This window comes from Apium graveolens, chromosome 7 (genome assembly GCF_009905375.1).
Source record: "Apium graveolens cultivar Ventura chromosome 7, ASM990537v1, whole genome shotgun sequence".
NCBI classification, from domain to species: domain Eukaryota; kingdom Viridiplantae; phylum Streptophyta; class Magnoliopsida; order Apiales; family Apiaceae; genus Apium; species Apium graveolens.
In genome coordinates, this window is record NC_133653.1 from 141,718,894 (window position 1) to 142,007,251 (window position 288,358).

The following is a 288,358-nucleotide window of genomic DNA, read 5'->3' on the forward strand; positions in this document are numbered from 1 at the left end:
GGTAATCGCCACCACCAAATTCCCTTCCTCCTCCCCTCTTTTTCTTCCTCCATTTCCCTTCCCCTGTTTTTCATTTCTTCGGTTTCGATTTTCCTGTTTTGCTGGGCGTGTTTTACAGTGTCTGTATTTTATCTATGTGTGTGTAATTGTGCAGTGTGTGTGTGCGTAAGTGTGTGAGGTGTATGCGTGTGTTGTTGTGTGTGTGCGAATGGTTTCGTGTGTTCGTGTGTGTGTTGGTGTGTGTTTGGCGTGCGTGTGTGTATCAAGGAAAGGCAGTGCAGTTGTTGTTCTTGTTGTTGTGCTTGGTTAATTCGAAGTTGCTACCTGTTGGTTCGAATAGTTGCCGATTTTTATTTCAATAATTCTGCAAGTGATTTGTATTGATTTATTTTTATGATATTGGATTTTTGCAGGTTATTATTAATATTATAAATCGGTGAAATTTATTTGGAAACCCGAATTTTATCGGGCACCAATAAATTTTACCGCTGTTGACGATGACTTTTAACGAGTCAACAGTGGACCGTGATAAATTAATTCTGAGTCCTAAATTATAAATAAATAAAATTGTTTTGTGAAATTAATTTCAAAACAAAAAGGAAAAAAATAAAATACGAAAATAATAATTAATGATCTAATTTTATCGGTGATGGGGATTACAAATTGCAGTTGGTTGTTGTGATGGTGATTGTTGTTAATTGTGATTGACGTCGATTTGGTTTCGACGGGTAGGCCGATAAACAAAGAAGACGCTGCCCGATTTTCGGGAAACTAATTTCGAAATTACGGGAGCGTAACCTATAATTATCAGAGACGTCGAATAACCATATATAGTTATACTATATGACTTAAGTGCGATTGAGACAAAATAATTTACCAATAATCGATTGCCCTATTTTTTTCAAAACAACGAATATATGTATTTTCCGAAAATAAATACTGAACCGAGTTTGGAAGATGTGAACCATAATTGCTATGTGTATTTCAATAATACATATAAATATGAGTTCGGTTATGAAATCGTATGGGTAGAATAGGATAACGATTTAATGTTAAGCTTAAGCGGTTATCTGAATTTGGGTATTTCAGCCCTATAGGTCCTAGACGGAAAACTCGAGTATCGACATCGGACTAGGAACGATCTAGTGATTAGGCGTTGAGATCAACGAAGTTCCAATTGAAGGGCCTGAATGTTGGGATCGTCTCCGGAATGGAATAGTAGTTTGACGATAGGGCCGAACGTTCAAGTCGAACCAAAGTCAACTAGTAATAGTGATTAAAGCTTATCGAGGCAAGTATTCCCGAACTTTCTTTTAAATACTGTAAGTATTCCTGATTTTTCTTTTAAAATACTACAATTATTTCTTCGTTCTCATTCTAAGTTCAGAATAGTTAAATGCTTTATATTTCGCTGCAATTACTCTTATTATGCCAGTTCTTTTTCATTATTGTTCCTATAATTCGATTGCTCTCTTAAGCAAATACCCATTCTTTCGGGTTATTTGCGAACCCTGAATTGGGATGTTTTGAATTTAAAATAATTTGACATCAAAATAGTCCATGGGCTGGATAATGATGATGTGTGGGATTAAGTTTTACTTAATCCTAAGGACCGGAATATGACCGGTGCCTTGAGATGGGCCGTAGTGCCTGGGGACCCGACTGGATCTATACAGGTAGGTATAGATCTGCGCTGTATCCTGACTGATCAGCAGGATATAGATGCGAACTAGTGTCCAGTCTAATTTGTTGTTGATCGCCATTAACGACATTCTCTCTCTCTCTCGAAAGATTTTATGATTCCAAAAATGGGATAAAACCCTGATTCTGAAGAAGGATTTGGGAATCGCTTGTCACTTTTGGATTTATAGTTAGAGGCTTATGACAGCCAACATTTATTTGCTCAACTCCCTCATATAGATAGAACTGTTTAAAATTGTTTTAAGATTTTATCCGGAAGTTTTTCCTTTGTTATCAATGCTTGAAACTCAAATTATATACTTGCTGGGCATTTTTGGCTCACTCTTGCTTTGTAAATTCTTATTTCTGCCATAAACAGATAAGGATAAAAGTGAATAGCTTTGGTAAGACAGCAGAAGTTAGAGAAATCTCCGTTGCGAGAGGTTGAAGAAGTTAGAGGTATATGACAAGAGCATTAGGACAAAGGTATTCTCATTTGTATTTTAGTTGTTGTAAGTTGTAAAAGATTAGATTCTTGTTTCATACCATAACCTGTAAACGATCCGGATTCAAGGGGTTAATTGAATATTCTTTTATTTTATGTAAAGATTGTTTCGTGACACCAAATCTTGACCCCGGATTTGGGTTGTTACAGTACTGTTGACAAAACTCTATTATTTAGAAATGTTAATGGCTTTAGATTCTTGTTCAAATTTATGTAGATGATATTATATTTGGTTCTACAGATGAAAACTTTGTAAAAAGTTTGTCAAACTAATGCAAAGTAAATATGAAATGAGCATGATGGGAGAACTAACTTACTTGGTTTACAAGTTAAGCAAGTTAGTGATGGAATATTCATTAGTCAATCCTAGTATATTAATGATCTCTTGAAGAAGTTTGACTTAATGGATTGCAAATCTGTAAAAACTCTCATGGCCACTGCAACTAAACTTGAATTAAACACTACTGAAAAGTCTGTAAACATTTCAAGTTATAGAGGCATGGTTGGCTCACTTTTATATTTAACAGCCAGTAGGCCAGATGTAATGTTTGCTACATGTCTTTGTGTTAGATTTCAGGCTGATTCTAGAGAATCTCATTTAATAGCTATTAAGAGATTTTTCAGATATCTCAAAGGAACATCAAAACTTGGCATTTGGTATCCTAGAGATTCTGGTTTTGATCTAACTGGATATTCAGATACAGATTATGCAGGTTGTAAAATTGATAGAAAGAGTACAACAGGAATCTGTCAATTTCTAGGAAATAAGCTAGTATCCTGGTTCAGTAAAAAGCAAATTTTAGTTTCTACTTCTACAACTGAAGCTGAATATATTGCAGCTGGCAGTTGTTGTGCTCAGATTTTATGGATGAAAAATCAACTATTGGACTATGGTCTACAGGTGAATAGGATTCCTATTTTCTGTGACAACACAAGTGCCATTGCAATTACTGAAAATCTACTACAGCATTCAAGGACCAAGCACATTGACATTAAGTACCACTTCATTAGAGAGCATGTTATGAATGGTAATGTAGAACTTCATTTTGTTCCAAGTGAGAAGCAACTTGCAGACATCTTTACCAGGCCACTAGATGAATCCATATTCACTAGGCAATTACTCTTTGTTAGGTCACACAACACTATAGAAGGGGGTTGAATATAGTGTTTATACAATCAAATCGATTTCAACACAAGTATGTCACAAAGATCAAGTATATTCAAATAAACTCTGTTACAATAGAACTGTTGTTCTCTCTCAGTGATGAACAATATCACTAAGAGCTACTAGGTTATAATGTATAATCTTCTCGATAATGATAACACATATAGTTTAAACCCTAAGCTGTGTTTATATAGTACACAGTTACAAGATATATTCTAATTGATATAAAATATAATTCTATCACCTAAAATATATCAATCAGATATCTTCTACAAGTCTTCTAGTCCTCTAACTCTTCATGCATATCTTCTTTTATTTTAGTCCAGATCTTCTCCTGTAAATCAGCCGCATTCCTTATCTGAAGTCTTCCCGCACTTAAGTCCTGATATATATCTTCTGACGCCTTAAGTTCTGATATTAAGTTATTACTTCAGTAAGTTCTGATTTCAGTAAGTCCTGATAAGTTCTGTTGTTAAGTTCTGAAAACTAAACACAAATCAGATTAGACATGACATCTCAAATATATCTAACAATTTCCCCCAACTAGTAAATTATGCAAAATATACAAGTTAATAGATTTGATGATGTAAAAAACATTTAAGTACAAATACAATGAGAGATTAAATAGACAATTAACTACAACTTACAGTCCTTGTAGCTTTTACCAATCTCACTGAGTCAATCTAAATCCAAAGTGATTCTTGACAAAGTTTGATATCAGTTTTTCTTCTTTATTCCTCAGGACTTGAGCTATTGTAGCTTTGACTTGTTTCAATTCTTCACCCTGACTTCCAATCTGATAGATTGCAGTCCTTAGTGCTGAGATGTGATTTCTTTCCAAACCATCACCAAGTCTGATCACCCTTGGATGAGAAGAGTCTTCATTGTAGCACAGACATTTCTCTTTTAGAATCACTAAGTTTAGCAGAATCCTTCTTCATTGGAATTTCACTTCCATCATCTTCAACTATGTTTAGAATGAATTTAGTAACCCTTGAACCAGAAATTCTTGCTTTATCTCTTATGGTCTTCATTATGAAATTTGACCATCTCCTGGTAATCTCAGACTTTATCTCTAAAAGATAATGAAAGAATTGAAGTTCTTTCAGAGATTTGTTCAGCACATCTGATTCTGACATTTGATATGTTCTTCCATCTTCAAGAAATAGAATCAAATTTTCTTTGACATTATGCTTATCATGAGCATCCAGTACCACTTGAACATATATAACCTTATCAAGGTGTTTCTGTGTAACTTCTTCAAGAGGTTTATCAGTCAATAAGAATGGATCTCTTGTAAGCACTTCAACTCCTGTCTTGATTTTGGCTTCATCAGAACCTAGTCTAGCTCTGTCTCTTGCTTCTCTGGCTATCCAACAGTTATGAAATCAGATAACAATTGGCTTTTCTTTGGATCTGATGGTTTGACATTCTTTCATAGGAGTTTCTTTTTATCAATAACTTTCATCTTGTCTAAATCAACTTGAGCGCTGTCAGAGGTTGATTTCTTGATGACTTGATCAGAATTTGTTGTTTCTTCTGTGGCTTGCTGTTTTTCACTCTGAACAACTTGAGCTTTGTCAGAGGTTGTCTTGAATTCATTAGTTATCTTCCTTCTTTTCAGAATTTGAACAGTTTCATCTTCAACAACAGTATCATCATAAACTTGAACCATTTTGCACACAGGTTTCATCAGGATTTGAGGAATCTTCATCTCCTGTGGCTTTGTTGGTTCATCAACTTTTCCTTTCCCTTTAACTTTGGGATCAATCTCAACTTGTGATCTTGTCTTGGGCTTTGAAGCCTCAGAATTTGACTTTTCCTTGATCACAATGCCTTTTACCTTAGGCCTTGGAGGTTTCTTAGCATTAGAAGCTTTAGACTTTAGATTTGTCTTCTCAGATGCAAATCTAGCTTCTTCCTCCTTGAGATTCTCTAAATCCATTCCAGGATTATGCTTGAGAAATAGTCTTCTAACAATCTCTTCATCAAGTGTCTGAATTTTGGGGTCTTTGTAGTAGACAGTAGTCTGCTTTCCCTTGAGCTTCAGAATTTGCAAAAACTTCTGAGAGTCTTTACTTCCTCCTTGAATGAAAATATCAAAACTTGATATCAGATTTTGATTATCAGAATTTGCTATCAGAGCTTGAGCATTTACAGCATTAGAATTTGTCTTCTTTTGAGTAGAAGTAGAAGATTTGCTAACATCAGTAATTAGTTTCCTTGAAGAAACTTTGCTGCTTTGCCCTTGACCTTGACCCTTGCTTGGGTTTCCCTGGTCATCACCTTTGTCATCCTTTTTCTTCAGTACTTGAGTATTAGAGCATTTTGACTTAACTACCTTCTCCCCCTTTTTGGCATCATCTGTGATAGGGAATAAATAAATCCTGATTATGTAATTAAATATTACATTAATTACACATGATTTGGGCTACAAGACCCAATAAGAAGATGTATGACATTCAGACCAAAAAGGTTAACACATTGATCAGACCTGATGGAGCAGATCAGGCCTGATGGAATAAAGAAGGCCCAAAAACCCTGAATATTAATTAATTTCGTAATTAATTAATAAGGGAAAAATCAGCTACTGAGAAGAGTCCCAATAAGGACATAAATCCTTGCAGATTAGCCTCTAAGGGACCTAGAAGGATAAGGAATCAATTTCCTACTATATAGGACTCCAAAGTCCATTCTAATTCAGAGACTTGCCCACCAAGTTTCCTAACCCAAGTCCAATTCAAGGACTCCCAACATCTATATAAGGGGCCTCACCCCACAAATCAGAACTATATTTTTTGGTTTGATTCTCTAATTCACAGATATGCGTAGGCATCTCGTAAAGGCAGAGTTAAGCTATGAAACACGAGAGCAGCCATTAAAGGCCTTGAGCTCCCGAACCTTAGCAATAAATACAGTAAATAATAACCTTAGTTTTTAATCCATAACAATCTGGTAGTAGGAGAGAGAGAAGAAGTTCTACTAAAGATTGAATTTCATTAAGTTGAGGTTGTTGAGAAGCTTGATCTTGCAGGACCTCAGAAATTTGGGCCTGTTGCTATTCTTGAACCTTCTCAATAGCTTCAACTTTCTCAGAAATAGGTATGATAAACCTCTTTTTGTCTAGCTTGATCTCCATATCCAGCTTATCAGATCTTTCCAAAAGTTTGTCAACTATTTCATGAGTGATGGAGTGTTGACCTTGAAGAGACTTGATACTTAGAGCTGTGACTTTGAGTTGTGTCTTGAAATCAGAGTTTGTCAGGAACTTATCAGCTTTTGCAATATGCTCTGTCAGAACTTTGGAGCTTGGAAAGAAATCAGATTCATTCCACTTCTTGGTCCACTCAACCCCTCTATGAGTTTCTTCCCAAGGAATATGAGCAACTTGTTCAACACACTTTTCAATCCGTGCCTCCTTTCCAAGAATGGGAGCTGGAGTATTAACTGGAGCTGACTCTCCAGAACTGGAGCTGGAGTATTAACTGAGTTGGAGGTGGCAAAGATTCAATTACTATTGGCTTTGAGATAAGAGATTCCTGATCCCCTTCCCCATCTTCATTAGTATTCTCAGATGGAGGTTGTGCCAAATGCCTTCCTGCTCTCTATTTCTTTGATCTCCTGGATAATGAAGGAGTTGCATGAGTAGCATCAGAACTTGAAGTTCTTTTTCTCTTCAAAATATCAAAATTATCAGCTTCAATTTCTTTCTGAGAAGTTGCCTTGTCAGCTTCAACTGTCACAGGTTCTGATGCATGAACCTGGACTTGCTCATCTTCATCACCAGATTCATCCCTAAGAATCATCCTTCTTCTCCTTGGTGGAGATTTAGGAACAGATTTTGCTCTTTTAGTCCTGGAGGATGAAGTTCTGATGGTAGGTACTGATGGTTGAGGTTGAGATGATTGAGCTGGCTGGAAATATGTTCTGATGGTAGGTTGAGTTGGTTGAGGTTGAGAAGTGGTAGGTGGTTGATTAGTTGTAGGTGCTGATGGAGGTTGGGATGGTTGTACATCAGGATATATAACACTGTATGTGAGAGGGTCAGAGTTTACTAAGACCTGTTTTACTGACTGTGGAATTTGGAGGGGTCTTAGTACAGCCTTCTTATTATCAGTAGAGAATAAGTCAGTGAAAGCCCTTTTAGCAAGTTTAAAGGGTTCAATCATCTCACTAGCTAGTTGGGGCTTATCAGAACTACAGAAATTGTAAATAAGTTGGCAAAATCTAGCAAAATATACAGTATTTCTATCCTCTTGTATCCTATCCCCAATAAATCCTAGCACAACACTAGCATAATCAAAATGAGATTGAGTAATTAGAGCATACCCAATTTGCTGACTAAGGATTGAAATTGCATCAAAGTTGGAGCACTTGTTTGCAAAGGCCTTGGTGATGCAGTCGAAAAAGAAACTCCACTCCCTCCTTATATGGGGTCTCTTCAATTATCCCAGCTTTGCCAAAGGCTTTTCATAGCCTAGATTTGCCATCATTTGTTGAAGAGCTAGCTCCTCAACTGTTGAATTGAAAATACAATCTTCTGGCAGATGTAGAGCTTTGCAAACAGTAGACAAAGTCACCACATGTTCATCCTCCCCTGTTGTAAAGATAATACTTGGGAACCCATTTGCACCACCATCATCATATACACCACTCCTCCAAAACTCCAGTACTTGAGTTCCTGAAAGTGCTTCTGGTTGTGTCAAAGCAAACCCAATCTCACTGTTAGCAAGAAAGTCCTGAATGAAGTGAAGATCTGATGGAGCTTCGTCCTCGCTAAGAATAGCCATGTAGTTGTTGGGAACAAACTTGGATCCATTGAAAATGATATCTTTTGGTGCCATTTCTGTAGAGAAATAAGTGAGAAAATGTGTGTTTGCAAAGTGTTTGATAAAATGCCTGTGAAAAATAGAGCGTCAGAGAATATTAGAAAGAGAGAGATAATAATAGAGATAAGAAAAGAATTAGAAAGTAGGTAAAAGATTGTAAAATCTTTTAACTCCCATATATATACTCTCTCCACTCAACAGCTCTTTTTGGAAGTAAAACATACACTTTACACCTGTCAACCAGTAAATAGTGAAAACATTAGTTAGTGGGCACGAGAAATAAATAGTAATCATTGTGCACATGCAGTTATCAAGGCAAACACGTTTCCCACTAACCCAATGATTATGACTATTTTTATCTCACTTAAATATTTTCTGATAAAATATGACCGTTACAGTAAAACCACAAATAAGTCAAGTAAATAAATAATGCTTATGTAAGCATCTGAGTTTCCATCAGGACTTGCATCAGAACTTGACTATTATCAGAATTTAACGGTAATCAGAACATGGCTTTTGTACTCAAAAAGTGAATGTCTGTTTCTGTGATTCTTCATACAAATACTGACTGGTTTCTTCAGAGTTTAATCATCAGAACTTTCATCAGAACTTGTCTTCAGAATTTATGCAAATAATACTAAACTGTTTGTCAAAAACAACTTAATCACCACAGTAATTTTCATCATTCATATGGAGTAAGGGTGTGTGCATTTGCAAATGATCAGATAAAGATTAAAGTATGATAAACTTCAGTATATCTTAGAAATAAGGCATAACTAAGAAAAGTGCTTAAAATCTGTCTTTAATTTTGAAGTCTAGTATAAAATAAATTTTGCAAGAGTCTACCTCAACTGTTTGTGCTCATTTTATGCATCTTTTGACATTCTTTCTATAGTGGCTTCTCAGTGTAAGTGAGTCACAACTGCTATCAGAATTTATGCTATTATCAAAGTATTTCTCCAATAATCAGAGAATGTGAAAAGTCACCAAGAAAAATTTATTTGCTTTTCTAATGTATATTACTTAATACCAGCAATGCACTTGGATCTTCCCTTTTCACATATTTACTCTAGATCTCAAAGGAGTACCTGATTTTGATTTTCTTTTCTTTTCTTTTCTTCAGATAAGTGAGGCATATCTAGCATGTAGTTCATCCTTTAGATTTACTGACATCAGAATTTGACAGATAAGAAGCAAAAGTCTAGTTTGTGACTTAGTAATAGGATACACAAAGTAAATTTGACTAAGCTCAAAATCAGAATTTGCTTGTGTAATTGATTTCCACATATATAACTAATTCAAACATGGGATTTCTAGTATGTTAAAGACTACTAGGTCAGCATCTAGCACGATAATCCTTATTGGATTGAATAGTCACGGAACATTCAAAACACTATCAGAGTATATAGAATCACATCAGATAACAATCAGTATTTAATATATTACATTTTAAGCACAAATTACATGTAGATAAGACAATCTGTAAACACTGATCATAAAGTCTGATGCATGAGAACAAAAACTAAGCAAATTTTGAGAAAGAACCTGAAACCATTCCAAGTTCATTTACCAGTCTTGTAAAAGTAGCTTCACATAGTGGTTCTGTGAGGATATCTGCTAGTTGTTGATCTGTTGGAACAAAATGCAATTCCACTGTACCTTCCATCACATGTTCCCTTATGAAATGGTACCTAATGCTGATGTGCTTTGTCATTGAGTGTTGAACTGGATTACCTGTCATAGCAATAACACTTTATTATCACAATAAATAGGTTTTTAGAAAATTCTAACCCATAGTCCAGTAACTGATTCTTCATCCAAAGAATCTGTGCACAATAGCTTCCTGCAGCAATGTATTCTGCTTCTGCAGTTGATGTGGAAATTGATTTCTGTTTCTTGCTAAACCAAGAAACCAATCTGCCTCCAAGAAATTGGCAGCTTCCACTAGTGCTTTTCCTGTCTATTTTACATCCTGCAAAATCTGCATCTGAGTAACCTATTAGCTTAAAATATGATTCTCTAGGATACCACAATCCTAGATCAGCTGTACCCTTGAGGTACTTGAAAATTCATTTCACAGCTATTAGATGAGGTTCTCTTGAATCAGCCTGAAATCTTGCAGAAAGACAGGTAGCATACATGATATCAGGTCTACTTGCAGTTAAATAGAGTAAAGAGCCAATCATACCTCTGTAGTTAGTAATATCTACTGGTGCTCTAGTATCTTTATCTAACTTGGTTGCAGTGGCCATGGGAGTGGATGCAGTTGAACAGTCTTGCATTCCAAATTTCTTGAGTAAATTTTTGGTGTACTTGGATTGATTTATGAAAGTACCTTCTTCATTTTGCTTGACTTGAAGACCCAGAAAATAGCTAAGTTCTCCCATCATACTCATTTGATATCTTGACTGCATTAGCTTTGCAAACCTTTCACAGAGTTTGGCATTTGTAGAACCAAAGATGATATCATCAACATATATCTGAACCAAAAGTAAGTCCTTTCCATGGTTGAGGTAGAACAATGTTTTATCAATTGTGCCTCTGTTAAATCCACTTTCCAGAGGAAATTGAGCTAAAATCTCATACCATGCTCTTGGATCTTGCTTAAGGCCATAAAGTGCTTTATCAAGTCTGTAGACATAATTAGGAAATTTTGGATCTACAAATCCTGGAGGTTTTTCAACATATACTTCTTCTTCCAATTCTCCATTGAGAAAAGCACTTTTCACATCCATTTGAAAGACTTTAAACCTCTTGTGAGCCGCATAAGCCAAAAAGATTCTTATGGCTTCCAATCTAACAACTGGTGCAAATGTTTCATCATAATCAATACCCTCCTGTTGAGAGTAACCTTTAGCATACAGCCTTCCTTTGTTTCTTGTAATTATGCCATCACTGTCAGTTTTGTTTCTGAACACCCATTTTGTGCCAACAATTGATCTGTTCTTTGGTCTTGGCACTATGGTCCAGACTTTATTTCTTTCAAATTCATTTAACTCTTCCTGCATTACTTGCACCCAATCAACATCTTGAAGAGCTTCTTCCACTTTCTTTGGTTCAGTCTGAGATAGAAAGGAATGATAGAGACATTTATTTGATGTTACAGTTCTAGTTCTGACACCTGCTTCAGGATCTCCAATTATTAAGTCAGGTGTATGTGCTTTAGTCCACTTCCTTGCAGATGAAAGTTGTCCTCTAGAACTGGATCCTCCCCCATGATCCATGCTGTTTCCATCAGCATTTTCTGATGTCCCCCTGTAGTTATGCTCTCTGAAATTTCAGAATTTGAGTTGGATCCTTCAGGATTTGAAGAATCAGAGTTTCCAGAATCATCAGAATTTGGCTCATCAGAACTTGATGAATCAGAACTTGAAGAGCCAGTGATAGGTTCTGATGCTTCTTGAGAGTCTTGAGTTGTGGTAGGATCTTTAGCTTGTTCCCCCTGAACATGTGCATTTTCCCCTGGAGTAGTTACCACAGTTTCAATGACATCAGAATTTAACCCATCAGAACTTACAGGATCAGAGTTTAAGTCATCAGAATTTACAGAATCAGAATTTAAGTCTTCATTTTCAAATCTCAGCTGATCGTGATCATTGAAATCTTCAAGTCCAGTAATCTTTTTATCATCAAAAGATACATTGATAGATTCCATGACAACCCTTGTTCTTAAATTGTAGACTCTGAAGGCTTTTGTGGAAAGGGGATATCCAACAAAAATTCCTTCATCAACTTTTAGATCAAATTTTGACAGCCATTCAGGATGAGTCTTAAGAACAAAACACTTACTTCCAAATACATGAAAGTATTTCAGATTTGGATTCTTTTTCTTTACTATCTCACATGGTGTTTTTCCATGCTTGTTTATGAGCGTAGCATTCTGTGTAAAATAAGCAGTCTGCACAGCTTCAGCCCAAAAGTAGGTTGGCAGCTTTGCTTCATTAAGCATAGTTCATGCAACTTCAATGAGAGTCATGTTCTTTCTTTCTACAACTCCATTTTGTTGTGGAGTTCCAGGTGCAGAAAATTCCTGCTTTATTCCATGCTCTTTGCAGAACTCTTCCATGATTGAATTCTTGAACTCAGTGCCATTATCACTTCTTATTATTTTAACAGAATCTTTGACCACTTTATCCAGCTGTCTGACATGATCAGTTAGAGTGGATGTAGTTTCATTCTTCTTGTGCAAGAAATACATCCAAGTGTATCTTGTGAACTCATCCACTATAACCATATCATATTTCTTCTTCGCAATTGACATGACATTGATCGGACCAAATAGATCAACATGCAGTAAGTGATAAGGCTCAATAATTGAGGATTTAGTTTTGCTCTTGAATGAAGATTTTCTTTGTTTTGCCTTTTAACATGAATCACAAAGGCCATCAGGATCAAATACTTATTTTGGCAGTCCTCTCACAAGATCTTTCTTTACTAGCTCATTTATGTTGTTGAAATTTAAAGGAGAGAGTCTCTTGTGCCAATTCCAGCTTTCTTCAATTGATGCTCTACTCAACAGACAGATTGCAGAACCAGCAGAGTTTGTTGAAAGTCTGGCTTCATATATATTACCATGCATGTAACCTTTCAAAACTACTTTGCTTGTAGAATTACTTAAGACTTCACAGTGTTCTTTAAAGAAATCCACATGATAACCGCTGTCACAGATTTGACTCATACTTAGCAGATTGTGTTTAAGTCCTGAGACAAGAGCTATTATTTCAATGATGACATTCCCAAGATTGATATTGCCATATCCCAGATTTTTTCCCATATTGCCATCTCCATAAGAAACTCCTGGGCCAGCTTTCTCCACAAAGTCTAATAGAATGGCTTTATTTCCAGTTATATGTCATGACCATCCACTGTCCAAAACTAGGATGTTTTTCCTGTTTCCCTGCAATCACAAAGACCACTATTGGTTAGTTTTAAGGACCCACACTTGCTTGGATCCTTTGGCCTTTTTAAGTTTGTTAGCATTTGCAGCGGATTTAATTTCAGAGTTTATGCTAACATGCTGTTTATCAGATTTTATATCAGACTTTGCATCAGAATTTACACTTGAAGGAATTACACTAACTTTCTTCAAAGAAGGTTTTATTTGATAATAATCATAGTACAAACTATGATATTCCTTACACGTATAAATGGAATGCCATAAACTACCACAATGAAAACAAGGATTTTGTGGTTTAAACCTAACAGACTGACTCTTAACTCCTGATTTAGGAGTTAAAGAGTTTATATCTTTATTTTTCCTGCAAAAAGAAGCAAGATGGTTAGAGTTTCCACAGTTGTAACATTTCTTTCTAGGAGCATTAGGAACGTGCATATAATTATTACTTTTATTCACACTTTCCTTTCCATTCCTATTTTTCCTAGCTTCTTTTACCTTGTTCACATTTCTAATCTCTTTCAGCTTATGCTTAAGCTGATTCTTTGTCATTAAGCCTATGTTTACTTCAACTGGTTTATCCTGTTTTGATTTGTCAGAAGTTGACTTTTCTTTTACTTCTATCTTAGAATCTTTCATCTTTTCAGAATCAGACATAACAGTTTTTGCTACAAATTTAACAGGATTTACCTTTGGCTTATCAGTCTGTTTAACAATAATTTGCTTAATTTGCACAGTTCCTTTCTCACTTTTATCATCTTCATAACCTAATCCCTCTTTCCACTTTCCACTACTTAGTAAATTCTGAGTTGTTCTGCCAGAGTTAGTCCAAGTCCTGATGATCTCTCTTTCCTTTTCTAAATCAGTTTTTAGAGATTCATTCAATTTTAGCACTTCATCTCTAACATACAAAGCCTCATCTCTTTTTTTCTTAGTTTGATGAAGAAAAACTAACTCCTTTTCTAAATAGTCATTTCTGTTTTTTAAGAGCAAGACTTTCAGATGTTAATCTTTCACATGTTAAAGTCTGATCTCTAAAACTAATGAACATGGTTTTAAGGTATAATCTCAACTCAATAATATCATCAGTATGAAAAACAAAGGTTGTTTGAGGTACCTTTAATTCAGCAGTGTCAGTACTGCTATCAGTATTTGCCATCAAGGTATAGTTCACCTCACCTTCAGAATCTGAAGTGTCTGTCCAGCTTTTCATCTTTGTGATAAGTGCCTTGCCTTTATCACTTTTTCCTTTCTTGCAGTCAGGAGATATGTGGCCTCTTTCACCACAATTGTAGCATTTGACATTTGAGTTGTCTCCTCTGTCAGACTTTCCTCCTTTGCCTTCAGACTTTCTGAAACCTTTCTTATCAGAACTTCCACCTTTCCTGGAAAAATTCTTGCCCTTTCTGAATTTCTTGTAGGCTATCTTTGTGATACCCTTCACCATAAGAGCACACAGTTGCATCATCTCTGCATCAACATCAACTTCAGATAAACTTTCAGTTTCTGAATCATCATCATCAGAATATGATGACTCTGAATCAGACTTTATGATGAGAGCCTTTCCTTTGCCCTTCTTTGAGACAACAACTTTAGGAGACTCCTCCTCAGCTTTAAGAGCAACTGTCCTTGACTTTCTTCCATTCCTTTTGCTCCTTTGATCCATCTCAAGTTCATAAGTCTTGAGCATACCATAAATTTCATCAAGAGTAGTTTCAGTAAGGTCATAGTTGTCTCTTATGGTAGTAGACTTCAAATCCCAATTTTCAGGAAGAGCTAAAAGGAATTTTAGATTTGAATCTTCAAGATCATATTCCTTATCCACTAGTGACAGATCATTCAAGAATTTGACAAACCTGTCATATAAATCAGTTAATGACTCATCAACTTTTGAGTCAAAGTGCTCATACTCTTGAGTGAGTATAGTCCTCCTGTTCTTTTTAATTGCATCAGTTCCCTGGCATCTTGTCTCCAAAGCATCCCATATCTCCTTTGCAGTCTTACATCCAATTACCCTGTTTGACATGACATTATTAATTGCACTATGCAGCAAATGCTTTACCCTTGCATCCTTGGCAATAGATGAGATATCTTCAGGTGTGTATTCACCTCTCTCCTTTGATATGGTCTTTGCTGGTTGATCAGCAACTGTAACAGAGAGCTTGGTAGGCTTATATGGTCCTTCATTAATTCTGTCAAGGTATTATCTGAAGTCTTCCCGCACTTAAATCCTGATATATATCTTCTGACGCCTTAAGTTCTGATATTAAGTTCTGACTTCAGTAAGTTCTGATTTCGGTAAGTTCTGATAAGTCCTGTTGTTAAGTTCTGAAAACTAAACACAAACCAGATTAGACATGACATCTCAAATATATCTAACACTCTTAATCTATATTTGTAACACCCCCAGATCCGGGGTCGGGGATCCGGGTCGTCACGGTCTTTCTTTCCACAATATCACTTAACTTAATTAATAATAATTAACCTCATGCTGTGACCCCACACTAACACACACCACAACACGTTATAGTCTCAGAGATGAAATTGAAATAAGTACAAGTCCTTGAATCCACAATTTAAAAGTTATTACAACCCAAAATGATTACTTGATAAGTTTACAGTTAATTGCCATTATCTGCCACAAGTTATAATTATACATAATTGATTCCCAAAAGTAGAATGCCTGATCTACAAATAGATCTACCTCTGCAGCTATAGCAGCTACGATATCAACGGGAAGACGCGGGACGCTTCCCACGCGCTTGCGCTGGGTCTGCTTGAGTCTGGCCATCTTTCCTAACTGTTGTTGTGTGATGAAGAAATGAAGCAAGAGTGAGCATTACAGCTCGCAAGATAATATATAGTGTAAACAATAATGCAAGTATCTAAATGGATAACTTACTAGAATCCTTTATCAAGTGTAAGGTAATTACTTACTGGATATAAGCTTAAAGGAAGATGAAGTTACCAATTACTTCACTATACTTATACCATTTTTAGAAAACTACTTGAACTACCACTGTTCAAAGTATAATAAGTTTCAAAAGTTTGTCCCATAGATAAGACCACAATTTAAGACTTGAATAGATTCAATCTTTGAAATATTATTGAATGAAATGAAGTTACGAGGTACTTCATTAAGTCCCGATATATATATCCACATATATATCTTTTATACATTTCCTAGAAACCTCTGTTATGTAAAGTATGAATAGAGTTTGTAATATCCAATGAATTTTGGAAAGAAAAGAATTTTGGTATAAACCTGATATCTTGCTGATCAGGCAAAGATACCAATAAGTAACCTTTTCTACTAGTAGATGGATGAATTCCCCACTGGTCATCACCCTGGCCGCAATAGGACCTTATGCTGGACTACCACTCAGCCACTTACGCATTTGATGGACTCCCACTGAGCCACTTACACTTTCATGGACGCCCACTGAGCCCATGTTGCTTATGCCGACTCAATAGATGGACTTACTTCCCGAATATTGGGTAAGTAATCAATTCATTTATCAAAACAGCAACCTTGTTGCGAATATAAATACACCACAGAGCCGGATCCCTCAGGTTTTGAGCGAGTATTTAAATCCCCTTTGAAAGGAAGATCTTAAATATAAAAATGAGTTTTGGGATCCGCTCTAACTTTTAAAATCATTTTGAAGACTCGAAAACACTTTTAAGAATGTTTGGAGTAATGTTGATTTAATGACATAAATCAGTCCCGATATATTAGAAAATATCTGAATATTATTATTTGAATAATATTCCCATAAGGATAATCTCTATATAAATAATTTGAAGTAGAAGTTTTAAAACTCATACTTGAAATGAATATTAAATAACCAAAGATATACTTATACGAAAGTACTATCTTTATTTGAATAATCGAAAATAAGTTTGATTATCGAAACATTATTCTTTAATAAAATAAAGAATATTATTTAGTAAATAATCGGAGTCATAAGTCCTGGAATGAATATTCAAAGTAATATTCATTAAATAGAATAAACAGAGTCATTAGTCCTCGAATGAATATTCAAGATAATATTCATTAAATAAAATAAACCGAGTCATAAGTCCTCGAATGAATATTCAAAGTAATATTCATTAATAAAAATAAAGTTATCGAATAATCCTTATTCGATTAATAGTTTTGAAAACTATATCTATATATATATAAAAATATATATAATATACTCGGGAACATCGACTCCCGGTTTTAGAAAATGTTCGCCTTTGGGTCCCCTATACTAAGGGTATACGCAACTACTGCTTATCTCTAGCATAGGTATTATGCAATTATAAGCATTGGAATCAACAGATAGATATCAAGATTACGAAACAGACATGCATATAAACCATATCAGCATGCTCCAATATATCGCAAGATTTGCTAATTAACCATCATGCAACTATCACAAGATAATGCATATACATATATACATTACAACAACAGTATAACGGGTAGAAAACTTGCCTGAGCGACTGGGGGTGGTAAAGGTCCTGGGATGAGTCTGGTAACCTATAAACCACATATAAGTTGGAATTAAACCAAAGTCACTTAAGAATCTATACTTTAACCAATTAGACCCTAGCGTTCGCTTTTGCGCTTAACGATTCACTTAAGTCACTCGAGTACCCTCTGCTCCACCATTTTTAATAAATTAACCATTAAAAGTTTTTAAGGCGATTCTTTCACGAGTACTCTACCAACTTCCTAATCCACTTTACATAATTGTTTCATAATCCAATTAGTCATTTAAGGGCCTTAACCAAGGTTTCAAAGTAAGGCGAGGGGTAATGGTTCGGTCGCGAAACGCCGTTACTTAAAACGGTCGTTTCTCCTAAACCGTACATCGGATTCAAGTGAACCACATATTAAAACGAAGCTCGTAACATGAATATCTAATCATGGCAATGGTCAAAACCTAACAGTGAGTTCTCGGGTCCTGATTTTAAGAACAAAAACAGTCTAAAGTAAATCGGGCATTACGACGGCTATGTTTACGCGATTACCAAATTTAAACCATTCCAATCAATTCACAATTCAACCCACAATCACCACCACAACCAAACTTCATCCATTCTTTACTACAACAGCCCCAACAACTCAATATTTCCAATTTATACTACTTCTCAATCATGAACTAAGAGCTTACTTAAGTTCATTAACTAATCATCAAGATTTACAACTCCAAAAACATTACAAAACTAACCAATCTCTAAATATTCAATAATCATGACTCTCATGAACTATACTACTCATAATAAGCTCTTAACATTCAATAACAATGGTAGATTAAGAGATTATACCTTCCTTGTGAGTAGGAGTAAGTAATGAGCTTGAAACAACCTTGGAAAATCCTTACTAAAGCTTTATCTAAACAAAAACACAAGATCAAAATTTCAAGTTCTTGAAAAACACTATTCACTCTCTTCTTCCATGAATTATAGGAAGAGATTGTGAAGGAATTTGAAGCTTAGATTCATAGGATATCTATATCTATGTACAAGGAACCTTAGATAATTACCTCACTAATTAACAAAGCTTGGAACTTGAATTTGAATTTTTCTTTCTTTGAAAAATAAAAGGGTCCGAGAGCTTCTTCTTGAAAAGGTGAAGTCAAAATGTGTTTTTGTGATTTGTTATGTTGGTTGTTTTGTTTTTGTTTTGCTTAATTACCTTTTAACCATGGTAAAATTTGTGTGGCTTGAAATCAACCAACAATACCTTCTCCTTTTTGTCATGCTTATGTCATTATCCTATGTCATCTTCCCACACTTGTCCTCTGCTTTTTGGTGTGGTGACATCATCACCACTAACCTCTTTGATGAGCTCCTAATTACTTGGCTAATGACCGCTGATCTGTTATACGGTTCGCTTAATTTTCGTTCTCATTTATCGTTCGAGGGATCATACCCGGGATCTTATTACTTGGGTTTCCTTAACCTTTCTCAATACATTATATTCCTTTTATGATCCTCCCTTATAATCCTTGAATTTAAATCCTTTTTATCCTGTTACCTTATACTCAATTCTTTCGGTATCTGGTGGATTTTCGGGAAAAATCAAAGTGTTCGAATTTGGATTATGACGATCTTTACATACACTTATATACCATATAGAGTACTAATAAGATCTCAGAATAACAATAAAAGAACCTCTACAAAGTGTGGCATGAAAAGTTTTCTCATAATCAGCAAAAACACTATTCCTAAGGGTTACAAAAAGTTCAAAATTTTGGGGTTATTACAGTCTCCCCTCCTTAAAAGGATTCCGTCCCGGAATCAAATAGAAAACAAATGGGGGTACTTTTCTAGCATTGCGCTCTCTAGTTCCCAAGTTGATTCTTCCACATTATGATTCTGCCATAGCACTCTGACTAGCTTGATCACTTTGTTCCGAAGCACCTGCTCCTTCTTATCCTTAATCTTTACTGGTTTCTCCACATAAGTCAGATCTGGTTGCATATCCACCTGCTCGTACTCCACTATATGTCTGGCATCCCGATGATACTTCCTTAGCATTGACACATGGAACACATTATGAACTTGTTGTAGGTTCGGGGGTAAGGCTAGCTCGTAAGCTAACTTCCCAATCCGTCTTAGTATCTCAAAAGGTCCAATGTATCTTGGGCTTAGTTTCCCTTTCTTTCTGAACCTCATTAATCCCTTCCAAGGGGATACTTTTAGCAGTACTAAGTCCCCTATTTCATACTCCTTGTCCTTTCAGGCTAGGTCTGCATATTTCTTCTGTCTGTCTTGGGCTGCTACCAGCCGTCTTCTGATGAGATCCACTATGTCTTTGGTCCTTTGGACCACTTCAGGTCTGAGCATCTTCCGCTCTCCTACTTCATCCCAGTATAAGGGAGATCGATACCTTCTTCCTACAGGGCCTCATAAGGCAGCATTCCGATGCTAGCATGAAAGCTATTGTTATAAGAAAACTCGATCAACGGTAAATGATCATCCCAACTTCCTTTAAAGTCTATTGCACAGACTCTCAACATATCCTCTAATGTCTGGATGGTCCTTTCACTCTGCCCATCCGTTTGGGGATGGTAAGCGGTACTCATATTTAATTTGGTCCCCGCACATTCTTAAAAACTCCTCCAAAATCTGGAGTTGAACCTGGGGTCTCGGTCGGAGACAATGGACGCTGGGACTCCATGTCGCGTCACTATTTCCTTAAGGTAAATGTCCACCAGTCTATCGACTGTGTATCTCTCATTGATAGGAATGAAATGAGCTGACTTTGTCAGTCGGTCTATAATCACCCATATGGCATCATGGTTGGCTTTCGTCCTTGGTAAGCCGACAACAAAATCCATGGCTATCTGTTCCCATTTCCATTCGGGAATCTCAGGGGTCGTAAAAGTCCACTGGGTCTCTGGTGCTCTGCCTTTACTCTCTGAAAAGTAAAACATTTGCTTACCTATTCTGCTACGTCCCTCTTCATGTTGGGCCACCAGTAATACTCCTTCAAATCCCTAATACATCTTGGTGCTTCCCGGTGAATGGAATACCTTGAACTATGGCTTTCATCCAAAATCTCGTCTTTAAGTTCTTGAACATTCGGAACCCAAATCTGGTAGGAATACCTCATTATCCCTTTATCATCTCTCTCAGTATAGATCTCTTCTCCAGTCATTGACTCTCTGCCTTCATTCATTACTTTCTCTTGGCACAATCTAATCTTTTCCAATAACTTTGGCTGCATCGAGATCTCAAACAGCTTTTTAGTTCCGGCTCCGGTTACCTTTACTTCTATTTCCATTCTCTCGAAATCCCTTATCAATTCCTCCGATGTCATTATCATTTTGAGTCTTTCCTTCCTGCTAAGGGCGTCAGCCACCACATTGGATTTCCCTGGATGATAGAGAATCTCACAATCATAGTCCTTGATTAGTTCTAACCATCTCCTCTGGCGCATGTTGAGCTCTTTCTGCGTAAATATGTACTTGAGGCTCTTATGGTCTGTGAAAATCTCGCACTTTTCTCCATACAAGTAGTGCCTCCAAATTTTTAAGGCAAAAACTATTGCCGCGAGCTCAAGGTCATGAGTAGGATATCTAATTTCGTATTCCTTCAGTTGTCTCGACGCATACGCAATCACCTTACCGTGTTGCATAAGCACACACCCTAATCCTTTGTGCGACGCGTCACTATATATCATAAAATCCCCTTTCCCGTCTGGCAATGCCAACACCAGGGCCGTTACCAACCTTTTCTTTAATTCTTGAAAATTGTTCTCGCATTTTTCCGTCCATTCAAACTTCTCTGTCTTACGAGTAAGTCGTGTCAAAGGGGTCGCGATCTTCGCAAAGTCCTGTACAAATTTACGATAGTAGCCGGCCAATCCTATGAAACTCCTTACCTCTGTGGGTGTGGTTGGCCTTTCCCAATTTGAGACCGCCTCTATCTTGGAGGGGTCCACCAATACTCCTTCTTTATTGATCACATGCCCTAAAAACTATACTTCCTTCCGCCAGAATTCACACTTTGAGAATTTGGCAAATAACTGTTCCTCTCTGAGTATTCCTAGAGCTATCCTCAAATGCTCTGCATGTTCTGCCTTGGTCCTTGAGTAGATTAAAATATCATCGATAAAAACTATCACACACTTGCCCAAGTACTTCTTGAATACTCTGTTCATTAAATCCATGAAAGTCGCTGGGGCGTTGGGTAATCCAAAGGACATTACCAAGAACTCATAGTGTCCATACCTGGTACGGAACGCGGTCTTGGGAATATCTTCGGGTTTAATCTTTAGTTGGTGATATCCAGTTCTCAGGTCAATCTTGGAAAAATAAACAGCATCCTTTAGCTGGTCGAACAGATCGTCTATACTAGGTAACGGGTACCTGTTCTTTATGGTTAGCTTGTTCAACTTTCGGTAGTCGATGCACAGCCTCATGCTCCCATCTTTCTTCTTAACAAATAACACTGGTGCTCCCCACGGAGACACACTGGGTCTTATCATACCCTTATCTAAAATTCCTGTAATTGGGTAGCTAATTCCTTCATTTCTAATGGGGCTAACCGGTAAGGTGCCTTTGAAACTGGCGCCATCCCTGGGGCCAACTCAATAGCAAATTCAATCACTCTATCGAGTGGTAATCCCGGAAGGTCTTGTGGGAAGACATCTTCAAATTCGTTGACTACTGGAATATCTTGCAAGTTGGGCACCTCTTTCTGGGTGTCCACCACATAGGCTAGGTAAGCCTCGTTTCCTTTTTGTAGCATCTTATGGGCCTAGGCCATGGTCAAAAATTTCCGCGTCTGCCTTTTTCCTCTAAATATGACTTCTTTCTTCCCTGGGATATTCAATTTAACTTTCTTCCCCTTACAGTCTATCTGAGCATCATTGCTAGATAGCCAGTCCATTCCCAAAATTACATCAAACTCCCCTAATTTAAAAGGAATTAGATCAACACTAAAAGATTGTTCCCCTATGCCTAACTCACAGGCGGGGTGAATCTGGTTAACAGGAATAATTTCATGGTTGGCTATTTCCACTTGTAAGGGTTCTATCAAGGGTTCAGCCTTAAGTCTTAATTTATGTGCAAAGTCCTTTGATATAAAAGATTTAGTTGCTCCAGAATCAAATAAAACATTTGCACTGATTGAATTTAGAGAAAGGGTACCTGCTATCACATCTGAGTCTTTCATAGCATCTTGCACTATCATGTTGAAAGTCCTCGCAGTAGGTGGCTTATTGGAGGCAGCCCTGCTGGCTCCTGAAGCTGCTGGTTTGTTCATTGGGCATTCCCTCTTCCAATGACCTGGGCGTCCGCACTGATGACAAGTGGTGGTTGGAATGACAGCAGGGGTTGATGAAGGGCACTTAGTTGAATAGTGACCCTCTCGACCGCATTTAAAGCAGGTTACTGGCTTTCCCTTACACTCCCCAGAATGCATCCTTCCACAAGTGTTACAGGCTGACAATGGGGGTCGAGACTGGTTGGAATAGGACATTCTTGACTTCTGGCCGCTCTGGCTCACATTCACACTCATTGGCCGCTTAAACCCAGTGTTCTTTCCCGGTAGGGACACTGTTCCTCTATTAAATTTAGTTGGGAGGCTCCCTCCTGCGGAACCTCCACCCATGCTCATACTTTTCCTCTTTATTCCCTTCTTCTCTCTTTCCTTCTGCATCTGTTCACTTCCGGCTTCTACAATTGTTGCCTTTTGCACCAGAGTGGCATAATCAGTAAGCTCAAGGATTGCCACCCTATTCTGAATCCATGGTTTCAGTCCCTGCTGAAACCTCCTAGCTTTTTTTTCCTCGGTGCTCACAAACTCTGGCACAAACCTTGATAACTCAGTAAATTTTGCTTCGTACTCTGCCACAGATAAATTATTCTGCTTTAGCTCCAAGAACTTGAGCTCCATCTGGTTCTCCATAAACCTCGGGAAATACTTTCCCAAAAACAACTGACTGAATCTCTCCCAGGTTATAATAGCATATGTCCCCATATTTTTCTTGGCCTCCCACCAGTAGTTGGCCTCTCCTTTCAGAAGGTAGGTAGCAAATACAGTCTTCTGTGCCTCATCGGTACTCAGAATCTCAAAGGATTTCTCCATTTCCTTTAGCCATGCCCTTGCCTCAACTGGGTCGGCTGATCCGTGGAACTCAGGGGGCTTAAGGGACTTGAAATCCCTGAAAGAGTTTGCCACAACATTGTTATTTTCTTGAGGGGGTGGGTTGGGTTGACGTTCCAAGTTCTACCTTAGTAGTTGCATGAACTGTCCCATGGGATCCATGCATGGGTTTGGTACTGGTTGCTCAACCTCAGTTTCTCCTTCTTCAGCCTCTATCTCAAATCCTTTAACATCATATGTTTCCTCCTCCTCTTCATGCAGGGAGTCATCCTGTTCAACATAATCCTCATCTTCCTCTTCACTGTGTTCTTGGTTCCTACCGTCCTGGTTATGGCTTCCCTGGTCCTCAGATCCAGGGTTCGCCCTAGTTCCAATCTTTCTTGGCGGCATGATACTGATAAATTTTTTTGGGAAATTCAACGTTAGGTCACAATCATACATAAAATTGTGCCTTGCACAGTTTCTATAATGGGGATAATGTATCTCACAATTCTATTATATTATAACAGTTCTAATAAGAAGTGCAGTAATAATAATGATAAAAACAGTGATCTCGTCACTAAGGAACTGAACTGAAAGGAAACAAATATATACATAATGCGAGAAATACATAGTTTGATCTGGTCAAAAGTACAACAGTTCTACAGCCATTTGCCCAAAAGTGATACACAAGAGTCTATCTGTCTAGTCAGAGAAAGGGATGCTATATACAAGTCAACTATCCCGGAAAATTGGCTCTTATTATGGCCTCGACTAACTAGACGAGTAGACTACCCCATCACTGGTCCTGAATCACACACCGAAGCGGGTCAGCTCCCACACCCTTTCCATCGCACGACAGAAGATGTAGTCAGCCTGCCTCCTAGAGATCCTGCCGTGCCTGTCCCCCTGGAGTGATCGGAGTCTCGCACGGGCCGTGAGCTCTATCCCATTCAGCTCCCTTCTCAGGGATCGGGGTATGGTAGCTCTAGCCTCATAAGATCGGGCGTACCGACCAGCCCTCTCCACCTCCAACTCCCTCCTGACCTCATCCAGTCGGGCCTCCGCAACAGCCACTCGAGTCCTCAGTACATCCTGAACATAGTCGTGAGCTAACAAAGACTGCCTATGGGCAGGGTCGAGAGGTGGTGAATCCGGAGCCGCTGGGGGTGCCTCCTCGGTCTGCCTAGGTTCGGGAGTATGGGTCTCAGAGCTGTCATCATAGGGTCTCCAAGATAGTGGTGGAGGGGTAGGAGCTCTGACCACCGGGAGTGAGGGTAAAGGGGTACCAGTGTACTCTACCATAGCTCTGACATGCTCCTTAACTACTAGGATCACATCTGGGTCCTCCTCATCTGAACTCGCAATAACCTCCGTCTCTGACTCCTCTGAGGGGTCCTCCTCCTCCTCCATCTCAGGCTCCTTCTGATCCTCGGCATCTAGCAGTGCCTCATCATGCTCACGCTCGAACATCTCTGGGTCCTCATCATGCTCACGCTCGAACATCTCTGGGTTCTCTATCTCATGTGCCTACACATTAAATGAGCTAAGTTACTATCCTGATACTTATAAGGGTTCCCGTAAGGGTTTTAAGTGTCAGTGCTACTTTAAGTAGTCTGACTATGAACTTGGCAAGAGTTCTTATTATCTTTGTGAGTTTATTATTATATCGTCGCATCATCTCTGAGGTTTATAACGCTTAGCTCTGATACCATTTCTGTAATACCCCCAAATCCGGGGTCGGGGATCCGGGTCGTCACGGTCTTTCTTTCCACAATATCACTTAACTTAATTAATAATAATTAACCTCATGCTGTGACCCCACACTAACACATACCACAACACGTTATAGTCTCAGAGTTGAAATTGAAATAAGTACAAGTCCTTGAATCCACATTTTAAAAGTTATTACAACCCAAAATGATTACTTGATAAGTTTACAGTTAATTGCCATTATCTGCCACAAGTTATAATTATACATAATTGATTTCCAAAAGTAGAATGCCTGATCTACAAATAGATCTACCTCTGCAGCTATAGCAGCTACGATATCAACGGGAAGACGCGGGACGCTTCCCACGCGCTTACGCTGGGTCTGCTTGAGTCTGGCCATCTTTCCTAACTGTTGTTGTGTGATGAAGAAATGAAGCAAGAGTGAGCATTACAGCTCGCAAGATAATATATAGTGTAAACAATAATGCAAGTATCTAAATGGATAACTTACTAGAATCCTTTATCAAGTGTAAGGTAATTACTTACTGGATATAAGCTTAAAGAAAGATGAAGTTACCAATTACTTCACTATACTTATACCATTTTTAGAAAACTACTTGAACTACCACTGTTCAAAGTATAATAAGTTTCAAAAGTTCGTCCCATAGATGAGACCACAAGTTAAGACTTGAATAGATTCAATCTTTGAAATATTATTAAATGAAATAAAGTTACGAGGTACTTCATTAAGTCCCAAAATATATATATCCACATATATATCTTTTATACATTTCCTGGAAACCTCTGTTATGTAAAGTATGAACAGAGTTTGTAATATCCAATGAATTTTGGAAAGAAAAGAATTTTGGAATAAACCCGATATCTTGCTGATCAGGTAAAGATACCAATAAGTAACCTTTTCTACTAGTAGATGGACGAATTCCCCACTGGTCATCACCCTGGCCACAATAGGACCTTATGCTGGACTGCCACTCAGCCACTTAAGCATTTGATGGACTCCCACTGAGCCACTTACACTTTCATGGACGCCCACTGAGCCCATGTTGCTTATGCCGACTCAATAGATGGACTTACTTCCCGAACGTTGGGTAGGTAATCAATTCATTTATCAAAACAGCAACCTTGTTGCGAATATATATACACCACAGAGCCGGATCCCTCAGGTTTTGAGCGAGTATTTAAATCCCCTTTGAAAGGAAGATCTTAAATATAAAAATGAGTTTTGGGATCCGCTCTAACTTTTAAAATCATTTTGAAGACTCGAAAACACTTTTAAGAATGTTTGGAGTAATGCTGATTTAATGACATAAATCAGTCCCGATATATTAGAAAATATCTGAATATTATTATTTGAATAATATTGCCATAAGGATAATCTCTATATAAATAATTTGAAGTAGAAGTTTTAAAACTCATACTTGAAATGAATATTAGATAACCAAATATATACTTATACGAAAGTACTATCTTTATTTGAATAATCGAAAATAAGTTTGATTATCGAAACATTATTCTTTAATAAAATAAAGAATATTATTTAGTAAATAATCGGAGTCATAAGTCCTCGAATGAATATTCAACGTAATATTCATTAAATAGAATAAATAGAGTCATAAGTCCTCGAATGAATATTCAAGATAATATTCATTAAATAAAATAAACCGAGTCATAAGTGCTCGAATGAATATTCAAAGTAATGTTCATTAATAAAAATAAAGTTATCGAATAAACCTTATTCGATTAATAGTTTTGAAAACTATATCTATATATATATATAAATATATATAATATACTCGGGAACATCGACTCCCGGTTTTAGAAAATGTTCGCCTTTGGGTCCCCTATACTAAGGGTATACGCAACTACTGCTTATCTCTAGTATAGGTATTACGCAATTATAAGCATTGGAATCAACAGATAGATATCAAGATTACGAAACAGACATGCATATAAACCATATCAGCATGCTCCAATATATCGCAAGATTTGCTAATTAACCATCATGCATCTATCACAAGATAATGCATATACATATATACATCACAACAACAGTGTAATAACCCCAAAATTTTGAACTTTTTGTAACCCTTATGAATAGTGTTTTTGCTGATATTGCTGAATAAGAAAATTTTTCATGCCACACTATGTAGGGGTTTTTATATGGATATTCTTAGATTTTATTAGTACTCTATATGGTATATAAGTTTATGTAAAGATCGTCAGAATCCAAATCCGAACACTTTGATTTTTCCCGGAAATCCACTAGATACAGAAAGAATTGAGTATAAGGTAACAGGATAAAAAGGATTTAAATTAAAGGATTATAAGAGAGGATCATAAAAGGAATATAATGTATTGAGAAAGGTTAAGGAAACCCAAGTAATAAGATCCCGGGTATGATCCCTCAAACGAGAAACGAGAACGAAAGTTAAGCGAACCGTATAACAGATCAGCGGTCATTAGGCAAACAATTAGGAGTTAATCAAGGAGGTTAGGGATGATGAGGTCATCAAACCGATAAGAAGAGGGCAAGTAAGGGGTGATGACATAGCAAAGGTGACATAAGCATGACATAGGGGGAGGAGGTGTGGTTGGTTTTTAACCACACAATTTTCAAGGTTAATAAGGTAATTAACCAAAATCAAATCAAAAGCAACCAAGCTAAGCTAAACAAATCACAAACACAAAAATCATTTCCTTTCTTCTTCAACATTTGCTCTCGGCTTTTTTTCATTTCAAGAAAAAGAAATTTCAAAGTTCAAGTTCCAAGCTTCTTTAATTAGTAAGGTAATTATCTAGTACTCCTTATGCATAGATATGGCTATCCTATAAGTTTAAGCCTCCAATTCATTCTCAATCTCTTCCAAGAAATCAATGAAGAAGATAATGAATAGTGATTTCAAGATTTTTAACTTGATTTTTCTTGTTTTTCCTTTAAGATCCAAGCATCCCTAAGACATCTCAAGGCTTCTTAAGGCTTCCTAGCTACTCACATCACTTCAAGGAAGGTATATTAGGATGATTTTGATTGTTATGGTAAAAGAGTAGCTTGATGCTTGCATGTTTAGAGTTTGGGTTGGAGTTGTAGTAAATTGGATGTTGATATCTTATTGATTAGTTAAAGGACTTAAGTATAGTTTTAAATTCATGTTTGAGAATAACATAAATTGGAGAACTTGAGGTGTTGGGGCTGTTGTAGTATGGTATGGATGGATTTTGGTTGTATGAATGAATTGGGGTTGCTTGGTGGTTGATTTGGAATGGTATAAATTTGGGAAATCGCGTAAACATAGCCGTCGTAATGCCCGATTTACTTTAGACTATTTTTTCTCTTAATATTAGGACCCGTGAACTAACTGCTAGGTTTTGACCATTGCCATGATTAGATAGTTCATGTTACGAGCTTCGTTTTGAAATGTAGTTCGTTTGATTCCGATGTACGGTTTAGGAGAAACGACCGTTTTAAGTAACGGTGTTTCGCGACCGAACCATTACCCCTCGCCTTACTTTGAAACCTTGGTTAAGGACCTTAAATGACTAATTGGGGTAAGAAACAATTATGTAAAGTGAATTAGGCAGTTGGTAAGGTACTCGCAAAAGAATCGCCTTAAAACCTTTAATGATTAATTTATTAAAAATGGTGGAGCCGAGGGTACTCGAGCAACTTAAGTAAATCGTTAAGCGCGAAAGCGAACGTTAGGACTCTAAATGGTTAAAGTCTAGTTTCTTAAGCGACCGGGGTTTAATTCTGACTTATGTTGTTGTTCATAGGTTATCGGACCCACTCTAAGCTTAAGTCTATCCGGGAGCACTCAGGCAAGTTTTCTACCCGTATAACTGTTGTTGTGATGTATATGTGTATATGCATGATCTTGTGATAAATGCATATTTGTTATTAGCAAATTCTTGCGATATATTGGAGCATGAGATATGGTATATATGCATGCCTGTTTCGTATTCTTGATTTATATATCTGTTGGTTCAAATGCTTATTAGTTGCATAATACCTATGCTAGAGATAAGCAGTAGTTGCGTATACCCTGAGTATAGGGGACCCAAAGGTGAACCCTTTTCTAAAACCGGGAGTAGATGTTCCCGAGTATATGATATATATATATATATATATTTATATATATATATATTGATATGGTTTTTTAAAAACTATTAATCGAATAAGGTTTATTCGATAACTTTATATTATTTAATGAATATTACTCGAATATTCATTTGAGGACTTATGACTCACTTTATATTATTTAATGAATATTACTTGAATATTCATTCGAGGACTTATGATTCACTTTATATTATTTAATGAATATTACTTGAATATTCATTCGAGGACAGATGACTCCGCTTATATTATTTAATTTAATATTATTTGAATATTCATATGAGGACCTATGATTCCGATTATTTTCTGAAATGTATTCTTTATTTTACTAAAGAATAAGGTGTCAATAATCAAACTTATTTTTTTGATTATTCAAATAAAGATAGTACTTTCGTATAAGTATATCTTTGGTTATTTAATACTCATTTCAAGTATGAGTTTTAACACTTCTACTTCGATTATTTTTATAGAGATTATCCTTTTCGGGAATATTATTTAAACAATAATATTCAGATATTTTCTAATATATTGGGACTGATTTATTTTAATAAATCAGCAGTACTCCAAACATTCTTAAAAATGTTTCGAGTCTTCGAAATGATTTTAAAAGTTAGAGCGGATCCCAAAAACTCATTTTTATATTTAAGATCTTCCTTTCGAAGGGGATTTAAATATTCGCTTAAAACCTGAGGGATCCGGCTCTGTGGTGTATTTTATATTCGCAACGAGGTTGCTATTTTGATAAATGAATTGATTACTTACCCAAAGTTCGGGAAGTAAGTCCATCTATTGAGTCGGCATAAGCAACATGGGCTCAGTGGGCGTCCATGAAAGTGTAAGTGGCTCAGTGGGAGTCCATCAAATGCATAAGTGGCTGAGTGGCAGTCCAGCATAAGGTCCTATTGGGGCCAGGATGATGACCAGTGGGGAATTCGTCCATCTACTAGTAAAAAAGGTTACTTATTGGTATCTTTGCCTGATCAGCAAGATATCAGGTTTATGCCAAGGTTTTCTCCTTTCTAAAATTCATTGGATATTGCAACTCTGTTTATAATTTTCATAACAGAGGTTTTCAAGGAGTGTATGAAATGTATATATATATATAGGCGTATATATATATCGGGACTTAATGAAGTATCTCGTAACTTCATTATTTATAATGTTATTTCAAGGATTGAATCTATTCAAGTCTTATCTTGTAGTCTCATCTGGGTGATGAACTTTTGAAACTGATTATAACTTGAGCGGTGGTAGTTCAAGTAGTATTCGGATATAAGTATATTGGAGTATCTTGTAACTTCATCTTTTAAACTTATATCTAGTAAATGATTATCTTGTGCATGTCAAAGATTTTCGGAAAAACGTTGAGACGAGGTTAGATATATGAGATCACCTTGCAACGATACTTTATACAGTTATAAACGGGAACTCTGTGTATATTATACATGTCAGAGGATTTCAAAGATTGTGAAAAGTATATATGTACATATATACTGAATATTTTGCGACTTCATCGCGGTAAGAAAACAAACTTGGTTCATTTCTTTTTGACCAAGACTTTCATGAGTACTATGAGAAGGCTCATATATTGTAAATCATTATACATATTATTTTGGTGGGCTTGTTGCTCACCCTTGCTTTCTTCTTTCATCACACAACATCAGATAGACAAGATGAACATGACCAAGCTTCCAATTCGCAAGCGGTTAGAAAATGTTCCGCAGTTTTCTGGAAGCGTTGATGCCGCCGTAGCTGAGGTAGGAGCTACCAATAGGCTAGGTTTTCAACTATTGATGAACCAGATTTATGTATATTTATGAATTGTAATAATGGCAAAGAAATGTAAATTTATTCAGAAACCCTTTTAAGGTGTATTGGCATATAATTGTGGAATAAAACGACTTGTGATTATTTTTGGGATATTCATCTCTGAGACTATAACTTGTGGTGTGTGTGTTTATGGTGGGGTCACAGTACAGAATAGTTGATTATTTATTAAGATTGGGTGTTATTAAGGGAAATGGAACTCGTGACAACCCGGATCCCCGACCCCGGATTTGGGGGTGTTACAGGAATGGTATCAGAGCGAAGCGTTATAAACCTCAGAGATGATGTGTAACACCCCCAAATCCGGGGTCGGGGATCCGGGTTGTCACGAGTTCCATTTCCCTTAACAACACCCAATCTTAATAAATAATCAACTACTCTGTACTGTGACCCCACAATAAACACACACACCACAAGTTATAGTCTCAGAGATGAATATCCAAAAATAATCACAAGTCGTTTTATTCCACAATTATATGCCAATACACCTTAAACAGGTTTCTGAATAAATTTACATTTCTTTGCCATTATTACAATTCATAAATATACATAATCTGATACATCAAAAGTTGAAAACCTAGCCTATTGGTAGTTCCTACCTCAGCTATGGCGGCATCAGTGCTTCTAGAAAACTGCGGAACGTCTCCTAACCTCTTGCGAATCGGGAGTTTGGTCCGGTTCATCTTGTCTATCTGATGTTGTGTGATGAAAGAAGAAAGCAAGGGTGAGCAGCAAGCCCACCAAAATAATATGTATAATGATTAACAATATATGAGCCTTCTCATAGTACTCATGAAAGTCTTGGTCAAAAGAAATGAACCAAGTTGATATCTTAATGCGATGAAGTCGCAAAATATTCAGTATATATATATACATATATACTTTTCAAAATATTGGAAGTCCTCTTCCATGCACAATATACACAAAGTCCCAGTGTATAACTGTATAAAAAAAAATATCGTTGCAAGGTGATCTCATATATCTAACCTTGTCTCAACGTTTTTCTGAAAATCTTTGTCATTCATAAGACAATTATTAATTAGATATAAGTTTAAAAGATGAAGTTACAAGATACCCCAATATACTTATATCTTTCCCAAATACTACTTGAACTACCACCGTTCAAGTTATAATTAGCTTCAAAAGTTTATCACATAGATGAGACTATAAGGCAAGATTTGAATAGATTAAATCTTTAAAATATTATCAAAATAAAATGAATTTACGAGATACTTCATTTGATGTAAACATCATTTTGAAAACTTGACCCTGCCAACACTCAACAATCGCCCAACCGTAGCCTTTCTATCGAAGTGCTCTGGGTAGTGTTGCAGAAATTATCCAATTGGATGATGAACTCATTACGGGAGTTTGCCGTGCCAGGAAGACCACTTACGATGATCAGTCGTAGTAGTACAACCCCACCATTTTCTACATGTAGAGGAGAACCTGTCGGATTTACTTGTCAACCGAACATTGAACTCCTAAGGAATGGACCGCCTTAGCGGAACTTCCAGGCCATTTGGGCCAATATAATAAGGCTGGGCCGGCGCTACTCGGCCACTTACGCCACTCCTAGTTCAGATGAAATCCATGACTCTGAAACGTAAAGCTTGTCCCCACTTTCCCCAAGTAGAAACTTGTTGATACGGCTCCACCAAGAAGTCGTATCTATTTGGAAAGGAGAACTCACCGATATTTCCCAGGCGATGCCTGTTAATGGATTAACTTGTTCCAAGAATTTTACTTCCCGAGTGTTGGGTAAGTAATCAATTCATTTATCAAAACAGCAACCTTGTTGCGAATATAAAACACACCACAGAGCCGGATCCCTCAGGTTTTGAGCGAGTATTTAAATCCCCTTCGAAAGGAGGATCTTAAAAAAAATGAGTTTTGGGATCCGCTCTAACTTTTAAAAAAATCATTTTGAAGACTCGCAAAACATTTTTAAGAATGTTTGGAGTGAAGCTGATTTAATGAAGTAAATCAGTCCCCAGAATATTTAGAAAATGTCTGAATATTATTATTTAAATAATATTCCCATAAAGAATAATCTTTATAAAATAATTGAAGTAGAAGTATTAAAACTTATACTTGAAATGAATAGCAAATAGTCAAAGATATACTTATACGAAAGTAATATCTTTATTTGAATAATCAAAAGTAAGTTTGATTATTGACACCTTATTCTTTAATACAATAAAGAATATTATTAAGTAATAAGCGGAGTCATAATACCTCGAATGAATACTATAAATAATATTCATAAAATAAAGGAGTCATACATCCTCAAATGAATATCCAAGTAATATTCAATAATAATATAAACTGAGTCATAAGCCCTCGAATGAATATTCAAATAATATTCAAATAATAAAATAAACTGAGTCATAAGCCCTCGAATGAATACTCAAATTAATATTCAATTAAGTAAAATAAAGGTATCGAATAAACCTTATTCGATCCATAGTTTTAAAAACTATATCCATATATATATAAATATATATATATATATATAATATACTCGGGAACATCGACTCCCGGTTTAGAAATATGTTCACCTTTTATCCCCTATACTAAGGGTATACGCAACTACTTGCTTATTTCTAGCATAGGTATTATGCAACTATAAGCATTGAAATCAACAGATAGATAACCAGATTACGAAACAGACATGCATATATACCATATCAGCATGCTCCAATATATCGCAAAATTTGCTAATAACAATCATGCACTATCACAAGATAATGCATATACATATATTTACATCACAACAACAGTATATCGGGTAGAAAACTTGCCTGAGCGACTGGGGGTTACGAATGGCTCGGGACGAGTCTGGTAACCTATAAACAACAAGTAAGTTGGAATTAAACCAAAGTCACTTGTAAATCTATACTCTAACCAACTCAGACTCTAACGCTCGTTTTGCGCTTACTGATTCTCTTAAGTCACTCGAGTACCCTCGGCTCCACCATTTTTAATAATTTAACCTTTACGAGTTTTAAGGCGATTCCTTCGCGAGTGTCTTACCAACTGCCTAACACTCTTACAATAATTGTTTCATACATTAATTAACCCTTTTTGGTCTTTAACCTATGTTTCAAAGTAAGGCGAGGGGAAAAGTTTCGTTCGCGAAACGCCGTTACTTGAAACGGTCGTTTCTCCTAAACCGTGCATCAGAATCGAACGAACTACATATCAAAACGAAGCTCGTAACATGAGCTATCTAAACATGGCAGTGGTCATAATATAGCAGGGGGTTCTTGGGTCCTAATGTTATGCACAAAAACAGTCCAAAGAAAATCGGACGTTACGACGGCTATGTTTACGCGATTACCAATGTTTAAACTACTCCAATTAACCACCAACCAACTCATAACCATCAATACAACAAAACTTCACCTAAACCATACCACATCAGTCCATAATCTCCAAGGTTTTCAACTCAAACAACCACAATCAAGACCTATGAACTATAATCAAGCTTCAATTACCAAAAACACTTCCAAATCAAACCAAACTACTAATAATCACAATCCATGCTTCTCATTTCACAACACCAACCATTAAATTTACTAACAAATAAAGTAAAGGCTAGGGTTTGAAGTTTATACCTTCCTTGGGAGGTGTTAAGTTGCTAGGAAGCCTTAGGGAGCCTCCTACAAGCTTGATCTTTCCAAAGAAATCAAGAACACAAAGTTAGGCTTTGAAGTTTCTAAAAGTCCGATTTAAAGAACTGTAAAAATGAGGGTCTTACCATGATTATTTGGACGAGACTTGTGAATAAGAGTTGTAGGCCATCTCAATACCTTTACAATGAGCTATAGAACACAATATTTGAGTGAGAAATGAAGTAGATACAGCAGTTTTAGTGTTCTGGTTCTGTTTTGGCCGAGAGCATGAAGAACAATGCCTTGGTTTCTTTTTGATTTTGATGAAAAATGATTTGCTTGGCTTGGTTGGTTTGATTTTTGTGTTTGTTTTAGTAAATTACCTAGTTGCCCTTGATTTTGTGTGGTTAAAAAGCCACCACATCTCCTTCCTTCCCATGTCATGCTTGTGTCATCCTCATGATGTTATCCTCCCCTCCTTGTCCTCTTCTCATTGGTTGGGTGACATCATCCTCTCTAATCCCTTTGATTAACTTCCTAATTGTTTGCCTAATGACCGCTGATCTGTTATACGGTTCGCTTAACTTTCGTTTTCGTTTATCGTTTGAAGGATCATACCCGGGATCTTATTACTTAGGTTCCCTTAACCTTTCTCAATATATTATATTCCTTTTATGATCCTCTCCTATAATCTTTTAATTTAAATCCTTTTTATCCTGTTACCTTTTTCTCAAATCTTTCCGTATCTAGTGTATTTCCGGGAAAAATCAAAGTGTTCGGATTTGGATTCTGACTATCTTTACATACACTTATATCCCATATAAAGTACTAATAAAATCTCAGAATATCCATATTAGAACCCCTACATAGTGTGGCATGAAAAGTTTTCTCATTCAGCAAAAACACTATTCATAAGGGTTTCAAAAATTTCCCAAAAATTGGGGTTATTACATGATGTGACGTTAAGATAATAAGTTCACTAAGATAATAAGAACTCTTGCCAAGTTCATAGTCGGACTACCTAACGTAGTACTGACAGTTAAAACCCTTATGGGAACCCTTATAAATATCATGATAGTAACATAGTTCGTTCTCGTATAGGGCAGCGGGACACCGAACCCTGAGGTTCAGGAGCATCAGCATGAGGATATTTTATTACATGTTGGAGATCAAATTGTGAATCTGATAGAGTACCCTAATGAGGGACCGTATGAGATTCATATTGAGAATGTTGCGGTTGAGAATGTTATCCCAGAAGGGATTGTTGCCGAGGAGGATCTCGTGGAGGATCCTGACGAGAATGAAGAAAGGACCGCTGAGGAATTGATGACCGTAGTCAGGGCGACTACCAGAGCAAGAATGGCTGCGAGGGTGGCACTAGAGGATGAAGAGTTACCAAGGGCACAAAGGTTAATGAGGGCAGAAGGAGTGGGGCCTTCCACGTCACCAATTATACCAGTATCAGACCCTCTTCCCGAGGTTCCTGAAGACATCCATGAGGTTCCACCAATTCTTGTTCCCTCCCCTGTATAGAGCCCAGCACCTACTGAGGAAATGCCACCTTTATCTCCTGCACCATTGTCACCTGATACCGTGCTTGGTTATCCATTTGGATCCCCTGGGCCTGCACCACCTACACCCCATGGACTGCTAGATGCAACCACTCAGGCTTCTCTTATCACCGATTATTACATGACTTTGGGTGGCCTGTCCGAGGCCCGTAATGTTAGGAGTGGTCTGTTGGATCGACTTACTGCACCAAGGATTGAGGGCGGGGTACTTCCGACAGGATTAGCTCATAGCATGGAAAGGATTGAGGCTACCACCCGTGTTACAGCTAGAGGCCATCTTGAGGGTTAGATTGATCCAGCTCTACTTGCAACTATCTTAGACCTCATCACCTCTGTGATGGAGCAGGTTAGGGATGTCGTGCGTGCCCACATTTCTTGATCCATGGTAGTGTGCAGAGCCAGAGCGATCGGACAAGGGTTTCATGTAGCACCGCTTTTAGAGGATTAGCCTAAGTTATGAATGATTAGTTTTAATGACTAGATGATTATCTATGGTAGTACTTTTGGGATAGAAGCGATCAGATCACATGATGTAATTCTCTTTAATGTGTTCAGTTGTTGTACCCTCGAACCAATGGTTATGTATATATTCATTAATTTCAGTTCAGATCAGCCTGGTTATGATAAGTTCATATTGTTAATTGCACTATTAACACTTAAGAGAGTGTCATGAAGTTTATAGAACTTGAGAATTCATAATTTGCAATCATGCAAGGACGAAACGAGGGAAAGACTTAAGCAAAGTAAATAAGACAAATATCCAGAGATTCTCAATTTTTTTTTCCAAGCATTATGCCCCCATGAGGAATAAGATTAGGGGCAAAACCTTGACTGTGATAATCAGGGAAGTCGTAATTAAGCTATAAGGAACCCATAATATAATGAAGTGGAAAATGAGGATTTTAAATTAAAAGATAACCCCAATTATGGGGAGTAGGAAGAAATATTTAGATTGAGAAAACAGAAGTCGAGCAAGATAGGAAGAACCAGGATGGTACTCCTATTGGGCAATCCATGGACCTGCCTAAAACAAAACTTATACTTTTACCCCTAACCACCACCTTGAGGAAATAATGTGGTGTGAAATTCTTTCAGGACCTTTAAGTCGCTAAGCCCTTAGAGTTCCAAGGAACAAGCTGACCCAGTCGAGGCAAGAACCTGGCTAAAGGAAATATAGGAATCATTTGAGAGTCTAAATGATTGACGAATCACAAAAGACTGTTTTTGTCACTTACCCTCCTAAGAGAGAGACCACCCACTGGTGAAAGACCAAGAAAGGCACAGAGCCAGAGGTCATAATAAATTGATTAAAGTTCAGAAAATTGTTTTCGGGAAAGTACTTCCCAAGGTTATGGAGGTAGTGTAAAAGCTTTAGAGCCAGAACAAATCGGACGAGTATGATGAATTATGAACCTAAGTTGTAAAAGTTGTCAAGATTCGTTCTGAGGACACGAATCTAGAATGACGGGATGTTTGAAATCAATGCTTATGTTGTGTTGGTTCATGTAATGGTTGTAATGGAAACGAAAATAAAAGACTGAAAAGGGTAGAAATATAAAGGAATATAAAGGCAATAGAGTTTGAGGAATGATAAGGGAGTTGGGTATGAGGAAACCCTAAAGACTCGTAGCAATAGAAATAGAGAAGTATGTAATCGTCAGGATGAGGGTGATTCACCATGAGTTAAAAATTGATGATTGAAGGCATAAGAGATACATATATTTTATTCCCTGAAAGTTGGGAGGATCCGAGGAAACCGTGAGATAGTTCGAAGGATGAATAATAAAATGCGGATAGACTAAGGAGACAAGAAAGTAAGAAATTAGGAAAATTGGATGAAGGAAGTGACCTTCAAGAATGTGAAGTGTGAGACCGGTGGCTTGATACCCAGAAAGGGAGACGCCAGGTATGAAAGATATCCCAATATTGAGATGACTGTTGAAATAAACAACAACAAAAGTAAATACGGAATTATTAAGAGGAAGTTCACGTTGAACACGACCAATATCTTCCAGGACATCCTTGTTATCGTTACCAAATTAGGCAAGAAAAGCGGATAACCGTTGTTATCTTTTGAAGGCCACATTGATTGACCTCATTTTGAATACATATGTTATTGTGAAATTAGGTATAGACTATCGAGGTGGGAATGATGAATAAGATAATCTATCAAGGATATATGACTTGATTTATCCATGAAAGGATGCAAGTATTTTTTTTAAAGGTGGAATTAAGGATATAACTTCGATAACTTGAGATGAATCCTAGGGGAATGCATAAAGGTTGGCATCCACCCTTAATAGGGACATCATGAGTTTTGACAAGTATGAATTGGAAAGGATCAAGGTAACAACAACCTTTAAAGATCAGTAAAGAAATTTTTTAGAAGTACATAGACAATGGTTCTAGTATTAGTAAATGGTATTTTGATATGCTCTATATCTATGGGATACAGGAGGAACGATTTAAAGATAACCTTAGAGGTTTTACAAGGAGAAAGGTAATATTCAAAATTCTCAAGCATAGAAATGTTGATAAAGGAAATATGACGTAATTATAATGATGCCAAGTGGGGCACGTGTTAAACCACGAGAAAGTATAGATTGAACCCAACGAAGGTCAAGAATGGTGAAAACAAGAAGGACCCAAGATAAGAGACGTCCTAAGTATGATCGAGAGTCAGTCGTGACAATGATTAACCTCTAAAAACTGAGGCAATAACTTATGGAAAAATGGTGATATTTTTTTACTCATCAAATTTTAAGGAAAACATCTTCACACAAGCAGTGATGGGAAAGGAGGTAGAAAATTTAGTGAAAGTGGTTAAGATGACATTGATTGTAAGGAAATTTTACTATCAGGAAAGGCCAAAGAGGTGGCCGACACTTTAAAGGTAAGAGGATAATTATAGGCGCTTGTGCCAAAGGAATACAGTGATGATGGTAAAAACTGTGAAGGTTGTATTATGGTTTGGAAGATTGACATTCCTTCTGATGACTGTGCAATACCCAACCATAATAGTAGTTTGGTAAAGGTTTAATTCGTAAAAAATCGCTATGAGCGGGCTATCTATCTTAGAAGGAACTATCCTGAGAATAATCCAGGACCATGTTTCAAAAAGGACTAAAAGAACCTTCGAGTTAAGTCTTCTATTGAAGGTATACGATTAAGAATGGTATTAACCTGCTATCGGTGCTTTGATTGAAACTCTTCTGTAATTTTATATGCTTCATGTCATGTATGTATGTCAGGATCAGGAGTGTTCTTCATGAATTATGAATGGTGATTATGTTAACTCCTTAGAAGTATTCTATACGACATGTATGGACTCCGTATGGTTAGATATTAAGATTTCATGGAAAGTGAATGACGACAGTAGGTCAGTGGTGGACCATAGTAATGCAGCAATGATTCTGCGAGTAATGAGCTGATCACAACCGTGAGAGTTATATTGGAATGGATGTTGAGATTGAGTACCACTAAGTTATCAATTGATAGACTAATTAAGTAGATTATCTACCTATTGAATACTTATTCCTTCTTATCAATAGAGAGTCGTATTACTATACGAGGAAGGTTGCGGTGCAAGCATAGAATTCTAGTAACGATGATGTATAAAATGAGATACCAGATTCGATTTTCGATGTCAAGGGAGTTTCAAAGGTGATTGAGTATAAGCTCAAGGAAGAGCATGGGTCCATAGAATGATGGACGGAATAGCAAAAATATTTAAGCATGTGAAATGCGATGCGATAATACTTGATATATATACACATATGTTTTATTCTCCTATGACAAACCTCTATAGTTCAGAGGTAAATTCCAAGCCACATATTTTGTGGCAGCATAATTTATATATATACAATTCTCTTCAATTCATTCTTTTCTCTCCTTTTCATTTTGTATAAGCTGAGAAGAACAACCCTTCCAGAAGGGGAGGTATTGCCGAATGACTATCTATCTGTGTGATAGAAGCCTAGTAGGATACCACATGTTGTTTAATTACTTGTCAAGTACTAAAGGCTGGCCACCTTATGTACTAACTATGCAATGTAACAAGTGTTCATGATCATAGTGATCTCTCAACAAATTCCTTTACTTCTATATGATTGATCAAATTTCGGAAAATGGAAATAGCTGAAAAAGGAGTAGTAAAGTTATGGTGGTATTTAGAATGGAAACACATTCGTGATAATAAGGTTGACGTGGTTATTAAAAGGTTATAGAACGCTAACAAGAAAAAGTATAACCAGTATAATATTAGGAACAGAAGGTAGTAGCGATTACGAACTGGAAAAGAATGGGTATTAAGAAGCAAAAGCTCTAATGATAAAAGCTATAATGAGAGTCGGTGCAATAGACTTGAAAGAATTTGGAATGATCACTTAACACGGATTGAGTTTTCTTACGATAATAGATCAAATGTCAGTATTGAGATATCACCTTATGAGATCCTTGAGGGAAGATAATGTCGATCTCCCTTATGTTAGGATGAAGTTGTAGAGCGCAAGATGCTCAGACCCGCAGTAGTCCAAAGGACCAGGGATATAATAGATCTAATCAGAGGACGGCTGGTAGTAACCCAAGATGGACATAAGAGGTATGTTGATTTGACTCGAAAGGACAAAGAGTATGAAATAGGGGACCTAGTAATGTTATAGGTATCCCTTGGAAAGGATTAAAGAGATTCAGAAAGAAAGGAAAACTAAGCCCAAGATATATTGGGCCTTTTGAGATACTAAGACGGATTGGGAAGTTGGCTTACGAGCTAGCCTTACCCCCGAACCTACAACAAGTTCATAATGTGTTCCATGTGTCAATGCTAAGGAAGTATCATCGGGATGCCAGACACATAGTGGAGTACGAGCATGTGGATATGCAACCAGATCTGACTTACGTGGAGAAACCAGAAAAGATTATGGATAAGAAGGAGCAGGTGCTTCGGAACAAAGTGATCAAGCTAGTCAGAGTGCTATGGCAGAATCATAATGTGGAAGAATCAACTTGGGAGCTAGAGAGCGCAATGCTAGAAAAGTACCCCCATTTGTTTTCTATTTGATTCCGGGACGGAATTCTTTTAAGGAGGGGAGACTGTAATAACCCCAAAATTTTGAACTTTTTGTAACCCTTATGAATAGTGTTTTTGCTGATATTGCTGAATAAGAAAACTTTTCATGCCACACTATGTAGGGGTTTTTATATGGATATTCTGAGATTTTATTAGTACTCTATATGGTATATAAGTGTATGTAACGATCGTCAGAATCCAAATCCGAACACTTTGATTTTTCCCGGAAATCCACTAGATACAGAAAGAATTGAGTATAAGGTAACAGGATAAAAAGGATTTAAATTAAAGGATTATAAGAGAGGATCATAAAAGGAATATAATGTATTGAGAAAGGTTAAGGAAACCCAAGTAATAAGATCCCGGGTATGATCCCTCAAACGAGAAACGAGAACGAAAGTTAAGCGAACCGTATAACAGATCAGCGATCATTAGGCAAACAATTAGGAGTTAATCAAGGAGGTTAGGGATGATGAGGTCATCAAACCAATAAGAAGAGGGTAAGTAAGGGGTGATGACATAGCAAAGGTGACATAAGCATGACATAGGGGGGAGGAGGTGTGGTTGGTTTTTAACCACACAATTTTCAAGGTTAATAAGGTAATTAACCAAAATCAAATCAAAAGCAACCAATCTAAGCTAAACAAATCACAAACACAAAAATTATTTCCTTTCTTCTTCAACATTTGCTCTCAGCTTTTCTTCATTTCAAGAAGAAGAAATTTCAAAGTTCAAGTTCCAAGCTTCCTTAATTAGTAAGGTAATTATCTAGTACTCCTTATGCATAGATATGTATTCTTTATTTTACTAAAGAATAAGGTGTCGATAATCAAACTTATTTTTTTGATTATTCAAATAAAGATAGTACTTTCGTATAAGTATATCTTTGGTTATTTAATACTCATTTCAAGTATGAGTTTTAACACTTCTACTTCGATTATTTTTATAGAGATTATCTTTTTTGGGAATATTATTTAAATAATAATATTCAGATATTTTCTAATATATTGGGACTGATTTATTTTAATAAATCAGCAGTACTCCAAACATTCTTAAAAATGTTTCGAGTCTTCGAAATGATTTTAAAAGTTAGAGCGGATCCCAAAAACTCATTTTTATATTTAAGATCTTCCTTTCGAAGGGGATTTAAATATTCGCTTAAAACCTGAGGGATCCGGCTCTGTGGTATATTTTATATTCGCAACGAGGTTGTTGTTTTGATAAATGAATTGATTACTTACCCAAAGTTCGGGAAGTAAGTCCATCTATTGAGTCGGCATAAGCAACATGGGCTCAGTGGGCGTCCATGAAAGTGTAAGTGGCTCAGTGGGAGTCCATCAAATGCGTAAGTGGCTGAGTGGCAGTCCAGCATAAGGTCCTATTGGGGCCAGGGTGATGACCAGTGGGGAATTCGTCCATCTACTAGTAGAAAAGGTTACTTATTGGTATCTTTGCCTGATCAGCAAGATATCAGGTTTATGCCAAGGTTTTCTCCTTTCCAAAATTCATTGGATATTGCAACTCTGTTTATAATTTTCATAACAGAGGTTTTCAAGGAGTGTATGAAATGTATATATATATAGGCGTATAAGTATATTGGAGTATCTTGTAACTTCATCTTTTAAACTTATATCTAGTAAATGATTATCTTGTGCATGTCAAAGATTTTCGGAAAAATGTTGAGACAAGGTTAGATATATGAGATCACTTTGCAACGATACTTTATACAGTTATAAACGGGAACTCTGTGTATATTATACATGTCAGAGGATTTCAAAGATTGTGAAAAGTATATATGTACATATATACTGAATATTTTGCGACTTGGTCGTAGTAAGATAACAAACTTGGTTCATTTCTTCTTGACCAAGACTTTCATGAGTACTATGAGAATGCTCATATATTGTAAATCATTATACATATTATTTTGGTGGGCTTGTTGCTCACCCTTGCTTTCTTCTTTCATCATACAACATCAGATAGACAAGATGAACAGGACCAAGCTTTCAATTCGCAAGCGGTTAGAAAATGTTCCGCAGTTTTCTGGAAGCGTTGATGCCGCCGTAGCTGAGGTAGGAGCTACCAATAGGCTAGGTTTTCAACTATTGATGAACCATATTTATGTATATTTATGAATTATAATAATGGCAAAGAAATGTAAATTTATTCAGAAACCCTTTTAAGGTGTATTGGCATATAATTGTGGAATAAAATGACTTCTGATTATTTTTGGGATATTCATCTCTGAGACTATAACTTGTGGTTTGTGTGTTTATGGTGGGGTCACAGTACAGAATAGTTGATTATTTATTAAGATTGGGTGTTATTAAGGGAAATGGAACTCGTGACAACCCGGATCCCCGACCCCGAATTTGGGGGTGTTACAAACAGTATAACGGGTAGAAAACTTGCCTGAGCAACTAGGGGTGGTAAAAGTCCTGGGATGAGTCTGGTAACCTATAAACCACATATAAGTTGGAATTAAACCAAAGTCGCTTAAGAATCTATACTTTAACCAATTAGACCCTAATGTTCGCTTTTGCGCTTAACGATTCACTTAAGTCGCTCGAGTACCCTCGGCTCCACCATTTTTAATAAATTAACCATTAAGAGTTTTTAAGGCGATTCTTTCGCGAGTACCCTACCAACTGCCTAATCCACTTTACATAATTGTTTCATAATCCAATTAGTCATTTAAGGGCCTTAACCAAGGTTTCAAAGTAAGGCGAGGGGTAATGGTTCGGTCGCGAAACGTCGTTACTTAAAATGGTCGTTTCTCCTAAACCGTACATCGGATTCAAGCGAACCACATATCAAAACGAAGCTCGTAACATGAACTATCTAATCATGGCAATGGCCAAAACCTAAAGTAAATCGGGCATTACGATGGCTATGTTTACGCGATTACCAAATTTAAACCATTCCAATCAATTCACAATTCAACCCACAATCACCACTACAACCAAACTTCATCCATTCTTTACTACAACAACCCCAACAACTCAATATTTCCAATTTATACTACTTCTCAATCATGAACTAAGAGCTTACTTAAGTTCATTAACTAATCATCAAGATTTACAACTCCAAAAACATTACAAAACTAACCAATCTCTAAATATTCAATAATCATGCCTCTCATGAACTATACTACTCATAATAAGCTCTTAACATTCAATAACAATGCTAGGTTAAGAGATTATACCTTCCTTGTGAGTAGGAGTAAGTAATGAGCTTGAAACAACCTTGGAAAATCCTTACTAAAGCTTTATCTAAACAAAAACACAAGATCAAAATTTCAAGTTCTTGAAAAATACTATTCACTCTCTTCTTCCATGAATTATAGGAAAAGATTGTGAAGGAATTTGAAGCTTAGATTCATAGGATATCTATATCTATGTACAAGGAACCTTAGATAATTACCTCACTAATTAACAAAGCTTGGAACTTGAATTTGAATTTTTCTTTCTTTGAAAAATAAAAGGGGTCGAGAGCTTCTTCTTGAAAAGGTGAAGTCAAAATGTGTTTTTGTGGTTTGTGATTTGTTTTGTTGGTTGTTTTGTTTTTGTTTTGCTTAATTACCTTTTAACCATGGTAAAATTTGTGTGGCTTGAAATCAACCAACAATGCCTTCTCCTTTTTGTCATGCTTATGTCATTATCCTATGTCATCTTCCCACACTTGTCCTCTTCTTGTTGGTGTGGTGATATCATCACCACTAACCTTTTTGATTAGCTCCTAATTACTTGGCTAATGACCGCTGATCTGTTATACGGTTCGCTTAACTTTCGTTCTCGTTTATCGTTCGAGGGATCATACCCGGGATCTTATTACTTGGGTTTCCTTAACCTTTCTCAATACATTATATTCCTTTTATGATCCTCCCTTATAATCCTTGAATTTAAATCCTTTTTATCCTGTTACCTTATACTCAATTCTTTCGGTATCTGGTAGATTTTCGGGAAAAATCAAAGTGTTCGAATTTGGATTCTGACGATCTTTACATACACTTATATACCATATAGAGTACTAATAAGATCTCAGAATAACAATAAAAGAACCTCTACAAAGTGTGGCATGAAAAGTTTTCTTATTCAGCATAATCAGCAAAAACACTATTCCTAAGGGTTACAAAAAGTTCAAAATTTTGGGGTTATTACAATATTGATGTCTAAGCAATTTGCAATACAGCTAGAGTAAAAGTTGGTATTTCGTATCAAAGATAAAATTTTGGCTAAGTCAAAACCTATATCTCGACGGATGTTCATTATCCGTTGAAAATGAACATCCGTTGAATTTTATTATCTGTAGAAATAACAATTATTACTCTGGGTATATTTTTCATTATTCGTCGAATTACACTCAATCTTAGCTGTTAATTTTAAGCATCATCCGTCGAATTTACTTACATCCTGTATGTATATTTCAACGGATAATCTTAGAATTTTGACAGTTTTCTTCATTTTTTTGAAACGACTATTTTGGGCTAATTTGATTGGTCACTTTATTTACTTTTTATTTTTAGACATTTTATTTCTGAGTAAGTATAAAAGCTAATTTCATTTCTATTTTTCACTTTTATCTTTCTCAAGCAATTCCTCCAACTCTCTTCTTCCCAAAAGCAAAAACTCTCTTTCTGCAACTAACTCCAATCATAGAAATGGCACCCGTAGTCAAAATCATGTCCTCAACTGTGTTTATCTATGAAAAGAACAATTTGGTGGCTCTGGTAAACAAGAAAATTCCGGCATCTGAAGATTATCACAAGATGATGAACTTCATACTGAACTGTAAATTGAGTTATGCCATGCTTGAGTCTCCAACCATCTATTGTGAAGTTGTCGAGGAAATTTGGACTACAGCAGTGTTCAACTCTAAGGACAACACTATTACCTTCACTCTCAAAGGTACTGAACATTGTATTAACTGTGATTTTATTGCGAAATGCTTCAAATTACCTAAAAAAAACAAACTTGCTTCACACACAGACACTGATATAAGTAACATGCTAGTTTCTATGGGCTATGCTCTTGATGCCACTAAATTAGGTGATGTTAAGAGACTGGGTCTTAGAAAATAATAGAGTTTTCTGTGTGACTCATTTATCAAAGTGTTTTCTGGAAAAATTAGCAATTTTGATGATGTATCTTACTCACTTGTCCACATGCTTTACATGCTTCGTAGTGATAAGTAATTTAATTTCAACACTTCTGTCATGTATGAGTTAGGGAGAAAACTAGGGGATATAAATAAGAGGTCTAAGAATATTTATTATGCTAGATTCTTCATGATGATAGCTAATTTTATTTCTGAGAATTTCTCAATTAAGAACCCAACAAACAAGTTAGCTTGTTGGGTCCAAGAGAGAAGAGTTATTGCTGATCTTAACAGGTCAAATCATCACAAGGATGTTCCCCTTGTGTACATGCCAATCATGGAACAACCTCAGGTAAGTGAGGTAAACACTTCTGTCCGTACTACTTCTCAATCTATCACTTCTTTGCAAACAACTGTGGTAATGGCATCTGTGACTATGACCAAACAGATGCTTACCCAAGCCACAAAACCAAAAATCTCCAAATCCAAATCAAAGAAAGCCCCCTCTAGTTTCTCCCAAAAGAAAGTAGTTGCAAAATCCACACAAAGCCAAGAGGGGAGTGTGAAGGGAAGTGAGGCTCGTGAGGGATAGGCTGAACATCAAAGAAGCCCTAAGGATAAGGATGGAGAGGTGAGTGAATCCCAGCTAGCCACACTACAGTTTCCCAATAAATTGTAGTGCTTAATAAGGATATTAGCTCATTGCTAGTTGCATCCTCCCAAAAGGATGTAACTATTGAACAAAGCTCACAGCCAAGATCACAGGCTAAAAGGGTTAGGGATACAAGCTCACCCCAAACTTATGTCAGAAAGAAGAAATCAAAAATCATTCGGGATACACAGGGTGTACACACTGTGCCTACTATAGTCAAAGACTCAGTACATGAACCTTCTGCAAAGTCTGGTTGATGTGGCTCCAATAAATGTGGAGTCACAACCAAAATCTTTAATTATAGAAGCACCTAACACATCTAACTCACCCATAAATTCTCTGGATGTTGATATGATTCATACATCAATTCCTTATTCTCTATCTCTTACTCTCATGGAGAAGCCAAAATCTACAGCAAGTGAGTATTATCTTTTAGATGATTTGTTGGCTCACTTTCCTTTTCTTTCTGATGCTACTGAGAATGTTGTGAAAAATCTAAAATCAATCACCACAGATTCTACAGTAGTCTCTACTCCAAACTCTATCATTTCCACTATATTGACGGATATTTTTCATCTGTCTACTAGTGACTGTATCTCGACGGATGTGCTTAACATCAGTCATCCGTTGAAACTTTCAACTACTATTTCGACAGATATTTCTCATCTGTTGAATATCAAAGCACCACTCCAAATTTTAACTCCAGTTACAAGTGCAGATGATCTAGTGGTTGTACAGTCACTCTTAGGATTAAGGGAAGGGAGTGAACAGAGTGAGAGGCTGAGTTGCTCTTAGGAAAAATGAGAGGAAATGAGTGAAACTCCGTAAGCTATTTCTTCCAGCTTAGCAAAAGTGAGTGAGTGGAGTCCCACCTTAGTAGGTGAAGGTGAGGGTGCAAGGGTTGGAATCCAAGGGGATCCCTTGATACAAGAAAAGAGAGAATATGAGAGAAAAGCAGGTACAGGAGAGATAAGGGTGGAAACCATTGCTAGTGAGTCAATGAATGTCAGTGATGCAGAAAAAGAGAAACTATTTCAGTAAGAATATCAAGTTGTGATAAATTCTATCTCTTTGGATGCTGAGAAATTTACTCATCCTGTTCCAGCATATCAAATTCTGGATCGACAGGGCAATGAGGAGGCTGAGAAGTTACTCAACTTGGTGCACACTACTGATTCTATGCAAAGGGCTAAAGATGCCATCACCGCCATGCCACCCACAGCTGGTGATGATGTTGATTATAAAACTGGTGGTTCTGAAGTATATTTGGGGATGAAGATGATGATGAAGGAGAGTTCATGGATATAGGGGGAGAAGCAGGCCCTAGCTCAAGGTCAAACATTCCATCTTGGGTGTTTTCCAAAGCATGTGATGAGCACTATTTCAAATCCACTCTGTCTCACATCAATCAACGAACTAAGGCAGCTCATCAAACTACTACAAATGCCAACATCAAGCGACTTCTACAAGCACATATGTACTCTCTCCAATTACATCAAATTCAATCTCTCAAATAAAATCTGGATGTCACTGAGCTGAAGACAGAAATTGATCAAGTCAAGAAGGATGTTACTGAGAGATTGGATGCTAAGTTTCCTAGCACAACCATGCTGGACATTAACAAACAACTTAGGAAAAATTCTGATATAGCCAGCAAGGTGGACTCTCTAGAAAAAAGGCTCAAAACCCTGGAAACATCAATTATTCAAATCCATATGCATCAAGCCCAACAAACTCAGCTACCTCAGTAATTGGTGGTTGTACAAACTTCTTCCTTCACTCAACTTGATGCTAACAAAAAGGGGGAGAAAGACTCTATCATTCTAGTTAGCCAGGGGGAGTCAACAAGTGAGGGGGAAAAAGTGCTAAACATACAAGTTAGCAAGGTGATTGTTCCAGCAATTGCTTTACTAATCCACCAGCCTTGGACAACATAGATCTGATCAAGATAGAAGCTGCTAAGTTGGAATCAAATGAGAAATTTAAAAAGCTTGATGTTACAGCAGTTGAGCAAGAGCTGGATGCAAAATGGAAGAAGCTTGATGAAAATATCAAGAAGAAATTTGGTCCAATTGAGAAGCAAGACAAGGTCTTTTCTCACTTCTGCCAATTGAAACAAATTTCAGCTAATGAAGTGAGCCTAGGGAACTTAGAAAGGGTTCAACCCTCAACAATCAAATCTCCAAAGGCCAGTATGATTTTTAAGCCAAAAAGAAATTATCCAAAAACCTCAGACAAAAATTCACTGGACCTATCATATGAAACCCCTAGGCCAGATGAAAAGAAGCTGCTTGGAAGGTCCATAGCTTTCTTCAAGGATCCCAGAGACTCAATACTGAAGAAAAGGATTGCTAAAATTTACTGAAATGGTAAACTGATCTGTGTTGTGGCTGGACATCCACAGTTTGCAGAGGCTAAGAAAGAAGAAAAGGTGAGGCTCAAACAACAACAAAAGCAAGTTACTTTAGATTCCAAGAACCAAGCTAAGAAGCCTGCAATCACCAAAGCTGTATTGCAAACTGAGACATCTAAAAATCTGAATGAAGGAAAGAAAGAAGAACCGAAGCAGATAAAGAGAAAGTTTAGATACAAGATCCATGCAAAGAGGAAGATAGATTTCAATGATGATAAGGAAGGCTACATGCCTGTCAAATCTACAACTTCAAGTCAACCAGCGATACCTACAATGAAGGAGGTTGAATTCAAGGTTGATCCTAACATCACCTTTCATGGTGAACCTGTGATTTCCAAGGATGAACCTATAGATTGGGACAGCTTGCCTCTTCCTGATCTAAATCTTCCAATATTTTCCAAACAAAGGAAGACAAAAGAAAGAGCAGTCAAAACAGTCAAGCCTGTCAAACTTAAATCCAAGCAAGTGGCCAAACCCAAACCTAATGTCAATAAGGGAGATCAACTCTACATATGTGACATCAAAGAATTTTCTGACATAAATCTCTATCTGGATGAGCTAGAAGAAGCCAGATCTATTGATGCCTACAAGCACCTTCCAGAGAGACTAGTCTTCAGGTACAAGGGTGGTAAAGAGATTACATGACCACTTCACAGAATTCTCAATGAAGGTTATTCCACTTTGGTGACCATCTTCTCTGCAATCAAGAAAAACTTTGGATTTAATATAGTTGCCAAGAAAATGGTACTAAATAAGATTGAGGAGATAAGGAATAGCTAGAGAGGACCGAATGCACTCCTAAGAGTATTGACAATTCCTTTCAATGGAGATAGGGTGCATTTGAGACCATACTAGATTATGGATTTCAAGGATGAAAAATACATTAGAAGATTCTTCAGATTGGAAGACCGGCTAAAGATTGCAAGCAATGAAACTCTCAAAGAAATGCAAGAAAAGCTGGATCTAATAAATGAGGATGAATCAAAAATTTTCAGACAACTCCAATATTAGATTGAAGAGAATGATGTAAATCTAGGAAATAAGTCAAGGCCATCAAGGAAATGATCTAAATTTTCTCAGTCTAGAGGATCACCTTAAAAATGATCTGTAAGATACTCTTCAAATTTTTTCTTTGTGAGATTTTTCACTAAACTACAACACTTGTAATTTTTAATCTACTTTATCTCATTAGTATTCATAGAGTGTTTTGTTATCATCAAGTTTCTCTTAATTTATGGCTACAATTGTAGTAGACATGAATTGGGGGAGATTGTTAGGAATATGTTGTGTACTTGATGATAACTTGAACAAAACTCTTAGTAGATTTTAGTTAAGTGAAATTGTAGCTTTCAACGGATGATCAATTCAACATCCGTTGAAAGAGTAGCTTATGTAACAATAAGACTAGTAGCACATTTCTGCATACTTAAAGTAACTTCATGAACTAGATGTTGTAGAATGTTAAAGTCATGTCGACTACTAGATTGATATGCAAGATAGGATGGTTATTTGTAAATATTAGATGCCTCGTAATCTTGTATAAATGAAATGAAGTCAAATGGCAAGAAGACGGTCTCAATGGATGATTCACAAAGTTTCAACAGATGATCAACATAAGTCTCGACGGATGATCAATCTGAGTTTCAAAGGATGATCAACCAAAGTTTTGACGGATGATCAGATTCAAAAGAGCAGTTGATAGTGACTTGACATTCACATGTATTGGTTGAATGAAAATGGAATGTGGAAGCCTAATTCAGATTTTAGAGAACAAAAGAAGCATTTCCATTTCCATGCTAAACAGAAGATATTCAAAGATGCTGGAAAGAGAAGTGTGGTACCATATAATTAGACTAGAAATAGTTTGTCTTATTATCTTGTCTTTCTATCATGTAACTTGGTGATATGAAAACCAAGTGTAGCAAGTTGAATAGCAACCAAGTAAGCATTTTACCAGAGAAATAGATAAGGCAAAATTTGTAAAGAATTTCTCTGTTCTTATTGTTCAACTTGTAAGCAGTTGTGTACATTTTGTAACATAGAGTTCTCTACCTAATATATATCTCTGGTGGAAAAGTTCAATCCACCAGAAAGTTTTTAAATACTTGTATTTAAATGATTTGTGTTTTGATTTCTAATTAACTTTTATTTCGCACTATTGCAAAATCAAACACAGTTATTTATTTGTAGAAGAACTGTTCTTGAAATCTAAAAAGAAGCCAGAATTCCATTCAACCCCACCCTTCTGTAATTCTTATTTAGATTCTTTGGGAATAACACTAGGATTTGGCTCCAAGAGATTGAGAAAACCTTTGAGATTGTGGGAGTGGAAGAGGATAAGAAAACCATCTTTGCTGCGTTTATGTTAAAAGGTGAAGCTAATTATTGGTGGGAAGCTAAGCGAGCCATCGAAGAAAACCCGGTAATTCCATGGGAAAGATTTACTGCTTTATTTCTTGAGAAATATTTCCCCAAACATTTGGAACAACAAATGGAATTGAAGTTTTTGGAGCTGAAGCAAGGAAGCATGACTGTCACGGAATATGAGAATAAGTTTTCAGAACTCTCCAGGTTCGTACCCTACCATGTTGACAATGAAGAAAAGAGAACTAGGCATTTTCAACTAGGCCCACGACCATGGATTTAGAATCGAGTTGTAGTACTTGAGATCTCTAGCTATGCGATTTTGGTGCACAAGGCTTCAATTATAGAAAGCGAGAATGATCTGTATCCCAAGGACAAGGGAGGTTTAAAGAGAAAATTTTCAAACAATGCTGGGAATTTTGGAAGAAAGTTTGATGGTAATAAGAACAAGAAACCATTTATGAAAAGAGAGGATCGAAGGATGGATAAACCAAGGTTTGGACATCAAGATAATCGAGGAAACGAGACCAGGTTTCGGTCTCCTCAAACCGTGAATTTACTTCAAGTAAGACCCCCACTGCCAGACTGTAAAACCTGTGGACGAAAGCATAGTGAACAATGCCGCCAAGAGAACATTACTTGCTATGTATGCGGGAAGAAAGGACATTATGCTAGTAATTGCAAGGACTATGCCATCACTTGCCACAACTGCGGGAGGAAAGGACATTACGCATGCAAATATCATCAAGCCAGGAAAGAAAGTGAAGTACCCAGACTTATGGCACCTCCGGCTCAAGATAAACACAATTCAAGCAGTGCCAAAAACACTGTTAGGTCCCAATGTGTTTGTAGAAGGGGGGGTTGAATACAAATAGTACCGAATAATCGAATTAAATTCGGAATAAAAAATGTGAAACAAAATTCAAGTTAAATAAGAATATTATTAAACTTGAAGGGTGTTACAACAACGGCATCGATTACAAGGAATTAATCTCAAATTAATTATCACAAATCTAGAATAAATTCGACATGAACTTTTTCTATTTTTGCAATAAAAAGATTCAAATGCTAAACGTAATTTGAGATTAAGTTCTAGGGATTTTGATCCGCTAGATAGTTACACAAGAACAAGAGAATGATTTCTAGTTGATTGGATTTAACTTTACAAACTAGAAATTATGATCTTGAAGTATGCAGATGAAGGATGAAATATTGTCTTCTTTTTCTTTTCTGTTGTGTTCTTGTTTTTGACTTGTGTTCTGTGTAGATTGTATTTTTTTTCTGTTCTACTGCTTTCCTTTTTAACTAATCAACAGACTTGAATAGAGCTGGCATGACAATCCTTTTAGCTGGTAGCACATTCGGTGAGACTATCCTTTTGAACTAGCAAGACAATCCCAATAGCTAGCAAGACTATCCTTTGAACTGGAGAGACTTTCGGTATGACTATCAAAATGAACTAGCAAGACTATCTCCTCCCAGTGTAACTTTCGACAAGACAATTATTTGTACTAGCATGACTTTCGGTATGACTATTGATTGTCATACCGATTGTCATACTAATACAAACGGTTGTCTTGTTGAATTTAAAACAGATTTTAATCCAATTAAAATTCTGAAAATCCTTAATATTAATTCAGAATTAATTAATCAATTAATTCAATTAATCAATAAATTAATCTTTGCAGATATAATTTATTTTCTTAATTAAATTATATGACTTAATTAATTAATAGAGAATTAATACTAATCTTGAGCAGCAACCATTCTTCTACAAATCTTCTGAAAATCACTGAAAATTATGAATCAATTCCACCACTTCAATGTTGACACTCGATGTACTGTCTGGTTCATGAGTGACTAACTTTCGTGACATTTCTTCATATCTTGACTTTGACAACTTGATTTTCTTCAGATTAAATCCTTGTAATTAATGATACTCTGATGAGATCTCTGTCACTTGATTAAATCCACAATCTTGATTTGCATCACTGAGGCTTGATCAATTTCTTGAGCTTCTTCCAGTAAATTAACTCCTCAAGTCTGTAAGTGAACCTTGTTTCTGAATCCTCTGACAGATGTTACTCTATGAGATCTCTTTGACGGTAGATCCACTATTTACTTATTACATTCTTATTTGAGTTGAGTTAAATCCTCGAATGTACAAATAGGCTATGACATATGCCTTACAATCTCCCCCTATTTGTTTGTTAGACAATAACACATAAATACCTAGAGGATAACTCAACTAACAAATAAGAAAAAGATATAAACAGAAATGCAAAGTAAATAGCAGAAAGGTTCTGGGTAACATTTAACCTTTTCCAGATTCCAAATAGATGTTCCTCTAGACTGAAGATATCTTCAAGTAGTTTCATTTTCATTTGTACAACCACATTTCCTGTTGAGAAGCGCATATCTGTCTTGCTTCTCCCCCTATGAGAATCAACTGATTAAAGAAGATCACCTTTGTTTACCACCTCTCCCGTACAATAGGATCCGCAGATAAAAACCAATGGTACTCTCATTTTGAAAACAGCTTCTTCCCTTACTAGAAAATCACCTTGTGTTTACCACCTCTCCCGTACAATAGGATCCGTAGTTACAAACAACAATGATGTGGTGTAGTGTACATATGTAGAATCTTTTTCTTCCTCCCTGCTATTTCTCCCCCTTAGTTGAGGAATCCTCCAAACTATTACTTAAGCTTTTATCTCCCCCTTAAAGAAGGAATGTATGTCATCGTCTGAAGGAGTTCTCATATTTCACTTGGGTGGAAAAAAATAACAAGTAGTTTCTCTTTCTTCCTCACTGTGAGTGTGTGATTCTGTTTTAGTGTACCTCACATGTGTTTCACTCTTCTCTCCACTCGTGTTTACACTCATTCTCACAAGTGTATCACTCCTCTCATAGCTCCAAAAATCAGCTGTACCTGCAAGGAAAATCACCTTAGCCATCCTTAAGGAGGTCACAGGTGGTGCAATGGGAGTTCGCAAATCCCCATCCTTGTTAAACTCGTCAGATGAATCTGAGTCATAATTTACAAGTTGCTAGTTTCCCTTTTAGGGTTCCAGATTTGAATTCTAGGAAGGTAAACAATGATCCAAAGAATTTAGCATAAAGATCAAAGTTCCCTTCTAATGTCTGTGAAGACATTTTCTTGTGACTCATCAGGTAATATCTGAATCATTGTCAACAAGTTGCTGATCTGCGCCTATGTCAGATCCACTATCCTCAGATGCATCCAGGGGATTTAAGCCTGGGGAGGTAGACACTGACCACTGACATATGGCTTTTGGATCAGTATCCTCTCCTAACACCTGTAAAGGCAATTGGTCCATTAACGAACCTTAAACAATCGAATCTGGCCTTAAAATGGTCGAAACTCTTGTTTCCGTCAACTCATCCTTTGTGTGTGTAACCTTTCCTTGTGCATCAAGAATTGTTTATGTTTGAAGTGGTGACACTACAATGGATACCCTGGCCGACAGGCAAATTTCAATAGACGCACCCTGTTGAGAGAATGAATCTAGTAACTGTTTTTGTGCCTTTACAGCCATTACATCTTTTTGAGAAGATGTATGGGGGCTAGCAGTTGTCTCGGTTTAAATACTACTCACCTATGTAGGAGACAGAGCTACTGGGTTGACTACAGAACCTTCCTTATGTGGTGCACTAAGGCACTATCTCCCTCACGCTCATTCATACTACATTTAGTGGTAAGAGAGTGTTGGTTGGTTCTGTTTCTGTGTTTGTCTTTACAGTCTGGGATAGATGTTGTGGGTTTTCATCCTCATGACTGTCAATGAAAGAAAGTCATTGGAGACTGAACCTATATCACAGAACATATGGCAATATAGAGAGATAAAATGTACTATAGTGATTTCAAAAGATTTTACATGAAATAAGAAATCACTAATGTAGAAAGAAGTTTGATTTACTCCTAAAACTCACTGCACATATTAAACAATATGATTGTTCCTAGTGATTAGAGAGTTATAAATATGACGATTGCTTGAGCAGTACACTAGTTCATACCAACCTGAAGTGAGATTGTGAAGAAGAGATTGCATAGTCCAATAGATCTGCAACTGCAAAGTCCATGAACTGAGGTGCATTGACTTCCTCTTTTGACTCACCAACCAGGAGTACACTTGTACACATCTTACTAGAGTTCAATTCCAAGTGTAATGTACATCAGGTGCATACATCCATATCCCTCAGATAAACCTTTGCTGTTATCTCCAAAGGTAACCAGGGGGCCAACTTTCTCAACCACATTTGATAGCAGGGCTCTGTCTCCGGGCGTATGTCTTGATGATCCACTATCAAGAATCCACACTACCGGTTCCACCTGTTTAATGCCCTGCACTTACAAATGGATTAGACCTTCTTCGGAACCCAAACTTGGTTGGGCCCGGCATACTTGTAGAATTGTCCTTTGTCAGACAAAATAACATTTTTAATTTTAATGGTCTCAACATTCTCAATGACTGAACATTTGACCTTGTAAGCAGCCTTAACAAATTTCTGTTTAGGCTTAGGCACAAATGTCTCCTTTCTAGCCTTAGAAGGACTAGCAGTCTTAGACCTATCATGCTTCTTATTATTCACATGCTGACAAGGAGTAGTCTTATCACTAGAAACATGCTTACCATTAAAATAAGCATACATCAAATTAAAAGCACAAAGCATACAATTAGAAACACCACATGCTTTATGAGAGATATTAACAGCAGGCAATTTATGCAAGGTAGACATGGCATTTTTGTTATCCAACTCATGTGTGTCTGAGTTGGTCTCAGTTGCTTTTACAACTTTGACTGGAACTTTCGACACACTTGACTTGGAAACAACCTTCTCATTAGCATGATCTTCAGCACGTATTTCTTCTTGAATAACAGAAGAGGTCGCATCAAATGGTTCAACAATTGATGCTTTATAGAGGGGTTCATCAACACCCTTAAGCACATATGGTACTTTCCTACCTTTAGCACATACATGAGGAGGGGAGTTTATGCCTAATTCTCCAATAGCAGCATTATAATCATAACCTATTCCAGATGTTTGATTAACAGCTTGCTTACTGTAGAACTCTTTAGCCTTCGAACAAGAATTAAAGTAGGCTCTAACCTTAGTCTTAAGACCGGTGATCTTGTCTTTGAGAATAGTTTCGAGTTGTCTATAACAGTCAACTCTATTCTCTAGAAAAGATACTTGTTCTTTTAACTTGTCTTGATTAATGTGCACAAGTCTTAATTCATTGACCTCTTTTTCAAGGTCTTTGATCTGCTGACTTAACAGTTCATTATCACGACGAGCACAATCTAAGGAACCTCCTAGATGATAAACTAATTCAGCATCAGTAAATTTTACCTCTTTTCTTGACGATGAAGCTTTTCTATCAATAGCCATAAGAGCAAGATTCTCATCTTCTTCATCTTCACTATCAGTATCATCCCAGCTTCTTTCCTTTGCCAAGTAAGCCCTTTCAGAGTTACTCTTCTGATTTGAATCATAAGAGTTCTTCCTTACTTGCTTTGGCTTCCTGCATTCTGTGGCAAAGTGTCCCAACTCATTGCAGTTATAGCATCTAATGGTGCTCCGATCAACCATCCCTGTTTTGTATCTGCCACTACTGGTGTTAGATGATGAAGATCCACCTATCTGGAATCTGTTGTAGTTGGACTTATACTTGAACTTGGGATTTCTCTTGAATCTGACATTGGAGAATCTCTTGACAATTTGGGCCATTGACTCATCTTCCAATTGCTCCAGCTCTTCCAAGGAATAAAAATCATCACTGGATTGATTTGTAGTAGGAGGATCATATTCTGCTACTATCATATTTTCCTCAGCCTTGGAAAACTGTACCATTCTCTCCGACTGTTGAGATTGTTGTTGTTGTTAACCTTCAGCTACAAGAGCAGTAGATGTGCTGACCATTCTATCTTTCCCGTAGACTTTCTTTTGCTGAATCTGCTCCAACTCATAGGTTTTCAACACACCATAGAGTCTATCCAAAGAAATCTCACTCAAATCTCTAGCTTCTCTAATGGCAGTGATTCTATGTTCAAGATGAGTTGGCAGTGTTAAAAGGAACTTTTTGTTGACCTCCCTGATTGAATAATATTTCCCATTTATATTTAGGTTGTTGATCAACGCATTGTACCTCTCAAACACTTCAGTAATTCCTTCTCCTGGATTTGATTTAAAATGTTCATACTCAGAGGTTAGGATCTCCAACTTGTTCTCCCTAACTTCCTCTGTACCTTCATTAATCACCTCAATAGTTTCCCAGATGTGTTTGGAATTTTTACAATTCATCACATGTCTGTTCATTAAGGGATCGAGGGAATCAACTAAAATTAACTAAAGGCTGGCATCCAAGGAGGCTTCTTCTTTTTCAGCAGGAGAAAAATCCTCAGGCTCTTTTGGATAGGTTCTAGCTTTGGTAATCACAACATCATCTACTATCACCTCTGGTTCAATAACCATTGGAGTTGTTGGACCCTTCTTTAACAAGTTCAGATATTTGGGATTTGCAACTTGTAAAAACAAGAGCATCTTCTTCTTCCACATGATATAATTTTCTTTATCAAATAGTGGAATTTTAATGGTTCCAACTTTTTGTGAAGTCATTATGAATTTTTGAATAAATAAAAATTCAAGGAGTTGAAAAATCATAAAAGTCTAGGATCTTGATTTGTTCGTTAATCAGAAGGCTCTGATACCAATTGTTAGGTCCCAATGTGTTTGTAGAAGGGGGGGTTGAATACAAACAGTACCGAATAATCGAATTAAATGCGGAATAAAAAATGTGAAACAAAATTCAAGTTAAATAAGAATATTATTAAACTTGAAGGGTGTTACAACAACGGTATCGATTACAAGGAATTAATCTCAAATTAATTATCACAAATCTAGAATAAATTCGACATGAACTTTTTCTATTTTTGCAATAAAAAGATTCAAATGCTAAACGCAATTTGAGATTAAGTTCTAGGGATTTTGATCCGCTAGATAGTTACACAAGAACAAGAGAATGATTTCTAGTTGATTGGATTTAACTTTACAAACTAGAAATTATGATCTTGAAGTATGCAGATGAAGGATGAAATATTGTCTTCTTTTTCTTTTCTGCTGTGTTCTTGTTTTTGACTTGTGTTCTGTGTAGATTGTATTTTTTTTCTGTTCTGCTGCTTTCCTTTTTAACTAATCAACAGACTTGAATAGAGCTGGCATGACAATCCTTTTAGCTGGTAGCACATTCGGTGAGACTATCCTTTTGAACTAGCAAGACAATCCCAATAGCTAGCAAGACTATCCTTTGAACTGGAGAGACTTTCGGTATGACTATCAAAATGAACTAGCAAGACTATCTCGTCCCAGTGTAACTTTCGGCAAGACAATTATTTGTACTAGCATGACTTTCGGTATGACTATTGATTGTCATACCGATTGTCATACTAATACAAACGGTTGTCTTGTTGAATTTAAAACAGATTTTAATCCAATTAAAATTCTGAAAATCCTTAATATTAATTCAGAATTAATTAATCAATTAATTCAATTAATCAATAAATTAATCTTTGCAGATATAATTTATTTTCTTAATTAAATTATATGACTTAATTAATTAATAGAGAATTAATACTAATCTTGAGCAGCAACCATTCTTCTACAAATCTTCTGAAAATCACTGAAAATTATGAATCAATTCCACCACTTCAATGTTGACACTCGATGTACTGTCTGGTTCATGAGTGACTAACTTTCGTGACGTTTCTTCATATCTTGACTTTGACAACTTGATTTTCTTCAGATTAAATCCTTGTAATTAATGATACTCTGATGAGATCTCTGTCACTTGATTAAATCCACAATCTTGATTTGCATCACTGAGGCTTGATCAATTTCTTGAGCTTCTTCCAGTGAATTAACTCCTCAAGTCTGTAAGTGAACCTTATTTCTGAATCCTCTGACAGATGTTACTCTGTGAGATCTCTTTGACGGTAGATCCACTATTTACTTATTACATTCTTATTTGAGTTGAGTTAAATCCTCGAATGTACAAATAGGCTATGACATATGCCTTACAAACACCAACATCAAATCTACTGCACGCACTTTCAACATGACCTTAAAAGATGCTATCACTGATAATGACATCATCGCATGTACGCTTTTAGTGAATTCTGCAAATGATTGTGTGTTAATTGACTCTAGCACTATAGATCCTTTATATCTGAGAATTTTATGAATACGTTGGGATTAGAATTAATATCGCTTAAAGAAGATATGATGGTAGAAATTACAAATCAAGAAGTTATATCTGTTAGCCAAGTATGCCCTAAATGTACGATAGAGATTCAAGGAAAACCATTTGTTGTGGACCTTATTCCTTTTAAGTTGGGAGAATTTGACGTGATACTGGGAATGGATTGGTTGACGCGATATAATGCTCATATTAATTGTAGGTTAAAGAGAGTTAGCTTGATATTTTTTGATAATAAGAGATTAATTCTCCGTGGTCAGAAATAAACCCGTAGGTTTCTCACTATGTTGCAAGCTAAAATAATGATACGCCAAGGTTGTCACACATATCTCTCTCACGTTATAGATACAGAAAAGTCTACTCTCAGGTTGGAAGAAATACCAGTTGTGAAGGAATTTGAAGATGCATTTCCCGAAGAACTACCCGGATTACCCCCTGATAGAGAAATCAAATTCACAATTGATCTCCCTCCAGGAATGACACCTGTTTCTAAAACTCCATATCGAATGGCCCCCATAGAAATGAAGGAGTGGGCTACTCAACTATAGGAATTACTAGATAAAGGAGTGATTCGACCCAGTGTAACTCCGTGGGGAGCACCAGTTTTAATTATGAAGAAGAAAGAAGGACCTATGAGGTTATGCATAGATTATCGAGAACTAAATAAACTCACCATTAAGAATAAGTACCCTCTACCAAGGATTGATGATTTGTTCGATCAACTAAAAGGAGCTGCATGTTATTCAAAAATTGACTTAAGATCTGGTTACCACCAGTTAAAGATTAAACCCAAGGATGTGCTAAAGACGGCGTTTAGGACAAGGTATGGACACTATGAATTCTTAGTGATGCCATTTGTATTAACGAACGCCACTGCTGCTTTTATGGATTTAATGAATCGAGTATTCAAGAAATATCTGGATAAGTTTGTAATAGAGTTTATTGACAATATCTTGATTTATTCTAAGTCTCGCGAAGAACACACGGAATAACTTGGATTAGTATTGGAAATTCTGAGAAAGGAAAAGCTGTATGCAAAATTTTCAAAATGTGAATTTTGGCTAGACAAAGTGCCGGCAATTGGCTGTCGGATTTCGTCCCCAATTCTTAGGACATATCGTTAGTGGTGAAGGAATTTCAGTAGATCCTGCAAAGGTTGATGCTGTAGCAAATTGGGAACGACTAAAGATGCCAACCGAAGTTAGAAGCTTCCTTGGATTAGCCGGTTATTACCGAAGGTTCGTACAAGATTTCTCAAAGATAGCTACGCCTTTGACTCGACTCACACGGAAGAGTGAAAAATTTGAATGGTCCTCAGAATTCGAGGAGAGTTTCCAAGAGTTAAATAAAAGATTGACTTCTGCCCTAGTGTTAACCTTACCACAGACGACTCAGGAAATTTCGTAATCTACAGTGACGCATCTCTCAAAGGACTAGGTTGCATGCTAATGCAAAACGAGAAAGTCATTGCCTACACATCAAGACAATTGAAGGATTATGAGACTAGGTATCCCACACATGATTTGGAGCTAGCAGTGATAGTTTTTGCGCTTAAATATTATAGACACTACTTGTATGGAGAAAGATGCGAAATCTATACATATCATAAAAGCTTCAAAATACATATGTACCCAGAAAGAATTAAATATGATGCAGAGGAGATGGCTAGAACTGATGAAGGATTATGACTGTACCATAAATTACCACCCGGGAAAGGCAAATGTGATCGTGGACGCTTTAAGCAGAAAAGAAAGGTTGAAGATGCTGGTGACATCTAGGGAATTGATACGAGAAATTGAGAAAATGGAGATGGAGATAAAGATTCCAGTTCAAGTGAATGAAAGGGATTATGGGATACGAGTATAACCACAAATAATGGAAAAGATTCGACGTTGTCAAGAAGTGATCATGGAAACTAATAAAGCCAACCTGGCAGGGGAAGAGATTCTAAGTGTAAAAGATAACCAAGGAGTTCGAAGAGTTGCATCAAGGATTTGGATTCCCAATATGCCAAAATTAAAGGAAGAAATTATGAACGATGCCCATAATTCAAGATACTCTATCCACCCTGGAAGCATAAAGATGTATTAAGACATAAAGAAAAATTTCTGGTGGCCCAACATGAAAAGAGAAATTATTGAATGGGTAGGTAAGTGTTTAACGTGTCAGAAAATAAAAGCTAAACATCAGAGGCCCGGTGGCCTGTTACAACCTTTAGAGATTCCTGAATGGAAATGGGAACATATCACCATGGATTTTATAGTCGGTTTGCGAAGAACTAAGACCAGCCATGACACCATTTGGGTTATAGTCGACCGACTCACCAAATATGCACATTTTCTTCCCATAAATCAAAGATACACTATAGAAAAATTGGTCAACTTATATTTGAAGGAAGTCATGGTTAGACATGGAGTACCAGTGTCAATTGTGCCAGATAGAGATGTGAGATTTACATCAAGATTCTGGAAAAGTTTCCAGGAATACTTAGGTACGAAATTAAAAATGAGTACGGCATATCATCCCCAAACAGATGGACAGAGTGAAAGGACTATACAGACAATAGAAGATATGTTAAGAGCTTGTGTCTTAGATTTCAAAGGAAATTGGGATGATCATCTGGCATTGGTAGAATTTGCTTACAACAATAGTTACCACTCAAGCATAGGAATGGCTCCATTTGAGGCACGCTATGGTAGGAAATGCATATCACCAATATGTTGGGAATAAGTGGGAGAAAGAAAGATTTATAGACCTGAATTAGTTCAACAGAGGACTCAACCTATTGGAATTATTAAGAAAAGGTTAATAGCCGCACAGGATAAACAAAGAAAATATGCTGACTTAGGATAAAGACATAAAGAGTTTAAGGTTGGAGATAAAGTATTGCTAAAGGTATCACCTTGGAAAGGAGTCATGAGATTCGGAAAGAAAGGGAAATTAAGTCCTATATATATTGGACCATTTGAGATTTTGAAGAGAGTAGGTATGGTATCCTATCAGTTAGCATTACCGCCGGATCTTCAGTATATCCACGATGTATTTCACATATCAGTCCTTAAAGCTTATCATCCTGATAATCGTCACATACTTTCTCACGAACCAATAGAATTTCAACCAGATTTGACCTACGAAGAGCAACCTGTTCGAATTGTGGATAGAAAGGTCCAGAAGCTAAGAAATAAGGAAATCAACTTGGTAAAGGTAATTTGGAGAAACCATTCGATAGAAGAATCTACTTAGGAACCTGAAGAAGATATGCAAAAGAATTACCCCTTATTATTCTCTAATTGCGCTATAATGACTCGTGTATATTCTTTTATTTATTATATTTTCAAAGTGTAATAAAGGTTTAAATAATTAAATAAATGCGTGTATTGATTTTGGCAACAGTTGTTGATTGTTACTTATTTATTTGTGATATATTGATATGAGGATTGGATTATGTGATTTATTAGTGAGTTATACGATTTTATTTCGCTTGTAAAAGTGATTTTATTACAGTTTTAATTTCATAAATATTTGGATTGTTTCTAAAATTGGTTTTATAATTTTATAATTTCAATAATTATTTTTAGGACTTTATAAAATTGAGAAATCAATATTTCACTAATTAGTTATTTTTAAATGATTTTCCGATTGTGTTTATTTGTAAAATCCATATTTAATTCTGGAAATCTTCAAAAATCATGAAACTCATATTTTATTAAGTTCGTATTATTCTGGGAATTTTAAATTTTTTTTGAAATTTTCGGGATTCGTTTCTCCTACGCGTCGTTTGGTTTGATTGTTAAAAAGCGGGTATAAAGTGCGCCTTAAAAATTGTTTTAAAATTTCGAAATTTATGTTTTCGTAAACTTTGGGATATTTTTATAATTTTATGATTATTTTTATGACGTTTTGATTAAAATTTATTCGCGAGTTATACCGTTAAGAATATACTAAAAACGATGTGTCGGGCTTGTAGACAGTCGGGATATAAATAAAATAACACGTATCCATTTATTTGGGACACGTGTCGTGCAATTGTTTACAGGGGGTGGAGTCATTTGTTTCAATCTCTCTTCTCAGTCTCTCTCGACTTTGTCTCTCTCGAATACTCTTGTCTCCTCTCTCTGTTTCTCTCGCGAATTCTCTCTCTCTCGCTATTTCTTTTCTTTCCTCATTCCTTTTTCCTCTCTTTGCTCGGTGCCTGGTTTCCGCCTTGTATTCCGGTGAGTTGGTCGCCGTTCTTTTCCGGCCGTTCGTGCTCGATTGTGTTCTGTTCCTGAATTGTTTATGTATGCATATGTATATATATACATCTGTGTTAGTGTGTATGTATGTGTGATATGTGTGTGTGGGGGGTACTGGCATTTTTCCCTCCCGGTTGTTCCCTGGTTCCAGTTGTTGTATTCGGTTGGGCTTCCTGTGTTGTGGGCTTGCAGTTGGGCCGGATACTTTTCGGGCCTTTACTGTTGGGCCTGTTTATGCAGTTGGGTTTTGATTTGGGCCTTATTGGGCCACCTGTGTGCTGCTGATTTGGATTGTGCAGATTTTTAATTATAATTTATGTATTGCAGGAAAATTTGAGTAATATTCGTGATATGAATATTCTTACGGAAAAATATTTTACTAATCGGTGAAATTTTTGTGTTGGAATTCGAATAGTCGAGTGCCACGAGAATTTTTCCGCCGTCCGCGATGAATTATTACGAGCGGATGGTGGACGGTGATGACGTTGTTCTGAGTCCTAATTTTTATAAACAAAGTAGTTGCTGCCAAAATTTTCTGAAAATTTATTTTAAAATGTACTCTATTATATTAAACGTTTTACCCTATTTTACCATGTGTATAATAACTATACGAGTCGGGTTGTCGGATTGGATTATTAGGATTTGAGGATATCAAGCATGTCGATATAACTGATTAGGGTATTTCATGTTCATAGGTTCCAATCGAGTTCCACCTGAACCGAAGTCCGCGTAAAAGCTACTTAGAGTTTTAAAAGCGTTGCAAGGCAAGTACCCCTGACCATTCTTTTATGGTTCAGTATGTATGAATAGCTAAATGTTTTATTCTTGTAATGGAACAGAAACTTTTTAAGTTACGTATCCCCTATAGTTATAAATCACTGTTTTCAAACCTGTTTTGGGGAAAAGTAACTTCGAAAGGTACCTATCTCGAATGAAACAATTTGCGAACTGGATTTTTATATGTGTGCTGGTAAAAGGAAAGATTTTGAAATGAGATAGGTACAAGTGTTTTGAAAACTGGATAAAACGATCAGATATGGGATACATAGGGGTCAGGGTAGGCCTATTGAGGTGGCATAAGAGGCTAATTCGGTTGCGCGCACCCTATAACCGATTAGTCTAGCAGGTCAGAGACCTAGCTAGTCTCTGAGTTCCGGAACAGGTAAATGGGATGGCAGTTAGAGCCGTCTGGTATTGATAGCCTGATCAGCTGTCTTCACATATCCGTTACGTATCTGATTTGGATTTGTGATTCCCGTAAGGGTATAAGTGGTTGATACAGCGGTTTTATAAATGTGAATAGCATGCTAAAATTGGACTCTAGTACTTACACAGCACACTACTACGTTGTTTTGATAAAGCATGCTAGTCAGTGATATCTAGTTATCTCAGTTTTTCATTATATAATGTTGTTGACATGATTATAGCTCTGTTCCTATTATTGTTTACGTTATTGTTTTATCCTGTTATTCATATGTTGGTACTGCTGAGCGATTATGCTCACCCTTGCAACCTGTTATGTATATATATCGCAGATGCCTAGAAGACCAGTCAGACAGATCCGTGTTCCCGCCCCTTCAGGACCCGGCTCCTCAGGGGTAGTGTTTGTCAGGCCACATGCGGTCTGATGAGTTGCTGAATAAAGTTAGAGTGTGTTAGATGTTGAATAAATGGTTTGTAATAATGTGAACCTGAATCATACTTGAACCTGGATCGGATCTTGGTTTGGAGTCAAGTTAGTATATATTAATAATAATCTTGTTGTTTATATTTTGGTATTAGTGTTTGGTGACTTCAACTCCTGACCCCGGGGTTGAGGCCGTCACATGCGCTTATTCCGAGGATGGAATCCTTTAAGGGGGAGACTGTAACGCCCACGAAAATTTTAAGGAAGTAATTAACTTCATCGCGATAAAAAAGTGAGTGTATAAATTAAATTAGTTGCCATTAAATTAATTTTATGTGAATTCCAAATGTGCATATAGATTAGTTGTTATCGTCTCTACATATATACTAAGTGCCGCAGAAAAATATACCGATAAAATAATGCTAGTTATTGTCTTTTAAACACATTTATTTTCAATGTGTATACCCTTGAAAATCTAAAGTGAGTGTATTATAAATTAGTACTCAATATTAAGATATTATTTATTCATATTCCGATTACACTAATGTTGTTTTGAGTCGTAAGTACTTTATTTTTTATTCAATTATGCGTTAGCGAGATATTTAAAATTATTCCATGTTGCTTAGGAATTGTTTCATTATTCTCAAATAAATGTTAATATTAATATTATTATTATTTTCGAACAAAAAGATTTATTTTATTTATTTTTTTGAATTAGGCAATTTTGTTATTATATATATTTTTTTATTTTAGAGAGTAATAGTAAATGAATTTTAGACACTTGTAATATTTCTAATTATTGATCTCCAAATTTTGGTTAAGGTTTCGGTTAAATTATTTCCTAAAGTAATTCCATATTACTCTCCAAATTATTTTTATGGGCTTAAATATTTCTTTATTTCCCAAAAAGAGTGATTAGTAAGTTTTTTTATCACTACTAAAAGAAAATAAAGAATTAGTGGTAAAAATAATCTAGAAGAATCTAGAATAGTGTTAACCATGGATTAGTATTATTAACTTTGGTTAATTAGTTCTATACATAGTGAGCACTCATCAAAGAAATGGGTATCTTCCTAAATCCCTAAAAAAAATTCCCAAATTGCTAAACACCAAATTACCTAGATTAGAAAGTATAATTTTAGAGATCAAAGAGGAAGTGATTAGGAGCACTTGGTGATCAAAGAAGGTGAAGATTTAGTTGGAAGTTGACATTGGGCTATATTAGGAGTTCGATCAAATTAGCATAAATTTTTAAGGTAATTAATCTTCTTGATATACTTTTGATGTGCATAATTAGTTAAAAGTTTTATTAATTTCTATGAAGTATGTAAGGATATTGATCAATTTTTATTATAATATTCGGTATGGTATGACCATTATTTCGATTATTAAATAAACCCGATTAATTATTATTTAAGCGAATCGATGTTTAACCACCAATAGTAATAAAAAAAATTGTTGGGCTTACACTTTTGGATGGGCCACAAATTGGGTTGACCCATTTATAAAATTAGGGTTATTGGTGAATTTGGGGATTTTTGTAATTGCTATGATTTTGGAATAATTTATATAGTAAATTTGAATAGGAAAGGAGGATAATTGTTTTGGGGGTTTGAATTGAGGGGAGAATTTTGGCTGGAGAGGGGGCTCACCGTCGCAACGGCGGTGGTGATGATGGTGTGCCCCGCTGAAAAACGAAGAGATGAAGAAGGAGGAGGGGGCTGTGATGTTGTTGTGTGATTGTGGGTGTGTTGTTTGTGTATGTGTTTGCGAATTTGTGTGTGTGTTGTAGAGAGTTGAAGCCACCACCGTCGGTGGTGGTGGCGGTGTAGCGACGAGAGGAGAAAGAGAGAAAGAGCGAGCGAGAGAGAGAGAGGGAGGGAGAGGGAGAGAGAGGCAGAGAGATTCGAAGAGAGAGGGAGAGAGGCTGGAGTTTGGTCGGAAAACGAACTCCGAGAAGAATCTGAAAATTTCATTTGGAAAATAGCGTAGATCGGAGAAAAGGAAGTAAAGGAGAGTAAGTTTGGGCGTCGCCGGAATTTCGCTGGCCAGTGACCGGGCGGCAGCTGCCATCGGCGGCAGCCATGGATACTGGCGAAGAGAGGGAGTGAGGAAGATAGAGGGAGGGGTAGAACAGTGTTTTACAAATTAAATGATTTGATTTGTGTAAATTATAGGAAGAGAAATAAAAGTAATAAATAAATAACAAAGAAATATAGTAAAATGAGTGAAAAAAAGAAATTGCGGATTAAAAAAAATAATTAAGTAGAATAAAAGGGGTGATTAATTGACTTACTGGATAAATAAATAAAAAGAGTAGATTGAGTGAATATTGGGTAACTGATTGATTGAACAATTAGTAGAAGTTTAAAAGATTTAATAATACCTTTGGAACTATTAATGGATTATATTTTCTTGATTACTTAAGAAATAAAATAAAGTTTAGACTTTTAATAAATTAGAGTAAGTAAATGAATTATTTATAATTCCATTTAGGAATAAAATAGAATAAAACGGAATAAAAAAGGGCAAATGACTTTGACTAATATTACGCTTATGATTTAATAAGAGCGTGAATATTACCTTAATGTCGGTATTTGAGAGAACTGTTAAATAGCTCAAAACTCGTAACAAATGATGACTCATTAAAAAGTGTTTACTAAATAATTCTCATTATTATCGCGCAATTGGTGAGTGGGTATGTATATGTATCAAGTAGAAATTATAGGGGAGAAATAATAATTCTAACCTTTTTCGCTAATTAAAATAGCATTATATTGAACTCAAATTTCAAATTTATGAACAATTATTATTTGATAATTTGGGATATTTTCTTCACCAAAAAAAAGGAAAGAATATATATATTGGAAGTGAGTGCATCATTCAAATCATTAGAATATTTTCTATTACTAAATAATTCCTCGAGATAAATAATGTGAATTATTATATACGAGAGAAGATATTTTATAATATTTATACTAAAATGATTTGATGTGATTTACTATTTAGAAAATATCCAATCTGAGATTGCATAACCCGGGAAGGTGAATATTGTTGCTTATGCGCTAATTGTTGGAGACAAGACAAGTTTTCTCTGCTCTATTCTTATTTATGACTTATATGTCTTATTCATTAATATTGAATAATGTGGATTTAAACTTAGAAGACATCATTTAAGACTATTTCCTTTCGTCAATAATTCCAAATCTTAATTTCATTGACGAATTCCTTACCTAGATTCCCAATTGTTTCTATCGTTTACAACAGTTAACTTTTCCATATCAGATGAACTTAAAATTTTTATAATCGTCAAAATCATTCTTGAATACGCATCGATTGATAGTTAGATCGATAAATAAATTTTCTTTAAATCTGAATTATCTTTTATCAATTCATTGAACCATTCCCAAAACTCACAACATGCAAATCAATTATTAATTATTTTCTTTGTTCTCATACTTATTTCTTTGAAACTATTTACTTGATGAAGACATTCGAGAACTTCTTTTGACATGGTTAGTCTCATTAATCGAGATAACCCTTATACTGTACAGACGGTGATATACCATTCATATCAATGTGACAACGATATTACAAGTGTGAAACTGGTTTATTATTCGAACCAGATTAAGTGATGAAATTATGAACAGTGTGATGTGAAGTGATGTGAAAATCGGGAGGTGTACATCTATACTGGTCAACATGGAATTTAATAACCACGGTATCTATAATGTGACAAGTCCGATGTGTGGACATGTTATTCGGCTCGATTGTAGCCGAGGGTTAAGATGTTAACCCTTCTTTTATGCTAGCAAGTGTGTGTTGCCGTTCTTACGACGAGCCATGATCGGGTGAGTGTAAGATTCGCAGGCGGACGATACACTGTGATAGTTGATCGCATCATCGATGTACCGGGTATGGAAAATGACCAGTTAATCTTGAATCCGATGGCACTGTGCCAGGTAAGAGCTTCTTTGATGATATCATGATGTGTTGTTATCTCTTCTTACTTTAAAATATTGTTGCTCTTGGCACCTATTATTTTCATCAACTTAATTTGTTAAGTCATTTTTACTTGTTGAGCACTCGGTTGCTCACTCTTGCTATACACTTTTATTCATCAACATAGTGAAGAATGAACTGGACAGAGCATCTGTGACGCCCTCCAAACCCGGGTTAGAAGTTTGGAGTTCACAACACACACCCAATATATAAACATATATGTAAAATATTATATGCATTGACCCTTCTTTACACAATCACGGATCACAACAGGTTAAAGTATGAAAATAAGCCACAACCTTAACTTTTATTACATCGTACCAAATCCCAACTAGTTCAACTTACAACTGATAATGATATCGTTCTTACAATCTTGCATAACTCATCTACAATATAAAGCTCCTGCTAGCTCGATCCAACTTAACCGGGAACCCTAGCTCGCACACTGGACATGGAATCCTCGTTACCAATAATTTCCTTTTCAACTGTTGAAAACATAAAAAGATTTGCAAGAGTGAACTAACTAGCTCAGCAAGTCATAATAGCAATAACTGAGGTTAACAATGATTAATTGAAATGATTCTGAAAAATCAAGTTTCTGGATAACCAATGATTAGAATTGGATATTCACTTTTCATTTTAAAAACCAAGGTTAGGCTGCTGATCAGTCACGCACTAACCCCGAGCAAGGCACACAGCTCTACTCTCTATACTGGATCCAAGACACACATTGGCCTATTATGACCACAAATCTGGTATAACCACGAATCTGGTCCACATTTATAAAATCATCCAATTCTAAAACAATTCAATATGATAACCATTGTAATTCAATAAAAACAGAATCATAATTAAACTTGATACAGCATTTTCAGAGCATAAATCATTTCATAGGTATCACCAGGGTATATCAAGGTGTAAATATGAAGAACGGCTTCAATCTTGAAAAAAAATCAAGTATCTGATGAACAATGGTTCAATGATAAAGCAGGGTATAGATCTTTTATGATATAGGGTAGTATAGGGTATATCAGTTTATGTATGCTCAAGTAATTCTATTTCAGTATTTTATTTATGGTGGGTATGTATTTGTGGAGTAGTATCATATTTGTATGGTTTAATATTTAGGAAAACAACCGTTGGTGGTTTACAAGAAATAAGGATTGCAGCTCAAGTTCAATGATATGATCAGGGTTCAAGGTTGAATTATTTAAAGCGCTTGTAATATAAAACAGGATTTATTTTGAATACTAGCAACATGTTATGAGAAAGTTCGAAAATATTGTAATATATCTTGAGGACGGTTCAGAAGTACTTGCCTTATCACAGATAATTTCCAACTTTACTGGTACTCATTTAACATTTCTACTTATCAATCACTTTCTTTCTGTTTTCTATGCCTTGCTTCTATTCATCGATCACTTGCTTTCTTTTTCTACGTTTCAGTTCTATTTACTAATCACTGGCTTTCTTTTCTATGCCTCGCTTACTCTGCTAGGCATCACAAGTATCTATCAATAATCAATCTCATATTATTCTAATCGTCACATAGACGTCATAAGCTTTAATCTACCATTCGTTTTACCCAAATCTGATTTACTTATTGAAAGTTACAGCAAAAACCGTTAAACAATAACCACATAGGCATATGACACATCAATCAGATAGCACGTAACACATTGTACGCAAGATATTTGATCAAAATAATTTTCCAAGGAAGATTCGGGGTTTAAATGATTTTTCAAGTATTTAATACGAATTTTTGAACATTTTTAGGAATTAAAACGTGTCGTTGAATTATTTATAAACAATTAATCAGAATTCAAATACCCGAATCTGACTTTAAAATCATTTTATAGTAAATATCGAGCCTTGAAAACAATTTAAAATAATATTTTAAAACTCGAAACTATTTTTCCGAATTTTTATGTCAAAAGAAGTAATTAAACCTGATTAAATAATTAATTAAAATTAATTAATAAGTAATTAAATTAATTAATCAATTAATATTTAAATTAATTGACTAATTAAATAATTAATTATTAACTAAAATTATTTAATTAAATAATCCAGATTTATTTTTGAGCCTAAAAATAATTTTTGAAATTAAAAATAATGAATTTTGGAATTAAAAATGATTTTTTACAAATAAAATAGAATTTTGAATTAATTTTTAAACAAAAATCAGTAGAAATAGATTGCATAATTAGATTTAGGATTCAGGAGGATCAAACCCGGGTTTCAAACCGGGTCAGGAAACGACCCGAGAAGAACCCGAATGGGTTTGAAGGTCCAATGGAAACGCCCCTAAAATCCGACGACACAGCTGTTTTCCGGCGGGGTTCCGTCTGTGACCAAAATCGCCCCCTTCGGCTTCCAAATCATCCATGTCCATTCGGGTTTCAATCATAACCATTAAACAACGATCTACAAGCCTGTTGGTGTTAGTAATCACCACAACCGACGATCCCGTCGTCTTCTCCGACGAGAAAGACCGAGAAAAGTGGCAGAACCCGGAAAATAAGAACCGGTTCCGACAAAAACACGAATACTAGAAATTCCCAATCAAACACAGTGGTTTTGGTGTCAAAATAAAGCTGAGAATGATTACAATCTAACCCATACAACGTTAACAATCAAAAACCATAATCAAGAACAAGAATTCGAATTAAAATATTAATAAAAACCCAAAACTCGAATTTCATCAAATCTTAACCAAAATCAACAAACTTATATACCAAATCAATCCTCATGATCTCAGGAGTGATACTCAATCAACAAAATCATCAAACCATCCCTCTAAATCAAAATCTGAATTTAAATTAAAATAATTAAAAATTGAAAAATTGAAAAAAAGTTAACCTTATTCAAAGATTATTATACGGATATGATCGTCTCGTCGAGAGCTTCGTTTTGACTATTCATACGCCTCCATCGGATTCCAATAACGTCTTCAAATTCTCGTTTGATTGCGAAGAACACAATTCGTTTCTCTGGATAATTATCTATTTTTTTACCGTATAATATTGTTTTTTCTGTAAAAAATACAAAACTGTATTGGCTATTTATATTTATGGAATATTGGTACGTGTTGGATCGTGTTGGTTTGAAAAATAAGTTACTTAGCCGCTAAGTAAATGCAAAAACGATCTGATTTGATACCCGTATTGGATAATTATCCAAACTGGGCTTCTAATAAAACACTTTATACGAAAATAATGTAATAATATCCCGTCTTTTGAGAATACGAGTTTTATTGATCTATCAAAATGATTATCATATCGAAAATTTTGCGCTGGGACGCGTACGGGTCAAACCGTACTCCGAATCGAAAAAGTCAAAACACAGAAAATGTCCGGAATAATCAGATGAAGTTAGGAAGGAGTTTTCTGAAGAGTTTCGGGTTGTAAAAACGCAAAAACGGTTGAAGTTGGACGATTCCTGGCTTTATAAAATAGTTTTGTAATTATTCAAAAAATAATTAATAAATTCATAAATTATTATAAAATTATATAACAATCCAAAAATTACTACAAAAAATATCACAATTACCTATATTTTATTCTGGACATATTAAAATTAACATACCTAAACTTTATCACATATAAACATCCACATATCAATACCAATTATCAGATAATTCGCCAAAAATCACATAATAATTATTTATTGATAAAAATAATTAGGCGCTATGTCTCGGATATTACAGCATCTAATCATTCAAGGCAGAGGAAGGGAAAGGAACATGTTCTTGACGACAGCCTCTAGGGGACTGCTATATAATTTATGTATTATGTAATAATGATTATCTATGAGCCAGACTTGTAGTAGGTTCCTGTGGCTTTTGTAATAATCAGGTTGTGAAGGAGACTCGATCCTGAGAAATGTGGAATGGTGTTCACTATAAATGACATATTTGACAATGTTTGTAATAATGATACAGGTGTGCGAAACTTGATATCGTGGTGACCCGAATCTTCGAAAGGGTGATTTGGGGGCATCACAGAGTTGGTATCAGAGCTGTGATTATGTAATATTTAAGATATATTTTAAAAAAATATATATTATGTGTAGTTTATTTTATGTCCCTTTTTATATTATTTTATGTATGTTTTTAATTTTTTAATGTTCATTATTTTTATTGCATGTGCAATATGATTTCATGTGTTCATAATATATATTTCATTGATTTTTTTTAATATTGTTATATGTGTTCGTGTGTTGCGTTTCACAATTTAAATGTATCTTAAATCTCTTATGTTATGTAATTTATGTGTGTTATTTATATTTTATTGTTTTATGTATTTTTTAATTTGTTTTCTGAGTTATAATTTTTTTGTGTTCTATAAATTTTTTTGTTTCGTATTATTAGTATTTTCTATAATTTTGTTATGTTTTTTAAAGAAAAAAGTTATGATTTGAAACAGATTTTTATTCTTTAATTTACTTTATGTTATATTTATTATTTTAAAATTTTATCTTACAAAATTATTTTTTATCTACATCTATGTTTTTTAGTAATGTTAATTAAAATTTAATATTTTCATTAATAATTAAAAAGAATGTAAAACGTAGATCGTTTAAAATATAAAATTAATGGAGATTGAACAATTTAATTCTTGGAATTCTAAAAATCGAAAAAGCAATTAATTATTTAATTAGTGTCTTAAAAGGTAAGTTACCAATGTCACTCAACCCAAGATAGGGTCGACATGCATTTTAATCTAATGTTAAAAAAAAAGAGTTTTCCCATTCTTCAAAATAAAAAGTTCACATTTGAGTTGTTCAATAAAGGGGTATGGAAATAGTTGTACTAGTTGAATGTTTTATAAATGTCTTGCCTTGCATGTTGGTTTATCCTTTTATAATCATTTTGTTTGAAATTTTCTCATTCCTTATCTTTTCATATCCTCTTACTCTTTTGACATTTTTACTATTTTTTTAATTCTAATTTTATTGTTTGAAAGTTTTCTTTTTATTTTAATTTTATTTACTTAACTTTTTAAATGTGATTGTGGTTACAAACTAAATTTTTAGTTCTTATAATTAAATGATATTGGCTTTGACACGAGAATGGTAAATATTACCATTTAGGTCCTCGGAACATAAATATTTACTAAATAATTAAAAATACTATTTAAGTTTTGTCTAGTTTAAAAAGATTTCAATATATATGTTAGGTCACACACACTATAGAGGGGGTGAATACAGTGTATAGCACAATCAAATCGAACTTTAATAACTCAAGTAACAGAAAACAAACTTTATTCAAAATAATAAACGCTGTTACAGTATGGAACTGTCCTCTCTCAGTGATGAACAAATATCACGAGAGCTGCTAGGGTTACAATGAATAATTTTCTCGATTATGATAACACTTATAACACTTATAGTGTAAACCCTATGTCTGTGTTTATATACTACACAGTTACAAGATAATCACTAATTGATATGGAATATAATTCTGCTTTCTAAAATATATCAATCAGATATCTTTTCTTCCAAGTATTCTATTCTTCATAGAATTCCTTCTTCATGCATATCTCTTTTTATATTTGTCTCGATCTTCTCTTCCTGTAAATCAGCTGCCTTCCTTATTATCTGAACATTTCCTACTGACGACTTAAGTTCTGACTTCAGTATAAGTGCTGATTTCAGTTAAGTACTGATTTGTCCTGTTTAAGTAAGATCTGAAAACTAAACATAAATCACTTTAGTCATGACATTATCAAATATATCTAACAATCTCCCCCAACTTATAAATTACCATAATATATAAGTTAAGAGATATTTGATGATGTCAATAAACATTAAGTACAAATGCATGAGAATTTGACTAGATAACTACAACTTACAGTCCTTAAAGCTTTACCAACTTTAACTTCTGATAACAACTTCAGTCTGTATTCATATCAGAATTTGAGCAGTTGTAGATCGTGACTTGGCTTCATCTTCTAATCTCTCTGATGTCAGGAGTTGTTCTGGGATAGTTCTTTAACAAACATCTCTCAGCATATCTGAGTTCATCAATCATCCTCCTTTTAGCATCTTTAAGTTCTGCAGAATCTTCACCAATTTGAAAGATTGCAGCCCTGAGATCATTAATTTTAGCTTTCTTTATGTCCTGATCCAGTCTGATCAAATACGCCTTGTCAGACTCAAGATTGAATTCCACAGTCCTGTAACCCAGAAAGGTAGTTATAATCTTAGCAGAGTTAGGCTTCATCTCAACAATTTCACCCTTATGATCTCTGTACTTTGGAAGATATGTGTTGTCAGACTTAACAGAATAAAGCCTTTTCTGTCTCTGAATCTGATTCTTCACATAGTTTGTAGCACTTTCTGTTATTTTTTCATTCACTTGAAGTAAGAATAATACATGTTCCAATTCTTCATAATACTTCAATATAATGGCATTTTCCCTTATATGATAAACCCTACCATCTGTCATGAAGTACAACAAGATGTGTTCTTTCAAGTAGGTATGGTAAACCATCTGTACAGATTCTAGTTGATTCAATCTTTCAGGAGTTGCTCCAATACCTGGTTCACTTAAGGAAGTTGGTTCATTGGTTGTGTTCTGTATTCTTCTTTCATCAGCACTTCCCAATCCAGTTTTATCTCTTGCTTCCTTTCCAGTGACCACTCTTGCTTCAAAACCACTTGCAGCAGTCTTCAAAGGTTGAGTCTGTTTGGCTTTGGTGAATCCTGGTAGGAGTATCTTTGAAGGTTTAACATGAGCAATGTCATAGGTTTCCTTTCATTTATCTTCTAATATCAAGTTAACTTGAGCTATGTCAGAGGTTACTTGCTTATTTGAGATATCAGAACTAACTTTATCTTTACTCTGAACAACTTGAGCCATGTCAGAGGTTGTCTTATAAATTTTTCTTTAAGTCAGAGCAAGATCAACATCTTCAACAGTAATTTCTTCATCCACAGAAGGCACATAAACCTTGATAGGTTCACCAATTTTCTCTTTCCCCTTAGACCTTGGATCTATCTGCAATTGTGATTTTGCCTTGGTTGCTTCAGGATTTGTTCTTTCTTTTATCACAATGCCTTTGACTTTTGGAAGTTTCTTTTTTCCAACAGAAGCTTGTTAGGAATATATGTGCATTAGTTTGATGATATGTTTAACAAAACACTTAAGTAGAAATCTAGTGTTTGTAGCCTCAACGGATAAGACCACTTTGGCTATCCGTTGATGGTGTAGCTTTACTTAGAAATAAGTCTAGTGTTGTAGCATATTTCAGTCTCTGAATTTGAGATATAATTCTTAAATGTTGAGGGAAATTATAAGTCATGTTGACTACTAAAGGATATGCAGATAGGAAGGCCAATTGTAAATATTTCATGCCTTGTAATTTTGTATAAATGAAATGGTGTCAACGGATAACTTAAAGACCTTCAACGGATGAGAAACAAAGCTTCAACGGATGTCTCTAAAGCTTCAACGGATAACATCCTTCAACGGATGAGTGCATCAACGGATAGAGCTTCAACTGCTAACACATCAACGGATAAAGCCATCAACGGATGAAGGCTTCAACGGATGTTCTGTTAAATAGCAGTTGACAAGTGGTAGTTGTACCTATAAACAGAGGCACATGGGTTGACAGAGACAACTGAGATGTGGTAGCCTATTTCAGGAACATCAGAAAAAACAGCCGTTCTACTCTAGTATAAAGAGGCAATAGTCAACAATGCACTGGAGTAAAATGGAGAAGAAACAAGTGGAGAACTTATTTTATTATTGTACTTTTTATCTTTGTCTTCACTTGTAAACTTGGTGTTATATAAACCAAGTAGCAGCTAGTAATTAGAATAGAATTTTTCCAGAGCTGTTTAGAAAAATCTTGAGAAAAATTATCTAGTTTGTACTAGGATGCAGCTGTGATCAAGTTCTTGAATCACAGATTTTCTGAAATACCATCTCTGGTGGAACAACAAATCCACCAGAAAAGTTTTTAAGGTCTGTTGTGTTCTGTACTTTTGTGCTTGAATATATATCTGTCTGTATTAGCTTAAAGCAATTCACACACTTGTTTATCTTAAACACACAGCCTTTGAAACTGCTCAAAACTTGAAAAAGTTTTGAGATTTACATTCAACCCCCCTTCTGTAAATCTCATTGTTAGTTCACTAGGAATAACAATTGGTATCAGAGCAGGCTCTTGACACACAAAGAGTTTAAAGTTCTTGGAAACTAACAAAGATGAGTAAGAAGGATATTGGAGTAAAAATCCCAGTTCTTGACAAAGACAGTTATCACCATTGGAAGGTGAAAATGCACCTTCATCTACTCTCCCAAGATGAAGGTTATGTAAACTGCATTGAGAATGGTCCTCACATTCCCCACAAAGTAGCCACAGTTGCTACAGCCACAATTGTTGTTGGTCAATCCATTCCAAAACCTAGAGCAGAATGGACAATGGAAGACACAGAAGAAGTCCACAAGGATAAGAAGGCTATGAACATTTTGTTTAATGGTCTTGACAAGGATATGTTTGATAATGTGATAAATTGCACAACTGCCAAAGAGGTTTGGGACACAGTTCAGCTACTGTGTGAAGGTACAGAACAAGTAAAAGAAAACAAAATGCAGCTTCTCATTCAACAGTATGAGTATTTTCATTTTGAAGAAAATGAATCTTTAAATGACACATTCAATAGATTCCAAAAGCTGTTGAATGGACTGAAGCTGTATGGTAGAGTGTACCAGGTGAAGGATTCAAATCTTAAATTTTTAAGATCCTTGCCAAAGGAATGGAAACCCATGACTGTCTCCTTGAGAAACTCTCAAGATTATAAGGACTTCACTCTTGAAAGATTATATGGAATCTTGAAGACTTATGAACTAGAGCTGGAACAGGATGAGGTATTGGAGAAGGGAAGAAAGAAAGGAGGTTCAGTTGCCTTGGTAGCTGAAAATGAGAAAGAATGCAGACAAGAAACTGTGAGATCAACATTAAACTCCAAAGATGGCACAAGCAAATCAGAATCAAGCAAGGGGAAGGAGCAAGTTGTTGAGAATAAAGACAACTCCAGCCAAGATGACTCTGATGGTATTGATGAGCATCTTGCATTTCTGTCCAGAAGATTTGTAAAGATGAAATTTAAGAAAAACACTAGAGCCACTAAACCTCATAAGAACATGGTGGACAAATCCAAGTTCAAGTGTTTCAATTGTGGTATAAGTGGACACTTTGCAAGTGAGTGCAGAAAGCCAACTACTGAAAAGAAGAAATTTGACCAAGTAGATTACAAAAAGAAATATTTTGATCTTCTCAAGCAAAAGGAGAAGGCTTTCATTACTCAAGAAAAAGACTGGGCAGCTGATGGAGAAGAAGAGGATGAAGATGTGGAATATGTCAACTTGGCTCTCATGGCTGATTCTGAGGAAAATGAAGTTAGTTCATCAAGCAACCAGGTAATCACTACTGATTTAACACAGCTTACTAAAGAAGAGTGCAATGATGCTTTTAATGACATGTCTACTGAATTGTATCACTTGCGTGTGTCTCTTAAATCTCTTGCTAAAGAAAATAGTAGGATTAAAGAGAACAATCTGTTTTTAAGTAATAGAAATGTTGTGTTAGAAGATAAGTTGATTGACCTAGAGAAAACTAAGCTACATTGTATATCTGTTGAAAATGAACTAGCTGAATCTGTTAAGAAAGTAGAAATACTTTCTAATCAATTAGGGAGAGAGCAAGAGGTGATTAAAGCCTGGAAGACATCTAGGGATGTTAGTGCTCAAATTGTCAAGGTCCAAGGAATTGAATCATTTTGTGAGACTGCCTGGGATAAAAACAAAAAGAAAATGGAATTAATTGATGGGATGTCAACGGATGTGGAATCAACGGATGATGAAAATTATCCGTTGAAGGAAGAAAAGGAGCATCCGTTGAAGGTTCCTCAATTAAAACAGGCAGATGTTTCTAACAGTGAAAATCTAAAGAAACTCAACAAAAAGTTTGGTTCAACTTCCAAGAACTTTGTCAAAGAAGAAGCAAGCACATCCAAAGATTTCAGTAAGGTGAATATAGGACACATGACCTTAGAACAGTTAAAGAATAGGCTCAAAGTGGTTGAGGATAAAAAGGAAACTAAAAGGAAATCTAATAGAAATGGGAAGGTAGGGGTTAACAAACATAACAATTACACACCTGATAAGTATGCTCCTAGAAAAAGCTGTGTGCATTGTAATAGTGTTAATCATCTATCTGCTAATTGCAAATCTATTAAGAAAACTCCCATACATGTACCCTCTTCCATGCCTAATATGTCTGCATCACCTCTGCATGCTATGCCTGTTATGTCTCAACAGAATCCTTATGCACATTTTGCAAACATGCCATATTTTAACAATCCTTATCTTGCTGCATTTAGTATGCCTCAAATGCCATACAATATGCCTATGTGGAATAACATGTTTGCACAATCCATGCCTTATCAAATTCCAAATGTGCTAAATGATTCTGTGACTAACCCTACACCTCAACCAACTACATCTAAGATCAAGGTTGACTCAAAGTTACCTAAGTCTAAAGATACAGGAGGAATGAAGTCTAGGAGAAAGGCTAACATGAATGGACCCAAGGAAACTTGGGTACCAAAATCAACTTGATTGATTTTATGGTGTGCAGGGAAACAGAAGAAATCTATGGTACTTGGACAGTGGCTGTTCAAGACACATGACAGGAGATTTCTCCCTGCTCACAGAGTTTAAGGAGAGAGCTGGCCCTAGCATAACCTTTGGAGATGACAGCAAAGGGTTTACTATGGGATATGGCTTGATTTCAACAAGGAATGTCATCATTGATGAAGTTGCATTAGTTGATGGTCTCAAGCACAATTTACTGAGCATCAGTCAACTATGTGATAGAGGGAATACAATTTCCTTCAATTCTGAAGCCTGTGTTGTCACCAGTAAGAAAGACAACAAAGTGGTTCTAACTGGAGTTAGAAAAGGAAATGTGTACTTAGCTGACTTCAACTCTACTGATGCAAAATCTATTACTTGTCTCTTCAGCAAAGCAAGTCCAGTTGAAAGTTGGCTATGGCACAAGAAGCTATCCCATTTGAATTTCAAGACAATGAATTATCTAGTCAAAAAGGACTTAGTTAGAGGAATTCCTCTTGTTGAATTCTCAAGGGATGGTTTGTGTGATGCTTGTCAGAAAGGCAAACAAAGGAAAGCATCATTCAAAAAGAAGCTTGAAACAACAATTGATGAACCATTACAGCTGCTACATATGGATTTGTTTGGACCAGTCAATGTATTGTCAATTGCAAGAAAAAGATATTGCTTAGTGATTGTAGATGATTTCTCAAAGTATTCATGGGTCTATTTTCTTGGATCAAAGGATGAAGCAAGTGAAATCATTATCAATCACATCAGGCAAGTCAATAATCATCCTGACTTGAAGGTTAGGAATATCAGGAGTGACAATGGAACTGAGTTCAAGAATTTGACAATGAGGCTGTTCTGTGAAGAAAATAGAATCATGCATGAGTTCTCAGCTCCAAGAACACCTCAGCAAAATGGGGTAGTTGAAAGAAAGAACAGATCTTTAATTGAGGCTGCTAGAACAATGCTTGAAGAATCAAAGTTACCAACATATTTCTGGGCTGAAGCTGTTAATTGTGCCTGCTACACTCAGAATATTTCTTTGATCAATCAAGCTAAAGGCATGACTCCTTATCAGTTGTTCAAGAGAAGAAAACCAACTCTAAACTTTCTTCATGTCTTTGGATGTAAATGCTTTATACTGAGAAATCAATCTGACCATAAAGGGAAGTTTGATGCAAAGGCTGATGAAGGGATATTTGTTGGTTACTCAGCTGGAAAATCTTATAGGGTCTATAATCTAAGAACCAACATTGTTATGGAATCTGTGCATGTTGTGTTTGATGATAAAAGATTGATGGACTAACAGATGAGGGACACCATGAGAGACTCAAATTTGACAATATTGAGATATATTGTGATGATAGTGAAGAGGAGACTGATGGAGATGACACTTCAAAAGGGATTCAAAACATGCCCTTGGATAATGCACAAAATTCTGCATCCGTTGATAGAGGCAATGCAGTATCCGTTGAAAGACATAGTGCATCATCCGTTGAAGTACAAAATGAAGCATCCGTTGATCATAGTTCATCAACGGATAATCGATTTACATCATCAGTTGATAAAACTCCAAGTTCCCTGCAAAGGACCAACAACTCAGGGGGAGTTTCAACTAATCAACACTCTGTCTCACATCATGACAATACTGAGGCCACCTCATCTAGAGTATATCTTCCACCTCAAAGGAAATGGACCAAGAATCATCCATTTGAACTGATCATTGGTGATGCATCATCTAAAGTGCAAACAAGAAAAGCTACTCAAGATGAATGTCTGTATAGTAGTTTTCTATCTCAGGAGGAACCTAAGAAAGTGGAAGAAGCTTTATTGGATCCAGATTGGATATTAGCTATGCAGGAAGAGCTGAACCAATTTGAGAGAAACAAAGTTTGGAAGCTGGTACCCAAACCAAAGAACAAGAGTCCTATTGACACAAAATGGGTATTCAGAAACAAGATGGATGAAAATGGCATTGTCATAAGGAATAAAGCCAGATTGGTTGCTAAAGGCTATTCTCAACAAGAGGGAATAGATTTTGATGAGACATATGCTCCTGTTGCAAGACTTGAAGCCATCAGAATTTTTCTAGCCTATGCAGCCCATGCCAATTTCAAAGTCTATCAAATGGATGTCAAGAGTGCATTTCTAAATGGGAAATTGGAGGAAGAAGTTTATGTAAGTCAACCTCCAGGGTTTGAAGATCCAAATTTTCCAGACCATGTGTATTATCTGTTGAAAGCACTCTATGGACTGAAGCAAGCACCTAGAGCCTGGTATGAAACCTTATCAAAATTCCTTTTGGAGAATCACTTCACTAGAGACTATGCAGGTTGCAAAATAGACAGGAAAAGTACAACAGGCTCCTACCAATTCCTGGGAAACAAGCTTGTATCGTGGTTTAGCAAAAAGCAAAATTCAGTCTCTACTTCTACAGCTGAGGCTGAATACATTGCTGCTGGAAGTTGCTGCTCTCAAGTGTTATGGATGAGGAATCAACTCCTTGATTATGGACTACATGTTGATAGAATTCCTATTTTTTGTGACAACACAAGTGCCATAGCCATAACAGAGAATCCTGTGCAGCACTCAAGGACCAAGCACATTGATATCAAGTACCACTTCATTAGGGAACATGTGATGAAAGGTACAGTGGAACTTCATTTTGTTCCAAGTGAACAACAAATTGCAGACATATTTACCAAGCCACTTGATGAATCAACATTCACAAGATTGGTAAGTGAGCTAAGTATTCTTAATTACTCTTAAAATTCATGTCCTTATTGCAATTTGAATTGAAGCCTGAAATGTATTAGCTGCAAGAACAAATTTGATTTTTTAACATAGATTATTCCATCAACAGATATTCCCTATCCGTTGAAAGTCAAAATTGTTCTGTCAACGGATGTTCATTATCCGTTGAAAGTCATATACATTTCTGGAATTTTTATCCGTCAACGGATAAAACTGAAGTGCTCTTCAACGGATGACAGTTTACCTTATCCGTTGAAATATCACATCAGTCAATTCAAGTGTTTCACAGCCGTTGATTCTATTGTCTTAACCGTTGATACTCATACATACAGCTGTATGTATTTGTTTTAAAGGTAGTTTTCAGAATACTTACAGTTTATTCTTAAACGGCTAAAATTCACTTACACATATTTATTGTTTAATCTCTTATTTATGTTTTTTTTAATTTGAGAAAGTATATAAGCCCTTCTGATTTTTCATTTTTACTTTACGCTTTCTTGAAATTTCAAAGCTTTTACCATTTTCTCTCTGCAAAACCTTCAAGTTATTCTCTGCAATTTCTACTCACAACAATGGCACCAGTAGTAAAGATTATGTCTCAATCTGGGTTCATCTATGAGAAGAACAATTTCATAGCTTTGGTAGAAAAGAATGAAGCCCACTCAGATTATCACAAAATGATGGACTTCATCAAAAACTGTAAACTTAGCTATGCAATGCTGGAAGCCCCAACGATTTACTGTGAAGTAGTTGAGGAGATTTGGACAACTGCTGAGTTCAACTCCATAGATATGACTATCTCCTTCACTCTCAAAGGTAAAAATCACTGTGTTAACTGTGATGACTTACTAGCATATTTTAAATTACCTGAGAACAATGCCATGACACCACACACTGATAATGATGTATCCAGCATGTTAGATTCCATAGGTTATTCTCTTAACTCTGCTAGTTTATGGAGTATTAAAAGAAAAGGCCTTAGGAAAGAATGGAGTTTTCTTGGGGATGCCTTTATCAAGGTTTTCTCTGGGAAAATTAGCAATTTTGATGCCATAACTTCATCTCTTGTTAATATGCTCTATATGCTTGTTTCTGATAGGTATTTTAATTTTAGCAACTATGTTATGCTAGAATTGGGTACTAGATTAGGTAACAAAGCTAATAGACCTAATAACATCTATTATGCTAGATTCTTTATGTTATTGGCTAACCATGTTGCTAAAGGTTTGGTCATTACGAATGAGAATAATAAACTCAAGTGTTGGGCACAAGAGAAAAGAGTTCTTGCAGATTTATTGAGAATGGATCTCAACAGCAGTGTGCCATTGGTATATTTACCAATCATGAATGCACCTCAGGTAGGTGAGGTAATTGCTTCTACAACTCCTACTTCTTCCAACCCCTCTATTTCTTTATCTTCTAGTGTGGCCATGGAATCTGTGACAATGCCCCAACAGATTCCTACCAAGGTCACCAAAACTAAACTTTCAAAATCAAAGACAAAGAAAACCACCTCTGTTGTTTCTCAAAAGACAACAGTTGTAACACCTACCATTAACCCTGAGGGGAGTGAACAGGGTGTGAGTGGTGAGGGGAGGGGTGAACATCAAAGAAACCCCCAGGATAAGGAAGGAGAGAAAAGTGCTTCCCAAGCTAGCCAAGCCACAGTTTCTCAAAAAGCTGTGGTGGTTGAAAAGGTTACTAGCATATCCCTAGCTGCATCCTCCCAAAAGGATGTAACTATTGAAAATAGTTCCCAACCAGGAACACACAAACGAGGGAGGGACACTAAAGCCAAATACTCACCAACAAAAGCCTTTATTAGAAGAAAGAGAGCTAGAACCCAATCTTCTACATAGGGTGCACACACTGCACAGATACATCCATCTGTATCTATGCCTTCTCAAACTCAGTTTGATGTGGCTTCAACAAATGTGGAGTCACAGCCCCATTCTCTCACAATTAACACACATCAATCACCACACACTTCTTCACCATCTCTAGATGTGGATATGTTATTCCCATCAATTCCTGATTCTCCCTCTTTACAACTCAGGGAGGAGCCCCACTCAAATACAGGTGATCATCATCTTTTAGATGATTTGTTGGATCACCCGCAAATTCTTTCAGATGTAATTGAAGGATCTGTGTCACCAAAACTCATATCAATCTACACAGATTCAACAGTTATATCACTTTCAATTTCTACTTCTTTTCCTTCTTCAATGGATATCACTCATCCGTTGACAAGTGGTTGTTCTTCAACGGATAAGCTTAACAGCAGTTATCCGTTGATACCATCAGTTTCACCTTCAACGGCTATTCCTCATCCGTTGATAGTCTCTACACACACAACTGAAACAATTCCAAGTGTAGAAGACTTGATTACTGTACAATCACTTCTAGGACTGAGGGAAGGGAGTGACAATTTGAGTGAGAGGCTGGGTTGCTCCCAGGCAAAAGGAGAGATTGAGAGCTCAAATATGCATGCTATTTCTTCCAGCATGGCAAAAGAAAGTGAGAGGAGTACCACCTTAGTAGGTGAAGGTGAGGGAGTGAGTTGTGTGAGCCAGGGGGAGCCCCCGATGCAAGAACATAGAGAAAATGAGCGAAAGGCAGGTACAGCAGATATAAGGATGGATCCAGCCATTGCTAGTGAGTCAATGATTGTGAATGATGCTGAAAAGGAAAGACAATTTTAGCAACATTACAAAGTTGTAATTGATAACATTTCCTTGGATGCTGACACTTTTACTCATCCTGTTTCAGCCTATCAAGTATTGGATGCACAGGGCAATGTGGAGGCAGAAAAGACACTACATCTAGTACATACAACAGCATCTCTTCAAAGGGACAAAACTGCTATTAACAAGATGCCTTCAACAGCTGGTGAGTCATTTGAAGAATTTGGAGTAAATTCTGATGATGATGACTTTGTTTCTTCTGATGGAAGCATGAACTTAAGGGGAGATGAAGGCCCTAGTTCTATTCCAAATCTACCTGAATGGGCCTTCACAAAGGAGTCTACAACAGGGCAATTCAATGTCTCCTTAGTCAAACAAATCAGTACTATCAAACAGGCCATTCAGAAAACTTCTCATGCTGGTACAAAGGCTATCCTTACAGCTCACTTGGACTCACTGCATCTCATAAAGTTGCAGTAAGTAAGACAGAATCTGAGTGTGGATGAACTCAGAAAGGATATTGCTGACTTGAAATCCTACAATTCTGAAAAATTGGATTCAGTCATGCCCTTTGGTACAATGCAGGACATTTTGTTGAGATTGAAAAAGGAATCACATACTGAAAAGAGGCTGGCCAAATTGGAAGACAGAGTTCAAGTTATTGAAGATTCTGTGGCCACCATTCTTCACAACCAACAATCTCAAACAAATCTACTTATGCAGCTGGCAAAAGCACAGGGCTTGACCCCTCTCCTTGATGATAACAAAAAGGGGGAGAGTAAAAGGGAAGGGGAAGGAGAGCCATCTATAAAAATCCAAATATCTAAAGTGCTAGTTCCTGCCATCACTACTTCTCCAATCATTCAAATCAAAGGAAAGCCTGATGGAATTGATTTAATCCAGCTAGCAGCAGCTGAAATTCAAGTGAAAGAGCAAAGGAGGAGAATTGATGAAAGGATGCAACAGCTGTTTGGCTCAACACAAGATAAATCAATATCTGTGAAACATAGCACAAAGGTTGAACCAATCAATATGGAGCACAAGCCAGAAAGGAGAAATAAGGTTGGAGAGACTTCTTTCAAGAATCTAAAACCTATGGTTCTCAAGCCCAACACCAGATCCAGCAAGGACTCCACAAAGAACCCTCTAGACTTTGCTCAGATGAAAGAAGTGGACTTTCCTCTTCCAAAGCCTGATGAAGACAAAGTTTTGGGTACAAGCATCATAAAACACAAGGAGACCATGGATGAGGCAGTAAGGAGAAACATGGCTATTATCTTTAGAGAGGGAAAGAGCATATGTGTGATGCAAGGACATCCCAAATTCTCAATAGCCAAGAGGGAAGAAACCAAAAGGTTAAAGAAAGAAGCTGAAAAACTCAAGGCTGACAAAAGAGCACAAGCAAAGCTTGAACAAAAGCTAAAGTCAAGTCTAGTTGAAAATGAGAAAGGAATTGAAGTCAGGGGTGAAGACAAGATTGCAAACTTAGATGAGGTTTTTGGGAGTATATTTGGTGAAAGCATGGAGGAAAAAGAGGAATGGCAGAAGGGAAACAGAAGAAAAGCCAAGGCACATAGAAGGAGTGAAGGCAACACTGAAGAAACTAAATCTCTACCTTCCATACCTGAACCCTTTGTTGCTGATCCCACTATAAACATCCATGGTGAACCAATCATCCCAAAAGAGGAACCTATTGATTGGGACACCATCAATTTGCCTACCTTTTTAACCACTCTTCCACTACCAAAGAAACAGAAAAGAAAATCCAAATCTACACCTCCCCTAAACTCTAAGAAATTCACTCAAAAACATAAACCTAACCCTAAGCCACCCATTTCTAAAGATGATTATGTTCACATCTGTGACATAAAAGAAATTTCAGACATTGAACTCTATCTGGATGAGCTGGAGGATGTAAGAGGAATTGCTGCTTACAGACAGCTACCAGAGAGATTGGTGTTCAGATACAAAGGAGCTGGGGAAAGAACATGGCCTCTCTACAGGATTCTGAATGAAGGCTACTCTACCTTGATCAGAGTCTTTTCAGCCATACAAAAGGATTCTGGCTTTACCAGGACTGCCAAGACTGAAATTCTCAACAAGATTGCCAACATAAGGAAAACTTGGAGGGAGCCCAATGCTTTGCCCAGAACCTTACTCATTCAAGAAAGGGGAACTACAATTCACAAATCACCTCATTGGTTGATGGAATTCAGAGATGATAAAGGAGTCAGAAGATTTTTCAGACTTGAAGACCAACTCAAGATTGCCAGCAATGAAATTCTCAAAGAAATGCAATCTAAGTTGGATATCAGTGATGAAGATGAAGCTGAATTCTTTAGACAACTCCAACTCCAAATTGAGGAAAATGACAAAGGGCTAGGAAAGAAAACCAGGGATCAAAGAAGAAAAAGATGATTTGCTCAGGCTAGAGGAGCACCCTTGGAAACACTGTGAATCTTCAATTACCTTCTAGTACATACACTTTTGCAGCACTTTTAAATTTCTACTTAGTTTCAGTTCATATATTTGTTAAGTGTTTTGTTATCATCAAGTTAACCTTGAATTTATGTCTACAATTCTTATAGACATAAATAGGGGGAGATTGTTAGGAATATATGTGCATTAGTTTGATGATATGTTTAACAAAACACTTAAGTAGAAATCTAGTGTTTGTAGCCTCAACGGATAAGACCACTTTGGCTATCCGTTGATGGTGTAGCTTTACTTAGAAATAAGTCTAGTGTTGTAGCACATTTCAGTCTCTGAATTTGAGATATAATTCTTAAATGTTGAGGGAAATTATAAGTCATGTTGACTACTAAAGGATATGCAGATAGGAAGGCCAATTGTAAATATTTCATGCCTTGTAATTTTGTATAAATGAAATGGTGTCAACGGATAACTTAAAGACCTTCAACGGATGAGAAACAAAGCTTCAACGGATGTCTCTAAAGCTTCAACGGATAACATCCTTCAACGGATGAGTGCATCAATGGATAGAGCTTCAACTGCTAACACATCAACGGATAAAGCCATCAACGGATGAAGGCTTCAGCGGATGTTCTGTTAAATAGCAGTTGACAAGTGGTAGTTGTACCTATAAACAGAGGCACATGGGTTGACAGAGACAACTGAGATGTGGTAGCCTATTTCAGGAACATCAGAAAAAGCAGCCGTTCTACTCTAGTATAAAGAGGCAATAGTCAACAATGCACTGGAGTAAAATGGAGAAGAAACAAGTGGAGAACTTATTTTATTATTGTACTTTTTATCTTTGTCTTCACTTGTAAACTTGGTGTTATATAAACCAAGTAGCAGCTAGTAATTAGAATAGAATTTTTCCAGAGCTGTTTAGAAAAATCTTGAGAAAAATTATCTAGTTTGTACTAGGATGCAGCTGTGATCAAGTTCTTGAATCACAGATTTTCTGAAATACCATCTCTGGTGGAACAACAAATCCACCAGAAAAGTTTTTAAGGTCTGTTGTGTTCTGTACTTTTGTGCTTGAATATATATCTGTCTGTATTAGCTTAAAGCAATTCACACACTTGTTTATCTTAAACACACAGCCTTTGAAACTGCTCAAAACTTGAAAAAGTTTTGAGATTTACATTCAACCCCCCTTCTGTAAATCTCATTGTTAGTTCACTAGGAATAACAAAGCTTCAGATTTAGATTTGACTTTTTCTGACTTAATTCTAGCTTCTTCTTCCATCAGACTTTCCAAGTCCATTCATGGATTCTCCTTTAGAAATAACTGTCTTGATAATTCTTCATCAAGATCCAAAAGTTCATCAGAACTTATCCTTTTACCAGTAGCAGAAGTAGTTCTTTTTCCAGCATCAGAACTTGTCCTGTGACTTGTAATTTCAGCTCTTCTTGATGAGAAACTTCTACCTTGACCATGACCTCCACCCATTCCAGAGTTTCCCTGGTCATCTTTTTCATCATCCTTCCCCTGCAGTGTCTAATCAGTTTTGCATTTGGACTTAATTACTTTCTCCCCCTTTTTGGCATCAGCAGGTAAGAGAAGAGAGACAAGCAATTCCACTGAGGCTTGGATTTCATCGAGTTGAGATTGCTGAGAAGCTTGATTTTTCAAAATATCATCAATCTGAGACTGTTGCTTCTCTTGGGTCTTCTCAATGTAAGCAACTCTGTCAAAGGTAGGTTTAAAGAAACTTTTCTTTTCAAGTTTCTTAACTGTTTCTTACTTGAGCAATTCTTCCTGAATTTAATGTAACTCTGCATGAGTTTTTGAATGAAGACCTTGAAGATGTCTAGTACTCAATGCAGTGACTCAAAGCTGTGTCTTGAAATCATCATTAATTAACATTTCATCAGCTTTTGCCAAGTGCTCAGCAAGAATCTTTTCAGATGGAACGAAGGTAACTGAGTTCCATTCCTTAGTCCACTCCTATCCTCGAGGAGTTTCACTCCAAGGTACTGGTGCTTCTCCTCGTACAAACTTCTTGACTAGTTCAGATTTAGAAACAGTTTATGGAGGTGCATGTCCTGAAGGACCGGCTTCATCAGCATCTGCATTTGGAGCAGCATCACCAGTATCATTAGCATTTGCAGCATCAGAACTTACAGAATCAACATCTTCTGATAAAACAACAGTATGAGAAGCAATCGAGGCTTCAGCATCATCCTCTAAGTGCTGATATGTTTCCAAGTTCTAATCAACAGCCATATCCTGATGCTCACCTATATTCTGAGCATCAACATCTAGATGCAGAGAAGGTGTAGTAGACAATTCTGGAGTTTGAGTAGCATCAGTAACATGTGTTGTTGATGGATTAATAGTTGTTGGAGCTTCTAAGTAGAAAACCTCAGGCACACCCAGGTTTTGAATATCAATTTCAGCACTTGTGCCTGGGTCTACAGGAGATACAGTTTCATGTACAGGAGACACAGATGGTGTGTTTGCCTTGTCTGTAGTAGCTTCCTGAGGTGGGGACAATGAAGAAGGAGATGCAGTAGCTTCAGCAAATTCTAGTTCTTTTGAGATCAGAGATTCATGGTCTCTTTCTTTAGCTGCTGCTTCCTCATCATCTAAAGCTGGCCTTTTAGCTTTCTGTATCTTGTATCTCTTTGAAGGTGGGGATTCCTTGGGAGGTTCAGCAGAAGTCATTCTTCTAAGCCTTTTGAGAAGCTTAGATCCCCCAATTTCAGAATCCTTCCGAGAAGGAACCTTCTCAGCTTCGTTAACAACAGGTTCTGATGCAGAAACCTGTTCCTCACTATCAGACTCATCTCTCAGAACAATCCTCCTTCTCTTCCGTGGTGTCTGAGGAACAGTCTTTGTCCTCTTGGGCTTGGAAGATGAAGGCTTCACAGTAGGTGCTGAGGATGAAGGTTGAGCTGTCTGTGAAGGTGTGAGATATGTTTTGAGATATGTTCTGAGAGAGGATTGAGGTATAGATGTATGAGTGATATGTTCTGATGGTTGCTGTGGTGTTTGGGATGTGGTGGTGGGTTGGACATCAGGATAAACAGATCTATAGGTTTGAGGATCAGCATTTACCAAGATATGTATTACAGACTGAGGAATCTGTAAAGGTCTAACCACCGTTTTCTTAAGATCAGCATTTACCAAGTCATTAAAGGCTCGTTTTGCAATTTGAAAGGTGGATATAAGTCAGTGGTAATTTGGGGTTCATCAGCACAACAGAAATTATATATAAGCTGACAAAATCTAGCAAAGTAGACAACATTCCTATCCTCTGTCATCCTATCCCCAATAAAACCTATCACGGCACTTGCAAAATTAAAATGAGTTTGGTTAATAATAGCATACCCGATGTGCTGACTCATTATAGGAATGGCATCAAAGTTAGAACACTTATTCCCGAAGGCTTTAGTGATGCAGTCGAAGAAGAAGCTCCATTCTTTTCTGATGTGTGCTCGTTTCAACTATCCAAGCTTGGCCAAACTCTTCTCATACCCCAAATTGGCCATGAGCTGCTATAGAGCTGGTTCCTCCGGTGTTGAGAAAATGCAGCCTTCTGGTAAATGTAAAGCATTACGAACTGTTCCAGGAGTTACCATATGTTCATAATCATCCACTTCAAAAACAATGCTGGGAGAACCATTAGTACCACCATTATCAAAATGCCCAGTCCGCCAAAACGTCAGAACTTGTTGGCTTGAAAAGACTGAAGGCTGGGTCAATGCATACCCAATTTCACTGTGCGCAAGAAGATCTTGCACAAAATGCAACTCAGACGGAGCTTCATCATGATTGAGAATTGCAGCATAGTTATTTGGAACGAACTTAGCTCCATCAATGAACAAATCCTTAGGTGCCATGAGAAAAATTGAAAATTAAGATTGCCTGTTAGGTGTTTGATAAAATGTCTGTATGAAAAACCAACGTCAGAAGATGAGAGAGAGTAAAAGCAAAGAAAGAGAGTTAAAGTGTAAAAGTAAATAAAAGATTATATAATCTTCTCTCTCTGTGACTTATACTTGGTAAAAAAAATATAACTGTTGGACACCTTTCAGACATGCAGCAATAATGAATAGTTAATGGGCACGGGAAAACAGTAATCATTACTTATCACATGCAGTTTTTCAAGGAAAAACCGTTCCACTTACCCAGTAATCCCATTAATTGAGGTAAGTCAGTTTTAATTCAAAATTTAAATTGTTCCCACTTATTCAATTATTTTAACTGCAAAACCAATATTCTGTAAAAATGTCGAGTGTGAGAATGACCAAAATAAAGCAAGTAAACAAGTACTGATATTTTAAAATCAGAACTAAATTTAAATTAATAATTAAAATGGTCAGCGGAATATGGACATATCAGGATTTGACAGTGCAGTAAAATTGCAAACATCTCAGAGAGAGAATCTTGCAAAAATAAGAAATTTCATTAATATATTAAGAGAATACATTCATGAAATTGAAATTACATCAGAGTATTACAAGACTGTCCTAAGCTTCTAAACCTAACATCAACAGCTTTTGTCCTTGGCTAAGAAGCCGGACAAAGCTGACGATGAAAAAAACAAGAAGAAGAAAAATAAATTATTTCTTCTTCCGACTCTCTACAAAAAGAATAGCAAGTCGAATTATTCACTCTTGTTGGCGGAGAGCTTCCAGCTTTTCTTCTTCCAATCGCTCCAGATGGCGATGGTAGTCCATGTAAAAGAACAGGAGGTGTGTGAGAACCTCCTGGGGAACCGAGTCCCAAATCTCATCAGGAATGACAGTTACGTGCCATTCCTGCTGCCAGTCCTCACAGCTCAGCTCCATGTTGAAGGTCTCATAGTTCAAAAATATATTGTACTTGACCATTTTGTGTTTGTATGAAGGAGAGTGAGTGTGTGAGAAAAGAAATGATGTGTAGGCTGATTTGAGGTGTTGGTTTATATAGGCAAGAGAATGCCAGGAGACGCAAGGAAATTTAATGCTGACAGGTAGAAATAATTCTACCTCCTCTCACTAGACTTGGAAGAAGAAAAACAGTCATTGGAAATGTAAAACAGGGTTTAATGCTCACAAGACACAAGTAAAAATTACTGTGCATGTACGTGTTCCACTAACCCTAATTGTATTGACTGTTAATATCTCACCCGTACATATTCTAATTTAAACAAGGACTGTTTCAGATTTTAACCACAAATAAGTCAAATAGAGGATCAGAATTTAATATCAGCACTTAGACTTATATCAGAACTTAACAGTCATCAGAACATGATTTCTTAACTCGAAAAATGAATGCCTATCTCTGTGATTCTTCATACAAATTCTGATTTCGGTTCTTCAGAACTTAATCATCAGAACTTTCATTAGAACCTATCCTCAGAATTTATGCAATCTGACACATAAACTGTTCATCTAAAACAACATTGAACGCCACAATAATTTTCATCATTCATATGGAGTGCAAGTGTGTGCATTAAGCAAAATATTAGACAAAGAGTAAGGTCTGATTCACTTCTGTACATCTTAGAAATAAGGCATAACTTAGAACTTTACTAAAAATCTGTCATTATTCTGAAGTGTACTGTTGAATGAGTGCATGCATGAGTCCACCTCAACTGTTTTGTGCTTATTTTATGCATCTTTTGAAATTCCATTTTACAGTGGCTTCTCAGTGTAAGTGAGTCACGACTGCTTATCAGAATTTATGCCTTTATCAGAGTATTTCTCCAGTAATCATAGAGTGTGAAAAGTCACCAAGAAAAATAATTATTTGCTTTTCTGATGCATATTACTTAATACCAGCAATGCACTTGCGTCGTCCCTTCCACATTTTTACTCTAGATCTCAAAGGAGTACCTGATTTTTATTCGCTTTTCTTTTACTTTTTCTTTTGATGAGTGAGGTTTATCAGCACTTAGTACATCCATCAGATTTACTAACATCAGAACTTAACAGATGAGAAGCATTATTCTAGTTTTTGACTTAGTAATAAGATAGACAAAGTAAACGTGACTAAGCTCAATATCAGAATTTGCTTGTGTCAATAGATGTCCACATAATTAATTACTTCTAACATAGGATCTCTAGTATGTTAAAGACTACTAGGTCAGCATCTAGCACAGTTATCCTCATAGGATTGAATAGTCACATAAACAGTCATATCACTATCAGAGTTTAGAAATTCACATCAGACAACAATAAGTACTTAAGCAATTTTCAATTAAGCACAGAATACACAAAGAGAGTAATTTCTGTAAATACTGATCATAAAGTCTGATGCATCAGAACAAAACTAAGCAGATTTAGAGAAAGAACCTGAAACCATTCCAAGTTCATTTACCAATCTTGTAAAAGTAGCTTCACACAGTGTTTTTGTGAGGATATCTGCTAGTTGTTGATCTGTTGGAACAAAGTGCAATTCCACTGTACCTTTATCCACATGTTCCCTTATGAAGTGGTACCTAATGCTGATGTGCTTTGTCATTGAGTGTTGAACTGGATTACCTGTCATAGCAATAGCACTTTGATTATCACAGTAAATAGGGATTTTAAAATATGTTAATCCATAATCCAGTAACTGATTCTTCATCCAAAGAATTTGTGCACAACAGCTTCCTGCAGCAACTGCTTCTGCAGTTGATGTGGAGATTGACTTTTGTTTCTTGCTAAACCAAGAAACCAATCTGCCTCCAAGAAATTGGTAGCTTCCGCTTGTACTTTTCCTGTCAATTTTGCAACCTGCAAAATCTGCATCTGAGTAACCTTTTAGTTTAAAATCTGATTCTCTGGAATACCACAATCCCAGATTAGCTGTTCCCTTAAGATATTTGAAAATTCTTTTCACAACTGTTAAGTGAGGTTCTCTTGGATCTGCTTGAAATCCTGCACAAAGACAGGTAGCATACATGATATCAGGTCTACTAGCAGTGAGATAGAGTAGAGAGCCAATCATACCTCTGTAATCAGTAATATCTACTGATTTACAGTATCCTTATCCAATTTTGTTGCAGTGGCCATGGGAGTGGATGCACTTGAACAATCTTGCATTCCAAATTTCTTCAGCAAATTTCTGGTGTACTTGGTTTGACAAATAAAAGTGCCTTCTGCATTCTGCTTGACTTGAAGGCCCAGAGAATAACTAAGTTCCCCCATCATACTTATTTGATATCTTGACTGCATCAGTTTGGCAAACTTCTTGCAAAGTCTGTCATTTGTAGAACCAAAGATAATATCATCAACATATATCTGAACCAGAAGTAAGTCCTTTTCATGGTTGAGGTAGAACAGTGTTTTGTCTATTGTTCCTCTGTTAAATCCACTTTCTAGAAGAAACTGAGCTAAAGTCTCATACCATGCTCTTGGAGCTTGCTTAAGGCCATAAAGTGCTTTATCGAGCCTGTAGACATGATTAGGATATTTGGGATCTACAAACCCTGGAGGTTGTTCAACATATACTTCCTCCTCCAATTCTCCATTGAGAAAAGCACTTTTCACATCCATTTGAAAGACAGTAAACTTTTTGTGAGCAGCATAAGCTAAAAATATCCTTATGGCTTCCAATCTAGCAACTGGTGCAAATATTTCATCATAGTCAATTCCCTCCTATTAAAAATATCCTTTTGCAACCAACCTTGCCTTATTCCTTGTAATTATGCCATCACTATCAGTTTTGTTTCTGAATACCCACTTTGTACCAACAACAGATTTGTTCTTTAGTCTTGGCACTAGGGTCCAGACTTTGTTTCTTTCAAATTCATTTAAGTCTTCCTGCATTGCTTGCACCCAATCAGCATCTTGAAGAGCTTCTTCCACTTTCTTTGGTTCAGTCTGAGAAAGAAAAGAATTGCAAAGACATTCACTTGAAGTAGCTGTTCTAGTTCTGACACCTGCATCAGGATTTCCAATAATTAATTCATGTGTATGTGATTTAGTCCACTTCCTTGCTGATGGAAGGTTTTCTCTAGAACTGGATGCTCCCCCATGATCCATGCTATCTTCATCAACATTTTCTGATGCTCCCCCTGAAACTATGCTCTCTAAGTTGGATCCTTCAGAATTTAAGTTTTCAGAACTATCAGAACTTGACGAATCAGAACTTGAAGAGCCAGATGTATGTTCTGATGCTTCTTGAGATGTGGTTGTATCTTGAGTATGCTCCCCCTGCATAGGTGCATCTTCCTTTGGCGTAGTCACCACAGTTTCAATAACATCAGAGTTTAATCCATCAGAGTTTGTAGTATCAGGATTTAGACTGTCAGGATTTTCAGTATCAGAATTTGAGTCTTCATTTTCAAATCTCAGCTGATCATGATCAATAAAATCTTCAAGTCCAGTAATCTTCTTATCATCAAAAGAGACATTGATAGATTCCATGACCACTATTTTTCTCAAGTTATAGACTCTGAAGGCTTTTGTGGAAAGTGGATATCCAATAAAGATTCCTTCATCAGCTTTTAGATCAAATTTGGATAGCTGTTCAGGATGAGTCTTAAGAACAAAACACTTGCATCCAAATACGTGAAAATACTTCAGATTTGGCTTCTTTTTCTTCACCATCTCATATGGTGTCTTTCCTTGCTTGTTAATTAGTGTAGCATTTTGAGTAAAACAAGCAGTCTGCACAGCTTCAGCCCAGAAATAGGTTGGAAGCTTTGCTTCATCAAGCATTGTACGTGCAGCTTCAATGAGAGTTATATTCTTTCTTTCAACAACTCCATTTTGCTGTGGAGTTCCAGGAGAAGAAAATTCCTGCTTGATTCCATGGTTTTTGCAGAACTCTTCCATTATCAAATTCTTGAACTCAGTACCATTATCACTTCTTACTATTTTCACAGAATCTTTGACCAATTTATCCAGTTGCCTGACATGATCAATCAAGATAGATGCAGTTTCACTTTTTGTGTGCAAGAAATACACCCATGTGTATCTGGTGAACTCATCCACTATGACCATATCATATTTCTTCTTTACAATAGACATGATATTTACTGGACCAAATAGATCAACATGTAGAAGGTGATAAGACTCAAGAATTGATGATTCAGTCTTGCTCTTGAATGAGGATTTCCTTTATTTAGCCTTCTGACAAGAATCACAAAGGCCATCAGGAGCAAATACTGACTTTGACAGTCCTCTCACAAGATCTTTCTTGACTAGTTCATTTATATTGTTGAAATTTAAATGAGAGAGTTTCTTGTGCCAATTCTAGCTTTTTTCAATTGATGCTCTACTCATTAGACAGATTGCAGAACCATCAGTACTTTATTGAAAGCTTGGCTTCATAAATGTTACCACGCCTGTATCCTTTCAGAACAACTTTGCCTGTAGATTTACTTACAACTTCACAGTGTTCTTCAAAGAAATCCACATGATAACCTCTGTCACAGATTTGACTGACACTCAGCAGATTGTGTTTAAGTCCTGAGACCAGAGCTACTTCTTTAATGATAACATTCCCAAGATTGATATTGCCATATCCCAATGTTTTTCCAATGTTGCCATCTCCATAAGAAACACTTCGGCCAGCCTTCTCCACAAAGTCTGATAGCAGGGCTTTATTTCCACTCATATGTCCTGAACATCCACTGTCCAGAACTAGGATGTTTTTCCTGTTGCCCTGCAATCACAAAGACCACTAATGATTAGTTTAAGGACCCAGATTTGCTTGGATCCTTTGGACTTATTAAGTTTGTTAACATTTGCAGTGGATTTAACATCAGAGTTTATGTTAACATTTTTCTTATCAGAATTTACACTATCAGACTTTGAATCAGAACTTACACTAGAAGGAACAATGCTAACTTTCTTTAAAGAAGGTTTTATTTGATAATAATCATAGTACAGACTATGATATTCCTTACAAGTATAAATGGAATGCCATAAACTACCACAATGAAAACAAGGATTTTGTGGCTTATATCTAACAGACTGACTCTTAACTCCTGACTTTGAAGGTAAGGAGTGTATGTTCTTATTCTTCCTGCAAAAAGAAGCCAGATGGTTAGAACTTCCACAATTATGACATGTTTTTCTAGGAGCATCAGGAACAGGCTTATAATCATTGCTTTTATTCACACCTTCCTTTCCATTCCTATTTTTCCTAGGTGATTTTACCTTGTTTGCATTCTTAACATCTTTCAGCTTATGCTTAAGCTGCTTCTTTATCATTAAGCCTACGTTTACTTCAGTTGTCTTTTCCTGTTTTAGTTTGTCAGAAGTTAATTCCTTTTTAACTTCTGATTTCTCAGTATCAGACTTTATAGCTACAAACTTAACAGGTTTTAACTTTGGCTTTTGTTTAACAGCTATAGGCTTAATATCTACAGTTCCTTTATCATTCTTATCCTCTCCATAACCTAAGCCCTCTTTCCAGTTTTCACTACTTAACAAATTCTGAGTTGTTCTGCCAGAGTTAGTCCAAGTCCTGATAATCTCTCTTTCCTTTTCTAACTCGGCTTTTAGAGATTCATTCATTTTAAGCACATCATCTCTAACATAGAAAGCATCATCTCTATCTTTCTGAGTTTGATGGAACATGACTAACTCTTTTTCTAAATAATCATTCCTCTTTTTGCAAAAAGATTTTCAGAAGTTAATCTTTCACATGATAAAGTTTGATCTCTATAGTTAATGAACATGGTTTTAAGATATCTTCTCAACTCATTAATATCATCAGTATGAAAGGCATAAGTAGTTTGAGGTACCTTTAACTCAGCAGCTTCAAAATTGCTTTCAGCACTTGCCATATCAGCATTTGCCATCAAGGCATAATTTTCCTCACTTTCAGAATCTGAGGTATCTGACCAGCTTTTGTTCTTTATGACAAGAGCCTTGCCTTTGTCACTCTTCACTTTCTTGCAATCAGGAGATATGTGGCCTTTCTCACCACAGTTGTAGCATTTGACATTTGTATAATCTCCTCTGTCATACTTTCCTCCTTTGCCCTCAGATTTTCTGAAATTCTTCTTATCAGAACTTGCACCTTTCCTGGAAAACTTCTTTCCCTTCCTGAACTTCCTGTATGCAATCTTTGTGATTCCTTTTACCATAAGTTCACGCAGCTTCATCATCTCTTCATCAGCATCCGTCTCAGGCAAGCTTTCAGATTCTGAGTCATCATCACTTTCAGAACTTGATGACTCAGTATCAGACTTTGTGAAGAGAGCTTTACCCTTGCCTTTCCTTGAGGTAGCTGCCTTGGGGGATTCTTCTTCAGCCTTAAGAGCAACTGTCCTTGACTTTCCTCATTTCCTCTTGCTTCTTTGTTCCATCTCAAGTTCATGAGTCTTGAGCATCCCATAAATTTCATCAAGAGTTATTTCATCAAGATTATAGTTGTCTCTTATTGTTGTTGCCTTCAAATCCCAGCTTTCAGGAAGAGCCAACAGGAATTTAAGGTTTGAATCTTCAAGATCATACTCCTTATCAACCAGTGACAAATCATTCAAGAGTTTGACAAATCTATCATATAAATCAGTCAATGACTCATTAGCCTTTGAGTCAAAGTGTTCATACTCTTGAGTGAGTATTGTCTTCCTGTTCTTCTTAATCGTATCAGTTCCATGACATCTTGTTTCCAAGGCATCCCATATCTCCTTTGCAGTCTTGCAGTTTATTACCTTGTTTGACATTACATTATCAATGGCACTATGCAGTAAGTGTCATACCTTAGCATCCTTAGCAATTGATGCGATATCTTCAGCAGTGTAGTCACTCTTTTCCTTTGGTACTGACTTTGCTGCTTCACCTGCAACTGCAATAGCGAGCTTGGTTGGTTTGTGAGGCCCTTCCTTGATTCTATCAAGATATCCCGGATCTGTAGCTTCCAGAAACATGGTCATCCTCACCTTCCATATGGGATATTCAGATGGTCTCAATATGGGAACTCTAATAGTCTCATATCGGCTTTGAATTTGTGTCTTTGGAGGTTCTTCGGTTTTGGTGGGCTTAGTTGCAGTTTCTACTTCGGACATGATTGTTTTTGGATCTTAAATTATTTGTGTGTTAACAGATAGGCTCTGATACCACTTGTTAGGTCACACACACTGTAGAGGGGGTGAATACAGTGTATAGCACAATCAAATCGAACTTTAATAACTCAAGTAACAGAAAACAAACTTTATTCAAAACAATAAACTTTGTTACAGTATGGAACTGTCCTCTCTCAGTGATGAACAAATATCACGAGAAATGTTAGGGTTACAATGAATAATCTTATCGATTATGATAACACTTATAGTGTAAACCCTATGTCTGTGTTTATATACTACACAGTTACAAGATAATCACTAATTGATATGGAATATAATTCTGCTTCCTAAAATATATCAATCAGATATCTTTTCTTCCAAGTATTCTATTCTTCATAGAATTCCTTCTTCATGCATATCTCTTTTTATGTTTGTCTCGATCTTCTCTTCCTGTAAATCAGCTGCCTTCCTTATTATCTGAACGTTTCCTTCAAGTCCTGATATTATCTTCTGATAAATATTTCCTGAACCTTAAGTACTGACGACTTAAGTTCTGACTTCAGTATAAGTGCTGATTTCAGTTAAGTACTGATTTGTCCTGTTTAAGTAAGATCTGAAAACTAAACATAAATCACTTTAGTCATGACATTATCAAATATATCTAACAATATATTTTCAACTAAACTTCAAGTTAGTTTATATTAAATTGTTAAAGATAATATGAATTAAAATTATATGTGAACAAATGGATAATTCATTTTTGTTATTAAAATATTTGTACCTTTTATAGAATAACATTACACTATGTTACAGCCAAAATTTGGTTATCGATCATTTCGGGTCAAAGAACAGATCAATTGAAATCAAATTGGGGCAAAAGGATGAAGGATTAGGTTTTAGGCTGCAACACACGAAGGGAGGATGTGCCCTATAGGTAGGACGCGTCCAACATTGGGTAGACTGTGTGATGTGGATTGTTTGAGATTAAGGTTGCAATGCACAAGGATGTGAGGGACATGCCTGATGATTGAAGGCCTCCTCCTATATTCAACGGGTGTCCTCGTTGGGGATGCGGGGTTAACGTTGGTGTGTGCTTTAGGAGCCCTGTTCGTATATTCAACGCGTGTCCTAGCTAGAGAACTTTGGAGTCATCCTGCACTTTGCACCCAAGAGCTTAGGATCACATGTCCTGTTATCTGGTGGGTTATCTTCATTCGGGGGATAGGAACGCGTCTGGAATTTGGGGTAAACCGTGGCTATACATGCGTTTCGTAAATCAAGGGACATAATTGTAGCGGGGTGTTATCCTTGCGCAGGGAGATGCACTATCCGTGAAGTCCTACGATTCCAAGGAGCCTTGGGCATTCGCGGTTGGGTCTCATTGTAATATCCCATATTTTCAGATATTATTTTTATAATTATTTGGAATTATTTATGTGATTTTATGTGAATTTTGGTGAATTATCTGATAAGTGGAATTGATGTTTGGGTGTTTAGATGTGATATTATTTGAGTATTTGAATTTTTATATGTCCAGAATAAAATATAGATAATTGTGATATTTTTCTGGTAATTTTTGGAGTGTTATATGATTTTATAATGATTTATGAATTATTAATTATTTCCCGAGTAATTACCAAAATTATTTTATAAAGCCGGGAATCGTCCAACCTCAACCGTTTTTGCGTTTTTACAACCCGAAACTCTTCCGAAAACTTCTTCCTAACCTAATCTGGTAATTTCGGATATTTTCTGTGTTTTGACTTTTTCAATCCGGATTACGGTTTGACCCGTGCGCGGCCCGGCGCAAGATTTTCGATACGATAGTTATTTCGGTAATCAACAAAATCCGTATTCTCGAGAGACGGGATATTTTTACATTATTTTCGTATATGGTGTTTTATAAAAAGCTCGGTTTTGATAATTATCCAAATATGGTATTAAATTATATCATTTTTTTAGTTACTTAGCAGCTAAGTAATCTATTTTTGGAAATTTATTTGCATAAATACTTAGATTGTCTCTAAAATTGTTTTTATAGTTTTATAATTACAATAATTATTTTTGGGATTTTATAAAATTTAGAAATCAATATTTCATCAATTATTTAGCCCTGTATGATTTTCTCATTTCATTTATTTGTAAAATCCGTATTTAATTCCAAAATTCTTCAAAAATTATGAAACTCATATTTATTTAAGTTTGGAATATTTTGAGAATTTTAAATTATTTTGTGAATTTTTAGGATTAATTTTACCCGCGCTTTGAATCGTTTAATTGCTAAAAGCGGGTATAAATTACGTTTCAAAAATTGTTTTAAAATTACGAAATTTATGTTTTTATAAACTTCGGGATATTTGTAATATTTTAAGACTATTTTCGTGATTTTATGAATTTGTTTCAAGTGCAGCTCGGTTCGTTAATTGTAAAATGCGGGTATAGCGCGCAAGTCAAAAATGCTTTAAAAATTATGAAAATTTTATTTTACTAGTTTTTAATTATTCTGAGAATTTTAGAATTATTTTGGTAATTTATTTTATTTATTTTTACTCGCAAATTGTATCGTTAAAAATCAGATTTCGGGTCAGAATGGAGGATGCACAAGGCACGTGGCAGCGCTGGACCACGCGTCCTGTTTCTATACAACATGCACACACGTGTCTTGCTGTGTTAAAAAAAAAACAAACAAAAGGAAAACAAACCAACAGGAGCAGCCTCTCTCCGTGTGTCACGTTCTCTCACTCTCTTCTATCTCTTTCTGTCTTGTATATTTATTTACTTTTAATTTTCAAAAAATTCATATATTGCAAACCGTATATCCAAATTTCAATTGGTATATATATAAACGATCAGCGCTTCGATACCTACGCATAGGTATATATATTGCAAGGTTTTGAGAAGAAAATTTGCGGGGCATATTTTCGCTATATTTTCGTTTTAATTTATTTTCCGGACATTAAAAAGGAGTATGACGGTGGTGATTACTTCTCATGGCATCTCAGCGTGTATATGTCTATGGCTATTAATTTCGGATTTTTCTGGAGATATTTTCCGGACATCAGATTTTCTCTTCGGGGTGATCAGAATTTATTTTGGGTAACGATTCCGAAATTCCGCCTTCGTACTTGTGTATATTATAGCATGTTAGTGTTTATATATTTATTTCATAATTTTTAGAAATTGTTGGAGAAGTCACTTTTGGTCCGAGTTTTGGTTCAGGTGGCCGTGTTATTCATTTCTGCAGTGTTTATACGTGTAAATATAAATTATTGTGTTGATTGTTGTTGGTTGTGTAGATACGATATCGACTGGCAGTCCGAGAAATAGAGGAGGTGCTGCCCAATTTTCAAGAAAATATTATTTTAAATTATTTTCCAGGCTCGATAATTCTTATAAAAATTATTTTCGGGTGTTCGAGCCCTATTATTTAGTTATAAAATGATTCAGAGACCTGTTTTAATTCCGAAAAATGTTCAAAAATTCATATTAAATAAACCTTTCATCCGTTTAATACGAAACGAACGCGTACAGACTCAGAAAAATATTCTGCTTTCATTAAAAATACTTTCGAGACCCAAATCCTTTTGTTTCGAAAGGTCGTTTGTTTTACGAATCATTCCAAGTCGATTATTGATCGATAAATCATATTTTTGACTCGATTTCAGTTTTAAACGTATCGAGTCGAACCTTTTGACGAATCGAGGGATGTGTGTTATAAATTATGTGATACATGAGTTATGTGCTTAAGTGCTATGTGAATTATGTGCGTACGTGGGTCAAGAGTCTTGTGTTTGACTGTTTCCTTTATGTGTGGGCTATCGTATGGGTAGACGATAGGATTTTGATGCGTAGTTCGTCGAGTTATTATCGTTTAGACGATTAAAGTTATATTTTTTAATTATAGATGCGGATCTCTCGAGTTGATCAGGACAAGGTGTTGGATAAAGAATGAAATGGAATGGTATTGGATATTTGGCTTCTAGCAATCGCAGGAGCAGCATATCGGTGAAGTGTTGAAAAGAAAGACGGTGACGTTTTGAGACAGAATGTCAGAATAAATGTGTCGTTGCGAGTGTGACTAACTACTAAAACCCAAAGGCAAGTACCCCTGACTTCACTTATTGTTCAAGTGATGTTTATTTCAAATTATATTATGCAAGTATCCCTATCATCACTTATTATTCAAGTGATATTTATTTTGAATCTTATCATGCAAGTATTGCTTTCCCTATTCTCAGTTCGTAATAGATAAATGTTTTACATATCGCTGAATTAAATAATTCTGTTTATGCAAATGCTCATCTGCTATTCTATATTCAGAATATGAGTGTTGTTACTTATCCAATTACTGGATTTACAAATGTTTTAGAATTTGAGGAAGATGATTTGGTATTGCAAGTATAGAGGATTTTTCTTTTAAATACTGCAAGTATTCCTGAACTTTCTTTTAAAATATTGCAAATATTTCTTCGTTCCTATTCTAAGTTCAGAATAGTTAATTATTTTATATTTCGCTGCAATTACTCTTATTATGCCAGTTCTTTTCATTATTGTTCCTATAATTCGATTTCTCTCGTGAACAAATACACATTCTTTTGGGTTATTTGTGAACCCTGAATTGGGATGTTTTGAATTCAAAATGGTTTGACATCAAAACACTCTACGGGCTGGATAGTGATATTTTGGGGATTGAGTTTTACTTAATCCTGAGGACCGGGATGACTGGTGCCTCGAGATGGGCCGTAGTGCCTGGGGACCTGACTAGATCTATATATTGAGATATAGATCTGCATTATATTCTGACTGATCAGCAGAATATAGATGCGAACTAGTGTCCAGTCTATTTTATTGTTGATTGCCATTAACGACATTCTCTCTCGAAAATTTTATGATTATGGATTAATGCTATTCTTTCTTAGCATTAAGTTTCGGGAAATTACAGTGTTTATAAATGAATTCGAAGTTCAGATTGTTGCTGCAGCATTAGTTGCTCAGTGATAATTAGAATCCTGAATGAATTGGGATCTTCTTAATTATTCAACCCGTCCTTATCAGGCTGGTTTAGCAGGCTAAGTCTATGGAAACTTAGTCGATAATGATGGATACTGAATAGTTAGGAATTTCTTGAACGTTGTTTTATGGATAGTTGATGCATTCGTTGCTTAGATATGAAAGTGTTACCAGAAACTATTTTGAAAACACGCAATACTGAAGCTCTTACAAAAATGTCATTATTGCTTATGTGATTTATAGCAATGCAAATCAAATTGATGTTTAAGTTGTTGAAGTATATCCTCTAAATGATTTCGTGTTTCGCTCTTTAAAATATTTCAGAAATTGCTTTTACTTTAATGATACTTGTTAAGCAATTCTTTCGCTCATACTTGCCTGTTTTTAAATTTAACCTCCAGCGAGGATTAGCTTGCGCTGTTTAGCTACGAAATTCGAGGAAGCAAAGAAAAGCTCTTGGAAGGTGGTTAGTCCAGGGTTTGCGGGCTAGTGTAAGTTTTATTGTGTAAAGTTGTTTATATTATATTATAGTTGTGTATTTTATTTGGGCCTAGTATACTTCATTTCGAAGTTATACTAGTGGGTTTAGTTTTGGATTGGTTTTGTTAAAAAGAGTTTTAAAAGAAAGTGAAAAATTATTGATGGAATTTGGAATTCTTGTTTCTAGAACTGTAACCTTAAAAGATCTTGGATTAGTTGGGGTCATTTATGCTAATTATCTTCCGCTGGCATTTATTTATTGATTTAACAGGTTAATTTGGATTGAAGTTTTGTAGTGACGACCAAATCCTCTGACCCCGGATTTGGGGGCGTTACAGGTTGGTATCAGAGCTGAGGTTATAGTAAACTAGAAACGAGAGTATGTAGGAGTGTGTATAGCTATGTGAGGACGTTTGAGCTCATATCGAGTTCCTGTTGGACTATCGAATATAGTGCCAACGAATAAGTTAAGATAGGCGCATTCGTTCGAGATGGTTGTGTTGAGCTGGATGGAACTCCGGGAAGCTGCAAACTTCTATTGTGGAATCTTTCGAGGCTACTACGTTTTGACGACGATGAAGATTATCGATATCCTTGGAACATGAAGAAGCGTCTAGAATCAGATGGCAAGTCAACTGGAGAGTTCAAATTGAAGATAAATATTAAGACTTTGGCAATACCTTTTCTTTCTATAATTTCTTTTGGCCTCTCTCAAAAGAAGTAATTGTTAGAGGATATATTCCCTAACACTCATTTTCAATCATAACTGTGTTTTAAATGTGCCATAGGCTGTCATGAAGCCTATTTTTTCAGGTTTTGATAGCTCTGTCAAGTTATGATAATTTAATTCCACTTTTCTTATTTGATGGATAGTTTCTTGATGATGTGACACCATTTGCTCATTTGGTGACATAATTTTGTTCTCTGGATTTCATTTCCTTCAGGAATATCAGCTTTGAAATCTTTTCAGTTTTATTCATTTGATTTTCGATCCCTTTGATATTCTTTTATTCTGACTGAGATGAACAACCCTAACTATAGGGGACACAAGGTATATATGTCTGTGTGATAGGAGTTGGATGAGACGCAATCACTTGTGTGTATTGTGAATACATGAAGGTTAACAACCTTTAGTAGTGTCTTAATTTGGACACGCAATACCAAGTTCATTTGATCATATTGATCTCTCAGTTATTCTTTCATTTCAACAACACTTTCTCATAAATTCAGACTTTGGTACCCACAATGGTGAGACATCTGTTATGATATCAAATTCTTTTCTTTTTGAAATTTCATGATTTTATCATCTCAAACATTCGAAGGTATGCCAATCAAGTTAAGCTGAGTTTTCCTGGTCAAGTCAAAGCAGGGTTATGTGATGGGATTATCAAGAGCAACAGTAGATTGCAATGCGATTAAATTATCAGGGGTGTATAGCGAAGTCAATCTGTTTCTTTATTTCTCTATATCTCTTTCTTTTCTTCTCTCTATCTTTCTTTCTATTCTTTTTTCTCGCAATCAGTAAAGCGATTCTATTGAGGAATTGGTCAAAAGAGGAGAATGGAACAGTGGTGCACGGTGAAGCTCCTATAAAAATTTTATTATACAAGAAACACAAGATTTATTTGAGATTGTGGAAAATTGAGGTTATTTGGAAATGGAAAGTTGGCTAGAAGAATAATTAGTGCTTTCTTCTGCTGATTCCGAGGACGGAATCCTTATAAGGAGGGTAGATTATAATATCCCATATTTTCAGATATTATTTTTATAATTATTTGGAATTATTTATGTGATTTTATGTGAATTTTGGTGAATTATCTGATAAGTGGAATTGATGTTTGGGTGTTTAGATGTGATATTATTTGAGTATTTGAATTTTTATATGTCCAGAATAAAATATAGATAATTGTGATATTTTTCTAGTAATTTTTGGAGTGTTATATGATTTTATAATGATTTATGAATTATTAATTATTTCCCGAGTAATTACCAAAATTATTTTATAAAGCCGGGAATCGTCCAACCTCAACCGTTTTTGCGTTTTTACAACCCAAAACTCTTCCGAAAACTCCTTCCTAACCTAATCTGGTAATTCCGGACATTTTCTGTGTTTTGACTTTTTCAATCTGGATTACGGTTTGACCCGTGCGCGGCCCGGCGCAAGATTTTCGATACGATAGTTATTTCGGTAATCAACAAAATCCGTATTCTCGAGAGACGGGATATTTTTACATTATTTTCGTATATGGTGTTTTATAAAAAGCTCGGTTTTGATGATTATCCAAATATGGTATTAAATTGTATCATTTTTTTAGTTACTTAGCAGCTAAGTAATCTATTTTCGGATATTTATTTGCATAAATACTTAGATTGTCTCTAAAATTGTTTTTATAGTTTTATAATTACAATAATTATTTTTGGGATTTTATAAAATTTAGAAATCAATATTTCATCAATTATTTAGCCCTGTATGATTTTCTGATTTTATTTATTTGTAAAATCCGTATTTAATTCCAAAATTCTTCAAAAATTATGAAACTCATATTTATTTAAGTTTGGAATATTTTGAGAATTTTAAATTATTTTGAGAATTTTTAGGATTAATTTTACCCGCGCTTTGAATCGTTTAATTGCTAAAAGCGGGTATAAATTGTGTTTCAAAAATTGTTTTAAAATTACGAAATTTATGTTTTTATAAACTTCGGGATATTTGTAATATTTTAAGATTATTTTCGTGATTTTATGAATTTGTTTCAAGTGCAGCTCGGTTCGTTAATTGTAAAATGCGGGTATAGCGCGCAAGTCAAAAATGCTTTAAAAATTATGAAAATTTTATTTTACTAGTTTTTAATTATTCTGAAAATTTTAGAATTATTTTGGTAATTTATTTTATTTATTTTTACTAGAAAATTGTATCGTTAAAAATCAGATTTCGGGTCAGAATGGAGGATGCACAGGGCACGTGGCAGCGCTGGACCACGCGTCCTGTTTCTATACAACATGCACACACGTGTCTTGCTGTGTTAAAAAAAACAAACAAAAGGAAAACAAACCAACAGGAGCAGCCTCTCTCCGTGTCTCACGTTCTCTCACTCTCTTCTGTCTCTTTCTGTCTTGTATATTTATTTACTTTTAATTTTCAAAAATTCATATCTTGCAAACCGTATATCCAAATTTCAATTGGTATATATATAAACGATCAACGCTTCGATACCTACGCATAGGTATATATATTGCAAGGTTTTGAGAAGAAAATTTGCGGGGCATATTTCCGCTATATTTCCGTTTTAATTTATTTTCGGGACATTAAAAAGGAGTATGACGGTGGTGATTACTTCTCATGGCATCTCAGCATGTATATGTCTATGGCTATTAATTTCGAATTTTTCTGGAGATATTTTCCGGACATCAGATTTTCTCTTCGGGGTGATCAGAATTTATTTTAGGTAACGATTCCGAAATTCCGCCTTCGTACTTGTGTATATTATAGCATGTTAGTGTTTATATATTTATTTCATAATTTTTAGAAATTGTTAGAGAAGTCACTTTTGGTCCGAGTTTTGGTTCAGGTGGCCGTATTATTCATTTCTGCAGTGTTTATACGCGTAAATATAAATTATTGTGTTGATTGTTGTTGGTTGTGTAGATACGATATCGACTGGCAGTCCGAGAAATAGAGGAGGTGCTCCCCAATTTTCAAGAAAATATTATTTTAAATTATTTTTCAGGCTCGATAATTCTTATAAAAATTTTATTTTCGGGTGTTCGAGCCCTATTATTTAGTTATAAAATGATTCAGAGACCTGTTTTAATTCCGAAAAATGTTCAAAAATTCATATTAAATAAACCTTTCATCCATTTAATACGAAACGAACGCGTACAGACTCAGAAAAATATTCTGCTATCATTAAAAATACTTTCGAGACCCAAATCCTTTTGTTTCGAAAGGTCGTTTGTTTTACGAATCATTCCAAGTCGATTATTGATCGATAAATCATATTTTTGACTCGATTTCAGTTTTAAACGTATCGAGTCGAACCTTTTGACGAATCGAGGGATGTGTGTTATAAATTATGTGATACATGAGTTATGTGCTTAAGTGCTATGTGAATTATGTACGTACGTGGGTCAAGAGTCTTGTGTTTGACTGTTTCCTTTATGTGTGGGCTATCGTATGGGTAGACGATAGGATTTTGATGCGCAGTTCGTCGAGTTATTATCGTTTAGACGATTAAAGTTATATTTTTTAATTATAGATGCGGATCTCTCGAGTTGATCAGGACAAGGTGTTGGATAAAGAATGAAATGGAATGGTATTGGATATTTGGCTTCTAGCAATCGCAGGAGCATCATATCGGTGAAGTGTTGAAAAGAAAGACGGTGACGTTTTGAGACAGAATGTCAGAATAAATGTGTCGTTGCGAGTGTGACTAACTACTAAAACCCAAAGGCAAGTACCCCTGACTTCACTTATTGTTCAAGTGATGTTTATTTCAAATCATATTATGCAAGTATCCCTATCATCACTTATTATTCAAGTGATATTTATTTTGAATCTTATCATGCAAGTATTGTTTTCCCTATTCTCAGTTCGTAATAGATAAATGTTTTACATATCGCTGAATTAAATAATTCTGTTTATGCAAATGCTCATCTGCTATTCTATATTCAGAATATGAGTGTTGTTACTTATCCAATTACTGGATTTACAAATGTTTTAGAATTTGAGGAAGATGATTTGGTATTGCAAGTATACAGGATTTTTCTTTTAAATACTGCAAGTATTCCTGAACTTTCTTTTAAAATATTGCAAATATTTCTTCGTTCCTATTCTAAGTTCAGAATAGTTAATTGTTTTATATTTCGCTGCAATTACTCTTATTATGCCAGTTCTTTTCATTATTGTACCTATAATTCGATTGCTCTCGTGAACAAATACACATTCTTTCGGGTTATTTGTGAACCCTGAATTGGGATGTTTTGAATTCAAAATGGTTTGACATCAAAACACTCTACGGGCTGGATAGTGATATTTTGGGGATTGAGTTTTACTTAATCCTGAGGACCGGGATGACTGGTGCCTCGAGATGGGCCGTAGTGCTTGGGGACCCGACTAGATCTATATATTGAGATATAGATCTGCATTATATTCTGACTGATCAGCAGAATATAGATGCGAACTAGTGTCCATTCTATTTTATTGTTGATTGCCATTAACGACATTCTCTCTCGAAAATTTTATGATTATGGATTAATGCTATTCTTTCTTAGCATTAAGTTTCGGGAAATTACAGTGTTTATAAATGAATTCGAAGTTCAGATTGTTGCTGCAGCATTAGTTGCTCAGTGATAATTAGAATCTTGAATGAATTGGGATCTTCTTAATTATTCAACCCGTCCTTATCAGGCTGGTTTAGCAGGCTAAGTCTATGGAAACTTAGTCGATAATGATGGATACTGAATAGTTAGGAATTTCTTGAACGTTGTTTTATGGATAGTTGATGCATTCGTTGCTTAGATATGAAAGTGTTACCAGAAACTATATTGAAAACACGCAATACGGAAGCTCTTACAAAAATGTCATTATTTCTTATGTGATTTATAGCAATGCAAATCAAATTGATGTTTAAGTTGTTGAAGTATATCCTCTAAATGATTTCGTGTTTCGCTCTTCAAAATATTTCAGAAATTGCTTTTACTTTAATGATACTTGTTGAGCAATTCTTTCGCTCATACTTGCCTGTTTTTAAATTTAACCTCCAGCGAGGATTAGCTTGCGCTGTTTAGCTGCGAAATTCGAGGAAGCAAAGAAAAGCTCTTGGAAGGTGGTCAGTCCAGGGTTTGCGGGCTAGTGTAAGTTTTATTGTGTAAAGTTGTTTATATTATATTATTGTTGTGTATTTTATTTGGGCCTAGTATACTTCATTTCGAAGTTATACTAGTGGGTTTAGTTTTGGATTGGTTTTATTAAAAAGAGTTTTAAAAGAAAGTGAAAAATTATTGATGGAATTTGGAATTCTTGTTTCTAGAACTGTAACCTTAAAAGATCTTGGATTAGTTGGGGTCATTTATGCTAATTATCTTCCGCTGGCATTTATTTATTGATTTAACAGGTTAATTTGGATTGAAGTTTTGTAATGACGACCAAATCCTCTGACCCCGGATTTGGGGGCGTTACACTCATAGTTGGACATTCCTAAAGCTAGCGGAAGATGGATTCTGGAGGGGTTTCTACCAGGCCTAGGAATGGGAAGTCTAAGCCCATTAGATTTTTTGTTCCCCAAGAACTACGTTAGGCTTGATCCTTATATAAAGGATACGTAGGTACATTGAGAGGGGTAAGAAGTTTAGAGCTGGTAAGGAGCCACCACTCACCCTTATCAATCTCAACCACCAATTAACATACAAACACCACACACCGCTTGATTTTCCGGCAAAGAACCACCGTCATTGTTCTTGATTCCGACGAGAAATCTCAAACTTTGTTGTTATGAGATTCTTTCATCAACACTCCATATTATTTTCGTAATTATAAAATACTTCATAAATATATATTACTATTAGTATGTGTCTATATATATATGATATTTGAATATTACATTTAATATCAAAAAACCATGTATCTTTGATTTTAGAGTTGACATATATCAAATCTAAATTTGCGTACATAACAATTATGAAAAAAAACATACTTCATCAATACAAAAATGTTGAAAACAAGAGTAAAAAATTAATATAATAATCCATGAAAAATAAATTGCATAAAAGTAAGTTAGAAATAGAAATTGAAAGTAAAAAGTGGCCGACAAAACATTAATTACACTCATTATTTAAATTAATATTAAAAAATTGGCTTAACAAGTTGGTATATTAATAAATATTTCAAACTCCAATAATACTATTTAAATTTATGTTAGCTCTTTATTCATAATTTATTAATAAATCAATTCCATCGTGACAAAAAAATGTGCAAGGATTGGTGAACATAAATTTTTTATTGTTAACTAGTTGCTCTTGAAGTTGAAGGCGAGAGAAGTGGGAGATGCTCTGATCGTATGGACCTTGATTTACTCATGTATTAGTTAGGGCTTTTTTTAATGTATTTAATATCGACTTTTGGTGTTAGAGGGTACTAATTATGACTTGAATTGAGAAAAAAAATTAAATTAGTATTATGTTGTGTTTGACATATTTGACAAGTCTTCAAGTGTGTTTGTATGCTCTAATTTTAATTTTTAAGAATATCTCCAATTATAATACCTGAAATGATTAGTTAAATCAACATCAACTAAAATTTGAACATATATATATATATATTAAATATAAATATAATATGAATATATGTGTATTAATGTACAAAATTAGGTTAAAATAAGATATAAAGTTGACAAAATCTGACATTGGGTGTTTTAGCTAATGGCTACCGAATCAACATAAACATGAGTTACATGATATCTAATTTTTTTACTAACCGTTATCATGGTTGTAGTTAGACCTGAAAAAATGGGTCTGGATCCGAAAAATCGAACCAAAATTCATGAAATTGAGACCCGATCCGAGATCCGAATCATACAATCTAATAATTATTCGAAAACTGATTTAAACCAATCCGAAAAATACCCGAACCGAAAATTTAATCGAAAATGATCTGAAATACAAGATCCAATTATAATTTGAAATCGATTAAAACCGAATAATATATTACTTGAACCGAATATGACCCGAAATAAGCAAAATTTATACTTTAAACAATTTTATGTGTATGATAACAATCTTAATTAATCATATTTTTTTGTAAAAGTATAATATATTATATTAAAAATACTTAATTAAATAAAAAATATATATTTTCTAAATCTTAAAATTTAAAAAAATAAATAAGTTATGATCCAAAAATATCCGAACCGAATTTAATCCGAACAGAATTTTGTTCGATCTTCATCTGAATTTTATCCGATTTTAATCCGAATTAGAAACGAACTGAATCACATTTAATCTGATCTGAATAGTCTTCAAATATATCATAATCTGAAAGTAGATCTGATCCGAAATTGATCTGATCCGAAACCGAACCGGTTATCCGAATTGTAAGATCTAGTTGTTGTACTATATATATAACGGTGCCACCTGGATGCTAGAAGGGATAGAATTGTTCTCGGTTTCCAAATTATTTTTATTGGTTTAGGCCCGATTCTATTGGTTTAAAAAAAATCCTATTTTAATTAAAAGAGTGGGTAAGTAAGTAACTAGAGTATTAATTAACGTGAACTTTTTAATTTTTTATCCTTTTCTGTACTTTTTATATTATTAACTAATATGTCTATGTGTATAACACAAGTTTGTCACTGTTGATTCATTAACTTTTTTGTGTTCTTTTTTTCATACTTCTGTTTACAGGTTAACTTTTTAATTTTTTATCCTTTTTGTACTTTTTATAGTTCTTTAATGATTAATTTTTAATAATTTTTGTATGTAGTACTCTTTTTTATACATGTATTTTGTGTTTTTAAATGGATGTTTTTTTTTTATTTTTTATATGTGTTTTCTATGTTCTTAAATAAGTATTTTTTTTTTAATATTTTTTATGTTTGTGATGTGTTAATAAATTGGTATTATTTTAAAAAAAATTTGTGCCCAGGAAATTTTGTATGTGTGCTATAATTAATTTTATAACTTTTAATTATTATTTTTTGTGAAAACAATCTGCGATTAATACAAATAATCAAACAAGTGTGTGTGTGAGTAAACGAAATCAAACGGAGGAAGAAAAGATATAAACAGAAGAGAGATCCTCGAGTCCAGTTGAAACTGTCTCCTTAAAGCTATTTCGCCTCTCACCGTATGTGCGAGTCGATAGCCTCCCAGGATAAAACGAGGTAGCGGCGGCGTTACGGATAACGAGCACCTTCAGCGAGCTTGAACGGGCACGAAACTATCACCGAGAGAGAGATTTGTGTTTAGAGGCGAATATGTTTTTGGTGTGTCTAACCCTAACGCCTTAGAGGTGTTTATATAGGTGTAGATAGACTTGTGCGCTACTCTTTTCCATAATTAAATATCATTAATTATGGAATCGGTGTAATACTTGCAAGCTACTCTATTCCATAAATAATCTGAAACAGAATCAGATTAAATATATCAAGACATACACCATATCAATTAATCTGAAACAAAATCAAATTAATTTATGCCATAATATTTGAGCCAAATTCTAATGGAAAATAATAATTTCCATTATTAAGAGAATATCATCATATCTCACACATCTTTTAGTCATAATGCTCAAAAATATGACTTACCAATATGGGACTTATACCCATATTTTCCAACAATCCCCCACATGGGTGAGATTGGTGATCTTAGTAGCACACACCAGACAGACAGACAGACAGACAGACACGGAGTTTGACTTGGTGATAGTTTCTTCGATCAGATATAGCATACGATAGGTAGAGAATGCTCCTTGAACCTTCGCTCGAGTAAGCATACCGACTTTACTGGTAGACAGTAGACGTGCTTGTCCTTGAACTGTTCGACCGTTTATGTAAACGATGATATACTTATCACTATATCATTTCTGACTCGTTCAGCTCTCATGAGTATGTCCATTTTGGCCATGGAACATCGTCCTGGTTCTGCAGAAGTTTCTAAAGAATTGTGCCTCACAATTCTCCTTTGAAGCGGCCCCACTTCTCTCCCACATAGGTGATCTTTATCTTATAGAGTAACCCGCGTTTACTCAACTGAATTCCATGCGTTCACTCCTGAGCTCCATGTATTCATCAAAGATCATTAAAGGCTCAAAGTTTAACCTCGTACCTTACGGGTCTCACTGTTTCCTCATCATAGGAACAGGCCAGGGGTTACCCCCACAGTGATTTGGTCATCATGATTTAGTTGTCCCATTGAACCAAGTTCTTGGGATCTCTAGTCAGCAATGGTTGGGTGTCCACCATGATGCCGTTAAGCAATAGGCTTAAGGCCCATCCCTCTCGATGATTTCTCAACCACTTCTCTTGATAACCCTTTGGTTAGTGGATCCGCGATATTATCCTTTGACGGTATATAGTCAATAGTGATAATTCCGGTTGAGATCAATTGTCTAATGGAACTGTGTCGTCGTCGTATATGACGAGACTTTCCATTATACATCATGCTCTGTGCTCTGCCAATAGCGTATTGACTATCACAGTGAATCCCTATTGCAGTTACAGGCTTTGGCCATCTTGGAATATCCTCCAGAAACTGACGTAGATATTCAGCCTCTTCGGCGCATTTATCTAGTGCCACAAACTCAGCTTCCATCGTGGAATGAGTTATCACCGTTTGTTTTGAGGATTTCCATGATATTACCGCTCCAGCTAATGTAAACACATAGCCACTCGTAGACTTAAGTGCTTTCTTGCTAGATATCCAATTTGCGTCAGTATATCCTTCTAATACTGCTGGGTATCTGCCATAGTGCAGTCCATAGTCTCGAGTTCCCCTCAAGTACCTTAGTACCCTTATAATCGCTTTCCAGTGATCAGCTCCCGGATTACTCGTAAACCTACTCAACTTGCTAATTGAGTATGAAATGTCTGGTTTTCTACAACTCATGAGGTACATCAGACTACCAATTATCCTTGAGTATTCCAATTGGGAAACAGCTACACCTTTGTTCTTGGATAAGTGCAAAGTCATATCCACAGGTGTCCTAGCTTTCTCAAAGTCATCCTTAAGAAACTTCTCAAGGATCTTGTCAACATAATGTGGTTGACTTAATGTGAGACCCTCTGATGTTCTAGAAATTTGAATTCCCAGAATTACATTTGCTAGTCCCATATCTTTCATGTCGAACCTTGATTTCAACATGTCCTTTGTAGATTTGATAACTTTATCATTGCTTCTAGCAATAAGTAGATCATCTACATATAGTGTCATCATGACATAGCCATTGTCATTCTCCTTGACATAGTTATTCTCGTTATCCTTGTAATAGGCACAGCTATCACATTCATTGATTTTGAAACCATTGGCCAGCACGACCTCATCAAATTTTTCATGCCATTTCATAGGCGCTTGTTTCAAACCATACAATGATTTCACCAATCTACACACTTTCCTTTCTTGTCCTGGGATAACAAACCCTTCAGGTTGTTCCATATAGATTTCTTCATCTATGTCTCCATTTAGGAAAGTTGTTTTCACATCCATTTGATGTACAGTTAGATTACGCATTGCAGCAATAGCAAACATCATCCTTATGGACGTTATTCTCGTTACAGGAGAATATGTATTAAAGTAATCAAGGCCTTTTTGTTGCTTTTATCCTTTAATTACAAGTCTGGCCTTATACTTATCAATAGTGCCATCAGTTTTCAACTTCTTCTTGAAAACCCACTTGCTACCTAATGGTTTGCAACCAGTTGGCAAGTCCACTAATTCCCAAGTATGATTTTGCATAATTGAATCAACTTCATTCTTGATGGCCTCTTTCCACATAGGCCCATCAGGTGAGGTAACCGCCTCCTTATAAGTTTTTGGGTCACCTTCTTCGAGCAAATAGGTCATAAAATCAGACCCATAGGATTTCTCCGTTCGTTGTCTTTTGCTCCTTCTCACTACCCCCACATTTTCGTCTTCACTTTCGTCACTCTCATTATCATCATCTACAGACTCATGAGATCGTTTAGACGTCGTAGGTTGTTGGTTTCCTGGATTACAGGGAAACATCGTCTCAAAAAATGAGGCATTCCTTGATTCCGTAATGGTATTCTTTTGAATATCAGGAATCTTGGATTCATGAACAAGAAACCGATATGCAGTGCTGTGTGGAGGATATCCGATGAAGACACAATCCACAGTCTTAGGACCTATCTTCACCTTCTTCGGTGTAGGGATCAGTACCTTTGCAAGGCACCCCCACACTTTCAGGTGTTGGTAACTTGGTTTCTTTTTCTTCCACATTTCATAAGGACTTACATTCTTATTCTCGCGCATCGTAATATTTAAAATATTATTTGCGCTTAAGATGGCTTCTCCCCACATCGATTGTGGGAGCCCAGAGCTTAACAACATCGCATTCATCATCTCTTTCAGAGTGCGATTCTTCCTTTCAGCCACACCATTTGACTGAGGGGAGTATGGTGCAGTGACCTCATGGATTATACCATGTTGTGAACAGAATTCCCCAAACGGTTCAACATATTCACCTCCACGATCACTTCGTATCGTTTTGATTTTCTCAGTTTGCTGTGTCTCAACTTCTTCCTTATAGATTTTAAATTTATCTATAGCTTCGTCTTTGCTTTTCAACAAATATACATAGCAGTATTTTGTACAATCATTAATGAATGTAATAAAATACTTGTTTTCTCCTCTTGTTGGAGCGAATTTTAAATCACATATGTCGCTATGTATTAGGTCTAGCACTTTGGTGTTCCTTTCCACATGTTTAAATGATGATCTCATTAATTTTGCCTCAACACAAGTCTCACACTTATGTTTTGGATCGATAGTAAGTTTAGGTATGTATTCTTTTGCACTTAAACGTCGTAAAGTGTCATAATTTACATGTCCTAATCTAGCATGCCATAAATTAGGAGACTCAAGCAAGTAAGCAGAAGAATTCTTCATTTCATTATCGTCCTTAACGGACATTACATTGAGCTTAAAAAGCCCATCAGTTAAATAACCCTTGCCTACAAACATACCACTCTTAGACAAAATAACTTTATCTGACTCTATTACAATGCGAAAGCCATGCTTATTCAACAGAGAACCAGACACAAGGTTCTTGCGAATATCAGGCATATAAAGTATATTCTTCAAAGTCAGATTCTTCCCAGAGGTCATCTTCAGGATCACCGTGCCTTCACCCTCAATGGTAGAAGTTGCTGAATTCCCCATGTAGAGCTTCTCACCAGCATCGGAAGCTTTGAGGCTAGAGAAAACCGCCTTGTCTGAGCAAACATGCCTAGTAGCACCAGTATCAATCCACCATTCACGTGGATTAGAACCGACCAGGTTCACTTCAGAGACCGTAGCACAGAGGTCTATTTCACCCATCTCCTTGGAGATATTCTCTACCATGTTTGCTTCTTTCTTCTTGTTGGGCTTCTTGGGCTTCTTGCAGTCAGAAGACCTATGACCAACTTTATCACAGTTGTAGCACTTCCCTTGAAATTTCGACTTCGAAATCCCTCCCTTGGGTGCCAGCTTTGCCCCTTTACCAGAATTAGCCTTCTTGGGCTTGGAGATTTGAGCATGCTCCACCATGTTTGCCTTCTCAGTGGCAACGTTAACTTTCTTCTCGGACCCTCTATTGTCTTCTTCAATACGAAGTCTAACAATAAGATCCTCCATAGACATCTCCTTTCGCTTGTGCTTAAGGTAGTTCTTGAAATCTTTCCATCCAGGTGAAAGCTTTTCAATAACAGCAGCAACTTGGAAAGACTCACTTATGACCATTCCCTCAGCATGAATGTCATGAATGATCACCTGCAGTTCCTGCACCTGACTGACCACAGTCTTAGAGTCTGCCATCTTATAATCAAGAAAGCGGCCAACAATCCACTTCTTTGCCCCAGCGTCCTCGGTTTTATACTTATGGTCAAGTGACTCCCATAAGACCTTAGCTGTTGGCTTCGCGCTGTATACGTTATACAACGAGTCAGACAAATAATTTAACACATAGTTCCGACATATGTAGTCGGAGTGCTTCCAAGCATCAGCAGCATACACAGTCTGCATGTTACTCTCAGCAGTGAGCAACGGTGGTTCTTCCTTAAGGAAGCGATCCATATACAACGTGGTCAGATAAAAGTGCATCTTTTGTTGCCAACGTTTGAAGTTCGTTCCGTTGAACTTCTCAGGTTTTTCAGCATGTGCAGCAGGCACAGTTGGCATAACAGGTGCAGCAGGCACCACGGGTGGAACAGATGGTACGTGCGTCTGTACTACAGGTGTATGCACACCAGTAGGCACCGCAGGTATGATCGGAGGAGTGAATCCTGCCGATATCTGTCCAAGAGGAACACTAAACTGTCCAATGACAGTGTGTCCCACAGGCACATGTCCCAAAGGCACATGTCCAACAGGCGTTTGACCCCCATCAGATCGTACGATTCGTGCGTTAGGGTTAATCGGCTGCTGGTGAACCCCATCAGATCCAGTGATCTGTGCGTTGGGATCAGCCGTCATGTTCATCGAATCGTTCACAGTTTGGTTCTCCATCGATCTGTTACTCAATAAAACAAGCAGATACAAATGTATCAGTCACAGATGTATATAAAAAAATAGCTTTAAGATTGTGAAAACAATCTGCGATTAATACAAATAATCAAACAAGTGTGTGCGTGAGTAAACGAAATCAAACGGAGGAAGAAAAGATATAAACAGAAGAGAGATCCTCGAGTCCAGTTGAAACTGTCTCCTTAAAGCTATTTCGCCTCTCACCGTATGTGCGAGTCGATAGCCTCCTAGGATAAAATGAGGTAGCGGCGGCGTTACGGATAACGAGCACCTTCAGCGAGCTTGAACGGGCACGAAACTATCACCGAGAGAGAGATTTGTGTTTAGAGGCGAATATGTTTTTGGTGTGTCTAACCCTAAAGCCTTAGAGGTGTTTATATAGGTGTAGATAGACTTGTGCGCTACTCTTTTCCATAATTAAATATCATTAATTATGGAATCGGTGTAATACTTGCAAGCTACTCTATTCCATAAATAATCTGAAACAGAATCAGATTAAATATATCAAGACATACACCATATCAATTAATCTGAAACAAAATCAAATTAATTTATGCCATAATATTTGAGCCAAATTCTAATGGAAAATAATAATTTCCATTATTAAGAGAATATCATCATATCTCACACATCTTTTAGTCATAATGCTCAAAAATATGACTTACCAATATGGGACTTATACCCATATTTTCCAACATTTTTGTCATATTATTTACTAGTATTTTGTATTTTATATATTTTAAATTAATAATACTTTATGTGTTCTGTAATTATTTAACATGGAACTTTAGAATTTTATCATTGTCTATTTTTTTTCCATCCAAATTTTTTTATATTTTGTAAGTATTTTGTGTACTCTAATTTTGTTTAATGTTTAGTGTTTTTTATTTGTGTACTTTAATTTCTTTTAATGTTGGGTATTTTTTAAATAATGTTGTGCTCTATAATAATTTTATGATCTTTAATCGATTTTATTTGCATGTCATGTCTTTTTCTCTTTCTAGAGATCTATTTATTTAATTTACGTTCTTTCTAATTTTTATGATCATATTTTCTAGAAAACATGGATAGAAAATAGTTGAGAAATATATCCACAACAAAATAAAAAAATTAAGAGAACATTATGATTATATTTGATAATTTTAGGTGTTCTATAATTATTTTAAGTATTTGTTTAGTGTACAGTACAATACATTTGAAAAATAATTTTGTATTTTATTTTTTTATATATTTTTTCAGTATGAAGTATATTTTATATAGTGTTTTGTATTGTATTTTTTATTAGTATTCGATAAATGTGTTCTGTAATAATTTTATATTGTTCAATAATTTTCATGTACTATATTTTTATTGTTTGTGTAATGTATCTTTAACATAATATTCTGTATTTTTATTAGTATTCTATCATTTTATATATTTTATAATAATTTTATGCTTTTCAATTAATTTTATTTTCATGTACTACATTTTTATCTACAATCAAAATTATTTATTTTATGTTTTTTCTAGTTTTTTTTAATCCCATTGGAAAACTTGGGACATAGAATACAAAATAAACTCAAAAATCTACCAAACACATGAACCGAACACGTAAACATTAAACACATATTTTTTTTAATTTTCACTGAAATATGCAATGTCTTATAATTTTTAAAAAAATTATTGTTCGTATCAAAAATAATATATTTTTGTAAAAATATATTATTTGTATGTGTTTTATAAAATTGAATCGAACCTGTTTAAGATATTGTGTTTAATATACTATACATCATGATACATTGTGTTTTTTCAAGTTAATGTGAGTGTGTGTAAGTTTTATAAAGTTCTTTAACCTGAGGTGAAAAAATAAAATACCCAACATATTTGGAGATAAATATTCAAAATACTAATTGGAAACATGTTCAGCCGAAAATATCAACGAAATACACATTAACATACACATTCAGTTTTTAAATTTTAATAAACAACAATACTACACATGCGTGTTCAGTTTTGGTTTTTAATGAATACGCATCATTTTGACCAAATGTTGAACACACATCTATAGCATGCGTGTTCTTTATTAAAATTAAAAAAAAAAATTGAATATACATGTTTGTAATGCGTATTTCGTGGATATTTTGAGTACAACCAATAACCATTTTGGACAATTGGGACTCAAAAGTAGTGTATTTTGGGCATTATTTCTTTAAACTCAAATGAGTTACTATTTGATTATTCAAATATATAAGGTTGCCTTAATCGAAAACGTCTTAAATTTCATACATAGTTATTTTAGTTAACAAGTTAAAAATTAAAGTTACATAATTTTTTTTATTTTAAAAATTACTAAAATTTAGTGAAAACATTAAAATTGGTTCCTTAGTAAAATCACACTTATTAAAAATTATTCTACTGTAAAATCAAATTTTAAATCAATTATATTTTCAAATTTTAATTGTTAAATTTTTTATTATATTCAAATAAAATTATTATTCTAAATTAGCATCGAATTTTATATTTTTTACAATAATATTTTACAATTTGTGATGAGATTTATAATAACACTGTTTAGAACATCTCGTACGGGTGTTAACTAAAATGGTTGGCTAAAATAAATAAATTAACGATTACGTAAATTTTGTTGAACCAGTAAACTATTTACTACATCCAAATAGAGTTGGCTAGAACTATTGGTTATTTTTTAAAAAATAGTATGTTGTTTAGTTCAAAAAATAAATAAATAGTATGTTGTTATTATTTCGAGTTATTTAAATGAAATATCTTATTTTATTATGTTAATAGATAGATTGACTAAAATTATAGCTTGTGTTTTACATAATATCTATGATAATTATTTTTGGTATAACTATTAAAGTGATGTGTTTGTATACATTTTCTTAATTACCATAATCATCAGTGTCAATTACTAAGATGAATATGAGCATCATCTTTGTTGATAACAATTAGAAGCAAGAAATAGAGCAGCTATGCTTAAAAAAAGATGTTCTGTTGAAGACTAGATGTAATTCTGAAAGTTAAACAAATATATCTTGGGTTTTATTCTGTGGATTTTCCTAATTTGCAGTACTTGGATACAAGGTTACCGGGTACAACAATTGGCTAGCACACAGAATGGAAACAGGTAGGAAGGATGCTACCTTTGGTGGAATGGAAAGAGCATTTAGTACCAAAACCATGTTGCAGTTTGATGCATTTTTAAGTTGTGCGAGGGGCGAGCCAATAAGACTTCCACGGTAACATTGTTATGAAATCACTATTATGGCTTCCCTAATGCTCCATGTTTTTACCAAAATTTGTGAGTTAAATGCTAAGTTTGATTATGTTTATGATTAATTCTATCACGAACCTTGATGAAAAACGAAAATAAATAAAAGTAAATGAGACGGGAAATTGTTGACGTGAAAAACCCGTGAATGGGAAAAAATCGCGGGTGGGAATGTGTACCCAACTAAAATATGATCCACTAATCTTTTGAAGATGTGTTTACGAGAGGTTGAATTATGCTACTATGAATACAATTTTATTGAGAATCCAGGACAAGATACTCGAAACAATGTTGATCATGAGTCGAGGTGTTCTTCTCCTATCTCTCGGGTGTGAGCTGGTGTGTGTTTGTGTTGATCGTACTCATCCTCTTATCCTCTTTGATTTCCTTCTTTTTCTCCAACCTCCCCTCATTTTTCTCTCATTTGAATTGTGGCTGTTAATCGTGGAGATAAGCTTACCTATTCTTTCTCCTACTTATCCGGAAGCTGCTAGACCGAGTCCTACTCCCAGGCATCAACTTCTTTGCTTATGTTGTCTAAGACGATCTCTTGCTCTTCCCGTCTTGACATCCCGTCCTGTAAATGTCGTGATCCCCTCTCGTCATGTCCAGAATCCCATACATAACAATAGCCCCGGATTTTGTTAATTTATTTAATTAACAAAATTCATCCACCTGATGTCGTGTTTCACTTTCCAAGCCTTAAAGTAATTCTGTAGTCATTCATCTCCTAGATCTGCGTGTAATTTCCTATTGATATGCATGCATTGTCCTTTCATCTCCCCATAAAACTCTTCCCGATGTTTATCACTTAATTTTCACGTCTCTATATACACACCTACCCCTTCATTGCTCACTCACCTCTTCCCTAAATCTTATAGAAAAAATCAACTCAAAACCCTTCTTTTTCCATGGCCAAAAAGAGTGTTCGCAGCTTAGAGAGTCACCATGAATCTCCTCACCCGTCATCCGAGAGCCCTGAATGGGTCATGACTAACCTTTTGGATTCTCGTGATAGTCAACCGAGTCTTATCAAATCTGAACGATTTGAAGAATTGAAATTGTTTTTTAACTCCGATATCAATCTCATAGTCCTAGATTCTTCCATCCGGGCCGATTCCGATAGAGAGGGTTGGATCTGTTTTTACTTCTATCCCTTTGATGTTAGTTTAACCTTCCCTTTTTCGAGGTTTGTTGTTGGAGTGCTTAAGGAACTTAACGTGTCTCCCGGACAGCTGATGCCATTTGCATGGAGGACGTTGGCTTGTCTTGACGCTATTGAAGATAAGCATAAGTTGAACATTAGCGTTGAAGTGGTGAAGCATTCTTACAGTCTTAAGAAGTTTCACAACTGCAGAGTAGGTTTCACCAATAAAGACACTGAAGATCCCTTGATATTGAACAATGAGACGGTCAATGATCGAAATTTAAAAAAGGACTACGTATTTGCTGAGAAGAAGTCGTTAGGAGACGATTCCGATTATCTACTTGAATGTTGGAACAACGCGGGTAATTTTCCTATATTTGTTTGCCTTTCCTTTGTACACTTGTTATTGATTCTCTATTCATTTGTCCTTATGGTCTAGTAATTCCGTTATTGATGTAGCATTTCTCATTCTCATATTTTGTTCATATGTTCATGTTCGTAGTTGTATACACCATGACTTGTTTATTTTTTCTCAATCATATGCATGTAGATTGTGATTTCGAGTTTGACGAAAGTGATGAGACGACAAAAGCTATTGTAGCTAAAATTCGGGCTCTGCCTATTTCTGATAGACTCTGGCCCAATTGTCTTGGTCGCCCCATTCGTAATGCTAATAGAGTGAATGTAGATGATTTTATTGTCAACATGAAGAAGACTCAACTGAAAAATGAGGCGGGTACTTCTAGGAAGGTTAGGTCCAAGTCTATTGCTCAAAGGACCAGAGGGAAGTTGGTTGTGTCCTCTGCCATTAAGCCGGCACATTCGATACAGAGTTTGTCTTCTGAGATTCTAGAAAGCCCCAAGAGTGAGCATAATATTGAGATGAGTTCAGGACGCATGCATGCCAAAGGTATGCGTCATGTATTCTCTTTTATGTCATATTTGTTTCTAGCTTTTTGGATTTGGATTTACTATTTATCTTGGATTGAGCCTTGCTTTCTAATTGTAGAGTTTAAGCCCCCCATTATCAAACCTTTATTAATATCTGGTAAAGATTTGTTTAACAAGAGATGTCGTGAAGAGAAGTCTACTGAGACTGGTTCTTCTAAAGCCCCTCTGTTGTCCAGCCCTTTGCTAACCCCTCCTGTTAGCCCTTTAACTAAGAAGTTCTGTGTTAACCCATCTGTGAGTACCATTAGCTTCGATGTTCCCATGCCTCTCCTGACTCGAAGTTACTCTGTTCGTGTTGACCCTCACACCTTTGCACACTTGCTTGATGACATGGTGCTCCCTCAATCAATGGAGGAACTCTCTGCTAAGGATCTTGAAGACATTCTTGACAACGCAACAGGCTACTCCTTTCACGTAAGTCTGCCTTCACTCCTTTAGATCTGTACTCATTTTCTTTCTGTTTCATACTTTCTGTAGATTTCTATAAACTCCTATTTCTTCGTGTTTCATGTAAACGCTTCAAAGTGTGTTAGTTGCCCGTGAGGTCTATAACCACAAGATGCAGAAGGCTAAGGAGCTTGCTGAGGAACATCAGTCTTGCGGCAAGAAGCTAGAGGCTGCAGAGAGAGTTGTCAAGGAGAGATTGGTGAGCATGAATGAGCTTCAAAGGGAGTTTGATGAGTTCGCAAATAAAGTACAGTCTCTTGAAAATGTCATGCGCTCTGAAGCTGAGAAGGTTGTCCATCAGCAGATCATACGTACTAAGGTGGACACTATGCTGGAGTATCATCGAGGCGAGTGGAAGTCCTGGAACGTACTGGAGACTGTCAAGATTTATAACAAGGACTTTCCTGACGACGCTTTCCCTCTAGACGAGTTTGAGACTCCCAATGAAGACACTGAAATGAAGTCCCCTAAGGATGACGGTCCTGACGAGGAGTAATTTGATGTTATTGCTTTGTTTTAATAAACTTTTGCTTCGTACTTTGGTTTTTTAAGTTGCTACGTTGGATTCCTGTTTCGTCTTTTAGATGGGGAATTTTGTTTTATTTCGTTGATCGTTAATTGTGAATTTTGCATCTTTTGAATCGTTATCATTCTGGGTTTCATTTCTTTGAGTTTACAATCTTCTCGTATGATTGGATCATTTGATGTTGATTGAATATTGTTATTGAGACCGCACATGTATACCTTCAATACATGTTTATCTCGCCTAGTATTTTAGGAGATACACTTGTCCTAATTTGTTGTTTTAATTTGTCATCGTCCATCATCTTTCATGTAATTGCTAATGTCAGTGTATGTCGTCATGTTATACTGTCAAATTATATATTTTTGTTGATAAAAACTGTTATTATGTTACTTCATTAACACACGTCGGTGCATGCACTCGTAGGGTGGTTAAAAGGCCTTATTCCCTCTTGAAACTCACCATGTCATTTTTTATAATTTCGTAGAATGTCATGTGGATACGTAAGTATTGTGATTTTTTTGTAATAAACGTCATAGTGCTTTTATTGTCAACTAAATTTGTCAAGTGTGTATGACACTTGCAAACTAGCAAAAATTGTAACCGGTTGATCAGCCCTTCGAGAGTTTTTATTCTATGCAGCTATAGAGTGATGTTGTGAAATTTTATGGAATTAAAGTGCAAATGTGCATAGATTCTATAAGCATAATCTCATGTATCTTACTCAAGTAATTCATAACTTTGAAAGCATAACCACATTACATAGTAAGGTAATTCATAACGAATTGAATCATAAAATTGATCTCCCATTAATAGTTCTACCAAAAGCAAACGATAAAAAACAGCACACATTGTCATGCCAAACACAAACGACAAGCAAAAACTACTTATGTCCTAATCGACTTATTGATCAATAACTTCTAAAATCAGAGAATTAAAAAGATGAGATAGAAAACTTTACACATGATAAAGTTTTAGGTGTAAAGCATTCCAGGCTCTTGGTACTTGCATTCCATCCATAGTGGACAGTCGGTATGCCCCACGTCCTACGACAGCGTCAATGAAATAAGGCCCTTCCAAAGTGTCAGCAAACTTTCCTACCGTCACGTCCATCATGTTGTGGAATGTCTTCCTTAGCACCATGTCGCCAACACGGAAAGTCCTTATGTGAACATGTTTGTTGTAGACATTGGCTACTCTTTGTTGATAAGCAGCCACCCTGATCTTTGCCATTTCCCTCAGCTCATCTACCGTGTCCTTGTCATGTGACAATTCTGTTTTGTTCACGTCATTTGTCAAGAGTCCATATATTGCCGTTGGCACCATGATCTCTGTTGGTAGTACAACTTCAGTACCATAGACTAGACTGTAAGGCGTCTGTCCTATAGAAGTCTTTGGAGTTGTTCTATCTGACCATAATACCCAAGGCAGTTCTTCAACCCATTTTCATTTGCAAGTCGTCAGTCGTCTTTTTAAGTTGTTGATTATAATCTTGTTGCTTGACTCGGCTTGTCCATTGGCTTGGGGGTATCTTGGCGTCGACTTGATCAAACCAATATTCCAACACTTGCGAAATGCTTCTGTCTTGTCACTGATGAATTGTGATCCATTGTCACAAATGATTTCAGATGGTACTCCAAACTTACAAAGAATGTTTCTTTTGATGAATGAAATCACTTCTTTTGACGTCACTTGCTTCAATGCCTCCGCCTCAATCCATTTCGAGAAATAATCGATCATGGCCAACATAAACACTTTATGTCCAGGTGCCGGTGGCATTTTTCCCACAATGTCCATTTCCCATTTTATGAAAGGCCAGGATGGAATAGACATATGGAGCTGTTTGGATGGTTGATGTATGACGGGTGCATGTCGTTGACAGGCGTCACATTCCTTCACATAGTTTAGGACATCTTGTCTTAGCGTCATCCAATAGTATCCCAAGCGTAGAATTTTTAAAGACAGATTTCTTCCATTAGTATGATTTCCGCATTCACCTTCATGTGCATCTCTTAACACCGTGTTTGCTTCATGCCTTTGCAAACACCTTTGCAGCAGCCCTGTAGAAGATTTCTTGAATAATTCCCCATCTATGATCGTGAACCTTGATGCCTTCATCTTGAGAACCCTTGCTTCATTGTTGTTGGTCGGCACTGTACCAAATTATAAGTAATCTTTGAATACCTTTATCCAGCCATCTACATTTTCACTTGTGTTGTCATTGTGTTAATCAAGAGTCATTGTTTCTGTCCCACGAGCTAGTCTTTCCATAGCAGGCTTCATGATGTGGACTACTGGGATGTTGTTGAGGTCTAAGTTTTTGAACACAGCTTCCAATCCAGCCAATGCATCAGCTTGCACATTATTCTCCCTTTGAACCTGTTTTATGCTAAAGTTGTCAAAGTGGTTGGTTAGTCCTTTTATGATGTCGAGGTAAGCCACCATTTTAGGATCTTTGGCTTCATAGGAGCCCCTGACATGATTGACAATAAGTAACGAATCACACTTAATGTCAATGTTTTTTATCTTCATTTCTTTAGCAACTGTAAGTCCCATGATTAATGTTTCATACTCGGCCTCATTGTTCGTGGCTTGAAAGTCACATCATACCTATTGGGCTATCATATCCCCCTGTGGCGATTTGAGGGCAAGCCCCAATAATGTTCCATTGACGTTAGATGCACTGTCTGTATACAGCATCCAGGGCTTCATGTCTACCCTTGAAAGAGTTCGCTGAAACTCTTGTTCAGCATCCGTCATTTGGCTTGGACTGAAATCAGCCACAAAATCAGCCAAAGCTTGTGACTTTATGACAGTCCTTGTATCATATATGATGTCATATGTACTTAGTCGTATTGCGCACTTCGCCATTCTCCCCGTCAAAACAGGTTTGCTTAAGACATTCCTCAAGGGGAAGTTCGTCATGACATGTATCTTATGTGACTCAAAGTAATGTCTCAATTTAATGGAAGTCATGGCTAGCGCAAGTACTAACTTTTCAAGAGATGTGTACCTTGTTTCTGCATCTACTAAGCTCTTGCTGACGTAATACACAGGCAACTTGACGCCTTCATTCTTTTTGACAAGAACGCCACTTGCTGCATGATCAGTTACTGAAAAATACACGTACAAGTCATCTCCTTGAATGGGTTTGGAGAGAAGTGGTGGTGTAGTCAGATACTTCTTCAAGTCATTCAAGACAGTCTCATGTTTTTCAGACCATAGGAACCCTTTGTTCTTTCTCAACACGTCATAAAAAAACCTGCACCTATCCGACGATCGTGAAATGAACATGTTCAAAGCTGCCACTCTTCCTGTCAGTTTCTGTACTTCTTTGACGTTCGTTGGACTTTTTAATTCGAAGATCGCCTTAACTTGTTCTGGACTTGCTTCGATTCCTTTTCTTGTCACCATATGTCCAAGGAACTTTCCTGACGACACAGCAAAGTTGCATTAGGATGGGTTTAACTTCATGTTGTATGACTTCAGTATATCGAAAACTTCTTGAAGATCACGTACATGACTTTCTGCGTTGACAGACTTGACGACCATGTCGTCAATGTAGACTTCCATTGTCCGTCCTATTTGTTCTTTAAACATTTTGTTGACCAGTCTTTGAAACGTAGCTCCAGCATTTCTCAATCCAAAAGGCATGGCCTGATAACAATATATCCCCCTGTCTGTTATAAACGCAGTTTTTTCACAGTCAGATGGTTCCATTTGGATTTGATTGAAGCCACTCGACGAGTCCAGGAACGTGATTAATTCATGACCAGCCATTGAATCCACCATGGTGTCAATGTGAGGTAATGGATAAGGATCTTTAGGGCAAGCTTTGTTCAAATCTGTGTAATCGACACAAACTCTCCATTTCCCATTTTTCTTCTGTACGATGATGATATTCGCTAACAATTCGGGGTAATCAACTTCTTTAATCATGTCAGCCTTGATGAGCCTTTCCACCTCGTCATTTATTATCTTGTTTCTGTCAGCCGCAAACTTCCTTCGTTTTTGTTGGACGGGTGTGTAGCTAGGGTCTACATTCAACTTGTGTGTAATGACATTTGCATCGATTCCCGTTATGTCTCCATCATCCCATGCAAAAGCGTCCAGTCTCGTAGTTAAGAAATTTATCAAATTGGCTTCAATTGTTGGAGAAAGGTCTTCACCAATTAATACCTTCTTATCCCCTGCTGTCAAATCTACTTCAGCTAATTGCTCCGGCCCTGTTACCGTGGCTACAGGCGTCTTATCTCCCTGATATTGGATAGTAGGCTTTAGACACGTCATGTAACAGTCCCGAGCCATAGTTTGATCACCTCTTATTTCTTGAGCCCCCCATGATGTTGGGAATTTTAATACTTGATGATATGTTGATGGCACCGCCTTCAAGTTGTGTATCCATGGTCTTCCCATGATTATGTTGTTACTTGAATCCACGTCAATTATGCAAAAAAATTCCAAGAGATTGACCCCTTGGGCATATGTTGGTAACGTGATCTCCCCTAATGTGCGTTTTGTCTCACCACTGAACCCCACTAATGTTGTCGACTTCCTGATCATGTCACTTTCTGCTAATCCCATTTGTGTCAACGTGCTCAACATCATGATGTTGGCAACACTCTCATTTTCCACTAATATTCTTTTGATTAAACAGTTTCCCACGGGTAATGAGATGACTAACCCATCTTATTGTGGTTCTCGTATGTTCTTTTGTCTGATTCGCCAAACATCAAGGATGGTAGATTGTCATTGCCAACCCCCACTTCTGTGACTCGTATGTCTGTTTCTCTGGATTCTCTCTTGGCCTGTGAATATGTTGATCCACATACTTCCGACCCTCCTGAGATGAAGTTGATCACCTTGTGATGTGGTGGAGGTGGTGGCTGTCTTAATGGTGTCGCGTCATTTCTTCTCGGAGACGTATGTTTTCCAACATAAGATGTCTTCTTTGACGCCATGAATTCTGTGAGATATCATTTCCTGGTCAGAAATTATAGCTCTTTTCGCAAGACCACACAGTCATAAGCTTTGTGTCCGTAATCTCCATGATAATCACACCATAGTTTAGAATCCGGGTTGGCTTTAGGTTTATTGCTCTTCACCGGCCACTTCACTATTCCTCCCAACTTGGTAAACTCCTTCACCATAGCTGAAGGCGTTATCATGAAGCCATAGCTGTCATAAGTTGGTGGAAGATTGGGATCTTTCCTCCAATCACTACGTTCCTCTCTCTTCCATTCATTGGATTCTCATGTCGAGTTAACGTATACTTCATCTCTGTTAGGTCTAGTATAGGGCTTGTATTCCTTGGACCTTGGTGTTGTAATTTTTCTTGACGGCTTGTAGTACTTCTCATCCTCTTCCATTCTGTCTTCCTCCAATCTTACTTGTATCATGGCTTTGGCTTGCACATCATCCATTGTTCGACACGGATACTTTGTCAATTCTTCATAAAGTGGAGATTCTCGTTCTAATCCCCGCCTGAATGCTTCGATAGCTGTAGGGACGTCACAGTTGGTGATGGTCACCTTTTCCCTGTTGAACCTTGTCAAGTAATCACGCAAAGGCTCCCTGCTTCGTTGGACAATCTTGTATAGATCACTGGTTCTCTTCTCGAACACTCGACTGGTTTCAAATTGTAAGTTGAATGCATCTATCAGATCAGCAAACATCTTGATGCTTCCTTGTGGAAGGTTCACGAACCATTGCAAAGTTGGTCCTGATAATGTAGAACCAAAACCCTTACACATACAGGCTTCTTTTAAGTCACGTGTTGTAACACCCCCAGATCCGGGGTCGGGGATCCGGGTTGTCACGGTCTTTCTTTCCACAATATCACTTCACTTAATTAATAATAAATAACCTCATATTGTGACCCCCTACTAACACACACCACAACCCGTTATAGTCTCAGAGATGAAATTGAAATAAGTACAAGTCTTTGAATCCACCATTTAAAAGTTATTACAACCCAAAATGATTACTTGATAAATTTACAGTTAATTGCCATTATCTGCCACAAGTTATAATTATACATAATTTGATTCTCAAAAGTAGATGGTCTGAACTACAATGGATCTACCTCTGCAGCTATAGCAGCTACAACATCATCGGGAAGACGCGGGACGCTTCCCACGCGCTTGCGCTGGGTCTGCTGAAGTCTGGCCATCTCTCCTAACTGTTGTTGTGTGATGAAGAAATAAAGCAAGAGTGAGCCTTACAGCTCGCAAGATAATACATAGTGATAACAATAATATAAGTATCTAAATGGATACTTACTAGAATCTTTATCGCGTGTAAGATAATTACTTACTAGATATAATGTAAAAACAAGGAATGAAGTTACCAATACTTCACCACACTTATTTCATTTATAAAGCTACTTGAACTACCACCGTTTAAAGTATTATAAGTTTTAAGAAAAACATCCCATAGATGAGATCACAAGTTAAGACTTGAATAGATTCAATCTTTGAAATATTATTGAATGAAAAAGTTATGAGATACTTTATTTAGTCCCGATATATATATATCCATATATATATATCTCTAAAACATTTCCTGGAACCTCTGTTATGTAAAGTATGAACAGAGTTTGAAACATCCAATGAATTTTGGAAAGGAAAAGAATTTTGGCATAAACCAGATATCTTGCTGATCAGGCAAAGATACCCATAAGTAACCTTTTCTACTAGTAGATGGACGAATTCCCCACTGGTCATCACCCTGGCCGCATTAGGACCTATGTTGGACTGCCACTCAGCCACTTATGCATTTGATGGACTCCCACTGAGCCACTTACACTATCATGGACGCCCACTGAGCCCATGTTGCTTATGCCGACTCAATAGATGGACTTACTTCCCGAACATTGGGTAAGTAATCAATTCATTTACCAAAACTGCAACCTTGTTGCGAATATAAAATACACCACAGAGTCGGATCCCTCAGGTTTTAAGCGAGTATTTAAATCCCCTTAAAAAGGAAGATCTTAAATATAAAAATGAGTTTTGGGATCCGCTCTAACTTTTAAAAATCATTTTGAAGACTCGAAAACACTTTATAGGGTGTTTGGAGTAAAGCTGATTTAATGAAGTAAATCAGTCCCCAGAATATTTAGAAAATGACTGAATATTATTAATTAAATAATATTCCCATAAAGAATAATCTTTATAAAAATAATTGAAGTAAAAGTATTAAAATTTATACTTGAAACGAGTATTAAATAACCAAAGATATACTTATATGAAAGTATTATCTTCATTTGAATAATCGAAAATAAGTTTGATTATCGAAACATTATTCTTTAATAAAATACAGAATATATCTCAGCAAATAATCGGAGTCATAGATCCTCAAATGAATATTCAAATAATATTCATTAAATAATATAAACTGAGTCATAAGCCCTCGAATGAATATTCAAATAATATTCAATAAATAATATAAAAGAGTCACAAGCCCTCGAATGAATATTCAAATAATATTCAAATAATAAAATAAAAGGAGTCATAAGTCCTCGAATGAATATTCAAAATAATATTCATTTAATAAAATAAAGAAGTCATAAGCCCTCGAATGAATATTCGAAATAATATTCATTAAATAAAATAAAGTTTAAAGTTATCGAATAAACCTTATTCGATTAATAGTTTGGAAAACTATAACCATATATATATATAAATATATATATATATATATCCATATCCATATATATACAAAATCTACTCGGGATCCTCGACTCCCGGTTTTAGAAAATATTTCCACCTTTGGGTCCCTATACTAAGGGTATACGCAAATACCGCTTATCTCTAGCATAGGTATTATGCAACGAATAAGCATTTGAACCAACAGATATATAAATCAAGAATACGAAACAGGCATGCATATATATACCATATCAGCATGCTTCAATATATCGCAACATTTGCTAATTAACCAACATGCATCTATCGCAAGATAATGCATATACATATATTCATCACAACAACAGTATAACGGGTAGAAAACTTGCCTGAGCGACTTGGGGGTGAGAAAGGCTCGGGACGAGTCTGATAACCTATAAACAACAAGTAAGTTGGAATTAAACCAAAATCACTTGTAAATCTATACTTTAACTAACTTAGACTCTAACGCTTGTTTTGCGCTCACTGATTTGCTTAAGTCACTCGGGTACCCGCGGCTCCACCATTTTTAATAATTTAACCTTTACGAGTTTTAAAGCGATTCCTTCGCGAGTGTCTTACCAACTGCCTAACACACTTACCATAAATGTTTCATACATTAATTAACCCTTTTTGGTCTTTAACCTATGTTTCAAAGTAAGGCGAGGGAAAAAGTTTCGTTCGCGAAACGCCGTTACTTGAAACGGTCGTTTCTCCTAAACCGTGCATCGGAATCGAACGAACTATATATCAAAATGAAGCTCGTAACATGAGCTATGTAAACATGGCAGTGGTCATAATCTAGCAGGGGGTTCTCGGGTCCTAATGCTATGCACAAAAACAGTCCAAAGAAAATCGGATGTTACGACGGCTATGTTTACGCGATTTCCCAATTTTAACCATTCAAAACCAACCACAAATCCAACATACAACCAACATCCATCCTCATCACATCATAACAACCCCAACCAATTCAATTTAATCATTTATACTTATGCCTAAGCTTAATTTAACCATACTTAAGTTCTTTTAATCAAAACCACAACATTTATCATTCCATTTTACTACCATTCCAAATCCCAAACTCTAAATCACAACAACAAGCTACAATATCATCCTACTAATCAAAATCATCTTATAATACATAGGGATCTAGGGTTTGGAGATGGTATACCTTCCTTGAAGTGGTGGGATGAGCTAGGAAGCCTTAAGAAGTTTTGAGAAGTCTTAGGAAAGCTTGGATCTTCAAGAAAAACAAGAAAACTTCAAGTTAAAAAAACTTGAAAACACTATTCATAGTCTTCTTCTTTGATTAAATGAAGAAGATTGAGAAGGAATTAATGGCTTAAACTCATGATATAGTCCTAACTAAGCATGAAGATGATTAGGGAATTATCTTACCAATTTAGGAAGCTTGGATCTTTGAGTTTTGAATTGTTCTTGCCTTATGAATAGTAAAAAGCCGAGAGCTTCAAGAACAAAGCCTTGGTTGCTTTTTGATTTTTGATGAAAATGATTTTTCTTGGCTTGGTTTCTTGGTTTTTGTGCTTGTTTTAGTCAATTACCTTCTTGCCCTTGAATTTGTGTGGTTACAAAGCCACCACACCTCCTTCCTTCCCATGTCATGCTTATGTCACACCTTGCACATGTCATAATGCTCCCACTTGTCCACACCTTGTGGTTTGATGATGTCACAGTCCCTGGCTTCTTGTACAAGCTTGTCTCTTGGTCACTTATTTGTTTTACGGTTCGCTTATCTTTCGTTCTTGTTTATCGTTTGAGGGATCATACCCGGGATCTTATTACTTAGGTTCCCTTAACCTTTCTCAATATATTGTATTCCTTCTATGATCCTCTCCTATAATCCTTTAATTTAAATCCTTTTTATCCTGTTACCTTATACTCAATTCTCTCCGTATCTTGTGGATTTCCGGGAAAAATCAAAGTGTTCGGAATTGGATTCTGACGATCTTTACATACACTTATATACCACATAGAGTACTAATAATATCCCATAAGATCAATAACAGAACCCCTACATAGCGTGGCATGAAAAGTTTTCTCGTTCAGCAAAAACACTATTCATAAGGGTTTCAAAATTTCTCAAAAATTGGGGTTATTACACGTGTGATCGGTACCGTGAACATTCATTGTTTGTATTGTGCAACGTGCTCCAAGGGATCACTAGTTCCATCATACGGTCTCATTGGTGGTATCGTGAAACATTTTGGTATATCAACCAAGGCGATGTTGTCATGAAAAGGGGAATCAACGTAGCTTGTTGGGGTGGCCTTTTCCAATGGTTTTGGGACACCAGGTATTCTTTCAATCAAGTCCTACATTTCTTGTAGTTCTCTTATAAATTCTTCTGTAACTTGACTTCTGGATCTTGTACTTTTGTAACGCGATCTTCTCCTGTCAGTCTCTCCTCGTCGATCGTCACGATCATCATATTGTTGCTCGTTACGTCTTCTTTCCATGTCATCTTCATTATGCGGTACATCCTCCACGTCTTCTACGTCAATAACATCATATATTCCATTCGTTGGCCCTCCGTTTTGGTTATATTCTTCTGCTTCATCCATGTCCAAACGTCTAACTACGCTTGGAATGGTTTTCTTCGTCGTAGTCTTGGTTCTCGATTTAGCCGTAGTGAGTTTCTTCTTCAATGCTTCATTCTCCGAACGCATCTTCTCCATTTCTTCTTGTAACTGTCTCAATGTCGTATCTCTGCTATTCTTAGCTTCTCCTTCCTGGTTCGTGATTTGTTCTTTTTCTCTTTTCAGCGTAATATGTTAACCAAATCTTTAGCAAGTTCTCCACAGACGGCGCCAATTGTTCTTACCAAAATTTGCGGGTTAAATGCTAAGTTTGATTATGTTTATGATTAATTCTACCATGAACCTTGATGAAAAACGAAAATAAATAAAAGTAAATGAGACGGGAAATTCTTGACGCGGAAAACCCGTGAATGGGAAAAAACCGCGGGTGGGAATATGTACCCAACCAAAATATGATCCACTAATCTTTTGAAGATGTGTTTACAAGAGGTTGAATTATACTACTATGAATACAATTTTATTGAGAATCCAGGACAAGATATTCGAAACAACGTTGATCATGAGTCGAGGTGTTCTTCTCATGTCTCTCGGGTGTGAGCAGGTGTGTGTTTGTGTTGATCGTACTCGTCCTCTTATCCTCTTTGCTTTCCTTCTTTTTCTCCAACCTCCCCTCGTTTTTCTCTCATTTGAATTGTGGTTGTTAATCGTGGAGATAAGCTTAACTATTCTTTCTCCTACTTATCCGGAAGCTTCTAGACCGAGTCCTACTCCCAGGCATCAACTTCTTTGCTTACGTTGTCTAATTAGACGATCTCTTGCTCTTCCCGTCTTGACATCCCTTCCTGTAAATGTCGTGATCCCCTCTCGTCATATCCAGAATCCCATACATAACACTCCATCCTTTACCTCTTGTTTTGATGTGTATATTTACTTTAATCTTTGTTCATCCTGGTAGTTTCTAAACAGTACTTAGTTTCTTTAACAACAAGTTGATTTTTTTCGTTTTTACCATGCACGCTACTTGGTGATTGTAACTTAACTATTAGTTATATTATTGCTTTTACGTACAGATACTATTTGTCTCGTCTTTTGGGGTGAATGAAACTGACTTAAGTTCTTCATTTACTTGTCCTTGAAGGAAAGAACCGCCACAGAAAACAAAGGAGAACAAGTATCGCAACAGGTTTAAGATGGGAAATAATAGAACATGGGGGCTTTGGGCCACACTTCCTAATAACTTGCTTGTTTCTGTCTTGTCGCTACTAAACGTTGTAGACTACTTTGCAGTCAGTGGTGTGTGCAGGTCGTGGAGATCAGTGGCAACAAAATGTAGGGATTACTACATGGAACGACAAAAGCCTTTAGTTGTTGTCAAATCAAATCGTGACATCAAATCTTGTTTCTTATATAATGTTTTTATCAGACAAAAAACAACAGCTTTGTGCATTGGATATCTTTGCTGGTGAAATAGAGCTGTTTGAAACAAACTTCGGGTTCCAACAACACTGTGTTTTGCCGGCAACTGTATCTGTTCTGTAGGCTCAACATGGAGCTCATTGTCAAACCTTAGAAGCCGAGCAAATATTTGGTGTTTATCTCTTTTGGATCATAGTAAAAGGCTGGCAAAAGTTCCCATTGTTTGGGACAGTCATGATCAGTTAATACCTTTTTTCTGGTATTTTCCCCGCGAAAGCTACAACAGCATTGATTGTTTCGATTGAATTTGACATTAGAGAGTAAGCAGGGTTCAATGTCTATTTGCATGCTAGATGAGAGGTTTCTGATTCCAATTAACATCTGGAGGACACAAGTATATATGAATGTAAGACTTTTATTCAACTATGTTGGCATGTATCCTATAACGGATAGAGCTCTTTCTGTTTGTCTTTAACCATCTCTTTCATATTGGCAATATGAACTTGGTTGATTGAATCATTCTTATACTTGGCTGGCAAATAATTGACAGTCTAATTAACGAAGGTTAAATTACTATGGCTTAACACTAAGAGATCGATATATATCAAAGACAAAGGTGATTCTGAAATTCATACTATCTTTCTCAATCGTTGCTATTAAAATTACGGATTCTCTGATTATGTCATGTGCAATTTTGTTTTATGCACGAGTGCAGTTTATATGTTACTGTTTGACAGAATTAGTAGCAACATTCGGTGAAAACGAAAGGCATGTGCTTGTAAATTTTTGGTTTCTGCATGAGGTGAATGCAACTAACAGTGGTTGCAACTAATGATTTTTGTTTTTGTGACCATCTCAAACATTGGCAAATTTCTACCTTAGCTCTTTCTGTTTGTTTATAAGTCAGTTTATATGATAATCTCTTATAGCAAGTCCAATAGTATCTTAACAAGTTTCTTATAAATATTATAAAATATTAACTCTTAGTGATTTAAGACATGATTTTGAATTTGAACTCCAACAATGATCCTTATTTTCATTTCTTATTATTATAATAATAATAAATTTGAATGAGATATGAAAGGAAGAGAGAGAAAAGAACTTAAAAGAAGAGAGAAAAATCAATTTTATATTGACAAAAATGAAATAAGGGATAACTTGTGATTCCTTAAAGATAAGGCATAAGAGAGTTATCTTAGTGATATAAGGAACTACTAAGACACTGTTGGAGTGTATTTTTTTATCACATTTCTTATATTTGGAGTTAAGAGCATGTTTAAGGTAGCTGTTGGACTTGCTCTTAGACCGGCAAAAATGCTTGTAGTTAGGTCACTTGCTGATACTTCTAATTGCTAAGATAGAAATGATGTGCACATTTGATGATACCATTTACTATATAATAAAGAAAATGATTTTGAAGCGAAATGTTTATAAGTATTAATAATATATTTTTATTTTGTTTACTATCCTCTTTTTAAACTTTTTTTTGGTCAAGTATTGTTGTGCAAGACATATCTGCATAATAACAAGACTGAATTATATTGACAACCCTGAGGTTTAGTTGTTTGATAATCAATCCTCTATTTTATATTGTATTACTTGAGTCTGTAAAAAGGTTGGAAGATTAGACTATACTATTTTTATGTAAACAGATTCAAGCTAAGGAATAAACTATGGAAGAAGATCAAGCCATGATCATGCCTCAGAGAAAAATGAAGAAGTTTTGGAGTTTTTTATGTAAACAGATTCAAGCTAACGAATAAACTATGGAACAAGATCAAGTCATGATCATGCCCCAGAGAAAAGTGAAAACTTTTGGAGTTGAATAAAACTGTTTTTATGAAAAATGTTCTAAGTCCAGATATTGACAAGTCACATATCAAGCAATATCGAGAAGTCATTCGAGAAGTCCAGAATGACTTATCAAGAAGTCTAGAATGACTTATAGAGAAATATAGAGAACTGGAGATATCAACAAGTCATTTCTGCATGTAGAGAAGTCAGAGATATCAACAAGTTAAAATGTATATAGAGGTCTCAGAGATATCGACAAGTCAATTCTACATGTATAGATCTCAGACATATCGACAAGTCATTCAACATGCAAAGATCAAGAGACCTCGACAAGTCAAATATACCTATAGAGAACTCAGAGATCTCGATAAGTCATTATGTCACTTCTCTATAGAACAAACTGGAGATTTTGATATACCTCTCAAATACAAAATGTAGACAAGTTAAATATTCAAGATTATCAGTCAACAAACGATCTATCAACTAGATTGGAAAGTTTACAAAGTACCTGGGAGAATACAAGATCAAGGGCCAAGATTAACTGGACAAAGGATGGTCACAGACCTGCAAGATTCTGCACAAATTTGTTAAGCTAGAAATGGAAATAGAAAAAGATTGCTTTAGAAAGTAGTTTAGTATATTTTAGTGCAAGTCTTGTGAACCCGTGTTGCTAGTGTATAAAGCATGCACTGGTCCTTAGTTAAAAAGTAACAAACAAATTCATATTTTTTGTATTCTCTCAAGAAAGAAGACGAGTTCTTATATTTTTAAGAACACATAATTTGTAGCAAGACAAACTTAATTAATATAAATTAAGTGAGTTTTGAAATATTGTGCTTGTTGTTTATTCTTGTTAACAAAATAACTCTGCAAATTAGAAACTGCTTTGGTCATCAAATATCCAAACTATTTAAAAAGGCTAAAAATTCAAAGAAACACATTCACCCCCCTTGTGTTGTACTCAATATCTAACAAGTGGTATTAGAGCAAAATCTGAAAGTAAACAGATCAAGATCTCGGAAGTATGAGTGCACAAAAGATAAGTAATATCAAGATACCAGCCTTTGATAAAATCAACTATACACTTTGGAAAAAGAAAATGATGATGTTCATAAGGATGGTCAATCCAATGTACATCCAGATTCTCAAGAATGGCCTTTTTACTCCCATGGAAAGGGTTGATGAATCTACTAATAGAGATATGGTCATTCCAGCTCATTATTCCCCTAAAGACCCCTCAAAATACACTAAAACTGAAAAGGAAAAAGTCTCTCTGGATAGTGGCCCGCAACTAATTCTGATAGAGTCACTTGATAATGTTATGTACAACAATATTGTCAACTGTGACAGCCAAACAGATTTAGGAGAATATTGAGATTTTGTGTCATGCTGTGGAGCAAAAGAACAAAGGACCTCAGAAATAAGTTATTTGGAGCTAGAGGAAGATGAGTTCTACACCCTTGATCAGCTAGATAAAATGGATCAATCTATGGCTTACCTGGCTAGGAAATTCTCTAACATTAAAGTTAAATGCCAAGTTTTTTCAAGAACAAGGGATAGTTCTCCTATAGCAACAATTGGAAATCAAAGACAATGTATAACTCAGCTAGAAAAGGTGGCTACAAGACTGGATCTGTGGACAAATCAAAGATAAGGTGCTTCAACTGTGATGAGTTGGGTCACTTTGCTACTAAGTGCAGGAATCCAGAGAAAGTGAAGAAGGATAAAGCCTTTTTGGAATTTGAGGCAAAGTATGAAGCTCTCTTAAAGAAATAGCAAGAAAAGGCTTACATAGTTGAAATATTGTGCTTGTTGTTTATTCTTGTTAACAAAATAACTCTGCAAATTAGAAAATGTTTTGTTCATCAAATATCCAAACTATTTAAAAAGGCTAAAAATTCAAAGAAACACATTCACCCCCCTTGTGTTGTACTCAATATCTAACAAGTGGTATTAGAGCAAAATCTGAAAGTAAACAGATCAAGATCTCGGAAGTATGAGTGCACAAAAGATAAGTAATATCAAGATACCATCCTTTGATAAAATCAACTATACACTTTGGAAAAAGAAAATGATGATGTTCATAAGGATGGTCAATCCAATGTACATCCAGATTCTCAAGAATGGCCCTTTTACTCTCATAGAAAGGGTTGATGAATCTACTAATCGAGATATGGTCATTCCAGCTCATTATTCCCCTAAAGACCCCTCAAAATACACTAAAACTGAAAAGGAAAAAGTCTCTCTGGATAATGGCCCGCAACTAATTCTGATAGAGTCACTTGATAATGTTATGTACAACAATATTGTCAACTGTGACAGCCAAACAGATTTAGGAGAATATTGAGATTTTGTGTCATGCTGTGGAGCAAAAGAACAAAGGACCTCAGAAATAAGTTATTTGGAGCTAGAGGAAGATGAGTTCTACACCCTTGATCAGCTAGATAAAATGGATCAATCTATGGCTTACCTGGCTAGGAAATTCTCTAACATTAAAGTTAAATGCCAAGTTTTTTCAAGAACAAGGGATAGTTCTCCTATAGCAACAATTGGAAATCAAAGACACTGTATAACTCAGCTAGAAAAGGTGGCTACAAGACTGGATCTGTGGACAAATCAAAGATAAGGTGCTTCAACTGTGATGAGTTGGGTCACTTTGCTACTAAGTGCAGGAATCCAGAGAAAGTGAAGAAGGATAAAGCCTTTTTAGAATTTGAGGCAAAGTATGAAGCTCTCTTAAAGAAACAGCAAGAAAAGGCTTACATAGTTGAAGGCAAGAGTTGGGATGAGACTGATGATGAAGATGAGAATGAAGAGTTTGGAAACTATACACTTATGGATCTTGAGCAAGGAGAATCATCTCATCAAAATCAGAGGTACCAACTCTAACTACCATTGATTTAAATACAAGCCAATATAAAAAAATTGTTGAAAAGATGAGTGTAGAGATATTTCATGTCCACACAAGCATGAAGGCAGCTACTGAGGAAGTGAGTAGACTGGCAAAGTTAAATGAGAAGCTTGAAATTGAGAAGCAAGATTTGGAACGGCAGCTTATAGAGCTTGAAACTGTCAAGCAACAAAATGAATACCTGAGACAAGCTCAAGTGTCCAAGTGAAATAGAAGCTGTGTTGAGGGAAAATTAAAGAAGAATGAGGTGAAACTGAAGTCTTTCAGAAATGCATCTCAATTGGTTGGACAGTACCATGAGAAGAACAAACCATGTGGTAATATAGCTATTAGTTTGGAATATGATGCCTTGAAAAACAATAAAAAAGTGAAGGTGACAAAGGTAAAGCAATTGCAAACTAAGATGTCCCAGTTATATTGAGAAAAGTTGATGCACCTTTGTTTAAGGCATGTGAAGTCAATTTCAGTGAAGTTGATTTGGTCATTAAGCAAGAGCTTGCAGATGAGACAATAAGAAGCCCAAGGTAGATCAAGTTTTTAAGAAGCCAATCAAGAAAATCAAGACTGAGAATGCAGGAAAGAAAAAGAAGAACATGAATGCAAAAATTGGAGTGAACAAGAGCAACAACTTTGCATTTGTTGTAGATGCTCCCAGGAAGAAATGTCAAAGTGTGGCTCTACAAATCATCTCACTCAACTTTGTAAAAAGGCTGTTAGCGAGCCAAAAGTGGGAGCATGCAGATACAATGAAGGAAAGGATGAAGATCCATATTCCTTCTGTGACAAATTGGATTGCATTCCTTGCAATATGAAAGTTATGACAAGCTGTCATAGACTGAGAGTAAATCTCAAAGATGTTAAACTTGGGTCTACAACTAAGAAGGAAACTGCAACTCAAAATTTGAACACTGTTCTTTATGAATCATCAAATTCTACTTTTTCAACTTCTGTTAAAATGAAGAAAGTACCCAACACTGCTTGGGTAGCTAAACACACTTAATCCACATTATGTGCAAGGAAAAGTGAAGAAAGTTAGATTGATCATAGACAGTGGATGCTCCAGGCATATGACAGGTGATAAAGCCCTGCTATCACAATTTGAGGAGATGGATGGCCCATTGGTGAATTTTGGAGACAACAACAAATGATTTACAATGGGATATGGCAACTTAGTTTCTGAAAACGTTGTCATTGAAGATGTAGAACTAGTATCTGGTCTTGAGGTGAATCTCCTGAGTGTTAGTCAATTCACAGAAAGAGGATTCAAGGTTTCATTTGAAAAAGGAGACTGCTCAATTATCAGCAAAAGACTGGTGAAGTTGCTTTGAAAGGAGCAAGAAAGGGAAGCTTGTTTATGGCAGACTTATACTTAGCAAATAAGGATGGAATATGTTGCTTCTGCACCAAGGCATCCATTGAGCAAATCAAGTGCACAAGAAGTTTTCTCACCTGAGTTATAAAGCAATCAATACCTTGATGAAAAAGAAGTTAGTGAGAGACATGCCAAATCTGGAGTTTGCTTAAGATGAAGTTTGTGAGGCTTGTCAAAAAGGCAAAATGAAGAGGTCTAGTCACAAGAGCAAAGTTGTGAATTCTATAAGTGCACCTTTGCAATTCATTCACATGGGCCTGTCTGGATCAGTTAATTTCTTATCTATATCTAGAAAGAAATATGCACTTCTGATGGTGGATGACTACTCAAGGTACATATGGGTAGAGTTTATGCATTCAAAGGATGAAACTCCATACATCATTATTGAACACATCAAGAAAATTGAGAAACAGGTTGAAGATCAAAATTGTGTGAAGAAATTGAGGATTGACAATGGCACATAATTCAAAATGCAATCTTAACTGAATTCTGCAAAGACTATGGTATTGTTCAAGAGTTTTCAGCAGCAAGAACACCTCAGCAAAATGGGGTAGTTGAAAGGAAGAATAGAACTCTAGTTGATGCTGCTAGACCAATTCTACAAGATGTCAATTTTCCAACAAGTTTTTGGGAGGAAGCTGTCAACATTGCATGCTACACTCAAAACAGATATTTCATCAACAAAAATCTTGGCAAGTCACCCTACTCAATCTTATCAAAAAGAAATCCTACTGTGAAGCATCTACATGTGTTTGGAAGCAAGTATTTTGTTCTAAAAGAAAACTCTGAATATGTGGGAAAATTTGACTCTAAAGTCTTTGAAGTAATTTTTCTAGGATTTTCACTGGAAATAACTGTCTACAGAGTTTATGTGTTTCGAAAAAACAAAATTATGGAAAGCATATATGTGACTTTTGATGATGGCAAGTGTCCACGCTTGGAATGCCTTGAAGAGAATGAAGCTAAAGCCCTTAACTTTGAAAATCACAACAATGATTAAGATTCTGAAGATGAAGCTGAGATCAACACAAGCAACAGAATAAATGAAGAGTCACTGAGTAAGTAAATCATGAGAATGAAAACTCATCTCACGCACCTGAATTTGATAGCACAAACTCAGGTTGAGAAAGAGAAGAAAGTTTTGCAAGTCATGCTAATGATGAAGAAAATTCAAGTCAAAAAAATTACACCAGAAAATGGGATAAGAGTCACACAAGAGATGCAATTATTGGTGATCCAAATGCTAGTGTGAGAAATAGAAGTGCAACTGTTAATGAATGTCTATATGCATGCTTTGTTTCACAAATTGAGCCTAAGAAAACTGAGAAAGCTCTACTTGATCATGACTGGATATCTGCTATGTAAGAAGAGCTAAAAAATTTGAAAGAAACAAAGTTTGGAAGTTAGTTCCTACACCAAAGAAAAGAATTATAATTGGAACAAAGTGGGTGTACATGAACAAAATGGATGAAAATTGAATTGTAACAAGAAACAAAGTAAGGTTGGTTGCAAAAGGCTACTCACAGGAAGAAGGATTGATTATGATAAAACTTTTGCTCTAGTTGCAAGACTTGAGGCAATAAGGATCTTTCTTGCATTTACTTCATACTCAAATTGTATCAAATGAATGTAAAGAGTGCATTCCTTAATGGTGAGTTGGAAAAAGAGGTTTATGTGCAACAACCACCTGGATTTGAAGATCTAGAATTTTCAGATTTTGTCTACTAACTACTCAAGGCTCTCTATAGATTAACGCAAGCACCTAGATCTTGGTATGACACATTATCAGAATTTTTGCTTAAATAAATATTCACTCAAGGAATAATTGATAAGACTCTATTCAACAAGCAGCATAGTGGTGATATGATCCTAGTTCAAATCTATGTGGATGATATCATTTTTGCTTCTACTGCTGAAAAATTATGTCAAAGATTCTCAAGACTCATGCAGAGTGAATATGAAATGAGCATGATGGGAAAATTAAGTTACTTTCTTAGACTTCAAGTCAGTCAAAGAAGTGATGAAATCTTCATCAGCCAAACCAAGTATGTTAAGGATTTACTGAAGAAATTTAGGATGGTTGACTGTTCACCTGCATCAACACCTATGTCTACATCTACAAAGTTGGATGAAGATAAGAAAGGAAAAACTGTAGACATTCTAGGTTACAGAGGAATGATTGGGATCTTTGTTGTATTTGACTGCTAGTAGACTAGACATTATGTTTACAACATGATTATGTGCAAGATTTCAAGCCAATTCAAAGGAATTACATTTGATGACTGTAAAGAGAATTTTCAGATACTTGAAGGGGACACCAAACTTGGGATTATGATATCCTAAGGGAACTGGATTTGAAGTTGTTGGATACATAAATGTAGATTTTGCTGGATGCAGGTTTGATAGAAAGAGCACTAGTGGAAGCTGTTAATTTCTTGGACAAAGACTTGCATCCTGATATAGTAAGAAACAACAATCCGTGTTAACTTCCACAACTGAGGATGAATACATAGCTGCTGGAAGTTGTTGTGCTCAAGTGCTTTGGATTAGAAATCAACTAATGGACTATGGCCTGGTGTTATACAAAATTCCAATTATGTGTGACAATACCACTGCTATATCTATTGTTGCTAATCCAGTTAATCATTCTAGAACGAAGCACATTGATGTAAGGTACCATTTTATTAGAGAACATGCTGCAAATGATACTATTGAGATTATTTTTGTTCCAAAAGAAAAATAATTAGCTGGCATTTTCACTAAACCTTTGGATGAAGCAACTTTCACTAGATTTGTTGGTGAGATTGGTATGTTAAATTCTTTATCCTAAAGGCAAGAACTCAACTAATGTGTTGCGGCAGATTAATTAATATTAAATAAAAATTAATTTGATTTAATTAGAAATTAACTGGAATATGATTTATAGATATTTCAGAATTATCAGTATATTTATTTTTCAAAATTCAAAACTCGGCTTGGAATGTTTCAAATTCTAAGAAAATTGTCTAAGTGTTAATTTACATATTCGATATGCAAAATAAATATAAGACAGAATCAAAAAGAATAAAAGCATATCGAGAACTGAGTTCTCGATAAGTCTAACTGACTTCTCAACAAGTCATTTTGAGACTTCTCGATGGAGTTCTCGATAAGTCTTTTTCTAGACTTCTCGAAGGAATTCTCGACAAGCCTCTTTATGACTTCTCGATAAGTCTTGTAGAGATCTCGATATATGTTAATTCATAGAGTTCTCTACAAGTATACATTTTAGACTTCTCGACAACCTAGAACTGAAATAATTTAATTTAATAAATTATTTTAGTAAAATACTTTCGATATAAAATCATTTAATTTTTTTTTGATTTATTCAAATAAAGATTGGAAAAATTCAGTCCATTCAGGATAAACTGGGTATTTATTTGACATCTCGATAAGTCACTATCTAATTCTTAATAAGAGTCAGGATAGTGACATATCGATATGTATCTATTCTCTCATGTGACTTCTCGATAAGCAAATCCCAGACGTTTATTCCTACTTCTCGACAAGTCACTTACCTTTTACTTTAAATACCCAGACATCTCGATATAACCCCTCTTTACGCTTTCGAGATCTCAATTGACCTAGATTTTGTAAACCTTAACTGTTATTTCTCATTTCAAACTCTTTCTCTTTCAAATCTCTTACCCACTCAAATTCAAACACTTACAATGGCATCATACACTATTAGAGCTTTCATCCCAACAGAAGGCACCAACTACCTAGCTTTCACAGATGCTAATCAAGCTCTTGACAGCTTCAGGAGCTTTATCAAGTTTTTGTCTGAGCCAAACTTTGCAGGTGCCTTAAATGCTAATCCCATTTTGTACATGGATGTTCTCAACGAATTCTGGAACTCAGTATGGTTAGGACAGTTATGCATGAGTCTCAAGCTGCATCTCTAGTGGTGAAATGCTCAATTCAAGGCCAACAAGTGAATTCAATGAGGATGATGTCAACAAGGCTTTGGGAATTCCTACTGACAACATGGTGGAGGTTCCAACTTAACAAGAGCTAGCTGAGTTCATGGAATTTATCAACTACAGTGAGAAGATCAATCTGGCTAGCTTGAATAAGAAGCATCTGAGGAGGGAATGGTCATTCCTGTTTGACTTAATTGTGAGGGCCTTCACTTGCAGGAAGACTGAATATGACAATATATCCAGTGTGGTCCAGAGGCTGGTGTTCTCATGGCTTATAACAGGCACATTGATATGGGGCTATTGATCCTGGAAGAACTCAGCACAAGGCTCACGATGTCTTTGGCCACAAGAGGTAAGGAAATTTTCTTTCCTAGGTTTATTACGTTTACTTCAAATAATAAAGTTGCAGACATATATTTACTTAGTGGTATTTATAGAAGTAAAAGAAGCAAGTGTAAGCAAGTGTCCAAAGAACAAGGAACAAGGTACAGGTAGGTCTTAGAATCACTCTATTTATGTTGGAGAAATTCAGGACCTATCCATACCCTAGGCCAGATATGAGGTCAAATGCTATTCCTAGTTCAGTAATGGCTCATGTACCTATGGAAGTACAAACACAGGAACACCAACAGGGGCCTTCCCAAATTGAGACCCCTTCTTCATTACCCCCTAGAAGTTAGAAAACCAACCACTTCATCCTCTCAACAGGCTGGAGTGAGTAAAAAGAAGAGAAAGCAGGCACCATTAACAATCATCAATGAGAGTAATGAGGATCATATCTAAATAGAGTCTAACCTGGTCAAGAAGCCAAAGAAGACTAAGAAAATTGAGTTGACCACTCAATTGGCCACCTCTGTATCTTCCCAAAAGGATGCAGTTGTAAAAGAGGGATCAAAACAGACTCTAGAGGCATCCTCTCAACAGGGTCTCTCTTGAACAAAGCACTCTCCCTAGTGCACTATGTAAAAAGTCTGCACCATAACTTTAGCACACTCAAGTTTATGAAAGAAGAAATAAGGATGACATAAATGTTGAGAACACATCATTTGAAGCTCCCTCATCCATTCAGGGGGAGCTTCCAACACTCAATTCTCAAATCACTAATCTCATCTCTCAAATTTCTTCTACCTACAATGAAACACTTGAATCCACTTCTCAAGTGTTGTCAAAATCAAGTGACACAGTTCAAGAGACTGTGTTCACCACCCAGGAACCACATTTAGTTGGGGAGAGGTTACATTCTAGGGTAGACCTTGATGACACCAACAAAAACACAGGGATTTCATTATTTTTACCGAAGACCATGGGCTAGTACCAAATTGTTGTGCAAGACATGCCTGGACAATAACAAGACTAAGTCAAATTGACAACCCTAAGTAAGTTGTATTGTAATCTTAGTTTACATTTTGTACTTGTAAAATTTAAAGTCTATAAAAATGCCAAAGGAGCACACTGAAGTCTTTTTCTTTAAATAGTATCAAGCCTAAGTATTCTATCTGGAAGAAGATCAAGAAGATCATGCCTCAAAAGAATTATAAGGAAGCTTGGAGTTGAATAAATTTGTTTTGGGAAAAATGTTCTAAGTCAATATCTTTACAAGTCACATATTTAATGTTATAGAGAAGTTATTCAAGAACTCCAGAATGACTTATAGAGAACTCAGGAAAGCTACTAGAGAACTCAGAGATATCGACAAGCCAAATTGAAGACATGAAGATTGGAGATATCGACAAGCCATGTCTTCACTAGAGAACTCAGAGTTATCGACAAGTCAAAATTTATTAGAGAACTCTGAGTTATCGATGAGTCAAATTTCACTAGAGAACTCAGAGATAGCAACAAGACAAAATTCACTAGAGAACTCTGAGTTATCGATAAGTCAAATTTGACTAGAGAACTCTGAGTTATCGACAAGTCAATAAGTCACTAGAGAACTCAGAGATATCGATAAGTCAAAGTGAAGATATGAAGATTAGAGATCTCGATAAGCCAAATTCTCTTATAGAGAACTCATAGACCTCTACAAGGCAAATCAACTATGGAGTATTTTAGATCTCGATATGATAATATACTTATCGAGATGTCAAGATCTTTATATGCCTAACTGGAGATCTCGAGGTAAAATCTCAAAGTACAAATTACAGATCAGTTCAATATCCAAGATTAACAATCAACAAACAATCCAACCAGTTGGATTGACAAGTCTACAAAAAGCAGCTTGAAGAGTGTGCAAGATCAAGGGTGAAGATTAACTGACAAAGGAAGATTAAAGTTAACACAGGATGTAAAGATATGCTAAGCCATAAATAGAAGATATGTTTTTCCTAAAATGGAAATGACAAGTGACAGTTTACTAAAGTTAATAGTATGTCTTATTATACATTGTGTTAACCAACAGTTAACTGAGATATAAAGTTAACATTGGTCCTTTGTTAGATGTAAAAATTAGATCAGGAATTCTTGTATTTTCTCTCAAGTAGAAGCTAAGCTCTTTATCAACAAAGAGCCTAGAATTTTGTTGTAAAACATTCTTAATTTTAATATAAAATTAAGTGAGTTTTGAAAGATCTATGTTATTCATAGCTGCATATTTAATTTCTGTTATAACACATCTTACTACAATATTTGATTTACTTTGTTCATAACCAAACAATTCAAGAAAAGCATAAAAACACTAAAACACATCCACCCCCCTTCTGTGTGTAATTTATTATCTAACAAGTGGTATCAGAGCAAAATCTGAAAGTAAAAAGATTCAAGATCTTGGAAGAATGAATACACAGAAGATCAGTAGTATCAAAATTCCTACCTTTGATAAAGCTAACTACACTCTTTGGAAAAAAAATGTTGCTGTTTATCAGGATGACCAATCCACTCTATATTTAGATTCTCAAAAATGGGCCTTTCACTCATATGGTTAGAGTTGAGGAATCTACAGATGGTGATATGGTTATTCCAGCTCATTATGCTCCAAAAGACCCTTCTGAGTACTCTGAGCCTGAGAAAGAAAAAGTCTCCCTGGATAGTGGCTTGCAGCTGATATTAGTAGAGTCACTTTATAATGTAATGTACAACAATATTTTTAACTGTGACACTACCAAGCAGATCTGGGAAAAGATTGAAATACTCTGTGAGGGAACTGAGGAAGTTAGATCTAATCAAAGAAGGATACTGATTTTACAATATGAGGGTTTATGGCCAAGCCAAAAGAAAGTATCACTGATGTGTTTGAAAGGTTCAACAAGCTGATGAATGACTTGCAGCTCCATGACAAATACTATGAAGCTGAAGAAGTGATTCTGAAATTTTTGCTTACACTTCCTGACCATTTGGAACAGAAAATTTATGCAATCAGAGAAGGGAGAGATCTAAGCAGGATAACACTGGAAGTTCTTTATGGAATCTTAAAAACATATAGATTAGATATGATTTAAAGAAAATCATTAAGAGCTGGTTAAGGGCATGTTGTAGATGGTTCAAGTGCTCTGATTGTCAATAAAAGCCAGACCTCTAATGATGAGCTAAGATCCCAAACTCCAGTTACATCAACAAGTGAGCAAAGAACAAATAATTCACAAGAACAAGTCATTCTGGAATTGGAAGAAGATGAGTTCTATACCTTGGATGAACTTGATGAGCTTGATCATTCAATGACCTATCTGGAAAGAAAGTTCTCTAACATTAGAGTAAAGAAGCCAAGATTCTTCAAGGGTAAAGGACAATCATTCAACAAAGACAGCAGCTGGAAAGGGAAAGGGAAGTACACATCTGATAGCAAAAATGGTTACAAAACTGGATATGTTGACAGATCAAAGATAAGGTGCTTCAATTGTGATGAACTAGGCCATCACAAGAAGCTCTTCTTGTGAAGAGCTTATCTTCACAAGAAGTATGAAGCTCTTCTGAAGAAACAGCAAAGCAAAGCTTATATTGCAGAGGGAAAAAGTTGGGATGATTCTGATAATTATGAAGATGAGGAAGTTGGAAATTATGCACTAATGGCCTTGGAGCAAGGAGAGTCATTCTCATCAAAATCACAGGTACCAACTCTCACCACCATTGATTTAAATTTGAGTCAATATAAGAAAACTGTAGAGAAGATGAGCACAAAAATGTTTCACATATATACAAGTATGGTTGCTACTAATGAAGAAGTTAGCAGACTAACAAAGATAAATGAGAAGCTTGAAAGTGAAAAACCAGAAGCTGAATTATTGTTGGTAGAGCTTGAAACTGTAAGAAAAGAAAATGCATATCTGAAGAACAAGCTCAAGTGTGCAAGTGAAATTGAAGCAGTGCTAAGGGAAAAGTTAGAAAAAAATGAAGTTAAATTGAAGTCCTTCAAGAATGCATCTGAGTTAGTTGGACAATATCATGAGAAAAACAAGCCATGTGCAAATATTGTTATTGGTCTTGATTATGATGCCTTGAACAACAAGAAGAAAAATATAGGTGACAAAGGGAAAGTAACATAAAATGAAAATGTTCCAACAATCCTGAAAAAGGTTGATTCACCTATGTTCAAGGCATGTGAAGTTAACTTCAGTGAAGAAGAGTTGATTATCAAGCAAGAAATTGTTGATTAAGACAATGAGAAGAAAGATGCAAAAGCAACTCAATATTTTAAAGCTGAAGAGAAGCTCATGGATAATCAAGGTTCCAATACACCTGTCAAAGAAATCAAAACTGAAGATGCAAGAAAGAAAAAGAAAAATAGAAATGGAAAAACGGGGATAAATAAAAGCAATAATTTTGCTTATATTACAGATGCGCCAAGAAAGAAATGTGAAAAATATGGCTCTGTAAATCACCTAACTCACCTTTGTAAAAAGGTTGTTAGCAAGCGAGCTGAAGGAGCCTGCAAATACAATGAAGTAGATGCAAATGTTCCCTACTCATTATGTGATAAGTTTAATTGCATCCGTTGCAACTTGAAAGTGATGAAAAGGTATCATAAACTGAGAGTAGACCTTAAAGAAACAAAAAATGGGTCTACAGCAGATAGGGAAAATGTACAATAGTCATTGAATTCTATTTTATCTGAAACAACTCATTCTACTTCTGCTAAATCAGTTAACAAGAAGAAAGTGCGCAATACTGCTTGGGTTGCTAAACACACTTAAAACTCATTATGTGTTGGGAAAAATGAAGAAGATCATATGGATCATAGATAGTGGATGTTCCAGACATATGACAGGTAATAAGGCCCGGCTATCACAGTTTGAAGAGAAGGTTGGCCCTTTGGTGACCTTTGGAGACAACAGCAAAGGATTCACAATAGGATATGGCAAGATTATTTTTGGAAATGTTGTCATTGATGATGTAGCACTGGTAGCTGGTCTTGAAGTGAATCTTCTCAGTGTTAGTCAATTTGCAGACAAAGGTTTTGAATTTTTATTCAACAAAGAAGAATGCACTTTTATCAGTAAGAAAATTGGTGAAGTTGTTCTGAAAGGAGCGAGAAAAGGAAGCTTGTTTGTTGCAGACTTGGACTCAAAAAATAAGGATGGTTTTTGTTGCTTCTACACCAAGGAATCAGAAGAACAAAGCAAGTTATGGCATAAAAAGTTGTCTCACTTGAATTTTAAGGTAATTAACACCTTGGTCAAAAAGGAGTTAGTAAGAGACATGCCTAAACTGGAGTTTGCTCAAGTTGAAGTTTGTGAAGCTTGTCAAAAAGGAAAAAATGAAAAGATCAAGTCAGAAGTCAAAAACTGTGAATTCTATAAGTGCACCATTGCAACTTATTCACATGGACTTGTTTGGGCCAGTAAATGTCTTGTCAATTTCAAGAAACAAATATGCACTTGTGATGGTGGATGATTTCTCAAGATACACTTGGGTAGAGTTTATACACTCTAAAGATGAGACTCCACACATCATAATTGAGCACATAAAGAAGATAGAAAAATAGGCTGAAGATCTTATCTGTGTAAAAAGATTGAGAAGTGATAATGGAACATAATTCAGGAATGCAACATTGAGTAAATTCTGCAAAAGCAAAGGCATTGTTCAAGAATTTTCATCTTCTAGAACACCTCAACAAAATGGAGTAGTTGAAAGAAAGAACAGAACATTAGTTAAAGTTGCTAGAACAATGCTGCAAGATGCCAAGTTGCCAACAAGTTTTTGGGAAGAAGCTGTTAACACTGTATGCTACACTCAAAACAAATATCTCATTAACAAGGCTCATAATAAATTACCTAACTCAATCATGTTTAAAATAAAGCCTACTGTAAAGCATCTTCATGTGTTTGGAAGCAAGTGTTACATTTTAAAAGACAACTCTGAATATGTGGGAAAATTTGACTCAATTTGACTCAAAGGTTTTTGAAGCAATTTTTCTGGGATATTCATTGGAGAAAACTGCTTACAAGGTTTATGTGATTGATCAAAAGAAGATTATGGAAAGCACATATGTGACTTTTGTTGATGACAAGTGTCTAGGCTTGGAATGCCTTGATGATAATGTTAGGTCACACACACACTGTAGAGGGGGTGAATACAGTGTAAAGTATAATCAAATCGAACTGTAATAACTCAAGTAACAGAAAACAAACTTTATTGAAACAATAAACTCTGTTACAGTATGGAACTGTTACCTCTCAGTGATGAACAAATATCTTGAGAGCTGCTAGGGTTACAATGAATAATCTTCTTGAATATGATAACACTTATAGTGTAAACCCTATGTCTGTGTTTATATACTACACATTTACAAGATAATCGCTAATTGATATGGAATATAATTTTGCTTCCTAAAATATATCAATCAGATATCTTTTCTTCCAAGTATTCTATTCTTCATAGAATTCCTTCTTCATGCATATCTCTTCTTATGTTTGTCTCGATCTTCTTTCCTTTAATCAGCTGATGTCCTTATCTGAACGTCCTTCAGTACTTAAGTTCTGATATCCATCTTCTGATGATTATCTCCTGATAATATAAGTACTGATATCCTTAAGTCCTGACTTCCAGTAAGTACTGATTTATCCTGTTTAAGTAAGATCTGAAAACTAAACATAAATCATATTAGCCATGACATTATCAAATATATCTAACAATCTCCCCCAACTTGTAAATTAGCATAATATACAAGTTTAACAGATATTTGATGATGTTAAAAACATTAAGTACAAATGCATGAGAATTAGACTAGGTAACTACAACTTACAGTCCTTAAAGCTTTACCAATCTTTAACTTCTGATAACAACTTTAGTCTGTACAAATATCAGAATCTAAGCAGTTGTAGATCTTGACTTGGCTTCATCTTCTGATCTCTCTGATGTCAGGAGTTGTTCTGAGATAGTTCTTCAACAAACATTTCTCAGCATATCTAAGTTCATCAATCATCCTCCTTTTAGCATCTTTAAGCTCTGCAGTATCTTCACCAATTTGAAAGATTACAGCCCTGAGATCATTAAACTTAGCTTTTCTTATATCCTGATCCAGTCTGATCAAATATGCTTTATCAGACTCAAGATTGAATTCCACAGCCCTGTAACCCAGAAAGGTAGTTATAATCTTAGCAGTGTTGGGCTTCATTTCAACTATATCACCCTTGTGATCTCTGTACTTTGGAAGATATGTGTTGTCAGACTTAACAGAATAAAGCCTTTTCTGTCTCTGAATCTGATCCTTCAAATAGTTTGCAGCACTTTCTGTTAATCTGTCATTCACTTGAAGTAAGAATTGTACATGCTCCAGTTCTTCAAAATACTTCAATGGAATGGCATTTTGCCTTATATGATAAACCCTACCATCTGTCATGAAGTACAACAAGATGTGTTCTTTCAAGTAGGTATGGTAAACCATTTGTACAGATTCCAGTTGATTCAATCTCTCAGGAGTTGCTCCAATACCTGGTTCACTCAAGGAAGTTAGATCATTGGTAGTGTTCTGTATTCTTCTTTCATCAGCACTTCCTAATCCAGTTTTATCTCTTGCTTCCTTTCCAGTAACTACTCTTACTTGAAAACCACTTGCAACAGTCTTCAAAGGTTGAGTCTGTTTTGCTTTAGTGAATCCTGGTAGGAGTGTCTTTAATTTATCTTCTGATATCAAGTTAACTTGAGCTATGTCAGAGGTTACTTGCTTCTTCGAAATATCAGAACTTACTATCTCTTGACTCTGAACAACTTGAGCCATGTCAGAGGTTGTCTTAAAAACTTTTCTTGAAGTCAGAGCAAGATCATCCTTTTTATCGGTGATTTCTTCATTTTCAGGAGGCACATAAACCTTGATAGGTTCACCAACTTTTTCTTTACCCTTGGATCTTGGATCTATCTGTGGTTGTGATTTAGCCAATGTTGCTTCAGTATTTGTCCTTTCTTTTATCACAATGCCTTTGAGTTTTGGAAGTGTCTTTTTACCAGAAGCTTCAGATTTAGATGTGACTTTTTCTGATTTAAGTCTGGCTTCTTCTTCCATTAAACTCTCCAAGTCCATTCCTGGATTTTCCTGAAGAAATAACTGTCTTGACATTTCTTCATCAAGATCTAAAAGTTCATCAAAACTTATCCTTTTACCAGTAGTAGAACTAATTCTTTTTCCAGTATCAGAACTTGTCCTGTGACTTGTGATTTCAGCTTTTCTTGATGAGAAACCTCTACCTTGACTATGACCTCTACCCATTCCAGAGTTTCCTTGGTCATACTTTTCATCATCCTTCCCCTTCAGTGTCTTATCAGTTTTGCATTCGGACTTAATTACTTTCTCCCCCTTTTTGGCATCAGCAGGTAATAGAAGAGAGACAAGCAATTCCACTAAGGCTTGGATTTCATTAAGTTGAGATTGCTGAGAAGCTTGATTTTTCAGAATATCATCAATCTGAGCTTGTTGGTTCTCTTGAGTCTTCTCAATATAAGCAACTCTATCAAAGGTAGGTTGGAAGAACTTTTTCTTATCAATCTTCTGAACTTGTTCTTGCTTCATGAGTTCTTCCCTAAGATGATGTAACTCTGCATGAGTAGTTGAATGGAGACCTTGTAAATGTTTAGTACTCAATACAGTGATTCGAAGATGTATTTTGAAATCATCAGTATTTAACATTTCATCAGCTTTTGTCAAGTGCTCAGGAAGATGCTGTACAGATGGAGCACAGGTAACTGAGTTCCATTCCTTAGTCCACTCCTGTCCTGCAGGAGTTTCACTCCAAGGCACTAGTGCTTCTCTTGTAACAAACTTCTTAACAAGTTCTGATTTAAGAACAGTTTATTGAGGGGCATGTCCTGAAGGACCTGCTTCATCAGCATCTGCGTTTGGAGTAGCATCACCAGTATCTCCAGCATTTGCAGCATCAGAACTTACAGAATCAGTATCTTCTGATAAAACAACGGTATGAGTAGCAATGGAGGCTTCAGGATCATCCTCTAATTGCTGATCTGGTTCCAAGTTCTGATCAACAGCCATATCCTGATGCTCACCTATATTCTGATCATTAGCATCTAGATGCAGAGAAGGTGTAGTAGATAATTCTGGAGTTTGAGCAGCATCAGTAACAGGTGTTGTTGATGGATTAGTTGTTGTTGGAGCTTCTAAGTAAAGTACTTCAGGCACAACCAAGTTCTGGATATCAATATCAGCACTTGTGCCTGAATCAACAGGAGATACAGTCTTAGGAGACACAGATAGTGTGTTGGCCTTTTCAGTAGCAGCTGCATCAGTTGGAGTTAATGGAGAAGCAGTGGCTTTAGCAGATTCTGGTTCTTGTGAGAGCAGAGATTCCTGATCTCCTTCCTTAGCTGCTGCTTCCTCATCATTTGAAACTGGCCTTTTTACCCTCTGTTTCTTGTATCTCTTTGAATGTATAGATTCCTTGGGAGTTTCACCAACAGTCATTCTTCTAAGCCTTTTGAGAAGCTTAGATCCCCCAATTGCAGAATCCTTTTGAGAAGGAACTTTCTCAGCTTCTTGATCAATAGGTTCTGAAGTAGGAACCTGTTCCTCACTATCAGATTCATCTCTCAAAACAATCCTCCTTCTCTTCTGAGGTGTTTGAGGAATAGTCTTTGTCCTCTTAGTCTTGGAAGATGAAGGCTTCACAGTAGGTGCTGAGGGTAAAGGTTGAACTGTCTGTGAAGTGGAGAGATATGATTTGAGATATTGTCTGAGGGTAGGTTGAGTAGTATGAGTGGTATGTGCTGATAGTTGTTGTGGTGTTTGAGATGTGGTGGTTGGTTGGACATCAGGATAAACAGATCTGTAGGTATCAGGATCAACATTTACTAAGATCTGTTTTACAGATTGAGGAATCTGTAAGGGTCTAACCACCTTTTTCTTGACATCAGCATTTACCAAATCATTAAAGGCTCGTTTTCCAATTTTGAAAGATGGAGTTAAGTCAGTGATAGGTTGGGGGTTATCAGCACAACAATGGTTAAAAATAAGCTGACAAAATCTAGCAAAGTAGACAACATTCCTATCTTCTGTCATCCTATCCCCAATAAAACCTATCACAACAGTTGCAAATCAAAATGAGTTTGGTTAATGATAGCATACCCGATGTGCTGACTCATTATAGGTATAGCATCAAAGTTGGAACACTTATTCCCAAAAGCTTTGGTGATGCAGTCAAAGAAGAAGCTCCATTCCTTTCTGATATGAGCCCGTTTCAACTGCCCAAGCTTTGCCAAACTCTGCTAATACCCCAAACTAGCCATGAACTCTTTAAGAGTTGATTCCTCCGGGGTTGAAAAAGTACATCCTTCTGGTAGATGGAGGGTTTTGCGAATTGTACCAGGAGTTACCCCATATGTAAAATCACCCACTTCGAAAACAATACTAGGAGTACCATTTTGACCACCATTATCAAAGTTTCCAGTCCTCCAAAATGTCAGAACTTGTTGGCTCGAAAAGGTTGAAGGTTGGGTCAATGCATACCCGATTTCACTGTGTGCAAGAAGATCTTGCATAAAATGCAACTCAGACGGAGTTTCAGCATTATCAAGAATTGCAGCATAGTTATTTGGAACAAATTTAGCTCCATCAATGATCAAATCCTTAGGTGCCATGAAAATAATCGAGATTTAAGAGTGCCTGTTAGGTGTTTGATAGAATGTCTATATGAAAAACCAACGTCAGGAGAAGAAAGAGAGTAAAAGCAAATGGAGAGATAAAGTATAAAAGTGAATAAAAGATTAAAAAATCCTCTCTCTGTCTTACTTATACTTTGAAAAAAAAATGTAATCGTTGGACACCTGTCAGACATGCAATAATAATGAATAGGTAATGGGCACGGGAAAACAGTAATCATTACTTACCCACTTGCAGTTTTTCAAGGAAAAACCGTTCCACTTACCCAGTAATTCCATTAATTAAGGTAAATCAGTTTTAATTCAAAATTGAAACTGTTCCCTCTTATTCAATTATTTTTCACTGCAACACCAATATTCTGAAAAAAATTCGAGTGAGAATGACCAAAATAAATTAAGGGAACAAGTACTGATAATGTAAAATCAGAACTTAATTTAAATTAAAATTGAAATGGTCATCAGAATAAGAATATTTATCAGGATTTATCAATGCATTACAAAACATCTCAGAGACAAGAACTTGCAAAAAAAGAAATTTCATTAATATATTAAGAGAATACATTCATGAAATTTAAATTACATCAGAACTTTTACAAGATTATCCTAAGCTGCTAAACCTAACATCAACAGGCTTTTTCCTAGCTCAAGAAGCAAGGCAAGGCTGACGATGAAGAAAAACAGGAAGAAGAAAATAAATCATTTCTTCTTCCTACTCTCGACAAACAGAATAGCGAGTTGGATGATTCGCTCTTGCTGGCGGAGAGCTTCCAGCCTTTCCTCCTCCAATCGCTCCAAATGGCGATGGTAATCCATGTAGAAGAACAGGAGGTGGGTGAGTACCTCCTGGGGAACTGAGTCCCATATCTCATCAGGAATGGCAGTGACGTGCCATTCCTGCTGCCAGGCTTCACAGCTCAGCTCCATGTTGAATGTTTCATAGTTCAAAAACATATTGTAATTGACCATGGTGTATTTGATATAAAGAGTATGAAGATGAGTTTGTGATAAAAGAGTTGATGTGAAGGCTGATGTGAAGTGGTTGTTTATATAGGCAAAAGAATGCCAGGCGACGCAAAGAAATTTAATGCTGGCAGGTAGAATTAATTCTACCTCATCTCCCTAGACTGGGAAGACGAAAAAAAGTCATTAGAAGTGTAAGTCAGGGTTAATGCGCACAAGTAACAAGTAAAAATTACTGTACGTGTACGTGAACCACTATCCCTTATGATATTGACTGTTAATATTCTACCCAACCATGTTCTGAGTTAAAATGAAACTGTTTTTAGATTTTATCCACAAATAAGTCAAGTAAAGGATCAGAATTTAATATCAGAACTTAGACTTATATCAGAACTTAACAGTTATCAGAACATAATTTCTTAACTCGAAAAATGAATGCCTATCTTAGTAAGTCCTCACACAAATTCTGATATAGATTCTTCAGAACTTAATCATCAGAACGTGCAATCAGAACTTGTCCTCAGAATTTGTGCAAGTGACACAGAAACTGTTCATCTAAAATAACATAGATCACCACAGTAATTTTCATCATTCATATGGAGTGTGTAGTGTGTGCATTAAGCTAAATATCAGACAAAGAGTAAAGTCTGATTCACTTCAGTACATCTTAGAAATAAGGCATAACTAAAACTTTACTAAAAACCTGTCACTATTCTGAAACCTACTATTGAATGAGTTTATGCTTGAGTCCACCTCAACTATTTTGTGCTAATTTTGTGCATCTTTTGAAATTCCATTTTACAGTGGCTTCTCAGTGTAAGTGAGTCACGACTGCTTATCAGAATTTATACTATTATCAGAGTATTTCTCCAGTAATCATAGAGTGTGAAAAGTCACCAAAAAAATATTTTGCTTTTCTGATGCATATTTACTTAATACCAGCAATGCACTTGGGTCGTCCCTTCCACATTTTTACTCTAGATCTCAAAGGAGTACCTGAATTTTAATCCTTAATTCTTTTCTTTTTCTTTTGATAAGAGAGGTTTATCAGCACTTAGTACATTCAACAGATTTACTAGCATCAAAACTTAACAGATGAGAAGCATTATTCTAGTTTGTGACTTAGTAATAAGATAGACAAAGTAAACTCAACTAAGCTCAATATCAGAATTTGCTTGTGTCAATAGATTTCCACAGAAATAATTACTTCTAACATGGGATCCCTAGTTTATTGAAGACTACTAGGTCAGCATCTAGCACAGGTTCCTCATAGGATTGAATAGTTATATAAACAGACATATCATTTTCAGAGTTTAGAAACTTACATCAGACAACAGTCAGTACTTAAGCAAATTTTCAATTAAGCACAGAATACACCAAGAGAGTAATTTTGTAAATACTGATCATAAAGTCTGATGCATCAGAACAAAACTAAGCAGATTTAGAGAAAGAACCTGAAACCATTCCAAGTTCATTTACTAATCTTGTAAAAGTAGCTTCACACAGTGGTTTTGTGAAGATATCTGCTAGTTGTTGATCTGTTGGAACAAAGTGCAATTCCACTGTACCTTCATCCACATGTTCCCTGATGAAGTGGTACCTGATGCTGATGTGCTTTGTCATTGAGTGTTGAACTGGATTACCTGTCATAGCAATAGCACTTTGATTATCACATTAAATAGGGATTTTGAAATATGTTAACCCATAATCCAGTAACTGATTCTTCATCCAAAAAATCTGTGCATAGTAGCTTCCTGCAGCAATGTACTCTGCTTCTGCAGTTGATGTGGAAATTGACTTTTGTTTCTTGTTAAACCAAGAAACCAATCTGCCTCCAAGAAATTGGCTGCTTCCACTTGTGCTTTTCCTGTCAATTTTGCAACCTGCAAAATCTGCATCTGAGTAACCTATTAGTTTAAAATCTGATTATTTGGGATACCACAATCCCAGATCAGCTGTTCCCTTAAGATACTTGAAAATTCTTTTCATAACTGTTAAGTGAGGTTCTCTTGGATCTGCTTGAAATCTTGCACAAAGATAGGTAGCATACATGATATCAGGTCTACTAGCAGTTAAATAGAGTAGAGAGCCAATCATACCTCTGTAATCAGTAATATCTACTGATTTACTAGTATCCTTGTCCAGTTTTATTGCAGTGGCCATGGGAGTAGATGCACTTGAACAATCTTGCATTCTAAATTTCTTCAGCAAGTTTCTGGTATACTTAGTTTGACAAATAAAAGCGCCTTCTTCATTTTTCTTGACTTGAAGGCCCAGAAAATAGCTAAGTTCCCCCATCATACTCATCTGATACCTTGACTGCATCAGTTTGGCAAACTTCTTGCAAAGTCTGTCATTTGTAGACCCAAAAATGATATCATCAACATAAATCTGGACCAGAAGTAAGTCCTTTCCATGGTTGAGGTAGAACAGTGTTTTGTCTATAGTTCCTCTGTTAAATCCACTTTCTAGAAGAAACTGAGCTAAAATCTCATACCATGCTCTAGGAGCTTGCTTAAGTCCATAAAGTGCTTTATCAAGCCTGTAGACATAATCTGGATATTTGGAATCTACAAAGCCTGGAGGTTGTTCAACATATACTTCATCCTCCAATTCTCCATTGAGAAAAGCACTTTTCGCATCCATTTGAAAGACAGTAAACTTTTTGTGAGCAGCATAAGCCAAAAATATCCTTATGGCTTCTAACCTAGCAACTGGTGCTAATGTTTCATCATAATCAATTCCCTCATGTTGAGAATATCCTTTTGCAACCAGCCTTGCCTTATTCCTTGTAAATATGTCATCACTGTCAGTTTTGTTTCTGAATACCCACTTTGTACCAACAACAGATCTGTTCTTTGGTCTTGGCACTAGGGTCCAGACTTTGTTTCTTTCAAATTCATTTAACTCTTCCTGCATTGCTTGCACCCAATCAGCATCTTGAAGAGCTTCTTCCACTTTCTTTGGCTCAGTCTGAGAAAGAAAAGAATTATAAAGACATTCGTTTGAAGTACCTGTTCTAGTTCTGATACCTGCATCAGGATTTCCAATTATCAAATCAGGTGTATGTGATTTAGTCCACTTCCTTGCAGATGGAAGGTTTTCTCTAGAACTGGATGCTCCCCCATGATATATGTTGTCTTCATTTTCATTTTCTGATGCTCCCCCTGAAACTATGCTCTCTGAGTTAGATTCTTCAGAATTTAGATTTTCAGAACTATCAGAACTTGGCTTATTAGAACTTGATGAATCAGAACTTGAAGAGCCAGATATATGTTCTGATACTTCTTGAGATGTGGTAGGATCTTGAGTATGCTCCCCCTGCATAGGTGCATCTTCCTTTGGCGTAGTCATCACAGTTTCAATAATGTCAGAGTTTAATCCATCAGAGTTTGCAGTATCAGGACTTAGATTGTCAGGATTATCAGTATCAGAATTTGAGTCTTCATTTTCAAATCTCAGCTGATCATGATCAATAAAATCTTCAAGTCCGGTAATCTTCTTGTCATCAAAAGAGACATTGATAGACTCCATGACCACTCTTGTTCTCAAGTTATAGACTCTGGAGGCTTTTGTGGAAAGTGGATATCCAACAAAGATTCCTTCATCAGCTTTTAGATCAAATTTGGTTAGCTGTTCAGGATGAGTCTTAAGAACAAAACACTTGCATCCAAATACATGAAAATACTTCAGATTTAGCTTCTTTTTCTTCACCATCTCATATGGTGTCTTTTCTTGCTTGTTAATGAGTGTTGCATTTTGAGTAAAACAAGCAGTCTGCACAGCTTCAGCCCAGAAATAGGTTGGAAGCTTTGCTTCTTCAAGCATTGTACGTGCAGCTTCAATGAGAGTTCTATTCTTTCTTTCAACAACTCCATTTTGGTGTGGAGTTCCAGGAGCAGAGAATTTCTGCTTGATTCCATGGTTTTTGCAGAACTCTTCCATTATCAAATTCTTGAACTCAGTGCCATTATCACTCCTCATTGTCTTCACAGAATCTTTGACCAATTTATCCAGTTGTTTAACATGATCAATCAAGATAGATGCAGTTTCACTTTTTGTGTGCAAGAAATACACCCATGTGAATCTGGTGAACTCATCTACTATGACCAAGGCATATTTCTTCTTTGCAATAGACATGACATTTACTGGACCAAATAGATCAATATGTAGTAGGTGATAAGGTTCAAGAATTGATGATTCAGTCTTGCTCTTGAATGAGGATTTTCTTTGTTTAGCCTTCTGACAAGAATCACAAAGGCCATCAGGAGCAAATACTAACTTTGGCAGTCCTCTCACAAGATCTTTCTTGACCAACTCATTTATATTGTTGAAATTTAAATGAGAGAGTTTCTTGTGCCAATTCCAGCTTTCTTCAATTGATGCTCTACTCATCAGGCAGATTGCAGAACCATCAGTACTTGTTAAAATCTTAGCTTCATAAATGTTACCACGCCTGTATCCTTTCAGAACTACTTTGCCTGTAGATTTACTCACAACTTCACAGTGTTCTTCAAAGAAATCAACATGATAACCTCTGTCGCAGATTTGACTTATACTCAATAGATTGTGTTTAAGTCCTGAGACCAGAGCTACTTCTTTAATAATGACATTCCCAAGATTGATATTGCAATATCCCAATGTTTTTCCAATGTTGCCATCTCCATAAGAAACACTTGGGTCAGCTTTCTCCACAAAGTCTGATACCAGGGCTTTATTTCCCGTCATATGTCCTGAACATCCACTGTCCAGAACCAGGATGTTTTTCCTGTTGCCCTTTGATTCAGCAGCTTCAGAACTGCTTTCAGCACTTGCTTTATCAGCATTTGTCATCAAAGCATAATTCTCCTCACTTTCAGAGTCTGAGGTGTCTGTCCAGCTTTTCTTCTTTGTGACAAGAGCCTTGCCTTTGTCACTCTTCACTTTCTTGCAATCAGGAGATATGTGGCCTTTCTCACCACAGTTATAGCATTTGACATTGGTATAATCTCCTCTGTTAGACTTTCCTCCTCTGCCCTCAGATCTTCTGAAATTCTTCTTATCAGAACTTGTGCCTTTCCTGGAAAACTTATTTCCCTTCCTGAACTTCCTGTATGCAATCTTTGTGATCCCATTCACCATAAGAGCACACAGCTTCATCATCTCCTCATCAGCATCAGTCTCAGGCAAGCTTTCAGATTCTGAGTCATCATCACTTTCAGAACTTGATGACTCAATATCAGACTTTGTGAAAAGAGCTTTACCCTTTTCTTTCCTTGAGGTAGCTGCCTTGGGGGATTCTTCTTCAGCCTTAAGAGCAACTGTCCTTGACTTTCCTCCTTTCCTCTTGCTTCTTTGTTCCATCTCAAGTTCATGAATCTTGAGCATTCCATAAATTTTATCAAGAGTTGTTTCATCAAGATTGTAGTTGTCTCTTATTGTTGTTGCCTTCAAATCCCAGCATTCAGGAAGAGCTAACAGGAATTTAAGGTTTGAATCTTCAAGATCATACTCCTTATTAACAAGTGACAAATCATTCAAGAGTTTGACAAATCTATCATATAAATCAGTCAATGACTCATTAGCCTTTGAGTCAAAGTGTTCATACTCTTGAGTGAGTATTGTCTTTCTGTTCTTCTTAATTGTATCAGTTCCCTGACACCTTGTTTCCAGAGCATCCCATATCTCCTTTGCAGTCTTGCAGTTAATTACCCTGTTTGACATTACATTATCAATGGCACTATGCAGTAAGTGTCGTACCTTAGCATCCTTAGTAATTGATGCGATATCTTCAGCAGTGTAATCACTCTTCTCCTTTGGTACAGTCTTTGCTGCTTCACCTGCAACTGCAACAGCGAGCTTGGTTGGTTTGTGAGGTCCTTCCTTGATTCTATCAAGATATTCTGGATCTGTAGCTTCCAGAAACATGGTCATCCTCACCTTCCATATGGCATATTCAGATGGACTCAATATGGGAACTCCGATGGTCTCATACCGACTTTGAATTTGTGTCTTTGGAGGTTCTTCAGTTTTGGTGGGCTTAGTTGGAGTTTCTGTGTCAGACATGATTGTGTTTGGATCTTAAACTATTTGTGCGTTAACAGATAGGCTCTGATACCACTTGTTAGGTCACACACACTATAGAGGGGGTGAATACAGTGTAAAGTACAATCAAATCGAACTTTAATAACTCAAGTAACAGAAAACAAACTTTATTGAAACAATAAACTCTGTTACAGTATGGAACTGTTACCTCTCAGTGATGAACAAATATCACGAGAGCTGCTAGGGTTACAATGAATAATCTTCTCGAATATGATAACACTTATAGTGTAAACCCTATGTCTGTGTTTATATACTACACAGTTACAAGATAATCGCTAATTGATATGGAATATAATTCTGCTTCCTAAAATATATCAATCAGATATCTTTTCTTCCAAGTATTCTATTCTTCATAGAATTCCTTCTTCATGCATATCTCTTCTTATGTTTGTCTCGATCTTTTTTCCTTTAATCAGCTGCTGTCCTTATCTGAACGTCCTTCAGTACTTAAGTTCTGATATCCATCTTCTGATGATTATCTCCTGATAATATAAGTACTGATATACTTAAGTCCTGACTTCCAGTAAGTACTGATTTATCCTGTTTAAGTAAGATCTGAAAACTAAACATAAATCATATTAGCCATGAAATTATCAAATATATCTAACAGATAATGAAGCTAAAGCCCTTGCATTTGAAAACCTCAACATTGATAGTGATTCTGATGGAGAAGAGGAAGTTGATGCACAACAGATGATAAATGAAGAGACTACTGAACAGGAAAATCATGGGAATGGAAGCTCATCTCAAACACCTGAATTTGATAGCACAAACTCAGGGGAGAAGAGAAGAAGGATCTACCGGTCATACCAATAATGAAGAAAATGATGAAGACACAAGTCAACAAACTCATATAAGGAAGTGGGATAGAAGTCACATTAGAGAAGCAATTATTGGTGATCCTACTGCTGGTGGGAGGACTAGAAGTGCAACTGCTAATGAGTGCCTACATGCATGCTTTCTATCTCAAATAGAGCCCAAGAAAACTGAAGAAGCTCTAATGGATCCTGATTGGATATCTGCAATGCAAGAGGAGCTTAATCAGTTTGAAAGAAACAAAGTTTGGGTCTTAGTTCTTGCACCAAAGAATAGAAGCATTATTGGAACAAAATATGTTCATGAAAGAGATGGATGAAAATGGTATAGTTACCAGAAACAAGGCAAGGTTAGTTGCAAAAGGCTACTCACAAGAAGAATGAATTGATTATGATGAAACTTTTGCTCCAGTTGCAAGACTTGAAGCAATAAGGATTTTTCTATCATTTACTGCACATTCAAATTTTAAAGTATATCAAATGGATGTCAAGAGTGCCTTTCTAAATGGTGAGTTAGAAGAATAGGTTTATGTGCAACAACCACCTGGCTTTGAAGATCCAGAATTTCCAATTTTGTGTACAAGTTACTTAAGGCTCTATATGGACTAAAGCAGGCACCTTGAGCTTGGTATGATACATTTTCAGAATTTCTACTAAAATATGGTTTTACTAGAGATACTATAGACAAGACTCTCTTCTACAAGAAACATGGTGAAGATATGATCCTAGTTCAGATCTATGTGGATGATATCATATTTGGTTCTACAAATGAAAAGCTTTGCCAAAGATTTTCTAAGCTTATGCAGAGTGAATATGAAATGAGTATGATGGGGGAATTAAGTTACTTTCTTGGACTTCAAGTCAGTCAAATAACTAATGGAATCTTCATCAGCCAAACTAAATATGTTAAATATTTATTAAAAAAGTTTGGCATGGTTAATTGTTCACCTGCATCTACACCTATGTCTACTGCAACAAAGTTGGATGAAGATAGAAAGGGCAAAAGTGTAGATATTTCAAGCTACATAGAAATGATTGGATCATTGCTTTACTTAACTGCAAGTAGATCAGACTTCATATTTGCAACATGTATATGTGCAAGGTTTCAAGCTAATCCAAAAGAATCACATTTGATGGTTGTGAAGAGGATTTTCAGATACTTAAAGGGGACTCCAAACTTGGGATTGTGGTATCCTAAGGGAACTGGTTTTGAAGCTATTGGCTACACAGATGCAGATTTTTCTGGATACAGGGTTGACAGAAAGAGTACTAGTGGAAGCTGCCAATTTCTTGGACAAAGACTTGTATCCTGGTATAATAAGAAACAACAATTTGTATCAACTTCTACAGCAGAGGCTGAATACATAGTTGCAGGAAGTTGTTGTGCTCAAGTGCTTTGGATTAGAAATTAGCTAATGGATTATGGCCTAGTGTTATACAAAACTCCTATCATGTGTGACAATATTAGTGCTATATCTATAGTAGCTAATCTAGTTAATCATTCTAGAACAAAACACATTGATGTAAGGTACCATTTTATTAGAGAACATGCCATAAATGGTACTATTGAGCTTATTTTTGTTCCAACAGAAAAACAATTAGATGAAATTTTTACTAAACCTTTGGATGAAGCAACTTTCACTAGACTTGTAGGTGAAATTGGAATGCTTAATTCTCCATCTTAAGGCAAGAACTCAGTTAATGTGTTGCAGCAGATTAATTTCTAGTAAATCAAAATTAATTTGATTTAATTAAGAAATTACCTGAAATATGAATTATAAATATTTCAGAAATCTCTACATATTTATTTTTCAAAAACAAAATTTTAACTTGGAATTTTTCAAATTCTAAGTAAACTGCTAAGTTGTTAATTTACATCTTTAATATGTAAAATTAACATAAGGCATAATTAAACTGTTCAAAAGTATATAGAGAACTGAGTTCTCAATAAGTCTACCTGACTTATCGACAAGTCATTTTTAAGACTTCTCGAGTGAGTTCTCGATAAGTCAATTTACTAACTTCTCGAGTGACTTCTCGATAAGCTTTATTATGACTTATCGATAAGTCCTTGTAGAGTTCTCTAGTAGTGTTAATTCACAGAGTTCTCTACAAGTATAATTTTTAGACTTATCAATAACTCAGAACTGAAATAATTTAATTTCATAAATTATTTTGGTAAAATACTTTTAGCAAATTCATTCTAATTTTATTTTGAATTTATTCAAATAAAAGTTGGAATTAATTCAGTCCATTTCTGGACAAACTGGGTATTTAGTTGACATCTCGATAAGTCAATTTTTAGTTCTTATGAGAGTAATTTAAAATAACTTCTCGATATATAATTTCATTTTTTAAAATGACTTCTCGATAGACTAATCCCAAACGTCTATTTTTGAGTTCTCGACAAGTCATTTGCTTTTACTATAAATACCCAGACATCTCGATACATATTCATACTTACAACTTTGAGATCTCAAGTGACCTAGCTTTTCAATCCAAAACCGATTTCTCTCTCGTTTCACTCCTTTCTCACTAATTTTTCTTACTCATTCACACTTACCAATCAACAATGGCACTCAATATTGTTAGAGCAACTATCCCAGAGAAAGGAACAAACTACCTAGCTTACACTGATGCTAACCAAGCCCCTGATAGTTTCAAGGGGTTTATAACTGTCTGAATCTTACCTTGCAGGAGCTTTAACTGCTAACCTAGTGTTGTACCTAGATGTGCTGCATGAGTTTTGGACAACAGCTGTGGTAAGGACTGTTATGAATGACAATCCTGTATCTTTGGTGGTAACTTACTCAGTTGGAGGCCAACAAATTAAGTTTAATGAGCAAGATGTGAACATAGCATTGGGTCTTCCAACTGCAAACTTGGTGGAGGTGCCAACCCAGGATGAACTGACTGAGTTTATGGACTTCATCAATTATGGTGGGAGAATCAACTTCAAGCTTGAACAGGACAAACTTAAGGAAGGAATGATCCTTTGTGTTTGATTCTGTAGTAAGGGCCTTCACATGCAGGAAGACAGGGTATGACAACATTTCAAGTGTGGTGTAGAAGCTGGTGTACTCAATAGCCCACAACAGACACTTAAATGTTGGTCTATCGATCCTGGAAGAACTTCCAATCAGGCTGACCATGCCCCTGTCTGCTAGAGGTAAGGAAATTTTCTTTCCTAGATTTATTATGTCCACTTTAAATCATAAAGTAGCAGACATACATTTGTTGAATGGTATAGATAGCACTAAAATAGGAAATTGTAAGCAAGTGTCCAAAATAATATTTGGTTCACTTACTACAAAGAACAAGGTAAATGTAAGTGTGAAACTCACTCTATTCATGTTGGAGAGGTTTAGGACTTACCCTTACCCAATGCCTGACATGAGATCCAATGTACAATCTAGCACAGCTATGGTTCCTGAACCTGTGGAAGTATAAACACAGGAACACCCACAGGGACCTTCCCAAGATGAAACCATTTCTTCAAAATCATTAGTAGCTAGGAAACCAACCACCTAATCTTCTCAAAAGTATGAGGTGAGTAAAAGGAAGAGAAAGAAGGTAATTTTAACTGTTTTAACTGAGAGTGGTGAGGATCAAACAGAACCTGAGTCACCATTGGTCAAGAGATCAAAGAAGAGTAAGAAATCTGAGCTGACCACTTAAGCCACCTCTGTATCCTCCCAACAGGATGTAGTTGTAAAAATGGGGACTAAACAGACTCTAGATACATCCTCTCAACAGGGTGTATCTATTGAAAAGAGCATTCACCCCAATGCACCTTGTACAGAGTCTGCACAGCCTGCATCTGAAGCAATTCAAGTGTATGGTAGGAGAAATAAGGATGGCACACACAGTGAGGGCACATCTTTTGAAGCTCCCTCATCCATTCAGGGGGAGCTACCAACACTCACCAATGAGCAATAACTTCTAATCTCAAAAATTTCTTCTCTACCTAAAGCACTTGAATCCAATTCTCAAGTACAAACTAACTCAAGTGACTTGGTTCAAGTAACCTTGCTCATAACCCAGACACTACATTCAGTTGGTGAGAGGCTACTAGCTGGGGTAGACCTTGATGACACCATCAAAATCATGGGGGATTCATCAGTTTTTACTGAAGACCCCATGGAGATACTAATTACACCTTCATGTACAAATCAGTCTTCACAGACTGTAAGGTTTGAGGGTAGTACTCCTGATGGGGAGCTATCTAAATCTTCTCCAATTTAATTGGAGGTTCCTCATGTAGGGACAACTCCCCTCAAAACCCTAGCATAAATTGCATTAGCAGTTGATGCTAGGAGTATAATATCCAATGATCCTGCTATGGGGGAGGCAAGTTTATCACATTCAAGCGACAGTGCTCTGCAAGAAGCATAAGTGTTTGGGACTGGTGCATATGACAGTAACCCAGTCAAATCCCCTCTACTTCAATTGGAGGTTCCTGTTAGTGTTTGTGCCCTAGACACAACACTATGATATTTTACTTAAAGACATTAGGATTATTAATGTTTATGTTCTATCGATTATTCTTTTTATAATTTATTAATTCTTAATTTACTGCGATATAAATGTTAGATTAATAAATATCCTTGGAATATGATATGCAATTCTATATCTCTAAGTACGTGACTTAGAAATGAGATTATGAGAATAGTATTAATATTCTTAAAGGTCCTTAGTCGAGTATTATTATTAAGGGACAATAATAATGCATTAAGACTAGTGTGTTTGTTGACTGATGATCACATCTCATTGATCATAGGTATAGTGATACTAAAGTCAAAGACACAGGCAGATGTACATGTACATGGTGCTGGACAGACCCGATGTGAGATTCTACATGTCTGTTGTGTCATAAGTAATTCTCACAGTGATAATGATGTAATGGTCCTTAGACCTGAAGTCATTATATATCTATACGAGAATTAATTTACATTGATTCCATTAAAAGTTATCCTTGACCGGGTAATGATAAATGTGGACATTGGGTATATTATGAATGGTATGAGAAATATGAATGATTTAGAAGGGATTTAACCCTCCTATTTTAGGAGTGATATTATTAGCCTCTTGTGTGAGCTAGACTACGAAATGCATGGTCACGCTCAAATGTTGATTTGATATGATAGTCTACTCATTGATCAAGGAAACCTGGATTAAACATTGATGAGGATGACACATTACATGCCTCTAGTTTAATCTATAATATGTGGTTAAAGGGATAATATTACATTGTACATTATTCACGAAAGGTTTAATCGATCACTGATTCAATTATTATTACTTGGGTAGCAATGATGTATTACTAGATGCCGCTCATTGTTTACGATTTTAAATTAGATTTAAAATTCGTTGCTAATGTAATAATACCCTATAGGGTCACACACAAAGAATGCTTGAAGTATTATTTAATTTAAATTGGAATTAAATTAAATTAAAGTAATTTAAATTATTTATAATATTAATTAAGTTTGACTTAATTAATTAGATAAATAATGATATTCAAATTTACTAATATTAATTATGAAATTTATTTGTTAAATAATTAAGTGAGACTTAATTAAAATACAAATAGGAATTTTGAATTAATAATAACTCCTAATTAGTTAAGAGTTATAATTCGTTTTTCTACTCTCTATATAATATCTCTTGTGTGGCTGATTTTTTGGTGTGCAAGACTTTTACTAAAACCCTAGCCACCAAGAGAGAAGATGGAGAGAGCAAGAAGGAACGGGTTTGTGCTAGTACACATCCAATCCTTGAGTTCAAGCATTCGTGTGGATACCGATAGAGTGTAGATCGCGAGAGCGGGATGTGTGGTGATTGAACAAGCTTTGGATCTCCATTAGTCAACCAATTGGTAAAGCTTCTTAAGGTAAACAATCTGATCTACGAATTAAATATATGTTTTTCGTATGGATCATGCGGTGGGTTTCGAAAATTCTGATTTTTTTTACATTTTTAATTAAAATTCGTTGCGTTTATGTTCTCGAAACCCAACAATGGCATCAGAGCTATTCGTTTATGTGTTTACTGGTTTTATGATGATAACATGTATACAATATTCCATGACTGTTATGTATGCGATTTTGTATGTTTTACATGTTGTTATGTTTATATATGTGTATGTATATATATGTTTTGAATATATGTTATTCATGAGAGTTGTATAATTATATGATGATTATATAATATGTATATATACTGATATATACATGTTTTGTGTTTGTTCTTATTATAAGAATCGTATTTGATACGATTATGAATCAGATACAGCGGATTTGCTGAAATCTGTGTTTGGTGTCCATGTGTTTTAACATGTTATTTTGTGTTAATTGAGCATGATGGATGGTTATGGCTTATGACCTTAGGTTAATGGTTTTGATTTTTCAAATACGGCTTGCATGTCATTTAATCTTGTAATTATTAAATCTCGAATGTAACTCGAGTTCTTCTTGTAAGTTCATTAAATTAGTTTTCATATTTCATTCTTATAATGTACATGAAGACCTGAAGATTTGAAGATCAAGGGTAATCCCACACGGAGGTCATCCAAGGAAGCAATACAAGAAAGAAGACATTAGCCTGTATTTATTTTCCACCTTATATTGACCTAGATCTTTGTTATTAGCTTGATAAAGATCACATAGGATGAATCCATAACCAACCACATTTATTTATTACACTTTACATATATATATGCATATGATGAATGTATGTGTAGAGTAGTTTATAAAGATGCATGCTTAATTAGATTAAGGATGTATGTATTAGATACGACACCCGTGACATGCTTGCTAAACAAGATAAAATCTATAATAATTCAAGATTTTAAAATGAACAAACGATTATGAGATTCTCGTATTTATGAAACACGGAATAAAATTTAAATTTTCTTTGTTTCTGACATGGGGCGATTTTGTCAAAAGCGAGTTCATTGAACTTGTAAGGTTGTGGGTTTTAAGCAAGACCGTTGTGACTCCCTCACTACCTGAAAATCAAACCATTGATGAATATTGATTTGAAGTATTTTATTCAAGGAAAAATTGGGAATCTCTTTATGATGGGATCTTGATCGTTTTAAAATTAACAAAACCCTAAAGTTAATATTAAGTTGATCAGATGCCTTCCAATGAGTCCAATGCGTTAACCCCTAGATCGACCAGGAGTGGGTTCGCCAAAGCGAAGTACTCTTATCTATCGTGGGAGATGTGTTGAAGTATATTGATACTTTTTGACTATTGGATTTGACTTAACTAAGTTATCACAATACGATTATGAACTTAGAGGCATAGAGTTTGGCGAGATTTATTAGATAAATATGAACAAATATTATTCCACCAAGCTATCCAAGACTTATATAGTTGATATAATTGACAAATGTTGTCTACCTAAATAATCATGTTTTAGGAGAAAAGCCAAAGCTGACCTAATGCGTGGTGAAATATGGATCTTGGCTCACTAGAAAGGATATAGAAGATATTTTTTCCGAATTAATAGTTAGGGCTATTGATAAAAATAGTGGGAGCTATATATATTGTGAATATATATATATATATGAATAATCGCTTGAACATAATTTAATGATCATCTGTAAACTAAGTCATCTTATGCACTTTAATATTATAGATATCAAATGACAAATAACATAAATAACTTCTCTATGTAATAGTCCTTGAGAAGGACAAACTGACATGAAATAATTTCCTCGATTGACATGGGAACTTGAGGATTATCCTCGGGTTTAAGGATGTCACTCAAACCCCTCCCTTATTTCTTCTAGATGAGAATGAAACATATGCAGAACAAAATGCTTACCATAAGCAAATTAATTATGCAACTGATGTTTCATGTCTCATGCTTGTAATTATGAGTGCTGAGCTTTAGAAGTAATAAGAGCATAATGATGCTTATGATATGATTGAGCACCTTAAAAGATGTTTGAAGGATAGGCTCGTCAGAAATATTTGACAATAATAAGGCACCATACTTTTGCATTAATGGGAGAATCATATCTGGTTGGACCACATGTTCTAAAGGTGATAGGCATATGTACCTTGATATTTTGGGTTTCAAGAGTGGTCTAGAGACTCAGCTTGATTTGATCAAATGATCTTTGAACAACTTCTATTCTCAGTTTGTTAAGAACAAAAGGAATGAGATAGACAGAACACTCACTGAGTTGTTATGCATGTTTAGAACTGCTGAAAATAACACGGTAAAGGCATGAATTATGTCCATATTGATGATGTACACATGGAATGCAAATGGGAAAGGAAAGTGGACAGGCAAGGTGAAGATTTGATCCTATTCGGTGCCAAACCAAAGTCCAATCCCAGAGGGCTTTTGAAGCCTAATAGTGGTGTTGCTAAAGGAGATGATTGTCATTTCTGTGGAAATAACTTGATGAATGGAAGTTAGATTGTCGAGCTTATTTGGATGATCTAAAGAAGAAGACTAGCAATGGTCAAGATTCAGGTATAGGGTTAGAATTGGAGTAAAGGTTGTTTCTCTAGTTGAAGGAACTCGATACCTAATGTTGCCCATAAGGCGAGATTGAGAACTTGATAATTTGTTATTATGTGTCTGCCTTTAGCGGATACATTAAGTCAATTTCTTGTCAGGACAAGAAAGGTTTTCATTTTAATTAAATAAACAATAGTTGTTTATTCTATTTCAATGATAAGACTTATAATGTTGCACAATTAGTTAACAATTTATATGTTCTAGGTTGACTCAAATCAAACATTACCTCTGGCATTGTCGTTAAGCCATATTAATGAGAAATGCATTTTTGAGTTACATATAGATGAATACTTGCATAAGTTTGATTTTGAATCATACGGAAGCTGCGAACTTTTTCTTATTGGCAAAATGACTAAAGTTTCTTTTACCTGATCAGGTGAAAGGGCCACCGAACGATTATGACTTATACATAATGATGTACGTGGTCGAATGCGTATGATGGCAGGGGGGCTTATACTACTTCATAACATTTACTGATGATTTCAGTAGATATAGATATGTGGTTCTTATGAAGAACAAATTCGATTCTTTTGAAATGTTCAAAGAATATAAGGCCGAAGTAGAAAAGTAAACAAGGGAAAAGTATAAAACTTTTACGATTAGATCATGGAGGAGAATACTTAAACCTCAATTTTAAGAGTTTCTTGAAGGAGTGTGATAGTGTATCATAACTTACTCCTTCTGGAACACCTCAATGGAATAGAGATTATGAGAGGAGAAATCATACCTTGTTGGACATAGTGCGATTGATGATGAGTCAAGCGGATCTTCCATTCAATATCTAGGGTTATGCTCTAGAAACGGCTACATATACACTTAACCAAGTTTCGACTAAAGCGGTTCAAAATACTCCGTATGAGATATAGAGTGATAAATGTCATAGCATGTCATTTATGAAAATTTGGGGACGTGAAGCGTTCGTAAAACGTTTAGCCTCTGACAAGCTTGGACCAAAATTAGATAGATGTTATTTTGTAGGATACCCAAGTGAGCCTAGGGTATAGTTTTTATAATCCTTCCGAGAACAAAGTGTTTGTTGCTCGGGCCGCTGTATTTCTTGAGGGAGAACTACTTTCTAAGAAAATCAGTGGGAGGATAATACATCTCGATGAAGATCGAGAACCACATGATAACATTAAATCAGAGTTGGAATAAGATCAGGATGTATATCAGAATGTTGAAAGTAATCATGTCCAAGAAACACAGGTTATTCGTAGATCTAGTAGGATTCACCATGAGCCCGGGAGAAATTATGAATTTCTTTTGACTCAAGATGGTGATGTGATACTTACGGATAATGATAAGACTCTCACCTACCAAGACGCTATGAAAAGTTCAGACTCCAAGAGATGGCTAGAGGCCATGAAATCCGAGATGGAATCCATGTATCAAAATAAAGTATTGACTTGAGTTGATCCACTCGAAGGAGTAAAACCTATTGGGTGTAAGTGGGTTTTCAAGAAGAAAACTGACATGGATGGTAAAGTACAGACCTATAAGACGTGACTAGTGGAAAAAAGTTTCAAACAAATTCATGGTATAGACTATGATGAGACTTTTTCACCGGTTACTATGGTCAAGTCCATCAGGATTTTGTTAGCAATAGTTGTTTACTTTGACTATGAGATTTGGCAAATGGATGTCAAAATTGTTTTCTTATATGGGAGCCTTAAAAAGTATGTATATATGATACAACCTGAGGGTTTTGTCGATCCAAAGTTTGCTAAGATAGTTTGTATATTATTTCTATCTATTTATAGATTGAAGCAAGCCTCAAGGAGAATGAATATTCATTTTGATAAAACTGTCAAAGAGTTTGGTTTTATTCAAAACGATGATGAACCATGTGTTTGCAAGAAGGTTAGTGGGAGCCATATGAAATTCCTAGTATTATATGTAGATGACATATAACAGATATAGAATGACATACATTCTCTAAATGCTGTTAAGACTTGGTTGAGAAATAGTTTCTCGATGAAATACTTAGGCGTTGTTACCTATATATTAGGGATCAAGATCTATAGAGATAGATTGAAGAGATTAATCGACCTAGTCAGAGTACATACATTGATAAAATATTGCATCATTTTAGGATGCAGGAGACAAAGAAATAATATGTTTCGATGTTTCATGGGATAGTGATCTCAAAAGATAATTTCCCCCTAAATCATTAGATGGTAAGGGTCGTTTGAGAAAGTTCCAGATGCATCAGCAATTGGATCTATAATATGTATAATGATATGTATTTATCCTGATGTTTCGTATGCTTTGAGCATGACGATCAGATACCAGTCTAATCCAAGTGAGCATCACTGGATAGTTTTCAAGAATATTCTTAAGTACTTAAAGAGGACTAAAGATTTATTTTTGGTGTATGGAGAAGATAGGGAACTAGTTGTAAAGGGTTACACTTATGCTAGTTTCTGAACCAAATTTTTGGACAGACAAGGATGATTATGTGTTTATGTCTGTATTGTGTTTTGTCCAAATATAAGTGATGTTAGCTGGAATAGTTCACATCAAGAACATTGATGATCTATAATGGAAGCTGAATATATTGATATTTTTGAAACAGCTAAGGAGACTGTTTAGGCATGTCATTAAGCGATATCACCTTATTAATGAGATTAATGATCAAGGAGATATAAATGTAAAGTGCATAGTAATGATAGTGTTTCAGACCTACTGTCTAAGGCTTTGTTACAGTATAATCACGATGATCATACTAGTTCCTTGAGTATTAGATACATGGGTGATTGGCTCTAGTGCAAGTGGGAGATTGTTAGTGTTTGTGCCCTAGAGATAACACTGTGATGCTTTACTTTAAGACATTAGGATTATTAATGTTTATGTTCTATCGATTATTCTTTTTATAATTTATTAAATCTTAATTTACTGTGATATAAATGTTAGATTAATAAATGTCCTTGGAATATGAGATGCAATTCTATATCTCTAAGTACGTGACTTAGAAATGAGATTATGAGAATAGTATCAATATTCATAAAGGTCCCTAGTCGAGTATTATTATTAAGGGACAATAATAATGCATTAAGACTAGTGTGTTTGTTGACTGGTGATCACATCTCATTGATCATAGGTATAGTGATACTAAAGTCAAAGACACGGGCAGATGTACATGTACATGGTGCTGGACAGACCCGATGTGAGATTCTACATGTCTGTTGTGTCATAAGTAATTCTCACAGTGATAATGATGTAATGATCCTTGGACCTGAAGTCATTATATTTCTATACGATAATTAATATACATTGATTCAATTAAAAGTTATCATTGACCGGGTAATGATAAAAGTGGACCTTGGGTATATTATGAATTGTATGAGAAATATGAATGATTTAGAAGGGATTTAACCCTCCTATTTTAGGAGTGATATTATTGGCCTCTTGTGTGAGCTATACTACGAAATGTGTGGCCACGCTCAAATGTTGATTTGATATGATAGTCTACTCATTGATCAAGGAAACCTGGATTAAACTTTGATGAGGATGACATATTACATGCCTCTAGTTTAATCTATAATATGTGGTTAAAGGGATTATATTACATTGTACATTATTCACGAAAGGTTTAATCGATCACCGATTCAATTATTATTACTTGGGTAGCAATAATATATTACTAGATGCCACTCATTGTTTACGATTTAAAATTATATTTAAAATTCGTTTCCAATGTATTAATAACCTATAGGGTCACACACAAAGAATGCTTGAATGATTATTTAATTTAAATTGGATTTAAATAAATTAAAATAATTTGAATTATTTATAATATTAATTAAGTTTGACTTAATTAATTATATAAATAATGATATTTAAATTTACTAGTATTAATTATGAAATTTATTTGTTAAATAATTAAGTGAGACTTAATTATAATACAAATACGAATTTCGAATTAATAATAACTCCTAATTAGTTAAGAGTTATAATTTGTTTTTCTACTCTCTATATAATATCTCTTGTGTGGCTGATTTTTTGGTGTGCAAGACTTTTACTAAAACCCTAGCCACCAAGAGAGAAGATGGAGAGAGCAAGAAGAAACGGGTTTATGCTAGTACACATCCAATCCTTGAGTTCAAGTATTCTTGTGGATACCGATAGAGCGTAGATTGCGAGAGCGGGATGCGTGGTGATTGAACAAACTTTGGATCTCCATTAGTCAACCAATTGGTAAAGCTTCTTAAGGTAAACAATCTGATCTACGAATTAAGTATATGTTTTTCGCATGGATCTTGCGGTGCGTTTTAAAATTTTTTATTATTTTTTTACGTTTTTTATTAAAATTTGTTGCGTTTATGTGCTCAAAACCCAACAGTTCCCACTTCATGTGAGGAATAACAACTTGTCAAAACCACAGTGCAATATATGAGTAAAACTGTGTCTTCAGTCACAGTTGGTTCTGATTTTACAACCCTCCACGTCTCAATCACACCTCATCTCTCAATGGCTCCAAAACACTAAAAATCAACCTTCAACAATTGAATATCTCAGAGTTGATCAACTTGGAGGCCTAACACAAATCTCACAACCGCTACTCATATCCAATATGTCTAATCAGGACTACCAAGCTATCATGCTCACTTACCAGGCTGATGTTGAAGGTAATCAAGCAAAATTGTTGATGAAGCTGGTTAGGATGCTAACTGTGATGCTTGGTTGGACAAGGAATTCACAATTGAGATGGATGTTGTGCTAGCTAAATTCAGGGAGGAATACATTATATTCCGGGAAGCAATGTCAGATCCCTAACTCCATAAGAGGTGTATGATGCCATCAATGAGGTTTACAAAGCTCAAATCAAGGCTTTCCATAACTTTGGAAAAGCACTACAAATCACATTAAATAGACATCAAGACAAAGTCATGAAGATGGTCAGGGAAAAGATGGACCAAATCATCCCCTCTCAAACTGAGATCAAAAACCAATTCAAAATCTTCTCAGAACAAATGTCAAGGTATGATCTATGTGGGATTGATAAGAGTGTAAATCAGCTCAAAGAATCCTTTGTAGCCTTGCACAAGGTAGTTCAAGATCACATCACTAAATCCAATGACACAAGGTGGAAGTTGGATCAAATGCACACTGCAAGATACACTCCTTCACCTCTAGTCGTGGATGAAATTCAGAAAGTTGTGCAAGCTACTTTTGGACAATCTACTGCTCTTTCTACTACAAGCTTCTCTCCACAAGACATTCAAGACCTCAAGTCATAAGTAGTTTCTCTAGAAACCTCAAATGCATCTCTTACTGCACAAGTCCAAGCCTTAACTTCTTTAGTCAGAAGTCAACAAACAGACATCCAGACCCTAGTGGACTCTCATAAGCACCTTCAAATGCAGAATTCAGTTGCTTTGGGGGCCATCATGGGGAAGCTCAACATTTCACTGCCAGCTTTACCTGAACAGATAAGACCTGAAATTCCTACTCCCCTTCTCATGCCTACCAACAAGACTAAGGGGGAGATAGAGGCTAGGCTAGCAAAATCAAGATCATCTGCTCAACATGTCCAAGGTGTTGAAAAGAGCTTAAGTCAAGAAGTAGATATTGATATGGAGAGGCTAATTAGGGTTGCTGAAGGACCAAGTCTGAGCCGGGAATTTTGTAACGCCCTCCAGACCCGGGGTATAAGTCTAGGGGTTACGAGCTAATTACCAAACCTATACAAGCTTATTAATAAATAATAAAGAAATGAAACTAAACCCCTTAATCACTACCAGGACCTTTTTAGGTTGAAGTATGAAAATAAGAACCACTAATTACTTTTATTACAAACCAACATTTAAAATCTCACAAACTTTCTTTATTACAAACAATTGTCTAGCTCATTTTAAACTAAGTTCAGCTTTTATTCAAACACACATACTATCTATCAACACTCCACCTGCTCGGGCAACTCAAAGCTTTCTTCCTGGATTGGGATCAACACCTTGGGTATAAGAGGATCCCGAGGCTTGACCCGCTTCTTTACCACTCGTGTCCTGACGGGTCTCATATTCCTTTTTAACTGAAACAATAAGGTGAATAACAACAAAAAGGGGTGAGCCAAAAATTTCTCAACAAGTCTACAAAAATATACACAATGTTAAAGCAATATAACTGAATCTGTAACCCAGGTATATCTGCAAAGATATAACCTCATAAGAATCAAAAGAAGGCCATTGCTGGCAAATGCAAACGAACTAAACTGGACTCAAGTTCGCAGCTATACGCTGCTGATCAGCCAGGATACAGTGTAGATCTATATCTCACTATATAGATCCCGTCGGGCACCCAGTCACTACGGCCCATCTCAAGGATCCGGTTATGTCCCGGTCCTTAGGATTAAGTAAACTTAATCCCCAAAAGTAATATTATCCAGTCCCTGGAATAGCAACCGGAATAATCGGTATACTTTGATATATTCTAATCACAGAATATATCAATAATTGTGAGTAACAATTGGAATATGAATAATAAATTCAAATGAAAACAATAATTCAAGAAGTGAAATGAAATATGATCAAGAGAATTAAGAGAGTGAAATTGTAATAATAATCTGAAGAGAATATCACTATTCTGAAAAATAGAATAGAGGAGAAACTTGCCTTCTGCGCGACTTACTGCAATTAAATCATTTTCGTCTATCCCCTACTTGACCTGCCTTGCTGGATTAGCTTCTGTTAGCAAAATAGACTGATTCAGTCATCTTGTACTTTAATTTGCATCTTGAATTGACTTCATTTCGTTCCTATTATCTACCCATGCGTTTATAACTGACTCTTATATTACATATAAGCAAGTAAGACTCGATTAACCACATAATACACATAAGCACATAAGCACATAATCGTTTTTATAGTTAAAATAATTTTTAGAATCAAAATCGACTCGTTGATTGCTCCGTTGATCACCTTCTGCTTCATTTTCCATTTTTCCTTAATTTTTCGAACTCGTCTCGGCACGCATTTCGACTGATAATCAAGCAATCAATAAAATCAACTAATTTCGAGAAGAAATTAGGTCTTCATATTATTTTTAGTGAAAAGAATTCATGTTTCTGAGTTAACAGGCTTTCGTTTCGCTCAAATCGGACTAACGGTTGAATTATTATCAATTAAACACTGATAATTCAATTTATTATTCAACATAAATAATTATTGCTAATTTTTAAATCCCAAAATAATTTTTAAATAATTATTTAAGAAAAATCAAAGTCAAAAATAATTTTTCTATAATTTTTGGAGTTAAAATGAAGAAGTTATGATTTATTGAAAATTATGTGACTAATTATCGAAATAATTAATCACTTTTTTTAAATATTTAATAAATAAATAACTAATAAATAATTAATAGATAATTATTTACTAATTTAAAATAATTAATCCCTAATTATTAGGATTAATCACAATTTATTACAAATATTTACAACTCATCGTTATTTATTTGATTCGATCGATTATTTACAAATAATCAATCGATTTAAGTAACTGATACGCTATTTATCGAATAACTACGAATTACTCGAATTATAAACCAACTCAACGATTAATCACTCGTATAAATACGAGCTATGCACTATTCTCAAATACTACCGAACTAATATATTATTATTGGAATTTAAACGATTCGTTAACCAATTAATTATCGGTATTTAATTATACGATACAAATAATTACTGCAATATTATTCGAATAACTAACGCTCGAATAATAATTCTCATTATCGAATCACTATTCGCAATATTAACTAATTATTAGATTATTAATCGTATTATTTAATCTTTAATTAATTACCTAATTACTAATTAATTACCTAATTATTAATTAATTAGATAACTAATAAATAATTAGATAAATAATTAGATAATTAATTAAATAATTAAATTCGAATTTATAATTTAATAAAATAATTCAGAAATTAATAATATTATTTTTCAGAATTTAAAACTGATTTTTAATTAATTATTAGAATTTTTAAAACTAATTTTCTGATTTTAGAAAATAGAATATATATTAGAAATATCAGAAACACATAACAGATTTTCAGATTAGGGTTTTTAGAATCAAACCCGGGTCGAAACCGGGTTTCAAACCGGGTCCATTCCGGGTTATCGGGTCACGAAGAACATCACCGCGGCTCCGCCGCCGGTGATCGTTCCGGCGAGAAAACACGGCCAAACGTCGTGGTTCCAGTCGATTCTTCTTCGTTCCTGATGCTCAGCAACACAAACGATGTCCCTCTGCTGTATCCCCTTCGTCCTCGACGAGCCCGACGCCGGCAGAACCTCGAACAGCGGCGGCGTCGCCGCTTTTCCGGCGAGCACGAAATAGAAGCCAAAAACTACGAAACCGGTGCCGTTCGAACGAGGATTCAACGATCTTTACGTTCGTAATCACAGAATCAACCAACAACATCTCAAACTCAAAAACCGACTTCGAATTAAAACCCCGAAAATACGAATTAAAACTCGAACAATCAAACACTAAAATCATTTACAGAAACGAATAGGAAATTGAAAGAGCTTCACAACCATTACTTACATGATCAAATCGGTGCACAGAATCACTATGAAAATTGGCTTTGATTCCAAGAACTCCAAGAACCCTAATCCCCCTTTCTGAATTTTCAGCTTAATTTCTGATTTTTTTTATAATTAATTAATAATTAATTACTGAAAAATCAACTATTTATACTATGTAAAATAATACCCCTAAAAAAAATTAAGGGTCTAGTTACACTCCTAATAAAAATATTTGTCCCTAATATTCATAATTTTTGGGTATTAAAATTTAATTTATAAATATTTTATATATACAATATATATGCCAAAAATTCCCAAAAATTGTGAATAATTCAAAAATACAAAGAAATGGTATAAATAAAAGTCCTATAATTTTATAAAAATAAAAATGTGATTTTTGTGGGGTTTTTAACACCCAATGGGGCCCAGAAAAGTCATTTTTCGTAAAACGAGAAAATTTATAAAATATCTAGATGTTCAGAATATTGCGATTGTAAAAGCCGTTTGATGAAAAATAAGGCCCATTATTTTATTTGAAATAGTGGCTTTAAAATCATTGTTTGGGTCGTAAAACGTTTGAAATGAAACTTATGAATACGAAATAAAATATCTGAGAAATACCTTAAAAATACAGAAATGACACGGAATACACGTAACACGTAACAATTAGGGTTTAACAGATAATCACACATAAATGACATATTAATACACATAATTTATAAATATGATATTATACAACGTAAATTTCCCGGTCGTTACAAATTTGATGAATTGCTCAAGGCTCTAAGGGCTTCTCTCAACAATAACCTCTTCACTTACAAAAAGGCCTTGGACTGGAGAATAGATTTATTAAGGGTGATTTTGGTGACTAAAGATAATTTCCAAGAGAAGAGGATAGTGGTCAATATAAATGACTCTGGGGTAGATAGATGTATGCAGGTGTCCCTCAATTATCTTATCTCAAGGAGGGCATCTGAATTGTATATTCTGATAAACAAAGTCAGAGTTGTGATCCATGAATACACTCAATTGCTAGCTGAATTGAAAAATGCTCAAGTGGCTGCTTTTTCAGAAGCATACCGACAGCCAAACAAGGGAATATCATACATCTGTCCTACCACCAAATACTTCAAACACTTCCAAATCCCTAAATAATGTGTCATGGCAAACAAGAAGCTAATCATGACTCTGAAAACTGCCTTAAAGTTAAAGAAGAATAAGACTTTTGAAGATGAAGAGATGATTAAGCTGTTGGGAAGATATTTAAGGGATGCTGAAGCGAACTTGCCCAAAACTTAAATCAACAAGGATAATTTGGATGATGATGAGCAAAAGAAAGATGATCAAAAACCTTCTCGCTCAAATCCAAGTCAATCCAGTAAGGCAGCTGGAAGCAAGGGTGGAGAGAAGAATGGTGATAAAAAGAAGAATGATGAGAAGAAGAGAATGAGTGAGAGGAGGAGCAAGAAGAATCATGATGGCTCAGAACCAAATCAACCAACCCTGGAAATCCAAACAACTCAAGCTCAATCTTCTAGGCCAAAAATCTAAAACCTCAAACCACCTCTAACCTCTAAACCAAAGTTTCTGTACAAACAAACTGCAAACACCTTTCTTAAAACACCAATCACCTCAAACCAAACTTATCTCAAGAAAATCATTATCTTACCTTTAGACAAGCCTTCCCTCAAAATCAATTACAAGACTGTTGGGAGGAAACCTAGAAAAGTCAAGCCTGCTGAAAATAAAGAAGTCACTGAAAAGGATCTGTGGAATTGCTTCAAGCAAAATGACTTTCTACCCTTGAATTGGTGCATCTCAGATGAAGATTATTTTCAAAAACTAGTTGAGGAAACAGTTACAGTTTGGGTTGTATCTTTAAAGGAAGTCAAAATTTATTATGCAGATGGGTCCTTCACCTTCCTTGGCTGTGCTTTGATGGATTCTCTCTCTCCCACATATCAAGAGAGTGATAAGCTTGCTAAAAGACAAGGATACTGCTACAAGAGCATGGAGAATTTTGGCTGAGTGGTTGATTGAAAGGGAAGAAAGAAGAAAAAGAAATGTGGCTGAATATGAGGAAAGGAAAAAAAATATGATGAAGAGATTGAAACGTTTATGAAAAAATTAGAAGAACTCAAGGCTAAAGGAATGAGCAGAACTTTAAAAGATGGAAAGTTTCTGAACATCAAAGCTGGAAAATTCTCAAAATTTAGAATTGATTTACTAGACAGTGGTTATCCAAAAGCAGACAGGATCAAACTAGTAGAAGATTTAAGTGGGACACCTATTGTAGAAGAACTTGAAATTCTTGTTCAGTTAAAGGATATCCTTAGAAAAGAAACAGAAGCAAAAACAGTCTTTACCTGATGCTTGTAACTACTTTAACTTTGTAAATCTTCTAATGCATAAAATTTGTAATTGTGTCAATTTTCATGTAACTACTTTATTTTCCATCATAGCTTGGGGTTAGTCTTGTTAACAGGCATGAATTTGTGCTAAGCGATCTTCTCATAAATTGGGGGAGATTGTTGTGCAAGACATGCATGGACAATAACAAGACTAAGTCAAATTGACAACCCTAAGTAATTTGTATTGTAATCTTAGTTTGCATTTTGTACTTGTAACATTTAAAGTCTGTAAAAATGCCAAAGGAGCATACTGGAATCTTTTTCTTTAAACAATATCAAGCCTAAGAATTCTATCTGGAAAAAGATCAAAAAGATCATGCCTCAAAAGAATTATGAAGAAGCTTGGAGTTGAATAAATCTGTTTTGGGAAAAATATTCTAAGTCAAGATCTCTACAAATCACATATTTAGTGTTATAGAGAAGTCATTCGAGAAATCCTGAATGACTTATAGAGAGCTCAGAAAAGCTACTAGAGAACTCAGAGATATCGACAAGCCAAATTGAAGACATGAAGATTGGAGATATCGACAAGCCATGTCTATACTAGAGAACTCAGAGTTATCGACAAGTCAAAATTCATTAGAGAACTCTGAGTTATTATTGGTGAGACTGCGTAGCTGTATGAATGGTTACGTGATAACTCAACACGATAACAACACTAGAATAGGACAGGTTAATAATACTACGTCTACACAAGAAATCAGGAAGAATGAAGACAAGGAAAATACAAAGAATCAGAAAATTAGAAGAAAGCTTGAAGTCTGTCTACAGGTCACTGAAAAAAGTTCATTAATATGATCATGCCTCAGTGAAGAACAAAGATTAAAGACTTTCAGGGTTTCATAAATGTTGAAGATTCAGTATATAAGTGCTACCGGAAGATTTCAGTGTACTGGCATTGATTGAAGATAGACAGTGTTCGGAGCATAGGAATCTGAAGAATTGAAGACATAGTATATACAGAGGTTAATGAAGACGTTGTCTAAAGTACCAGAAAGGATTCCACTGAAAGTACAGTTGTTTATTGACCGTCAGTGTTCGAAGCAATAAAGTTGAGGCCAGTTTAACAATGTAATCAAGGCTATAATACGAAGACCTGAATCGGGGTTAGTCGTCTGTGAACCAGACCAGTTGCACTAGGCGTCAACAACTCGTGAAAGGAATCTGGGTATTATTTATAGAAGAATTGTTAAGTTGAGGAACGTACTTGGATTGAACGTTATCCAGTTAAAGTACGAGAAGAGGTGCGCGGGGTATACAGCTAAACAGCTCAGGGCACTGGCGAAGCTCAAAGTTTAATTGTTAAATTAAATAAATATATTTAGTGGAGTAATATAATTTATCTAATAAACTTAAAATGATTTATCTTATAAACTTTAAATAAGTTTATTTTATAAATCTAAATTAGTTTATTTATATAAGTTATATTTAAGTTTATTTTATAAATTAATTTAATTACAATTTAAACTTAAAAAGAAAAGAAACAAAAAAAGAAAAGAAACAAAAAAAGAAAAGAAAAATAAAGAGAAAAAGAAAATAGAAAAAGAGAAAGAAAACAAAAAGAAAATGAAAGAAAATGAAAGTAGAAAAACAAAAGAAAAAGAAAACAAGTAAATGAAAATAAAAGAAAAGGAATCAGGGGTGACAATTGTGTTTACATTGTCACCACAGGATTGTTAGTTTTTGTTTTGGTTTAGTACTTGCACCTGTGATAACATGTCACCACAAGACATGTCGCCGGAGAGCATTCCCTCCCCATTTGTCGCCATACAATAAACAAGTTGTGCCTCCCTTGTCGCCACACATGCCAATCGCCACAGAACAAAGCTGTCGCCATAGAGCTCCTCAATTCTCAGCCACAAAATTATTGGATAAAGTCTACACTTTGCAGCAGAAGATGAGAAGCCATTCATTTATTTTATGTTCATCTTCTCTCCCAAAAGAGTAATGAAAATGGCAGCAGAGATTTACAGAGGAGTTCAAGCTACTTGAATATCCGTTTAACTTCTCATCGGAGTAACGTTATAATGCCCGATTTAATTCTTGTATATTCTTAGGGGCATTATAATCGTCACCCGGTAATAAAATCCTAGTACAAATAAAGGCTAGATTATTGTATATGATTTGATTTGTAAATCTTTGTAGAAATTAGGAACTTTGTTGTTCTTAGATTGTAGCCGGTTAATTTATTTACCGGAGTGTAGCAACACCCTCGAGGATTTATATACGAATATATATATTTCCCCGAATATCTTGTGTTCCTTGTTCTATTCCTCTCAAGAACACGAAACCACTAACCGAGCACTAAATATTTTATCCGCTAAAGATTTGAAAGAATTTTTAATTTAGTGATTATCGTATTCAACCCCCACTTCTATGATAATTTGGGACCTAACAATTGGTATCAGAGCTGACTGATTGATACACAAATCAGGATCCTTAAATAAATTTATTTTATTAATTTGCATTTACATGAATTTATTTTATAAATTTTATTTAGCAAATTTATTTTATAAATTTAATTTAAATAAGTTTATTATATGAACTTAATTTAAATAAATTTATTTTATAAATTTGATTAAATAAATTTATTATTTAAATTTTAGTAAATAAGAATTATTAATTTAAATCAGTTTTTAGGATTTATTAGCTGCCATTTTTTTTTGGATTGCCAGACTAGTTTGCTAGTTAATTATTTGATTTTGGCAGCTAAGCATCTCCTGGTATAAATGCATGCGTGGCAAAAACAATGTGAGAAAGAGTTTAACAGCTATGTACTTAAATTGAGAAGTATAATTGGCACCTAACAAGATACCAGTTCGCGCGGAATATTAGTTTGTGTTGGTCACGCGTCTGAGTACAGGAATTGAACTCACTTGCAAAACAGAAGGGGCAGACTGCAGAGGATTCCGCGATTGGATAACACGCCCAGCTTGTGCACTACACGTGCGGAGTAAAGTCCCCTGGGCGGCAGCTTTGTTGTACACGTCCGGAAATTTTCTACGTCGCCATAGAGTGCTAGTGCATGTATGGGATAACAAACAAAGGAAAAAGCAAGAGTACCTGTAGTCGCCATACAGCTTCCAGCTTCTGTTGCGATCTGTATTGTAGTCTCCAGGTGTCTCCACAGATGTATGTTGTCCTTGCACTCTAAGTCGCCGCACAAACTGATTGCCACAACCAGTAATCGCCATAGAACACTTATCAAATTCTGTAACCCCATAATTTTATTTCTGATTTATTTATTTTTTCATAAAAAATTTAAAATTCTTAAATTTAATTTTTTCTTAAATAATAATTTACGTTTGATTTAATTTTTAAGAAAATTCAAAATTCTTGAAAATTAATTTTCTCGTAATTATTTATTTTTGATTAATTTATTTTCTAAGAAAATTAAAAATATTGGAAATTTAAATTTCTCTTAAATATTAAATTAAGGGTACTCAAGTATTGGTAGACTCAAGATTCCTCCGGGTTTTTAAAGTGGATTTTAATCTTTCGAAGAAAACGAAGACTATGAGCTATTCAGACGGAAAATTCCCGAATACGGAAATTGTAGATAATGGTTATCTTACTCCAATGGAACTGATTTCAAGACCTACAGATGAAAATTGTGGAACTTCCTCAAAGGCTTACTCCATAGGATACCACTGGGTTTTCAGACGCAGGAAATGAATGAAATTTCTACGGGTACAGTTTTTCTCGGAGATTTTAAGACAACTCTATGATTCCAGATTATACAGTCACGCAGTGGTTTGTACCAATGCTACATTTATCCGGGAATCAATGAGATCAAAGAGGCAGGAATTATGGAGGTCAGAGAGAATAGTGGGGACATACAGATATCTTAGTTACTGATAGATGAATCAAAGGAAGCTCAGGTAGAATTACTTGAGGGACTGGACGTCAGGGCAGTGTTTCACTTGTCAGAGAAGTTTAATCGCATCAGATTCACAAGGAGTACATAAGCTATATCCAAGGATCAAACCTATCTATTCTGAAGCAGAGATTCTTACATATTCGGTTCAAGAGGTGGTTACAGACTGAGAATGGGAAAAAATACAAGATTTGATAGCTACAGGTTTGACAAGAAATATGTGTCAAGTAACTATCAGGGGTTTTGCTACAATAGAACAGGAAGCTTGACAAACAAGGATAAGTAGGGATTCAGTTAAAGAGTTGAGACAAAAGTGGAATGTTTTCTAAGGCAAGCAGCCAGTCAAAACTTATAGTGCACGGGAAAGAGTTGGGATAGATCAGATGACGAGAATCATGAATATCTTGCTCTCATAGTAATCTCTGAAGATGATCCAACTTACATATCTCATGTTTCAATTTCTTGAACCACTGCAATATTTTGCTCTCAATATTTAATGCATGATAAGATCATAGTGTTTAAATATTTAACACTCGCATAAGCATGATAGCATCACACTTAGATAATGCTGAACTAGTCCACTAGATTATTTTTCTGATAACTAGGAGTGATGTTTAACTTGTGCATGTTACTTTAGATGATCTTAACTATGTGTTTGAATATTTGTTGAACATGATTAATTGCTTTAGTGAGGTATATGTTTTTCCAGTATATAAGATCTTTGTCTATGCTTATCTTCTGTATCCTTTTACAATGTGATTTATTCATTTGATCTGAATTGTTTGTTAAGATGTATTAGTTTATAATTGGATTGAGATAGCTAGATGAGATTCATCAACAAGATTGGACTAGATAGAATTAGTGATTTATTTGTTAATTCTATTTGTTCCATATCATGCCTGTCTTGCTTAATTCTTATGTGTAATGTTTCTGAATGAATGCCATGTATTCTTAACATAATGCTTGCTTAAGAAAGCATGATTAGGATTACAATAGGGCAAAGACTGCTAGTCCTCCTTATGTAAGGTTGGAACCATTTTCCCCTAGCCAAGAGACAAATATGTCAAATGGAGAAGATGGTCAGTCAAGGATAAGAATTAGCATGATAAGGTTGCAGCTGTTGTTATCTCTGTTTATAATAATATCTCTAATCCATCTGGACCCAAACTGATAAGTTTGGTACCAAGAACTGTTAATCCATTTGTGAGTGCAGGACATAACAGGTTAATTGATTCATATGTATTCTTGGTAATTCATACTCAAGGAATATGATCAAAGAAAGAGCCTCACAATCAAATGTGATTGACAAAAGCTATTCCGTCAATAAACTTTGGAGATGATAATAAAGGTTTTAATTACGGGACAAGCTATGTAGAAAAGGGATGTCATCATGGATTCAACAATTGCTATCATGATAACAACTAATTATTGGAGTCATTGATAACAATTGAAGCAACTTCTTGCTGGAGAATCAAGGCACAAATCCTCTTATCCGACAGTTCTGCATCAAAGGACAAAAATGTCAATTCAATGAAGGATTAGTGTCTCATCTGAAGCAGGAAGATTGAGAAGCTTGCTCTGATTAAGAGTAAGTTAGAAGCTCTCACCCTTGAACATCAACACAAGGAACTCTTTTGTAAAAAGGGTTTAATGAAGAGGAATGCCTCATCTGAAATTCAGAAAGATGATAAATGTGAGGCATGTCAAGAAGAGAAGTCAAAGACAACATTACATCAAAGTAAAGGTATATCTCAGTGATGGTGGTTGACTACTCTTATCAAACAAAGTTGTTGTTCGTGCATTCTCAAGACAAGACATCACGGATGGTGATTGATTACATCAAAGAAGATCAACTGGAAGCAACTGTAGAGACATATTCAGCACTGGGAGCTCCGTGTCAGAATGGAGTGGAACAAAGGAAGAACTAGAACTTGATTAAAGCTACAAGGGAAATATCAAGCTAATAAAGACTTTCTAAATACCAAAGGGCTGGAGCAGTCAAAACAGTTTACAACAAGTAAGATCAAGCCTTGATCTGGATGCATACATGAAGACCACTAATGAGTTAATGGCCAATAGAAGCAAACATTGGATAACCTGAAAGTGTTTGGAGAGAATGTTCTTCAGTTACAAACAATGAAATGTTTTCAGTTGTTTGAAGATCTTGGCATTTGCAGCTAAGGCTACTTAGGATATTTTTCATGGCTACTCAGTGGAGTCTACAACCTACAGGGCATTTGTGGTTGATCAACTAAAGATGATTAAAAGTCTAAGTGCACAGTTCAATAACTCAATGCTCCAAGTTGTTAAAGGAGAAAATAATGGTATTGATGATTCATATCCAAACAGTGGAATGGCAGTGTATAACACAACTCATTTCATCAATGAAGCCATTCAGCAAGGGTAAGGATTTTCAGAAAATCCTAGCAACAGCTTAAGGGGAGCAATAGAAGGATCAACTAGTCAGACACAACACCACATTGAAAATTCAGAGGACACAACAATAACATATATGCTGAGACAAAGGGTTTGATGTCAAGTTTATTCCCAGAGTGTAGTTCTTAAGTGATCCAGATGGTGGAGTAATGATTAGCCGGGCTACTGAGTGTGAATGATTATTTCTCTAGTTTTCTATCTGAAGAAGAAACTAAGAAAGTTACAGAAGCTCTGATACATCCGGATTGATTGGGTGATTGTAAAGCAAGATGAACTCAATCAGTCAGCAAGCAGATTGTAGGGAAGCTGGTATCCAAACCAAATAACAGTATTGCAATTGGTACAAGGATAACCAGAAGTCAAACTGGATGATAATGGCATTGTTACGAAGGACAAGGCCAAACTGGATGCTAGGTTATTATCAGGAAGCAGTATCTAACAGATAGCACCAGTGACGAGACTTGAGGATATTACGACATATCAGGCACCTAATGCACATTACACTTGGAATTGAACTCTAGTAGATGTGTACAAGTGCAATCCTGGTTGTTGAGTCAAAAGAGAAAGTCAATGCACAACAGTTCATAGACTTTGCAATAGCAGATCAATTGGACTCTGTATATCTCTTCTTCACAAGCTCACTTCAGGTTGGTATGAACTAGTATACTACTCAAGCAATAGTCAAGGACATGGTATGGTACTCTAACTGAAGTTACAGTTTAATATGAACTTGTAGAGTCGTCATATTAATAACTCTCTTATCACTAGGCATAAACATAATGTTATATATGTGCTCTGATATAATGATAATGTTATATTAACAAAAACTTGTGCAAGATTATTTGCTAAGTAATTGCAAAGTAGGTATGGAGGAGCATGTTGGAAAGGTTACAATTCTTTTTGGGATTACTTTAAGCAGGCCATTAGAATAATTTTTTTAGGAGCTCAAGCAAGCCAAAAGAACAATTCTTTTAGGAACACAAGTAAACCAAAAGAATGATGGCAATACAAGTAAGTTAAGGATCTTTTGAAGATGCAAAATTTGGAAGATTCTGAACATGCCAAGACTACTTACCAACGGAAACCACTAAAGCTTGATCAGTGCAACTCAGGTATAATGACAAGCTATAGAGGTATGACGAGCTCACTCTTTTACTCAAATGCTGATAGACAACATGTAATTTTCTCAAGATGCCAATGTGCAAGGTTCCAAGTGGATCCTAGAGAATCCAATCTTATAGCTATTAACAAGATTATTAGATATCTTAAGGGACTACCAACTCTTGGAGTAAAGTACCCTAAAGATATTATGCTTAACATGTTTGGCTATACAGAAACAGATTATGCAGGTTGTAAGAAAGATAGGAGAAGCATTTCTGAAGCTGTCAACTTAAGTGACAGGAGAAGCATCTCAGGAAGCTGTCAACTTCGTGGACGAAGATTGATTTCTTGTTATGATAAGAAACGACTTCAAATCCAACAACTCTGTGAACACTCTATGATAAGGCACCTTCACACCAGGTATCATTTATTTTGAGAGTATGTCTTTTAGTCAAAGAGTTACTGACAGAAACATTTATTAAATCACTTGATAAATTAATTTTTCAAGACTGGTTTGTAAGTGTGGGATATCATTCATTACATACTAGTTGGAAATCCTATCTGTAAGGAATTCTTCATATAAGTTCACAAGTATTAAATCTTCAATATTTAAAGGACTTGTGAATTTATCAGTAATTCAGTACCTCGTACTTAGTGCTACTATCTTGATTATCATGATTACAATGTCATATATATTTGTGGTAGTTAAGTATTTTAGCATTAAGTTTGAATATTATTTTAATTGATTTAAATTATGACTGTAGACAATTTCATTCCATATCAGTCTCATAATTTGAATTATATTAAAATAATATGCAGCATAGTTATTTGTATCATGTACGAATAATTGTGGTACTTTTAGTATTAGTGATATTATTTAGAATTTTTGTTCTAAGTAATCAATGCTTATTTCTAAAATCACTGATATTGAAAGTTGAAGTATTTTCTAAGTCATGTGTATAAAACTCTCAATATTTTATATGCTTAGAAAGTATTTCTAAAATTACTAATTATCCAAAGAGTGATTGCCATGTACGTAAGTCATATATCCTATTGGTGCTTACTCAAGGATAATTATAAATATTTAAGTGCTAGTATCTAACTCATAGATATTTAGTATTTATTTATTTAATATTTATTTTGGGTAGTTTGGATTATGCAAATTGAAGCAATTCAATGATTTTATTTGCTCCATAATTCAAACTAACTTAAAATAAATAAGCAGCATGATTGATTATAACTAAATTTGTCAACAATTGATATCTAGTATAATGATTGTAACTTGTGTGTTATAAGTTAATTATGAGATTTTGGTTTTAGTGAATTTAGTAATGTTTACATCTCAAGAATTCACTGAAATCAGAATCATAATTGTAGGATGATTAGTTGTGTGTAGTTTCTTGACTTATATCAGTTAATGATATTCAATTAAGAGTTTAACTATGAACTAATTGTGGAGTATTAGTATTTGTGACATTACTTAGAACTCCTCTAAGTAATCAAAGCTTATCTTCAGTCACTTATACTAATATAAAAAGTGTAAAAATATCTCTTGAAGTACAACTATGGCTAATGAGGATTTTGCTTTATTAGAAGTAACCATATGTTGTCCACCTAGAATAATTTTTATACTTATTTGCAAATTCCTAAACACTTTGATAATAGATGCAATACTCAATGGATCAAAGTATATGGAACTTACAATGGTTTTCTAAGATTGCAAACAAGATAATGTTGGTTAATGTTGTTTTATTTATCGAACCAATATTATTTGAGATATTACAGTTGTTAGGAGTTAACAATTGTATGATATATGAAATTTAATGTTGATGTCTTTTTGATAGATAATTGGTATTTAATTCATTGATATCTTATTTTAATATTTAAAATAGGATGCAACATAATTATTAGTATCTAAGTACTTGACAAGTATCATACAATGATATATTATTAATATTTTGTTGCAGATAATTGTGAGATTTTAAGTTCTAGTGGATTTATATGAGTTGTTATATCTGAAAGATTCACTACAATTTGAAATTAGCAGCATAGTCAGTCTTATTAAGGATATTTATCAATAAACAATTTTGTTGATTATAATCTTATGAAGATAGATTATGGAGCTTTTAACGTGAATGAGAATTACTTAGACTATAATGCTTTTACAAAAACTTATTCATATTGAAAGACAAAATCTTTCCTTCTCTTCTTAATACTGCTAGGTCATCAGTCTGTGTCTTATCAAATCACTTATCTTTTTAGGCATAAAAACAGACTTGTGCACTCGAACAGTTTCAGGAGAAAATCAAACTTCTTTCTACATTAGTGATATCTTATTTCATTAAAAAATTTTTAAAATCACTATTGTACATCATTTCTCTCAAAGATTAAATGCATAATTTTCATTCATTATAGATCTTAAGTGCATCTTATCTCTATATTGTCATATGTTCTGTGATGCAGGTTCAGCCTCCAATGGTATTCTTTCATTTGATAGTCATGAGGTTGAAAACCCACAACTTCTATCCCAGACTATAAAGACAAACACAGAAACAGAACCAACCAACACTCTCTTACCCCTAAAATGAAGTATGAATGAGTGTGAGGGAGAAAGTGCCTTAGTGCACCACATAAGAAAGGTTCCGAAGACAACCCAGCAGCTCTGTCTTCTACAAAGATGAGTAGTATTTAAACAAAGACAACTGCTAGCCCCCATACATCTTCTCAAAAAGATGTAATGGCTAAAAAGGCACAAAACAGTTACTAGATTCATCCTCTCAACAGGGTGTGTCTATTGAAATTCGCCTGTCGGCCAGGGTATCCGATGTAGTGTCACCACCTCAAATATAAACAATTCTTGATGCACAAGGATAGGTTACACACACAAAGGATGAGTTGACGGAAACAAGAGTTTTGACCATTTTAAGGTCAGATTCGATTGTTCAAGGTTCTTTAATGGACCAATTGCCTTTACAGGTGTTAGGAGAGGATACTAATTCAATAGCCATATGTCAGTAGTCAGTGTCTACCTCCCCAGGACTAATAAACCTGGATGCATCTGCGAATAGTGGATCTGACATAGGTGCAGATCGGAAACTTATTGACAATGATTCAGATATTACCTGATGAGTCACAAGGAAATGTCTTCACAGACATTAGAAGGGAACTTTGATCTTTATGCTAAATTCTTTGGATCACTGTTTACCTTCCCAGAGTTCAAATCTGGAACCCTAAATGGGAAACTAGCAACTTGTAGATTATGACTCAGATTTATCTGACGAGTCTAACAAGGATGGGGATTTGCGAACTCCCATTGCACCACATATGACCTCCTTAAGGATGGCTAAGATGATTTTCCTTGCAGGTACAACTAGATTTTGGAGCTATGAGAGGAGTGATACACTTGTGAGAATGAGTGTAAACACGAGTGGAGAGAAGAGTGAAAAACATGTGAGGTACACAAAATAAAATCACACACTCACAGTGAGGAAGAACGACAAACACCATATCCCATTCCCTATCCCTAAACATGGTTCTTGATACTTCGGGTCTCGAATCTATTTATGATTGGAACCTAACTCTTAGGGACCTAACATTTATAGACTGGATTAGAATATTTCGGGACCTTTGGGAGCTAACAATCGGTAACAATTGGTGATCTCACATTTGGGAGGTATAAGAAGTTGGGAAGATTGGTTAACATGATGATCAACAGTGAAGTCATTCTTGCAGCATTTAAAGGGACATGGTTGATCAGACTCTGGCTTGTTATTTCTTTTCCAACCAAGTAAAATATGAGAACTCCTTCAGATGACAGCATACATTCCTTCTCTAAGGGTGAGATCAAATCTTATATAATAATTTGGAGGATTCCTCAACTAAGGGGGGAAATAGTAGGGAGGAAGGAAAAAGGTAAAACATATGCACACCACACCATTGTTGTTTGTAACTACGGATCCTATTGTACGGAAGAGGTAGTAAACACAAAGGTGATTTCCTAGTGATCAGAAGAAGTGGTTTGGTTCATCACTATTCTTCATAAGGGGAGAAGTTGTTTTCCAAAAGGGGAATACCATTAGTTCTTATCTACGGATCCTATTATACGGGAGAGGTGGTAGATGAAGGTGATCTCCTTTAAGTAGTTGATTCTCATAGGGGAAAAGCAAGAGAGATATGCGCTTCTCAATAGGAAATGTGGTTGTACAAAAGAAGATGTTGATGATTACTTCAAGACTGAGAAGTATTATCTAGTAGAGATTTGAAGAACCAAGGAAATAAAGATGAAACTACTTGAAGATTAGTTCAGTGCTAGAGGAACAAGCATCTTTCATTTCAGTTACTCAAGAAATCTGGAAATGCAGTATTTGATCCAGAAAGCTAGTAGCATTATTTACAAGTCCTGGTACATTACTTTTTTCTAGTTGTTAGTTGAGTTATCCTCTCTATTTAATTTGTTTGTTAAGTTTAATAATCAAATAGGGGGAGATTATTGGTGAGACTGCGTAGCTGTATGAACAGTTACGTGATAACTCAACACGATAACAACACTAGAACATGACAGGTTAATAATACTACGTCTACACAAGAAATCAGGAAGAATGAAGACAAGGAAAATACAAAGAATCAGAAGATTAGAAGAAAGCCTGAAGTCTATCTACAGGTCACTGAAAGAAGTTCATTAATATGATCATGCCTCAGTGAAGAACAAAGGTTAAAGACTTTTAGGGTTTCAGAAATGTTGAAGATTCAGTATACAAGTGCTACCGGAAGATTTCAGTGTATTGGCATTGATTGAAGATAGATAGTGTTCGAAGCATAGGAATCTGAAGAATTGAAGATAGGGTATAGACAGAGGTTAATGAAGACGTCGTCTAAAGTACCAGAAAGGATTCCAGTGAAAGTACAGTTGTTTATTGACAGTCAGTGTTCGAAGCATTAAAGTTGAGGCAAGCTTAACAATGTAATCAAGGCTATAATACGAAGACCTGAATCGGGGTTAGTCGTCTGTGAACACGACCAGTTGCACTAGGCGTCAACAGCTCGTGAAAGGAATCTGGGTATTATTTATAGAAGAATTGTTAAGTTGAGGAACGTACTTAGATTGAACGTTATCTGTAAAAGTACGAGAAGAGGTGTGCGGGGTATACAGCTAAACAACTCAGGGGACTGGCGAAGCTCAAAGTTTAATTGTTAAATTAAATAAATTTATTTAGTGGACTTTAATATAATTTATTTAATAAACTTAAAATGATTTATCTTATAAACTTTAAATAAGTTTATTTTATAAATCTAAATTAGTTTATTTATATAAGTTATATTTAAGTTTATTTTATAAATTAATTTAATTACAATTTAAACTTAAAAAGAAAAGAAAGAAAAAAAGAAAAGAAACAAAAAAAGAAAAGAAAAATAAAGAGAAAAAGAAAATAGAAAAAGAGAAAGAAAACAAAAAGAAAATGAAAGTAGAAAAAGAAAAGAAAACAAGTAAATGAAAATAAAAGAAAAGGAATCAAGGGTGACAATTGTGTTTACATTGTCACCACATGATTGTTAGTTTTTGTTTTGGTTTAGTACTTGCACCTGTGATAATATTTCACCACAAGACATGTCGCCAGAGAGCATTCCCTCCCCCTTTGTCGCCATACAATAAACAAGTTGTGCCTCCCTTGTCGCCACACATGCCAATTGCCACAGAACAAAGCTGTCGCCACAGAGCTCCTCAATTCTCATCCACAAAATTATTGGATAAAGTCTACACTTTGCAGCAGAAGATGAGAAGCCATTCATTTATTTTCTGTTCATCTTCTCTCCCAAGAGAGTAATGAAAATGGCAGCGGAGATTTACAGAGGAGTTCAAGCTACTTGAATATCCGTTTAACTTCTCACCGGAGTAACGTTATAATGCCCGATTTAATTCTTGTATATTTTTAGGGGCATTATAATCGTTACCCGGTAATTAAATCCTAGTACAAACAAAAGCTAGATTATTGTATAGGATTTGATTTGTAAATCTTTGTAGAAGCTAGGAACTTTGTTGCTCTTAGATTGTAGCCGGTTAATTTATTTACCGAAGTATAGCAACACCCTCGAGGATTTATATACGAATATATATTTCCCCGAATATCTTGTTTTCCTTGTTTTTATCATTCCAAACACTATTACTCTCAAGAACACGAAACCACTAATCGAGCACTAAATATTTTATCCGCTAAAGATTCGAAAGAATTTTTAATTTAGTGATTATCGTATTCAACCCCCCCTTCTACGATAATTCGGGACCTAACAGTTATCGATAAGTCAAATTTCACTAGAGAACTCAGAGATATCGACAAGCCAAAATTCACTAGAGAACTCTGAGTTATCGACAAGTCAAATTTGACTAGAGAACTCTGAGTTATCGACAAGTCAATAAGTCACTAGAGAACTCGGAGATATCGATAAGTCAAAGTGAAGATATGAAGATTAGAGATCTCGATAAGCCAAATTCTCTTATAGAGAACTCATAGACCTCTACAAGGCAAATCAACTATAAAATATTAGAGATCTCGATAAGCCAATATACTTATCGAGATGTCAAGATCTCTATATGCCTAACTGGAGATCTCGAGGTAAAATCTCAAAGTACAAAGTGCAGATCAGTTCAATCTCCAAGATTAACAATCAACAAACAATCCAACCAGTTTGATTGACTAGTCTACAAAAAGCAACTTGAAGAGTGTACAAGATCAAGGGTGAAGATTAACTGAAAAAGGAAGATTAAAGTTAACACAAGATGTAAAGATATGCTAAGCCATAAATGGAAGATATGCTTTTCCTAAAATGGAAATGACAAGTGACAGTTTAATAAAGTTAATAGCATGTCTTATTATACACTGTGTAAACCAGCAGTTAACTGAGATATAAAGTTAACACTTGTCCTTTTTTAGATGTAACAATTAGATCATGAATTCTTGTATTATCTCTCAAGTAGAAGCTAAGCTTTTTATCAACAAAGAGTCTAGAAATTTTGTAGCAAAACATTCTTAATTTTAATATAAAATTAAGTGAGTTTTGAAAGATATGTGTTATTTATAGCTACATATTTAATTTCTATTATAACACATCTTATTACAATATTTGATTTACTTTTTTCATAACCAAACAGTTCAAGAAAATCATAAAAACACTAAAACAGATTCACCCCCCCCCCCCCCCCGTGTGTAATTCATTATCTAACATAAATGCAACTTCATGTGCAAATCAATCTTCAAAGATTGAAAGGTTTGAGGGTAGTACTCCTGAGGGGGGCTATCTAAATCCTCTCAAATTTAATTGGAGATTCCTCATGTAGGGACAACTCCCCTCAAAACCCTGGTTGAAATTGCTTTGTCAATAGAAGCTGGGAGTAAAATTCTCAATGATTCAACTATTATGGAGACAAGTCAAGCACATTCAAGTGCCAGTTTTTTGCAAGAAGAACAAGGGAGGCCATGGTACATGATAGTAACCTGGTCAAATCCCCTCCAGTTCAAATGGAGGTTCCCACTATTGGTGAATAACACACTGTCACAACCATAGTTTCTACTGTAAGTTCAACTGTGATTCCAATCACAGGGTTACCTACCACCTCTCAACCCTCCACCTCAAACCAAACAAACATCCCATCTACCTCCAACCCCACTCAACAACCTTCTCACCTCATCTCACAATGATTGCAGGATGCTCAATCTCATCCAATTATAATGAATGATCTCCTTGTAGACCAACTAGCTGGCCTTGCAAATATTACACAACAACTACTCATAACTTACATGTCCAATCAGGATTAGGAAGCAATTCCAAGACTCTCAGTCCACATGAAGTATATGATGCTATTACAGAGGTTTTTAAGGCACAACTCAAAGCTTTCCACCTCATTTGTAAAGCATTGGAACAGACTTTGAATAGTCATCAAGACAGAATCAGGAGGTTTGATGTGACTAGTATGGAGCAAAGCATCAAAAACTTAAAGCAATCATTCCTGGCTCTTCATGAAGTTGTCCAAAATTAAATCACTAAAAATAATGACACAAAGGTCAAGTTGGAGCAACTTCATCAAGCCAGGTATGAACCCTCAACCTTATTGATGGATGAAGGGAATCAAGGAATCTGTTCAAGCCACTTTTGGTGCTCCTCTCTCATCAAGCTCACAATAACCAATCTCCAATTCAACCAATCTAAAAAATCCAGTCTCTACAGCAAAAATTCTCCACTCTTCAAGCCTCTAATGATTCACTTTCAGCACAGGTCATTACTTTCACTAATTTAGTGCAGAGTCAACAGAGTGAAATAAGGTCCCTAATAGACTCCCACCCAACATCTCCAAATGCATAATTCTGTCTCTTTGGGAGCTATTAAGGGTGCCTTGAAGATTCCTCTACCTGCATTTCCTAAAGCTGTTAGGCCATAAATTCCAACTCCTCTACTCTTGCCTGCTACCAAGACTAAGGGGAGATAGAAGCTAGAATTTAACAATCAAAGGAAGATGGAAAATCTACATCTCACTCTAGCCAAAGATCTACACAAGTCAAAATTTCTTAAGATGCTGGTAAAGACATACTCTAAAAAGCTGCAGAAGGACCCTGTCAAGACAAGGAGTTCAATGAGCTACTAACTGTGCTAAGAGTCTCTCTTCACAACAACTACGTCACTTACAAGAGATCTTTGGTCAACAATATCAACTTTTTGAGAGTGGTGATTGTAAAGATTGGAAACTTCTTGGAGAAGAGAATAGTGGTTGATGTCAATGATTGTGGTATGGACATGTGTCTACAGGTGTTTCTCTCAAATCTTTAATCTATGAGAGCATGTGAGCTGGATGTTATTCTAGAGGACACCCAATTTCTCAATAAACTCAAGAAGGCTCAGATAGCTGCTTTTTCTGAAGCCTATCTCTATCCAAGCAAGGGGTGGCCTACATCTATCCTCAAACTAGAAAATGCAAATACTTCACAATCCCCAAAAACTGTGTTAGGGGGTAATCTCAGATTAATCATGACATTAGAAACTGATCTGAAGACAAAGAAAAAGAAAACAGATGAAGATGAGGAAGTGATAAAGATTTTGGGAAGATTCTTATAAAATGCTGAAACCATGTTGCCAAACACACAATTTAACACCAAAAATGACTTGGATAATGATGACCAAAAACCTTCTGGATCAAATCCAAGACAATCTACAAAGGCAACTGGAAATAAGAAGAAGGATGAGAAGAAAAGGGATGATGGAAAGAAGGGAGATGACAGCAGGAGAAAGAAAAGGAGGGGAGAAGAAGGTTCTATAAAAAATGGCCTACAAATCCAAATCTCACAAACTCAAACCACCAAACCTAACCAAACACCATCTCAACCAATTCTACCTCAAAAGCCAAAATTCTTGTATAAACAAACTGCAAACACCCTACTCAAGATACCAATCAGGTTGAGCCATGTCACACTAAAGAAAACCAGAAACCTACCTTCATTCAAGACTCCAATCATAACTCACTTCAAGTCTGTTGGAAGAAAAATTAAGAAAATGCAAGATGATGCTGGTGTCATCTGGAACTGTTTCCATCAAAATGATTTTCTACCTCTAAACATGTGCATCACAAATGATGACTTTTTCCAACAACTATCTGAAGAAATTGTCAAATTTTAGGTTATATCTTTAGCAGAAGTCAGAATCTACTACGTGGATGGATCCTTCATTTTGCTTAGTAGGGGAGTAATGGAAAAATTTTCAACCACGGAATTGAAGAGGGTGATCAACTTGATGAAGGATAAGGACACAAGTACAAGAATATAGAAGGTTGTGATGTTTGAAAGGTTGAGGGAAAGGAATGAAATACATGCAAGATTGAAGGTTGAAAAGGAGGAAAGGGATAGAAAGTATGCTAAGGAGATAGAGATGTTTGAACAGAGGTCAAATGAGCTCAAGGCAAGGGGTTTGAGTAGAATATCAAAAGATGTTAATTTTCCGAACATACAAACTGGCATATTCTTAAGATTTAGAGTTTGTTACCTAAATGGTTACTCATTGGTCGAATGGCTCAAGCTGGTAAAGGCTCTAAGAGGGACAAAAATAATTGAAGAACTTCAAGTACTAGTAACTCTCAAGGACCTCATTAGAAAAGAACCAAGCTACGAAAAACTCATCTGATGGATGTAACTTGTATAATCTTTAAATGTATAAAAGTTGTATTTGTTAATCAATCATTTTTTATGTAATTAATTTTAGCTTAGGGTTAGTCTTGTTATCAAGCATGAATTTGTGATAAGCAATCTTCTCACAAATCAGAGGAGATTGTTGTGTAGGACATGCCTGTATAATAACAAGACTAAGTCATATTGACAACCCTGGGATTTAGTTGTTTAATAATCAATCTTGTATTTGTATTGTATTACTTGAGTCTATAAAAAGATTAGAAGATTATACTGGAGTATTTTTCTGTAAACAAATTTAAGCTAAGGAATAAACTCTGGAAGAAGATCAAGCCATGATCATGCCTAAAAAAAAATGAAGAAGCTTGGAGTTGAATACAACAGTTTTATGAAAAATATTCTAAGTCAAGATATCGACAAGACACAGATCAAGCAATATCGAGAAGTCATTCGAGAAGTCCAGAATGACATATCGAGAAGACCAAATTGGCTTATAGAGAAGTCTCAGAGATATCAACAAGTCAAATAAAGATGTAGAGAACTGGAGATATGGACAAGTCATTTCTACATGTGGAGAACTCAGAGATATCGACAAGTCAAAACGAAGATGTGAAGAATTGGAGATAGCGACAAGTCAATTTCCCATATAGAGATCTCGGAGATATCGACAAGTCAATATATATATAGATATCTCAGAGATATCGACAAGTCAATTCTACATGTAGAGATCTCAGACATATCGACAAGTCATTCCACATGCAAAGATCAAGAGACCTCGACAAGTCAAATATACCTATAGATAACTCAGAGATCTCTCGATAAGTCATTATACTTATTGATATGTCACTTCTCTATAGAACAAACTGGAGATCTCGATATACCTCTCAAATACAGAATGTAGACAAGTTAAATATTCAAGATTATCAGTCAACAAATGATTTATCAACTAGATTGAAAAGTCTACAAAGTAGCTGGGAGAATACAAGATCAAGGGCCAAGATTAACTGAACAAAGAATGGTCACAGACCTGCAAGATTCCGCACAGGTTTGCTAAGTTAGAAATGGAAATAGAAAAAGGTTGCTTTAGAAAGTAGTTTAGTACATTTTAGGGCAAGTCTTGTAAACCCGTGCTGCTAGTGTATAAAGTATGCACTGGTTCCTTAGTTTAGAAGTAACAAACATATTCATATTTTTTTTATTCTCTCAAGAAAGAAGCAGAGTTTTTATATTTTTAAGAACACGTAATTTGTAGCAAGACAAACTTAATTAATACAAATTAAGTGAGTTTTGAAATACTGTGCTTGTTATTTATTTTTGTTAACACAATATCTCTACAAATTAAAAACTGCTTTGTTCACCAAATATCCAAACTGTTTAAAAAGGCTAAAAATTCAAAGAAACACATTCACCCCCTGTGTTGTACTCAATATCTAACAAGTACCCTATTTTTAATTGGCTAAATCTAAACATAGGTGATTAGATAGTAAGACTTAAGGATTGTAAATATAGTTTCTGTTTGAGAAATAACTTATTATGAAAAATTGACTTAAAAGTGATAATTAGATAAATATATATAAGTGTTTGGAAATCGTATTTATAAATCAGAATTTTTTTACTTAATTAAATTAAATAAATAATTTTTAAATCTAATTATCTTAATCGGTGGATTTTAAATTAAATTAACATTTTAAGACATATTTTTAAAACTAAAATTAATAAAAATGTGAAATATCAAGATAAGTTGAGAAAAAGTACGACTATACCAATCTTCATTATAAACTTATAAATTGGGTTGACAAACACACGTAAATTCCTAGTCATGTAAGTTCTTAAGGACCTTATAAGTGATAAACATGTGGCCAAACAGACCATAATAAATAAACTTTAATTTAAAATATAGTTCATCACTTTAAAAATAAATATTGATTTGAAAATATATAAAGGTAAAAATGAAATAATAATAATTTTTACTTAAAAATGTTATGTTATGCAAGACATCCTGTATAATAACAAGACTAAGTCACATTGAAAACCCTGAGATTTAGTTATTTGATAATCTATTTTGATTTTTATAGTGTATTACTTGTCTGTAAAAAGGTTAGAAGATTAGACTGGAGTATTTTTCTGTAAACAGATTCAAGCTAAGGAATAAACTCTGAAAGAAGATCAAGCCATGATCATGCCTTAGAGAAAAGTGAAGAAGTTTGGAGTTGAATAAAGTTGTTTTATGAAAAATGTTTTAAGTCAAGGTATCGACAAGTCACAGATCAAGCAATATCGAGATGTCATTCGAGAAGTCCAGAATGACTTATCGAGAAGTCATTCGAGAAGTCCAGAATGAGTTATCGAGAAGTTATGGATTTAGGATTTTACAACGGTGGAGGTTCGAATCCAATTCGTGAGATGAGTCCGGGCGAGAGATATCGACAAGTCAAATGAAGCTGTGAAGATTGAAGATATCGACAAGTCATTTCTGCATGTAAAGAACTCAGAGATATTGACAAGTCAAATAAACATGTGAAGATTGGAGATATCGACAAGTCAATTTCTCATTAGAGATCTCAGATACATCGACAAGTCAAAATGTATATAGAGATCTCTGAGATATCGAAAAGTCAATTCTATATATAGAGATCTCAGAAATGTCGATAAGCCATTCCACATGCAAAGGTTAAGAGACCTCGATAAGTCAAATATACCTGTAGAGAACTCATAGTTCTCGATAAGTCATTATACTTATTAGATGTCACTTCTCTATAGAACAAACTGCAGATCTCGATATGCCTCTTAAATACAGAATGCAAACAAATTCAAGATTTAAGATTATCAGTCAACAAATGATCTATCAACTAGATTGAAAAGTCTACAAAGTAGCTGGAGAGAATACAAGATCAAGGGACAAGATTAACTAGACAAAGGATGGTCACAAACCTGCAAGATTCTGCAAATATTTTCTAAGATGGAAATGGAAATAGAAAAAAGTTGCTTTAGAAAAGAGTTTAGTACATTTTAGTGCAAGTTTTTTAAACCCGTGCTGCTGGTGTATAAAGCATGCAATGGTCCTTAGTTTAGTAGTAACAAATAGATTCATATTTCTTGTATTCTCTCAAGGAAGAAGCTGTGTTCTTATATATTTAAGAACATAAAATTTGTAGCAAGATAAACTTAATTAATAAATTAAGTGAGTTTTGAAATATTGTGCTTGTTGTTTTAATTTGGCTAACAAAATATCTCTGCAAATAAACTGCTTTGTTAACACACAATATCCAAACTGTTAAAAAGGCTAAAAATCCAAAGAAACACATTCACCCCCCTATGTTGTACTTAATATCTAACAAGTGGTATTAGAGCAAAATATGAAAGTAAACAGATCAAGATCTTGGAAGTATGAGTGCATAAAAGGTAAGCAGTATCAAGATACCAACCTTTGATAAAATTAACTACACACTTTGGAAAAAGAAGATGATGTTGTTCATAAGGATGACCAACCCATTGTATATACAGATTCTCAAGAATAGCCCTTTTACTCCCATGGAAAAAGTTGATGAATCTACTGATGGAGGTATGATCATTCCATCTCATTATGCCCCTAAAAATCCCTCAAAATACAGTGAAACTGAAAAGGAAAAAGTCTCTCTGGATACTGGCCTGCAACTAATTCTGCTAGAGTCACTTGACAATGTTATGTACAACAAAATTATCAACTATGACACAGCCAAACAGATTTGGGAGAAGATTAAGATTTCGTGTGAGGGTACAGAGAAAGTTAGATCAAATCAAAGGAGAATATTGGTGTCTCAGTATGAGGGTTTCATGGCAAAGCCTAAAGAAGGAATTACTGATGTTTTTGAAAGGTTTAAAATATTGATAAATAGTTTGCAACTTCATGATAAGTATTACGAAATTGAGGAGGTTAACCTAAAGTTCTTGCTAGCTCTTCCTGACCACCTTGAACTAAACATATCAGCTATTAGAGAAGGAAGAGACTTGAGCTGAATAATACTGGAAGTTTTATATGGGATCTTGAAAACTTGTGAGCTTGAAATATTGCAAAGAAAGTCATTAAAGGCAAACCAATGATATGTGGTTGATGGTTCCAGACCAGTGCCTTAGTTGTAAATGACAGTGAAGCAAGTGAAGATATACAAGATGCTCAAGTTCCAATTATTCAAGCTGTGGAGTAAAAGAATAAAGGACCTCAGAAGCAACTTGTTTTGGAGCTAGAGGAAGAAGAGTTCTACAGCCTTGATGAGCTAGATGAAATGATCAATATATGACTTACTTGGCTAGGAAATTCTCTAACATTAGAGTTAAAAAGCATAGGTTTTTCAAGAACAGGGGACAATCTTCAAATTGTAACATTTGGAAACCAAAGACTCAGTACAACTCGGCTAGCAAAGGTGGCTACAAGATTGGATCTGTTGATAGATCAAAGTTAAGGTGCTTCAACTGTGATGAGTCGGGTCACTTTGCTATTGAGTGCAGGAATCCTAAGAAGGTGAAGAAGGATAAAGCCTATTTGGGATTGGATGCAAAGTATGAAGCTCTCTTAAATAAACGGCAAGGAAATGCTTACATTACTGAAGGCAAGAGTTGGCATGACACTTATGATGAAGATGAGAATGAAGAGTTTGGAAACTATACACTTATAGCTCTTGAGCAAGAAGAATCATCCTCATCAAAATTAAAGGTACCAACTCTAACTACCATTGATTTAAATACAAGCCAATATAAAGAAACTGTTGATAAGATGAGTGTAGAGATGTTTTATATCCACACAAGCATGGTGGCAGCTACTGAGGAAGTGAGTAGACTGTCAAAGTTAAATGAGAACCTTGAGATTGAGAAGAAAGAATTGGAACTGCATCTTGTTGAGCTTGAAACTGTCAAGCAAGAAAATATATACCTGAAGAACAAGCTCAAGTGTGCAAGTAAAATAGAAGCTGTGTTTAGGGAAGATTTGGAGAAGAATGAAGTGAAACTGAAGTCATTTAGGAATGCATCTCAGTTGGTTGGACAATACCATGAGAAAAATAAACCATGTGCTAACATATATTGGTTTGGACTATGATGCCTTGAACAACAATAAGAAAAGTGAAGGTTACAAAGGTAAAGCAATTGCAAATCAAGATGCACCTTTATTCAAGGTATGTGAAGTCAATTTCAGTTAAGTTGAGTTGGTCATCAAGTAGGAGCTTGCAGATGAAAACAATGAGAAGAAATAAACAAAAATAACTCCAACCCCTAAAACTGAAAAGAAGCCCATGGTAGATCAAGTTTCTAAGAAGTCAATCAAGGAAATCAAGATTGAGAATGCAGGAAAGAAAAAGAAGAACATGAATGGGAAAATTGGAGTAAACAAGAGCAACAACTTTGCATTTGTTGCAGATGCTCCCAGGAAACAATGTCAGAAGTGGGGCTCTATAAATCACCTAACTCACCTTTACAAAAAGGCTGTTAGTGAGCCAAAATTGGGAGCATGCAGATACAATGAAGCAAAGGCTAAAAATCCGTATTACTTCTGTGATAAATTTGATTGTATTCCTTTCAATATGAAAGTAATGACAAGTTGTCAAAGACTGAGAGTAAATCTCAAAGATGCAAAAATTGAGTCTACAACTAAGAAGGAAACTGCAAATCTAAATTTGAACAATGTTCTTTCGGAATCATCAAATTCTACTTCTCCAAATTCTGTTAACAAGAAGAAAGTACCCACCACTATTTGGGTAACTAAACACACTTAATCCCTATTATGTGCAGGGAAAAGTGAAAAAAGTTATATGGATCATAGATAGTGGATGTTCCAGGCATATGACAGGTGATAAAGCCCTACTATCATAATTTGAGGAGATGGTTGGCCCAATTGTGACTTTTGGATACAACGACAAAGGATTCATAATAGGATATAGCAAGTTAGTTTCTGGAAATGTTGTCCTTGAAGATGTAGCACTGGTAGCTGGTCTTGAGGTGAATCTCTTGAGTGTGAGTCAATTCACAGATAGAGGATTCAAGGTTTCATTTGACAAAGGAGAATGCTCAATTATCAGCAAAAAGACTGGTGGAGTTGCTTTGAAAGGAGCAAGAATGGGAAGCTTGTTTGTTGCAAACTTATGCTCACCAAATAAGGATGGAATATGTTGCTTCTACACCAAAGCATATATTGAACAAAACAAGTTGTGGCACAAGAAGCTCTCTCACCTAAATTACAAAGTAATCAATACCTTGGTGAAAAAGGAGTTAGTGAGAGACATTCCAAATCCGTATTTTACTCAAAATGAATTTTGTGAGGCTTGTCAAAAAGGCAAAATGAAGAAGTCTAGTATAACGCCCCCAAATCGAACATAAACCCTAAAATTACGAATTTAAAAAATTATCTAACCTCGAATTGATTTGATGATATAAAATGGTAGAGGATGGTCTGCGATTCATTTTGGTTACTCATACTTGAAATTTGGAAATCAGAATCACCTTCAAATTTGGATTTGATACTCAGAATTTTTTAGAATTTTTCAAGAACACCAAGAACAGTTTTTTTACAGAATTTCCAGAAAATCAAACTTCAATTACTACGTGATATTGAACTCTATTTTTGAAGTATAATATATGAAATTGACCAGAAAAACATGCTCTACAACATGGAATCATCAAAACACTCAGATAATCACGTCAGCAAAAATTCATATTTTATTCACTAAATAATTTGAATTAAAATAATTAAATAAGAAAAATACCTTGATTTCTGGGAAAAAAATTGATGATCGATTCAGAATGAAGATTTCGAGAGCTTCGTTTTGATATGCTGCACGCCCGAATCGGAGTTCGATAACGCCATCGTTCGTACAATTGATTCTCAGAAACGTATCGATTTCTAGGGTTTTTCTCCATATTTACTGTATTTTTACTGGTTGCAAATGAATAAACGAAATAAATGAAATAAGAAATAGGCTATTTATATTTACGGAATATTGGTTCGTTCTGGATCATTTTGGATCGATAAATTAGTTATTTAGCCGCTAAGTAACTACAAAACGATCCAAAAATAGATTACTTAGCTGCTAAGTAACTAAAAAAACGATACAATTTAATATCAAAATTGGATAATTATCAAAACCGAGCTTTTCATAAAACACCATATACGAAAATAATATAAAATATCCCGTCTCCCGATAATACGGATTTTGTTGATATATCGAAATGGTTATCGTACCGAAAATCTTGTGCCGGGCCGCGCACGGGTCAAACCGTAATCCAGATTGAAAAAGTCAAAACACGGAAAATGTCCGGAATTACCAGATTAGGTTGGGAAGGAGTTTTCGGAAGAGTTTCGGGTTGTAAAAACGCAAAAACAGTCGAAGTTGGACGATTCCCGGCTTTATAAAATAGTTTTATAATTATACAGAAAATAATTATTAACTCTGTAAATTATTATAAAATCAACTAACGATCCAAAAATTACCAGGAAAATATCATAATTATCTAAATTTTATTATGAGCACATAAAAATTAAAATACTCATATAATATTACATATAAAGACCCAAACATCAATTCCAATTATCAGCTAATTCACCAAAATTCACATAAAAATCACATAAACAATTCCAAATAATATTAATAATAATAATATTTGAAAATATGAGATATTACATCTAATCACAAGAGCAAAGCTATGAATTCCATAAGTGCACCTTTGTAACTCATTCACATGGACCTGTTTGGACCAGTTAATGCCTAATATATTTATAAAAAGATATATGCACCTGTGATGGTGGATAACTACTCAAAGTACACATGGGTAGAGTTTATGCATTCTAAGGATGAAACTCCGTACATCATAATTGAACACATCAAGAAAATTGAGAAGCAGACAGAAGATCAAAATTGTGAAAAAAGATTTAGGAGTGACAAAGGCACAAAATTTAAATATGCAATTCTGCATGAATTGTGCAAAGGTAAGGGTAATGTTCAAGAGTTCTCAGCTGCAAGGACACCTCATGTAATAATCCCAATTTTTGGAAATTTTTGAAACCCTGATGAATAGTAACTTTTGTTGACTATGCTGATTAAGGAAAATTATCAGACCACACTATATAGGAGTACTGTTATAGAAATTCTGAGATCGTATTAGTATTCAATAAAGTAAATGAGTGTATGTAAAGGTCGTTAGAATTCGAATCCGGACACTTTGATTTTTCCCGAAAATCCACCAGATACCGAAAAATTAAGTGTAAGGTAACATGATTAAAAGGATTTAAATTCAAGGATTATAAGAGAGGATCATTAAAGGAGTATAAAATATTAAGAAAGGTTTAGGGAAGCCCAAGTAATAAGATCTCGGATATGATCCCTCAAATTATTAACCGGAACGAGAGTTAAGAGAACCGTAAAACAAATAAGCGACCAAGAACCAAGCTTGTACAAGAATCCAAGGGATTATGACATCATCAAACAACAACATAAAGACATGTGGCAAATTGATGACATAAGGAGGGTGATGTAAGCAAGATTAGTAGATATTTTGCTTAGGTTGAATTGTGGCCACACAAAGTTAACCAAAGCTTATATCCACCACACAATTAATCAAAGACAAACAAGAAGCATTTTCATTTCTCATTTCTTCAATATTGATCTCGGCCAAAACAATACCAGAAACTTCAAACTACCATATCTCCTTCAGTACTCACTCAAATGTTATGTTCTATATTTCTTTGGAAAGGTATTGAGATGACCTACAACTCTTGTTCACAAGTCTCATCCAAATAAGTATGGTAAGACCCTCATTTTTACAGTTCTTTTTTAGAAACTTCAAAAATTAACTTTGTGTTTTCTTGATTGTTTGAGAGATCCAAGCTTGTATAAGGATTAATCAAGGTTTTAAGGCTTCCTAGCAACTTTACCCTCACAAATAAAGGTATAAAACTTCTGGACCTTTAAGTACTAAGTTCTTTTGCTTGAATTTTGGGATGGTTTGGATGGCTGATTAGTTGTTTGAATGATTAAGTTTGAATTGATCTTTGATTGTTAAGTAGATTAGTTGATTATGGAGATGGTATAATATTGAATTGGATTGAGGATATTGAGCTTGTTTTGGCTAAGATCAGTAGCCTAGGTTTGAATTTTGAAGTTGTGGATGGATTGTAGTTGGAAGGGATTGATTTGTAGTGGTAAAAATATTGGAAATTGCTAAGTTCTAGCCGTCATAATGCCCAATTTTACTTCATTATTTTTGTGGTTAACTTTAGGACCCGTGAACTCCCTGTAAGCTTCTGACCTTTGCCATGTTTAGATAGTTCATGTTACGAGCTTCATTTTGATATGTCGTTCGCCTAAATCCGAGTTACGAGCGATGAGAAATGACCGTTTTAAGTAACGGTGTTTTTCAAGCGAACCCTGAAACCTCGAGTAACTTTGAGACCATAATTGAGACCCTTAAATAATTAATCAAAATATGAAACAATTATGTAAGGTGTATTAGGCAGTTGGTAAACTACTCGCGAAAGAGTCGCCTTAAAACATTTAATGGTTAATTTTATAAAAATGGTGGAGCCGAGGGTACTCGAGCGACTTATGTAAATCGTTAAGCGCAAAAGTGAACATTAGGGTCTAAGTGGATAAATTCTAGTTTCTTAAGCGATCGTGGTTTAATTCCGGCTTATGTTGTTGTTCATATGTTACCGGACCCACTCTAAGCTTAAGCCTACCCCGGAACACTCAAGCAAGTTTTCTACCCATTATACTGTTGTTGTGATGTAAATATATTGATGCATTGTCTTGAGATAAGTGCATAATTGTTATTAGTAAATCTTGCGATATATTGGAGCATGTTGATATGATATATATATGTATGCATGTTCCGTAATCTTGATATCTCATTGTTGATTCAATTGTTATAAGCTGCATAATAACTATGCTAGAGATATGCACTATTTGCGTATACCCTTAGTATAGGGGACCCAAAGATTAACATTTTTCTAAACCGGGAGACGATGTTCCCGAGTATATTATATATATATATATATATAGTTTTCAAAACTATTAATCAAATAATGTTTATTCGATAGTTTTAAATTATAAGTGAATATTAGTTTGAATATTCATTTGAAGGCTATTGACTCTATTATTTAATTAAATAATATTCTTTATTTTCTTAAAGAATAATGTTTCGTTATTCGCCAAGTATTCGAGAAATGATTGATATCGTCAATCATTCTTACCTTAAATATTTTCAGAAAGTTATTTTCAAAACATTTACTTCATTTGCTTTGATAAAAGCTATTCGTTATTTGAATATTATTTATAGCATAATATTCAGATAATCTTTGATTATCTTGGAATTGATTTATTCTATCAAATCATCCTTATTCCAAATGCTTTCAAAAATATTTTCGAGTCTTCAAAATGATTTTAAAGGCTAGAACGGATCCCAAAATTCATTTTCAAATTTAAGATCTTTCTTTCGAATGGGACTTGAATACTCGCTCAAAAATCTGAGGGATCCGACTCTGTGGTGTATTTTATATTCGCATCGAGGTTGTTATTTTGAGAAAACAATTTAATTACTTGCCCAACGTTCGGGAAGTAAGTCCATCTAATTGAGTTGGCATAAACGACAGGCCGGGGTACGGTCTATGAAGGTGTAAGAGGCTGGGTGACAGATTGTGGATCCAATGGAGCACCTTAATGAGGGACCAGATGATGTTCATATTAAGGATGTAACGTTTGAGGATGTTATCCCAAAAGGGATTGTTGTTGAAGAGGATCTCATGGAGGATCCTGATAAGAATGAAGAAAGGACCGCTAAGGATTGATGACCGTAGTCAGGGTGACTACCAGAGATGGGATTGGATGGTTACTACCGTAGGTTCGTTCAAGTTTACAAAGATAGCAGCCCTTTTAAATGTGGCTTACTCGTAAGACTGAGAAGTTCGAATGGACAGAGGAATGCAAGAACAACTTCCAAGAATTGAAGAAAATATTGGTGACGGCCCATGCGTTGGCGTTGCCGGAGGGAAAAAGGAGATTTTGTGATTTATAGTGGCGCTTCGCAGAAGGGATTAGGGTGAGTGCTTATGCATCACGGTAAGGTAATCGCGTACGCGTCAAGACAATTAGGGGAATATAAAATTCGATATCCCCACCCATGAGCTTCGGCTCGTGGCAATAGTTTTTCCCTAAAGATTGGAGGCACTATTTGTATGGAGAGAAGTGCGAGATTTACACAAGCCATAAGTGCTCTAGTACATTTTCACGCAGAATGAGCTCAACGCGCCAGAGAAGGTGGTTAGAGCTAATCAAGGATTATGATTGTGAGATTCTTTATCATTCAGGGAAAGCCAATGTGGTGGATGACGCCCTTGGTAGAAAGGAGAGACTCGAGATGATAATGTCTTCGGAAGAGCTGAAAGAGATTTCGAGAAAATGGAAATAGAAGTGAAGGTACTGGGAGCCAGTACTGAAAAGCTGTTTGAGATTATAATGCAGCCCGAATTATTGGAAAAGATCATATTGTGCCTAGAAAGAGTGATGAATGAAGGAAGAGAGCCAATGAATAGAGAAGAGATTAATACCGAGAAAGATGATAAGGGAATAATGACGTATTCCTACAGAATTTGGGTTCCAAATGTTTAAAAGCTTAAGGATGGGATCTTAGATGAAAGTCATAGTTCGAGGAATAAGATTTTGGGCAAACCCTGAATATGATAGTCAGGGAGGTCGCCATCAATAAAGAGGGAACCCATAACATAATGAAGTGGAAAATAAGGATTTTAACGTATAAGATAACCCCAATTATGGGAGAAGGATGAAACATTTCATACTGAGAATACAGAAGTCGAGCAAGATAGGGAGAAACAGGACGGTACTACTATGGGGAAATTCATGTACCTTCCTAAACAAAACTTATACTTTATTTCCAACCACCACCCTGATAGAACAATGCGGTGGGAAATTATTTCCGGACCTTTAAGTCGCTAAGCTCTCAGAGTTCCAAGGAACAAGCTGACCCAGTTGAGGCAAGAGCCTGCCTAAAGGAATTAGAGGAATCATTTGAGATTTTAAATGATTGACGAAGCGCAAAAGAATGTTCTTTTTTTTCACTTACCTTCCTAAAAGAGAGGCCACCCGCTGGTGGAAGGCTTAGGAAGATAGAGATATAGTGTAGAAGTTTTAAAACCAGACCAGAGGCAGACAAGTATGATGAATCATGAATCTAGGTTGTGAAAGTCGTTAAGGTTCGTATAAAGGACACGAATCCAGAATGACGGGATGTTTGAAATCAATGTTTATGCCGTGTTGGTTCATGAAATGGTTGTAATAGAAATGAAAATAAAAAGACTGAAAGGGGAAGGAGTATAAAGGGATATAAAGGAAATATAGTTGAGACGCGATAAAGGAGTTAGGTAGAGAAGTGTGTCATCATCAGCGTGATGGTGACTGATCATGAGATAAATTCAAGATTTGAAGGCGTAAGCGATACGTAAATTAATCCCCTTTAAGTTGAGAGTATTCGATGAAACTTTGAGATAGACCGATGGATTAATAAGGAAACACGGATGGACTGAGGAGACGGGATAACAAGATATTAGGAAAATGGGATGAAGGAAGTGACCTTCAAGAATGTGAAGTATGTAAGACCGGTGGCTTGATACCCAGAAAGGGAGACACCAGGTATAAAATATTTCTTAACATTAAGATGACGGTTGAGAAAAATAATGGAGATAAATGAATAGTTAGAACTAAAAAGTTCACATTGAACACGACCAATATCTTCCAGAACATCCCTGTTATCATTACCAAATCATGAAAGAAAAGTGGATAACCATTGTTATCTTTTGGAGGCCATATGGATTGACCTCAACTTGAATAAGGATGCTATTGTGAAATTTGGTATAGACTATCAAGGTGGGAATGATTGAATATGATAATCTATCAAGGATATATAACTTGATTTATCCATGGAAGGATGCAAGTACCTTTTTAAAGGTGGAATTAAGGATATAATCTCGTTAACTTGAGATGAACCTAGGGGAATGCATAAGGTTAGCATTTCAGCATTAATAAGGACAGTATGAGTGTCGAAGTATGAATTGGGAAGAATTAAAGTAACAACAATCTTTAAAGATTGGTGGAGAAAGTTTTTCAGAACTATATAGACAATGGTTCTAGTATTAGTAAATGGTATCTTGATATGCCCTGTATCTAGGGAGTACAGGAGGAATGATTTAAGAATAACCTTGGATAAGTTACAAAAAGAGTGGTGATATTTAAGTTTTTACAAATAGAAACTTTGGTAAAGGAAATATAATGTAATAATAATAATGCCAAGTGGGGCACGTGTTAAACCATGAGAAAGTATGGATCGAACCAGTAAAGGTCGAAATTGTTTAAGGCAATTAGGACCTAAGATAAAAGACATCCTAAGTATGATCGAGAGTCAGTCGTGACAATATTAACCACTAAAGACCGAGGCAATAACTTTTGGAAAAATGGTGATATTTTATTCTCACCAAAGCGTAAGGAAGAGCATTTTCACATAAGCAGTGATGGGAAATGAGGTAGAAAATTTAGTTGAAGGTGGTTCAAAAGACATTGATTATAAGGAATTATTACTATCAAGAAAGGCCAATGAGGTGGCCGACACTCTAAGTGTAAGAGAGCAATTATAGGCGCTCGTGCCAGAGGAATACAGTGATGATGGTTAAAGTCGTGAAGGTTGTATTATGTTGTGAAAGATTGACATTCCTTCTGATGATTGTGCGATACTCAACCGTAATAGTAGTTTGGTAAAGATTTAATTCATGTAATCGCCATGAGCGGGCTATCTATCTTAGAAGGTCCTATCTTCAGATTATGCCAGGACCATGTTTTAAAAAGGACTAAACAAACCCTTGAGTTAAGTCTTCTATTGAAGGCATATGATTAATAATGGTATTAACCTGCTATCGTTGCTTTGATTGAAACTCTTCTGCAATTTTATCTACTTCATGTCATGTATGTATATCAGGATCTGGAGTGTTCTTCATGAATCAAGAATGGTGATTATGTTACCTCCTTAGAAGAATTTGATACGACGGGTATGGACTCCGTATGATTAGCTAATAAGATTCCAAGGAAAAGAAATGACTACAGTAGGCCAGCAGTGGACTATAGTAATGCATCAACGATTCCTTAAATAATGAGACGATAACAACCGTGAGAGTTGTATTATATGGATGTTGAGATTGAGTACCACTAATCGGGTCATGTTGACGTATAAGTTATCTTTGATAGAAAAACTAGGTCGATTATCTACCTATTAAATATTTATTCCTTCTTATCGACAAAGAGCCGTATTACTATACGTGGAAGGTTGTGGTGCAAGCGTAGAATTCTAGTAACGACGATGTCTAGAATGAAATCCCATATTCGATTTTCAATGTCGAGGGAGTTTCAAAGGTGATTCTTTATAATCTTGAGCAAGAGCATGGGTCCATAAAATGACGGACTGAATAGTAAATATTCAGGCACGTGAATTTCGATGCGATAATACTTGAAATTGATATATATACATGTATATGTGTTTTTTTTCTTTTTTCTCCGGTGATAAACCTCTATAGTTCATAGTATTCCAAGACACATATTTTGTGATCATATATTTTGATATAACTCTCTTAAATTGTTCTTTTCTCTCCTTTTCATTTTGTGTAAACTGAGAAAAACAACCCTTCCAGAAGGGGAGGTATTGTCGAATGACTATCTATCTGTGTGATAGAAGCCTAGTAGGATACCACATGTTGTTTAATTGCTTGTCAAGTACTAAAGGCTGGCCACACTCTGTACTAAATATGCGATATAACAAGTGTTCAGGATCATAGTGATCTCTCAATAAATTCTTTTACTTTTATAAGATGGATCAAGCTTTCAAAGATGGAAGCAGCTAGAAATGAAGTAGTATCAGTGCGGTGGTATTCCGATTCTAATGCATTTGTGATACTAAGGATGACGCGTTTATTAAAAGGTTATAGAACGCTAAGGAGCAAAAGTGTAACCAAATAGTATTATGAATGAAAGATAGTAACGCTTACGAACAAGAAAAGAATGAGAATTGAGAAGCGAAAGCTGTAGAGCTAGATGATATAATGAGAGTCTGTGCGATAGACTTGAAAGAAATTTGGAATGATCAATTAGCACAGATTGAGTTTTCTTATGATGATGGATGATATTACAGTGTCAGAATGTCGCCTTACGAGGCCCTGTACAGAAAAAGATGTTGATCTCCCTTGTATCGGAATGAAGTTGGAAAGCGCAAGATGCTCGTACCCGAAGTGGTCGAAAGGACCAAAGACATAGTGGATCTAATCAGAGGACGGCTGGTAGCAACCCCAGGATGGACAGAAGAGGTATGCTGATTTGACTCGAAAGGACAAAGAGTATGAAATAGGGGACCTAGTGCTGTTAAAGGTATCCCCTTGGAAATGATTGATGAGGTTCGGAAAGAAAGGAAAGCTAAGTCCACGATTTGTTGGACCCTTGGATATATTAAGATGTATTGGGAAGTTATCAAATGAACTAGCCCTACCCCGAACTTGTAGCAAGTTCATAATGTGTTCTACGTATCAATGTTAAGGAAGTTTAATCCGAATATGGGACACATAGGAGAATATGAGCGCATAGACATGCAACCAGACTTGACCTATATGGAGCAACCAGTAAGGGTTATGGATTGAAAGGAACAAGTGCTTAGGAACAGGGTTATCAAACTAATCAGAGTTTTATGGCAGAACCACAATATGGGAAAATTGACTTGAGAATTAGAAAGTGCGATGCTAGAAAAGCATCCCCAACTGTTTTCTATTTGATTCCGGGACGGAATCCTTTTCAGGAGGGGAGACTGTAATAATCCCAATTTTTGGAAATTTTTGAAACCCTGATAAATAGTAACTTTTGCTGACTATGCTGATTAAGGAAAATTATCAGACCACACTATATAAGGGTACTGTTATGGAAATTCTGAGATCGTATTAGTATTCAATAAAGTAAATGAGTGTATGTAAAGGTCGTTAGAATTCGAATCCGGACACTTTGATTTTTCCCGAAAATCCACCAGATACCGAAAGAATTAAGTGTAAGGTAACATGATTAAAATGATTTAAATTCAAGGATTATAAGAGAGGATCATTAAAGGAGTATAAAATATTAAGGAAGGTTTAGGAAAGCCCAAGTAATAAGATCCCGGATATGATCCCCCAAATTATTAACCGGAACGAGAGTTAAGAGAAACGTAAAACAAATAAGCGACCAAGAACCAAGCTTGTACAAGAATCCAAGGGATTATGACATCATCAAGTAACAAGATAAAGACATGTGGCAAATTGATGACATAAGGAGGGTGATGTAAGCAAGATTAGTAGATATTTTGCTTAGGTTGAATTGTGGCCACACAAAGTTAACCAAAGCTTACATCCACCTAGGGCTAAGCAAAACCGAACCGAAACCGGAAAACCGAACCGAACCGTGCTAATTCGGTCCGGTTCGGTCCTGATTTTTCAGAAAATTCGGTCTATTCGGTCCGGACCGAAAAGGCCGAAATAAAATTCGGTTCGGTCCGGTTCTTGTAAAAAATATTTCGGTCCGGACCGAATAGACCGAATAGTCCAAATCATAAATATCATAATTTTATATTATATCTTTTACATATATCTTAAAAATTTTAATCATAAATTTTAATTTATAATTGTATTTATACACTCTTAGAACTCTACATATCACCTTACTTTAATTATATTTTAGATTTTATAATTTTTTATTTAAAATTTTAATATAGTTTTATTTTTTTCAAAAAATTCGGTCAATTCAGTCCAAAACCGGACCGAACCGAATTATTTCGGTTCGGTCCGGTCCGGTCCATAATAAAATTTCGGTCCGGTTCGGTCCAAGAAAATATGATAATTCAGTTTTTCGGTCTATTCGGTTCGGTCCGGTACCGAACCGACCGAATGCTCAGCCCTACATCCACCACACAATTAATCAAAGACAAACAAGAAGCATTTTCATTTCTCATTTCTTCAATATTGCTCTCGGCCAAAATAATACCAGCAACTTCAAACTGCCATATCTCCTTCAATACTCACTCGAATATTATGTTCTATAGCTCTTTGGAAAGGTATTGAGATGACCTACAACTCTTGTTCATAAGTCTCGTCCAAATAAGCATGGTAAGACCCTTAGTTTTACAGTTCCTTTAATCGAACTTTTAGAAACTTCAAAACCTAACTTTGTGTTTTCTTGATTGTTTGAGAGATCCAAGCTTGTATAAGGATTAATTAAGGTTTTAAGGCTTCCTAGCAACTTTCCCCTCACAAATAAAGGTATAAAACTTCTAGACCTTTAAGTACTAAGTTTTTTTGCTTGAATTTTGGGATGGTTTGGATGGATGATTAGTTGTTTGAATGATTAAGTTTGAATTGATCTTTGATTGTTAAGTAGATTAGTTGATTATGGAGATAGTATAATATTGAATTGGATTGAGGATATTGAGCTTTTTTTGGCTAAGATCAGTAGCCTAGGTTTGAATTTTGAAGTTGTGGATGGATTGTAGTTGGAAGGGATTGATTTGGAGTGGTAAAAATATTGGAAATCGCTAAGTTCTAGCCGTCATAATGTCCAATTTTATTTCACTGTTTATGTGCTTAACTTTGGGACCCGTGAACTCACTGTAAGCTTCTGACCTTTGCCATGTTTAGATAGTTCATGTCACGAGCTTCGCTTTGATATGTCGTTCGCCTAAACGAGCGATGAGAAATGACCGTTTTAAGTAACGGGGTTTCGCGAGCGAACCCCGAAACCTCGAGTAACTTTGAGACCATAATTGACACCCTTAAATGATTAATCGAAACATTAAACAATTATGTAAGGTGGATTAGGCAGTTGGTAAAGTACTCGCGAAAGAGTCGCCTTAAAACGTTTAATGGTTAATTTTATAAAAATGGTGGAGCCGAGGGTACTCGAGCGACTTATGTAAACCGTTAAGCGCAAAAGCAAATGTTAGGGTCTAAGTGGATAAAGTCTAGTTTTTTAAGCGACCGTGGTTTAATTCCGGCTTATGTTGTTGTTCATAGGTTACCTGACCCACTCTAAGCTTAAGCCTACCCCAGAACACTCATGCAAGTTTTCTACCCGTTATACTGTAGTTGTGAAGTAAATATATTGATGCATTATCTTGAGATAAGTGCATAATTGTTATTAGTAAATCTTGTGATATATTGGAGCATGTTGATATGATATATATATATATGCATGCATGTTCCGTAATCTTAATATCTCATTGTTGATTCAATTGTTATAAGTTGCATAATACATATGCTAGAGATAGGCACTATTTGCGTATACCCTTAGTATAGGGGACCCAAAGGTTAATATTTTTCTAAACCAGGAGACGATGTTCCCGTTTATATTATATATATATATAGTTTTCAAAACTATTAATCGAATAATGTTTATTCGATAGTTTTAAATTATAAGTGAATATTAGTTTGAATATTCATTCGAAGGCTATTGACTCCGTTATTTAATTAAATAATATTCTTTTTTTCTTAAAGAATAATGTTTCATTATTCACCAAGTATTCGAGAAATGATTGATATCGTCAATCATTCTTACCTTAAATATTTTCAGAAAGTTAATTTCAAAACTTTTACTTCATTTGCTTTGATAAAAGCTATTCGTTATTTGAATATTATTTATAGCATAATATTCAGATATTCTTTGATTATCTTGTAATTGATTTATTCTATCAAATCATCCTTATTCCAAATACTTTTAAAAATATTTTCGAGTCTTCAAAATGATTTTAAAGGCTAGAGCGGATCCCAAAACTCGTTTTCAAATTTAAGATCTTCCTTTCAAAGTCGACTTGAATACTCGCTCAAAAATCCGAGGGATCCGACTCTGTGGTGTATTTATATTCGCAACGAGGTTGCTATTTTGAGAAAACAATTGAATTACTTGCCCAACGTTCAGGAAGTAAGTCCATCTAATTGAGTTGACATAAGCGACAGGCCGAGGTACGGTCTATGAAGGGGTAAGAGGCTGGGTGACAGTCCATTCACGCGTGAGTGGTCGGGTAACGGTCTAGCGCGAGGTCCTAATGCGGCCAGGGTGATGATCGGCGAGGAAATTATCCATCTATAGTAGAAAAGGTTACTTGATGGGTATCTTTGCCTGATCAGCAAGACATCGGGTTTATACCGAAGTTTTTTCTTTCCAAATTCACTAGGTATTATAACTCTGTTTATACTGTTCGTAACAGAGGTTTTCAAGGAAAGTATGAGAGATATATATGGGTGTATATATATATATATCGGGAATTAATAAAGTATCTCATAACTTCATTTTTTTTGAATGATATTTTAAAGATTGATTCTATTCAAGTCTTATCTTGTAGTCTCATCTATGTAAGGAACTTTTGAAACTGATTATACCTTGAACGGTGGTAGTTCAAGTAGTATTCAGAAAAGATATAAGTATATTGGAGTATCTTGTAACTTCATCTTTTTAACTTATATCTAGTAAGGATTATCTTATGCATGACAAAGATTTTCTTAAAAATGTTGAGACAAGGTTAGATATATGAGATCACTTTGCAACGATATTTTTATACAGTTACAAATTGGAACTCTGTGTATATTATGCATGGCATAGGATTTCAAATATTTTGAATAAGTATATATATATACTGAATATTTTGCCAATTCGTCGCGTTAAGATATCAAACTTGGTTCATTTCTACTTGACCAAGACTTTCATGGGTACTATGATAATGCTCATATATTGTTAATTATTATACATGTTATTTTGGTGGGCTTGTTCCTCACCCTTGCTTTATTCTTTCATCACACAACAACAACTAGGAAAGATGAACAGGACCAAGCTTCCAATTCGCGAACAGATTGGAAATGTTCTGGAGCTTTCTATAGGCGTTGATGCCGCTGTAGCTGAGGTAGGAACTACCAATAGGCTAGGTTTTCAACTGTTGATGTACCAGACTTATGTATATTTATGAATTGTAATAATGGCAAAGAATATGTAAAGTTATTCAGAAACCCTTTTGAGGTGTAATGACTTATAATTGTGGAATAAAATGACTTGTATTATTTTTGGTATTCATCTCTGAGACTATAACTTGTGGTGTGTGTGTATATTGTGGGGTCACAGTACGTAGTAGTTGGTTGTTTATTAAGATTAAGTGTTATTAAAGGAAATGGAACTTGTGACAACCCGGATCCCCGACCCCGGATTTGGGGGTGTTACACCTCAGAAAAATGGGATAGTTGAGAGAAAGAATAGAACTCTAGTAGAGGCTTCTAGAACAATACTACAAGATGCCAAGTTGCCAATAAGTTTTTGTAAAGAAGCTATCAAAATTGCATGCTACACTCAAAACAGATATCTCATCAACAAAAATCTTGGCAAGTCACCCTAATCAATTTTATCAAAAAGAAAGCCTAATGTGAAGCATCTACATGTGTTTAGAAGCAAGTGTTTTGTTTTAAAAGACAACTCTGAATATGTGGGAAAATTTGACTCTAAAGTTTTTGAAGCAATTTTTCTGGGATATTCATTACAAGGAACTGCCTACAGAGTTTATGTGCTTGAACAAAAGAAAATTATGGAAAGCACATATGTGACTTTTGATAATGACAAGTGTCCAGGCTTGGATTACCTTGATGAAAATGAAGATGGAGCCCTTAAGTTTGAAAATTTGCACATTGATAGTGATTCTGAAGATGAAGCTGAGATCAACACAAGCAACCGAATGAATGAAGAGTCAACTGAGCAAGTGAATCTTGAGAATAAAAACTCATCTCACACACCTGAATTTGATAGCACAAACTCAGGGGGGAGAAAGAGAAGAAAGTTCTGCAAGTCATGTCAATGGTGAAGAAAATGCAGAAAATTCATGTCAACAAAATCATACTAGAAAGTGGGATATGAGTTTGTTAAGAATATGTCGTATGTTTGATGATAACTTGAAAAAACACTTTAAGTAGATAAGTTAAATGATTTTTGTAACCATCAAGTGATGGAGTAGCTTCTGTTTAAATAAGTCGGTAGCACATTCTTGTATACTGTAATATCTTAGAGGTTTAGAAATCGTTAGACATTCCAAGTCATGTTGACTACTAGCAATATATGCAAAATAGGTTGGCTAACTGTAAATAGATGATGCCTTGTAATTCTGCATAAGTGAAAGAGTATCAACTGCTAAGGAAACACTATCAACGGATAAACTGCAAAGCACCCAACAGATGACTCAAGGCACTTTCAACGGATGATCCATAAGAGACTCAACGGATAATCCAAGCTGAGTATCAATGGATAACGGATTCAAATAACAGTTGAAAGTGACTAGACAGTCACATGGGTTGATTGTACATAAAAGAAATATGGCGGCCTGTAATTAGGTTTATGAATATCAAGAAGCATTTCCATTTCTATGCAAAATAGGGACGTTCAAAGATGTTTTATCTATCTAGATTTACGTGGGACATAGAAATGAAGAAACATGTGATTAGACCGAGATAATAGATTTACATTTCGTCTTATTACACGTAACTTGGTGATATATAAACCAAGTGTAGCAAAGAGATAAATATCGATTGACACAGTCAACACAAGCAAGAACAAGAGAGCATTTGTAAGCTGTATCTTTTAGCACTCTCAAGTTCAGTTTGTAAGAACTCTTGTAAGCAGCTGTGTGCTTTTACAACACAGAGATCTTCTATATTTATATATATCTCTGGTGGAAATATCAATCCACCAGAAAGTTTTTAAACAGCTTTGTTTATTTACTTTATGTTTTGAATACTTGAATATTTCTTATCTGCACCTAGATTATTCAGATACTGTTATATATATTCGTAAAGAGATTTTAAATTTTCCAAAAGAAACCAGAATTTCATTCAACCCCCCTTCTGTAATTCTGTTGTTAGATTGTTAGGGAATAACAGAGTCACACAAGAGATGCAATTATTGGTGATCCAAATGCTGGTGTGAGGCGTAGAAGTGAAACTACTAATGAATGTCTACATGCATACTTTCTTTCATAAATTGAGCCTAAGAAAACTGAGGAAGCTCTACTTGATCCTGACTGGATATCTGCTATGCAAGAAGAGCTAAATCAGTTCAAAAGAAACAAAGTTTGGAAGTTGGTCCCTGCATCAAAGAACATAAGTATAATTGGAACAAAATGGGTGCACATGAACAAAATGGAATTGTAACAAGGAACAAAGCAAGATTGGTTGCAAAAGGCTACTCATAGGAGGAAGGAATTGATTATGATGAAACTTTTGCTCCAGATGCAAGACTTGAAGCAATAAGATCTTTCTTGCATTTGCTGCACACTCAAATTTTAAAGTGTATCAAATGGATGTAAAGAGTGATTCCTTAATGGTGAGTTGGAAGAAGAAGTTTAAGTGCTACAGCCACCTGGATTTGAAGATCCAAAATTTCCTGATTTTGTCTACCAACTACTCCAGGCTCTCAATGGATTAAAGCAAGCACCTAGAGCTTGGTATGACACATTGTCAGAATTTTTGCTTAAACATAGATTCACTCGAGGAACAATTGACAAGACTATATTCTATATGCAGCATGGTGGTGATATGATCCTAGTTCAAATCTATATGGATGACATCATTTTTGGTTCTACTAATGAAAAATTATGTCAAAGATTCTCAAGACTCATGCATAATGAATATGAAATGAGCATGATGAGAGAATTAAGTTACTTTCTTGGACTTCAAGTTAGTAAAAGAAGTTATGGAATCTTCATCAACCAAACCAAGCATGTTAAAGATTTATTGAAGAAATTTGGAATGGTTTATTGTTCACCTTCATCAACACCTATGTCTACATCTACAAATTTTGATGAAGATAAGAAAGGAAAAAGTGTAGACATTTCAGGTTATAAAGGAATGATTGGATCTTTGTTGTATCTGACTGCTAGTAGACCAGATATTATGTTTGCAACATGTCTGTGTGCAAGATTTCAAACCAATCCAAAGGAATCACATTTAATGGTTGTGAAGAGAATTTTCAGATACTTAAAGGGAACACCAAACTTGGGATTATTGTATCCTAAGGGAACTGGATTTGAAGCTGTTAGATACACAGATGCAGATTTTGCTAGATGCAGGGTTGACCAAAAGAGCACTAGTGGAAGCTGTCAATTTCTTGGACAAAGACTTGTATCCTGGTACAGTAAAAAATAACAATATGTGTCAACTTTCACAACTGAGTTTGAATATATAGCTGCTGGAAGTTGTTGTGCTCAAGTGCTTTGGATTAGAAATCAGCCAATGGACTATGGTCTAGTGTTACATAAAATTCTAATTATGTGTGACAATATTAGTGCTATATCTATTTTTGCTAATCCAGTTAATCATTCTAGAAAAAAACACATTGATGTAAGGTACCATTTTATTATAGAACATGCTGCAAATGGTACTATCGAGGTTATTTTTGTTCCAACAGAAAAACAATTAGCTGACATTTTCACTAAACCTTTGGATGAAGCAACTTTCACTAGACTTGTTGGTGAAATTGGGATGTTAAATTCTCCATCCTAAAGGTAAGAACTCAGCTAACGTGTTGCAGCAGATCAATTTCTAGTGAATCAAAATTAATTTGATTTAATTAGAAATTAACTGAAATATGAATTATAAATATTTCAGAAATCTCTGCATATTTATTTTTCAAATTCAAAACTCAGTTTGGAATTTTTTAAATTCTAATAAAACTGTCTTAATGTTAATTTACATATTCAGTATGCAAAATTAATATAAGGCATAATCAAAAAGAACAAAAGTATATAGAGAACCGAGTTCTCGATAAGTCTAACTAACTTCTCGAAAAGTCATTTTGAGACTTCTTGATAGAGTTCCTGATAAGTCTTTTCTAGACTTCTCGAAGGACTTCTCGATAAGCCTCTTTATGACTTCTCGATAAGTCTAGTACAGATCTCAATATATGTTAATTAATGAAGTTCTCTACAAGTATACACGTTATACTTCTCGACAACTTAGAACTGAAATAATTTAAATTAATAAATTATTTTTATAAAATACTTATGATATAAAATCATTCAATTTTATTTTGATTTATTCAAATAAAAATTGGAAAAACTCATTCCATTTAGGACAAACTGGGTATTTATTTGACATCTCGATAAGTTACTATCTAGTTCTCGATAAGAGTCAGGAAAGTGAAATATCGATTTGTATCTATTCTCACGTGTGACTTCTCAATAAGCAAATCCCAAACGTTAATCTCTACTTCTCGACAAGTCACTTACCTTTTTCTATAAATACCCAGACATCTCGATATAACCCATCTTTACGCTTTCGAGATCTCAAGTGACCTAACTTTTATAAATCTTAATTGTTCTCTCTCATTATAAACTCTTTCTCTCTCAAAACTCTTTTCCACTTAAATTCATACACTTCAAATGGCATCAAGCATTGTTAGAGATTTTATCCCAAATGAGGGCACCAACTACCTAGCTTTCACAGATGCAAATCAAGCCCATGACACCTTCAAGAGCTTTGTCAAGTTTTTGTCTGAGACATACTTTGCGGGTGTCTTAAGTGCTAACCCTATTCTGTACATGGATGTTCTCAATGAATTCTGGAACTCGGACGTGGTTAGGATAGTTGTACATGAGCATTAAGTTGCATCTTTGGTGGTAAACTGCTCAATCCATGGCCAACGGGTGGAATTCAATGAGAATTATGTCAACAAGGCTCTGGGAATCCCAATTGATAACATGGGTGAGGTGCCTACTCAACAGGAGCTAGCTGAATTCATGGACTTCATCAATTACAGTGAAAGGATCAACCTTACTAGCTTGAACAAAAAACATCTGAGGAGGGAATGGTCATTCCTGTTTCATTCCATATTGAGAGCTTTCACCTGCAGGAAGACAGGGTATGGCAACATATCAAGTGTGGTTCAAAAGCAGGTGTTCTCCATGGCTCACAACAGACACATTAATGTGGGGCTCTTGATTCTGGAGGAACTCAACACAAGGCTCACAATGCCTTTGACCACAAGAGGTAATGAAATTTTCTTTCCTAGGTTTATAATGTCTACTTTAAATCATAAAGTTCAAGACATTCATTTACTCAATGGTATTGATAGAACAAAGATAGACAATTGTAAACAGGTGTCCAAAATACTATTTGGCTCACTTATTACAAAAAATAAAGTACATGTAAGTCTGAGAATCACTAACTTCATGTAAGAAAGATTCTGGACTTACCTTTACCCTATGCCTAACATGAGGTCTACATTCACATCTAGTACGGTAATGGCTCATGTGTCTGTGGAAGTACAAACACAGGAATACTAACAGGGGCCTTCCACAACTGAGACCTTTTCTTCTTTACCTTTAGAAGCTAGGAAACCAACCACTTCATCCTCTCAAAAGGGTGAAGTGAGTAAAAAGAAGAGAAAGAATGCACCCTTAACAATAATTATTGAGAGTGTGAGGAACAAACAGAACCTGAGTCTCACCTGGTCAGAAAACCAAAGAAGACCAAAAAAGATGAGTTGACCACTCCATTGGCCACCTCTGCATCTTCCCAAAAGGATGTAGTTGTAAAAGAGGGATCAAAACAGACTCTAGAGGCATCCTCTCAACAAAGTGTCTATATTGAACAAAGCACTCTCCCTAGTGCATCTTGTAAAGAGTCTGCACCATAACTTGAGCACACTCAAGTTTATGAAAGAAGGAATAAGTGTTGTAAAAGACATACATGTACTTTAACAAGACTAAGACAACTTGTCAACCCTAAGTAAGTTGTATTGTTATCTAAATTTGTATTTTGTACTTGTAACACTTAAAGTCTGTAAAAATGCAAAGGAGTATACTGGAGTCTTTTTCCTAAAACAGTATCAAGCCTAAGGATTCTATCTGGAAGAAGATAAAGAAGATCATGCCTCTGAAGAATTTTAAAGAAGCTTGGAGTTGAATAAATCTGTTTGGAGAAAAATGTTCTAAGTCAAGATCTCTACAAGTCACAGATGTAATGTTATAGAGAAGTCATTCGAGAACTCCATAATGCCTTATCGAGAAGTCATTCAAACTCCAGAGAGTACCGATGGATGAGCAATATCTACTCGATGGATGATCAACTTCTACTCGATGGATGAGCAGTGTATACTCGATTGATCAGCAACATCTACTCGACGGATGAGCATTGTCTACTCGACGAATGAGCAACTTCTACTCGATGGATAAGCAATGTCTACTCGACGGATAAGCATTATCTACTGGGATTAGAGAAGTCAAGAAAGCTACTCGAGAACTCAAGAAGATATCGACAAGTCATTCATTCACTAGAGAACTCAGAGTTATCGACAAGTCTACATTCATTCGAGAACTCATAGATATCTACAAGTCAAAGTGAAGATATGAAGACTAGAGATCTCGACAAGCTGAAGACCTCTACAAGCCAAACTCATTATGGAGTGCTACAGATCTCGATAAGCCTATGTACTTATCGAGATGTCAAGTGTTCTATTAATTCAAACTGGAGATCTCGAAGTACAGTCTCAAAGTACAGAATTGCAGATCAGTTCAATATTCAAGATAAATAATCAACAAACAATCCAACAGCTGGATTAATAAGTCTACAAAAAGCAGCTTGAAGAGTGTGCAAGATCAATGACAAAGATTAACTGACAGAGGAAGATTAAAGTAAACACGGGATGCCAAAGATATTCTAAGTCAAAAATGGAAGTTTTGCTTTTCTATAAATAGAAATGACAAGTGACAGTTTAGAAAAGTTAATAGCATGTTTATTATCCATTGTGTAAACTAGCAGTTAACTGAGATATAAAGTTAGCACTGGTCCTCTAGTTAGAATTAACAATTTAGATCAAAATTCTTGTAACAGTCTCGAGAAGAAGCTGAGCTCTTTAACTTCAAAGAGCTTAGAAATTTTGTAGCAAAACATCTTAATTTTTAATACAAAAATTCAGTGAGTTTTGAAGATCTGTGTTCTTTATTTTCTGCAAGCTTATATTCTACATGAACACTTTTCTATACAAGATTTAATTTACTTTTTTCAACCATTAACTTTCAAGAAAAGCCTAAAATCAGAAAAACACATTCACCCCCCCCCCCCTCTGTGTGTGATTCATTACCTAATAAGTGGTATCAGAGCCAAATCTGAAAGTAAACAGATTCAAGATCTTGGAAGAATGAATACACAGAAAATCAGTAGCATCAAAATTCCTACCTTTGACAAAGCTAACTACACTCTTTGGAAAAAGAAAATGATGTTGTTTATCAGGATGACCAATCCATTCTACATTCAGATCCTCAAGAATGGACCCTTCATTCCTATGGTAAGAGTTGAGGAATCTACAGATGGAGACATGGTCATACCAGTTCATTATGCTCCAAAAGATCCTGCTGAGTATTCTGATCCCGAAAAGGAGAAAGTTTTCTTGGATAGTAGCTTGCAAATGATATTAATTGAGTCACTTGACAATGTAATGTACAACAATATTGTCAACTGTAATACTGCCAAGTAGATATGGGAAAAGATTGAGATACTATGTGAAGGAACTGAGGAGGTTAGATCTAATCAAAGAAGGATATTGATTTCACAATATGAGGGTTTCATGGCTAAGCCTAAGGAAAGTATTACTGATATGCTTGAAAGATTAAACAAGTTGATAAATGACTTGCAGCTTCATGACAAATACTATGAAGCTGAAGAGGTGAATCTAAAGTTCTTGCTTACTCTCCCTAACCATTTGGAACAGAAAATCTCAGCAATCAGGGAAGGAAGAGACTTGAGCAGAATAACTCTGGAATTCTATATGGGATTCTCAATACATATGAACTAGAGATGATTCAAAGGCAATTGCTGAGGTCTGGTCAAGGACATGTTGTGGATGGCTCAAGTGCTTTAATTTTCAATGAAAGCCACTCATTCAATAATGAACTAAGATCCCAAACTTTAGTTGCCTCAACAAGTGAGCAGAGAACAAATGATTCACAGGAGCAAGTCATATTAGAGTTGGAAAAGGATGAGTTTTACACTCTTGAAGAACCGGATGAGCTAGATCAGTCTATGGCCTATCTAGAATATAGGAGCAAGTCATATTAGAGTTGGAAGTGCAAACATTGCTATTGGCCTTGACTATGAAGACATGAGTGATAGAAAGATGATTGTAGGTGACAAAGGGAAATCCAAGAAGACTGAGAATGCTCCAACCTTTTTGAAAGAGGTTAATGCACCTACATTCAAAGCATGTGTTGTCAACTTCAGTGAAGAAGAATTGATAATCAAGCAAGAAATTGCTAATGTAGATAAAGAAAAGAAAACTGAAGAATCAGTTCAGCCTTCAAAAACTGAAGAGAAGCTCATGAACAAACACAGTCCCAAGACTCCTGTTCAAGAAACCAAAGCTGAAGATGCAAGAAAGAAAAAGAGAAATAGAAATGGAAAAACAGGGATAAACAAAAGCAATAATTTTGCTTATGTTGCAAATGCTCTTAGAAAGAAGTGTGAAAAATATGGCTCTTCAAATCATCTAACTCACCTTTGTAAAAAGGTTGTTAGCAAGCCAGCTGAAGGAGCTTGCAAATACAATGAAGCTAATTCTAATGATCCATATTCATTCCGTGACAAGTTTGACTGCATTCCTTGCAACATGAAGGTAATGAAGAGTTGCCATAAACTGAGAGTAGACCTTACAGAATCAAGAAATGAGTCTACATCAGAAGGAAAACATGCACAACAATCACTAAATTATGTTTCTTCTAAAATTACTCATTTTACTTCTTCTGAAAAAGTTACCAAGAAGAAACTACCCAATACTGCCTGGGTTTCCAAACACACTTAAGACTCATTGTGTGCAGGGCAAGTGAAAAAAGTCATCTGGATCATAGACAATGGATATTCCAGGCATATGACTGGTGGTAAAGCCCTGCTATCACAGCTTGAGGAAAAAGCTGGCCCATTTGTGACCTTTGGAGATAACAGCAAAGGATTCAAAATGGTATAAGACAAGGATGGTTTGAAAATGTTATCTTTGATTAATGTAGCACTGGTAGCTGATCTTGAAGTGAGTCATTTCAGAATTAGCATATTATAGACAATGGTCTCAAGTCTTATTCTACAAGGAGAATGCACTGTTATCAACAAGAAAACTAGTGGAGTTGCTCTTAAGGGAGCAAGGAGAGGAAGCTTGTTCGTTGAAGATTCCGACTCAACAAATAAGGATGGTATTCGTTGCTTCTACACCAAGGTATCAAGAGAAAGAAACAAGCTCTGGCTTTAAAATCTGTCTTCCTTGATTTCAAGAAAATTAACACCTTGTCAAAAAGGAGTTGGTAAGAGACATGCCTAAGATGGAGCTTGCTCAAGTTGAAGTTTGTAAAGTTTGTCAGACTAAGGAAATGAAGAAACTACTCAACAAGAGAATCATGGCAATGGAAGCTCATCTCATACACCTGAGTTTGATTGCACAACCTCAGGGGGAGAAAGAGGATCTTCAGATACTGGAAGGAAGCTCAACTTGGGATTATGACATTCCAAGGGAATCAGTTTTGGAGCTGTTGGTTTCACAGATACAGATTCTGCTGGATGGAGAGTTGACAGAAAGAGTTCCAGTGGAAAATGTCAATTTTGTCTTTCTAAGACCTTTATCTTGATTTAGCATTAAACTTATTTTTGTACCAACAGAAAAACAACTAGCTGATATTTTTACTAAACCTTTGGATGAAGAAACTTTCACTAGACTTGTAAGTGAAATTGGAATGCTCAATTCTTCATCCTAAGGTAAGAACTCAGCTAATGTTTTGTAGTAGATTAATTTTCAGTAAATCAAAATTAATTTGATTAAATTGGAAATTAACTGAAATATGAATTATAAATATTTCAGAAATCTCTGCATATTTGTTTTTCAAATTTATTTAACTTGGAATTTTTCAAACTCTGAGTAAACTGCTTAGTTGTTAATTTACATCCTTAATATGTAAAATTAACTCAAGGCAGAATTATAATAACCAAAAGTATCTAGAGAACTGAGTTCTTGATAAGTATAAATTGACTTCTCGACAAGTCATTTTAGGACTTCTCAATTGAGTCCTCGATAAGTCAACTTACTGACTTCTCGAGTGACTTCTCGATAGGATTAAAATGACTTATCGATAAGTCCTTGTAGAGTTCTCTAACAATGTTCATTCACAGAGTTCTCTACAAGTACAATTCTTGACTTATCAATAACTCATAACTGAGATAATTTAAATTGATAAATTATTTTGGTAAAAATACTTCTAGAAAATCTATTCTAATTTTATTTTGAATTTATTCAAATAAAAGTTAGAATTAGTTCAGTCCAATTTTTGTACAAACTGGGTATTTATTTGACATTTCGATAAGTCAAGTTTGAGTTCTCTAAGAGTAATTTACAATGACTTCTCAACATCTACTTCACATCTCTGAATGACTTCTCGATAGACAAACTCCAAATATCTATTTTTGAGTTCTCAACAAGTCATCTTCTTTTACTATAAATACCTAGACTTCTCGATACATACTTATACTTGCAGCTTTCGAGATCTAAAGTGACCTAGCTTTCAATCCATAACCGTTTTCTCTCTCGTTTTTCATCCTTTCTCAGAGATTTTTCCTACCCATTCATTCTCATCAATCAACTATGGCTCAAAATATTGCTAGGGCATCTATCCCGGAGAAAGGAACCAACTATCTTGATTTTACTGATACAAACCAAGCTCCTGATCGTTTCAAGGGGTTTGTAAAGCTGCTGTCTGAATCATATCTTGCAGGTGCTTTGACTGCAAATCCAGTACTGTATCTAGATGTGCTGCATGATTTCTGGACTACAGCTGTAGTGAGGACCGATGTTAACAACAACTCTCTCTCTCTCTGGCGGTGACATGCACAATTGGAGGCCAACGAATAGAATTCAATGACCAAGATGTGAATAGAGCTTTGGGGCTGCCAAGTGAGAATATGGTGGAGGTACCAACTCCTGATGAGCTGACTGAGTTTATGGATTTCATCAATTATGGTGGGAGAATAAACCTGTCAAGCCTAAACAGAACCAATTTGAGGAAGGAGTGATCATTCATCTTTGACTCTGTAGTCAGGGCCTTTACTTGCAGAAAAACAGGATATGACAATATCTCAAGTGTTGTGCAAAAGCTGGTGTATTCAATTGCCCACAACAGACACCTGAATGTTGGTCTACTGATCCTGGAAGAACTTGCAACCAGGCTGGTTTTGCCTCTAACATCTAGAGGCAAGGAAATTTTCTTTCCTAGATTTATTATGTCCAGATTAAATAATAAAGTAGCTGACATACATTTGTTGAATGGTATAGATAGTACTAAGATATGCAATTGTAAGCAAGTGTCCAAGATAATATTTGGCTCACTTACTACAAAGAATAAGGTCAATGTAAGTCTGAAAATCACTCCATTTATGTTGGAAAGATTTAGGACTTATCTTTATCCTATGCCTGACATGAGATATAATGCACAATCTAGTACAACTATGATTCATGAATCTGTGGAAGTACAAACACAGGATCACCAACAAGGATCTTCCCAAGCTGCAACCATTCTTTCACAACCTTTAGAAGCTAGGAAACCAAATACCTCGTCTTCTCAAAAAGGTGAGGTCAGTAAAAAGAAGAGAAAGGGGATAAACCTGGCTGTGTTAAATGAGAGTGGTGAGGAGAAAGCTGAAAGAGTACCACCTCAGGTCAAAAGATCCAAAAGAAGTAAACAAACTGAGTTGACCACTCTATCTTCCTCTACATCCTCCCAACAGGATGCAGTTGTAATAACAACCAGGAGTGAGTCTGCACAGCCTGCACAAGAAGCAATTCAAGAGGATGGTAGGAGAAACAAGGAAGGCACTCACTATGAGAGCACATCTCTTGAAGCTCCCTCATTTATTAAGGGGGAGCTGCCAACACTCATAACTGAGCAACAATCTCTTATATCTAATATTTCTTCTATTCCAATTCCACTTGACTCTATTTCTCAAGTGCACCAAAAATCAAGTGACTTAGCTCAAGAAGCTTTGCACACCACCCAGACACCTCATTTAGATGGTGAGAGGCTACATGCTGGGGTAGACCTTGATGATACCATCACAAATATGGGGGGTTCATCAGTCTTTATTGAAGACCCCATGGATATCTCTAATGCACTTTTATGTACAAAACAGTCCTCACAGACTGAAAGGTTTGAGGGTAGTACTCCTGAGGGGGAGCTATCTAAATCCTCTCCAATTCAATTGGAGGTTCCTTATGAAGAAACAACTCCCCTCATAACCCTAGCAGAAATTGCCTCTGTAGTTGAAGCTAGGAGTACAATTGCGCATAATCCTGTCATAGGAGAGGCAAGCATAGCACATTCAAGTGCCAGTGTGTTGCAAGACACACAAGGGTTTGAGGCTGGTGCACATGATAGTAACTCAGTCATATCCCCTCCAATTCAATTGGAGGTACCCACTACAAGTGGATGACAACACACTGTCAAAGCCACAGAGCAATCTATGAGTCAAACTGTGATATCAGTCATAGGAGTTTCTGATGAACCATTAAGCTCTCAACCTCAACAACCTCATATACTCTCTCAGTGGCTACAAGAATCTACCTCTAAACCAACTCCTGTAGATGATCTACAAGTAGAGCAGATCACTGGACTGGCCAACATCTCACAGCATCTTATAACTTCAAACATGAGAAACCAATATCAAGCCATTATGCTTGCTTATAATGAAGAAGTTGAGGAGCAAAAGGAGAAATTTTTTAATGATGCTGAGCCGGATGGGAATGTGGATGCATGGCTGTCTGAGGACTTTGCCTTGGAGATGAATCAAGTTTTGGCCAGATTTAGAGAAGAGTATGTTACTATTCTGGGCAGCAATGCAAAAGACTTGAGTCCAGAAGCTATCTATGATGCCATTATAGATGTATACAAAGCTCAGCTCAAAGTATTTCATCTGTTTGGTAAGGCTCTTGAAATCAAGCTCACTAGTCATGAAGACAGAATCAGAAAACTGGTGAATGAGAAAATGGACAAGATCACACCATCTCAAGAGCAGATCTCTTCGAAATTCAAGCATTTTTCTGAGCAAATGGCTAGGATGGATCTTCCCTCTATTGAGAAGGAAGTCAAAAACCTCAAACTATCCTTCACAAATCTCCATACAGTGGTCCAGCAACAATTTATTCACTCAAAATAAGACCAAGGTTCAGCTTGATCAACTTACCAGAGCAGATATAAGCCTTCAGCATTGCTGATATAAGGGATCAAAGAGGCTGTAGAAGAACACTTTGGCACATCTAGCAGCTCTTATTAGCCTGGATCCACCTCAACAAATCTGCAAATGCAGTCTCTACTGGATCAAGTCACAGCATTGCAAGACTCCAACTCCTCTCTCACTGCACAAGTTCAGGCTTTGACATCTCTTGTCCAAGAGCCAACAAACAGACATCCAAACTCTGGTGGGCTCCCATAAGCATCTTCAAATGCAAAATTCCATAGCTTTAGGAGCCATCATGAGTAAACTCAACATACCACTACCTTATTTGCCTGAACAAGTAATACCTGAAATCCTACTCCCCTTCTCATGCCTGTCAACAAGACTAAGGGGGAGATAGAGGCTAGGTTGGCATAGTCAGGGTCATCTCAACAACAAGTTCAAAGTGTTGAAGAGAGTTTAAATTGAAAAGTTGATACTGGAATGGAGAGACTTTTTAAAGAGCTGAGGGTCCTAGTCAAAGTAGAGAATTTGATGAACTGCTTAAGGCACTCAGAGTTTCTCTCAATGACAATTTCTTCACCTACAAGAAAGAATTGGACAAGATAATAAACTCAATAAGAGTGATCTTGGTAACTAAAAACAATTTCAAGGAAAGAATGACAGTGGTCAACATCAATGACTCAGGGGTAGACAGATGTATGCAGGTGTCCCGTAACTATCTTATCTCTAGGAGGGCATCTGAATTAGATGTTTTGATAAGCAAAGTCAGAATAGTGATTCATGAAGATACTCTCTTGCTAATAGAATTGAAGAATGCACAAGTAGCTGCTTTCTCAGAAGCTTATCTACAGCTTAGCAAGGGAGTGGCATACATCTGTTCTACTACCAAACATTCCAAACACTTTCAAGTTCCTAAACAGTGTGTCATGGCAAACAAAAGGCTCATCATGACTCTAGAAGCTGAGCTGAAAGGAAAAAGGAACAAAACTATTGAAGATGAGGAGATGATAAAACTATTGAGAACATATCTGAATAATGCAGAAGCCAACTTGCCCAAAACAAAAATCAACAAGGATGATTTGGATGATGATGAGCAGAAGAAAGATGATCAAAATCCTTCTGGCTCAAATTCAAGTCAATCTACTAAGCCATCTGGAAGCAGGGGTGGAAAAAAGAAGAAGGAGGATGACAAGAAAGATGAAGACACGAGGAGAAGAGGGAAAAGAAAGAGCAGAAAACCTCATGATGATTCAGGAACTCAAACAACCCTAAAAATCCAAACACAACCACCTCAAACCTTAGCTCAACCCACAACATCAACTATCTCTAACTTCAAAACTTCCCAAACACCTAAGTCAAAATTTCTTTACAAACAAACTGCCAACTTCTTCCTAAAAATTCCAATCACCTCAAGCCTCACAAATCTCAAGAAAATAACAACCTTACATTTAGCCAAACCTTCACTAAAATTCAAACTCAAATTTGTGGGGAGAAAGCCTAAGAAAGTCGAGCCTGTAAAGGAAGTGGAAGTCACTGAAAGGGCCATCTGTAATTGCACCTCAGATGATGACCATTTCAAAAATCCAGCTGAGGAAATTGTCAAAGTCTGGATTGTATCCCAGAGAGAAGTTAGAGTCTATTTTAAGGATGGTACATTCACTCTTTTAAACAAAGACTTAATGGACTCTTTGACTCCTGCAGAAATTAAGAGAGTGTTAAGTTTGTTAAAAGGCAAGGACACTGTTACAAGGACTTGGAGATCATCTTTGGATGAATGGTTGATTGAAAGGGAGGAAAAAAAGAAAAGAGATAAGGCTGAAGCTGAAGAAAGAAGAAGGAAACATGATGAAGAAATAGATATGTTTATAAAAAGATCAGAAGAGTTGAAAGCAAAAAGAATGAGCAGAATTTCTAAAGATGGTAGATTTAACATCAAAGTTGGTGGATTCTCAAGATTCAGTTTAGAGTATCTGGACCAGGGGTACCCTAAGGCAGTAAGGCAAAAACTTGTGGAAGCTCTAAGTGGAACACTCATCATAGAAGAACTTGAAATTCTTGATCACTTGAAGGATAAACTTAGAGAAAAAGCAGATGTAAAAACTGTCTTTACCTGATTCTTGTAATCTTGGAACCTGGTGAATCTTATGTTGTACAAGTTGTAATTCTATCAAGCTTAATGTTTTAATCTTATCTTTCATCAGTTTTAAACTTGGGGTTAGTCTTGTTAAAAGGCATGAATTTGTGTGAAGCAATCTTCTCACAAATTGGGGGAGATTGTTGTAAAAGACATGCCTGTACTTTAACAAGACTAAGACAACTTTTCAACCTTAAGTAAGTTGTATTGTTATCTAAATTTGTATTTTGTACTTGTAACACTTAAAGTCTGTAAAAATGCAAAGGAGCAAACTGGAGTCTTTTTCCTAAAACAGTATCAAGCCTACGGATTCTATCTGGAAGAAGATAAAGAAGATCATGCCTCAGAAGAATTTTAAAGAAGCTTGGAGTTGAATAAATCTGTTTAGAGAAAAATGTTCTAAGTCAAGATCTCTACAAGTCACAGATGTAATGTTATAGAGAAGTCATTCGAGAACTCCATAATGCCTTATCGAGAAGTCATTCAAACTCCAGATTTCATCTTGGAAATGGATGAAGTTTTGGCTAGAATTAGAGAAAAGTATGTCACTTTCCTAGGAAGCAATCGCAAGAATCTCAGTCCATAGGCGGTATATGATGCTATTACAAAAGTCTATAAGATACAACTCAAAGCTTTCCACCTCATTGGTAAAGCATCGGAACAGACACTGAATAGTCATCAAGACAGGATCAGGAGATTGGTGAAAGATAAACTTGATGACCTTGTGCCAACTCAGGTAGAAATCAAAGATAAGTTCAACAAAATTTGCTGAGAAAATGGCCAGGTTTGATGTGACTAGTATGGAGAAAAGAATCAAGAACTTAAAGCAATCATTTCCGGCTCTTCATGAAGTTAACCAAAATCAAGTAACAATGACACAAGGGTCAAATTGAACCAACTCCATCAAGCCAGATATGAACCCTCAACTCTATTGATGGAGGGAATCAAGGAATCTATTCAAGCCACTTTTGGTGCTCCTCTCTCAACAAGCTCACAATAACCAATTTCTACCTCAACAAATCTACAAATTCAGTCTCTACAGAAACAAGTCTCCACTCTTCAAGCCTCTAATGATTCACTTACAACACAGGTCTCTGCTCTCACTACCTTAGTGTAGAGTCATAAAAATGACATAAGGTCCCTAGTAGACTCCCACAAACATCTCCAAATGCAGAATTCTGTCTTTTTGGGAACTATTATGGGTGCCTTGAAAATTCCTTTACATGCATTACCTGAAGCTGTAAGGCCAGAGATTCCAACTCCTCTACTCCTTCCTGCTACCAAGAGTAAGGGGAGATAGAAGTTAGAATTCAACAATTTAAAGAAGCTGGAAAATTAACACAATCTGGCCAAAGCTCTACTCAAGTCAAAATTTCTCAAGATGTTAGTAAAGATAGACTCCAAAAAGCTGCAGAAGGACCATGTCAAGACAAGGAGTTCAATGATCTATTAATCGTATTAGGTCTCTCTTCACAATAACTGCATCACCTATAAGAGAGCCTGTGTAACACCCCCAAATCCGGGGTCAGAGGATTTGGTCGTCACTATAAAATCTCAATCCAAATTAATCTGTTTAATCAATAAATAAATGCCCGCAGAAGATATTTATCATTTTTGACCCCAAACTAATCCAAGATCTTTTAAGGTTACAGTTCTAGAAACAAGAAATCCAAATTCCACAAATAAATTTTCACTTTCTTTTAAAACTCTTTTCAACAAATTCCAAACTCAAAGCTAAACCCCCTAGTATAACTTCGAAAAGAAGTATACTAACCCCGACTTTAAAATACACAACTATAATATAATATAATATAAACAACTTTATACAATAAAACTTACACTAGTTCGCAAACCCTGGACCAACCCCCTTTCAAAAGCTTCTTCTTTGCTTCCTCGAATTACGCAGCTAAACATCGCAAGTTAATCCTCACTGAAGGTTAAATTTGAAAACAGGCAAGTATGAGCGGAAGAAATGCTCAGCAAGATCATTATGACATATATAGGGTCTTTTGATATAAAACTGATATCTGCATCAACGCAGAACATTTAAAAATCATAATTGTTTAATCATAAAATTTTAGTTGAGGAATCCCATAATTGATTCCTTAATTGTATTCAAAACCATTTTGATACTTTTGAGCGAAATGCTTCAGCAATACTTTGAATCTTGACGAGAATAAAACTCGTAAAACAGTATTTACAAAAATATCGTAAACCACAATAACAAGAAACAATGATTATGGATTGAATTATAAACTATACTCAAAACTGAACTCTTGATATTAATACTTATTTTGTTGTCATATCAAATTAGATATCAATACAAACTTTGATGCTCACAACATCCCATACTGAAGTCAACATCAATCATCTATACTAATGCCACCTTTGATATTTAACAACAACGTAAGTATCAGCATAAATCAGAATCTAAATCAAAACCGCAATTCACTTTTAATCCAAAACAGAATCAGTTGATAAATCATTTGTTCTATGATTATTAAAACAATTTAGAAAACCATATTTTAGATTGGAACCAATAATATTTCATGCTGTTCCCGATGATCAATCGCGAAACAACACTGGTATCCCGCAACCATACTGTAAATATAGGTACTACCCGTATCCCGCAGTCATACGGTACATATAGGGCGCTAAAAAAGGCATAACAAGCCTTGAAAGATATTACAGTTGGACCGATATCTCGATCACCTACGCTGTAACCAGTAACCAGTAACCATTCCAATTTTAAAAACCTTTTTATTGAAAAATGAGCCAAATCAATCGACATTCTAAATAATTTTATTCCCCCATTCACTTGGGCAGGAATACTAGCAACAAAATCATCTTTCTCAAAATCCAAAACATTTATAAATCTAGTAATTTGATAAGTAAAATCATTTAGCTATTCTGAACATAGAATAGCAGAAGAGTACTTGCATAAACGAAAATCGTAAAATTCAGCGATATATAAAATATTTATCTATTCTGAACTGAGAATAGGAAAAGCACTACTTGCATAAGAAGATTTAAAATAAATATCACTTGAACGATAAGTGATGATAGGGATACTTGCCTTTGAGATTTAGTAGTTAGTCACACTCGCAATGACGCATCTATTCTGACATTCTGTCTCAAAACATCATCGTCTTTTACTTCGCTAGATCTCTGATCTGCTGCTCATACAGTGCTGTAACCCAATATTCCATATTATTCAACTCTAATCTTCTTCCATTCCATCTGGTCCTGATCAACTCGGATGATCCGCATCTATAATTAAAAGATATAATTTAATCGTCTAATCGATAATTACTCGATGAGCTGCGCGTCAAAATCCTATCGTCTACCCATACGATAGCCAACACATAAGGAAAACAGTCAAACACAAGACTCTTGACTCACATATGCACGTAATTCACATAACAAGTAAAGACATAACTCACGTATCACATAATTTATATCACACATGACTCAGTTCGTCAAAAGGTTCGACTAGGTACGTTTAAAACTGAAATCGGGTCAAAAATATGATTTTAGGTAAATAAGCGACTCAGAATTGACTTGCAAAACAAGTGACCTTTCGAAACAAAAGAATTTAGGTCTCAAAAGTATTTTTATTGAAAGCGGAATATTTTTCTGAGTCTGTACGCGTTCGTTTCGTATTAAACGGACGAACAGTTTATTTTCTACAAATAATTAGGAATAAATCAATTAATAATAATTTTAATTGATTTTTAAATACCAAAATATAATTTTTAAAAGCTTACAAACAATTTTTTTAAGAATTATTTGAATTAATTATAAATAATTACATTTTATTTAACTATTTATAAATAAAATTAATTGATTAAATGAATTTATCAATTAATTAAATCTATAAATAATTAATTAAAACAAATTATAAATAATTAAAATAAATATGAAATTTTAAAAATAAAAGAAATAAAAATTTTGGAATTTAAAACAATTATGAAAATAATTTTCAGAATTTAAAATAATATAAAAATGATTTTTGGAATTAAAATAAATAATTTTTGGAAAAACAAAATGAATTTTGAATTATTTTTAAAAGAGAAATGACAGAAACAGATTTTGTAATTGAGTTTTGAGAAAAAAGGATTGAAACCGGGTCGAAACCGGGTCGAAACCGGGTTACAGAAGCGGGTTGCTAGGAACAGCCGCCGGATTTCTGGAAAACCCAGAAATCGGTGACAATTCCGGTGACCTCGGAATTATCCGACGAGGTCCGTTTAGCCCCAGAATCATACCCTTTTGTTCCGATTTCGAAATCACAATGATGCAATTCAACACAGCAAGGCAATAACAATCCAAGCAATCAGATATCACCAACACATCACGGGAAACGATCGGAACCAACGATTTTCCGATGAACTCAATCGGAAAACTCGATCCTACACAAAATTGAATCAAATTCGATGATTCTTATGGCAAATCGAAGCTTATACTACAGAGAATCATTTACGTATCTCCATATCAACCATCCATTCATCAATATCTCAGAAAATCAAATATAAAAACTATCAAAACAAGAACTCGAACTTAGTAATCCCGAACTCAAATAATTCAAACAAAGATACAAATCGACTCAATAATCCATTCTAAAGCTTATTATAATCTCAGAAACAATCAAAACTCAACAGAAATCAAAAATCAATTTCGAGCTTCAAGAACACAAAATTCAATTTTGTAAAATACCTCACCTCAGATTCTGAAAATGATATCAAAAGAAAGAGCTTGAAACAAGGATCGTTTTGATTACTAGAACGTATGATTTGGTTCCCTGAATCGTTCTAAATCATCAACCAAAGTTTCTGCAGAAATTTTCACCCCCAAACCTATGTTCTTGAATATTGATTTTCTGAATTTTTTGATAAAATAAAATAAATAAAGAAATCAATTCCCACTATTTATATTTACAGAAAATTAGACCCCTAAAATTAATTAAAAGTGTTTTTATTCCCATAATTAAAATAATTAAGCCCCAAAATAATAAGTACGGGAAATAATTTTAAAAATGATAAAATATAAAATTAGTATCGAAATTTCCTAAAATTCGCGAATAATTAAAAAATACAACAATACGGGATATTTGAATTACGAGTAATTCTCTAAAAATAAAAACGTAAATTTTTATGGGCTTTGACGTCCTGTTAGGGTCCCGGTTCGTTTATTTAAAAAAACAGAAATGAACCCTAAGTTAATAGAAAACCCCGAAAATACATAAAATACACTCAAACGCACTTAAAGCGAGATAAAACGAATAACGCAACTAAACACACGTCCAACTTACAGATCGTTTCATATAAATACATTTTAAACACGTAACGAGTATCATATTGGATCCAAAAATAGATTACTTAGCCGCTAAGTAACTATAAAACAATACAAATTTTAGAACAGATTTAGATAATTATCAAAACTGGGCTTCTTATGAAACACTTTGTACGAAGATGATGTAATAATATTCCGTCTCTCGATAATACGGGTTTTGTTGATCTATTAAAACATTTGTCGTATCGAAAATTTTGCGCCAGGACGCGTGCAAGTCAAACCGTAATCCGGATTGAAAAAGTTAAAACACGGAATATGTCTGGAATTATCAGATTAGGTTAGGAAGGAGTTTTCGGAAGAGTTTCGGGTTGTAAAAACGCAAAAACAGTTGAAGTTGGACGATTCCCGATTTTATAAAATAGTTTTGTAGTTATACAGAAAATAATTATTAACTCTGTAAATTATTATAAAATCATATAACGATCCAAAAATTACCAGAAAAATATCACAATTATCTATATTTTATCCTGGACATATAATAATTAAAATACTCAATTAATATCATATATAAACATCCAAAGTATCAACTCCAATTACCAGATAATTCCTTAAAATTCACATAACATCACATAAACAATTCCAAATAATTATAATAATAATATCTGAAACTATGGGATATTACAGCCTTGGTCAACATCAATTTTCTGAGGGTGGTGATTGTAAATGTTGGAAACTTCTTGGAGAAAAGGATTGTGGCCAATATCAATGATTGTGGTTTAGACAGGTGTCTACAGGTGTCTCTCTCAAATCTTCAATTCATGAGAGCATCTGAGCTGGATGTAATAATTGATAGAGTTAATCAAGTTATTCCAGAGGACATCCAATCGCTTACTAAACTAAAAAAGGCTCAAATAGTTGTCTTTCTTGAAGCCTATCTCCATCTAAGCAAGGGGGTGGCCTACATCTGCCCTCAAACCAGGAAGTGCAAATATTTCACAATCCCCAAGAACCGTGTGAGGGGTACTCTAAGATTAATCATAATATTGGAAACTGAACTCAAGACAAAGAAGAAAAAGAAAGTTAAAGATGAGGAAATGATAAGGACTTTGGGAAGATTCTTGCAGAATGCTGAAACCATGATGCCAAACACTAAATTCAATACCAAAGATGACTTGGATGATGATGAGCAAAAGAATGATGAGCAAAAACCTTCTGGCTCAAATCCAATTCAATCTACCAAGGTAACTGACAGTAAAGTAGATGAGAAGAAGAAGGATAAAAAGAAGAGGGATGATATAAAAAGGGGAGATGAAAGCAGAAGGAGGAAAAAGGGAGGAGAAGAAGATATCAAGAAAAATGTCCAACAAATCCAAATATCACAAACTCAAACCACCAAATCTATCCAAATAGTACCTCAACCAAACCTACCTCAAAAGCCAAAATTCTTGTATAAACAAACTGCAAATACCCTACTCAAGATACCAATCAGATCAAGCCATGTCACACTAAAGAAAATCACAAACCTACCTTCATTCCAGCCTCCAATCATAACTCACTTCAATACTGTTGGAAAAAAACCAAGGAAAATGCAAGCTGGTGATGGGGTCATCTGGAACTGTTTCAATCAAAATGACTTTCTGCCTCTAAACATATGCATCACAGATGATGACTTTTTCCAATAACTATTTGAAGAAATTATCAAAATTTGTGTTGTATCTTTAGCAGAAGTCAGAATATACTATTTGGACAGCTCCTTAATTTTGCTTAGCAGGACGGTAATGGAAACTTTTTCAAGCACATAATTGGAAAGAATGATCAGCTTGATGAAGGACAAGGATACAAGTACCAGAATTTGGAAGGGTGTGATGTTTGAAAGGTTGAGGGAAATGAATGAAAGACATGCAAGATTGAAGTTTTAAAAGGAGGAAAGGTACATAAAATATGCAAGAGAGATAGAAATGTTTGAGCAGAGATCAAATGAACTCAAGACAACGGGGTTGAGTAGAATATCACAAGATAGACATTTTCTAAACACACAAATTGGCTGATTCACAAGATTCAGAGTTGGTTACCTAAATGATTACTCATTGGATGAATGGCTCAAACTGGTGGAAGTTCTAAGAAGGACAAAAATAATTGAAGAACTTCAAGTACTTGTAAATTTCAAGGACCTTTATTAGAAAAGAACCAGGCTATGAAAAATTCACTTGATGGCTGTAACTGTTGAACTTATGTAATCTTCAAATGTATAAAATTTGTATTTGTTAATCTGTTAGTTTTTATGTAATTATTTTTAGCTTAGGGTTAGTCTTGTTATCAGGCATGAATTTGTGATAAACAATATTCTCACAAATTGGGGAGATTGTTGTGCAAGACATGCCTGTATAATAATAAGACAAAGTCAAATTGACAACCCTAAGATTTAGTTGTTTGATAATCTATTCTATATTTTGTAGTGTATTACTTGAGTCTGTAAAAAGGTTATAAGATTAGACTGGAGTATTTTTCTGTAAATAGATTCAAGCTAAGGAATAAACTCTAGAAGAAGATCAAGCCATGACCACGCCTCAGACCCGAGAATGCCCCCGATGGTTGAGAGGGCTGGGGCCGTAGAGGATACGATTCCAATCCTGGTAGACCTGAATGATCCTTCCAAGGTACTCAGAATAGACTCTAATTTAAGCCCTGACTTGAGGGAGGATCTAGCCCAATTCTTGAGGAGAAATTTGGACGTCTTTGCATGGTAACACTCTGATATGATAGGGATTGACCCGAATGTCATGTGCCACCGGCTCAACTTGGACCCAAAAAAGAAGGGGGTCAGACAGAAGAGGCAGTTGATTAGTAGAGAGAGGGCAGAAACCCTCAAATAAGAAGTGGATAAACTAATGGAGGCAGGGCTTGTCAGGGAAGCCTTCTACCACATGTAGCTGGCCAACCCCGTGCTTGTCAAGAAGCCGAATGGCAAATGGAAGACATGTGTGGACTTCACCGACCTGAACAAAGCTTGCCCGAAGGATAGTTTTCCTCTACCCCGAATCGACCAACTGGTTGATTCCACAGCTGGGCACGACTACTTAGCTTTATGGATGCTTATTCGGGATATAACCAAATCCCAATATATGGGCCAGATTAGGAGCACACCTCCTTTATTACTGATCGGGGCCTCTATTGTTATGTCGGGATGCCTTTCGGGCTCCTTAATGCGGGGGCAACCTACCAAAGGCTGGTGAATAAGATGTTCAAACATCATTTGGGGAGGACTATGGAGGCCTATGTAGATGACATGCTTGTGAAGTCAAAGGAAGAAAAGGATCATGTATGTCACCTATTGGATATGCTCAAGATCTTAAGGGAGTACAAGATGAAACTCAACCCCCAGAAATGTGTATTCGGGGTCGAGTCAGGGAAATTTTAGGGGTTCATTGTCAACCACAGGGGCATTGAGGCCAACCCCGCCAAGATACGAGCATTACTCGAGATGAGATCCCCATGACGGGTAAAGGATGTCCAGAGCTTAACCGGGCGAGTGGTTGCCCTAAACCGCTTCGTCTCAAAGTCCTCCGACAAATGCCAGGAATTTTTTAAAGCGATTAAAGGAGTGGGGAGGATTTTTGAGTGGACAGAAAAGTGTGAAGAAGCCTTTCAGAACATAAAGAAGCACCTCAGCAGCCCTCCAATGTTATCCAACTCAAAGGAATGAGAGACTTTGGTCCTATACTTGGCCGTCTCTGACTTTGCAATAAGTACGGTGTTGGTTCGAGAGGAGGATGATACCCAACTCCCGGTATATTATGTGAGCAAAAGGCTGGCTGACACGGAGACTCGGTACACGAGCCTCGAGAAATTAACATATGCTCTGATCCTAACCTCCCGAAAGCTCAGGCCCTATTTTCAGGCGCACAGGGTAGAAGTACGAACCTCCTACCCCCTCAGGCAAGTAATGCACAAATCGGAGTCTTCTGGTCGAATGCTGAAGTGGACGGTTGAGCTTGGCCAGTTCGAGGTGGATTATAAGCCAAGGACCGCCATCAAAGGCCAAGCACTGCCCGATTTTCCATGTTGCACACAAAGTCCTTTGATGCGGGCCGGCCTGGTCACCTCGGCCCGCACCACCTTTCTTTTCGAGTACTACAATGTTACCTCTGTTTTCATAAGATGTGAGCTCATGGGCCCAGCCTGCGTATAGGCACCTGAGCCCAGCCCGCGTGTGGGCAACCGAGCCCAGCTCGAATGCTGTCACCTGAGCCCATCTCGCGTGAAGTCACCTGAGCCCACCTCGCGTGTGGACATTAGCCAACCTCGCGTGTGGACACCAGATGGCAAGTGTGAGCCTACCTTATAAGTGTGAGCCCAACTCGCATGTCATGAGCCCAGTGCGCATGTCACGAGCCCAACCCGCATATGCTGGCCCAAGTCACATTAATTTATAATTTTAGCCCACACATGAAAGTCCAGTTATTCAATGCACATATGGGGAACTGTTTAAGGCCCATGACCGAGAGCGGACATAACAGATATGTTTGATTTTTGTTCTAAATAGAATAAAAATAGGGTGTAATTTAACTTTAACTTTTTCCTTATAAAGAAATTAACAAAAAAAAATCATTTTTAACATTTAGGCCAAAAATTGATTTTAAAATGCTAAAATTGGTTTTTAGAGTATTTAAAAAATTTAACCAAAAATAACATTTTTCCTCGAGTATTTAAAAGGTTAAAATTATTTTTTTAGAAGTTTGGGAGCTCTTTAATTTACAGCTTTCGGAAAACATTTTTTTTAAAAAAAAGAAAATTTTGATATGTATTCAAAGATTTTCTAAAATGAACTAGAAAAATGGAACAGTTTTGTGATTATAATTAGCAATGAGATAATTCGTAAAACAGCATTTTATTGATTTCTGACTAAAAAACAGAGAATATCTATAAAAGAGGTAGCCACAAATTAATTGTTAACATAATAATATACAAAAGATAAAATAAGATATATAATAAAAATATTAAAAACTATATAAAAATAATTGATTAATTTAAAAATAAGTTTTCATAAATATAATTTTTGTTGACAATAACATTATTCACAATTGTTTATTGATTAATCCATATTTTAAATTGAGAAGTGCTCATGTATATTTTTTTTACTTTTTTGATTAAGTTAATTTGCAACTTATTTTCTTATTTTTTAATATTTTTTTTAGAAATAAAAAAGTGGATTTTTTTTTAAAAAAAATTGGGTAAAGAAAAACTTGAAAAAGAATTAGTAAGTAAACAATCCATAATTTTTTGGTAAATAGTTAGAAAATAATAATAATGAATTTTAAAAAGAAATGAAAGGGACAATAGGTTTTGAGGACTGAGGTAGCAGCGGCGGCTACTTGAGAGGTGTGTATGTATATATTCTTTTTTATTACAATTATCACTTGTTACTTTGTTCTGGTGAAAACATGTATTATGCTTTGTTTTAATCTCTTAACATATTCTTATTTTGTATTGCAAGTTTATGTCTTTTATGATTGTGTCACAATCTTGAATGTTGTTTTTTTAATTTGTGAATTTGAATTGATTTAATGGAAGGTGGGTGATGGGCGGTCAGCTTGTTTCTGTTAGCTGGAGCAAGTGTTTGTGTTTACCTTACTTCAATTCGATTGCTTCACGCAACAATTTTTCCGGGCTTTCGTATAATTTCCGGGCAGGTATACTTGTTTTTCGTGTTTTTTGAGCTAGTAATTTGAACTTTGATGGAACGGGTATTGTATGTAATGCATTCAAAAGCTTAATTAGGTGATGGTATAGTTTGAAATGAAATTTATTAGAATTGTGGTAAAATTGAGGTAGAGGATACGAGCGACACGACCTACAAGTGTATTGTTTCTTTCCATTGTAGATGGTGCTGTGAGTAGTAGTTTGTGGTTTTTTAATGAGGATTTTATCATTGAACATGACGACATTCAATTGAAAGTCCGTAAGTTAGCTGAAAATATGTTAGCTTCAAATATAGTGAAAAGTAAACTTGTAAAATTCGTTTACGCATTTTGGGGTAGCAACTTTAAATTTAATGGAGAATGTAGAAGAACAAGGATGTTAAAGTGTCAACTGCAAAACCATATTGACATGATTATAATGTATGGATCGCCATATAGGTGACATGGAGGGGAATTTATTTCAATTTAGTGTGTGGGATCTAGGAATAAATGGCTATTCTTAGGTTGCAGAAGTTTAAAGGAATAGAGTGAAAAGTTAGAAACCAAATTTTTGAAGGGACTAAGGAATTAGGGGAGACTAGTGAATAAACATAAGGAAGTAGAATTTTTCTATGATGAAGATTGTAGGAAAAATCAGCAAGGAGAATGAAGCATTTATTTCAAAATTGGTGGAAATTGATAAGGAAGAGTGAAGGAAGGAATAAAAAATGTAAACATTCTTCCCGAATAAGAGTACAAATGTCATTTCACACTCACCCAATTTATTCCATCCAAGTGAACACAACCTTAGTTCTTTACTCAACTCCCAAAGAATATTAATTTAATTAATGAATGAAAAAAGGACCTTCTCTCACTTTTACAATGGCGAAAGAGAAAGCATTGTAAGAGTCAAAGTCCTAAACCAAATTACACTAAGATGTTCTGTGCGACATTGTAGCCTCCTCGCAGATAACTATTTAGACACGTTCGTGTGATTGAGGCAATATGATCCTAAAATTTACTGAGTTAACTAGGGCTTCCACAGCCCTAAATATTGGTCAAACCATGGAGTTTGGGCCATACGGGCTTGTACATCATGCATCAACATAAAGTGACTGCAGATGGATGTCATCCTAATACTTGCAAAGGCATAATCTAGAAAATTAATGTTGACAGGATTGAGTTTAGAAAGGTAATTCTTCATATTTGAGTAAGTTAGGATGCCCTTTCTAGTTTCTTTGCTTTTTATTTCATATTCATGACCTTGTAAGCTACGAGTGAGTTCGTGATGAAAGGTGCCTTCGGAGGCTGATATCCTGGGTCATCTTCTGATAATTGTATAACTACAACTTTTTCTTTCATTTCATTTATTGCTTTCATTCTATCCTCTCTTTCCATGTGTTAAATATAGCATTATCCGTGTTGATGTGTATTGTGTTCGTATTTTTGCATGGTATTTCCTCATAAAGCTATTGGATGCTCGATGAAGTCTTATAAGCTGTCAGATCTTACCCATGATGAGATTAATAATCTCAGTGCTCGTCCTCGCATAGATTTCTCATCCATTTTCAGTACGGTGAGTTTTTAGTAGAGAACTTGGTTAATAATCATTTCTGTGTCAACCTTTAAATTGATTAATGCTGAAGTGGTCAAACGATGTTGATAAAATTGATTCAGGTCCAACCTATTGTCGATGATGTTCGCTGCAGAGGCGATGCAGCTGTTAAAGAGTTTGTGAAACTATGCTATATTTGTTTAGTTCATTATAGTTTTTCATTATAACTTAATTCTGAATTAATTTCAGTTTAAAATTTGTGCTGACAAAGGGCATTATTTTCTCATGTAGTTATACAGTCCGTTTTGACAAAGTTGAATTGGATACAATAATTGAAAAGGTGGAAGATTTACCTGATCCGGAGGTAAGAACTAGCTACTTAGATAGATTGTATCTTTGGTGTTAAAATTCTTAAAGTTGAAGAGTAAAGGTTCTTTAAACTATGGTATCTTAAGCATGCATTGATTGACTGAGCCAATTCCATGAAAGAGTGAATTGTCCAGACTTTCATGTGTATCATTCTGAGATTCTCTTATGTATAACTGTTGAAGCATAATATTAGAGGTCAAAATTATTTTTTTAAGAGAAAAATATGTTTACACCTGGTTCTGTACTGATGTTTTGCATCTGAAGAGAAATCCGAAACAGTGAAATTGACTTGGGAGAATGAGCAGCGAGTTACATCTGGGTATTGCAGTTTGTATGAGAAATTGATTCTAATTTTTGCATGCTTAGCTTGATCCAGTTGTTCGGGAAGCATTTGATGTAGCATACGACAACATTTATGCATTTCATGCTGCGCAAAAGCCGGTCGAGAAAGTTGTTGAGAATATGGAAGTAAGCACTATTTTATTACTTTGTTATGTAATTTATAAAATTGTAACTTAGAGAAGACCTTAATCAGACTTATTTTGATTTTTTATTCTTAAGGGTGTTAAATGCAAACGAGTTGCAAGGAGTATTTCTTCTGTTGGCCTCTATGTTCCGGGAGGAACTGCAGTATTACCTTCAACTGCTCTCATGTTATCTGTTGTATGTTTGCTTTTTAGTATTTAGTACTTCTTATTTCTTAATATTTTTTTGTCCTAAACAACTAGATTTATGAGATTGTTGACATGTATCATATCATATCATGTAAATCAGCCTGCACAGATAGCTGGGTGTAAAACTATTGTACTTGCTACTCCTCCTACAAGCGATGGCAATGTCTGCAAGGTATTTTTCTTTCTTTACATAGATTAAGCTGTTTTTCATACAGCACTTTCTACATATTTATTTTCTGTTCTTTCCGTAGGAGGTACTTTACTGTGCCAAGAAAGCTGGCGTGACACACATACTTAAAGCTGGTGGATCACAGGTATATCTGTACTGCATTAGATAATTACACTTCTTAATGTTCTATTTATTGGTCCGAAAGTGTGGTCCCACATTTCATAGTCCGCTCATTCTCACCTTTATGATATTTTTCTCTTTGCAGGCAATAGCTGCCATGGCTTGGGGAACAGAGTCTTGCCCTAAGGTAACATATTCAAAATAATACATCTATCTGATTTCTGATAAATTAAAAACATTAACATATGGTTCGGATTCCCATATGTGGTTCAAAATAATATATGATTGGAATTATATCCAATCTGCGTAACTAGTGTAAGATAAATGTGTTCAGTTCAGTAAGTTAAAGTAAATAAATTCCTTGCTAACAGGTTGAGAAGATATATGGACCTGGAAATCAGTATGTGACTGCCGCAAAAATGATTCTCCAGGTATGCATTGTATCCAACTTTAGTCTCTTTTAGTTATATTCTGAGGAAAGTACTGATATTTTCATTTTTATTTCATCAGGTAGCGAATAAACTACACACCTTTCGTAACTATAGAATAATGCATTTTTCTTTGTTTAAATATTTTTCAACAGAACAGTGAGGCTATGGTTTCAATTGACATGCCTGCTGGACCTTCTGAAGTTCTTGTTATCGCTGATAAACAAGCTAATCCTGTTCACATCGCCGCGGATTTGCTCTCCCAGGTTGTACACTATGATGAATTATTTGCTGCAGTTATCGGAGCTCTGTTTCTGTAGCTTGTGTCTGTATAAGATAATGAGAATCCAAAGGACTGCTTAAAAAACTATATTATAAAATTGATGCTACTAATTACTCTCAAGAAACACGAGTTTATATTAGGTTAGTTAAAATCTGGAAAAAGCACAGGCCAATCAATCAATAAACCCGCTAAATAACACCGACCGATATAGTATAAAAACCCAATAGTTATTGGACCTCACTTGTTACCCTGCCACAGGTTCTTACAATTACTGGACATGGCTGAATAATATTATTAAATTTTACGGGGTCACTTCTCTTACTTAGGGCCACGAAAAAACTTCTCTAAGCACGTTGTCATAGGCTATTTCTAGATTTATAAAATCATGTGTATCCTTTTGCTCTTCTCACTGTGATGCTCCTAAAGTTGACCGTGTCTGGAGAGGCCTCTATTGTTGACCTCCTTTATGTGAAACGAGATTGTTCTTGAATATTGCACCAATTGCGTCAGCCTTTATTGTACAGATACATGACTTTAAACCCACGATAATAGGACAATCCTTAATGTTCTGTGTAAATATCACTCTGCTAGAGAAGAACTAACGCCCTAATCCTCCATTCGTCTAGCATCTTTTTAATTTCTTGAGATCTTATTGAGATTTGTTAGTCTTCGCACAGTATCTCTTCTACACACTTCAAACTTTAGTAGGAACTCGATCCATCAACTCTGAAATGAGTCTATGGAAATAATCCGGCTTGACAAGAACAATCATTACCTTTAAAAGCACTTAATATTCCTATTGTATTCAGTTGCTAAAAGAATCATACTTGAAACTTTGTTGTGGAGCACATATAGCATGATGTGAATAACAATTTTTCTGGGAACCTTCTCTTCTCTCTCCTGTGAAAATCTCTTAATGAAATGTGCTTTATTAACTGTAAATCTGTGACTATAACTGTTGAAGTTGATTTCAAACTAGCTGTGCCCTTAAACACATACACCACTTGTTTTAAATTACTTGGTCTTTTACTTTTGAGTTGGTAGCACCCTAGACATTGCAATATTGGAAAGAGAAAACATCATGTTCAATTAATTCATTATAATCTGCATGTGAAGGGGTTGGCGGAGGGGCTTATATTTTCTTTTAATCAGCTTTGGATTAACTTTAAGTGATATTTTTTCCCATTGTTTGGTATTGACTCGTTATGCATCCAAGAAACAACCTTCTTGCCAAATTATTTAGATGTCAAGATTGGTTTTTCTGCCATATCTCTGAGATATATTGTTAAAATTTTAGGCCGAGCATGGTCCTGATAGCCAGGTTGTTCTAGTGATTGCTGGGGATGGTTTGGATATAAGTGCTGTTGAAGTGGAAATAGACAAGCAGTGCAAAAATCTTCCAAGAGGAGAATTTGCTTCTAAAGCATTGAGCCACAGCTTCATTGTTTTTGCTCGAGATATGGTCGAGGCAAGTCCTTCAACCATATAATATATATACATATACATGACTTTATAATGAGTTTGTGTGCATATATATTGGAACTTATAGTTAGACAATCCAACTAGATGGTTATAATGAGTTTGTGTATATATATATTGGAATTTAGAGTTAGACAATCTAACCAAATGGTTAATATTGAACTATTTTTGTTGTTTGTTGAATGGAGAAGTGCCTAAGCTTGAGACGTGTTTTACTAAGAGGCTGTTTGGTTAAAATGCATTTGCATGGGTATTTGAAATACGCGGGAAGTAATAATCGAATTAGTTGTTTGGTTGGATAAAGTACGGGCAGTGCAAGTTACTAGGAAGTCCAAATGCTGGTAAAATGTGGGTAGTCACTTACCCACCCTTACCTAGGTTCGTCACATAGGTTCGTCACACTTCCTGTATCCCATTAAACATTAAAAAAGAGCAAAAATCAACCAATAAAATTGAAAATACATTAAACCATGGTTGTTACGTCTGTAAGTCGAGTCGAGTCGACTGGGGTGTCGATAAGTCGAGTTGTGACTAGTCGTGAGTAGTCATAGACTAGTTGATACTAGTCGACAATGTATAAATTATAAATATATATATGCTTTTGTTCAAATGAGAATTTCTTAAAATGAGAAATGTGAGAACTAGTGATTTTCATGCTTAAAATTGGTTATTTTATAAAATTTAAAATTTTTGGTTTGCACAAAATAACCAATTTACCGAATTCCAAATTTCAATTTTTCAAAAAATCACCAGTTTCAACTACAGAAATCACCGGTTCTCACGGTTCTCATTTTAACAAGCTCTCATTAGGGAGCGACCCTATGTATATAAATATACTATATATGTATATTCTAACTTTTAACAAACCATTTTCTCATTTTTCTCCTATATACATACGAGATCTTAAACATAAAAAGATAAAGCCGCAAAAATTAAACGGGTCATAAGCATGATCAATAGTTTGATTTTCATCAGCCATCTACCACAAGAATAGAGTGTATAAATAAGTAAATAACTAATTGTAAAAGCTTAAATAAGTTAGAACAGTTGAATAAGTATAAGTTATTTAAGTGTTTGTAAGTGCATGTAATGTGTATAATTTATAAGAAGTGTGTGTATATATATGCATGTTTATGTGTATATAAATGTTTTTTTTAAAGATATTAGGTTAGTACTTGGGCCTTTTGTTGGACTGCATTTTTTTAATTCATGACCTAGTCGACCTGACTCGACCCACTCGACCAGTCGACTCCAGTATCCCGAAAGAGCTACGAAAACAATTTCAAGCTTCTGAGGCTCGACTAGTCGAAGTGCCAAACATGCATTACACACATAATTGTTTTTCGATAATTTTATTTTCAAAAAATTAGAGTTTAGTCTTATTTTTAATTCATTTGTATTCTTAATAAAATGAAGTATACTTTTATGCCACTCAGTCTTAGTTTCTAACATTTTTCTAAAATTATTTTTTCAATTATTTCAATTTTTTTTTGTTTTTTGCAATAAAATGTTGTCATTTAAAATTTTAGTTCTAACTTTTATAAGGATTTGTAATTAAATTTAATTTTATTATAATTCAACTTCTAATTCATTTTAAAATTTAGAATGCACACTTATGATTAAAAAAATAAAAATATAAAAAAGAAATTGAAACTCACATACTATAATGTAATAATTATGTTTATCAAGTCTCGGATGATAAAATACTTTGTAAACACACATGAATTTGATAATCTATATGTCTTTCAAATTTTATATGTTAATAAAATTAGTTCTATACCAAATTACGAGTTAGTAATTTATTGTTAGTGAAAAATATAGCTAATAAGTCCAAATATAATAATTATGGAGGTTAAAGTAATTATTCAAAATACATTACAAGAAGTAATAGTTGAACCAAACAAGTTAAAAAATTAATTACCAGGAAGTGTAAAACTTATTTATTCAACCAAACAAATTTTCCACACTTCCCATGAATTTTTTTATGGAGAGGAAGTGCAAATTTCCACGGTAACTTACTTCCTACATGAAACCAAACAAGCACTAAGTAGTTAGAAGAAGATAGATTCATAGGTCCATGAAATGATTGAATTAATATTTACTTTGCTTATTTTGGATAGTGAAAACACTTTAGTTGAAGGGTTTCTTTCTTCCACTTTAAGAAATTTGTGTTATATAATGGACAGTATGTAGGATTGAGAGTTCTACTAAATTCTAATAATCTTGTGCGTCTGATGTTTGTTAAATTTATCTGATGTTTAGCAAGTTTGCCTTTGTTGTAAATCTGTAATATTTACTTGTTACAACATCTCACGCACCATACGAACAGAAGATGATTTTTTTAATTGTCATGTTTCAGACTCACAATTCTACTTGAAGGTTTTTGCATGTAGATAATGGTTAGATAACAGGCTCAAAAGCCTGAAAACACAAATCAATGTTCTTTTTGTAAGCCAAATAAACCGAACATTTCATCTCTTTGTGTGGGCGTCTCTGTCTCTGTAAGAACTGTCTGTCTGTCTATCTGTCAAACGTCCATTTAAAACCCCAGCAGACAATTTATTTAGTCTAATTTATTGACCATCAAATCTTGGTGATTGGCTAATGGCCAATTTCATTACCAGGGTTTAAAGACTGGGTCAGATTAGTATTTGAAGCTTTCTTTACCTCTTAACGTAAGCAAACTTGGAGCTTGAGAGTAGATCAATATACCGCCAATAGATAAAATTTGTATAAATATGCGCAAAAATAATGAGGGGAAATTCAGGACCCTTGTATACGTGCATTTAACGTGCAGGTGAAGGACTTTTATCACAATGTTGTATTCTTTAAGTTTTTCCAAGGAGATGATTAAACTCAAAAAAGTATGGACTGTAGTCGAGGATTGGTATTTCCTTTAATTCTACTGGAAGAAGTGCGCTGTGGTCAAGCAACTTGTTAATAGTGTGCAATTGAAGAATAAATACTAATGGCATCTGCGAAACAAAAAAGAAGAAATTTTATGTTTTAATAGTGTTTGAATTTGTAATTACAACATTAAAAATAGGAGTGAAGACAGCAATTGTTCCCTCTCCCTTTATGTATATTGGTATTGTCAAAACACTAAGTTTTGCTGTAAAGTATAATTATGGTCCTCTGGTTAATCTGTGTTACTCAAGACTCGAGACTCGGTTAGTAGAGTGTCGGACACAAAACATATCCAAGTGTCAAACTCGGAAATCCCAAAAATTGGGAGAAGTGAACACAAAATATGTACCTAAAAGCAACAATGTTAGAAGAAACTTTGTAGTAAAAAGTAACAATGAAAATTAAATTAAACATGATTTTGTAAAGTACTTTGCCGATTAGGCGTCTTCGTCTTCTTTTGGAACATGTTTTTACTGGTCCTAGTAGAATTAAGGGACCTTAAACTTTACAAACCCCTCAAAAAGATGTTTAGGATGAAATTCTTTACAATTGAACAGTTCTGTTGGTAATTTGTCTTATCATTAACCAAGTTAGATTATGTTGATACAAATAAGACTTCTAAGTTTATAGCATCATATTTGTTATTATATTTTAGGGCCCTTTTATATTGTCATATTTTATCTGTTATTGTACATTATTTGTCCTTGTTTAGAAATTTGGCTAGTGTAATATGTCCATTCTCTCTGGATATTAATCTGTTTGTCGCCTGTTTGTCTCCTTTCTGCAAACTTGCTCTTCTGAGGATCAGTCAACTTTAATTGGAATTTTATCTAATAATTGAGTTTTCAATTCTCAGGCAATTACTTTTTCGAACATCTATGCACCCGAGCATCTGATTATCAATGTGAAAGATGCAGAGAAGTGGGAGAGTTTTATTGAGAATGCAGGTAGATTCTAAATTTACACACTGATGTTTATGGTGTTTACATAGTGTCTTGAAAAAATTCAGTTTCTAATCAAGTTATAGAATAGGCCTAAATCGATGGTCGTGCTTGACGCGATGGTCAGAGTGTCTACTCACAATCCGCTAGGTCATCTATTTGAACCCTGAAAACAGCCTCCTTATGAAATATAAGGATAATGCTGCTGGCTGCATATATATGAACTTCTTTGGACCAGTAGTGTGCTATGTTAAGTTATGACAGCGTGTACATTTATAAAAATTTCACTATTATTATCTTAAACAAAAATCTTGAAGTAAATAAATCAATATGTATCTCTTGTCATGAAGTAAAGAAACATAAAAACTCGATATATTTTTTGTTTTTATGCCAAATTGAAGACATTGATATCTTATTGACTTTTTTGCTAAAAAGAGTGTGTGATCACATGTAAATTTCGTAAGATAAGATGTTTACGTGTTCGTGGATATTAGGCAAGGATTCAATCATAAATAGAGGGAGGAAACATATACTTTCAGGCAATTTGAAGGACTATGGACAGCTCTGCTTAAGATTATTAGTTCGTTCATCCCCTGGGAAATGTGTGTTATTTGTTGTTTTACGTTATCTTTTTATGATTAGTCTAAATTCCCCGGGTAGGATGTGTAGTTCTTTGAACCTTAAACTAATATTTTACATGAAAAAATTATGGCCCTAAGATGTGTTTGTTTTGAGTTCCACTTCGCTTATAGCTGGTGTGGATGACAATCCGGTTCATTTGTATTTATTGGCTTATAGTCCTGGTGGAAATCCTTATTCCTTAGTATTTGTCTTGGTAATTAGAGGTCAAGTGGGCTCATTCGAGAAATGACTGTGAGTATTTGAATATCTGGAAAATGACTATTTCCAAAATAAAGTTCGGTTCATTTGCATTTCAAGCTCAAAATTGTACTTACCAAGTTTTGTCTGGAGGAGAATAATCGAGCAGAATAGTTTACATACATACATATATATAGACATACATTTATTTCTTGGTAAGTATGTTTTGAATTACTTATTTGCACATCTGTAATAATTTTAACGTCTATCTGTTCATTTACTTTTCTAAAGTTTAACTAAACAATGATTTAAGTTGATACTTTTGGCAGGTTCAGTATTTTTAGGGCAATGGACGCCTGAGAGTGTTGGAGACTATGCCAGTGGAACAAACCACGTCCTTCCAACTTATGGTTATGCAAGAATGTATGGTGGTGTGTCTCTGGACTCCTTTCTCAAGTACATAACTGTGCAGTCATTAACAGAGGAAGGCCTGAGGAAGCTCGGGCCTTATGTGGCAGTCATGGCTGAAGTCGAGGGGCTAGAAGCTCACAAAAGAGCTGTAACTCTCAGATTACAAGACATTGAAGTGCAGCAGTTTTCTTCGAGAAGATAAAATCAACCAAACCAGCCATCAATAGTTATATATCTTCTATCTTGTCAATGATAGAAGTATATTCGGCTCCGGTAAGTGATGGTCTAAAGGAGAAGTCGTCTAGTGCATAGCTTATTTTGTAAGTGTGAACAAACATCGTCAATGTGTGAGAATAATGATATGAGCATGCTGTAAATTTTATTATTTTTATTTTACCGGGAGGACAGAGTTAATAGGCTTTGTTATTAGTTTTTAGAAAGTGAGAACCAGCAGAAACACCCATCAAAATTATTGACTGATTGTAATCTACAGTTGCATGTTTGGAAGCAAAGAGCCAAACACCATCATACTTCATACTAAAGCTTATAAGAGACAACGATCAGTACACATATAATAAATTCTTCAGTGTCTGGTAATTATTTGAGACAATTGATTATTTTTGTTGCTTGATGTGGTTACACAGGTACAGTAAGGCTTCTGAGATCCAACCATTGCAAACAAAGTACAGATTATTGATTTGACTACCTGAAAACTACTAGATATTGCAATGTTTAACTTGACCAAACTGACTAAACATAAGCCTAAAGGCTGAGCATAATCTTAAAAACTGCAGTGAACCTTAAAACCTGGCAACATAGAACAAGCACTGGATAAAATTGTCATTCACCATCTCATCGTACATTGCCATTTTCAAAAGCACCTCTTCAAAATCCATAAACTCTGCATCTACTCCAAACTGCATCAGTTCTTGATCCTTCTCGGGTGTCGAAGCCTTCTTACTCACCATCACAATTTGATGCGTTCCACCGTGGAGTCCTGTTTGAGAACTATGGATTTCTCCTCATTATAAACTTGTGATCGAGTTTTCTTTTAAGGAGAGGAGTATGATATGTAACAAGGAATTATTAAATTGATTTGTATATATTTTATATAATTAATTAGATTTAAAATTAATTATAATTGATTGGGTAGTTTAGTTATATTTATTATTAGGAAAGTTCTAGATTATTCTATTAGAATAATAGGATTTATTTCCTTTAATTAGTAGATATTTATAAGGATTTAGTTTTAGAAAATTAATTGCATCCCAATTAATCAATTATCTATATAAACGTCTTAATCTCTCTACTGGATGAGAGTGAAATTATGAATTAAATCTGCGAATTTTGTGTATTTTTTGTTAAATATCCGCGGAGATAGAACTTATCCCCTAACCATCTCTAATCCAACTTTAAATATTCACTTTTACATCATTTTAGTATAAAAATTCTCTCCAACCCAACTACAAAAGTTGCACCATTTGTGACACCAATTTTTTTCATTTGTATCCGATCACCTTATAATTTTTAACCTTATTTTTGTATTTTAGTAATAAAATAATTTATATAATACAAGAATGGTATAACATTTAGTATTGCTAGGTTGAAGTTAAATTTGAAAATAATGAAATTTTTACACTATTTTTTATATAAAAATTACATCAAATAGTGTATTGGGTTAGAGATGCTCCGAACCCATCCTATCAGCCACTATCCTCCATAATAACTGTCGTTGCCTTGAGAAACAAATTTGCCTATAGAGTTGAACCCCTCGCACACAATGCATGATAACTCTCTTTCTTACGAGGATCATCTCCTTTCCTTTCTCAAGCTCGAGCTCCATTTGTGCGGAAATGATGGTGTGAGGTTAAATTGTAAGGTGGTGTTTCTGCAAAATAAAACCAGAGGGGCGCGGCGTCCCGCGACAACTCCGGTGTAAGAATAAAAATGGGGTTTCTTGAAGAAGAAAAAGAATTAAGGAATTATCTTCAAATATATTGTAGTGGTCTGTGTATATGTGTAGAGAGCCAATAATTAGATGTACCCCCAAACCCCTTTTTTGGGCCTTTTATAGGCTCCCAATTTTAGGGTTTTGGGGGTTTGTACCTCTTCATCCTAGCCATTGGTGAATCTTGGTTGGTGGATGATTGAATGGTTCAGATGGTCAAAGGGGTTTAGCTGTCCCCTTGCTATTGAGATGTCATGAGGTCTTGACACATGGACGGTTGGGATGTTGCCATGCTATTTTGGGTAAAATGGGACCGTTGTTTCGTGGGGCTGCCACGTGTCCGGGGACCATCTCTATTTGGGCCTGGGGTTCTTTAGCTTTGGGCCTTTATAATATTTTTTGGGCTTAATAACATGCCTATCATTTTCCTCCCACTCCCTTATGCAGGTTTTCCCGGATAGGGGAGTAGTATTGTAGTCTGGAGTTATGTTTGGGTAGGCCCCTTGCTTTTCGTAATTCTGGAAAAATTCTGCATTTTTCTTTGATTTGTGACCCCTAACTCCGGGGTGTTGTTGGGGTACAAGACCCCGGGGTTGTGTTTGGGTAGGCTTCTTGCTTTTTGTAACTTTGAAAAAATCCTTTATTTTTCTTTGATTTGTGGACCCCAACTCCGGGGTGTTGTTGGCCCCCAACTCCGGGGAGTTGTTGGGTACAATACCCTGAGGTTGTGTTTGCATAGACCCTTTTCTTTGTGCAACTTAGGAGAAATTTAGCATTTTTCTTTGATTTTTGGCCCATAACTCCGGGTGTTGTTGGTTACAAGACTCCGGGGTTATGTTTGGTTGGGCCCTTTAATTTAACATGATAAGATTGCAACAACGTACAATCTTTTGTCATTTTTTCCGGGGTGTCAGGTGGCGGTTGGATTGCCATGTATTTATGTGTATATATATACAAATGTACAGCTCCCCCCCACTTTTTCCTCAAAAGCCGTGCCCATAATTACAGTGTTGTAATTATGTTTGACAGTAGGCAAATTAACTACATCAGTTACTGTTGGAGGGTCCGGATCGTTCCACGTGTCTCACGTCTGTGGACACGATTTCACGTCGATTTAGTGGGTTTTTTGCCCCCTCTTTCTTTTATAAATACCAATTCACTCCTTTCTTTTCATTATTTATGCAAACACCAACACAAAATACCTTCTCTGAGTTTTCTTCAAGGAGATTTGAAGCTTTTCTTTGGTGTTCTTTGTGAAGCCACTACTTTTCTCCTGCTTTCTTGTAAGTCTTTAAACCATTTTTGTATTCTTTTATTCTCGTAGTTCCTTTTGATTTGATGATATTTATATGCTCGACTTTTTGAATACATGCAACTGTGTTGTAAATCGAACTGTGGGTTTAGTTATGTTGATTTGGTTTCGCAAACTGGGCTTGTTTTGGTGTTTTATGTGTTTGTTTTGGGTTTTTGGTGTTTGGATTTTTGTAAATAATTTAAGTTTTTATTCTTGTAGAATCTGGATTTGTGCTTTATTCTTTGTGTTTTTTGTATAGGTATATGTGTATATGTATAGGCCGCAGCACATATGTTGGATGTTTTGATTTCATGATTTATTTTTCTAAGTGTTTTTTTTTTCTTTTTTCATTTTTGTACCCGAAATGACATAGACTCCGGTTAGTTATATGGTTAGGAGGTTTAAACAGTTTGCTAACCTTGACCGTAGATCCAAGCGCCCTGCTTTTATAGGCTTTCCTGAAACCTTTTCTAGCAATTTTCCCCCAGATTATGATAACATGCCTCCCCGTACTGCACAACTTGTAGTTTTTGAATTTCCTACCTTTCTTTTGCACCCGGGGCAGACCTTGACCCGGAAGGATGGGTCTTGGGTAGATATAGACCATTATTTTGTAAAGGCCCGCGAGAATAGCCCCCCTCATGACTATTATTTTAGGGACCTTTCTGACTCTTACAGGCATCTAGGTAAAGAGCCCTATGACCTGGCCTGAATGGACGAGCTCTTTCTTAATGCCCCGGGGATGGGATATGCTCCTGCTTCTCTTCATCCTGAACTCTGTACTTATTCCCATGGCCAGATAGATGATCGGGTTAAAGCCGTTTTCCATTTCGGCGATGATTTGGAGTGGAGGTTGCCCGAGCCTCACGAGAGAGTGTACCATTGATAAGTGGCATTTTATACCACTTAGAACGTCTTAAAATGGCTTAAATTGGTGTCTTGAAGTCAAGTATTTTGTGTATTTGATGCGTTTTTCTAGTGTTTGTGCATTTCAGGGTATAAGTTACATTTCGGAGGAGTAATCATCAAGAATAAGCCTTGGCATGTGTTAAGCATTGCGAGAGGAAAGAAAGGGGCAGATTGCAGCGAAGAAACGGAGCAAACTCAGGAATTTTCCAGTAGGGTCCTGAGCGCCCGCTCACCTATGCTGAGCGGCCGCGCAGGGTCGGGAAAAATAATAATCTGTTTTAGACTTCTACTTCTGTTTGGCTTCCAACTTCTATGTAATCTGAGTTTTTTGGGACTATTATATAAGTAGATTTGGAGACGTTTTCAGAGGGTTGGATCGTTGTATTAAGCAAGGAGCGAAGGAGATAAGGAAAAAGACCGTTTTAGCACACCGCAACGAAGAGGAAGCATATGTTCTTGTGATTCTTATTTCGTTGTAACGTTGGATGCTAGTTTTCTTGCTTTTGAACCTAATTACTCTTGTGACGTACTCTGGTTTAATATAATTAGTTTAGTTATTATTTTCTTGTGTTTATTTATCATGTTTTCATATGAACCCATGATGACGATAAGTGCTATCATGGGCTAATCGTGATCATGGGGTCGTAACGGATTTGCTATGGAATTCTTTAGTTAATTGTTTAATACCTTAGTATGTGATGATTGTATGATATCTAGTATTGGTTGTGCGTATTCGTCTTATGTGCGTCGCGAACATATAAGATAGGGTGTTAATCTCTTGTGAAGCGACGGTGGATCTTGAGATTTAGAACTTGCCATGCTAGCATAGGTTCATGTATGATGTGCATGATTAGTGGGTAACTCTAACCGTTTTATTCGCCCTGTGTAATCAAAAGGGAATAACTTGCACTTAAATCATTATGTTATCAATTGCTGTAGACATATAGGAACTCAACATAATTGATGCTTATTCAACTTCTATCTTAATTGTGGATGTTTGGTAGAATGGTATTAGTACAATGAGAGTTGGCTTTTATCAGTTTCGTGTTATTCGATTAATATCATCACTAATAACAATAACTATTGAAAGAAGTAGTAATGAAGTTGTGATCTCATGAGTGTTTTAATATTGTTAGTTCGAAGTGTTAATTAAGTGATTAATTAAGTAGTTAATTGTAGTTAATATTTAGTCAATAATTCTAAGTGTTAGTGTCTTAACATTGAGAAGTAATCATACATTGGTGAGTGAGTTTAATTGAACAATAATTAGTTTGAGTCTCTGTGAGAACGAACTAGAAAGTATTCTATATTACTTGCGAACGCGTATACTTGCGTGTATTATTAGCGCGTGTTTTCGCCCTAACAAGTTTTTGGCGCCGCTACCGGGGACTCGGCGTATTTGTTTAGTTTATGTACTTACCATCATTGGTCGTTAGGACAAAGTGATTAAGACGTATTAGTTACTTATTGTTTCTGTTTGTGTTCAGGTACTTTAGTGAGCATTTATGCAAACTCGTTCTCGTACTCGCAAGAGGACTTTAGATACAGCTGAGGAGACAGATGAAGTTCTTGATATTCCGGAGAAGATAGATTTTGAAGATTCGGATTCAGAAAGTGAGTAGAAAGAACCAGTAATCATGGGTGATCGTATTGTTCAGGCCGATCCAGCTCTTATGGACTTTTCTCGGCCTAAAATTGATGACATTCAGTCAAGCATTCTTCATCCGGCTATTCAAGCTAACACCTTTGAAATCAAGCCGGGCACTATTCAGATGGTGCAGAATTCTGTTTCTTTTGGAGGTACTGCGACTGAAGACCCCAACATGCACATAAGGAATTTTGTCGAGATCTGCAGTACTTTCAAGTATAATGGCGTGACTGATGAGGCTATCAAACTGAGGCTTTTCCCATTCTCACTGAGGGACAAAGCTAAGGACTGGTTACATTCTGAACCAGCTGGGTCCATCACTACTTGGCAAGATCTTGCGCAAAAGTTTCTGGTGAAGTTTTATCCGATGGCAAAGACTGCTGCTATGAGGAGTGCTCTTACTCAGTTTGCGCAGCAACCTACATAATCTATGTGCGAAGCTTGGGAACGCTACAAGGAAATATTGAGAAAGTGTCCACATCATGGAATGCCCGATTGGATGGTGATCACTGGTTACTATAATGGTTTGGGGGCCCAATCTCGGCCCATGCTCGATGCAGCAGCTGGAGGCGCCTTGTGGGCCAAAAGCTATACTGAGGCTTATAATCTTATCGAGACTATGGCTGTAAATGAGCATCAAAACCCAACTCAGAGGATGATGCCTGGGAAGGTAGCAGGTATTCTGGAAGTCGATACATCCACTGCTATTACAACGCAGCTCCAAGCGCTGTCTATGAAGGTCGATTCTCTAGCTACATATGGAGTTAATCAAATAGCTATGGTCTGTGAGCTTTATGCAGGGTCGTATGCTACGGATCAGTGTTCTCTCGTCAACGAATCTGTTCAGTATGTGAATAATTATCAGTGACAACAGCAGCCTGTACCAGCTACTTATCATCCTAACAACAGAAATCATCCAAATTTCAGCTGAGGTAATAATCAGAATGCTATTCAGCCACCATATCAGCAAGGTGTGAGTAAACAGTTCAATCCACCTGGATTCCAGCAACCGCAACAATATGCTCAAAGGCAATTATATCCTCAACAGGGAAGTGCAGCTGCACCTACTAGTGCTGATTTTGAGGAACTTAAGCTGTTATGCAAGAGTCAGGCGGTTTCTATCAAGACCTTGGAAAATCAAATCGGTCAAATAGCCAATGCAGTGCTCAATCGTCAACCTGGAACACTTCCCAGTGACACGGAAGTGCCAGGAAGGAAGGAAGCTAAAGAGCAGGTCAAGGCTATTACCTTAAGGTCTGGGAAAGTTGCTGATGCTGAAAAGGCAAAAGAAGGAGAAGCTGAAGTTAGAGATGAATAAGCTAAGCAAATAGAGAAAGCGGAGGAACCAAGGAAGACTACTGTTGAACACACTCTGCCTGAGGGTAATACATGGGAGAAACAGCTCTATCCTTCACCACCTTTCCCTAAGAGATTGCAACAACAAAAGCTGGATAAGCAGTTCGGTAAGTTTCTGGAGGTGTTCAAGAAACTTCACATCAATATACCTTTCGCTGAGGCTTTGGAGCAAATGCCTAGTTATGCGAAGTTTATGAAGAGTATTCTTTCAAGGAAGGTAAAACTGGATGACCTTGAGACCGTTGCTCTAACGGAAGAATGCAGCGCTGTTCTGCAACAAAAGTTACCTCCAAAGCTTAAAGATCCAGGTAGCTTCACCATTCCTTGCACCATTGGCAAGTTATCATTTGACAAGTGCCTTTGTGATTTGGGAGAAAGCATCAATCTGATGCCATTGTCGATCTTTAAAAAGTTGGATTTGCCTGATCCAAAACCCACCTACATGTCTCTACAATTGGCTGATCGTTCTATTACTTACCCAAGGGGCATAGTGAAGGATGTGCTAGTCAAGGTGGATAAGCTCTTCTTTCCTGCAGACTTTGTTATTCTGGATTTTGAGGAAGATAAAAAGATTTCCATAATCGTGGGAAGACCTTTCTTGGCTACTGGCCGTACCTTGATAGATGTGCAGAAAGGTGAACTTACTATGCGGGTACAGGATCAGGATGTGACCTTCAATGTATTCAAAGCAATGAAATTCCCTACAGAAGATGAGGAGTGCTTAAAAGTGGATGTGATTGATTCTGCAGTTACTTCAGAACTCGATCATATGCTAATGTCTGATGCATTAGAAAAGGCCTTAGTGGGGGATTTTGACAGTGATGATGAAGATGGCAACGAGCAATTACAATTTTTGAATGCTTCTCCCTGGAGGTGAAAGCTGGACATGCCGTTTGAATCTCTTGGTACTTCTGACCTCAAGAATGCTGAAGGAAAGCTCAAACCATCAATTGAGGAAGCACCTACCTTGGAGCTCAAACCATTACCTGAATACTTGAGGTATGCTTTTTTAGGTGATGCATCTACTTTACCTGTTATTATTGCATCTAACCTTTCAGGTAGTGAGGAAGACAAGTTCTTAAGGATTTTGAGAGAATTCAAATCAACTATTGGATGGACCATAGCAGACATCAAAGGGATCAGCCATTCATATTGTATGCATAAAATTCTGCTAGAGGAGGGTAGTAAGCCAACTGTTGAGCAACAGCGCAGACTGAATCCTATCATGAAGGAGGTGGTGAAGAAAGAAATTCTGAAATGGCTGGATGCAGACATCATTTATCCTATTTGTGACAGTTCTTGGGTGAGCCCCGTACAATGTGTGCCTAAGAAATGAGGTATCACTGTGGTAGTAAATGAGAAGAATGAGCTCATCCCCACTCGAATAGTTACATGATGGAGAGTATGCATGGATTACCGAAAGCTGAACAAGGCCACGAGGAAGGATCGCTTCCCTCTTCCATTTATTGATCAGATGCTTGACAGGTTGGCTGGTCATGAGTATTATTGTCTTCTGGATGGCTACTCAGGGTATAATCAGATTTGTATTGCACCAGAGGATCAGGAAAAGACTACCTTCACTTGTCCATTTGGCACATTTGCTTTTCGCAGAGTTTCATTTGGGTTATGTGGCGCACCGGCCACTTTTCAGAGATGTATGATGGCTATATTCTCTGACATGATTGGGAATAATATTGAGGTGTTCATGGATGACTTCTCCGTCTTTGGACATTCGTATGATGAATGTTTGAATAATCTTCGTGCCGTGCTCAAAAGGTGTGTGGAAACTAATTTGGTGCTCAATTGGGAGAAATGTCATTTTATAGTGCGTGAAGGCATTATTCTGGGGGATAAGGTCTTTAGCAAGGGTCTTGAGGTGGATAAAGCCAAGGTGGGAGTCATTGAAAATCTTCCACCACTTATTTCTGTGAAAGGAATCCGTAGTTTTCTTGGTCATGCGGGTTTTTAACGGCGGTTCATCAAGGACTTTTCAAAGATATCTAAGCCATTGTGCAACTTGCTTGAGAAAGATGTGCACTACTGAGAAGGATCGAAAAGGTACTGAGAATCAAGTAGCTGACCATCTCTCTAGATTGGAGAATCCCGAGTCTACTTCACAGGATAAGACATTGATCAACGAATCTTTTCCGGATGAGCAGTTGTTCGCAGTTCAGGAGGAAGAGCCATGGTTTGCCGATATTGTAAACTATCTTGTCAGCAATATAATGCCTCCTAATTTGATCTCAGCTCAAAAGAAAAAGTTTCTGCATAAGGTGAAGTGGTATATGTGGGATGAACCATATTTGTTTAGACAGGGAGCTGACCAGATCATCAGGAGATGTATCCCGTTCTGTGAGACGGAGGGGATATTACGAGACTGCCACTCCACAGTTTATGGTGGACACTATGGTGGTGAGAAGATGGCAGCTCGTATTCTGCAAGTAGGTTTTTTCTGGCCTACTTTGTTTAAGGACGCTCATCAGTTTGTTTTAAGGTGTGATCGTTGCCAAAGAGTGGGAAATTTGACGAGAAAGGATGAGATGCCGTTAAATGTGATGCTTGAAGTCGAGGTCTTTGATGTTTGGGGAATCGATTTCATGGGGCCTTTTGTCTCGTCCTGCAATAATCAGTACATCTTGCTGGCAGTCGATTATGTCTCAAAATGGGTAGAAGTCAAAGCTCTACCGACAAATGATGCAAAGGCAGTGTTGAATTTTCTTCTTAAGCAGATTTTCACAAGGTTTGGAACGCCTCGGGTAATCATAAGTGATGAAGGGTCGCATTTCTGCAACCGTAAGTTCACTTCTATGATGCAGCGTTATAATGTGAATCATCGAGTTGCTACTGCCTATCATCCGAAAACAAACGGTCAAGCGGAAGTGTCTAACAAAGAGATCAAGCGCATTCTAGAGAAGGTTGTTTGTCCGTCAAGGAAGGATTGGTCTTTAAAGCTCGATGAAGCTGTTTGGGCTTACAGAACAGCATACAAAACTCCACTTGGTATGTCCCCATTTCAACTGATATATGGTAAGGGATGTCGTTTACCTGCGGAGCTTGAGCATAAGGCTTATTGGGCGTTGAAAAAGTTAAACCTAGATTTAGATGCAACTGGTAAGAAGAGAATGCTTCAGCTTAATGAACTTGATGAATTTCGACTTCAAGCGTACGAGAATAACAAAATGTACAAGAAAAAGGTGAAGAGGTGGCACGATAGGAAGCTATATCCTAAGTTATTCGTGCCGGGGCAACAAGTTCTCTTATTCAACTCTCGTCTCCGACTTTTTCCTGGGAAGTTGAAATCAAGGTGGTCTGGACCTTTTATTGTCAAAACTGTGTTTCCACATGGAGCGGTGGAGATTTTTGAGAACGATCCGGACCAAGCATTCAAGGTTAATGGTTAGCGTTTGAAGCACTACTATGGGGATACGGCAAACCGAGAAGTGGTTAGTGCCATTTTATTGTCAACTTGAGGAAGGTACGCAACATCAAGCTAATGACGAAAAAGAAGCGCTGCGTGGGAGGAAACCCATGATTTGTTGCTACAGGAACCCTTAGAAGTTAATAACCTATCCAAAACCACAAAAAAATCAGAAAAACCGGGCTCAAATTTTTTTTTCCAAAGACCCCCTGAGCGCCCGCTCAGCTCTGCTGAGCGACCGCTCAGGGGTCGGCTGCCAGAATTTTTTTTTAGTTCATAAAAAATCAAAAAAAAAATCAGAAAATCAAAAAATAAATTTCAGCCCCATTACCCACGATTTCTTTTCCCCATTACCCCATGATTTTATCCCTCAAACCCACTCCTAATCTTATTTTAACCTAATCCATACCCTATATATACATACACCTATCCCATACATCTCCCACACACTTTCTACACTCAAGCTCTCTCCCAAACACAAAAACACTATTCTCAAGCACTTTTATTCAGATTCAATGGCACCCAAGAGAGCAAGGACTATTGATAGCAGCAACACAGTCCCTACTGCTGATTCATCGAGGGGTACTGCTGCGAGGCCTCGGTTGAATGACAGAGCTGCGGAGGAGGAGTACACTAGGCTTTTGGGGAAGCCGATTCTGAAGGAGAGGGGGTTTTTACCATCGGGGAGGGATGGTGAGTTGCTACCTATGATTGCAGAGAAGGGGTGGATAGCTATCTGTGAGTCTCCTGAAGCAGTGCCGATGAGCGTGGTTCGCGAGTTCTATGCGAACGCGAAGGCCGAGAAGAATGGGTTTTCTGTGATCCGAGGGCTGACGGTTGATTATCACCCAGCGGTGATTCGCCGTGTGATTGGGCAGCGAGAGAGGAAGCCCGAGGAGGAGAACTGGAATGAGAAGACTGCTGAGGATTTCGACTTGGATTTGATTTGTGCTACTCTCTGTAGGCCGGGCACAGTTTGGACCTTCAGGACATGAACTAATGAGTATCGTCACTTCCCGGCGATCGCTATGAACAGGTATGCCCGTGCATGGAATGCGTTTATTTGTGCTAATATTCTGCCTTCTTCGCATGCACATGAGGTCACAATTGAGAGAGCACAGTTGTTGTGGGGAATTTTGAATGAGGAGTACTATGTGGACCTTGGTGAGTTCATCTACCAAGGGATTCTGAAGTTTTTGAGGGGAGCTAAGCACATGAACATCCCTTATGCATCCACGGTCACGAAGCTTCACCGAGCAGTGGGAGTGAACTGGTCGTCTCATGAGCAGTTGCAGTTGCCGGCCGCTCCGATTGATTCTGGGACTCTGAATGGGATGCAGGAGTGGACCGGCAGTGAGCCCGAGGAGCATGGGCTGGGTTATCGTCTTCCAGGAGGATGTCCAGCACGAGGTGCTACTATGGCTAGGCCTAGGCGTGATGAGGCTGGTTCTTCGAGAGCTCAGGAGGGTGCTGGGATGGCAGATACCCAGTATAGGAGGCTGTCACGGCGGATGGATGCCATGTACGAGACGCAGAGCAGGTTTGCTCAGGAGCTCACCCTTGCGTTAGGGACTGCTTTTCGGGGCCTTGGAGCTGACATCCAGTGGCCAGTTTTTGGTGAGGACTCTGCATACCCGCCGCCTGATACTCCACCCACTGAGGATGATGATGATGACTCCGAGTAGGTATACCCTGTGTTCCTTTGTACTACCTTCACTGGGGACAGTGAAGATTTTAAGTTTGGGGGTAATAGTTAAGGAATATTTTGTGTGTGTGTCATATAGCTGCATATTCATGATAGTTTAGTTCATATAGTTGCATAATGTTTGCCATATAGTTTTTTTATTTATTTATAGATTTATTTATTTATCTTATCGTATAGCTCATGCATATGCCATGATCCCTTTTGCGATGATTTATCGACTAATTTGTGATGTTGATACGAATGTAGTGATGGCATTAAAGTGATGATTGAGTCGTGTAAGTTGATATACATGCTAGAAGCACTTGTATTTTCACTAAGTCTTAGAGAATGCTTAAGGACTAGATTGTTGTTATGATCTGATTATTTTCGAGGTTAATCTAGTTATTATGCTTAGAATTTGATAATAGGTTCTTAGTGATAAAGGCATGAAAAAGAAAAAATGGAGTAAAAATGGAATTTGTTGCTAGTTGTGGCTAGGCGTCAATTGGCTAGTAGCCGGCTCGCATGTTATGCGAGTAGTCTAGGGCTGAGCAAGATGGAGTGAAACACACTTGCTCAGAAATTTTGAAAAAAAAAGGAAAAAAAAACAGAAAAAGAGAAAAAAAGAAGAAAAAAAGAAAAAGTATGTGTTTATGCATAATTGATCACGAGTGGGCTCTTTGGTATTCGAGTTATTAAGTTCTTAGGGGACTTTGTGCCTAGTGACCTAAGGCTTTTAGAGTCTGGGATCCGCTAACCTAACGCTCGCTACATGGATATCATTGTATAAGTCTTTTGTGGACCTCACTCATTGCACGGTCAAATAAGCATTATTGTTGTGAATAAAAAGCATGATTCCGTAATAAGCTCCATGATTCTTATAGTGTTATAAGTCACTTTGTGACTAGAATTTTTATTCTTTGTATAATCATGTGATTGCCTTGATGATAGTTGAGTCATAATAATGGGTCTAGTTCCGAAGCATATCTGTAAGCATCTGCACACACCACGTTTCTGGCTGTATGTTAGTTCGCATGATTTGATTGATCTTTAGTCGCCTAATTGCATTTGTTGAGATGTTGTAAGTTGGTTGGATTGGTCGTAGTAAGGGGGATCGCTGAATTTCATATAGAGTGCATTCATGCATGTTTTTATTTGTTTTTGAGTCTGTGACGCTTGAGGACAAGCATCGATTTAAGTTTGGGGGTGTGATAAGTGGCATTTTATACCACTTAGAACGTCTTAAAATGGCTTAAATTGCTGTCTTGAAGTCAAGTATTTTGTGTATTTGATGCGTTTTTCTAGTGTTTGTGCATTTCAGGGTATAAGTTGCATTTCAGAGGAGTAATCATCAAGAATAAGCCTTGGCATGTGTTAAGCATTGCGAGAGGAAAGAAAGGGGCAGATTGCAGCGAAGAAACGGAGCAAACTCAGGAATTTTCCAGTAGGGTCCTGAGCGCCCGCTCAGCTATGCTGAGCGGCCGCGCAGGGTCGGGAAAAATAATAATCTGTTTTAGACTTCTACTTCTGTTTGGCTTCCAACTTCAATGTAATCTGAGTTTTTTGGGACTATTATATAAGTAGATTTGGAGACGTTTTCAGAGGGTTGGATCGTTGTATTAAGCAAGGAGCGAAGGAGATAAGGAAGAAGACCGTTTTAGCATACCGCAACGAAGAGGAAGCATATGTTCTTGTGATTCTTATTTCGTTGTAACGTTGGATGCTAGTTTTCTTGCTTTTGAACCTAATTACTCTTGTGACGTACTCTGGTTTAATATAATTAGTTTAGTTATTATTTTCTTGTGTTTATTTATCATGTTTTCATATGAACCATGATGACGATAAGTGCTATCATGGGCTAATCGTGATCATGGGGTCGTAACGGATTTGCTATGGAATTCTTTAGTTAATTGTTTAATAACTTAGTATGTGATGATTGTATGATTACTAGTATTGGTTGTGCGTATTCGTCTTATGTGCGTCGCGAACATATAAGATAGGGTGTTAATCTCTTGTGAAGCGACGGTGGATCTTGAAATTTAGAACTTGCCATGCTAGCATAGGTTCATGTATGATGTGCATGATTAGTGGGTAACTCTAACCGTTTTATTCGCCCTGTGTAATCAAAAGGGAATAACTTGTGCTTAAATCATTATGTTGTCAATTTCTGTAGACATATAGGAACTCAACATAATTGATGCCTATTCAACTTCTATCTTAATTGTGGATGTTTGGTAGAATGATATTAGTACAATGAGAGTTGGCTTTTATCAGTTTCGTGTTATTCGATTAATATCATCACTGTTGCATGCTAAGGGTAATAACAATAACTATTGAAGGAAGTAGTAATGAAGTTGTGATCTCATGAGTGTTTTAATATTGTTAATTCGAAGTGTTAATTAAGTGATTAATTAAGTAGTTAATTGTAGTTAATATTTAGTCAATAATTCTAAGTGTTAGTGTCTTAACATTGAGAAGTAATCATACATTGGTGAGTGAGTTTAATTGAACAATAATTAGTCCGAGTCTCTGTGGGAACGAACTAGAAAGTATTCTATATTACTTGCGAACGCGTATACCTGCGTGTATTATTAGCGCGTGTTTTCGCCCTAACAACCATAGGCCTGTGGGGGTTGGATAGCTATTACTCTAGAGCACTTGCGTAGTATGAGTCCCAATCTTCACCAGTTTACCAAATCTCTCTACTGTGATGTATACGGGATCCCGTTCACCCAACTTTCCCTGAACTCGGTCAAGTGGAATTCTTGGTTCCTTGGCTATTGTCATGTTAAGGGTTATCTGCCCACTTTCAAACTTTTCCACCATCTCTTTAAAAATTAAGAAATCCACCAACTCCCTTCTTTATGAGTTTACCTTCAACATAAATATGTGTGGGTTTCCTGCTGATGCCAAAAAGTCTTCGTCTTCATGCTGAATTCTCTCCGGGGTTGGCATCAGGAGTTTATCTTCGTCCGGGGTGGGGACCTAGAGTTTATGCCCGTGTACAAAAATACAATTAAAAGTGATAGGTTCCTAACCCAGCGGCTCAGGGGAGACACTCTTGCGAAGATGTTTGACTTATGCGGGACCCTCGGTGCACGGTGAACCCAGGATAATTTTTTAAGTAATCAAACATTATATAATGCAGGATGTAAGTGCTTATATTTTTTGGAATTTTGCTTTTTGCATAGTTTCCTTGTCTTTATATATGTTTCCCAGGATGTATGCGCTTTTGACTTGCTTTTTCCTTTATGCAGGCATCCCTGTGTTTAATCAGTTTCATCACGAGATGTCTAAGCAGTTCCAAGATTTTACTGGTCGGTTCAAGAGGGTCGGCGGGGCAACCCAGCTTGATTCCGGGAACAAAAGGAAAGGTGAAGGCAACAATGGCTCCCATCTCCAGGACACGGGTTCTTCAGGTATTGTTGTGCGAAAAACTGTTCCGGAGAAGGAGCCTCCAGTTGTTGTTGCTGAAACCGGGAGTGTAGAGACGGAATTGGAAGAGGAGGAAGTTGGAGACTTGAATCCTCGCAAAATGAAGGGTGCCGAGGATGGTACTGGTGGGTCTGAGACTCCGCAGCTTAGGAGGACTGCTGCCCTGGATCCTTTGGAGGAGGAGAGCCAGAAGCTCGTGGAGATCGGGGCCGTGAAGAATCTTTTGGCCAGGATGACACTTGATGACCGTCGATCCGAGATGTTCGACAACTACGCCACCCCTTACGACTTTGAGGTTTATTCCAAGGAGGATGTTGATACCTTCCTTGACCATCTTATTCGGGATGTATCAGAGCTTTGTAAATTTGTACTTAGATTATTCTGTGCATATTTTCTTGAATTTCTGTTTATTCTGTCTTCATGTTTCAGGCTAACGCCCGGGTTTTCGGATGCTATACCATCATCCACAACTATAAGAAGATGGAGGCGGATGCCAAGGCTAAGGTGAAAGAGTTAAGCACGCTTAAGACTAACTTCTCCAATTATTGGAGGTTAAGGAGAAAGAGTCCCGGGAACATAAAAAGGCGCTCGTTGAGGAGGTCAAGGCTCAGGAAAAGGCTGTCCGGGTTGTAGGGACTCTTCAGGAATAGGTTGAGGGGATGAAGAAGTATCTTACTGCGAGGCCCCCAGAGGAAGAAGTTCTTGCTGCGTTCCAGGGTACTCCTACTTATTATGAGGAGATTAATAACAAGATATTTGAGAAGGTAAACTTATGCTGGGACATAGCTTCTGCTTATCTTGATGAGAATCCTGATGGTACTATGGATGTATACATAGAGTTGTTCATTGCTAGGGAGCTCCTCACCGAAAATTCCCAAGCCGTAGAAGTAGGGACGTTCGGGAACCAGCCTCCTCCTCCTCCCAAAGATGTCCGCAAGAAGACTCCACCTCCTCCTCCCGAGAATCCAAATGCTTAAAGATTCGGCCTTCGTGCCTTGTAATTTCTTTCAAGTTGTTTTTCTTCAGAACTAAGCCTGTTGGCTTCTTTGCTTGGATAATAGTTTTTTTATTTGACCCGGGGTAGGTTTACCCCAGATATTTCATTTTAATGTTTTTTTTTCTCCTTGCAAAATTATCTTTGCTTTTAGCTTTGATCTTTGCTTTTCCATAGTACACATGGTTTATGTAATTATCTCCGGGAAGGGGTTATAGAATTTTAAAATTGATAAAATTTTCTAAGTACATGGTTTGTGTAATTGTCCCCAGGCAAGGGATATTGAATTTTAAAATTGATGAAATTTTCTAAGTACACATGGTTTGTGTAATTGTTCCCGGGCAGGGGCTTGAGAATTTAAAAATTGATAAAATTTCTAAGTACACATGGTTTGTGTAATTGTCCCCGGGAAGGTGTTGAATATTTAAAATTGATAAAAAAATTAAGTACACATGGTTTGTGTAATTGTCCCCGGGCAGGGGTTAAAATTTTTAAATTTGATGAAATTTTCTAGGTACACATGGTTTGTGTAATTGTCCTCGGGCAGGAGTTGAGAATTTATAAATTGATAAAAATTTCTAAGTAGACATGGTTTGTGTAATTGTCCCTGGGCATGGGTTGAATATTTAAAATTGATAAAAAAAATTAAGTATACATGGTTTGTGTAATTTTCCCCAGGCAGGGGTTAAAAATTTTAAATTTGATAAAAAAAATTAAGTACACATGGTTTGTGTAATTATCCCCGGGCAGGGGTGTAAAATTTTAAATTTGATGAAATTTAAATACACATGGTTTGTGTAATTGTCCCCAGGCAGGGGTTGAGAATTTAAAATTTGATAAAATTTTCTTAGTACACACTGTTTGTGTAATTTTCCCTGGGCAGGGGTATATAGGAATTTTAAATGGATAAATTTTTTTAAGCGTGCACTGTGCTAATAAATGTGTATGTGAATCATGCATTTGGGTGTGCAAATAACAGACATAATCTAGTACATGAGTTTATTTTAAGCTATATGATGCTCGAAATATAGAATTTTCATTGCAATAGAGTTCAGGTAATTATTACATTTCGAGGGGGATGAAAATAGATTTTAATTTCTTAATTATTGAACAAAAATTATGCATTCTTTCGTACCTGTTACTGATAGAACTTTCGTAAGCGAGCTCCATGCCAAGTGTTGGAGACTTCAATATCGTTCAAATAGCACAGCTTGTAGGTTCCCGGGCGCAACACCTCTTTGACTTTATATGGCCCTTCCCGGTTAGGTTACAGCTTTCCATGATTGATTGGATCGAAGGCCTCTGTGTCCCAGAGAACAAGATCCCCCACTTTGTATTCTCAAATCTTGCCCTCCTTCCCGAAGTAAAGCCTTATTTTTTCTTTATACCTTTCCATCTTCTTTAATTCCCGATCTCTACTTCGTCCAATAGCTCCACATTGTTTCTTAGGCCGTCAATATTGGATATTTCATCAAAGTTGACAACCCTGTGAGAGGGGGATTCAGTTTCCACTGGCAGTCTGGCCTCTGAACTGTATGCAAGCTTGAAGAGGGTTTCCCCGGTGTCTGTTGTGGGAGTGGTTTCGTACGACCCCAAGACCTTTGGAAGTTCATCTGGACAAATCATTTTTGATTCCTCGATCCTTTTCTTCAGGCCTCAGAGGATTGTCCCGTTTGTCACTTTAACTTGCCCATTTCCTTGCGGGTGTGCCACAGAAGACCTTTTGTGCTTGATACCGAGCTCTTTGAAGTAAGATTCGAAGTCCGAGCCCACAAAATGAGAACCATTGTCCGAGACCAATATAACAGGGATTCCGAACCTCATAACAATGGAATCCATGAACTTTATACAATTTTGTTGGTTGATTGTTCGCATAGCCTTAGCTTCTGTCCACTTGGTCATGTAGTCTATGGCTACCAGGACGTAGCATAGATCTCTTATTGCCCGGGCAAAAAGGCCCATGATGTCTATACCTCAGACAGCAAAAGGGATTGGAGAGAGATTTAATGCAGGTAGCCTTACACTTTGCTTGGGTACGTTGTTGAATTTTTGGCATTGATTGCATTTTTTGACATATGCGACTGTATCTGCATGAATTGTGGGCCAATAGTATCCTTTTCTGATGACCCTATATGTCAAGGCTTTTGCTTCCAAGTGATCTCCACAAATACCTTCATGCACCTCCCAGAGATAATAGTCTGCTTTCTCCGGATCCACACATTTCAGAGTTGGTGCTGAAAAGGTTCTTCTATATAGTTGATCATTTTAAAGGAAGAAATGGGAAGCTTTAGGTTTCAGGTACTTGGCCTTGTTTTTGTTCTCGGCGAAAGTTCAATCTTTCAGATATGCTATGAAGGGGGTCATCCAGTTGTCCGGGCTGCTGATGCATAAGACTTCTGCTCTTTCGATGCTCGACGTCTATAGTTCCTCAAAGTAGACCGAGGTGCTTAGATATGAGGCATTCTGTGCTAGCTTGGAGAGCTCATCCGCCTTGCCATTTTCTTCTATGTTGATATGCAGAATGGTGGTATCTGAGATGGTTTCCAGGATGCTCCTCACTAGGGTTTGATACTGTGCCAACTTCTCATCTTTAGTAACGTATTCTCCGCTTGTTTATTTTACCATAATTTGTGAGTCACTGTGGATGATTAGGCTTGTTTCCTAGAGACTTTGCTAGCTTGAGTCCGAATATTAGCTCTTCATATTCAGCCCGATTTTTAGTTGCTTTGAATGTGAAGGTGATTGTTTGTTGAATCGTGAACCCTTCAGGGCAGATCAAAATGAGTCCGGCTCCGGATCTCTCAGCCGTGGAGGAGCCGTCTACATATAGCTTCCATGACTCTTGGTTGGGGAGTTCATCCTCAAGTGTGGTTGGATTCTTCATTATTGTATGTGGCTCGGGGAAAGTGCACTCCATATGAATTTTTCTAGGGCTTGAACTTTGATCACTGTCCGGGTATGAACTTGAACTTGAACTGACTTAGCTCATTTTCCCAGTTGACAAGTCTCCCGGATGCGTCTAGATTATGGATGATTTTTCTGAGAGGTTGATCTGTGATCACTCTGATTTCTCGACCCTGGAAGTATTGTCTAAGTTTCCTACTTGCGTGGACAAGTGCTAAGGCCAACTTTTCCAAGTTTGGGCACCGAGTTTCTGCGTCCTTAAATACTTGGATAACATAATAAACCAGACCTTGGAGTCCTTTTTTTCTTTTCGGATGAGGGCAACAGAGATAGCCTTCGGGCCAGTGGCTATGTAGAGTGAGAGAGGTTCCCCAGACTCGGATTTAGACAGAATTGGAGGGTTCATGAGGTGATTTTTTTACTTCTCTAAAGGATGTGTTGCAATATGGAGTCCAGTCTATAAATTTCTTGTTTTGTGCTCCTTTGAGCAGCTCGAAGAAGGGTAAGCATCTTTTTGCGAGCTTTGGGATGAACCTTTCGCAGGGCTGCAAGGCATCCATCCAGCTTTTGAATGTCCTTCTGCGTTCTGGGAACTTTCATCTCCATTATTGCATTAATCTTCTCTGGATCTCTTCAATTCCTTTTTTACTGATCAAGAAACTGAAAATTTTTCAGAGGGAACTCCGAAAGCACATTTCTCCGGGTTCAGCTTCATGTTATACTTTCTCAAGTTTTCGAAGCATTCTTTAAGATATTTGATGTGATCCAGGACAGTCTTGGACTTGGAGATCATATCATCGACATACGACTCCATATTCTGCCCCAATTGATCACTGAAGATCATATTTATCATTTTTTGGTAAGTCGTCCCGACGTCGATAAGTCTGAATGACATCGTGAGAAAGGCATAAACAGCCCGGTGAGTGATGAGCGCTACTTTTGCAATGTCCTTCGGGTCCATCTTGACCTGATTGTAGCCAGAAAAATCATCCATGAAGCTCAGCATCACATGTCCTAAAGTTGCATCGATCAGCTTCTAATATTAGGAAGAGGGTATGAGTCTTTAGGGCATGCAGAGTTTAAGCTTGTGTAATCAACATACATGCTCCACTTGTCATTTGGTTTCTTGACCAGTACCACATTAGCTAGCAAATCCGGATACTTGATCTCACAGATGACATCGGATTTCAGAAGCTTCTCTATTTCCTCGTCAATCGCATGTTGGCGCTCCGGAGCAAAATTTGTTCTTTTCTACTTGATGGGCTTCCATTTAAGGTCCACGTCCAATCTATGAATTGCCACAGATTCATCAATCTCGGGCATTTCCTTTAGGATTCAGGCGAACACATCGGCATACTCCCTCAATAAGTCAATTAGCTCTTTCTGAAATGTTGTTTCGAGCCCTTTTCCAATCTTCAATTTCCGGGTGAGGTTCCCGAGACCCAACTCAGTATCAATTGTCTGGGCATCTGGTTCAACTTTGGTTTTTTCTTTACTTCCATAAACTTTTGAATCCGGGCATCCGCATTGGTTACGATGTAGCCTGAATCTTCAATTACATTTACATCCATTCTTGGCCTCTTACTGAGGTGTTACCGGTATTTTTTATGGCTTTGTCCCTTCGGTAGGGACATTGCCTTCTTTGTATTCTCAGGCTTCATTTCAGCCATGACTAGTGCTTTCCCATAACACCTGCTTTCCATATCCCTGTCCTCTTTGAGTTTGCCAATTCCACTCGGGGTGGGGAACTTGAGCTTGAGATGGATGATGGAAGGAATGGCCCGGAGCTTGGTGATGGTTGGCCTTCCCAGGATCATATTGTATGATGAAGCTGCACTTATAACTTAAAATTTTATGATATGGAATACCTGTTGTGGGGCATTTCCGAACATGACAGGAAGATAAATCACTCCCCGGATGGGAATCATTGAATTTCCAAATCCATAGAGAGTGTCTTCAAGGCAGGGGTCCATGCGCAGGTGACCCAACTTCTTCCTGTTGAGGGTGTGCTTGAAGGCAATATTTGCAGATGAACCATCGTCAACAAGAATCCTCTTCACTTCATTATCTGCCACATCTAGTGTCACAATCAGTGCTTAATTGTTCCCGGGGTCCAGTCCTTCTAATCAGCATAAGAGAAAGAAATTGGCTCATCTCCATAGGGATGGATTATCATAGCATCACTGTCCATGTCTGGACTCTGGGATGGTGAAGAAATACCTCCAAGTACAAAATTTATCATGTGCTTCCCGCTTCCTGGGTCTATATCCTTGCCAGCTGGCTTCCTCTAAATATACTAGTTCATATTTCCCTTCTTGGTCTGGTCTTCGATAAACATTTTGAAGGAAAAGCAGTTCTCAGTTGTATGCCCATGGTATTCATGGTACCCTCAATGTTTGTCCATTGCCCTGTTCTCTGGAGGGGCGAGGAGGGTAGTAGAACAACTTTCCTTTGACTTCCCTTAAGATGTCATCCCAGGACCGGTTAAGGGGCATCCACTCGGGCTCAGGTTTCGGTTCCTTCTTGTTCCTTGGTTTTCTTTGATTCTTTTTTGGTCCTGAATACTCACTCCGGGGTGGGATTCCCTGGTAGTATTGAATGTAGTTATTCTGTCTATCCACTTTGAATCTTTTGTCCCTTTTGTATGACGAGCGTCTCTCCGGGGACTCCTCATCATCATGAATCCTTCTGTTCATCTTCACTGATTTCATGAAGTCATTCTCATTCATGAACTTTGAAGCTAGTGTGTAGGCTGAGGCGAGGCTCTAGGACTCCCTATGGATTAGGTCTTTGACATAGCCCTCACAAGATACTGGGTGCAGATTCCTCCGAAAGATATTAACGGATTATTTCTCTTCCAGGTTGGAGAGTTGATTGACCGCTTCTTGGTATCTCTTGATAAAGTTGGGGAGAAATTCCTTGCTTCTTTGCTGGATGGTTCCCAGATGGCACATCTGTAGCTCATTCATACGGTTGGCTTGGAACCTTTTTGGGAATATCTCACAAAAATCTTTCCACGAGTTTACGTTCCGGGACAGGATTTTTCTAAACCATTTTTGAGCTCCTCCCTTTAGTGTTGATGCAAAGAAACATCACCTTATAATTTCGCTGTAGTCGTAGATATTCGAAATTTGCTCAAAGTAATTTAGATGCTCTTCAGGGTCCGCCAATCCGTCAAAGGAATGAAAATTGAAGTGTCTAAGACTGGATTCTTTGGGGGTAGACTCTAGTTTTCTGGTGAAGTGGGTGGCTTCCACTCCAACTTCCATGTCCCCCTCAACTTTCCTTTTGAGGTCAAGGAGAGCCCGAGCTATCTGTTCTTGCTTAGATTCTTTCTCGGGCTCGGAGTCTGAGGAGACGTGAAATTTGTGGGTTTTCTTTTTCATCTTTGCTTCTTCTTCCTGGATTCTTTTTTCAATATTTTCCTTGGCCTTGGCCTCTTTCTCCTTCCGGATTTGGTCCTGGAGCGAGACTCTTCGATTTTCATCTCGGGCATCGTCGGTTGGTTTTTTCATATTTTTTGCAATTCAGTCCAAGAAAAAACCATGGTTTTCTCTGGAGTGCTCTTCTTGATCCCCTGGGTGGGTCTCAGGTTCAGGATGGTTTTTGTCTTTCCACAGACTCTTGGCAGTTTGAATCTGCTCCGGGGTCATGTTTCCCCAGGGGGTTGTTAAAGTTTCTGCATACTTGTGAGCTGCTTTCTCTATGGCAATCCTTTATTCTCCTGGTTGGAGTTTCTGAGATGAAGTACGGTCCAGGGGAGCCCCTCTTCTATCTCCTTAATATTGCCATCCCTGGGAGGAAACAACCGTTTTACTCTTCCTTATAGTCATTATTTTCAAGGTAAAACAGACAAGATACCATAAATATAATGCTACGAGTGTTTTTAGAGTACAGATAATGAGCAAAGTAGATCTGATAGGGTCGAAATGTTAACCTTACTGGGGTGCAAAGTTTTGGCCTCATGGGTGGAGTGAAATGGCTGGAATCGACGACACCATTGAATCGGAGGTTCGCCCCCTCCTTCTAGCGCCAATGATAACTCTCTTTCTTCCCCGGATATTCTCCTTTCCTTTCTCAAGCTCGAGCTCCATTTGTGCGGAAATGATGGTTTGCGGTTAAGCTGTAAGGTGGGCTTTTTACAAAACGGAACCGGAGGGGGGGCATCCCTGGGACAACCTCGGTGTAAGAAAAAGAATGTGGTTTCTTGAAGGTGAAGAAGAAGAAGAAGAAGTAAAAGAAGAAAGGAGCTATTCAAATATATTGCAGTGGTGTGTGTATATGTATAGAGAGAAAATAATTAGATGTAACCCCCAAAACCCTTTTTTCGGGGACTTTTATAGGCTCCCAATTTTAGGGTCTTGGGGGTTTGTACTCTTCATCCTAGCCATTGGTGAATATTGGTTGGTGCATGATTGAATGATCAAGATGGTCAATAGGCTCAGTTGTCCCCTTGCTACTGGGATGTCCTAAGATTTTGACACATGGAGGGTTGGGCCTGGGGTTCTTTTCCTTTGGGCCTTGTAATGTTTCTTGGGCTTAATAACATTAGGGCCTATCAATGTAAGTAATATAAAATAAATAATGCCTTCATTAAATAACAAATAAAGAAGAGATTATAATAAAAAATTCTTCATCTGAGCAAGAGCTGGTACATTTTATCAAGGTCGATAAGTCTCGGTAATTTGAGAAGACTATTACCAGATTTTCGTATGTTGAGTATGTAAAACTTCTAATAGCACTATATTATGTACCTAATCTTAATACTAAGAGTATCTTACATTCAAAGTTAAACATTTACCTACGTCAAAATTTATGACATGTCCACCGAAAAAATTTATTACAGGTCTCCGGTGATGAGTAATTAAAATAAAGAATTAATCTACTTGTTATTAATTAATATATATACTTAGTGTGGAGATAAATAATATATTTATATATATGTTTTAAATGTGTAGTGTTATGTATCAATTTTCATCACGTCAGAATATGACTAGAACACAGGCGACAGGACTACATATGACGGGATCAGACGGAAAAGAGTAGCACATGACTTGGATGTGATCAAAGAAGAAGAAACTGGTGGATTAGAATATTAACGGTCCTGGTTTTTAGGAATTGGAGCTAACCAAAAATACCTATTCTTCCGCAATGAACATGAACTAGAGAGAAAAATGAGGGGATGATAAACATGGGTTTGAATTGAGCAAGAAAGGAGGAACAAACTTCTGGGAAAAATTCACTAAATATGTGAAGGGAAGTTATATATAATCACAAAAATATGCAAAACCAAATAATGAAATAAAAAATGAAGGTAAAAATGAGAAATAACCAGTGACTGAAATTTATAAAGATCGAAATGAAAACTTACTTTTATCACTTTAATCAGAAATCGATAAGAGATGAACAAGCTGAGTCGCCTAGCCCTCTGAGAAGACTAGATTGTAATTCAAGAGAAATTTGTCCCACTTACACTATGATGGGTTCGCAAAGTCCCTCCCAGGATAAAATAGGTATAGACCTATTCGTACACAGTCACGACAAGGTCAACGGGGATCAACACCTCAGTTCGCCTGAGAATACCTTTCTGATTTGAGAGAGATAAGTTTTTAGAAAGAGAGTGAGTGGAGAGAGCGAGTGGCTACTGCTAGGGTTTTCTAGGTTTAGTGTATCTCCTTGTATGTTCAATTAGAATACCATAATCACATACTTAAAATTATACTTGAAATATTAATTAAAATAAAATAAATAAATATTTCAGTTTTTATTCATTTAACAAATCAATCAGAAATATTTATAAAATGAATTCTGAAACAATTTCTGTTAAAAAAACAATATTGAATTATTATTTTTAATTAAATCGGTAATAAAATTCCACGCCCAGTTCGCCTCGCGTACGCGAGATGCGGAGCCATTCGCCCAAATCGCCCTTCGACCCGACCCGTGGCATGGCGAGGCGGCGATGGCGCATGTGCGCGCTCGCGCGCGAGGCTCACACTAACTGTAAGAACCCAAATTTTTGTCATCGGTAAAAGACCCTTATAAATAGTAATATAATAACTTAAATTTTGAGACCTTGTAAAACGTTTAATGAATAGTAACCCTGACGGACGGGGAAATTTTTTTTTAGCCCACACTATGTTGTGCATGAGAAAATGAGTTTCAGAATTGATATTACGATTATACGTACCAAATGAGTGTATGTAAATGCTATTAGTTTTCGAAGAAAACAAACTTTGAAAAACGACCGTATTTACGACCCATCGAGGATTACGGGGATCACAATATAATTACGAGATTAAAACCCTACGGATTTATATTCAAGTATGATAATTAAAAATACAAGGAATAAATACTAAAGGAATTACGTCGCGAACCATTTATGAATAAGTATTACGAAAACGTTTAAACGACCGAGCGAACGCGTAAACGATTAAATAAACGTAACGCACTAACTAAACCATGGTAAGAAAGTAACCATGGTTACTTTATCAAATAGTAAGCTAACCATAGGATGATCAAGCAAGCTATCCAAATAATGTGCTAAGGAAGCTAACACAAGTAGTTTCTAGGAAGCTACCTAAGATTTGTCCCCAAGATTTGGAACAAGAAGAAACCTAGAATGCTATGCTAGGAAGATTATCAAATCAAGTGGAAGATATCAACCCATCTTCCTAGAAGTTACCTAGAAAATCAACCAAGCTAAGAAACCAAGAGGAGTATAAATACCCCCCTTGATGCTTCCATTCGGCCCTAATGCAAAAGAAGGGGAAATCAAATTCAAAACTCCAAGTTCTAGCTCTTTTTAAATCCTCCAATTAATTCTCAATCCTCCTAGAAATTAAACTTAGGTAAAAAAATTCTTTCATCTCTTTTTATCAAGGTTTGATGGGTGGAATAAATTCAAGAAACTCACTAGTGAATAGTATGAATAGTAACCTATCTTTGGTTTCTTGATTTCAATGGGGGTTTTAGGTTCTAAAAATCATACCAAGCACTTCCAAGACTCCACCATACTCAAGAACACATCTCAAGCTTTCAATAAAGGTTAAAATCTTTGGCCCAACTTTATTTAAGATTCATTTTTAAGATCCATTTAGTATGTGGTAGAAAAGCTTAGTTTAAGAAGTGGTATTGTTGAGATCTTGAAGTTTAAGTTGAGTAGATTTAAGGTTGATTGTTGTTGCCTCAAGAACATGATGTTCTTGAGAGGATTTTGTGTGTTAATGATGAAATGATGATTGTTGGTGGTTGTGTTAAGAGTTAGGGCGTAAACGAAACCCCGATCGTAAACGTAACTACGTTAAAACCAACGAATCGTAACTTTAAGATTCTGCAGAAAGTCCCGAAGTTGTAAACTGTAGTTACTTGAAAAATAACCCTTGTTTAGGATAGAAAATGTTATAAGGATCGTTTAGGCGCTTGAATCGCTTGATTCGGATTTACGGGTCAAAGGTTATGGCCGTTTTACTAAAAGTGATTTACGCGACAAAAACTGCTACGAATCACGAACTTTGAAAATATAAAGAATCGACTTAAAAGTGTTCATAAATCATTAAATTTTTACAGAGAGTAAAATATTGAGTTTCCTAACTACCATAAAAATTTCAAGTGAGAATAATGACTTGTCAATTTTATAAAAATATCAGAGCCGAGACCGCACGAGTAGAAACCGTAAGAATCCATAAGCGGAGCCGACAACGATAATGAGAATGAATCTAAGATACTTAGAAAAATGAAGCGACCATGATGTGAATAAGGACTTAAA

At 35.9% G+C, this 288,358-nt stretch overlaps 1 protein-coding gene and 1 non-coding gene across 3 annotated transcripts; one reads left to right on the plus strand and one right to left on the minus strand.

Annotated features, from left to right (window-relative positions):
• Positions 1-250,462: 250,462 nt before the first annotated feature.
• Positions 250,463-261,600, plus strand: LOC141671314 (histidinol dehydrogenase, chloroplastic). 2 transcript variants are annotated; one of them, XM_074477503.1, is made up of 15 exons: positions 250,463-250,546; positions 250,739-250,857; positions 252,315-252,421; positions 252,523-252,575; positions 252,692-252,764; positions 253,136-253,237; positions 253,331-253,432; positions 253,544-253,615; positions 253,695-253,757; positions 253,878-253,919; positions 254,104-254,163; positions 254,316-254,426; positions 255,741-255,911; positions 259,686-259,776; positions 260,919-261,600. In XM_074477503.1, exons 2-15 carry the CDS (start codon positions 250,746-250,748, stop codon positions 261,200-261,202), a joined length of 1,443 nt encoding a protein of 480 aa, XP_074333604.1. In that variant the 5' UTR covers positions 250,463-250,546; positions 250,739-250,745; the 3' UTR covers positions 261,203-261,600. The 2 variants fall into 2 exon arrangements, with proteins under 2 accessions (XP_074333604.1, XP_074333603.1); XM_074477502.1 differs by lacking the exon at positions 250,463-250,546 and adding an exon at positions 250,579-250,610.
• Positions 261,601-267,181: 5,581 nt separating this feature from the next.
• Positions 267,182-267,288, minus strand: LOC141675884 (small nucleolar RNA R71). The gene has a single exon (XR_012556512.1). It is a non-coding gene; the product is annotated as a small nucleolar RNA R71 (small nucleolar RNA).
• Between the last annotated feature and the right edge of the window lie 21,070 nt (positions 267,289-288,358).

What these genes read in the sequence shown, in the direction of transcription:
- LOC141671314 (XM_074477502.1), top strand. An exon ending in GCGATGGCAATGTCTGCAAG is followed by an intron (nt 253,616 to 253,694) that starts GTATTTTTCTTT and finishes TTCTTTCCGTAG; the next exon opens with GAGGTACTTTACTGTGCCAA. An exon ending in TTGCTCGAGATATGGTCGAG is followed by an intron (nt 255,912 to 259,685) that starts GCAAGTCCTTCA and finishes TTCAATTCTCAG; the next exon opens with GCAATTACTTTTTCGAACAT.